The sequence below is a fragment of the Poecilia reticulata genome, chromosome 5 (assembly GCF_904066995.2).
Source record: "Poecilia reticulata chromosome 5, P_reticulata-male-v2, whole genome shotgun sequence".
NCBI lineage: Eukaryota > Metazoa > Chordata > Actinopteri > Cyprinodontiformes > Poeciliidae > Poecilia > Poecilia reticulata.
In genome coordinates this window covers 2,109,173-2,352,965 of record NC_088834.1, presented here as the reverse complement: position 1 = coordinate 2,352,965, position 243,793 = coordinate 2,109,173, and the positions used below count along the sequence as shown (strand labels likewise).

General features: G+C 39.7%; 2 protein-coding genes across 11 annotated transcripts; one reads left to right on the top strand and one right to left on the bottom strand.

Annotated features, from left to right (window-relative positions):
• The first annotated feature begins 594 nt into the window (after nt 1–594).
• On the top strand, nt 595–202,251 carry grip2b (glutamate receptor interacting protein 2b). Of its 10 annotated transcripts, none has more exons than XM_081606782.1 (25): nt 595–1,130; nt 161,183–161,260; nt 165,180–165,312; nt 165,698–165,843; nt 167,232–167,318; nt 167,849–167,924; nt 170,530–170,675; nt 171,479–171,626; nt 172,795–172,964; nt 181,602–181,757; nt 181,908–182,060; nt 182,136–182,322; nt 185,013–185,158; nt 186,678–186,758; nt 188,979–189,042; nt 189,210–189,355; nt 190,541–190,685; nt 192,098–192,237; nt 192,815–193,009; nt 193,093–193,249; nt 194,421–194,535; nt 195,173–195,383; nt 195,488–195,696; nt 195,960–196,106; nt 197,314–202,251. In XM_081606782.1, exons 1-25 carry the CDS (start codon nt 1,076–1,078, stop codon nt 197,470–197,472), a joined length of 3,450 nt encoding a protein of 1,149 aa, XP_081462908.1. In that variant the 5' UTR covers nt 595–1,075; the 3' UTR covers nt 197,473–202,251. The 10 variants fall into 10 exon arrangements, with proteins under 10 accessions (XP_081462908.1, XP_008406520.1, XP_017160389.2 ...); XM_008408298.3 differs by having other exon boundaries at nt 596–1,130; nt 165,177–165,312; XM_017304900.2 differs by lacking the exon at nt 595–1,130 and adding an exon at nt 85,562–86,054.
• Nucleotides 202,252–207,891: 5,640 nt separating this feature from the next.
• LOC103464301 (sodium- and chloride-dependent taurine transporter-like) lies at nt 207,892–232,967 on the bottom strand. The gene is made up of 15 exons (XM_008408296.3): nt 232,720–232,967; nt 226,173–226,402; nt 225,951–226,085; nt 221,138–221,226; nt 220,880–221,025; nt 220,590–220,722; nt 219,377–219,511; nt 218,280–218,383; nt 218,030–218,154; nt 215,401–215,513; nt 214,674–214,811; nt 213,255–213,357; nt 213,003–213,103; nt 212,748–212,918; nt 207,892–212,293 (listed from the first exon to the last, which is right to left on the bottom strand). The coding sequence occupies exons 2-15, from the start codon at nt 226,399–226,401 to the stop codon at nt 212,135–212,137; spliced, it is 1,881 nt and encodes a 626-aa protein (XP_008406518.1). The 5' UTR covers nt 226,402; nt 232,720–232,967; the 3' UTR covers nt 207,892–212,134.
• Nucleotides 232,968–243,793: the final 10,826 nt, after the last annotated feature.

The following is a 243,793-nucleotide window of genomic DNA, read 5'->3' as shown; positions in this document are numbered from 1 at the left end:
GCTCTGCACTGAGATGTAGTTCATATGATGAGTGCAGCAGACTTGCAGTTCCACCAGCTGTTGTTAACTGATGTTGCCACTAGTCTGAAGGAGCCTGGTGCTGCGTGGGAGGAGCTTTATGCAAGCATCAGCCAGACGGAGCCCTGAATGGCTGCCACAGGAAAGACTTTTTAAATATGCATGAAAGAATCACAGCAGAACTCCGGGTATATTTTTGATGAGGGAATAAACTAATAACTTGATATGAAGCTCAAAAAAGTCACTTTTACATTCACTCCCTTTAAATAAAACCATGGCCGTAGCTAATAACCAGTAGATCTTCAACCTGGGAGCAGGAGAACTGGAATGATCTGTCAAATTATTATCTTTTTATTACTCTTCACTGCAGCTGCTTTTAGTTTAAAAAAAATCTTTTACCTGATACTGTCTGAAGAGCTGATTGTTCGTTTTTGTGCAGTTTTACTGAACTTTGTATGCCTCACTCTAGAAGTTTTCTTGACACAAGTGACATCATCAGAACTTTGAGAACTAAAGAAGAGTTAGACTGAGATGGAAAGAAAACCCCCCACCAATTTATGACTGACTCGCCAGAGTGAGATTGGCTAGAAGAAAAAGTGGAATGGGGGGAAGGGACATAGATGGCTGGGGAGAGGGAGGACATTTAAAAGGGAGCTAAACCGGCTTTACAAAAGAGTGAGAGGCAGAATACGGAGAGACGAAAAGAGTGAATTAAAGAAAAAAAAGTGCATGGTCTCAGAGTGAGAGGGAGTAACTGAGGTAGAGGGAGCTTTGGTGCCGCAGCGGGACCGACTGTCACACAAACTGTCAGCGAGGTCTTACTGGAGAGAGCAGCAGCTACTCCCCGCTAACACCAACAAACCGGAGGAAACGACAAAAAGGAAGAAGAGGAAGGAATATTCAGGTTAAATGAACTGAGTTTGCTTTTTGCTTCCCGCCACCGTCTCCTCTGGTCAGGATCTACCCCCCTTCATCATCACCATCCCTCCTCTTCATCGCCTCCAGGTTTTAATCCCCTTCATCTTCAGCAGCTCGACCTCTCCTGCTCCTAAGCAGCATGCCGGGTTGGCGGCGGAACCTCACTTTTTGCCTGCAACGGATGCACGAGGAAGGTAGGAAAGCCAAACTAATGAATGCGCGCTGTGTCGGCGTCAGCGTCTTTGGATGCGGGCGCGTGTTGCGGCGCGCGTTTGCGCGCGGATGACGTGAGGTTTTAAGATCTGCGCTGAGACGTGAACAGCAGCTTGTTTCCGGAGTCACTTTGAATCTTTGCGCTTTCTGCTTCATGTGTCCAGACTTTTCTGCATCACTGGAAGTGTGCGTGCGCGCCGCGCGCGGTCATTGTTTGCGCGCGCAGTCTGTGCTTCTGACTGAAAAAAGCACCTGCAGCTTTGGGACCGTGCGTGTGTGTTGGTGTGTGAGAGAAAACGATTGTCTGTGAGTGTTGTGACTTCTCTTTGAGCGCGTGCACTGTCGCGCACGGTCTGTTGTAGCCGCGCGCAGTGCGCACACGTGTCAGCCCGGGTTTGTTCCGCCGTTTCAGCAGAGATGGCGCGAGGCTACAGATGCTGGCAGGTCATGGTGGCTGTGCGTGCGTGTGCCAGTGTGTATGCTTGTGTAAAAGACGCCCGCACACGCACGCAGTCTGCTTGTTGGCCCTGCAGCGTGAACACAGGGGGAGGCGGACAGAATGGATGTTGGTCAGCTACAGTGTGCACGTGAGCGTGATGGTGCTAATTTGTGAATGTGCAAATGAGAAAACAGCTTGGTGTCACATGCATGTGGCTAAAACAGATTGATATTGACATAACCATGGGAAAGAGTTTTCCTTCAATAGCTCACCCAGGTCACTGCGAGTTCCCCAACAGCTTGGATTGAGTTGAGCATGTCATGAAAGACAGTTTGATTCAGTTGGTAAAAACTCTGCTATTGATTCTCCAAGTCATCGATGTAACTAAACATTCACATCTAATGTACAGGACCATGTTAAAAAATAAAAATAAAAAAACTTCAAGGAAACTTGGAATCACACCTGCCTCAATTTTAGTGTTTAAAAGTAGTTAGACTAAATAAGTGTTTGCATTACTGCCTTTTGTTTTTCTGTGATGCACATTCAATGTTTTAAAGAATCTCAGTTTGTTGTAGAACAAACCAGTTTGGCTCCATGTTTCTATTTTTTTAAATTTACAACTAGAGATGATAAAATAAATGACAGATTCCAGAACTCTCCCTTGTGAGTGTGCAAAGCTTTCTAAGATTTTCTAAGCTTAGAAAATCTTACATAATCTCTTTTTTTTGCTAATGTATTACTGGTCAATCCAACGACAAACTGTACTAACCAGCAATATGCTGCTTATTATCTTTATTTATTCATCTTATCAGTGCAACGTGATAATTTACTTCAGAACCATAACCTCAAAGTTATCCTGAGTTTAACAGTGTCACATTACTATCATGAGATAACTGACCTCCACACAGTAAGTAAGGATATGGCTGGAGAAAATTGTTCAACACTCATTCATTGTGAAGACAGTGATAATGTTGCTATCCTCTGAAGGGAAACGCTCCATGGCTGGAATATGGACTGTACAGATTGTACATCTTCATCATTTTCTAAGAAAGCAACATATTCTTGTGTGTTTGGCAGCTGATGTGCAGCAGAGCGCAGCCAACCAATCCTTACCAAATAGGTCTTTACCTGCACTTACACTCATCCTGCACACTTGGAAGGCGGGTCATTATTTTCTTCCCAGAGCCGTGATGCACAGCCACCTGAATCATTAATCACTAAATCACCATGGATGTTCATTAAATCCCTCTTAATCTACTTCCACCTGTCATATGGCACACATTGGAGACATTTTTGATAACATACCATAGAAGACCTCCCAAAAACTAGAAAAAACCCCCATCACATGCTGACTGATACCTTTACTGCAGAGCGGGGTCTTTATGCTGTGAGAGAGAGAGCAGTTTCTCCAGGCAGTTGATAAGCAGTTTTGCAGCCTCACATGATTTTGCACATTTTATTCATCTCCTTAGAGAATTCAGTCCAGGCTTTGAATCCCTTGCATTCTTCTTCTTCGCTGTGGACTGTCACTGCACACCCTTCACTTTGGCTTCTTCTGGGTGTGGTAGATCCTACTAAAGCTGAGAGTCTTTGTTCTTGGTCAGCCATTATCCACAGATAAAACAAACAGTTTAGAGACTTCTGGCTTCCAGATGAATGGATGAAGGCTTAATTTACTGTACAGGTCCTCACTGGGATTCATCTTCAGGTAAATGAATCCTGTGAAGCTGAAATCGTTTAAAAGACTTCTCTGCTTAGGATGGGTTAGAAGTGAAAATGTAACATTCCCTCCAAATCAGTGGAGATGAAAGGATGTTCAGTCCATTGGGAGCTCATCAGTTAACCAACTGGATGTAAAGACAGACAACAAAAAAGGGGTGAAACAGAAAATGGCTTGTAAAATAAATACATCAGTGGGATGATGTTAGCTAAATGATGACTAGGTAATCCATGCCAGTTTATCACACTAAGCTTGATTAACTGATTAATAAGAACAGGTTACATTTGTTTGTTTGCATTCAGAGGTGGGTAATACTGGTTACATTTACTGGGATTAGTTTTACTGGATTTACTTTGACTTTTATGAACTATTGTTACTCTTACTTGGTTGGGCTGATTTTGCATTTTAAGACTTCAGATATTGGAAACATTAGATTCTTGGATTTCTGAAATGGGGGCTGCACAGTGGCGCAGTTGGTAGAGCTGTTGCCTTGCAGCAAGAAGGTTCTGGGTTCGATTCCCAGCCCCGGTCTTTCTGCATGGAGTCTCCATGTTTTCTCCGGGTACTCCGGTTTCCTCCCACAGTCCAAAAACATGACTGTCAGGTTAATTGGCCACTCTAAATTGTTCCTAGGTGTGTGTGTGGTTGTGTGTCCTGTGTGTCTCTGTGTTGCCCTGCGACAGACTGGCAACCTGTCCAGGTGACCCCGCCTCTCACCCACAACGTTAGCTGGAGAGGCACCAGCAAACCTCCTGACCCCACTGAGGGACAAGGGTGAAAGAAAATGGATGGATGGATTTCTGAAATGTATGAGCGAATGTTTATGTGAATCTGAGCATAACTAGCATTTTGTAAACATGGTTATTTTATATGAAAAGCTACATAAATGTGTATTTATATTAAAAAACATTAAACGGGCCAGGTCTGTCTCCAGGTGCTCCAACCTGCTCCACAGTCCAAAAACATTTTCTTCAAATTGCCCTCAGAGTCACATTCACGGCAGTTTGTCCTCTGCCTCTCTGGGTTGACCTGAGGTAGCCTGGTGACCTGCCCAGGTGTTCTCCACCTCTCGTTCCCTGTGGCCCTGATAGGATAAGCAGTTAAAGCCGATATGGAGACATGTGGTGTAGATTAGTTCATGACTCCTGCTCCTGCACACTCCAGGACTCAGGTTTTTATTTTCCATCTATTGGCATGCTCCACAGTTTTAAACTATATTCCTTAAATGTTTGAATGAGAGGGACTTACAGAAATTTGCATAGGCTTTGAAATAATTTGGATGGATGACAATATTGCCATTGGCAATCCTTTTTTTTTAGCCAAAGCTACTAGTGTGAGTGTCAGAAAGATATAGTGGGTGTTTAAATTTTAGCAGAAGGGCAAAATCTGTGCCAGTGTGTGTTTGTGAGTGTTAGAGAAAGGTGCAAATAAAACACGGCTGTGCAAGAAGCTGAAAAGTTGCTGTCCACTGACCACCAACTTATGGATCAATGCCTGTTATTGTCCAGTCTTTCATTTTTATGGGGACATTTATAGCAGCAGAACTGCCTCTGCTTTTTCAAGAAATCCATGGCAGATATGCAGAAGATCTTCACTTGGCATGCATTAAGGATGAGCAAAATATTATTAGGAGTGTCATTGTGCAAAATGAACTGGCATAAATACGCAGCATCACGTCCATCATGCTGGATAAACACGAGAAGATGTCAGGTCAGGGCTGCATACACTGATTCTTCTTCCTCTATCCAACAAGACAGGCAACTTCTAACCTTGATCTTTAGCTTTAATGAAATTCAGAGCAAGTTTTCACCAGAAGACATTTTTGTTATAGTTGATTGATTGGAATTGTTTGATCTGAACGTCTCATTGAAGGAGAGATAAAGGGTAAGAAATGCAGCATGAATGATGTTTGTTTGTACCAAGGAGAGAAGAGGCAGTGAGATACAGGGATAAATCTAAGGGTGCAAATAATAACAATGTCTGTGATCTGCGTTAAGATGAGGTGAAAATAAAGGAGTAAAAAAAAGATAACGATGAAAATGCAAATGAAAAGAGGCAGAAAGAGAGTCATGAAAAGATGAAGCAGGGAGCAGCTTGAAGGGGAAAGATAGAAAGGCTGGTTTCTTCTGCTTATCAACTGAGAGGAGATCCCATTAATCAGGAGACTAGAAGATCAAATAATGTGCTTGTTAAGAGAGAGCAAGACTATGTGGCTTAGCTCCAGCATTAAAACACTTTAATATGTGTAGAGCTGCCATCAAAGACGGATCAGAAGTGCATTGTGGTGTTAGGAAAGACATGATATTAGGAAAGCAGGAGGTTGATAAGAGTCACAAAGAAAACTCAGCCTGAGGTGCTGCTGGAAACATCAGCAGGACATTTTACAGGAAAGTTTGCGTGTTACGGCGGAAAATTGAAGCACGTCAAAATGCATCAACACAACGAAGCTAATAGACATAAAAACAATGCCATACTTGATGGAGTTTGGCTACATCGAGGCTCACTGCAGTAAAAAGACATACGGAGGATCAGATAGCAGGTAAAGCAGCGCACAGCTACAAACACTCACCCGGATTAGCATGACGGTCAGAAAGCTAAACAAATAACCCGCAAAATTATTTAAGTCTTGGAGCTGCGATGTAAGACGCTGGTTCTGCTCTCGCTGTTGAACTGCTGCTACGCTACAGGTAGTAATATTTCACAGACGGAGCGCCGCTTCTGCTCCACCTGGTAGTGACTCTCACACCGAACCTCTGCTTAAAGCTGCAGCATCTAAAATTTATTTTACATACGTATTAAAACTTTCGCTGTCCTAACATGAGACAGATAATCTCTAAAAAAATAATCGATCTCCTCCCTGATCTGCATAATTACTCCACTCAGTCAGAAACAGCCACTCAGAGCTAGCAGTAATCAGCTAGCCGCCATGCTAACAGGAAGTTTTCATTCAGTAACTCAGGATTGTTTATTGTAATGGATCCTGTATTTGCCTTTGAATGTTAAGTTTTATACTTGAATCTTTTTGGCAATGTTGAGAGGTTTTATTTTGGCTCTTTACATTATTTAGCCTCTTCAGAGCCTTCATATGTTATCAGTCTGTTAAAGATAGTTTTATTGATAGCAGGACAATTTGCACAATGTCTGTTTTGTTTAGTTTTCTTCTTGGAAAACGTTATTAAAAACAAGTTTTTGTCTAAATTAAGGTGAATTCATGGTTCTTTTTTCCACATAATGTAACCGTAGTGCTTATGATTAAAAAAATAATAATTATGTGATCGGAATCGGTGTTCAGTATCAGTGATCGGCTCTAATGGGTGATCGGAATCGGCAGGAAAAAACCTGATCGGCACATCTCTAGTACTTACTCTCATGATTTTAATGTTTTACATGACACTTTGAATTGGCGTTACGGTTTGTGAGTTGCTCCTTGATTTAGTAGTATTTCTTTCTTACCATTTTGTATTTATATAATTTTTTTATCAATAAGCACATGTATGTTGTATTTTGTGAATATCTGTGAATATCTGTGTTAGTCTGTTTCTACTAAAGCTGTCAGAATCTCTTTTTTCCTTGCCTTCCTCACCTTGGGGCAAACACAGCAATAGAAAGGAATCAGAAATTTTATGTCAAAGTACAAATCCAGTGTTCCTGCAGCTTCAGAATTGCAGCCTTATTAACTTTGAACCACAGCTGAAGCAGCAACGAGGGCCCAATTAATTTCGCTCGTGGTGGTGGAGCGCTGGCCAAACACAGGCTGGACATCTTTGTGTCTACATGGCAAATAACAATAACTGCTTTAATTGTAAACCCTGCAGCAACACGGCGACGTCGTAAAAATAGTCCCATGAGTCGTTACAGTGGAGGCCATTCCCTGTCAGGCTGCTACAACAATAATAATACATTTTATTTGTTATGCTGTTTAAAATCTCTTAAAGTGCTGAACAGTCATAAAAACAAGAATAAAATGAGTCACAATTACTAAAAGCCAGTCTGTGGTTTTCTCTTGTACAATTATTACGTAATCTCTGATATTTACCTCACATTGCTACTTTGAGAAAATATTTGAGATATATTAGTAATATTTTAGAGAATTGCTTGTTGTGAAGTTAATTGTTCAGATTTAACACACCTTTTTAGTGTGAGTCCTTTTTAATTGTGTTCTTCTTTAAGCGATGAAAACGATTTAAAATGATTGAAAATGAAATGATTGAAATTATTTCAACTGCAAAAAGAAGCATATTTAATTTTCTTCAATGTTACTATGTTAATACTTTTATTTTATGCTGTTTTAATAACTGCCTGTTCTATATAGTAAATATAAGTAGCTGCATTTCTGATCTTGGTACTTTTGAGTAAATGTTTTTTTTAATTAGGAAGACTCTTGAAATTAATTGTAATAATTTATTTAGTTTTGCAAACTAATTGATTAAAAGAATTTGGTTACAACAAGGGCTGCACAGTGGCGCAGTTGGTAGAGCTGTTGCCTTGCAGCAAGAAGGTTTTGGGTTCGATTCCCGGCCCCGGTCTTTCTGCATGGAGTTTGCATGTCCCACAGTCCAAAAACATGACTGTAAGGTTAATTGGCCTCTCTAAATTGTCCCTAGGTGTGTGTGTGCATGGTTCTGTGTCTCTGTGTTGCCCTGTGACAGACCAGCAACCTGTCCAGGGTGTAACCCGCCTCTCACCCAGCACGTTAGCTGGAGAGGCACCAGCAACCCTCCCGACCCCACTGAGGGACAAGGGTGCAAGAAAATGGATGGTTACAACAATCTGTGTTTAGATTTTATTCTGCTTCACTTTCAGTGTTAGCAGCGAAGGAAGATATGCAACTTTCAGGAAATTACTGCAGTATTGATATGAAACCGATTCTGTGAAAATAGTTCATACAGATAAAACTGGATAATATTAAATAAACGCTTTAAATCTCATTGATTATACAGGGTTAACGTGATTCTACATCCACACTCAATATCTGCTTTTAATTGGAAATTAATTCTGCACCTTAGAGGACAACCTTATTTTGAAAATCATTCATCACAGACTGTTAGCGGTATCATCATTCAATTTAACTATAACTCCCTGGTCCCAGATTTCTCTTGCACATGAGCTATCTAATTGTATTGTATTGTATTGTATTGTATTGTATTGTATTGTATTGTATTGCATTGCTTTGGCTAGTTTACGGTGTGGCACCAGCTGTATTATATGACACACAGGACAAGAAGGCAAGAGGATTTAAACTATTTGAGTGAAATAAAAGTAAAGGTTGTGATGCAACAGTCAGTGAGAGGTTTTCTATACATGGGGATGTTTGTGCTTGTCAGAGATTCATGGATGCATTTCATCATTTATCAGCTCAGTTTGAAGCACCAGATCCTGTTTACTCCTGCAGGAGAGTTCAGACTACTGGAGAAATCTTGACAGCAATGCCTCGAGGCGGCTGCTCTTAATGGTTTGATTTGTCTTTTTTTTTTTACTAGATGAGATAGAACTTACAAATCGTCTCTGATTTCTAGGTGCAAAATACAATATTAGTTGATATATACTAAGAGGCTGTTCAACAAAAGGTGAATTCTTCCTGAAACCAGCTGAACGTGCAGCTGACAGCATCGGCCATGTGGCAGTAGCCTGAGGCGCAGGGTTTCATCATGTTTGTCCCACTGCTCCCTGTTTCAGAGTGGCAGCATTTGGACGGCGGCTTTCATCCATAAATTTCCTGTTACAGGATGTGGAGTCAAAGGCATTTTTTTAAAATAGTGATTATCCACCAGACTGTGGAAAAACATATGAAAATAAGCTGAAATAGGTTTAAAGTCTTGTTATGTTACCAGAAATAAGCTTCATGTGTCAATATGTTTCCAATATTTTACATCAAAATGTTTTTATATCCCAACCCAGTTGCCACCAACTTGTCAGCTAAGATCGGTGCCGGTCCCATTTTTGGCAGCTGTGGTCAAACTCATTTTCTGCTAATTAAAAATTAGCCACATCATAGGCTCACTCTGCAGGCAAATCCGCCTTTTTTGTCTATATACGACCGATATCTGACTTTTTCATCGGACCTGATTCCGATTGTTTCACCGCCCAAAAAATAATCCTGTTTATGTCGCTTCCATATAAACTGGACATGTGTCCAGTGTGACGTCTACGTTCTTCTTCAGCACATCCGGGGTAATAAACTGTTCACACAGAAATCCGATTGCAGCCGCATTTAATTAGTAGTATAAATTAAAACAGAAAAAAATCTGAATTGAGCATCAAGACCTGCTGTGTGAACGTTGCCTTTTCGTGACCCAATGCCATTTCTTAGCATTTAATGGGTTTTCATCTCAATAAGATTGGATTTATCACCACATTTACTTTCTTTATCAAAGCTTTTAATTTGCTTATACTTAATTTAAATATGTGATTCCTAAGTATTATAGTCCAGAGACACAAATAATGAGTTATTGTGCATTTCAAACATGCAAAGTATTATTTTGATGATCTTTTTTTTCTAGCTTCAGCATTACCATTTCGTCTGACTGTTTAGTTTCACACGGCTCCAGTACTGTGAGCGTTTAAGAGCTCATTTAATCTAATCTGATTTGTTGTAAGTGTATCTATATTGTAATCTTGTCACTGTACTTTCACAGACTCTTTTCTGCGTCCTCATGAAAATAGCTGCGGCAGTCAGTGTGTGTGTGTTTGCTGTGCATGTAGAAGGCATGTAGCCGTAGGTTAGCAGTGGGCGAGGGCAGTAACGCTGCTTCAGTCATAATAGGATCTGATGATGACTCATGCACAGAAAAAAATAGGAAAATATAACTAACCCTCCTCTCTTCCCTCCTCATCTTCATCCTAACCGCCTCAGCCTCCCTCTCTGTCACAGTATCCTTTGGTTTGATGCTTTTCTCTTTCCGTTTTTCTTTTATCATCTAACCACCTCTTCTTCTCCTTTCAAGTCTTATCATGTGTTGTTCCCTCTTACATCTTATCTGTTTGCCTGTAGTTGTTTTGTTTTGTCTTAATCTCTTCATTTATGCAGCATTTCTCTCCTGTGGCAGCTCACTTTGTTTTATATTCACATCATCTGAAATACTTTTCTTTTGATTTCCATGTTAACGTTTTATTATCCTTTTTTTATTTCCATTTTTGTTTTGCTGCATCCTTATTTAATATAAGCCTCACGTTCATTTGTTCGGTTTAGGACCACATAACAAGACATTATGAAGATTCTGTTTCACACAAAGGTACATTTGTAACAGCATGTTCTGCAGGTCTTTCTTCAATAGTTCATTACAAACGTATAAATAATCGCAAGCCAGTGAGTAACTCTCTTTACATCTTTTAGCCTTTCTTGAAAGCATTCCATGTAATTCCCGTCACAAACAGCTGGAGAAGTTTAATTAAATTTAATGGCCATTTCTATTACATACAGACGGATCCCAAATCTGCCCCTTAGTTTTCACTGGTCACCTCTTTTCAGCCAACAATGAGCTAAAAATATTAGAATAGCTAAAAAAATAATAATAAATAAAGCTGTTGCCATTGGAAGAGAAGTTAAGGTGCAACCATTACTAACCTCCAGTTAAAAAATAGGAGCCTGCAGCGACTCTTCACAGCCAGACAAACAAAATCAGATGCAAAGACGTTTTCCTCCTTCGACTCCCCGTTAAAGTTTGTCTGAATGCTAATGCAGTAATTAAGGAGAAAGCTCTCCTCAGTCTCTGCAGCTTGTTTCTCACCTTACGTTTCAATATTTAAACATTTTAGGTATAAATTTTGTCTGCTATGCAGATAATTCAGCTGAACACCTCCTCTAACTTCCAGTCTCTCAGATGGCACTGAATCTTTTTTCCCTTTTATCACTTATAGCTATAATTTCAGTCTCAAATTATTAAAACAGCGTAGTCCAAAACTACTACAGAGATAAAAAGCTCTGCACTGTAAAACACTTGAAGGTGATTTAACTTGAAAATGAAAGTCCACCTGTTTGTTGCCTTGAACATGCAGTTTAAGTCAACAGTTTAAGGAAATTATTTTGGTTTTAATTAAGAAATTAAAGTTCATAAAGTTAATTTAACAATAAGAGACAAGTTGTCTAATCTTGAATTTTAACTTATTGCTGCAATTTAAACTAAATAATTATTTCCCAATATGCAATAAAAGGCCTCACCTCGTTAGAGAGCCACATTTCTCTAATATTAAGTTAAAATAATTACTTATTTTACTTTATAATCATTTAAATTCTTGCATGAATTTACTGCTAACCTAAATACTCTGGTTTATTCGACTTTTTTAAGTTTGACAAAATGAATAAAAAGTTGACACAGCTCACTACTGTAAATGTATCTTTCACAAACTCACACGTTTAGGTTCAGAATCTAAAACTATAAACTTATTTGACTTAAAGACAACAGACACAACTACCTGTGGCTCAAATGTTTTACAGTGTGGAATCAATCAATCCCAGAAAACTTTCAATCTGAAGATTCCAGGAGTTTTCCAAATCAAATGTTCAATCTATGCCTCATTTTTATGGACGAGTGATGCTCCCCTCCCCTCCTCTGTCTCTCAGGCTGAGAAATTAGCAACGTCTTCATTATTACAGAAAAGGCCTGATTCATCAAACCAGCCTGATATCCGTCTCCAAGATACTCAGACTTCTCCATTTAAAGCATGCTGACCCCGGGATGAGAGAGTTCATTCTACCTGTTGTTGAGGAAAACGAGTTGTGAACAGTTTCAGCACACGCCAAAGGTCACGGCTTCAAGAGGCGGACCACAAAAATCTGCAGAAAGCACATTTTAGACCCGAGATCCGAAAAACAGATCCCTCTGCTACATGAGCACAGAAACAGGATTAGTGATAAGGGAAGGAGTTAAAATCTTGCCAGAAGGACAATTGACTTTGTATCAAAATGTAGACAGAAGTGAGTTGATCAGCGCCCTCGGCAAAGTTAATTTGCACTTTTACTTCCCTGCCATACCAACTTTTCTAATTTAGGGTTTTGCTTGGCCAGAAGACATAAGAGAGGAACTGACCCTTTGCCTCATTCTTGATTAAAATCTGCTGCGCTTGTCCTGAGTTGATTGCTCACTGAAGCAACGTTGTGTGTGATTGAGCTCTGATTTGTTTCATGATCTTTCAGCCCCTTACAGCTGTTACCTTCATATTGTTGGTTCTCACAAGCCAGTGGATGTTTGTAAGTTTTCTCTTTTCCCCCCCTGAAAACAAAGTCATTCTTGCTGAACAATGTTTTCTCTGCCAAAGCGGAATTAACCTTCTACCGATGGGCAAGAGACGTATGAATCACAGAATGAACGTTTTGTCAAAACATGACCCAGGCAGCAAAAACACAGGCAGCAAAAACCCAGGCAGCAAAAACCCAAGCAGCAAAAACCCAGGCAGCAAAAACCCAGGCAGCAAAAACACAGGCAGCAAAAACCCAGGCAGCAAAAACCCAAGCAGCAAAAACCCAGGCAGCAAAAACCCAGGCAGCAAAAACACAGGCAGCAAAAACCCAGGCAGCAAAAACCCAGGGAGCAAAAACCCAGGCAGCAAAAACCCAGGCAGCAAAAACCCAGGCAGCAAAAACACAGGCAGCAAAAACCCAGGGAGCAAAAACCCAGGGAGCAAAAACCCAGGCAACAAAAACCCAGACAGCAAAAACCCAGGCAGCAAAAACCCAGGCAGCAAAAACCCAGGGAGCAAAAACCCAGGCAGCAAAAACACAGGCAGCAAAAACACAGGCAGCAAAAACACAGGCAGCAAAAACCCAGGCAGCAAAAACACAGGCAGCAAAAACACAGGCAACAAAAACCCAGGCAGCAAAAACACAGGCAGCAAAAACACAGGCAGCAAAAACACAGGCAGCAAAAACCCAGGCAGCAAAAACCCAGACAGCAAAACCCCAGGGAGCAAAAACCCAGGGAGCAAAAACCCAGGCAGCAAAAACCCAGGGAGCAAAAACCCAGGCAGCAAAAACACAGGCAGCAAAAACACAGGCAGCAAAAACCCAGGGAGCAAAAACCCAGGGAGCAAAAACCCAGGCAACAAAAACCCAGGCAGCAAAAACCCAGGCAGCAAAAACCCAGGGAACAAAAACCCAGGGAACAAAAACACAGGCAGCAAAAACACAGGCAGCAAAAACCCAGGCAGCAAAAACCCAGACAGCAAAAACCCAGGCAGCAAAAACCCAGGGAGCAAAAACCCAGGGAGCAAAAACCCAGGCAGCAAAAACCCAGGCAGCAAAAACCCAGACAGCAAAAACCCAGACAGCAAAAACCCAGGCAGCAAAAACCCAGGGAGCAAAAACCCAGGCAGCAAAAACCCAGGGAGCAAAAACCCAGGCAGCAAAAACACAGGCAGCAAAAACCCAGACAGCAAAAACCCAGGCAGCAAAAACCCAGGGAGCAAAAACCCAGGCAGCAAAAACCCAGGGAGCAAAAACACAGGCAGCAAAAACACAGGCAGCAAAAACACAGGCAGCAAAAACCCAGGGAGCAAAAACCCAGGGAGCAAAAACCCAGGCAACAAAAACCCAGGCAGCAAAAACCCAGGCAGCAAAAACCCAGGGAGCAAAAACCCAGGCAGCAAAAACCCAGGCAGCAAAAACCCAGGCAGCAAAAACCCAGGCAGCAAAAACCCAGGCAGCAAAAACCCAGGGAGCAAAAACCCAGGCAGCAAAAACCCAGGCAGCAAAAACACAGGCAGCAAAAACACAGGCAACAAAAACCCAGGCAGCAAAAACACAGGCAGCAAAAACACAGGCAGCAAAAACACAGGCAGCAAAAACCCAGGCAGCAAAAACCCAGACAGCAAAACCCCAGGGAGCAAAAACCCAGGGAGCAAAAACCCAGGCAGCAAAAACCCAGGGAGCAAAAACCCAGGCAGCAAAAACACAGGCAGCAAAAACACAGGCAGCAAAAACCCAGGGAGCAAAAACCCAGGGAGCAAAAACCCAGGCAACAAAAACCCAGGCAGCAAAAACCCAGGCAGCAAAAACCCAGGGAACAAAAACCCAGGGAACAAAAACACAGGCAGCAAAAACACAGGCAGCAAAAACCCAGGCAGCAAAAACCCAGACAGCAAAAACCCAGGCAGCAAAAACCCAGGGAGCAAAAACCCAGGGAGCAAAAACCCAGGCAGCAAAAACCCAGGCAGCAAAAACCCAGACAGCAAAAACCCAGACAGCAAAAACCCAGGCAGCAAAAACCCAGGGAGCAAAAACCCAGGCAGCAAAAACCCAGGGAGCAAAAACCCAGGCAGCAAAAACACAGGCAGCAAAAACCCAGACAGCAAAAACCCAGGCAGCAAAAACCCAGGGAGCAAAAACCCAGGCAGCAAAAACCCAGGGAGCAAAAACACAGGCAGCAAAAACACAGGCAGCAAAAACACAGGCAGCAAAAACCCAGGGAGCAAAAACCCAGGGAGCAAAAACCCAGGCAACAAAAACCCAGGCAGCAAAAACCCAGGCAGCAAAAACCCAGGGAACAAAAACCCAGGGAACAAAAACACAGGCAGCAAAAACACAGGCAGCAAAAACCCAGGCAGCAAAAACCCAGACAGCAAAAACCCAGGGAGCAAAAACCCAGGGAGCAAAAACCCAGGCAGCAAAATCCCAGGGAGCAAAAACCCAGGCAGCAAAAACCCAGACAGCAAAAACCCAGACAGCAAAAACCCAGGGAGCAAAAACCCAGGCAGCAAAATCCCAGGGAGCAAAAACCCAGGCAGCAAAAACCCAGACAGCAAAAACCCAGACAGCAAAAACCCAGGCAGCAAAAACCCAGGCAACAAAAACCCAGGCAGCAAAAACCCAGGGAGCAAAAACCCAGGGAGCAAAAACCCAGGCAACAAAAACCCAGGCAGCAAAAACCCAGGCAGCAAAAACCCAGGGAACAAAAACCCAGGGAACAAAAACACAGGCAGCAAAAACCCAGGGAGCAAAAACCCAGGCAGTAAAAACCCAGGCAGCAAAAACCCAGGGAGCAAAAACCCAGGGAACAAAAACCCAGCAGCAAAAACCCAGGCAGCAAAAACCCAGGCAGCAAAAACCCAGGCAGCAAAAACCCAGGGAGCAAAAACCCAGGGAGCAAAAACCCAGGCAGCAAAAACCCAGGGAGCAAAAACCCAGGCAGCAAAAACCCAGACAGCAAAAACCCAGACAGCAAAAACCCAGGGAGCAAAAACCCAGGCAGCAAAATCCCAGGGAGCAAAAACCCAGGCAGCAAAAACCCAGGCAACAAAAACCCAGGCAGCAAAAACCCAGGGAGCAAAAACCCAGGGAGCAAAAACCCAGGCAACAAAAACCCAGGCAGCAAAAACCCAGGCAGCAAAAACCCAGGGAACAAAAACCCAGGGAACAAAAACACAGGCAGCAAAAACCCAGGGAGCAAAAACCCAGGCAGTAAAAACCCAGGCAGCAAAAACCCAGGGAGCAAAAACCCAGGGAACAAAAACCCAGCAGCAAAAACCCAGGCAGCAAAAACCCAGGCAGCAAACCTCCAGTCTGTTATAAAACAGAGTCGCAGAACAAACATTTTCTCGTGAAGGAGAACATTTTGTAATTGTTCTCCGTTTGCTTTATTGCCGAGTCACTTGCTGGTGCAGGATGGAGGTTACTGAAGCGTCCTCCTTTCCATATCACTAAGGTCATCAACTTATCAGTCTCACAACCTCCTCATTCTTCTCCTGCCTGTAATGCGACAGCTAACAATAAGGCCGACTCGTGACAAAGGAGCACGACCAAATTAAAACGCAGGACTTCAGGGTGACTGGCTTCTGCCACATGGCTGCAAGGTGACTTACTTCTCATTCTCCCTCCTCTTTTATTTTTCTTTGGTGCTTTGACAAAAATATATCTATTTTTCTGTATTCACACTTTATACGCAGTGCACAAAATTCCTTTTTCTTTTTCTTCCATTTTATCCATGTACACAGATTCAATCTAGTCTCCAACATAATCTAGATATCTGTAGCTTCTTTGTCAATCTGTATCTCTGCTGTCTTTATCTGCTTGTAGAAACAATCACTGGTCCTGAGCAGGATGCTTTATCTGCTGCTCTCCTCATTCATCCTCACTGCATCCCAAATTTAAATTACCGCATGCCCTTCTGCACCACCCAGCGCTCCCTCATATACTTAGCTGTGTTAAACGGGCTTTTGTTCTGCAACATCCACAATGCATCACTGTGTCCTTCTTTCACCTCATGCTTTTAATTATCTGAAAAACATTTGTCCATCTTAAAGTGGTTTGTTTTGCGCCTGCATCCCTCTCTCTCAGCTTCTCTTCTGTTCGGTGTTGAATTGTAATAAACCCACCTACAAAGTGCTCTCAAAAAATGAGGAACCTGGTGCAGCATCGTAATTAAATGGTAGCATAATAATGACAAGTTACCAACTGGTAATTGATGGTTTTTTTCTTGCTTAAATAAATGATAATGAATGTGTGAAGCAAATGAAGGATGTGTGAAGGTTAAGGGTTTGGAAAAAACATGTAATAAATATGCATGTCTGAAAATTACACAGTTAATTTTCCCTATAAAAAGGCCTCAGTTGTGATTATGCAGGAGTTTGTTTCCTTTTTCCCCTCATCCATTGTGTCCACTAATGTTTGTTAAAAAGCATAGATTTGATTTTTATGATTTGAGGGTTTCAGCATTCATTTATTTACATGCAATAACCATCAGTCTGCACAACCTCAGTGTGGAGAAGCAGAGTGAAGCTAACAGGAAGTCACAGTGGATCCTGCTGTAATGTGTCCCATAAGAACCGTGACCTCAAAACCTTCATGACAGTTTATGGAAATGTTGTTTGATAAACCTTGAAATGGTGCCACTTTGGTATCCAACATTAGTCAAACTGAACGCTGCACTGGGCCACAGTCTGTATGTTTACACTGCTATCTGTGTATGAGGTCATCGAGATTTCATCTATACAGATATAAGATACAACAGACAGCTTGACAAAGCCCAAATCCATCCATCCATTTTCTTTACACCCTTGTCCCTCAGTGGGGTTGGGAGGGTTGCTGGTTCCTCTCCAGCTAACGTGCCGGGTGAGAGGCGGGATACACCCTGGACAGGTCGCCAGTCTGTCGCAGGGCAACACAGAGACACACAACCATCCACACACACACTCACACCTAGGGACAATGTAGAGAGGCCAATTAACCTGACAGTCATGTTTTTGGACTGTGGGAGGAAACCGGAGTACCTGGAGAAAACCCACCATGCACAGGGAGAACATGGAGACTCCATGCAGAAAGACCGGGGCCGGGAATCGAACCCAGAACCTTCTTGCTGCAAGGCAACAGCTCTACCAACTGCACCACTGTGCAGCCCCTGACAAAGCCCAAATCTAATAATTCAAACCATTTTTATTTAAATCTCTTTGCCATCTTCAACATACTAAAGCTGCATACTCGTCTCCTATTGCACTCCATCGTGTTTCATCAACCTGTCAGTGTTTCCAATAGTTCTGCTTAGTTTAGCGTTGGTATAGAGTCATGATTTTTATTTACTTTGTATGTTTTTAAACAGTGATAATGAATAAATTGGCATTAAAAAACAGACGGGTTTTACCAAAGTATCTACCAAAATGGAAAAAATAAAGAGCCAGAAATTCCTTCGTGTTTTTCTGATGCACACAAGTGAATCTGCAAACAACAACGAAGGAGAACAATGGGTGTTAATTTTTGCTCCGATCTGACCAGATTGTTGGGGAATGCTGGAGAAAACTATTGTGTCCAGGTTGTGCAGGAAGTAGCTGATTTATCACCAAAACTATTGAAGCCTAAATGCCTTTTCAGTGCAAAACAAATGATTCCAAAACCTTCGTCAGCGTCTAAATCATACATTTCTAAATGTATTTTTAAAGAAGCTGCATGAATGATCAGGCGTTCCTGAAATACTTGAGAGCTGAATTGATACAGTCGCACTTTGCATCAATAAGGTGGTTGAATAAGTAACAGATTAAAAAACAAGTATCTTTGTTGCTGAGCTCATAAGTTTATTTATTCAACAATTTAGCAGCAAAAAATGGTTTTGAATTAAAAAATGTTGGTTATTTTGTCAACATACAATTTGCAACTGATTAACTGTGTTTAATCAATTACAAACCCTGAAATTAGTGAATTTAATCAAATCCCAGCGATAGTTAAAACATGATATTCTCGCCTCAAGTTGCATATAAATAAACTATTTCTTGCTGGTTTAGAAAATATTTTTGTCTGTTTCATATTAGAGTAATTGCCTGCAGGAAGAACTTGAATAGATTCTCAACTATTGATAATCTTATACAGATTTTTGTAATGTCTCTCACTAAAAGATTTAACAGGAAAGTCTAAATGAAAATATACTTTTTCAGCTGTGAGTATTTAATCTGTAGGAGGAAATTTTATGCACTTAATGATTTGAAAACAAATCAGAAGACAATACGATCTGACTGAATGTAAACTGGTGCTTTTTGGGTAATGAATGAGGCCGACGTCTCTGCACTGAACAGCAAGTCTGGACTTTTTCCGAATGTTTGAAAGACACCAGAAAAGGGAAACTCTTCAAAATAGTCTGAGCAGATCTTGTTAAGTTTCCAGTCTTTCCTCTGCAAAGCATCCACTCAAACCTTCTGATGTGAATGAAAGAAGCGGCACCATTTCTGCTCCACAATGTCACCAAACCTCCTATTAAAATGACCTAAAACATGTAACAGTTTTAAAAAGTTGCTTGTAGCTGGGAACAGCGTCCGAGCGTTGGGTTTCTCCCAGGAAGGGGTTGCCAGTCCATCACAGGGCTTTGCATTCACCTGCAATAAAATGGGACATTAAGCAGCGACAGGAAAAGCAGAAACTAAATAAAATTCCTTATTATGTTCTCAAATGGCTGCTGTTCTGCTACAGAAGAGTAAGGTGGTAGTCTATTCAACATGTCACAAGTTTTATGAGGAATTGCAAAAAGGTCCAGCTGTTGATGAAATTCCTCTCAGTGTGTTCTGAGTCTGGCCTTTACCTCTGACACAAATACAAGGAGAAAACAGGATGTGAGAGCCAGCGCAGCATTTATACCTGCTTTCAAATGTGGAGGTTCAGGTGCCTGTTTAGGTTAGAAATACCAAGTACATAAATATATATATCAACCTTTTTATCTAAAAGTATGCAGAAGGTTCTGCTAAAGTAATATAAACTTAATTTATGTCACAGAATATAAGAGAAATGATCATTTGTAATGCCTGTGGTGGGCTGAGAGCATATTAGAAATGAGAACTCAGTAAAGATCCATAATAAACAAAGAATGAGGAAAAAAGACACAACTGAATGTTAACATGCTCTTTCGTTGCATCATGAAGTCACAAAATGATCCATTAGGAAAAGCAAAAAAAGATGAAGTTCACCAAGGAAATGATGGGAGAAGTTTATGGAAGTTTATAGTCATAAATGTAAGAGCAAATCTTTTAATGTCGTTAAAAAGTCTCATTTTAAGGGGCAGCTTTCTGCTGATAGGCATCAGAACACAACCTTAATATGTTTTGTGGGTTCAGAAATGTGCTCTGAACCCACACAGTCGTTAACTTGTGATTTTTTTATGTTAACTTTTACTTTCTTCCTGTGGATAGTTTTGTTTCGTGGAACAGAAAATCTTCATGGAGTTTATTTTGAAGGTGCGTCCGACCTGAGAGCTGTAAAAACCATCAGGAAAAGTCAGATCCGTCTGGATGAACCCAGACCGACTGAACCCAAACCGACTGAACCCAGACCGACTGAACCCAGACCGACTGAACCCAAACCGACTGAACCCAAACCGACTGACTGAACCCAGACCACTGAACCCACACCGACTGAACCCAGACCACTGAACCCACACCGACTGAACCCAGACCGACTGAACCCAGACCGACTGACTGAACCCAGACCGACTGAACCGAGACCGACTGAACCGAGACCACTGAACCCAGACCGACTGAACCGAGACCACTGAACCCAGACCAACTGAACCCAGACCGACTGAACCCAGACGACTGAACCCAGACCGACTGAACCCAAACCGACTGACTGAACCCAGACCACTGAACCCACACCGACTGAACCCAGACCGACTGAACCCAAACCGACTGAACCCAGACCGACTGAACCCAGACCGACTGACTGAACCCAGACCGACTGACTGAACCCAGACCGACTGAACCGAGACCACTGAACCCAGACCGACTGAACCGAGACCACTGAACCCAGACCGACTGAACCCAGACCGACTGACTGAACCCAGACCGACTGACTGAACCCAGACCGACTGAACCCAAACCGACTGACTGAACCCAGACCGACTGACTGAACCCAGACCGACTGACTGAACCCAGACCGACTGAACCCAGACCGACTGACTGAACCCAGACCGACTGAACCGAGACCGACTGAACAGAGACCACTGAACCCAGACCGACTGAACCCAGACCACTGAACCCAGACCAACTGAACCCAGACCGACTGAACCCAAACCGACTGACTGAACCCAGACCGACTGACTGAACCCAGACCGACTGAACCCAAACCGACTGACTGAACCCAGACCGACTGACTGAACCCAGACCGACTGACTGAACCCAGACCGACTGACTGAACCCAGACCGACTGAACCCAGACCGACTGAACCCAGACCGACTGAACCGTTGCTTCCACTCAAAACGTTCCTGGTTGATGTCAGAAGCTGTTCAGTTTTGCTCCAGTCCTTTCATTTGAGTTTCCTGACCACCACTAGCCAGCTGGGTGGGTGAAGCGTCTTACTCAAGGACACACAGATGGCAGGAGGGCGGGTTCGAACCGTCGAGCCACCGGATACAGGATGAAACCTGCTTAATGTCCTGAAAGACGATGCAGGTGGTTTATAAGAAATCAGAATTGAGCTGTAGAGTAAGTGGAGTTTTACTCAGACAATTTAAGAGACTGGAGCAACACTAACCTGTTTCTGATTTTAACAAAAAGCAAAATGAAAGCAGGAGGAGGTACAGAAACTATGACTGAGTCTTGAATAATGATATGCAGTAAAACAAGGGTGTCAAACTCAATTTCACCGAGGGCCACTTCAGCATATTGGCCTCCCTCAACGGGCCACATTGACGGTACAAATCAGGAGTGCCCAGGTCCAGTCCTCCAGACTGCAACTTTTACGTGCATCCCTGCTAAAACACCCCAGACAAAAGGTTGACTTCCCTCATCAGCAGCAACTCAGTTCTGTAGAGGCTTATAATGAGTCAATGATCCAGGTGTGATGGAGAAAGAACGCATCTAAAGTTGCAGATGGTAGCTCTGGAAAACTAGACTTGGGCAGCCCTAGCATAAACGTATGAAAATACAATGTTAAAAATAGATTAAACACCTCATATTGTTAAATAACGCTTTGGAGCGTCTGCTTAGGAAGCGCATTCAAAACCTTTGGTTGAAATGGCGCGTTAAATTCAAGTCTCCATTACAGACTAGATAAAACTAAAGAGAATGCAACGTTGTGTTAATCCATTTGAGGAGCCGGTAATTTATCTTGAGGAAATAAATGACGACGCAGAAGTTAGTTAGACGTAACATGCGCAGTCCGCTGCTCAACCACTGCGGACGCGGCTGCGAAGAATTAAAAACCACTGGAAGTAACTCATCCAGAAGATTTAACAAACGGAGCCTTCTCGGTGCACATTACCCAGGAGAGCGGCGTTCTGGAGGAGCTGCAGACGTAACATCTGTTCGTTTCGGAGAAGCGAAAACACGCAAAACAACAACAAAAAATCCTGGTAAAAGCGCAAACCGGACCGCGCACAGGGCAAAACACTCAGAGTTCAGTTGATCTGTTTGGACCAGACAGATCCAACTGACTGATGAATTAGCGCAGATTTTTCTGCAGAGGAGGAAATGCGTTCAGACCCCAGCGGGTGAAGTGATGCTAATTTAAGTGAAGTCGCTTAATTTATTTTATTAAAAGTTACTGAGGCCTCAGTCAGAAGTTTTTGTCACTACGGAGAGAAATGTGGGATCTGGATTCACGGTGAATATCAACTAAACCGCATAAAATGCGACTTAATAGCCGATGTTAATATGGTTGTAATTTCACGGATAAAAATAGTACATGAACGATTTTTTTTATGTTGTCGGTCAAGATAACGGATAACAAAAAAAAGTTCTAGCTGCCGCCCTGACACCAACTCACACACATCTTCATTTACAGTCTTGTAAATCGATGTTTCTTTTCTTGGACATTTTGATGTTAGCTTGTCGACGTCTCAGTTTTATTCGCTGGGAAAATCAATAAGCAGCTTGAGGTGACTCTGCTGCTCTCTAGTGGCGAGAAGCCGTAATGTTGGCTGGTAACAATCGGAATGCATTATGGGAGATGTAGTTTGTAGTCAATTCGTGCTGAAAACCTATTTTAAGTCAATCATGATCCTATAAAACGCTGGGGGGCCACATAAAATGACATGGCGGGCCACATGTGGCCCGCGGGCCTTGAGTTTGACACATGTGCAGTAAAAGAATCACAGAAAAACGTTTACAGAAGGAAATAATGATTAATGAACAATAGTTGAATGTTAATCTGCAACACAGTTGCCAAAAGAAACACTTTGTAAACAGTAAGTAGATCTAAGGGTACGAGAGCAAATTAGGCACAAAATAATAGGAATAAATCAAGATTTACCTCAGAAAACCTTGGAGATGTTAACAGAACGTGACAGCAATCCAAGGAAGCAAAATGCAGAATCCAAACCTAAATACTAGAAGGTCGACGGAGCAGGAAGTCCAGAACTAAATGCAAAGGCCACAAAAATCTGACTGTTACTCAAAATGCCACATGCTGAACGTTGATCTCCACGTTTTGTTCTAAAACTCTGACTATACTTAGAAAGTTTTCCACCAAAGAGCAGATTTCCTAAAGCAAATTACATCTGCTTCTTTTTCTGTTACTGTAATGAAGGAAGGATAGACAAACAAAATGCAGGACAAAGAGAATGTAGACAGATAAAAAACAGAAAGTATTGTTTTCAATTACAGTGTTAGATTTAAAAATGAAATATGACCCAGGTGAGGATGCATATAAACCATTTTCCTGACACATGCATCAAAAAGATAAATGAGGGGACTCTGAGGAAGCAGAAAAGATGAATTGGTATTCAAATAACATTTGTTATAATTTATACTAACTTATGAGCAGAAAGCACATTTACAAGTTATCATGATACCTTTGAATATCTGAAGCATTAATGGTTCTACACACAGAGAAACAGACTTTAAATGCTGGAGGAACAAAGTCATCCAACACACACACTGCTGTGAAAAAGTATTTACCCCCTTCCAGATTTACTTTGTTTGCTTTTTTAACATTTGAATCTGTCAAATTATCAAGTTATTTTGCTATTCTGAGTAAGTACAAAATGCAGTTTTCATTGATTTCATTTATTAAGCAATCCAAACCAACCTGGAGGGAAAAAGTCATTACTTATCCAACAACACAGTGATTCTTTGCAGAATGGTTTTATTTTAGCACCGTTGGGGTTTTTCATTGTTCTGCCTCGTGTGATGGAGCTTAAGGTCAGATCTGTGGTGAGTGCAGAATGTCTGATTTCACGGATAACAGTAAGTCGTTGAGGTTCTGATTCCGGTTTTGTCCCTGCAGCTCCGGCTCAGCAACTGAACATCTGAAATAACAGCTAATTATTTCATTATCATTTCCTTTAAAAAAATAAAATCTTAATTTTATAACTGCACTAACATTAAATTTATTTAATAACGTTAAATATTTAAAATGAAAAAGGAAAAAGAGGAAATTTTAAAGCAGTGTCAATGTTTTCACCACAGTTAGATTTTACAGGCATAATTCATTTTAATAAGGGTGTTAATTTGTTTTAAACTGGAGGTACTGGGATCCAGGAGGAAGCTCAGAGGGGTCAGGGCTTCCTCTGTCATGGACCCAAAGTTATGGACCGACTTGCCTTTGCAGGTCAGAGAGGCCCCTTCACTGTCCACTTTTAAAGTTTGTCTAAAAACCCATTTATTTTACGTAGCTTTCAACTCCTGCAGGATCTAGTTTTAAATTGTATGTTTGTTTTTAAACTGTAAGAGTTTTTTTTTATTGTTATGTTGTGTTTTACTGTACAGCTGTGGTTGTTTTAAAGTGCTTTATAAATAAAGTTGGATTGGATTTGTCCTTCATTCATTGTATTTTTTCTGTCCAGCCTACATATCACTCACTTTGCACAGTTTCTATCTCTGAATGTAGATTCCTTTCAGCCTGCTGTGAACTGTGTGCATTCGATGTTTTTGTCCTGACGTCACCTTTTACTGCGTTGAAAATCTGTTACTATAATTAATACTCCTAATGTGTGTGTGTGTGTGTGTGTGTGTGTGTGTCCATGTGACTGCTGTTTCTTTGGATGAGAGAGAGACGAGCAGGAACGTGTTGGTTTCTGATGTTGTGTATGTTTCCTGTGCGCTTCATGTGTGGCCCCTTCTGCTCTGCAGTTCTGGCTCGCTGACCTCCAGACGGCCACAGCAGCTCACCAGAGACCTCTCTGCCTTTTAGCCGTTTTGCTGCACTGCGTGTCTGACTGAATGTGTATCTGAGCCTAGATTCATTGGTGACATGGTGGATGTGTTGCTAATATCAGACACACATTTTCTCATGGATGTCTTTGTTGTTGTTTTTTTTTAAATGTTCATGTCTTGTGTTCATGGTAGGGCTGTCAAAATAATCAATATCTTAATTTAATCAATACTAGAAAAATAAATTATTCAGAAACTCTAATTTGCGTAAAAATGGATGCAAACGACCTCATTCATGTTTGTCACAATTCATTTCATTTTCACTCAGCCTCTTGATGCAGTCTAGAGATATTAAAGAAAATATCAACTTACTATACCGTAAAACACAATTTTCTAGATAACCAAACCCTGTCACTCAGTGATATTCCAGCATATTTGGATTTGAAGGAAGGAAGTTGTGCTGAATCCTGTGGAAAGCAGCGGCCATGTTTTCACCACTGAGTCGCTGCTGGCAGTGGTTCTGAAGAAGCTGCCGCCGGCAGATTCCTGTTGCCAACTTACTGCACATTTGTGCTGCATTCATTTGGCAAGTGTGTCTTCAAATGTGGTTCAGGCACATTCCCTCTTTAATCTGGACCCAGTTGGTGTTGTTATGGATTTAAAGCATCAGTCTTGTCAGAACCCCTTTTGTTTAGAACTGTGTTTTTCTTTAAGCTTCATTTTTCTGCTGTTTCTTCCTCCAGTGGTGTGTATGACATACATACCAAAACCATCTCGATTTTAGAAGCTCATGTTTTAAATATCTATTAGTTGTGTGAGAGGAAGCATCCATCCAGGATCACGTCTCCATTAGCTTCGCTGCCTGTGCAGAGCTTAGCAAGCACTTTTTAAGAACCGACTCATTTGCACAATCATGTGCGCATCTTAAGTCAATTATGGCTACGTTGATGAAGGGTTATGAATAGAAACATACACTAAAGTACATATGCTCTAAATATTTTTCCATTTTGTAAAATTTGATCATCTGTTTTTCTCTCTGTTGAAAAAATACTATTTATGGTGCAGCTGGGCGAAACGCACCTTGAGAAATGTCTGAACAAAGGTTTCTGGTTTCCATTGTTTTATTGTGGGAACATTTCTGAATATTCTCCGGATATCGGCTACATGCTGCTGTAATGATGCTTTAAATGAAAAGCTCAGGCTTTCCCCTCCTTTAAATTTTTCTGTCTGTGTTTTTAGCCTCCAGGTCTGTCATGTTATCACCCTGTCAACTCTTTCCACCAAAGGTCACGTCTTTGTATGAATGATAATTTCTCTGTCATGCACATCCTTCGGGTCTTGCACAAGGACAGAATAACTAAAATCTTAACTGAACCTCGGAAACCTTTAGAAACTGTTTTCTTCATGATTTATCAAACCACTTTGGAATGAAAAAAGAAAGAAAAAAGAAAATCTAATCTGTAAATGCACAAATATTTGGAATATAATTTATTTATCTAAGCTGTGCGAGTGTAGCCAAACTACCTAAATACCTTATTCAGTCAGATTACAAAGCTCAGATTGATTCTTACTGCCTGCTGCTTCAGTGCAGCATGACCATATGAGAATATCAAAATTGTTAATAAGCATGACCTCAGACTAATTTGACAAATTTTCTCTTCATTACCCTCCTGGTGTCAGTCGGCACTGTGTCCTGTGGCTCCATGAGATTTCACTAATGTCATATTGCCGTGGCTCTTCAGCTAACGAGCCGACATTTAATAAATAATTTGTTAGCACAACACACCGAGTGTGTGCAATTACACAAGTGGTGTAGCTTTGCACTGCAGGGCTGTAAGGATGCCAGAAAGCAGGTTTGTTTCTGTAATTCAACAACATAATTAAAAATTCCCACATTTCTGCTGGCAATTAAAGGGGCAATTCAAGTCTTTGTGTGTGATTATGTAAGCTTTAGGGTTGTGAAAATAATCAATATTTTTGAGATAATTGATTAAAAACATGTCAAAACCAAAACAAACTGAGCTGCTCACATTCGCCCAAATTGTTGCAGCTGCTAATCTTTGACTTCAGGCCTTTTTCACACAGAAACTATCAGAGTATATTTTGTAAAGCATTAACAGAAACTGTGCATCCACACAACAGGACAGGAAGCCTCACCACAGAAAATGGTGGAAGATGCCAGGCCAGTCGGTGTAACTCTGTCAACAGCACCAAAAAACATACAACTGCAGTGTTGCCAGATTGGGCAGGTTTCTACACAACTGGGCACAATTGATTAGTATTTGTTAAAGCCATCTTCCATTTAGCCTATAAGGAGGGTGACTTACTAGTTTGCGGCGGTTTGGAGGCGTGGAGTGAAGAATGTGGATCCTGACGATGGAGTGCAGACGGTGGTTCGATGAAGGTTTCTGTTCAGAGGTGATGGAGCTGAAGACTGAGACGTTGAGTCCAGGATATGAGTGAACAGACAGTTGGAGAGCGAGATGAAGACTGAACATGACGGAGCTGAAACAGACGACTGACTGGAACATCATGATGGAGCGAAGTTCTGTCTCAAGATTGTTTTACGAGGGAGTCCAGAGTAACAGCTACTGTTTCTTGCTTTTAGAATCAGATTATAGAGCAATAAGCAATATTAATTGTGTTTCTCTTGTCTGGTGAGTCAGTGTTTGCCTTCAGGTGTCAAAAGATCAAACAACTTCAGATGAGAGCTGCGTCTTTCACACCTTTAGACGCCCAAGCAGCTGTGCTTGATAACAAACATTATGCAGCTGCAGAGCAGAGCAACACTCCAAGGTGTCAAGGAAATGAGCAGAAAGGAGGAAATGGTTTGGTCCCATTGAAGTCTAAAACGTAGAGACGTTGTTTGTAGGTCTGCAGACCTTCTTAGGAAAACACCTAGCATCGTTTTCCTTTCTGTTAAAGAACAATGCAGGGGCTTACAGCAGCAATGCCAAAACACACTTTAAGTGTGTTTAGAAACCCCACAGGAGTAATTGATGCTCTACATTAGAAATGTGTTCACTTCCATAAATACCTTTAAAAGATAGCTGTAAGACACAGACCAGCATCAATACCAGTTATGTCAGCTGTCAGTTACTGGTTTCCCTCACCAGGGTTCAGAATATGGGACGATGTTCTGTTCGTTTGGTTTGAGCCGGTTTTCAATTTTGTCGTAATCAAAAAGCTAGAAAAGAGTAAAAATAAACAGCATAAATGCTTTCAAACACTAATTATCAAAACACAAATTTGAAAATAATTTAGTTTTTAATAGCCAATAGATTCAATATACAAACTGATTTAATGTCTTAATTTTTACTGTTTCTTAGGATTTTCTGTGAACTTTATTCATTATATAAATAAATATAAGTAGTTGCTCATTTTATTGAATCCAACATGTTATCGTTCACCCCATCATTATTTTCATGTCATAATGTGAAGTACCAGGACTCGAAGGCAAGCAACAACTACAGACACCAAACTCAGTTTAACAGATTTATTGAACAATAATGGGGGGGAAGGATGGAGAGGTGTAAACCAGCGGCAGCAGGGAGGAACCAGGCCAGAGGAGGAACTGAGAAATGGGTGAGTGGTTAGACAGAGGAATAATGACAGGAATGATGGTGTGACCTGGTGAAGGCTTACGGTTGAAGGGTTCAGATGAGCGGAGAAGGGTACAGCAGTTGGGGCAGTGAGGGGGTTTCCAGGTGGAGGAGTTCCAGCAGGTAACTCAGGGTGGACAGGCAGCAGCAGGGTGGTGGTTGTGGAGGAATCCAGGGGCTAGGCCTAGCAGAACAGCGAGGATCAGGTGGTCCAGGTGGATCAGACTCTCAGAGAGAGGTCAGAGCTGGTTCTAGGAGGAAGGAAGAGATGGAAGAGGCGTCAGGAACAAGTAAAACACTTGAGACACAGCACTAAGAGCTAGAGTGTACCACTGTAGAAGCGGAACCATCTGGCATCTTCTTCCGGGAAGCCACTCCTATTTAAGGCCCTTGCTGATTGGAGATGATGAGCACCAGCTGGATCCCATCAGCCTGCCACCCTGAGAAAGTAGAGAAAACACTCCCCTGCAGAACCCAACATTTCAACATTTCATTTTCACTTTATTTTCTGCTTTCTTTTTTCAGCTCTCCAAATGACGGTGGAGTTTTTATCCTCTTTGTACTTCTGGCTTTGTGGAACCATAGAGCAAAAAAAAATAAATTGCAAATAGAAAATAAAAATCACTATTATTTCTCTAACTACACATTTTTGTGCTTATGCATTTGAAAATGAGTTGCATTCTGAGTTGGAAGCAGGACTCTCCCTGTTTTACAGCAGAAATCAATATGTCCTGCGGCTGCTGATGCTGTTCATCACAGGAGAACAAGCAGGTTTTTCTTTATCTGTCTGCGTCAGTATCCATAAAGACAACTTATCTGAATAAGGAACAATAAAAGGAGAAAAGGCCAAACCTGTTTTATAGTCTTGTCTCTACCTACAGATGGAATCATTCATCTTTCAAAGGAACATCAAGAAAACGTAAAACGTGATCTGAAATGTATTTCTGTGGTATATGAAAGAAAGATGAAACGTGTTATAGAAATGCATTTTCTTGTGGATATTCATGAGATTTGACTTTATAACATATGTAAACTGTTTTAATTAATGCTGGAAACACAACGCAGTGAAAAAGAAATGCTCAGCGGGGATTATCTGTCGCATCCTGGTGAAATGGTTTCAGCTGCAGCAGCGGGACGTGATGCTCACAACATCCCAATAACTCACATAATTCACTGCCAGCCTGGAATGGCGGCTCTAAGGTTGTTTTCTTCTTTTGGGTTGACATGAGATCGCTCTGTCTCATGTCATAGTAGATGAATATGCTGCCTCCTCTGCTCAGTTAGCACCAACTACTTCTCACTCAAGAGATTATATGCAAATACTTCAGCAGATCTCAAATATTATAAGGTCGTCTTCTTTAAGATTGTAACACCGTCTGAAAACTGAAACTTGAATCAAAATGGTGGAGAGAAACAAAGTTTGGTGCGTATAATTTATCTAAAATATGCTTCTGCTTTAATGCTTTTCTATTTCACAGTTTCATGACATTTAAACACCTTTTTCATGATTTCTTCCTCTATTTCACACTAGGGCTGTGTAATAACATCGATTTTGTGATATAAATCGATATTTTCTTTCCTAGAAAAAAATCAATATTCATCCGCAAGTATCGTAACATCCAACTGACACCTTGTTCACTCACTGCTTGCTTTGCCAGGAGAGTGATTAGGTCATCAGGCTTAGAGTGATTCCTTCAGATGTTAAATGTTAAAAAGGTATCAAACTATTCAGAGCAGGTACTTGGTGCTCTTTATTTACTTTACAAATGCATGTGAGCTGCAGTTTGTACTGTTTAAATTAAAAGAAACATGTTTTCTCACCACTTCTTTGATTCATTTTGTCCGGCTGTCGACTTTAAGTCTGTGTCCAACCAGAGCCAGGTATTGTGTAGTTGGTGCTTCTAATCAGTTTTCAGTTAAATTAATTCAGTCCAACTCTATAACAGTCACAAAATGTCACCAAAATCACTCCGTCCCTCTAAAATCTTTCAGAAAATCGAAAAAGTGTATTGAATTGTATCGTTTGCCGAATATCGCAATATATATTGTATAGTGAGCAGAATATCGTGTATCGTATCGTGAGATTATTGCATCACTACAGCCCTATTTCACACGCTCTTCTCTTCTATTATTATAGCAGCAGGTAGATCTGTGTCCAGAGAACGGGACTGAATAAAATGCCCTCCCACACCAAGCATATCACACTTCTACAGTTTTCTAATTAATCTGCAAAAATATGGAGATTGAACATAACGGAGTCTCAGAAAGCAATTCTCCTCCTCGGTGCTGCAGTAAAGATCTGCTATATTTGATTTATGTTGTGTAGAAGAACACAGATCAGGATGTCACTAACTTATTTTCAGAGTGCATTTTTTAGTTAATGGTGCTGGTACTGATGACAGAACATTCCACCGCTGCTGCAGAAAAGCTTTGCTGAGCTAATGGAAATCCATGAGGAGTGAGCACGCTGTTATTACCCCGAACTACCGCAACACACACCAACACACCCTGATAGACACACAGTTTCATGTACAGCTGTATAGCATGCATTTGACTCGTTGCATTTCATTTTCAGTGGTCTACCATCACACAATGTTGTCACGAGGCGTTTTTTTTCCCCTTCTCTGTCATGTTGCATCATCTGCATCACTGGCGAGGTGAACAAGTCAAGTGGACTGCAGTTGCTGTGTTAGAGTCTTGTTTTACTTCGTTACCTCTGTAGGTCAAAGCCACAGCTTTTCTCTACACAAAGCAATATTTTATCAATGGATGACTGCTCCTCCCTGGGTACTTACACCATCAAGGGGACCAGAGGGAAGTGGAGAGTCAAACTTTGAATTTAAACTGTGCTATGGATGACAATTAAAAACACAGAAGAATTATAAAGAAGGATAAAATATGTATATAATGTAACTACGATCCTTAAGAGATTATTTTGAGTCATACAGGAGGTCAGTATATCTCCAGACAGTCTGAGCAGCGTCTTCATTTGGAGAATCAGGGTGAACATTTTCTGTACAAATTAAACAAACTGATTGCATGAACAGAAAGTTTCCCCTTCAAAGTAAACTTTCTAGCATTCAAGGTGAAAACCTCATTTCCACTTTTAGGGGAGAAAGAAAGTTACAGATTTTGTCTAGAAAACTTTGTCGTTGTGCTTCTTCTTAAGCTGCAGCCTGGTTGTAACATGGAGCTGCTTGATAACTGGAAACCTGTGATTTCTGAATACTGTAACGATGATGTTGGTTTTAAATAACCAATTTTTCCATTACTGTGAATATCCTAAACATTTTCTGACAGCTTTATGTGTTTAAACTGAACAGATGAGAATTTGGCCATTTAGAGTTCTGCTATTCACATGCAGAATTTAAAAACATATAATATCCAAAGCAATTATCTGCAAATATTTACATTTCTCTGTAACCCTTATGAACATTTGCAGTGATTTTTGCTTTGAGGCAGATATTATTTAAGCTAGAATTAATGTTATATTTATACATGACCTTGATTGAACCTAATTATTTCCCTTGTAAGTCGAGGAAATTTTGCCAGACCTGAAACTTTTATTTGTCGTCTCAGGTTTTACTCTGGCTGCTGTCTAAAACCACGTCAGATAAATGTTAGAAAACATAACAAGAAAAGCACCAAATATCCTTTTATGCTCAGAAAGCTGTCAATATTTAGTTCAGACTCCCAGAAAAGACAGGAAGTCTTTTCTAATTGGTCTAAAATATTATTTTTTTTATTATAAAAAAGCAACAGGAATGAAATAACTTCTTGATGGAATAAAAAATGACCATAGCTGGATGTGAATTGGGATTAATTTCTATACCTTTAGTTTATATGCTATTCATATGACTTTTTTATATTGAATGTGAACTTAATGCTCCACACTATTGTTAAAACCAAGACAACTTTGGTTGCAGCAGACGAGCACAATATGAAACCAGCTCCTGAATGGAGAGATAAGGGATTTATGTGACAGAGTCAAGATATACGCTGCAGACGGCTTGCTGGCCTGTGAGCGTGACTGTTTATGCGTCAGTCCTGAGCAGCAGTGGGCAGCAGCCTTCAGTGGCAGCAGCAGGCAGATTCCAGTGGCGGCCGTGCATGAGTGCACAGCTCCAGGCCCTCGGAGACACACAAAGGCACATTTACTCCTAAACACAAACATCTATGCAGATTCAGCCATGACATGATTCTATCTGGTATACAAAACTACACTTCAGGGTCAGAACCAAGAACAGACGAGATTAATGCACAAAAAGCCAACTGTCAGACCCGCATACATGCGTCTGGTTCTGTGTTTTAATCTGTGATGACATTAACAAACAGCGATGTGACAGAGACTTCGCAAGCAGGCAGAGGGATAGAGAAACAAAGGATGAAGGCAAATGGAGGCCGCAGTGATCTGCAGTGATTTACTAATGATACTAATGGAAAAGACACAGAAGGAATGAAAGATTTTCCTTGTTTAATGAAGATGAAACAGGAAAAACTAGGTAGGAGAATAATATGTAAAGGTTAGGTAAATAAAAAAGGGACTAAGCAGAAATCAGTTTTAATTTGTCTTAAAGGATGTTATTTATGCTTAAAGTGCAGCTGAAGTCAATCCACTTCTAAAGTAGTAACAATATGATGCAACTGCAGCATTTCAGGCTGACAAAATGTAACTCGTTGACATAAAAATGGGACTAAGCAGAGCAGAACCTTAAGAGCAAAGTCTGATGCAAACCCTGAACTTCCTGTAGAACAGGAAATAAACCCCAGAGTGTTAAAGAGGCAGTTCTGTGCTTTGAAATGGCTCTCGTTTTATTTCAGTGTGAATTCCTCTCATGTAGAAAAGGTTTCTGAGGCTCGCCCTCGGATTTTCAGGCCCATTGAGCATGCACATTAGACGCCTTCTTATGGAGAGTCGCATCATACGAGCATTTCCTGCTCGCTCCAGATGCATGACCAATCTGATTTTTCAAATGCAGATATAAACAAACAGTCCTTATCTGATATTTGCCTAACAACCACTAAAAAAGATCAATTCCTGTATCATATCGTGAAAGAATTGTCTCATCTCTTGGATAGACTCTGTATATGTCACTATTAAAATGTGTTTATTCTATTTATGCACACAAAGATACAATTTTTGCATCACACAGAGGGACCTAAAGGAGTTTGTCAACATTCCCTTCGTATTGAAACGATAATTTTTCACACTTGCTGTGTTTAAATTACATAAGAAATGCAATTAAAATCCTACGTGAACAAGTTTGTTCACAAAACATGCAACTCCATCATCCTCCAACCACTTCCTGTTTTCTACTTCCTGGTTTCCTCCAGTAGCATCTTGTTGATCATGTGATGCAGAAAAAAAAATAGTGTTTTCATTGCAATTTTGAAAAATAAACCTATTCAGGCAAAAACATCATCTTATCCTGGTGCCTAAAGTTTTTATCAAAAATCAACTTTTTTCAAAATTGATGTTTCCATTAAGCAACGTTTTTTTTCAAAGTAACAAATTGTGCAATTATGAGGTCAATGGAAACACAGCTAGTGTGTTTTAACTACACAGCACCGTGAAATCAAAGAAGATTGAGTTTTTATAACTAACGACTGTTTCTGATGGAAGATCAAATTTACCTTTTGTAAATAACATTTGAAAATGATTTGTGATTTAATACAAAACAATGATTATTTTTCACATTTGTGTTAAAAGACTAAAAGCCATGTTTATTTTTGTTTTCCTGCATGGAGTCATTTTTATATTTCAACATTTCTGATCAGTAAAAAAGACGGTAGAGATGTTTTACTACATTGTGAACGTTTTTATAAGATGTATAAAGTAAAACATAATCACGTCCTTTTATCTGCATGTGTCGTTCTTTGATCTGGGTAAAGCACTTTGTGACAAAACTGTTTGATAAAAGCCTTTTAAGATAAATTGCTCTTGGCTTACAGAAGAGAAAAAGAGTGAATAAAGGAGGAGGACAGCAAATAGACGAGACGAGCGAGACGGGAAGAGGGGAGATAAAACAATGATGGAGATCAGATGGGCAGCGACAGGGAAAGAGACAGGAGGAGAGGAGACTTTAAAAGGTTCGTCTGAACACGCTGGTTTTCCTTCTGTACAAACATTTATATCGCTCAGATAACTTTTACACTCTCCTCAGATTTGAAAGGTGGGTGGCCATGAAGAAGGACCTACAGAAAGATTATCCCATAAGTAAGCAGAGCTCTGCGTCAACACATTAAGCTGGCCTCCTTCTTGCTCTATAAAAAAAATTAAGGAGGAAAATAAGAAGAAAATGTTTTTAAAATCCTTTTAGAGCTTTACTTTGATGTCAGGAAATCATTTTGTCAGACTCTGTGCTTCAGTTTTAAGCTGCTGGATCTTTCAGTTCGGAGGGAAAACCATTTAAAACACACAAGAAGAATGAAGCAGCTGTGTGTGTGTGTAGGGGTGTGTGTGTGTGGGTGTGGGTGTGTGTTCATTTCCAATTGAAGCTGTGCAGCTGTGTGTGTTGTGGTGAGGAAAAGAAGAGAGGTGTTAATATAAAGGAGTGACATAAATGACCCCTGATGAACATTAAGACCTGGACAGAATCAACCTTCACGCTTTGTAACTTTTACTGTCCCTTTTATTTCTATTACACACAAACACACACACACACACCCACACACGCACACACACACCCCCCCACACACACACACACACCCACACACGCGCACACACACACACACACACACACACACACACACACCATCTCACTTTGCCATTCTTATTAATACATTGCATTGACTTCTGTTCATTGCAGACTGTCTGTTTAAACCATGAATATTATTTATTGCACCTAAATCATTTCATTGAATAAATCTTGACTCTTCCAATAACACATTTCCACTCAGCAATGCTTCTATTGACATACAATAAAACAGAAATCAGTTCATCACTTGTATATATTTCAGTTTTTTTCCTCTATTTTCATTTATTTTTTATTCTGTTTGGCTGCAGCAAAAAAACCCCAAAAAAACAGTTTTACAGTTAGTGAGAAAACTGAACGAATTTCCACAAAATTCATCAACAGCCTTCAAACTAAGCAAAGAACCGACTGGATTGGTGACATTTGGTCATTACAGATCTGTTCTGACCGTTGGAGCAGATCTAGTTGGGGTGGGCAGACTGCTGCTAACAGGTGAGCTAATTTATTTTTATAACTTTGAAAGCACATTTAGATTCTTCTACATTCATTTTCCCATAATGAACAATTCTAAAGTGCTGCAATACTAAGTTTTATTAACTTTCAGTTGAATAAAGTTCAACATGACGTTTTGATTATCGACGGATTTCTTCAAGTAATTAGATGTTTATATTCATGCTCTTATTTTGAAGAGGCTGAAGACGTCCTTGTTTCCTCTCCTCACCTTCTGTCTCTTTTCTTTTCGTCATAACTTTATGCCAAACAAGAAACATACAGAAACAAAATAAAAGACTAGCTCAACAACAATACGATATCTGTGGGCATTAAAGAACATGTGAGTTATGATGTCAAAATGAAGTTGGTTCTTTAGGGTCTCTGAACGGCAGATATAATTTGAGGTGAAGTTAGAGCTTTGGCTTCAGCTTTTGCTGAATAACCTGGTGGTTCTGCTGAAACTCAGCCTCTCGTTACGCTTTGCTTCATTCAGAGAGTCTGAACCTTGGCTGTTAAGGAGGTTTGGCCAAATTACAGCGATTCTGAAATAAACCAAATTGACGTCATCCTTCACAACTTTTGTTTGTTGCGCTGAAGGGAAATGAGAATCAAGCAGAACTGAGCAGGAAGGCTGGTCTACTGTTTTATTGTTAGTGAAACAACGAATGTTCATGTTGGTACTACAAACGTTTCCTGCCTGCTGTGGAGAAAATGGTGCAAAGAAGGATTTTACATAAAATCAAGAACATGATGGACAATCCTGGCCGTCGTCTTCACCAGACTGATTTAGAAAAACAGAGTTGTTAGTCAGAGGCTTCTTCAAAAATGCTGCAGTACAGACAGCTGCCTAACTTTGAATTAATCTGATTTCCCTTTGGGATTCATAAAGTATTTTTGAATTGAATTAAATTTTAGTTGGCAGTGCTTCCCACTGGTAGCATATCTTAGTCCAAACCAGAACTTCAAGCCAAAACTTCCCCATTAAGACCAGGTTTGGACTCTGGTGCACGGCTGCTTCAGATAAACTTTATGGTTCCAGCGGTAATGCATAAAACAAACAGACACATACACACTTTCTCATACATCTAATTAAGAAGCAATCCTCAGCCTGTTTTGTTCCTGCTAATGCGCATTTTTATTGCCATCCTCTTCCAAATTGCCTGGCCAGGCAATTCATTAGCACCTTAACCTCAGCAGCAGGGCCAGCGTGTTGTGATTAAAATGGTTGGGAAATAAAGCACGTCCAGTGACGACGCTAATGAATGGAGAGGCACAGCTTGTGCCAGCATCACTTCTCTTTCATCAAAGGTGGAGGGTTTAAGAGTAAAATATATAAATATATCTTCATCAAACGATGTTAATACATAAAGGATTTACTCATTTGGCCTGGCATTACTTTGGAGTGTTTTAATTAACACTAACAAGATCTGAATTTTTCATAAACTGCTTTGTGTCAGAGGGGCCGTTTGGGTCAATATAAAATGTGGACAGTTTATCATTATCTGTCAGAAGTGTCATCAGTAAGCAGCAGGTCTGGATGTCCTTCCAGGCGGCTGTGTCATCTTTAAAATGTGAGGTCAGGGACTGTCAGACTTCTGCTGAGCATTTGCAAAGCTCTTCTTTTCTTTCTGCATAATCCTGTGCATCTGAAAGCTGTCTGCTCTAAATAAAGCACCAGAGGAGGGAACCTCATCACTAAAACTGCTTTATTAAATGAAAAAAAGGGGAAAGAAGGGGGCTCAAGGGAAGTGGAGCAGATGTTAACTGAAGATGACAGCATGCAAATTCATGTCATAGCAGTTTTCCTCTTAAATTTGTTTCTATGTATACAAATTATTTTTGCATCAAACAACTCGTGTATATAATGTCTTGTGGTTTAGTTTCAATATCTTTCTTTGTTTAGAGAATGATGTTGTAGGAGTCTTTATGTAACAGAAAATCCTTTTTACACGTGAAGGTGTCGGCCTGTCAGGATCCCTCAGGGTTTATTAACAAGCATGAATAATCTGGAGAACGAGGCTGTGACCCGTTTGGTGGAAACTATTTGTTCGTACATATTTAGATAGATTGTTCCTTCTGGGCTTCTGTCATAGGCCCATGTTTATGTTAATACATTTAGCAGACATTTTTATGCAAAGCAATTTTCAAATGATTTATAAAGTGCAGTTAGCATGAAAGCTGACAGTAATTTACTCGATTAGTGAAGCTTTGACAGAAGTGATGCAAAAACAGTCAGATTGGATAGACACTGACTCTAAACAGCTGTAGGCCTGGTTTTAAATATTGTAATTATATATTTTAGTCCATTCAGTTGTAGCTGTGAATGTCTTAGGTTCTCTTTCTGGAGGAAGAAAATCTGCCTCCGTCTCAGGACTTTCTCTGCCTCTAACAGCGTATTTCCTTTCCCTCAACTCTGGCTGGTTTCCACTTTGCTTGAAGCTGCCGTCATCATGTTTCTCTGTTGGACTGGTGTGCAGTATTGGTTTTTAGCAGTATTGGTTTTTAGCAGTATTGGTTTTTAGCTGTATTGGTTTTTAGCATTGGGCTACCTGATCTTCTGTTGGCAGAATTTTTGAGCCGAGATGTGGATCTGTGTGTGGAGCTACCAGGTGCCTTTTGGCTGTTTCTCTAATCAATGTTCTCCTTGCTACATCACACCTGTCAGATTAAGTTGATGACCATGTTTGTTGAGTTCACAGGTGTGCATACCCTTTTTTTTTTTTTTTTTCTTTAGCTGGATGAAAGCCTTAAAGCTCCGCATGGTCGAGCCAAACTGCCCAAATCAGTTCTCATTGTTGCAGCTGGGTGACGAAAATGGTGTTATTTTGTTCTCAGCTTCATGTCGTCAGTCACTGCTTGTCACAACATATTGTGTGTTGTGTTCATGGGTGTTTATTTATGTGGGAAACGGCGCTACTCAACTTCCACAGGCTGCAGTTCTGACTACCTAAGGAAGGTGGGCGAGTCGTCAGGTCAGGTAGCACAGACGGTCAGGACAGCGGCTTTTCAGTCAGATTTAAAGGAGCCATTGTTTGAGGTCATAAGGAAATATGTGCAGAAATATTAATCTCCCCCAGATTGGTTCTGGTCCGATGGAGCGGTTGGTGGCCTGCAACTTTTAGGTGTGTTCCTGGTCCAACAGCTGAATCAAATGGTGGAATGACTTAAATAAATGGATGATTAATAAGTTTCTGCAATGCTTGGTGGCATGCAGAGGAGGTCATGTGACTCAGATGTGCTGGAATAGAGATTCTTCTGCAGGACAGTGATCCCTGAACCACTCACTGATCTGGCCAAATATTTAGGAGCTACTTCAGCATTTATAGAAATAATCCATGCAACTACATAAAAATTAATATAATCAAAAAAGAGTCATTGATTTTACAAAAATTGTCAAAATTTAGACTTTTTTCTGCTTATGCTGCCAAAACAACCTGCTCCGGCTTCAGCAGAAAGCATCCATGCCCCCTTTCATGGGCTTCTAGTCATATTACTTTTGTTTTTAGATCATTTTGAATTGTGGTTCATTTGGAATTTGTCACTTTTTGTATCCCATATTTAGTTTACTCTTGTGTTGAGAGTTTAAGTTCTTTCTTGACTTTCTTTTTTTGTTTGCTCCTCATCTTTGGTGTTTGATGCAGTATATCCAATTTTATTTTGTATTCATCTCTGTCATTTCCCTCAGCACCTCAGTTCAGTCCCCCACTCAGCTGCACTCGATTCTATTGATTAGTCTCACCTTGTTTCCATCTCACCAATCACCTTCCCAGCAGTTAGAAACCATTTAAATCTTTTCTACGTGTTAGTTTCTTAAGTTTTCTGTGCTCGTGTCCTACGTCACTGTAATTTACAGCAGTGGGATGTGACATTACTTTAAAAACAAACAAAAAAAAAACTTTAGACTGAAGTTGTAACACTTGCAAATCCCCCAACCCTCAAACTACACCATTCTGTTATTGTGTTAACTTTAATTTACTGCATGAGTAAGTTTGGTCATGCTGTAGATAAATGTCAAAGTCAGAAGAACTTACTGTACTGTTTATAATCAATGTCAACATAAACTTTCCAATCAAAGGCAAAAAAACTATTTTAGCCATCAATAGTTATTATATTTAAGTGTGTAGATTGCTATATGTAAAGAAAACAATACTGTACTTCTTTCAGTTTTTTAATATGTTTATGTAATTTCAGGTTTCTGAGTTGCCATGTGCAAAAATGTGCTTATATGAAGAAAATTGCTTGAAATTGTCAATATATTTGAGAGAAACTCAGAGTTTAGCCTTCCTTCTTTTCAATGCCCCATCTCTAGGATTTCATTTTATTCATTTTTTTACACCTGGCCACTAAAGGAGAGGTTAAATGTCACACATGTATGTTCAACTCAGACTCAGAGATGGGTGTGGCGCAGGAATGCTGAGGGAAATGAAGTCTGGGAGGAAAATGTGCAAAATACCCGTCTGCCTTTTTCTGAATTTAGTTTGGAAGACAACATTTAAACTGCGGCCATTCAATGATGACAAAACATTTCAACCCATTAGGAGAAACTGACAAACTGCAAATGACTGTGATATTTGCGAAGGTTGCAGTTTGAAACTAAACCCTTTTTAGGTGTCTATTTTTATTCTTTTGATTGGCACTCGCTGCTGCATTGCTGACAACCATAGCCATTTTATTTGCATAAAGCAGCAGAGCTAAACACCTTTCCCCCCACGCTGCTCAGCAGGACGATGATTGGCAGCGGCTCGTGCGCCGCCAGACACTGAAATGTGACGGCTATAACCAATTTCAAAGGAGATGCTGACTCCTGCACCTCTGAGGGCCACGAAGCTCCACTCAATTTCACCTTTTGCTTAGATCCAATTTTTTTTGACTGACATTTCTGAATTTTGTCCATATCTGATGTCAGTGTGCATCAATTAGGTATCCTATGCATGTGGCTCACCACTGACACAGCACACAACATCTGAATATGAAAACAAGTGAACATTAAAGAGCTGCAAATGTTAAACGTTTCTTGAATTATGGCCTTTTGGTGAAGGGACATTGCATTAAGACCTCTGGTGAAACAGTCTGATTAATAAAACAAACACCATGCTGCATTTGAACTGACACAATGCGTGCAAAGAGTCAAGTAATCAATAATTTAAAGTGATTAATATCAAGTCAAATTTTATTTGGTTCTATTCGTCTTTTTCTGTTGCAATATAAGAGATTTCATCATGGCTGAGTCCAATAAACCCAAATGTTCCTTTTTCCTCACATAAATTCATTTCTGGGCCAAACATACTGAAAACAATTCAGTTTAGCTAATTCGTTTGCTACATGTACAAATCTTGTGACACTTTATGTTTAAATATGTGCAACCTTTTGACTTACTGAAAAGAAAAACTTAAAAAATAAAACACACATCACGTCAAACTAATTCTTCATATTTCTGATGTTTCTGGCACCAAACTGCAGAACTCTGGCAGAACACTGAACTGTTTTTTGCTTCTCCATCGTGAGTCCGTTCTTCATCGGCGTGTTGATCACAGGGACGCTAAAATCACGGTCATTCCAGTTGGTGCATGAGTTCCTGGTGCTGCTCATAATTACGCTCCTGCACACTGAGCAGCCTCCGATGGCCGACGCCATGTCTGTCGCTTCACTGCCGCGGCTGAGATGTTGTTGCGTTTGATCGTGCAGTGAAGTAAATTACAGGCCAATCAAAGGAATGCACCCTGCTGTCAATCATATTGATTGTGCTGCTTCTTAGGTGGTGACAAAAAATGGGAAAGAACCACATAGAACCTGCTAATGGAGGTAAATTTGGCCGAGGCAGAATGGGGCAGTTAAAGCCACGGTGGTGCAGGAGGAGCTTCTGGGAAACATTTTTTATAAATAAGAGAAATCTAAACCGCCTTAAGCATTTTGGATTTACACCAGGTACAAGTACCACTATCATGGAAAAACTGCTGGAAAAGTTAGGTTTTTTTTCCAGATGTAACTTTTTAAACTATACAATTTTGAAACAAGGAAATAATTTTACTTTCACCAAACTTGTAGAGGGCGTTGCTGTTTTGCTCTGCATGAGGTACATGCCCTACTTACTGTATTTCTTTTGACTTTGTGAATTCTGTAGGTTTTTCATGAGATGTTTTCTTGCTAGATAATGGAAGAGAAATTCCACTTCAAGGTTTTCTTAAACATTTTTCAATGCTGTCAGACTCAAACTGGACAACTCTCCTTTAAATCTCCTGCAATAAACTCAAGTTTTAGTTTTTGTGGTAACGTCAGAAGCAGCCCCTCCACTTCTCGGTGCTTTTTATGTTTCAATCACAGGCTGGCTGTTTTACTCAGCAGGCACATTGAAAATTATGAGCAGCTGGAACATCACTGACCAAAAGAGTGGACATCTGGAAAATGTGCTGCTGGAGAGCTGAGGCTATTGGAGCCTAACATATTAAGTGGAAATGCAACCACGACTCTTGTCTGTCACCAATGAGATCCATGTTCAGTCTGGTAAAAGAAATAATCTGCTTTTCAGCAAAAAATCTGAAATGTCCATACCTTGCAGTTACCTCGTTAAGAAAAACGCCAAACATTGGGGGGAAAAAAGATCCAAATGTTTGTAGCTGCAATAAGACAAAGTTTTCTGTCTGGAATGAGCCTCCTGGGTTCTACTCCCTGCTGTCTCAGTAATAACCGAAAGGAAAACAACAACCAAAAAATGTAATGAATTACCAACTAATGCCTGGGAAATTAACGAAAAAAAGTGTTGAAATGTACTTTTATATTTATTTCTTTGTGTTACATCACTTCTCAGAGGCCCACAGGCAGCTTGATTAGCATAATAATTAAGCTGGAGCTGTAATGCACCGTTTGTTCCAGGCCTGCCGAACCCTGCAGTTAGTTTTGATGTTCCTCTCTCCCAACACACAAAGCCCCCCGACTCCCACCACCAATCTAAGACATTAGCATGCGTTCAGACAATGGAAATGAATTAACAGGGAGCTAATTTCTTCCAAATATGACTGACTGGTTATCAGTAGAGTAGGAGTACACCTCTGAGACCTACTTTTGGATTGTGTATGTAAGCTGTTAGCTCTCCTCACTTCCTCATTACATGCGGTGATTGACTCAGCCACAAAGCGGACGGTGGGAGACGGAGGAGAAGACAGATGGAGGAAGAGGGAGGGCAGATTGGGAAAACTTTCATCAGGAAATTGAGAGTAAGGATTCAATCAGTTGTAATTTAAAAGCTAACTTTGCTCCATCTACCTTCTCCTCATCGTTCCACCGCTGATCAAGGTTGTTTGCATAGATTGACATGATTTGTAGAGAAATGCAATGAGGAGCATAATGATGTTCAGAGTAATGAATTGATTAGCATTTTAATAGAAGCGAGATGCAGTGCACTGGAGACATGGAACTGTCAGAGGGTTAAGGTTCAGAATGTTTTTAAAATGCCAATCCAGCCAGTGGAGGAAAGTCATTTTACGTTTCAGGAAACTATGAATGTTAATGTTTCTCATATTTCCAATTTGCAGTTCTTCAAGCCACTGACATGGGAAATATCAGAATTTGTCAAAAAGGTAAACATTTATCGGAGTTGGTGTTCTGGGGTATAAATGTTTGCACAGAAATAAGAATATTTTCAGAAATATGTCCTGATATTTTTCATTTTTCAGCTTTTAAGGTAAAAGGCCCGGGTTTGTCATCAAGTCTTCCTTCAATGAGGCGACTCTTGTGTTCAACGCCACTTTAGATGTCAAGTTTGTTTACTCATTTGTTTGGTGATTTTACTGAAATCTTCATCTCAATAAGATAGAAATGCTTTAAAGGAGATATATTATGTATTTTCCAGGCTGAGCTCAGCCGATACACCGCTCCACCAGCTGTTGGCTGATTGCTGCTGGCTAGTCTGAAGGAGCTGAGTGGGGTAATTACGGGGGGAAAACTTCTCTTTGAGGCAGAAGCTCAGGAGTTTGGAAACTGCAGCTGTGAGGGGGCTGTGCCTCGAAGGCGGGGCTAGGTCCACCCAGGCATTTTGCACAACTGGATGGTTGCTATGGAGATTAAAGTATCCTGAGATCGTGACCATAGATGAAATCGATGGTTTTGCCTTTTGGCTCAGCTCTCTCAGGGGTTGCATTACTGCAGACACAACACCAATCTGCCTATCGAACTTCTGCTCCATTCTCTCATTCCTGAAAAACCTCTGAGGTTCCTAAACTTCACCTGGGGCAGGACCTTGTCCCAGACTCAGAAGGACTCCACCTCTTTCCGTCTCAAGCCCCTGGTTTCGGATTTAGAGGTGCTGATTTGTGGTGACCACTGTCAGCTATCTGCATTTGGTTGTTCGTAAAGTCTTGAGCGTTATTTTGTGAAAATTTAATCTCAAATACTAGAAGCCAACTTCTGGACTGAATCCTGACTCATTTTTCTGAGTCACCTTCGTGCTACGTAGACTGTTACCACAGGCTCAAAATTTCAATCTTTTGTTCTTTGAATCATTTTGTTTTTACTTCTGCTCTTTCTGGATGGAAAATATGCAGATCATCACTAAATCACCACCAGGTTTTGGTTATGGAAACGTCTGATCTTAGTAGTTTTTGAGCGCAGGCCCCCTTCTTTGGAGGAAAAGTAACCCCACAAATGGCTGTGATGCAGAACTCACACTAGCTCCTTTTTAGATGTTTCTTCTCAAAGTTATTAAAGTGTTTGTTAATGTGTATGCAGATGAACTCAACCCTTCCTACTGCAAATGCTGATCAAGCTCTGCACTTGTGGCAACATGGACATGTCAGCATATTCATTAATAAACCTGGAAACCAACAACGATAAAATGGATGGTAAAACCCTAATCGCTTAATCCATCCATCCATCCATCCATCCATCCATCCATCCATCCATCCATCCATCCATCCATCCATCCATCCATCCATCCATCCATCCATCCATCCATCCATCCATCCATCCATCCATCCATCCATCCATCCATCCATCCATCCATCCATCCATCCATTTTCTTACACCCTTGACCCTCAGTGGGGGTCGGGAGGGTTGCTGGTGCCTATCTCCAGCTGGCGTACCGGGTCCTAATCGCTTAATAAACAATTATAAAGAGAAGAATCATTTTTATTTTATGAAATGTCAGTTTTTGGGAATAAAATCCAGATCCTCTCCTGACTAAACTTTTTTAAAGATTGTTTAAATCTGTTTTGCTGAAACACATTTTATCTGGAATAGTGTTAATCAGTTTGGGTCCATTGTTATCTCAGGTTTAATTGTATTCCAACAATCCAGTCACAACTTTCCAGACTTTTTACAGTCAAGCTGAGTTTCCAGTGAATGTGTGTAACACCAGGGTGTTGAGAAAGCAAAGCAGTTAATTCCATTTTTTTCCTCTGCCGATTGGTAATGCTGTGCAGTGCATTTAGTTTGGTGCTGAGCCTCAGGAGCTAAAGTGGAAATTGGCAGGAAGTGGAACCCAGAGACGAAAAATGGCTCACCTCAAAATAACTTTAGAATTGATTTGTACTGCGAGCGCTGGTGCACTTGTTTTCTTTCTGGTGATTGGCAATCTGATCAGCTGATCAGTGCTGCTGCGTTTGGCCTTGAGGTTTATTGCTTTTTTTTGGATGGGCTCCTCCTCATTCATACATATATCAGCAGATGTTGCATGTTTTCTCTCCAGCCCAGTTGAGAAAACATAAAACTGACAATGCAAAACTGGAGAGCATCACATGAAAATCGAATATCCTCTCCTGGAATAAACAAAACAAGTCATTTGCTGGTGCTCAATACAAAGACAAGGTTTTCTTGCGTAACACATTATAAATTTAGGTAACTTAAGCGTAGCATCTTAACTCCAGGAGGCGTCATGTTTACCAGCCCTGGTTTGCATTTGTAGCAACATTTTCCTGTCGGCTCAGAACGTTGCTTGGAACGTCCTCAAACAAAAGCCGAGCAGCTGTTTTCCACCTGTTTCTGAGGATTAAGATGCTAAATCAGAACAGATCCATAAATCAATCCATAAATAAGGCCAGAACTAATGATGAAGGTTCATGAATATGTTTATTAAAAATAATGTCTGGACTTTATGAAAGACAATTTCCTGCAGAGCATTTACAGTTTAAAATGAAAACAACCTATTTAAGCATGTATTTAATAACGTGTTTATTGTACAAACAAATAAAGGTAAGTTATCTGAGGAAGGGATGAATGTGCAGATAAGTGGGATCAGGACCACGAAATAATAATATTCCTTTGCAGTTTGTATCGAGGCAGTGGCGCAAAAAGTGGGTATGCAGCGAATGCAACGCATAGGGGCGCAGCACCAGAGGGGGCGCCAAAACCCCGTCTGGAGGGGGCGGCGCGCCGATGACGTTTTCCCGTACACTTCAGCGCATCTTACGCTCCTTCATCTCTCGCACGTAACGAGGTAAATGTAGCAAGTTTTACCCTTCACGTATCGTCGTCTCAGCAAGGGGGGGTTCCAATTTATGTTTTTGCTTCCACCTGAATAATGTGTAGTTGCGCCCGTGTATCTAGGTGAAGTGATACTGCTGGACTCACCGATCTGTTTCCTGTAGCTGGTTTATCTGGTGCCTGTTTCTGTGCAGGTCCATCACATTCAGGCTACAGAAAAGCACAGGACAAACTCCTTATATGCTCTAAACCTAATGAAAACTTAACATAACATACATGTTACTGGAGAAGCAGATAGTCAGCCTGTGCATGCACAGGGACGGACCTGGCTGCGACTTACAACCAGAGATAAAAATGCAAACAATGCAGGAATAATAGTAAAATAATTTTAAGCTTTTGCTGAACTTTAAAATGTTATTCTCCTTTTAGATTATGCTCTCAAAACAAACAATTAGCTTATGCATATTTTGAAGTGTCTTCCAATGAAAACTATCTGGTGATAAACATTCACTAAAAACTGAAATGGGTTAAAACATTTTAATCATATTTTATAACATTTATGATCAAATAGGGTTTGCATAAGTGTCTTAAAGTTGAGATTTTCTGCATCTTAACTGGACTTTGAAATTAATTTCTAACCAAACTGCCACCAGATGTTTAATTTATTTTGTTTGAACAGATATAACCTTAAATCCAACCAATACTTTAATGACTTTGACAGATTTTTATGCAATTAGACAAAAACTGTTTGCAAAACTATAATATCCTTACAAGCAGCATCACAGACCTAAAATGGTTTCGTGTTGTTTTTCCTGACTCTGAGCCTGCATGTGAACAAATCTGAATCACTGAGTGCTTTTGAATATGTGTCTGCATGCTCCCACAAAGCAGCTCAAAGACGGCTCAGCTAGAAAATCTCCTCTAATAGCTGCAATTTTATCCCAGCTTTTCTGCACATCAATGGACATTGCACTATTATTTTTGAAAAACTCGCACAGCACAGGACAAAATGACAAGAAAAGACCTGGAGAGTAGATAATGAACAACAGCAATTTCAAGACAAAATGATCCATGTTTTTGTGGACTCAACTGATTCTCCTTTGTTGACTTTGCCGTGATGTCACGATATCATGATCTCTAACCGTCTTTCATCAGCCCTGACAAACAACCTAAAACAACTCCACGTCCTACTTTAGTACTTAATTAGAGACTTGCCTTAACGAGGAACATAAACATGTTGAAATAGAAGGTTGGCGTAATTTACCGGTTGATCCTATTTGTGTTTTTTTTATTTCCCAAAATGTAGTAATTTCAGTTAGAAATAGACTTCTAGTTAATCAGCGAATCTTTCAAAGTGTCTTTGCTCTGCAAGACGAATTCACCTGTTCATAAACCAAATGGTGCCTCACAGGTTGGGGGAAATGTGGGTTTCAATGTCTTGGCCAAGGCAGGAAGAAGAACTCACACTCATCGGTTACATGTTACAGCAGCACAGACCTGATGCCCAAAACGCCTCAATGCTAATGTCAGCTTCCACACTCCACATTTCTACATTAGTATTTTTTCAAATAATTTATATGAATGATCAGGAGATCCTGAAACACTTCGGTTTAGTAGAACTTTGCACCAATCTGATGGTTAAAAAACTAAGTGGCAGATTTAAAACAACAAATATCTGTGTAAGCTCACATGTCTATTTATCCAATAATTTAACTGGAAATGTTGCCTATTTTGTTGATATATAGTTTTTGATTAAATTCTATTAACAGACTTTTAAAAATGTAAATCAAGTCCCAGCACTGATTAGAAGATATAAAGTTTCCCCTAAATTTAATCCAGAATTCACTGTTGATATGAGGTTAAACCGGCTGCACAGTGGTGCAGTTGGTAGAGCTGTTGCCTTGCAGCAAGAAGGTTCTGGGTTTGATTCCCGGCCCCAGTCTTTCTGCATGGAGTTTGCATGTTCTCCCTGTGCATGGTGGGTTTTCTCCAGGTACTCCGGTTTCCTCCCACAGTCCAAAAACATGACTGTCAGGTTAACTGGCCTCTCCAAATTGCCCCTAGGTGTGAGTGTGTGTGTGCATGGTTGTGTGTCCTGTGTGTCTCTGTATTGCCCTGCGACAGACTGGCGACCTGTCCAGGGTGACCCCGCCTCTCACCCAGAACGTTAGCTGGAGAGGAACCAGCAACCCTCCTGACCCCACTGAGGGACAAGGGTGAAAGAAAATGGATGGATGGGTGGATGAGGTTAAACCAGGTGAACCGTTATGCTAGGTGAAGTTATGGATGTTCACATCTGTTTTGAATCAACATGGCGAACTGACTTGAAGTAACAGCTGGGCCAGATCAACCCAGGAGTGCATTAGACGTCAAGAACAGGAGAAAGACAGATGTTTCCTGAAAGTCCAGATGTTCTGAATGTCAGCGGCTGATAAAAAGCTGGTTGTTTGTGGGTTCGTCCCCCTGCCCTGGCCTCTAAACAGAAGAACCTTTGAAGCCTTAACATTAGTTTAGTTCAATGCAATTCAAGTCTTTAAATAGCATAACAACAAATATCATTATAAAATAAATGTATGCATAAAAATATAGAATGAAAAACAATTTGATATTAGTTGTAGAACAGAAAAGTCAAATTCAGTTGTAAAATGTTTTCCACAGAAGAAAACATGGTGAAGGTCAAAGGATCAACTCCCATCTAATAGTGTCAAAGAGTTTCCATCTACCAGGACTGGGGTAAGAGGATAAATGGACTAAACTTATACAGTGCTTTTCTCCTCATGCTAACCACTCATTCTCCTGGCTGGTATCACAGTACAAAAGATTTTTTTTTGGCATTTTTGACCTTTATTGAACATTAAATAGACAGGAAATGGGGTGGAGACAGATGTGACAATGCTCTGAGACCGGGAATGGTTGAGTGGTTAAGTGCCTTGCTAAGGGACACAGAGGGAAGCTGCATTCAACCAACAATACAACTCTGTACTTGAGAATAAAATACCCACTGAAGCACAAACAGGAGTTTGTGAATTCCATTATTAAACCCAAATGTAAAATAAGATGCTACCAGAGTTTTTAAGGAGTTATAGGTGATGATGGCTGTGGGAAGGATTTAACTTCGTCTTGTCAACAGGATGCTCTGTGTTGCCCGTCTCTCTTTGTTCAATCATCTCTAGATGCTATTTGCACTCAACAGAACAATTTTTATCAGCTTATTAAGTGTCTGGTTCAGGTGCAACTGCCTCATCAAAGGACACTTGAAGATATTTCATTGTCTACAACAGACCTTTGAAACATCTCCAACATCTTAGTGCAAACATTGGAAACGGGTTACCAGAGAAATCCAGTCTGCTAATTCCCTTCCCGTGGACCATTCAGTATTTTGATCAAACCTAATCTTTTGTCCACTTGAACACAGAAGGATTTATACCCACCACCACTTCTGAGGCACTGGAGCAACACAGGACATCCTTCACAGCACTGGGATCTTTTTCCAGGCCAGACTAAAGTCAAACACAGGAGTCTTCAGTTATCAGATGGATATGATTCAGGTGTGTTTAACCAGGGAGACGTCTAAAAGCTGCTGAACGTCGGACCTTAGTGTGTTGAGTTAAAATCGGATGCAGCAGAGACAGAGGAGCTGCTGAAAGCTCAACCTGTTGCAGGTAAACCTTTCTAACATCTGTTAATGTGGACATTCAACTCCTGAGAAACTTTCTGTGTTTGTAGGATCAACAGTCAGAAGCTCATGATATAATACAGATATAAAACAATTTGAAGCATTTAGGCCGTTTGCTTCAGGTGTCCTATAGTACCTCATACAATATTCCTTTTAATGTGAATTTTGTCTACATTTTACCGAGTGGTTGGATATTCATAGAAGCTTTTGTGTTATTTTTTAAGACGTTAAGACAAAGGGAGTAAAATAATTACTGCTTTTTCTCGTCCCGCCATCCTGTTTTTATGATAGCTGCCCTTCCAGTAGTGTTTTATAGTTAACCGCATGACCAGCTACCTTCATCTGATAACAATTAACTTGGTTTCAATAAGTCAGCAAAGGTTTTTCGGGGTTCTCTGTCACCGGAGCTTTTTTTCTTGCTGATGTGAGCACTCTGCTGTGCATAAGAGAGTAAAAGCTGAAGGAATGGCCTGTGATTCAGTGTATTTTTGCACATCTGTGAGTGCCAATCTATAACTTCTGAGTGTGTGCGTGTGTGTGTGTGCGTGCGTGCGTGCGTGTGTGTGTGTGTGTGTGTGTGTGTGTGTGTGTGTGCGTGTGTGTGTGTGTACGGCAGCCAGGCAGCTGAGAGAGATGGCAGACTGTCTTTCTCTGTTAGTATCTTTACCCTGCCAAGGTTTCTGTGGCTCTGAGCCTGCAGCTCCGGTTCTCACACACACACGCACACACGTACACACACACGCACACACACACACACACACACACACTGCATGTTGACATACATCACTTCTCTGCTGTACACATAAAGAGACATCAGCACAGACATGCTGAACCGCACATTGACTGGAACACACATCAGTGCTCACAAGCAATTACAAACTCTGACATAAACTTACACACACACACACACACACACACACACACACACACACACACACACACACACACACACACACACACACACACACAATGTCAGCAACATGCCACTAAAAGAGAACTCTATTATTTTTAAATGAGTTTTAGATGTTCTGATTATCTGCCAGCCTCTGAAACTTTGTGTCTGTGGTTCAGGCATCAGTTCATTTCACCTTCCCTTCCTGGGAACGAGAGTCTTTGGAGAAATTCACAAATCCTCTCCTCCTGAGGCAGATCCTCCAGTTCATCTGAGGACACATGGGTGAAACAGGAGAGCTTTCAGTGCAGAGAAAAGGTGATTGTTCTGTCCTTCACAGAACATTGGATCTCATTTAATTGCTAAAGGCAAAAGCAAGTCATCTTTCAGAAGAATCTCTTTTTGATGCTCCACTGTACAATTCAGTGAAACACAGTTCCTTTATACAGGTGACAGTTTGAATAATAATTAAAAAAAACCACTGAAAATGACTTTTCCAAGAAATGGATTCATGGGTCAGGAATTGGACACTGAGCCTGTGGCTTTTTCTGGTCTCATCCAACTAGAGCCTGTGGAGAAATGCTGGAGCAGGTTGTAATGGGATCAACACTCCATACAAAGCACAAACACAATTTACTGCCTTTTATTATTATTATTATTATTATTATTATTATTATTATTATTATTATTATTATTATTATGGTGTTTGTTTTCGAGGCACTAGTGGCCTTTATTGTCGGTATGTAGAACAGAAAATGGGTCAAGTCAAGAGAAGAGAGGAAGTTCTTCATCAAAGGTCCCAGGAATCAAACCTGCATGGCTGAGCTGAGGAGGAACAGCTTCTTATATTTAGTCATTTTCCTTAATTTAACCAGGTTCAAACTGCATCAAGTTTAAAATCTCATTTGGCAGGAAATCTGCAGCACACATCAAAATATTAAACACAGAACAAAAATACTTAAAAGGTGATTGGAGCATCAAAATAAACACAAAACAATTTAAGACACTGATTATAATGATTTACTGTTGCTAATATTAATGTGGATGGATGGATGGATGGATGGATGGATGGATGGATGGATGGATGGATGGATGGATGGATGGATGGATGGATGGATGGATGGATGGATGGATGGATGGATGGATGGATGGATGGATGGATAAAGGCTGGTTGGACTGATGTCTGGTCAGACAAAAAAAGCCGCATAGAGAATGTTGACAGTTGTTCCAAAATCTTCTCATAAAGTGACGATGACTTAGTTTTAAAAACTAGGATTTCCTGGAGACGGGTTAGTTGTCAGCTAGAAAAACCTGAGTGTGTGTGTGTGTGTGTGTGTGTGTATGCGTGTATATACACACATATATATGTGAGTGTGTAGGGACAACTGTGTCCAGTTTTTTGTCAGTAGTTGTTCCCCAGCTGGCTGTTGAAGGGTGAAATAGCAGGATCACCTTCAGGTAATCATAATGTTTGCCTTCTCCACTTCACCTAGTGCTGCAGTGATCCTGCTGGCCGCTGTGTGCAATCACGTGTTTTTGTCTTGCAACCAAACCTGGCTCTGGCACCAGGGTACTGCGGTAGTGAGATCTATATGTGTGTTCAAAAAGAAGGGAAGGCTCAGAGGGACGCAAAGCAAATTTAGCACGGAAAGAAAGGCGAAAGTAATGCGGTGAAAGTGAAAGAGATGAATTGGAGGGAAATACGAGGCTTCGCTTTGTGTGCATGTTCTTGTATGTGGGTTAGTGTGTGTGTGTGTGTGTGTGTGTGTGTATGTGAAAGAGAGAGAGAGAAAAAGAGAGAGAGAGTCTAGATCAAGGAAGCAGTTGAGTTTAGTGGAAAAGGCACCGCTCAGTTTTAACAACAAAAGGAGGGCGATGATGGAGAGGAAGAAAAAAGAAAAATTGAGTGTCTCTTTATGTGTGTGGGGTGTGTGTGTGTGTGTAGGGGTGTGTGTGTGCGCGTGTGTGTGTGTGTGTGTAGGCTTTGCAGTAGAGGGATAACCTCCTCCGGTACATCCCTGTTTGGGATTCAGTCAAGCAGGGTTTATCAGACGCATGCACACCATGATGACACAGAAGAAAATACACTTTTCACACAAACCCTTCCCGTCTTTAATTGAATCGCTCTGTTCTCCTGTCATTCCCTCACTGCCTGGATGTCAGAGCGCCTCTCTGCAGCTCGGAACAAAACCCCGTCGATTTCCAAGGTGCCTAATGTAGGTTAGCCATAGACAGTCAGTCAAAGTTAAGAGTGCATGTGCAAGTATCCTTTTCAAAAAATGTGAATATCTGTATGGTCTACAGTTATTAAACGGCCCATCCCCTGTTCTTCGCCCCCCACCCCTGATGCACACACCCACACATGCAGAGTATGCAGCCATAAAGAGAAGTTTGCTTTAAGGATTAGTTCTGGTAATATCTCCAACAAAGCCTTTGGGGATGGGAAGCTCCTCTAGGGGAAACGTAGCATGAACACTTTCCCCACCACAGAAATTGCTCTTTTCTAAGTGGATGAAAAGACAGACTGAAGGATGCAGGCAGAAATAAAATCTTGGTTTCTTCATTTACATCAAGTTGACCTATTGATTGGATGAAGAAACATCCAGTGGAGGAAAAACTTACAATTCATGAAGCCAGTAACTCACAGCTGCAAATGCTGGAAGACCTTCGATTTTTTATTACGTCTAGAGGCTCAAACCTAAAAGTATCAGACAATGATCAAGTGTTTTTCTCCTGTTATGTGTTTTAACTATCTGAATACTCTGCAGATTCAGAGGATTTTTTTTATTTTATGACTTTCATTAAGTTTTATTGTATTTAAACAGAACTGAAGTAAAGGCATAAACAGTGTAAAGAGATTTACTCCACTACAGCTTTGCCTATAATAATAATGGAAGTTTTGTCGCTTTGCATAAAGTTTCTTCTCATTTGTGCAACATTATGTGCTCAGGCTAAGCAGAAATAAAAATGACAAATAGGGTAAAAAAAATCTTTACTTGCAAAAAGAGAAATATAAAAAAAGAAAGCAAGTAAAAGCTGAAGTCTAATTGAAATGCAGACCACAAAACACGCTGCAGCCTCAATAAGGTTGCAGAATTTAATGCCGCCTTGAGAGAAAAAACTAGTGGAGAGGAAATATAAGAGAGAATAAAAGAGCATATAGACACAGACTGAGTTTCACTCAGCACCATGAAAGCTCCAGAAACCTTCCCAAAAATGTGTGAAATGAGTAACAAATCAAGAGACAGAAGACAATTAATTAAAAGTTTATCTTACCTAAATTCAAACCAAACATGAAAAATCAGGGCCAACTTTTACATCTGATTCATTTAGTCAAGATAAAGAATAGGAGTAAGTTTTTATTAGTCAGAATAGAAATAAGTACTACAACAATAAAACTTAAAGGGATGTCAGAATATTTACCTGAAAGCTTTAAACCTAATTCAAATATGAGAAATACAACCTGAGCAATGAACCTATACTGAAAACAATCATGTTTTTGGTGGATACTTTGGTTTCAGCAGCATTTTCAAAAAATCAACAGAATCAAGAATCAAAATGAAGGCAGTGGAGTCCACAAATCCCCTCTTGTCCTGAATATGTCCATTAAAATACCAACAGCCAAAGTGCAACAAAGACTGTAGAGCTTTAAGACATCAGAGATACCGGCTGGAACTTCACTGCACAGAACCAGAACTGAGATTTTAAAATGAATCCTGAAGTAAAGAGATTCAAACTGGAGAACTGTAATATGCTGTCAACACCAGCGGTGGCCAAGTATCTGAATTAACATGCTGTCAGCTCTGTGGAGATGACTGACTGCTGATGAGGAAATTCAGTTATTTGACTGAGGTGTGAAGTCATTAGAGATGCCGGGTTCATCCTGGACAGGTCACCAGGTCACCACAGGACAACACAGGGACAGAAAATAAAACGACTCAGCACACACACACTCAAACCATACAACGATTTGAAGAGGCGAATAAACCCAACAGTTATGTTTTTGAACATAACTGTAACATGTCGGAGAATCCATGCATGCAAGCTGCATGGAAAGACCTCAGGCTGGGATTCAGCTTTTGTTAAGGTTCTTATTTCTTTGCTTTCTTTTGCCCAAACCATATTACAGAACTGCTTACAAATAACCATGACCAGACGAGTGCCACTTCTTTCTTCAACTATTTTACATCCACCCAATATGTACTTTTATTGTGCCAATAAATTCTTGGGCACATTTTAATGTAACGTAAAATATGTTGAACCGAATAGTCAAGAGATACTGGAGATGCTCGACCTCTTCAGTCACAAAACATCCTCATCTCCAAAGCTGCTCTGTCTCTCTGAGTGCAGAGTACAAAAGAATAGAGAGTAGTTGTGGACATGAAAAACTCAAACACGCCATGATGCTAACATTTTTGTTTTGTTGAGCCATTTGCTGATATAAAGACGACGTAAAGTACCAGATAAAAATCAGAATTCAAATTAAAAGTGATAAGAAATTAGGAAAGAGAATATCTGGTGACTGGAGGGAAAAACTATTACTATTTGATGCGATGACACCGCAAAACAGAAACAATTTGTTTAAGCAATCAGGGATTTTTACCATAATCAATCACTGACAAAATAAATCAGCAGCAGAGTGAAAAAATGTCCAGTAATCGTAGTTTGAGTAATGCAAAAACTTGAATGTAACACGTTTTACAGATTCATTTATCGTTTTTTTTAACACTTTGTTGTTGCTTTGCATGCACACACACTTTCTGGTGAGTTTTTAGAATTATGTTCAGACTGAGCTGTGTTGGTATCTTGCTTATATGCACTAAAATGCAAATGGGACATTAATTCATTGACGCCAGCTCTGTGCAGACAGCACAGGATATAACAATTAAAAATGTAATGACTAGCAAACAATATATTGCAATTATACTGATTTCTATCTATAAAATAGATGCAGTGTGAACCAATCAGCCTCTCCAAAACATTAGCTGGAACTTAACTGTCTGGCTTTCTATTATCTCTGTGCTGCACTTTAGAAGGCATGTCAAATTCATGAATTAGTAAATAGTTTGAGAAATTCCTTCTATCTCTCTGCTGCTTTATGATGTTAGTTTACCACCTTTCTAATTGACTGAGCCGTTGGATGTAAAACATCCAGATTGTTTTGTTAATTATGGATTCAGTGAGCGATGAGCTTGGCGCTCTGTCACCGCTGTGATGCAGAAAGAGTCACGCTTTGTGTTGGATCTCAGTCACTTCATTGATGCAGAGGCCATGAATATTTAACCACATATGTTAATGTTTTCCCAGTTGAGGTTGATTGTAGTTTGCTCAGAAGCAGAACCAACATGCCTGTTCTTGATTTATCTGATGTATATCAAATGTTCTTTTGCAAGCAGTGGAACTGAAGTTATTGTTGCAGGTCAGATCTGAGGACTGAACATGGTGAGAAGATCAATTCATCGATCGTTTCCATAGGCATCGGCATCCACACGCTGACAAAAGACATAGGGACAAATGTCAAAGAACTGAGCAAACCAGGGATTTTAAATTAACACTAAAAAACTAAAAGAAAATGTGAGTGGAAACTATTCCCCACTCACACATCAGGCATGGGTCATTTGGTGCCCGGTGGCATGGTTTGGATCTTGTACCTGGTGTGTTACATTGACCTGCCTCCTGTGTTTTATTAAAGTAAATATTCATGTCAATGCAATTGGTGGCACATGGTATTTAAAGGGATGTGCTCATGGGGCTTTCTGCAAGGCAGGGTGTGTCAACACACACACACCAAAGTAAGGACATTACAGAGCTGCTTGTCCACATTTTTTAGACTTTTTTCAGATCTAAAAGGCTTTATTGACAGTCACCAGTCAGGAAATGGGTGGAGAGAGAAACAGCAAAGACCTCAGGGTGGCGAATCGAGCCAAGGACGACTGCATTCAGCCTCTGTATGCGACTCTCACTCCAGCTCTGCGCCACACAGCACCACTACGTCCACAATCTCATCCATATTTCCCACCGTATTTAAGATATGATATAAATTGTGCAAAGTTATTTATAAATAGTCCACATATACCTTTGCCTTGGTAGGTTTGAAGTCTAGGCGTATTCTTTCCAATTACATGAAACGGTGCTCGACAGAATGTCCAGATCTTGGGATGTGTTTTATAAACTCACAATGCTTTAAAATTGTGAGTTTTAAAGCATTGGGATAATCCTGGTCAATCTGGATAATTTCCAAATAATGACACTTTAATGCCAGGTTAGCACTTTTAATAGACTTTCAATGCAACTTTTAGACCAACTTTGCATTAAAAGCGTCATTATTTACCAAAATAAATAATAGTGTTATTATTTATGCCATGTTTATGACAGTGTCATGTCAGTCTTATGCACACCCCGCCAAATAAAGAAAGTGTTACCAACCAATTTAAACAAAAGGAATTAAAAAAAAGGTAGAAAGTATCTGAAATCATCTTAAGCTTTTCATATTTCCGTATGTTAGCTTTTCACTTTTCACTTTAAAACCTGTTAATTCTTGACAATAAAAAGTCAAGAAAAAATAATGTTAAGCCAAAAATCATTTTTTTCCATGAATATGTTTAATTCTGTTACCTAAACATAAATAATTTTTGTTTGATGGATATTTTCCTCCAGTTTTGGTATAGTCACATATAATAATAAATATTACTATGACATTCACACTTATCTCACGACCACAGCATGCTTTTTTTATGCAGACAAAACGACTAAAATGAAAAAAATCAGATATAAGCATGCAAGTCAAAGAGCTGAAAATAGAAAGTTCAAAGAAGGCTGAGGTTAAATTTAGCTTAAGGTTGTCATTGATGCTGTGAACACTGACAGAAAGAACAGGGACAGTCACAAGCACTAAAACCTGAGTGTGAAAGAAAGTAAGCAGCATAAAGGACAGTGACTGGAAAAGCAGGATGTAAAGAGGAGAACAGGGAGGAAATAACCATTTGAAGTAGGGCCAAAAGGTGCAAAGATGATTACAAAGAATAAATGAAGGGGTGTAGGTGAAGGACAGGAAAGGAAAAGGGTAAAGGGGGTGAAATGAAAAAATCTCTTAGCATATTTGTTCAAGAAGAGAAGGTTGACAAAGTCAGAAGGCTGAAAGAAGGTAGGGAATGGATTTAATTAGAATTTTTCTGGCTGCATGTTTTCCAAAAACAATTGAAAAAGAGATTTAAAAGAACAAAAAAACAATAAAATAGCCAAAGGCTCAACGCTCTGCTCTAGTCTAAACCGCTTTAATAAAGCTTTGTCTGCATATGGCAGAGACTCCGGGAAACGCTGTACATTACAGCGAGAGAAGAAACGGAGGAAAAACAACCAGAGTCATTCATTTTCTAACTGGGCTGTTTTACTCTTGCCTGATTGTCTCCTGGGAACGTTTTACTGCTGCAACCCTCATTCCTTCCTGTCTACATACTTGGAAACAATCAAACAAACAATATTCTGATAGCTCATGTTGAATTTATTCACATCATCTCTGCAACCAAGATCTGTTCAACTCACGGTTCAGACTGAATGAAGTACAGAAATAGCCCGTTTTCATTTTCTGTCACACACCATGAGAGGATGGAAAAGGCTTTTTCATGTTGCAGTGTCCAACTACAACAGGAGAACTTTCTGGAAGATTAGGGAAAACAGTCAGGTCAAAGGTCAAATGACATTACGCTTGAAAAATAAGTCTAATGTGTGGTTTCCAGATGCATAAGCAGACAATCCGGCACCAGGACCTGACAGAAGACGTGAACGTGAAATATATGCATGTGGTGATGTGTTTACTTTGGGGAACATGTGTTGGTCAGAGCCCTATATAAGGGACACTGTCCCTCATATAGGGACACTGTCCCTCATATAGGGACACTGCCCTTCATATAGGGACACTGCCCTTCATATAGGGACACTGTCCCTCATATAGGGACACTGTCCCTCATATAGGGACACTGCCCTTCATATAGGGACACTGCCCTTCATATAGGGACACTGTCCCTCATATAAGGACACTGTCCTTCATATAGGGACACTGTCCCTCATATAGGGACACTGCCCTTCATATAGGGACACTGTCCCTCATATAGGGACACTGTCCCTCATATAGGGACACTGCCCTTCATATAGGGACACTGTCCCTCATATAGGGACACTGTCCCTCATATAGGGACACTGTCCTTCATATAGGGACACTGTCCCTCATATAGGGACACTGCCCTTCATATAGGGACACTGCCCTTCATATAGGGACACTGTCCCTCATATAGGGACACTGCCCTTCATATAGGGACACTGCCCTTCATATAGGGACACTGTCCCTCATATAGGGACACTGTCCCTCATATAGGGACACTGCCCTTCATATAGGGACACTGCCCTTCATATAGGGACACTGTCCCTCATATAGGGACACTGCCCTTCATATAGGGACACTGCCCTTCATATAGGGACACTGTCCTTCATATAGGGACACTGCCCTTCATATAGGGACACTGCCCTTCATATAGGGACACTGTCCCTCATATAGGGACACTGTCCTTCATATAGGGACACTGCCCTTCATATAGGGACACTGTCCTTCATATAGGGACACTGTCCCTCATATAGGGACACTGTCCCTCATATAGGGACACTGTCCTTCATATAGGGACACTGTCCCTCATATAGGGACACTGCCCCTCATATAGGGACACTGCCCTTCATATAGGGACACTGTCCCTCATATAGGGACACTGTCCCTCATATAGGGACACTGCCCTTCATATAGGGACACTGCCCTTCATATAGGGACACTGTCCCTCATATAGGGACACTGTCCTTCATATAGGGACACTGTCCCTCATATAGGGACACTGTCCTTCATATAGGCCTTGATTGTTTGGATGATGCATCTGGTTTAAATTAACTACCTCATCAGTTTGTCATCAAGACCTATAGGAACCTGTTTATCAACAACCATTTCAAACCAGGTGTGTTCAACCAAAAACAAAACATTTAAATATTCAGGATTTAGTACCCAGATATGTAAAAAACAGTTTATTTTAGCAGAACACAGCATGTGGTGGAGGCTCACAGAGTGAGGTTAAAAAAAGGCTTTTCATCCCCCCAAACATCCCACCTCACACCAAAAGGCCACTCTGGTTATTTCAAGTCACTCCCTCTAAAGATAACTAGGTTAAAAATTCTGCAGGAGGCTGAAATGTGTGACATTTTCTACATACTAAAAGCACATTTCCTATTATATACCATGTCTTTTGCTTGGGTGTTTGTCCTCCATTTGCACACAACAACAACTGAAGTGTCATAAGTACGGGTCTCTGGTGCTGTGTACTGCTGCGCGTTTTCGTAAATGGCTCAGCTTGTTCACAAGGCTCAATTTAATTATAATTTTCCTGAGCGTGTATGTGCCCCATGCTGGAACAGTGATTAAGACTTTGACTAAAAAAGGAGCCTCCTGTTTGAATTGATTTTTATGCTGCACAGCCTCCTTTCTTCCCCCACCCTGCCTAATCTTGTTCCTTTAAGCTCTCTGCTTGCCTTCCTTTAACATTTTTGTCTTTTACCTCCTCACATCCTCTTCTGCTCTTCCTGAACACTTTATTTTTGCCTTGCTGCCATCTTTCATTTCATGTTGCTTTTTCTGTAGAGTTTGGAACCATAATCAAGTCTACAGGTCAATTGTGTTTTTCTTTATTCCAGTCTTGCGGATATGGTAACATAGAGAAGTGTATTGAATAAAAGGAGAGACAGAACCTGGGCTGTGTGAAAAGAGCATCGGGTATAAAATGAGAATTATTCTTGTGCGTCCTGCTTTGCTTGGAAGTAGCCGTGGACAGAGAGGCTCCTGGTTCTGGTAACCAGACAATGGCTGCATCTTTCATTTGGAGGAAAATGTGAATTCACTTGCTGGGTTTGTTTAGCCACAAATGATATGCTAAGTTATCCAAAGAACAGCAAACATCAGAGAAATCGTATGATTCTCATTTAATGTTTGCTTTTCTGCTTAGCTTGCTGTTTGAACAGAGTAATTGACATTGGCCTCTGACAGAACAGAGCCTGTGAGCTGATCGTTTTTATGCCGGGTGATTTAAGTATTTCATTACTTTGTGTTTTTGAAATGGTTAATCTGATCCAGATTGTGCTTCCAATTGCATTTACTAAAAACATTTAAAAAAATCCTGATTTTCTTCTCTTGTATTCTGATGTGTCTTTGATTTCTCTGAATTGATCTGATCTGGGGTCATTTACTGCACGTCATCCCCTTCGCTCTCTCGCTCGCTCTCTCTTTCTTTCTTTCTCTCTTTCCTTCGAGCTGCTGATGAAAAAGGCCATGAGTGCCTCAAATCCTTATCACTTTCAAAAAGTCAATTATGTTTCTCTGATTTTAGCCTCTCATCACTGGCCCCAGTTAAATCCTGGATATGACTTAAAGGAGAGGGGAATTATGTATTTTCAAGGCGCATTGTGCTATTTTATAGCACAATTCAGTAACTATATTACCTTCAATTGTTATAAAAAATGCTGCATATATCAAACATTATTTAAAAGCAATTTGGTTTTTGTAATTGTTGCCTTTGGGCCTCATGTTACATTTCGGTTCAGAGGTGAACTTCTGTCTCTGTTGTTCAATTTGCTGAGGATTTCACTTTAATTTGAAACGATCTGATCCTGATTTTCTTGTGCAGAACTTTTCAGATGACATTTGTTGTAAATCTGAGCTACTGTATACTTAAACAAACTTGAATAATCTACTGTCTCCTGTTTCAATAATAATATTTTTGAACCAACATTTATTGCAGCCTAGATCTTTTTGGAAGACATTTAATTTTGTGGTACTTTGCAAGTTAAATATCAAATTACTTTAAATAGTGACAAATCTGTGTTGCTTTTTGATTTGTTTGAGTTTCATTTAAGTGCATCATAGTCTAAATATTACATATTTGAGGCCAATTGATCATAAATGCCAACTCTTTCTTGGTTTAGCATGGAACTTCTGATCCAACACTGACTTTATGGAATTATGAAATAGTCAGAATTAAAAGCAGAAGAGCAGACTTTAGCTGACCCTAGCAACAATCCACATCTTACAGAACCTCTTTGCAGCACGGTCTTTATTATTATCCATCTTACACTGAAAACCACCTCACACTCCTGTCACAGGTCTTCAGAACGCCCTCGGTTTCCTTCTCACTCATATGCATGAAATTCACATCAAACTCTGTGAAAGTAGAGTTTTGCATTTTTCTGACTTGTTTCATCTAAGCTTATAACACGAAACACATTGGATCAAAATGCAAACTATATATATGTAACTTATGACTTCCTATGACTGTATGTGAAGTAACTGAAAGGTAACCATTATAAATTGTGCTTAAAGCAGAAATGCACCAGTTGAAAGGCTTTGAGAGACAGATGCCTCAGAAGCAACATTATGATGATGTTTTATTACATGATGACCTCCCAATGTTTCTATTTCATGTTTCTCTGCTCAAACCTTGAACTATTTTCTTAAAATGTAGTTGTGAATCTTCACAACAGAAATTACATATACGCAATCCCAATCTCCACATTGGAATTGTGCTTTAATGAAATATTTTCCTTCGTCTTTTCATCGGCGACCTTAAATCCCAGGAGAAAACTGTTTACATCAATCCACAGCAGCGCTTTTTTTTTTTCCAGAGCTGTAAAATACGGTTCGGTAAACACGAGGCTGAAAACAATTTTGTCTGAGAGTACAGTGACATGACTGCACACCTCGGGTAAGCTTGCGAATGTTACTCGTTCTTTGGATGAAAGGAATAGATTTAAATTCTCAGGAGTTTTGCTTTGGGGTTTGGGATTGAAATAAAAATGGGCAGGGGAGCTTTTAATTACTTTATTCAAATTTTGGTAAACTTGTTGAAAGTAAATCTCTGTAAGAATTGTGACTTCGTCTTAAAGAAAATGTGAGAGAGCAAAAGATTAGGATGATGGCATAGAAGCTCATCGCCAAAGCAAGCAGAGAAAATACCGATGTAGACGTGAAGAGAACCTTTTGACTGGTGAAATGCAAATAAAGAGTTTTTAATTGAGGGAAAAAGATATAGACAAATGTTCATAATGTCATGTAACATATAAAATGTTTCAGATGTTTCAGTTTTTGAGAAATGCCTGTTTAAATGATTTAAATGCATGATAATCTGGGGATAAAACACTGGCAAACAAACAATACAACCTGAATGCATTATTATAATTTATTAATAAAGAGTTATTTCCATTTGAAAAATCATCAAGGACAGATGAAGAGCCACAGTTGTGAAAAAATGGAGTGAGAGGAAAAGAAAGCTAATAAGTGTTATTGTCTATGAAATGAACCTTAGTTTCCTCATCCACTCGGCTGTAGTTCATGTTTTAGGATTGGGATGACAGCCCTCTTGTGGTTGTGTGAATTATGGCTGTAGAGAAGATGTGAAATGTGTTGGTGTGACCAAAAACAGACATAGAAATACTCAGACATTAGATATCCGAGTAACTTTCATGAGAAAAAGAGTTTTTATGACTGGGAAGCTACAAAACATTTTACTTATTACATTTTTTATAAAGACCAAAATGTTCTTTTATCCTCTGTGGATAATCAGCCAGAAGACATTAAAGCGTCCTGTCCTCTTGTCGCCTCGTTATTTGTCTATATCTTCCCACAAGTTTGAGGAAAAACACAATACAGGCATAATATTGCTGCCAAATACTAAAATAAATAATAAAGCGTGGAGCTGCTCAGAGCACAAAGCATAGAGTCAGACTGAATAGATTTACGCTTCTAGATTGGGCACATTGTCATCAATACCGGATCTAGAAATGTTTTCAATATTGAGATGGATGCAGATATTGATATCCAATTGGTGAATCCCAAACTCTACTCTATCACCTGTCCAGGAACAACAAGACCAGGTGCAAAAAGAAACTCGGTGAAGTAGTTACATTTTACTGTCCAATAAGTTTTTGAATAAATTACAAACTCTGGAAAATGTAGTGCAGTGAATCTTAACTCCCAAACAGGAAACTGTCAAATGAATCACTGAAAGTTCATCATGTAAAAAGCAGCATCGTTCAGCACAAAGTTCCTTTAAAAAGTGAGAACTGTTCATCCAGTTTGAACTGAAGTTTTGTAAAAGCAAATCTTCTGGCAAACTGACCTCAAAGTCTTGCTTTACATGCAGATATACATTTTAACACATAATTACTTTGGCCCGGACAGATATTGGATCTGTGAGGAACTGATGCAGTGCATTATTTGGATCTTTTTATATAGTAGATATGACCTAATGTATCTCAGAAGACTCTTTGAGCAACCAGCTGCTTCACCTGGCCGTACTATTGAATGCTTATTCATAATGTTGTGCTTGCAGGAGCAGATTACAGGACATAATATCCTTGTTCAGTTTGCTTTCTTATAACCATGCTAAATATATCCATAACAATCCTCATTTCTCCCACTAAAGATTTTTTCCTACGTATCCGTGTTTAATCAGAGGATGTATGAGGAGAGACGCTGTGAGTAATGGGAGATTTGTGAGATTTATGATATAATCCCCTTGATGTTTCTCACTAGCAGACAGACTTTTCACTGCTGTTCCTGTCCATATTTTCCAACATTCATACCTGTTCCAGCTATCAGGTGGAAAGCATATACATATTCCGTTTTATAGTCAAAGTATCTGTAATAATGACGCTGGGTAATGGAGTGGAAACTTTCCTGTGTACTAAAAGCCTCTCTGCAGGTTAATGAGGTGTGTGTGAGTGTGTGTGAGAGAGACAGAAGAGGCTAAACTCCATCCTCAGGGTATAACAGGAATAAATTAACATAAAAACAGCCATTTGTTTTAATATGATGCATTATTTTAAAATTGGGCTAAAATGACAGGAAGAGGACGAGACGTTTGTGGAGAAGAGTGACCTTAAAACAGGACAGGTGGGTATTTAAATGACCTCTGATGGTCATCTGATATGAATGCTGAACGAATATTAATCTGTTGATTGGTGCGATGAAATAATATGAACAGTTTCAAGGACTGCATCTAATTACCAGCTGTCCTCTTTTATGATCAGGAGGATTTTTACTTGTTGACATTTCTATTATCATTATTTCCTCCCACCCCCACCATTCTGTTACAGAAACATCCATGGTATTGGAAGGACTTTTAAACATTCTGTAAATGGTCTAAATACCTGTTTACACCAATTAAACTACTTATATAATGCAAAAAATGAGTTTAAATGTAGACCTGCAAATTACGGCCTGAATGTCAGACTTCAGCTGTTGAAGAGGAATGTGTAGACATAAATAACAGACAGTCCTGACTATTAAACTTTCAGCTGAAATAAAAGGTCGGGTAATAAGACAATGAGCACACAGATCTGGCAGGAAAAGGCACATTTGAGATGAGCTGTAAATATCTGGGCGTCTTTATAACCAGCCTCGTGTTTTACTGTCAAGTCTTCGGCTCTCATCAGAAATCACAAAATTTGATCATTTTATAATTCTTTGCTGGAAATACTACCGTGGCCACAGTTTGTGGTGTGTCCGTTAAAATCAAAGGACAAGGAAACAAAAACTATACCAGAGATAAAAAAATTGAAAAAGAAAATTGAAAAGCTACTGTAAGTCATACTTATAAAAATATGATGATTGATTTTCTTTTTTTGGGCTGCTCAGTGGCGCAGTTGGTAGAGCTGTTGCCTTGCAGCAAGAAGGTTCTGGGTTCAATTCCCAGCCCCGATCTTTCTGCATGGAGTCTCCATGTTCTCCCTGTGCATGGTGGGTTTTCTCTGGGTACTCCGGTTTCCTCCCAAAGTCCAAAAACATGACTGTCAGGTTAATTGGCCTTTCCAAATTGCCCCTAGGTGTGTGTGTGCATGGTTGTGTGTCTCTGTGTTGCCCTGCAACAGACTGGCGACCTGTCCAGGGTGACCCCACCTCTCGCCTGGAACGTTAGCTGGAGATGGGCACCAGCAACCCTCCCAACCCCACTGAGGGACAAGGGTGTAAGAGGATGGATGGATTTTCCTTTTTCCTCGTTCCACCAAAGCTGTATCTCCTTCCCCAGCAGCAGTGCTCCCTAAGGGACTCCACCAATATAAATTAGGATTTTAACTACCATTTTTACTGTGTAAAATGATGGTAGCCAGCATGAAATTTTACAAAAAGAGGAATATCACACAAGTGATCTGGTGACAAATTTTCCTATTCGTGTCAAAAATGCGAATTAGTTGGAACTGTGTCTGAATTAGCTTGTTTTTGTTTCATCTACTTACTGAAATGTGAAAGCAGCATTGATTAGTTTCCCATTTTTATCATTTTGTCTGTTATAACAGGGGCTTTTTGATGTGTGTTTGTATGTTTTACACTCGGTGTCGTCAGTGGAAGCTGCAGTAAACAGCTGTGGATGTTGGTCTCTGCAGAGCAAGGAATGGCTGCCAGGCTCTCTGTCTGAGTCTGCTTGCTTTGTATTGCCTCATTCTCTTTATCAGTAAAATTCAAAACAAAATAAATGCATTACCTTAATTATTTATATTTTTTATTTGGGGTAGACTTTCACTACTGCAAATATTTTGGATGATTTGACCTAATCAAATCTTTCTGGATGTCCAAATCCAGAGACTTTTTTTTGTTTATTTTATTTTAAATGAAAACAGTTCAATCCAGTTACTCACCATTTAAATGTCTGTGGCAGCAGCTTCAGACTGGTGACTTTGTCATTGTAACAGTTTGCGTGTGCTCCGTTATTTGGTTGGCTTACTTAAATGTGTAAGAATTTCAGAAAAATGCCATACCAACATTACTAATATGTTTTTAAAAGCACATCAGTTTTGGTGTAGGAGTATATTTACATCACCACAAGAGGGCAATGCCATCACATAGCATGAAACGAAGCAACAGAGCAATGAGGAAAGTGAACAAAGTGATGCAGAGAGGAGCGTCAAAGACCAAAAGAGCAAAACTGTGTTCAACAGACATGAAACATGACAGTTTCTCACCCAAATCGAAGATGATTTATTATAAGAGTGAAATATGTCAGAGCGGAGTTATGGATAAAGGAAGAAAATATGCAAAAGACGCAGAAGATTGTGTTCTTTTTGTTCCACCTCTTTATCATATAATCAAGGCTTTGTAAAAGAGGGTGATGTGGAATCTACCTGATCAACGTTAGTGCTTGTTGCCTCTCCTCTAATTAACATTGATTGTGTAGCTGCTAACATACAGGTAAGCCCAAATGCAAACTCCCATGTTGTCACAGGTGTATGAACTTAAATCCAGGCTGAAAGGAAGGAGTTTGTTTGCAGGTTTATGGCTGAAATTTAACACAAAAACCTGCTGTGACTTAAATAAGAAAAAAACTGATTGTTTGGCATAATCTCAGTAAAACTAGGACTCAAATAAGCAACAGTTTTAAAATATGACAAACAACAAATGTGTATATTCTCAAGAGGACAGGTGTGTTGATAGAAAATTAGAGTCATGTGCTGCATAAGCAAAAACCAAAACAAACTGCAGAGGCAACACAAATCCCTGTTAATGAAATTCACATAATGCACTAAATTACAAGGCTTCAAGTAAAGTGGTTTTTGGCAGTAGTAACTTCCGGCTGTTGATCATTTGCCTCATGCAATGAGAAGAAAGTTTTACATTATAGTTAACATATATTTCAATATGGCTGAAAACCTACTTCATCCCAGCACAAAACGTTTTATCGGGGTTTTAGAAATTGCCGTGTTTATTTCCAAAGTTTCAATTTGTGCAATTATATGGTTAATGGAAATGCAGCTCTTGAGTTTAGCTGCCAACTCCCCTCGTTGACACCAGTGTGTGTGTTTAGTGACCGTTTAGGAAGTTGCTTACTCTGCAGACAGGACACACGGACACTCTGACAATTGCTTTTATAAGCTTGTGTCTGCTTACCCACCACTTTTGACAATTCTCTGCCTCTTCTAGCAAGATTTTAGCTCTTATTATTATCTGCACTGTTTCACATTGTAGACAAAATGTGTTACTCTGGGTTTTTTCAGCATCAGCACAAAAGGAACAATTTTCTGTTCACCAGTCAGTTTTCACTGGTGGAACCTCAGTGGCTGGAAGTTTGACACACATCAGCACACTTTACCTTGTAATGCTTGAAATGCTTGTGTTAATCCCCCTTTGGTTGGCCGTGTGCCGCCTGTCATACAGCATCCATCATTAGACTTTTAACTTGAAGCACAAACTCTACAGTACATCTGGTAAGCATTCACAGAGCCTCACTCTGTCCACATTTTACATTAGTCTTATTCAAAATTGTAATAAATTAATCCTTTTAACAAGATCCTTCGCACAAATACCCCATCACACAAACCTTTGTGTGTGTTTTGCAAATTTATTATAAATATAAAATCAAGATGGGTGATTTATATATACATGAGAATGTTTGACAGCACTAAGACCCTCCTCCTGGCTCTGATTGGTTGTTTATGACTGAGCGGTGTATTCCTACAGATGCCTGTAGGCCACATAGAGAAGGCCGAGGAGTTAGATTTTGTTCTCAGATTACCTGTGTCATATTACACTATCAGAACATATTTTTATAAATGTTGCCCACTGCAGAAGAAAAAGAAAATAACTGCTGAAAATTGGGCATCCACCCATCCATCCATCTAGATCAGTGGTTCTTAACCTGGTTCACTGATCTAGATGTTGTGCATGTGTGACCTAACTTACCATATTCTGTTTGAGCAATAACTCCCTCCACTGTATTTCAGTGAGATGGACCGCTGGTGTTTCCTCCGCCTCTCGGCCCATGATAGGCACCAGCCTCCCTGGAGTCCCTGCAAGGACAAGCATATCCAGATAAGGGGTGGATGAATGTATTTCACTTCACTTAATGCATCCTATCCAAAAACTTTAAGCAAGCTCAATCATTAAAGGGAGGACTGGCAGGCAGTGGTGAATGTGAGCAGAATCTTGTATTATCCATATTTGTGCATGAGTGCGTGTGATGGGATTCCCCAGGGAAGTGAGTTGAGCCAAGTACCCGACGTGTGTGTGATCATCATCTCCACGGGACGGGAAAAGAAGTGCACATCTTATTAAGGGCATCACCGCATGGGGGCGAGTTGATCACAGAGTCAGCTGGAGGTTCCTCAAAGCTGATAGGAGAGCCAAGATGAATGAGAGGGAGAGGTGGAGAGATGAGAGCCAGAGCTGCTCAGAGCTGGCAAAAATAAAAAAAACGTTCACACTACAGGATGTGGAAGGCAGGTGGATGGTGAGTGGTGGTTTAGGACAATTTAGTATTGTTATTTTCACACTTCATGTAATCACTCATACTGATTAAATGGATTCTCAAGAAATTACAAGCTCATTTCAAGTCACCTGTTTGAAATGGTGATTTGAAATCAGCACTTAGTTGTTTCTGCTTATGGTGATAACCATCTTTAATACAACTTTTATTAGAAATTCCCACCTGGTTTTAAATCTGTCAAAGCACGGGCAGCAGTGGTGAGGGAAGCTGATTATCTCTTTGTGGTAACAGATACGTACCCTCCTCTTCCCACTGTTGCATTTGAAATAGTTGATCCTGAGATATGTTCAAGTTGTCTCCAGGACAATGCTGAACTCACCAACACTCCTTGCCATTGGTTCACATCTTACCCCACTGTCAGAACAGAGTACATTTCCATTTCCAATAAAAGCATCCAACACTCACATTGTCCCCTGTGGAGCTTCATGGGCTCAGTTCTTGGACCCTTTCTGTTCATTTTATAGTTGGTCCACTTAGTCATGGATTCCACTTCAATGTTACATTAAACTTTATGCAAAAACTACAGCAACTGCTCCATATTCATCTTCATCATCATGAAGATAATTATCTTCATGATGGAAATAAAGGACTGTATAAAGAATAACTTTCATCTGCCAAGCGGGTCCAGGACTGAAGCGATCCCAGTTAGAACCTCTGACTATACCCAATCATCCTTCATTACCAGCTTTACCTTCTCTGAACATAAAATGTCTCTTTCCTCATCAGGACTGCTGTAATGTCTTTTTCATTAGGAAGCCTACTAAAAATCTGCAACTACTGCAGTATGTCCAGAACTCGGCTGCTCAGGTCCTGAGTACAGAAACACAAATATGTATAACACTCTCTTTATTCTCACTGGATCCCCAAACTGCAAGAACTGAATTCAGGATCTCCCTTCTTACTAATCAGCATCATGCTTCATATACCATATATTGTTAATTGAAGTTGAAAACATATTCACCTGTGCCTTTGTGCTACCGTTTCTTTTCTGGTTTGTTATGCTGAGATTTCCTTTGAAAATGTAAACTGTTTTTCTCTGCTTTGTTTCTCAGGAACAGTTGCTGACAGTCTCAGTGCTAAAGGCAACAAAAGATATGCATTTAAACACTTGCTTTTCTTTGGATCCAGTTTATTGACCTGGCACTTTCATTGTACTTTATCTATTATTTGCACTTTTAAATGACTAGCTTTTTACCCAAATGCCCTTTAATATGCCCCAAACGCAGGCAGTAAACCCTCTAATGTGTAGAAGACAGGAACGCTATAAGTCCGTAGGTCATTGTGTTAATTAGCCAATGCAACAACCCAGCATGGAGTTAATTAGAAAGCCTGTCACCTCCTGCAGGCCTAGCAGATATCCCCATTTCCTCAGGCAGCTTTCAGCTGCTATCATACAGACACACACTCTGACCTGTGACACGGCCACAGGGAACGATGTGGGAACATCTTTGCTTGTTGTTCAGTGTAGGTTCCAGCTCTGCCGCTGAACCGCAATTTGGCACCTTGAAATCAAATCAAATTTTCTTAGTTTTAGCTTTGCATGTTAAATGGATATTAGCTATTGTGACATTTTTGGTAATCTCAAAAATGCAGGCAAACATTTTGTTAAAATGCCTTGTGCTACAGAGACTTTGCGCCAATTCCAGAACTGACATTTGAGTCAGAAGACTGCTGTTGGCTTCCAATTTCCTTATTTTTCTAAGTCAATAACATGTTTATATAAGTGTTGCCTTAAGAGCTGTGGTAAAAAAAAATGTTGAGACATTTTAACTGATAGTTTTTAGTGTTTTGTTAATGTCCTAATGTTTTTTAAAAGAATGTGATAATTTTTATAGGACTTTCGCAATATGTTTTTGCTGAGGTGCCTGCAGGTCTGATAAACAAAATGACTTAGAGACATTTTATTTAAGTGTGTGTGAGAACTCATTTATCTATCCCATTTAATACCTTTGCTGGTATGCAAGTGGGTGTGTGTGTGTGTGTGTGTGTGTGTGTGTGTGTGTGTGTGTGTGTGCATGTGTGCGTGTGTGTGTGTGTGTGTGTGTGTGTGTGTATGCGCGCGTGTGTGTGTGCACTCTTTGCAGTCAATCTCCATTCACTAAATGATTTCACTTCTCAGGCTGCAGTAATATCACTTTTATATTTTTCTACAGATTTTAGAATATATGCAGGACTATTATGCTTAAGAATATTTATTTAGTGGCATTGTGAGGTCAAAAAATGTGAAAAGAAAACTGCATCAGCTGCCAGTTCCAGGTTCTTATGGTCAATTTTATTATTTATGTTTCTGACACACCTGCACTTCATTAGACTGCGATAAAACAGGTCAGACCAAACAACAAAATCCAAACAAAGGAACAGAAATGAGATAATAAGATTATTAATATAATCTCACTTTCAAACTCTTCTAAGTAACAAAATTATCTAGAAAAAAAAAAGTAATGTTAAAAGAAGACAAAATTCAATAAAAAGGGAAAACTCTTCATTTGGTATAACGGGGTGATGCAATCAGTGACATTTAGACAGGAAATGCTGGGCTGGCTCCGCCCATACACCTGCTCACACTGCTGCATCTGAACGGACAAACAGTGGTGAGTAAAAAATGGTTGAGAAGTTTTAGCTCTAAATAAAACCTGCACGGCTGCCCAGACCCGGCAACATTACCACAGCAGTGTTTAAATTAAATCATTATGACCAACTATAAGAAAGATGGAATAAATGCAAAAAAGTATTGTTGTAAACAAATCAGCACACAACAAAATAAGGCAGGTTCTCTATGTCATAGTTTTAAAAAATCTAGTACAAACATAGAAACCTCAAAATTTTGTAAACAATTTCAGCTTTTTTCACCAAACATTTACAGAGTAGACATAAACTGAGGAAAACATGTTTTGCTGAGTATCTCAGGGTAATCCTTCCATAGAGAGGCAGCAGAAAGGAAGCCTGAATGCAAATGTTTCTGAAACTGATACGATGCCACCGTCCAATCCAGAGTTAATGATTCTGGCAGGGAAACCTATGAAGCTGGCGAGGAATGGGGATCGTTGTCCAGCTTGCCAAAATGATCTCCCCTCATATTTTACTGTATTATCATCAATCCAACCCCTCACACATATGCTATGTGCAGATAAAAATACCATGAAATCCACAAATGTGTTGAGATAATCATTATCCCATGACTTTTAAATTTATTTTGGATTCCAGAGGTTTTGTGGCTGAATGTTGATTCTAACATGGCAGAGATTTTACTGTGCTGAAGTAGAATGGATGTGCTGACAGGTGTGATCCATGTTTGTCTGCAGGGCTGAGGAGAAAAGTACTAAAGTTTACTATAACCAACTTCTGTTTTATTATGTCCTACTGTGGACTGGCCTCAACCAATCAGATCAGTTGTGTTCCAGTAGATAAAATCAGTTTTGCCGAAGCCGAATGAAAACAAAATGATTTTTTTTTCCCCCACTGAGTGCAGTTTTTGGCACTTCGTTTATTGGAGAGAGACCTTCCAATCTGATGGAGCTAAGTACTCTAATGGCTAAACCCTGCAGATCTGCCAGTGTGGGATGCTGAACGCTTTGAAACAACTGTGATTTTGGCGAAAACAAATGGGCTGTTTGCTGTCTGGGTGCATAAAAGATGTTCATTCATCCACATTATAAAGCTGACAATTCTGCTACCATAAACTTCTGTTTAATTGAAAAAATGGTTTTTAAAACAGTTATTTTATATGCTTTATTCCTATGACATACATAAAGGGCAATTCTGTATTGTACAGGTGTGTTTTATGCATTTCATGCGATTATAGTTTCAAAAGGATTGTGGGAGAGTTAAAGCATGCTCCTCCTTAAACTTCCAAATCATGCAGACGTTTTTTTGCTAGTTAGAGGTGGTGTAAAAACAAAAGAAAGAAAGAAAAAGACATCGCTGCTTGCTTTGGCCATCGTCTCTATCCAAATTTACCCCGTCTGGTTTCTTCTGGTGCAGGATTATGATGCGTGTCTCATGTCAGTGACGTAAAAGTTGGATAAAATGCAGCATGACTGTAAATATTGCTATGCTAGGACCATAAAAAAAAGTCAGATATGAGTTGCATATAAAGCCTTGGCTTTGGGTCAAATTGACCTGCTGTGTGAACGTAGCCCAATAACATTTTCTGATGCAGTCACACATGTATGTGTGGATCAATTTAAGAAAGTCTTTCTAGATTAAAATAAAGGTTGAGTCAACACAAACGGTAAAGGAAGATGGATTGGGTGTCTTAGTTGGTTGAAAAAGCAATCCTACCACAACTGCTGATCCAAAATAAGCTTTTAAAAATAGTGGCATACATGTTGTTTGATGAGCCAGACATGCTTTTCTGCAGTTACACTTAAACATGTCACACCGTTTCCACACATACTGTAATGTTTTTAAATTGAGCTTGTCTCATTTTGCACTTAGGAGGTAAAACTTTGAGTACTCTGTGCGTTCATGTTCGTGCACATGTGAGAGCTGAGGAGTGTCGCAGTGTGTGACAGACAGCTCAACATTATCTCTGCTGCACACACCACTCTCCTCCTCATGACCCATTTAACTTCTCCGGAAAGCAAGAACACGCGTGAATCCAAAACGTCACTCAGGGAGTTCGTGTGCGAGGCTGTAGTGAAGTTATAGCAGGTAATTTTCCTGGAGATGTGCTTTTTTTATGCTGACAGAGTGCATTCTTGCATGTTAGCATGTGAGTATTAGAGCTGCAGTGCAAAGTCAACAAAATATTTATATATTTAAGCAAGAGATTGATGCATTTAAACTAAACATTTTTAAAAAATCTAATTTTGTAAGTGCAATGCTGACTCCTATGGCTGACTTTTCAAAAGAATACCCAAAACCTAACACACCTGACTGTGGGATGATGGAAACTTGGTGTTGGGTCTCAGTCTAAGAATGATGCTCTTTACGTTTAACCTCTTTTCTGTCTTTTTCTCCAACACACGGTTAGATTGAGTATTTCTCAGAGAGCTGCGGACTCTAACAGATTCACCTCGGTCTCAAATTGAATTCTCCATCAAGGTCAGAGCATCCAGGTGAATCCACTGGGAGACAAAAAAAGAAATCAGAGAATAGATATATATTTTTTCAACATTTTCTTCTTTATATTTATGTACTACTTACATTTACAAAAAAAAAAAAATCACTGAATGTCGCCGAAGTATTCCATAAACTTACTATTAATCAGTATTCCTAATACATGCAACCTACAGCTTATGTGAGTTTCTTAGAGTATGTAGAAGAGAAAAAAAGTCTCATGATTTTCTACAGTAAAAGATTTGTCCTTTTTGCCCACACAGGTGGGCCAGTAGATGGTTTCACATCTATTTTAGGTTAAATTACATAATAATTTTAAATGAAAAGTTGTTTAAACATCCTTAGGAAATCCTACGAATCCAAAATACTTAGTATCCCTTTAAAAGATCCAACCCAAAGCTAAAGAGTGGTACCAAAATCACAAAATGCTCTGAAGTGAGCGAAGAATAAATAAATTCAAGATAAGAGAAAGCAACAAAAGTAAAATAATTATTTGTAACAATCACTACTTTTTAACATTGAAGGTTGAGATTTTCAGTGAGCATTCTTTGAAACACTGAACAGTTAATGAATTTAGTCCTACTTTTCTACAGAAAGTTCAAAACTTAAAAGTAAAAAGGTGTTTTATATCGAAACTTGAGACCTGCACATGGACACCAGACTGATGCGTGGATCACATACAGAGTGATGCAGTGGATGAATCCTACAGGGATGGTGACAGATGTGTGCAGCTCTGAAGTCTGAACATGCAGAGTGAGTGATGCTCCACACTTTATGAGGGAACATATTCATTTAAGCAGCAGCTTTTTATTCCACCAGATGAAAGTTTAGTTTGCTTTTGGTTCAGTGTTGCTCTTATTGTTCAGTTCATCTCTAATTATTGCAGGAAAAATAAAAGGATTAGAAAGAAATAAACAATGTGCTACAGTCATTTCTTGCAGCCTTCCAGGTGGAACAATAGCTGGTGCATTTACTGAGCTCTCAATAAATGCTGAACAGCAATCTCTGTAATTTACTGATTTATTTTTATTATCTGACAAACGTAACATTTTCTACAACAGGCATTTTCCTCCACTGTGCTCTGCATAATCACTACTTTCAGCACTTTGGGTTCAGTCATTTTGTAATTGTAATATTATAAATGATCTGTCATTTAAGACAAGCTGAAGTGTTGTGAATGTTATCCTGCCGGTTCACTCAGACTCTCGTCTCTGATTTTTACTTCATTTTATCTTCTCTGCCCCATGAACCTCACAGACTCTCAGTACAAGTTTCAAAGCTCACCTGACAAAGAGGAGAAAGAAAATACAGTTGATTTTTGAACATGGCTGGACCTCTAAATGTGTGCACATGTGCTGACATCTTCGGTCTGAGTCAGAAGTTGTTTAAGAAAAGTGACTACAGTGGAAAGAAAATTATTCTTTAAATGAAATGCATAATTTCCCAATGTATCTTTAATCATTGGTTTGAAACATAGAAAAGGAGGAATAGAGCTTGATGTTTTTGTTGAAAACTTCCTTCCTACCTTTGCCCTGCAGCGTTCTGCAGTACTCAGCGTTGGCAGTTTTATCAGGGCTCCTGTCCAGGACTTTGACCGTCCTCGTCATCCATCAGTTCCTCATCCTATCCTCTCCTGTCCCGGCTGTTGTGAAGACAAGAGATTAACTGCCTGAGCTACATCTTGACTTTGTAGCCACCTTTCAACCTCCATTGTGATTTTATGGCATCAACAAAACTCTACACTTTTCCTCTAGAGCTACATATTTTTACCGTCTTGGAGTTGGGTGCAATATTCTCAGGAAATATAAAATTTTTAATGCATCTCCGTATGAGGCAATCAGTTAATTAGTCAACATTGTACTCAATGGAGGAGAGAACTCAAAAGAGAGGATGAAATTACATCCCAATGCAATTATAGAGTCTTTGTTGTCCTTAAAAGACAAAGATTTCAAAGGAGGATAACAGCAACTGGTTGTCATTGTGTGTTTTGTGTGTGTTGCCTTCTCTTAACCTCTGCCTGTTGCTGTGTGGGCCACTGAAGCGATAAACCCAGAGATGCCTTTTGTTTGATTGTACCTCTGATTCCTAATCTGGTTGCAATCTATTGCTGAGGAGGTCGAGTCTGATGAAGGTGGGCTTTAGTTTGCTCCTGTTGCAGAGGATTCTGGGTCTTCAGTGTGTTTGAGTACAACTGATTTGGCATGACTGGTGCTGGTGACCCAACTTGAATTTAAAGTTCTGTGTCCTGAAATCTTTAGATCTGTCTCTGTTCGACACGCTGGAATCAAATTCCTGAATTGCCTCCTCAGCACACATTAATGTTCTGCAGGGTTCTGCTAATGAGTATTTGATTCAGGAATGTTGAATTGGAAACGTGTTAAAGCTGCAGGACACCGGCCATGTGAAAGCAGCAGAGTCACATTCATGTCAAGATGTTCGCCAAAAGAATACAGGCGTCATTAATCAACTCCACGGATGATATCACATGTAGAAATGGGCTTCAGAAAATGTAATGCTTATTTAACCTGGGTGTTAATAATCACATGGGCATGCTACCTTGTCAATTTAATCAACTATGGAAAACGATATGAATGAGAACTCTGACGCCATCACACTGGAAAGACTTCAATCATGCTGCAACATGAAGGCGGAAGAACAAAATGCAGTAAAGAGAATGATGGACAAGAGGGGGAGGAAACGAGATTTAGATACAAAACAGCCGCATGGCTTTGTTCGTCCTTATGTAATGTCATTTTACAAGCTAAAAAAAGATGCAAGTAGTTTGGATCAAGGACTGAAGTGGAACCCGCTGGCACACGGCAGCCCATTTGAGGTCTACTCATCCATTTGGGTTAATCACAGTCTACAGACCAATCTGTTGTTTAAGTAGAGCTGAAATTTGCAAATGCAAAGCTTTTCCATTTCCACTGTGTCTGATTTGTAGATTAAAAAAGTGCTTTCACTGTAACTTGACAAATGGTTTGACTTCCGTCTGTCAGTCCAGTTTTAACTCCTTTTCGGAGTCGGGGTAAAGGCTCGGACTCTGAGGGAAAGCTAGACTTCTGGATCCATTTTAGGAACCAGAGGATCTCTGTGATCTCAGACTGTGGATAGATTATGTTAACATTACATACCAGAGCAGAATCTTCATTAATGCAGACAAAGCGCTTGTTATGACCTGGAACTATCTGTTATTTTTCATGCATCATCCATAACACCAGGACTTTTAAACCTAGATTATACTTACCTTTTTTTAATTGGCTGTGCTACATTCAGTTGCCAGCCTGTTAACATACAGCTCAGGGCAGTAGAGGGGAGTTTATATTTTTCTTCACTGGTATTAAAAAGCCCTTTTCACTTTCTGATGAATGGCTTAAACATTATTTAAGCCCTAGGATCTTAAAAATGTAACCGTCAGCATATGATCTTCACTTTATTCCCTTTGCCGCTGTAGTTGCTCTAATTTATGTCTTACAGCCACAACTATGCTTTTGTAAATGCCCTGAAGAAGGGGGATATTTTAATAAAAGAGTTGGACACGGTGCTTCGGCTCCAGCGTGTATTATTATCTAAGTTAGCTTACAAACATACACAATGATATCAACGTTGAAACAGCAGTATGTTAGCAATGGAGCTAACAACAGAGCTAACAATTCGGAGCGTTCAAAAAACTCAATCTTTCTGAAAAAACTCATTTACATCCTACAGGTGTGTTTATACAGTATGTGTATATATATATATATATATATATATATATATATATATATATATATATATATATACTCATACCTGAAGAAGGGGGATATTTTAATAAAAGAGCCGGACGCACTGTGTTCATTATAGCTAGCGCAAACGCTAGACTCCCCCTGCTGGTTGCATCTGACCATTACATCAGCTAGACATTAACATCATTAACATCTTCAGCCCAAACTGCTGGTAAAGCATTACAACCTCTTTACATCAAAAGAATAAATGTGTCTCTGAAATAACCAAATTTCAATCCATCACACTTTAACAGGGAATAAAACTGCTCTCATGCTGCCTTTCTGTATTTACAGGAAAATGTGTAATGCTACACACATGATGGGGATTGTCTAAGCAGGCAAATGGCCGGCCTCTGTTTAATCCTTCAGACTGTCAATCCACTGTGTTGAGTGAATTCACTGCAGAGGGAACCCAAAAAGTGGGTCAAGAGTTTGTTTCTGTGTTGACAAGTTGACTTCCCTGGGCGTCGTACTCCCAGTGATGAGCACCGAAGGCAAAGTGAATATGCAATCAAACCAGGACATGTTCAGATTCAAAGTTAATCAGAAGATACCCATAGCCCCTCCTAAATAATTTATGTATTGTCTTTTAACTCACAGATGCTTTCCAATCACATGGTCCAGATACATTTATCTTAGTTGGCATTGATTAAAATAATATTTGTACTTTTTTTGTTTTTTATGTCTGGTTTACTCTTTCAGATATTAATATCAGATAAATTGTCTGAATATATTTAAATCTTTATGTGGAAAAATTAAACCCAAAAGTTTTATTATACTTATTAGAGTGAAAGAATAACTGCTGCAAAAATAGTAAAGCTACTGATTTTATCTTTTATTTTCTTAAATAATAAATAAGTCGCCTTCTGATCTGTGACAGGTGTGCAGTACATAATGTAATCCTTTTAATTATTTCAATTTTTGGGATCTTGCCAGACAATATAAGTAACCAGATACAGTTTTCACTTGTATCAATGCAAATTATTTTATACATTGAATTGTATAGTTTGTGGGGCAGCTGCGTTTCTTCAAACCTTACAAGAATGAAGGACTTAACCACTTAGTGTTTCTGTGTGGGTGGAGTCTTCATCTTAATTATCAAAATGACTCTTCTGACATACGGATTCGTACCACGACGGCTGAGTTGTAAAAAAGAAATATTGGCATTACAAGTTGTACACCAGCAACAGTTTGTTGTCCAAACTGGCCCTTTGACGATTGCAGTATAAGAGACTGGGTTTTATATCTTTACCTCTATTTGTGTTAAATCATTGTAATTATTTAGATGTACTTGATTATGTACATGTTTTTTGGACATAAAATTAACAAACTGGGCATAAAGATGTAATGCAGTTTTGTCCATCTTCTCGTCTATTTTTTCTTTATTCATATAATCAGGAAAATCTAAATTTACTCCATTGTAAATGTTTATTAGCAGCTTTAGTAAAATTAAAACAACTGAATTAAGGATGTTGGTGTCCTGCATAACTTCAACCAGCAGCCCAGAGCAGTTTTCTATTACTAGACACCAAACATCTTTAATGGAAATAATGGAACAGCTCAGGATCTTAAATGGAGCGATTTTAGGGAAAAAGCAGGAATTTATCTCTGGCAGCTTTTAAAACCTCTGACGCTCCACTGCCTATTAAAAGGTTACAGATTAAAAGATAATCATTTAATTTGCTTTATTTTTAATCAAGTATCGACGAGGGATTAAGAAATGAGTCATTTTTGATGTGTGAGTATGTTGCATATTGCACGGATGTGTTTGCATGTAGCATTTATGTTATTTCATGCTGAAACGTAATGATTAATTCACACGTCCACTTGATTTTTAACCAGTTCATGTCTGGTTCAGTTGATCCTCCGTCTTTATGAGTCCTTCAGCACAAACCTACCATATGAAAAGTGTTTTTATTTTTACAATTTGTACAGTATTCATCTTCATCACTGGATATTTTTGCCTTTATAATAACCCATTTGTGAGAATCCCTCTAAAAACAAGGATTGCTGGCTTTAGATGTTAAATGATTGGCCTCTGTAGGAACAATTATATGTGAGGTTTACCCTCAAAAGCAGAATTCATCGTAGTTTTACTGCAGTTATGATGTTTGAAGAATTAACTTGGTCATTTGGTGCCCGGAGCCCACACACTGAATGTGGCACCAGCCCCCCTGCGCTCTGAAATCCATGTTTTGTTATTAGAGCTGTCTGCAACAACAGCTCAGCGCTGCACTCAGCAAAGCACAAGTGAAACACACCTACCATCTCCTCCATGTTATAGAAATTAATTCCTGGTCCTAATTCCTGGCCACGTACAGCTCAAGACTGAAGAAACTGTTTGTAGGAGAGTCAGACGCAGCAAGGAGCCTAATGCACTTTCCACAATGTCTCGTAATGACAAAGGGTGTTTACAAGTCAGCATTTTATGGAATGCATTCACGTGATACATTGTTTACCATTAAGCACAACAAATAATTAGTAACTGTTCTATAGTCCATCCACTCTGGACATGAAGAAAGCACCAGAACAGATCCAGATGGAGCCTGCAGACATGATCAGGGATCCACACACCTGTCTGAGTAACGGCTCTGATTAAAAATAAGAAAATCGCATAAAGAGCAAACAAAATAACAACATGTTTTGGTTCTGTTGGTGTGGTGGTATTGTTTTCCTCAGTTCAACAATGTACATCTTAGATTATTAAAGTAAAAGAATTAAATCTAAATTATTTTTATCTACATATTATTGCGTAATGGAACGCTGAACGTTTTTCATGCCCTTCTGAAGAACCAGTGGGAAAATCTCTGTTGGGATTACAGTGATCAACACCTCGTTAATTTAATTTAATGCTGCTCAATTTGTTCATGTAGTGGCAATTCACAGCATATTCTAACTCCAGTCGTAGCTGCAGGTAGTCGGTCCTCCTGGACGTCGTTGCTGACTTTGCAGCAACACCTGGACAGTGGAAGCACTTTGTGGAAACGTGTTGTTTGCATGTCTTCTTGTCATCATCCTGATAATTAACACATATGTTCACAGACTTTGACTAACTGTGTATTTTTGGTATAAAAGGCATGGAAAGATGAAAAATGTGTGTTGGCCAATGTGGCTGTCAGAACTTAGTAATTATTGATGACAGTTTACTCATAAACAGTCGTTTCTTTTCTGCGGTGGATCAAACTCTGAAACACTCCAGTCGTCAGGAGAAACTGGAATCTGCTGACAAAGCCACAAGCTGAACTGAATCTATTTCTGTCTTTCTGACTCCTACAGAACTGAAGGAAATCTGAACTGTTTTCACTGCCTGTCTGAAGCCGACCTCCTTTTCACACCCAGTCTGAGTTCAGTTTTGCTCTAATTCTTAAGAATGTATAAAATTTAGTTTATGTATAAAACACTTCTAGGAAATGATCATTTTTAGTGTCATGCTAAGTACTGACTTACTGTTAGAAGAAGTAACTTTCACACAAACACTTTATAAGAACACATTTAGGTTACGGAAACATCAACATGACAGAAAACTGAGGACTTAGAAAGCAGGATACAGACTGTATGGAGGGAATTAATGTCCAAAGAAAGATCAGATGTGCTGGAAAAGCTAATTGTGTTGAGTACAAAACGTGAAAAAACAAAATAAAAAAAAGCTACCTAAAGCAATGTACCTATCGTACCTATTAGAACTTTAATAAAATACAATGGAGAACTAAATAACTCCCCCAAATTAAAATATTATTTTAATAAAATGCCTTTTAACTCATCCACCAGCATGTTTAGATGCTGCAACATGTTTCTTTGTGCATAAACTGTGAACCTGTTGGCTTTCTGTATTTCCAACGCTTGCTCTCCAGCAACCTTTCTTCCACTTTCATTCTGATTTTCATTCTGATTAAAAACAGCAGGTGGGCTTTCAAGCTCCTGCAAATCACCATTATCAGCCATTCTTGTATTACTTTGATGTGCAGACTTTTAGAAAAAGTCTTTATTTCTTTATTTCCTTTCATGGTTCTTACCAGAAAGCAAATGCATTAACTTATCGCCCTCTAAATGAAAGTAAATGAGATTTAATTACGTTATTCTGTGAGGAGATAATTTAACTAAAGTAAATAACTAAGAAAGGCATCATTATAACCACAGTTTTATACTTTTATCTTGGGTCTGTGTTCGGTTTACTTTAAGGAGCCTTTACTTATTGCTGATGACTGAAGTCTTTTCTGCCTGTTTGCACCTGAATGTGAATCATTACAGCAGTGGTTCCCAAGCTTTTTCTCCTGCGCCCCCCCAGTGGTGCACAAACATTTTCTGGGTCCCCCCTCTGGATTACAAATGGCTGTCTGGTTGAACATCTTTTAGCTAACTTTACCTGCATCCAACAGCTTCACTCAACTCAGTGTGTTAGTTTGGGGGAAAAACTGAAACGTTCTTTGCTGGTTTGCTGCCATGATTCTAACACACCTGCGCAGCTCTGCACAGCAGCAGCAGGTCTTCTTCGCTGCCGCACAGCCGTAAACCCAGAGCGAGCGTCGTAGCGCTCATGTTGCGTTTAAAGGCGGCTCGGAAAAACGGGTTACCATATGTTAACAACGGATGAAACAGTTTTAACTGCTGATAAAAGTGACAGAGGACACAGATATGGGATATGTAGCCCCTACTGTATCAAATTGACATGAATAACAGAGAGTTGGCCATTCTAAGGTAAAAACCCAGCGCATACAGCATTCATATTTTGTTTTGTTTTGGTTGTTTTTTCATCCAGGCGGCTTCCTGCGCCCCCCTAGGGGGCGCGCCCCACAGTTTGGGAACCTCTGCATTACAGCAACCTGCTCTTGTTTGAATGACGTGGGTGTCACCTTTTCAACTAGCACAGCACTGAGTAGTGGATGGAACATACTTTCATATTTTTATGAGCTTTATCTTATCACTATGAGGGGGAAACAATTTAGAGTTGATTCCCTTGATGCTGCATAAAATGCAGAGTAACAGATCAGAAAAAAAAACTACCAGCTTTTTTAGTAGAAAACAAACCTGCTGTGGGAACCTTCACATTCTGTTTTTTCTCACTAAATCATTTCCTAATTGAGACTTTTTGTTAGCCTCTCTGTTGCAAAGTCCTTCTGCAAAGGAAACTTTCAGTTTTCTACATTTATTTCATGCCTTGAGAATAAGTTTTGTTTACAAGATGTGAACTAAACTGTATTCACATCAAAGTGAATGTGGTTTCTATTAATGAAGCAATCTGCTGGTTAATTATGTCCTCAAAGGTTTTCCAGAGCAGCTGACTCATGGCACACAGAAAGTTTAATGACTGCCATGGAGTGGCTCTTAACATCCCACACTTAGGAATCCATTTTTTGTGGTCTCACACCTTTCAGTCACTAAAACTTTCACCGAGGATCAAAGTACACCCACAGCTCATTTCAGGTCAGTGATTAAAAGGCATATCTTAAATCTCTAGGGTGAGTTCTAGTGATGCTTCCTGTGTTCATATCCTCAGTTTCAAACTGTGTTTGCATGTGGCTGTAAAAGGTCGAGTCGGCAAAATACAAGGTGCTCTCTGTGTGAGAACGTGCAATTTTGTATGCAAGACGGCTAAGCTGAAATGTTCACTTTGCATCCCTACCTGCTTAAACATTACACAGTGCTGTGTGCCCGTGTTCCTTCCTGCAGAGATAATGATGAGCTGATTATGGAGGGACATGAACCAGAGATTAAACAGGAGAAGAGAACGGCCAGCGAGACGGACAAAATAAGAGAAAACCGGGGGGCAAATGAGACGGAGCTACGAAGAGACGAGAAAACAACCTGGTCCTAAAAATGTCCAACTGATCACATTTTGAAACAAATCATCTTTCTCAACCATTGCAAAACTTTCAGCCATTAAGTAGACTTTCTGTTTGAGTTCAAGAGCTTTCCAATTTCAAAATGTTGCAAAAAGGCTCCATCTATCAGGCTCCAAAAATAAATTCAGCATGCAGAAAGGCTCTTTACTTTCAGATGCCTGCACACTTTCCTGTCTTTCAGGTATTCTGGTGTATTTTTAACCGTGTTTTGGTTGGAACGTGAGAAAACTCGATGCATGTCTTTAATATTTTTCAATGCCCACATGCATATTGAGATCAACTGTCTGAGATTCGACTGTGAGGACAGAATATATTACTTTGGTTCTGATGTCACTGTCTCATTGTATTTCTGAATATTAAAAGCGCAACTGACTGGAAATGACAATGCAGTGCAGTAAGAGTGCCACAAAAAGCTCAGTAGGTAATTATTAGTCAAAAAAATGGAAATCACATCATGCAATGAAGTGCCTGCACCGTAGCAGTGAGGTTAAGTAAGATTATTGGATCATTGCTGCAATATTTGAACATATGTTGCATCTGTACCAGATACAGATGTGCTGCAGAATGTGTGATTTACAAGCTTTGAATGGGAAACAAGGGACATGTGAAAAAGGCTGACATGTCTCTTTCTCAGCCTTAATTAATCATGTATGCTACATAGCTGAATGCATAGGAAGATGATGTGGACGTAATTTTTTTCTATGGGATTGTTTTCCAATTCCTTTGAAACAAAAAGCTGAATCACATTAGTGCGGCAGGAGGCTTAAAACTATTTAAGCCAGGCACAAATCCCTGTTAAACTCGAGGCTTAGACTACTTTAGTCTGGCCACTTTTCTTTACTCCTGTGTGTTAGTGCATATGTTAACAATGCTTTATTCGTCTTTGTGTTTTTATTTCCTTCCCATGTTGCCAAAAAGTAAAATCTGGTGCTGTTATTTAATTTCCCTGTGGGATTAATGAAGTATTTTTGAATTGAACTTGAGTCATTTCTAGCTCTGTCCTCTCCTGGCTGATGAAGGCAGAACCACCGGAGGTCCCTGTCCTTCTGTCTGTCTGTCTCAGGAAAGGGAACCAAACTGTGAAATGTTACACATGCAGTTGAAAAGTTATCCTTTGTAAACTAACTGTATATGGTTTATAATAACATTGAACCAAAATGTGGTCAGTAAAAATGCATTTTTATTTTTCATTTGGGCAGCGAACTGAGATTATTTTTGTTTTGAAACTGGCTTAATAAAACTGAACAATTTTTAAATTTAAAATTGAGCTGGAACAAAACTGTTTGCTCTATTAAAAACCATGAGATGAGTCTTAATTTATAATATTAAGCAGTTTCTTAAGATCATGTTTCCTTTTTTCTTACTTTGTAAAATAGGTTAAAGATGAACATTTCTGCAGCTCTGCTTTGGCTCCAAAACTACAGAATTACAACTGCAATCTAGGATTTTTCTTCCCAAAGGTTGAGGTGTCATTACCATTTCAAAGTGAAAGTCGTCAGCAGCCGTTGAGGAGAATCTGTTGCTGCAGAAAAGATGAAAAATGGTGGCGGAGAATCTCACTCATTTCACTGGATTTTGTGGACTGTTTGTCCACGAGTGCATGGATCCAGGAACAGGAAGGGAGCAGGAAAAACGACAAGGGAACCAAAAACAGTTCTGGTAAAATAAAGGCATTCACAACAACAAAACAGCATCCAGAAAAAACGTGGGATAGATTCAAGAAGCTTTTGTGGCAATTATGTTTTACCAAATGACAGTGGAGATGCGTTTATCTCTGTGTGAGTAGCATCATATATATATATATATAAAATGTGTGTGTCTTCTTCTGGGAAAGAAGACTGAACAAAGCTCAGCTCTGCCAGGGAGTTTTGGTAGCTGGATGTGGTACTTATGCAGTGGGGAGGTGTACTGTTGTGCACAGAGAGAGCGAGGGAAAGGGAAGGCGGTGCGTGAGTGAATGTGCAGCCTCTTCCTCTCCCTCTTTTCATTCGATTCTCTCAGTATCTCACTTCTCTCATCATTTCGATCATCAGATTTTCTGTAAGCAGAGAGAAGAAAAGGTAAACAAAGATCAAGAGTGAAGATGTCTAGATGAGAGGGATGTAAAATCGGACACTAGTGGAACAAGAGGTAAAACTTAAAACGCTGCACTGTGGAGAGAAAGAAGAACAAGGAAAAAGGTAGAGAAGGGATTCAGGTAATGCACAAGAGGAAAGAGAAGAAACTAGTGAAGACAAGACATTATTATAGCTAACAGAAGGAACAAAAGAGAGAAAGACAAGCAGAGGATCTAAGACATCTGGAGGTTCTTGGGGAAACTTAGTTGTCCAGGATGGATAAAGTGGAACGTGTCATGAAGATGGTGAAGAGGATGTCACCCAGAAAGAAGAGGAGAGGAGGAGGAAGAGGAGGAGGACCGGGGGAGCTGGAGAGTCCAGACACGCTGTGCGATGAACTGTGTCGATTCCACCTCTGCATCTCTGGTGAGTCTGCAGCTCCACATGTGCCACGGTGAAGTTGATCTCTCCGGGCTTGCAGCTAGTAGATTACTTGTCAGTTTTGTATCTTCAAAGGTTCTAATATTTGTTTCCTTTAGCTGGTTTTCTGACTGAAAAATATAGCAATATAAAGTTTAAAAGAGCAACATTTATGTACATAAATAAGTAATTTCTGTTATTTTCTTTCTGAAGTGGTCATGTTAGACTTGGTAATTATTTCTGTCTTTGTTGTTTTTCTGTCCCCTGTTTTATCGGGGACAGAAACCCTGATCTCATTTCTTATTCAGGTGAACTGATGTTTAAGGTGCAGAAGGTTTTCCCGTGGCGTTAGGCGTGTCGCAGCGGTTTGTAAATATCTCTCTCTGCCCGTCATCTCTGGAAGCTTCAGCTACCAGAAGACATTATTAATAATAATTAAGATTTTTCTGGCTCTAGTGACCTTTATTAGAAAGTAGTTTGACAGGAAAGAGGGTCATGAGAGAATGCTGCAAATGTCGCCAGGCCGGGAATCGAACCTGAGACCACTGGCATGAGGACTAAGGCCTCAATACATGGGTTGCACGTTGCCCCTGCGCCACCACAGCACCCTGACCAGAAGACTTTGTTAAACTATGATCATTGTTTTTCATTCTTTCTGGAGTCGACAATTGAAGATTTGTTTTGGTTTCTAAAGGATGTTGTTTTACTTCACTAGATCTTTTAACCCGTAATTAACCTTTTTTATATTTATTTATTTAATATAAGTTGCTGATCTCAAACATGTGATCAGTTTTCCAGAGTGAATCTAGTCACATTGGTGCGTTTTATGGTTATTTACATTTTCCGTACGTTTACAGTTGATTGGTCAGTGATGATTTATGCACACTTTTAGCCAACACATTTCATGAATGACTTCTTTGATGCTTTTAAATGACTGATTTGGCTCCATCATTTATTTTGGAAATATATTTTTGAAGTTTTGACTGAATATGGTTTTCCACTCTGCTATTCTCTTATATTGTACTTTTTTACGTCTCCATGTGTCAAACATGTAGGAATAAACATCAGTCTCTCCTCTCATTGCTGACAGAAGTGCATTGAGATGCTTTGCCCTTATGACCAACTCCTGGATATCACACTATGAGAGGTTTGTGTGAATAGAAGTTAATTTTTTATGAAATTTGTTCATGTGGTAAGAAAAGAAGAAGATTTATTTACCTTTATGTTTTTTTTATATTTATTTAGTTAAACTATATTCAGCTTGTGTCTTTTTGGATTTGTCAAACTTTAACTTTGTTTGTGTAAGTTACCTGTTATTATTAAGTACATTTATTTTTGCCTCCATAACTACCATCATATTTATGACACTTGTCTGGTGTTTGGAAACCAGACTCATATTACAGTATGAGTTTATATTACATATACTCATATTATGCTGTAATATGAGTATATAGTATAATATAGTGACAGTATCTTTTCACTGTCAGGTATTGATACTCCTGGAGATGCAATCATGAAAAGATTATTGCTTGAATTACAGGAAAGAGAGGCAGTGATGTGTTTCTTCTTCTTCTTCTATTTTCTGTTGTTGTACTTTCCACACATGATGGATATTTTCATATCCCAGAACAATTCATAAACCTAAAGCAGCATCTATGTCTGGTTTGGGAATTTTGACAGGTTTTTTAGTGTTTTGCTATTTGAGCTAAAAGAAGCTTGCTTACTCTGAAAGTATCTTTAGCCTTAACTACAGGATGAATAGCTGTATCTGTAATCAGTGGGTACTTCATAAAATTAAACAGAATATATTTTCATATTCAATATTTTTGATGTCATTTGGTGGTAAACAGATACAAGTTGCTTTGATTTGTATCAATATACCGTATCTGTATTGCATCCAGCTGTAATCTTGCAAGTCCTATTTACTTATTTGGCCCTCTGGTCTCCAGAGGACCATATAAAAGCTTATGGTGGGCCTGATTGGGCCCCCAGGCCTTAGGTTTGACACATGCGCTCTGGTTGCTTGAAGATTTACCTTTTACCATCTAAACTCCATAAACATATTGAAGAAATCTGTGAGATATTTTGCATACATTAAAAAGTTTCTCCTCTCTTTTCAAATAAATATTTTCAATATTCAAATTTTATATACATATTAATTTATTGGGGCTACATAATCACCTCTCAGCTGATTTACATGTGGCTGAGTACCTCATGTTCTTCAAAGACTTTTGTTTTTTGCTTTTTGTTGTTTATTTTTCAACTGGCTTTGATCATGCAAAAACAGCTCAGTGCTAAAAAAATAATGTGAATCTGGGACAAAATTCATAGATGTAGTGTTATGTGTGAGAGAGGAATGTAAGAACCGTCTTACTTTCAATCTGCAGTTTATTTACTCTTTCACCAAGAAATCTTTCTAATCCCTAGTCAGTTCTCCAGCAGCTGGACTTCAAAGAGCTTCACACAACAAGAATTATAATGTTCACGAGGAAAGGTCGCTTTGGAAACGGGCCGTTGGATGGATCAGGGAAAACACCCAAAATTACATTTCCAGTCAGCACAAAGAGCTTCTTCCATCTTGTATCAAACCAAACTGGCTGTCAAAATTTCATTGTTCCAGAAGGAGGGAAAAAAAATAAAACAAAGGGAAGATTTTAGTTTTGTAGAAGTTACAATTTCAAAAGTACGGAGCCCATAAGGGGACATGGAGAAAAAAAAAAAGGAAAGAAATCCCGACTTATTATCTCGAGATCCCGACTTATTATCTCAAGATCCCGACTTATTATCTCGAGATCCCGACTTATTATCTCAAGATCCCGACTTATTATCTCGAGATCCCGACTTATTATCTCGAGATCCCGACTTATTATCTCGAGATCCCGACTTATTATCTCGAGATCCCGACTTATTATCTCGAGATCCCGACTTATTATCTCGAGATCCCGAGTTATTATCTCGAGATCCCGACTTATTATCTCGAGATCCCGACTTATTATCTCGAGATCCTGACTTATTATCTCGAGATCCCGAGTTATTATCTCGAGATCCTGACTTATTATCTCGAGATCCTGACTTATTATCTCGAGATCCTGACTTATTATCTCGAGATCCCGAGTTATTATCTCGAGATCCCGACTTATTATCTCGAGATCCCGACTTATTATCTCGAGATCCCGAGTTATTATCTCGAGATCCCGAGTTATTATCTCGAGATCCCGACTTATTATCTCGAGATCCCGACTTATTATCTCGAGATCCCGAGTTATTATCTTGAGATCCCGAGTTATTATCTCAAGATCCCGAGTTATTATCTCAAGATCCCGACTTATTATCTCGAGATCCCGACTTATTATCTCGAGATCCCGACTTATTATCTCAAGATCCCGACTTATTATCTCGAGATCCCGACTTATTATCTCGAGATCCCGACTTATTATCTCGAGATCCCGACTTATTATCTCGAGATCCCGACTTATTATCTCGAGATCCCGACTTATTATCTCGAGATCCCGACTTATTATCTCGAGATCCCGACTTATTATCTCGAGATCCCGAGTTATTATCTCGAGATCCCGACTTATTATCTCGAGATCCCGACTTATTATCTCGAGATCCCGACTTATTATCTCGAGATCCCGACTTATTATCTCGAGATCCCGAGTTATTATCTCGAGATCCCGACTTATTATCTCAAGATCCCGAGTTATTATCTCGAGATCCCGACTTATTATCTCGAGATCCCGAGTTATTATCTCAAGATCCCGACTTATTATCTCGAGATCCCGAGTTATTATCTCGAGATCCCGACTTATTATCTCGAGATCCCGAGTTATTATCTCGAGATCCTGACTTATTATCTCGAGATCCTGACTTATTATCTCAAGATCCCGAGTTATTATCTCGAGATCCTGACTTATTATCTCGAGATCCTGACTTATTATCTCGAGATCCTGACTTATTATCTCGAGATCCCGAGTTATTATCTCGAGATCCTGACCTATTATCTCGAGATCCTGACTTATTATCTCGAGATCCCGACTTATTATCTCGAGATCCTGACCTATTATCTCGAGATCCTGACTTATTATCTCAAGATCCCGACTTATTATCTCGAGATCCCGAGTTATTATCTCGAGATCCCGACTTATTATCTCGAGATCCTCACCTATTATCTCGAGATCCTGACTTATTATCTCGAGATCCTGACTTATTATCTCAAGATCCCGACTTATTATCTCGAGATCCTGAGTTATTATCTCAAGATCCCGAGTTATTATCTCGAGATCCTGACTTATTATCTCGAGATCCTGACTTATTATCTCGAGAACCCGACTTATTATCTCGAGATCCCGACTTGTTATCTCGAGATCCCGACTTGTTATCTCGAGATCCCGACTTGTTATCTCGAGATCCCGACTTATTATCTCGAGATCCCGACTTATTATCTCGAGATCCCGACTTATTATCTCGAGATCCCGACTTATTATCTCGAGATCCCGACTTATTGTCTCGAGATCCCGACTTATTATCTCGAGATCCCGACTTATTATCTCGAGATCCTGACTTATTGTCTCGAGATCACGACTTATTGTCTCGAGATCCCGACTTATTATCTCGAGATCCCGACTTATTATCTCGAGATCCCGACTTATTATCTCGAGATCCTGACTCATTATCTCGAGATCCCGAGTTATTATCTCGAGATCCCGACTTATTGTCTCGAGATCCCGACTTATTATCTCGAGATCCCGACTTATTATCTCGAGATCCTGACTTATTGTCTCGAGATCACGACTTATTGTCTCGAGATCCCGACTTATTATCTCGAGATCCCGACTTATTATCTCGAGATCCCGACTTATTATCTCGAGATCCTGACTCATTATCTCGAGATCCCGACTTATTATCTCGAGATCCCGACTTTCGAGATAATAAGTCGGGATCTTGAGATAATATGTTGGGATTTCTTTCCTTTTTTTTTTTTCTCCATGTCCCCTTAGGGGCTCCGTACAAAAGACATATTTTACAAAAAGTAATTTTAGCTTAGTCTCACATACATTCCATTTGATTCTAGTCATTAAACATTAAACTGAGCTCAATTATTCAAAATAGTTTTCTGTCAAAGGAAGCCCAGCAGACGGCATTGAGTCATTGACTCGCACCAGTTTGATAGATTTAAAGGTGAAAAACGAGACGGAAAAGCTCCTTGGAGAGAGCATTTGTTTATATCTATAGTAGGATTTGACAGGTTCAACCAGGATTTATAAAGCTTACGTTTCACAGCATTTATCTCTGTAGGTGGAAAGGTCGTCAGGTCAGGCAGTATTCTCTCTGACTGTGATGTCTGCAGATGAAATAGTAATCTGACGTGAGAATAAAGACAACCTGGAAAGATTTTAATATGAATCGTTTATAATTTCATTTGGTAACTTAATAAATAATTTTTATAAGTTATTTTGAATAAGCTGAGTAGAGCTTTTTTAATTTGATCATAAACATAAATAGTAAAATCCATTAAACTGTAAGGGAAAACCCAGACTGACTGGATCAACAAAAAATCTGCAGAGCCTCTCAGAAAGTAATTTTTGCAACTTGTGTTGTTGAACAGGCAGGAGTTTTAAAAAATTAGGTGAACAAACTGTAGTGGAGCATCTGCTGGAGTTGAGGCAGACCAGGTTTTGGGACTTGGGTTTAGTCAAGGATCTTAAATACTGGGAATTTAAAATATCTTCATCCAGCACGTTTGAATCATTTGAATCAATTTTATTAAAAATAATTCAATCTGGTGAAAACAGATCATTGAATTCCTGGAGGAAAGAATCTTAAACTCCCAGTAAAAGTATATTTTTTATTTATTTCCTGGTATGAGTGCTACTTGTAACTACATGTCATGCAGTAATGCCCTGCAGGACATCAGCCTTCTATTAGCTGATAACAGTTTAGCTGCACTGCAACAGAGGTATTTTTCTGCCTAAAAGAGAAAACGCTGCAGATCAACCAGGAGCAGTAGGTGTCAAGAGGCCTATTTTGAGTTTATTATAGTAAAATATAGTAGCACTTCTGGGAAGTGGAAACAAGAACGCCTTTTCAACTGACTCTCTTCTGGAAAGTGTTAAGGGGCGATGAGGTGCCCATGAAAGCGATTGCCTATATCCTGAGGAAACTAAAACCAATCTCCAGCCATCGTGTACACATTCACCTGAGGCCACTTTACTCTGGTTACACCATCTTTGCCTTTTGTTTGATTGTTCTTTTGTTTTTCTTCTTTTGAACAGTTTCCAGAATGAATAGTGACAGACCAAGACCTCCTAATTGGTTTGGGGCCTCTCTGGACGTTTAGGGCCCGTTGAGGGATTTTTGTTTGAGGCTTTTCAACCCTGACAAACACAAATATATCAAAGGGGTCAAACTTCAAATACTGTGGGGAAAAAAATAACTTCGCAAAGTCGTGCTGACTCTGTAGAGTAGAAAATATATTCAACTTTTGAAGTCCAATAAATCAAAACCTTCTTTGTCAGAGTAAGTCGGTGTTTCTTGTTAGCTGCAGCTCGTCAGACTCTCTTCTACCAGATGGTGACAGATGGTGACAGCCACCATGTTCTGTCACATCGGCGTAGAAAAGCCCTGAACTCCATGCATTATCTTTAAACACTCAGGGCATGTGTGACTCTCACTGTTGGGTGTTAAACGTATCAGGTGCCAAACAACTAAGCGAATGAAAATACCAGACAATCCTAGAAGCACCTGGTTTGAGACAAGTCAGCTCTCAAAACATGATGGTGAAAGTTAACGTCGATAAAAGTGCTGAACATTTTAATTTTGAATAAGAATAATGGCTGTGTGCCCTGGAGCAAACTCTCAAATTAACCTCAGGCAAACTGCTTGAAAGCAAAGCAGGAGACAGCAGTGACTCAGAATAAGCTCTTCATGCAGGGGGAGAAACGGCCTCAATAAGCCACTCGATATGCTGACGCCTACAAGAAATGGACCGGGCCTCAACGCAGAAACATGGGAACGAGACGTCCTTTAACCTCCACGTGCACTTGCTGTTGTTGAAACCTTATAAAAAAGACGTTTATGAGTTTTTACACATGGTTTTTAGTGCAAATAATTTTACAACTTGAAAAGTCAGTTCCTTTACAAGTTACAATCCTAGTGAAATGATTTCCTTCTTAAAATCTTCTAAAACACTCATCAGCATCCTGGGCATTCTGAATCTTTTGGAAAACAAGATTTTAAGTATTCTGTCAAAAATGTCCAACTAATCTATCAATCTGTCTATCGATCACCTTTTAAAAACAGACAGGGACATGTGCCGTGTTGAGATTTTGGATTGTCTCTAATATCCATTCAATAAGCTGAGCTCTAGTGGATTTTATCACTTGGATCATCTATATTCTTATATCCTACGGACAGTCAGACAGATATCATTTTAATAGCATGAGCAGAGATAAAAAGAACATTAAACACAAGCTGTCAGGGTCGAACCGCAATATTTTCATAATAAAACAGGCCAAATAGAGTGCATGCATCTTTGCTTTGAACAGATTTGAGTTTATTTCCTGATTGTGGTTATTTTTACTGCTGAAGTGACCTAGTTTTTGCCTTGGGGATCAACACGGCTCATCAGATCTCGGTACTGATCTTTTTGCTACATCACCACCAGGACTGAGTCGATTGAAACATCGTCTTTAAACAAACTGAGAAGCTGCTGCCACATGTTGACATTTCCATGATGCCTGAGTAAGTTTTCTATCCTGTTAGATGTTATAAGTGTCTCATTGGTTTGAGGTTTGGAAATCATAAGGATAGTTGGTTTTAGAGATCAGAAAAAAACAAAGAAATCCTCCAGATATCACGTTTCAGGTTCAGTGTCTGTACCTTCCCTCACTAAAGGCTGAATTTAGTGGGTAATCTCTCACATTCTCCACCCCCACTCCTCTTATGGATTCTTCGGTTGGCTTTCCCACTCTCTGCTTCTCATTTTGTCGCCCTGTTGTTCTCTTTCTCTCATGCACTTTGACCTCAATCACCACAGACATGTGGGTGGACGGATCCCACTGACACCAGACCCATTTAAACCTCAGCAGCCAACTTTGTTCATAATCTTTCTATCTACTGATGCCTTTTTATGAATGTGTTGCACATTTGAAATACACAGACAGCATATCAAAAAGAATTAAACTTTATGAATTTTATGGCACAAATTGAGATTAGATTATTGGATTAACCCCTTAACTGGCGGGACCAAAATCACCAAAATGGCTGAAAGGGCAAACCCAAATTAAATCATCTGCTGTTCTTGAACAATTTGGAGTATATGCAAAAGCTTGGTCTCAGACCGTAACATCTACAGCAGGTCCTGTAGCTCATGCTACCTAACAATGCAGCCGATTTGAATATTTTGGTATTCTGGTCAGTAGAATGTGATTCTGAATTTGGTTAAATGGTTAGCGTTCTGGATTTGGATAAAAGAATCATGAACGATGTACAGCGAGGTGAAAACAGACACATGACTGAATATCAGAGCACAGCGGCTTCCTTTATCCAAGAAGGAAAAGATGAGCATCACAGTTAGTGTAATTCAGAATAACAGAGGAATTTATACTGAGATTTATGTATTTTTTCTGAGTATTTTGAAAAGTTACATCAAAATAAAATGCAACTTTGCCCTTTAAGCAAATTCAGATGATCTACATTGGAACCAAACTGGCGCAGAAGGACCCACAGGACAGCTTCATCCATACTAAAAATATACTAATACTAATTCAAAGTCTGTATTTGGCTCCATTCTTATGGAGAATGTTTGAAGTTGTGCTTAACTGATGACCACTTGATGATTTATTTTTGGTGAATGTATCTGAGGTGTCTGTGTGTTTAAAAAACATTAAGCTGCAGCGTAAAGTTCTGAAACATTTTGAATGGTGAAACAATGCATGTTCTCCCCACACATGTTCCCCCCATACATGTTCTCCCCATACATGTTCTCCCCACACATGTTCTCCCCATACATGTTCTCCCCACACATGTTCTCCCCATACATGTTCTCCCCATACATGTTCTCCCCACACATGTTCCCCCCATGCATGTTCTCCCCACACATGTTCTCCCCATACATGTTCTCCCCACACATGTTCTCCCCACACATGTTCTCCCCATACATGTTCTCCCCATGCATGTTCTCCCCACACATGTTCTCCCCATACATGTTCTCCCCACACATGTTCTCCCCATACATGTTCTCCCCACACATGTTCCCCCCATGCATGTTCTCCCCATACATGTTCTCCCCACACATGTTCTCCCCACACAAGTTCTCCCCATGCATGTTCTCCCCATACATGTTCTCCCCACACATGTTCTCCCCACACATGTTCTCCCCACACATGTTCTCCCCATACATGTTCTCCCCATACATGTTCTCCCCATGCATGTTCTCCCCATACATGTTCTCCCCACACATGTTCTCCCCACACATGTTCTCCCCACACATGTTCTCCCCATGCATGTTCTCCCCACACATGTTCTCCCCACACATGTTCTCCCCATGCATGTTCTCCCCACACATGTTCCCCCCATGCATGTTCTCCCCATACATGTTCCCCCCATGCATGTTCTCCCCATGCATGCATGAGTTCTTATTCCTCCCACAGTCCATAAACATGACAGTTGGGTTCATTCGTGTCTCCAAACTGTCCTAAGTGTGCCATGGTTGTTTGTCCTGTTGACCTGTGATGGTCAACAGGACAAACAACCTGTTGACCAGGTTGTTTGTCCTGGTCAACAAACAACTTGTTTTTATCCCTGCAGGGATAAGTGTCTATATAGTCGATACTGTAGTCAATGGATGGATGGCTGTTGGGTTGCAGCTTTGACTTCAACTGCATGTACTTCTACAGGAAAGATATAAACTCATTATTCCTTCGTATGACACCTCTTAAAAGATGAGCCTGCTGCATAGAATACAGAGATCTGATGTATAGTTCAGCTGAAACGGAGAGAATACTTTTAGAACTAAATCTTCTCCGCAGTTGGAGTTTGTTATATAACATTACTTGTCACAGTTTCTCACTCTGCTGGATGTGTTTTGGATGGATTTGTCATTTAATTAAACACCACAAACTCTTAGATGGAAAAGCCAATTGCCTGAATGGGTGCTTGACAGCAGTGATGCACAATGTGGAGCCTCAACAGTGACTGTGGTTCAGTTCACAGAAAAATAAAAATATGAACATATAAATGACCCAGCTGTCTCACCAGTCTCTGACACCAAAAATGGCAATTTGCTTCCGTTCTGAACTGTCTTTGTAAAACTGCAGATGGACTGGAGGAGAACTATAACAACCATGGCAAACCAGCTTGAAACCAACAAACAGGTCAAATTTGAATCGAAACATAAAATATTGCCAGATCATATAATCAAAACAAGCCAATAGAACTGATGATAATAAATTAGCTAAATGCATTTCAGCACATTCTGGGAGAGCAAAAATATTTTAACTAAACTGAAGGCCTGCCATCTGCTGACCATAACACAGTATTTCCTCTCATTTGATTTGCCAGATAAATGGGCAATTTGCTTCTCCTTTGAAAGCCATCTGATCAGATTGCTTGGCTCATTTAACCGCCTGTTTGGAGACGGATGGAGCCGAGCCCAACTGATTTCACTGTGGAGGTTGAGGGGAGCAGCTGGAAGGTCTGGAAAGCTCTCAGAGATGACTTATTTTGATACCTCTGCTATAATAGCATCTGTGTCGCATCATTGGATTGATTGCAAATGTAATTTTCATCTGTTGCATTTTAAAAGACAGTCTCAGAGCGCAGAGCTGATGAATAAATGCCCGGGTCATTTAAAGAGGAATCGGTTGCAGGTAATGATGCCACAAAATCATTTTATAGGATATTATAATATTTGATAATTATATTTACCTTTTACTTATTTTGCTTTTTTTTTTATTATTTAATTTTTTGTGTGTTTACCACTGGGAAAATCTAATTAAATTGCTGTTAGCGACCTTAATTCATTCATACCAAGTTCTTTTTAATGTTTGTTATGTACAAGAAATCAATTCTGAGACTTCTAATAATTTTGTTTTAATCACATATTGGATCAAAGTATTGTAAACTTCTCTTTAAAGCTGATTATGTACCAGTTTTCAGTCATCTTAACCCAATTATTTACATTTGGGTTTTCCATTTGATGGATTTTACTAATAAATACTTTCACAAAGTTCCCACAACTAAATTACTTTCAAATGAGAAGCGAAGGTTCACAACATCTACTGTCTGTCTGTCTGTCTGTCTGTCTGTCTGTCTGTCTGTCTGTCTGTCTGTCTGTCTGTCTGTAACATGTGGTAGGGTTGTCTGTTTTGCTATCCGTCACTGTAATCAAATCAAATACAGCTTTGGAAAAATGAGTGAATTTAAATATCAGTCTGACTGAAGCAGAAAGATGAAATTGTGAGAATATTTTTCTTCAAAGAAAAAAAAAATCCACAGGGAAAATAACTTTTATTCTTCTAATTGTTTTTCTCTAGTGCTGCCAGTAATTTTAGCTAGTATGTCATTTATTTATCTCCTTTATAGAAGGTATAAAAGCAACTACCAGGTTACCAGTTTGGGCACTAAAGACATTTTGGTATCAGTTGTGAAATCCTTCCAGCTGCAGAGTTTATCATGATGTGTGATCTTGTTCACAGCAGAGTCTGAGCCCCGGATCCATGGATTATGTTATTTTTCTATAGGATATCAGCGAGGCATGACTAAAAGCTAAGCTGACATACTTACTTCCATGGACGACTGTTGCTAAAAAAAGACTGATCATATACAACAGTTACAGAATAAAATGGTCTGCCTTCCTGTAGATTTCATCCAAGTCACTTTATTTATTTATTTAGTTTTTGTTTCCTGCTGTATGTGCAACAAATCATGCTGAAGTTTCCATTGCATTTTTGTTCCAAGGTTTCAGGGATTTTACAAAAGCCGATGCTGCCTAAGTAAAGGGTCTGGCGACACATTATGTTATGTCCAAAGCTGCAGACTAAAGTGTGGTAAAACGTTTGTTCTTCTTAACATAATCCTCTACAGTTCTTGTTGTATGTCTGGCATTGTGTGAAAGGATTAAGGAGTGCAGCTTAGCTCCACAAAACCATAAATGTTTGAACAAAGTAAAGCTAACCTCTACTACACAAAAAAACTAATTTCTCTATTGTGGCTCTTTGCACCTTGAACTGAGAGCCGTGTTCCTTCTAGCTCTGCCTTTCTTGCTTTGTCTTTTGTTTTTCTCTGCAGGCTGTCGGGTATTTTAACGGCCTGTCCAGCATCTCTCTGGGGTCCTAGCAGCTAAAGATCAGACATTTGAAGGATGTATTCTCTGACCTGACGCTGTCAGGGACTCATGTTATGCACATAGGCTACATATTTTATCGTAGAGATAAAGTGCAGGGCATGCTACAAATATGAATGTGTGTTTCGGTGTCATGTTAAACTATTTTTTTCCAGGCTGCTTTACAGATCATAAAACCCACATTGAAGCCAAAATGTGACTTCCAGGACTGAAAAATCATTTCTGCACAGTGCAACAACAAAAGATGACAAATAAAGTTAGATCTATATTTCACGGCTTAGAAAATTAGACAATAAAGGTACAAAAAAAAATATTTTGATATTAATTTTAACCCCTTTGTTGTAGACACATGTCCAAATCACAAACAGGTTTTAGATCCAAACTCTAAATACATTCACTAAATTGATCTGTTTCTGACATCAATTCAGAAACGTTGAGCTCTCCAGATTAGTTTTCATCCTAAAACATTTTGCACATATAAAAACAGCAGAATAACAATGAGGAAGGAGGGAAGCTAAACTGGAGAACACCGTTTAGTTCCCAGCTTATTCCCTCAGTGAAAACAGAAGCTTTTCCTCTTCAGGTGAAGAAACCTAAAGAAAATCCTCGACTTTCCTCTTCTTAGGTTTTTTCTCTCCTTGATGTTTTCTCTTTCGCGCCTTCGTCACTGGAGAGGAACATTCCCTTCAAATTGACCTCAAATTGTATTATTTGTATTATTGACCTATTTGTGAAAGTTACAAGGTCTTTTGAGTCTTTTGTTAAAGTCACTTGTATGTATTTATAACTTTATGCCAATATATCTCACCACACTCAGACACAAAACTGCAGCCTGTAATGTATAACATTGACATAACTGGTTCTTATCAAACATTCACATTAGGAATCAATGAGTTTTAGAGTTTTTCTTTGTTAGCAGTGGATAGATGGACTGTAATTGTATGATGAAAGGCATTAGCGTTAAAAAATGCATAGATTGCATTAACTCTTCTGTGTTCACATTGTTTCTTTCTGCTGCAGCCACTGCTTTCATAAAGCCAATATTTTTGTCAGTGTGTTTGATGCAACTTTTTGCATCAAGTTATATTTCTTTGTTTGATTCTTGATGTGCGAAACAAGGAAGACGTTTTCTGGATGAGTTTTGACACTTTTGAGGACAATGCTCATAAGTTATTCATTGCCCTGTGACACATTTTTCAGAAAGTGGGAAAAATCTGCTAAAAATTTCTGCGAGCACACAGCTTTTTATTTGATCCTATAAATAATCGTCTTACTGTAAGATAATAAGCCCTAACTGCCAGTTAGTGATCAAAGAGAGCCATGAATGTGGGATGAAGCATGAATCTAAAAAGAGGAGCTCCCTGGCATTTCAAGAACCGCATTTAATAATTTACAAATAGGTGGGAAGTAGAATGGTTGTTTAGTGGTTTGAAACATTCTTTTATCTGTCGTCGTGTCTTCTCGTTAGCGCTGGGCTTCCGCCTCATGGTGTAAATAAAAAGCCAACCTCGTCCACAGAGTTCTCTTCATGATGTGAGGTGTACACAGAATCATCTGAATAAAACCTTTGTCCTAGTTTTCAGAAGTTGCCTCTGTTTTCCAGTAGCTTTAGAACGGCTCTAATGTTCTGGTGTCTGACCCACCGAACGTTGTTCTCTTTCCTGGCATTAAAGCAGAAGGAAAAATGATGGTTGCTGTTGCATTCAGGGATAGAAACAGCAGTGGGTGCTGTTGCGTTTGGTTGCACAACAGCTTCAACACCAACACAAGTTTAGAGAATCAGGAGAAATGAAAACGACAGAATTAGCTGAGAAGAGGGGGGCGGTTCATAGAAATAATTGTAGGGAGGAATAAACATTACTTATAAATATTTGAAAACAGAGTTAAAGATGTATAACATGCATGTACTTAAGATTTTAGCTAAATAAGTGATATTAAGGGGGTGTAAAGTAAAAAAAATGAAGGAGAAACGGAGGAAATGTCAAAGTAAGAAAACATTGAGATGATAATGACAAAGGACATAAAAGGATGCATGTAATGAAAAAAGATATAATAGACTAAGTGTCTGAAATTTAAATGTCAGAAAGACAATATAAAGAATCAACTGAACTGAAAATTTATATTTTAATTTAGGATAAATGGCAAACATGGATTTTAAAGAGAAGGAATCAGATGATTTAAATGTTTTACTAATGATCCTTCTGACTGCAAGTTATTACCTTCAGTCTGCTAAACTCTGTTTATTTAAAATACAAAGTTAGCTATGATTGTCTATTATTCATGTTTTTATCTCAGTCTGGTTATAGATATTTATTTACCAGATTGATCTGTACATGATAGTTCAGATTTCATTTATCTCCCTTTTCTGTCATGTAACTAATTTGGTTTTGTTGTGATGCTTTAGAGTGAAAACTGATCAATAGCTAATCTTTGACTTCATGTGTACAGTTGTTTCATTGTGGGTTAAAGCCCTTGTGGATAAATACCTTATTACTCTGGAAATGTTTCCATGAAAAACTAAACATTGATATGTGCCTGTAAAATGTTTACATATGCAAACATCAAAGCTTGTGCTACACTTGGTTCTGGTGTATTTCTGTCTAGTCCCATCATCTCTTCCATTCCAGCCCTGAGCTACAAAGTCAGCTTTTCCTTCTGCAGGTCGACCTTCACAGCCCCGTCACTGTCCTGCTATTTGGTTCAAATGAGCAGCAGAAGTGGATCGATTTCAACTTTCCTCTGTTGTTTCAGAAATGACAGGAATACTGAAGCACTGGGTCAACAGGAGAGCTTTCTGTTTGACACGGTTCAGGCATGGATGGATGCAGAGGAGGAGCAATCAGCTTAGAACAGCTTTATTTATTGGGAACAGATTTATTTTGGTCCAACAAGTGAAGGCCAGGTCTGTGTGTCCCGATCCAGCCGGTGGGTCGGTTCTGGTTCTCATCGTCAAACAGATAATCAAAGCCAGAGAATCCAGACTGGTTAGGATTGAGTTTAACCAGAGGTAGATATCTGGAACAGGCAGGTTAGTCTTACCGCACAGGGTCCACAACAATCTGACGCCATGCGGGATGAAGATCCGTCCTGATTCCCGATTTACACGGCTTCCAGCTCATGTGCTCTGCTGTAGCCAGAGCAACAAGATTAACTTTCAGAATTAAATAATAATTTTTTCTATGTATAGCCATAATTGATGCATGATGACATGCATAAATATACCCAGTTTTCATAAATAAAGCCGGTATTTTGATGTAGTATAGTCTGCCTTGGTGAATTATTTTGAAAGTACAGATCCTGTGCTCTTGCATTTTCCTGATGGAGTTGTGGAATATATGAAGATTCACTCCACAAAAAAATAGGATCGGTTCTAATTTTGGCTGATGGTTCTGCAGAAGGGCAGCGAACTGGTGCAGCATGAATTAGGGCTCAGACGGCAGCTGCTGTGGATCCAGGTGATGATGGTCAGGTGTTGATGGTCAGCAGCAGGTGTGACGATGTCAGGTGGAGTCCGTCACACTCCTCAGGGCAACAGAAACATTTCTATGTCATAGTTCCACAATAAGCCGAGAACAAGCGATTATGGATCTTTGTGCTTTCAGAGAGTTTTTACACTGTGGATCAAAGGGGCGTGGCTTACGTCTCTCAGCCTTTACCTGAATCCCCTGGAGAAAACCGCCAAAGGGCAAATGTGCATGTCTTGATCTTATTACAGACATTTCAGTTCCACTCAGTGCTTTAAGCAACGTTTTTGTGCACCATCCTCAACATGTTACTGTATCTGCATCGCATCCAGCTGAGTACCGTATTTCCCAGATCAGACAGGATCTGTAACACCATCAGGTGTCTCCACTGACTCCTGCTGCTTCTGCAGCTGGCTCTGCTCTGCAGTCACACATTACCTCTACCTCCAAAGGAGATCAGGGACATGAAATTAAATATGCCATTCAAAAAGAATAATGCAGCCTGAATAGCTGCAAATCAGAAAAATGTTGACCAAAATTGCTCGGCTTTTTGTCTTTTTTTGCTGTTTTAGGAAAATGAGTGAGATTTAATAGTTGCTTTTGAGAGTGATGGATGCAAAGTGGGAAAAAGTCCCATTTTAAGTGCTGTAATTGATAGACTCCTCAAGATTATATGACTGAGCCTTTCTGAATCTGAGTCTTTGGGCTGTTAATAAAAATGAAGGCAGCCAGTGGCTGAGTGGTTAGTTCCTGTCTTAAATAGAGAGATTTATGTATCTTGGTAATGTCAGTACATTTATGACTGCAAAATGAACTCGAGGATTCTGGATTTTTGCCAATAAATATGGAAATCTGGTGTTTGGAGCCAAGTGGCATCAGCACCCGGCCGGCCTTGTGTCTGTGTGTGTGATGGAGAGACTCTTTCCCTGGACAGAGGATCCCCTGGCCTGCGTGACCTACTGCAGTCAGCTCATCACCTGCTGGGGACCTAAGGAGCTGTCGGGACTTTCTGGGTGGAGTCATGCCACACTGTGACTTCTCCAAGTCCAACAGAATCATTATTTATTGGTCCAATAATTTACCAACATCATTTGGGTGTGTAAGAACAACAAAGACCTCAGTACGGATAGTTGAGAAGCTCTATCCCATTGGAGGAGCTCGAAATGCACCAGGTTTCTGTGGATCTGTGTTCAGGGGTTCAGGTGTTTCCTCACCTGAACCCCTAACCCTGATTGGGTCCCAAACCCATAAGAAGAAGATACAGGGTAAAACTAAACCACACTTTAAAAGAAGAACATACTTCTCAGAGTCAGCGAAGGTAATGTTACTGGGTAGATGAATATCAGGTACCTGTTGTCTCTCTGACCATGATAAACTAATGATGGATGGATGAAGCAACCATGAAACTAATCCCAGAAAAGTTTCAGTTTGTTTTTCACGTGTTATCCTCTGATCAACCAGTAAATGTGAACCCAGTGTTTCTGCTGCTTCTGATGCAACAATGACAACAATTCAGTGTAACAACTTGAGAATGTGACTAACATTCAATACACAAACATGCAGTAATGCAAGTAAAATTTAAATACATGTTGACATTGAAATGTGTCAGATTTTCAACCATGCAGACTGTGCAAAGGTGTGAAGAGACAAAAAACAGGGAGTTCATAAACACACTATTGACACAAAACAGTAGTTTTCAGGGCACTCACCTCTGTGAGAGACTGTAAACAGCCAGTCAGCATCCCGAGGCTTGCAGGATTTATTTTTACCATCATATCCTCTCTGAGATTAGCACTACAAAATCTGAACAAAACGAACAGAGGTGGGGGGATGGAGAGGCTTAGTGGGATGGGAGTAAATTATGTTGTTTTAAGCAAATGTATTTTTAGGAAAAGGAACGGAAAAGAGCATAAAGGCAATGTGGGAGCTGCTGGGTCAGTGGTGTCAATAGTATTAAACAATTAAATTCAGACATCAACTTACTGAACAATAAGAGAGGTGTGTGTGTGTGTGTGCGTGCGTATGTGTGTGCGTGTGTGTGTGTATGTGTGTGTTTGTCAGAGGGAAAGAAAGATGCTGGGTGATGTTGGACAGGAAGGTCCAGCTAATGGTCAAACCTCAGATTTAGGAGGATTGCTGTGTTTTTATCACTGCGGTGGAACAGTGGGACACATTTTTACTCTCGTATTTTAAATCGCTGACAGGGTCGAAGGAATTTGTCCCATTTAAACCTCACACAGTTGTTTCATTAAAGTGTTAAAAGGGCCCACAGCTTTAATTAAAATACACAACAGATTGTAAGAGGAAGTTGTTCAACAATTAGCTTATTAAAAAAATAATAATACTGCTTTCCATACATCAAATTCATTTGTATCTAATATTGTAATGGACTGTACATCTGAGCTTACTCAGCCCTTTTGACACAAGTCCCATCATAACATTTTACCTTTTACATACCTGCTTCCAAACAGCAGATGTCGCTACAGAGCATATCTCTCTGTTTTCAACAATAGGGAGCAGAAGAAGAATCTACAGGAAGTATAATTCTCATACCGCTTTCTACTCTAACTACACAGCATGACCTTTTTTTATATATGTATATATACAAGAAAAATTACTAACAAACTTAGTAAAATAGGGAGGTGCATAACTGTCTACCAGGAACAAAACGGGACCATTACAGCTTGGCTTGTGATTGGTTGATGTTAAGAAATTGTCAATTGGTTTTAGCTTCTTGATGGTTTAATCAGGCCTGATACTTTACAGAGTAACCTGGGTTTAAATGATCCCAGAATCATGGATCTGTTCCAGTAAATACTCTGATCCTGAAATCCATACGACGTTCTCATGCAGCTCAGATTTTCTGCTGGAGGATTTCCAACAAAACAGCAACAAACAAGTAAATCAAAGACAACATTCTGTGGACAAATATTTCTAAAATGAGGTTGTTTGATTTATAGCAAAGTCTCTCTAGTGTGTTTACCTTTTAAATAGCAGTATGGTTCAGTAATTAAACACATATTTGGTTACGTTTATGGCATGCTCGTGTCTGGTTCACGCCGCCCATAAAGCCCTTGCTGTTCACTGGTAAATAATGCATCTCTCAGAAACTGGCTGAATTTGGTTGTTGCGGAGAAACATTTCTAACTCTACTAAAATCTATATTTTTACTCTATGAGTGTTGCATAAACCATGCAGAGGACTGCAGCTCGCAGCAGCAGATGTCTGATTTTATTTTTCTGAGCTTGAAGGAGCCAGCATGTTTAATCTAAGACACTGTTGCAAAATCTCAATGCTTGTGTTTTTATCTTAGCACATATAGTAGAATAAAACAATTGGAAACAAAACCAGCTTTAACTTGTGAGAATATGTAGGATTTAATCAGCCTATAAACCTCGTGGTAATCTTGATGGTCATCTTTTACCAGCCGTGCAGACCTGTTTTCAAACTGAACCGAGTTCCTGCATGTGTTGAATTGAACAACCATATTGGCTTTGTACAATACTCTGCGGACTCTTGTGATGATTTATTAAACAAGCTGTGGACTGTTGGTTCCTGCTCTGCTCATCTGCATTGTTCACCCAGCACAGATCTCAGGTTGTTTCTGTCTGCTGTCCTCCTGTCACCCACATTAGGCTGCATTGGGACTTGATGGCCAATCTGCTGGGTGATGCAGTTAAAGAATAAGTAATGACATAAAATCACAATCAACATTCTTCAGTTTATTTTAGTTTTTGTTCATGTTTTTCTGCTGTTTCAATGATTTATTTAAAATATTTTATATTAGTTTAGTAATTTTTTTGTTAGATTTTCCTTTATTGTCATTGGAGACTAAGTAATTAAACAAACAGAGCAGCGATAGCAGCTTGAACATCTGCAGTCAGTCCTTTGTGAAAAGGTGGTAAAGGTTCCTTTGTCACGCAGCAGCTCTTTGATTAATAACTCTGTCAAACACACACACACGCACACACACACTGACACACACACGCACACACACACGCACGCGCACACACACGCGCACACACACACTGACACACAAGAGACTCCCAAGGAAACCAGAAAATGATGTGGTTGCATTATGCAAAGTGTATCTTACTTTAATCTTCCTTTTTAACTTCTGGAAGAAAATCTTTGATTTTATTAAATTTTTCACTGAAATGTCTGTTTTTGTAACAATTATGACAAAGCGTAATACTTTCACGGGTTAGAGCAGTGGTGTCGAACTCATTTTCATTTTGGGCCGCATCGAAAATCTGAATGTTCTCAAAGGGCCGGTTGTTCTAGAATATATTGATAAAAACCATTAAATTGTTAAAATATAAATAAATAGATGTGTCAGCATGCAATAAATGTTTCTTAAAGTGAAATTATGTTGAACATCCTTTCACACTGATCAGCCAAACTTTGTGATTGTTTTCGTGGTTTTTTTGCAACCAAAATCATAGATTTTGTAGTGATAATATAGGAATATTTGTCAGAAATTTTTACGATATTTGCGCTAATATATGATGTTAAATGTGACTTTTTATTAATTGCTGTATTAGTCACATATATAACTTAACATCAAGTGATGTTAAAGGAATGTTTTTGGCCAGTTTTGGCCTTGTGGGGATCTGTTGATTTTGTGTGAATTTTGCATATTTGTGAAAAACTGGAGGGACTTATTGATGTAATCTGGAGTCTGGAGGGCCACATAAAAAGCTCCGGCGGACCAGATTTGGCCCCCGGGCCTTGAGTTTGACACATGTGGGTTAGAGTATCACTTTAGAGAGAATCTTGAATATTTTTTTCCACCTTTTTTATTGATGACAAAAGTTTAGATTTATCACCAGAGGTAAGTAGATGTATCTTAACAGCTGGAAAACAATCATGGGAAAAATGTGTTAAGGTTATGGTGAGGAGAAAGTGCCCATCAGTTTTATATAGAATAATATTAAGATATACAGGCAATGAGCATGGGGTGCTTTGGTTTTCATTTGTGGTATTTTTATATGTTTATCTCTTCTAAGTTTTATCTTACTGTTAATAACGTTTCACCATACATGGTTAATGTTTCTGTTGTTATTATTGTTAGAAGAATTTTGCCATATTCGTCCATTTTCTTATTTAGTTTCTTACTTTATTCTTGTTGTTTGTGTATTTTAGTTCATTCTGTTCAAATTTGCATAAATATATTTTCTGCTAATGTAAAAAAAAAAAAACCACAATTTTGCAATTACAGTGTTGCATTAAATAAGAAATGAAATAAAAATGTAATAATTATCTTGTGCATGTTATAAGTCATCAAAAATGATGGCAGTGATGGATGCAACAGTAACATGAGATATAGTCAGAATTCAGCCAATCAGAGGAGACGTCAGCATCTTAGGCTCCGCCTGTTTGGGAGCGGCGTCTTGGTTTTCATCGGCCATTTTACAGAAAAGTTTCGACACACTGGACTCACAACTTTTCATGACCTGTGATGCTGGGGGAGCTCTGGAGGAGCCAGCAGCTTATTGTCTGAAAAAACAAAAACAAACCATCATCCTCCTGCTTCCTGTTGTCGTCTTCATCTTTTCCCCTGTAGTCGCATCCGGCTGCTGATCACGTGACTCCTGTGATGCAAAAAACGTGTTCCCATTGTAGTTTTGATAAAACAACCTCATCCTAGTGCAAAACCTTTTTATTGTAATATTTTTCCCCCCCAAATCTTTTATGCTTCGGTTAAGCAAATTTTATAATTTCAATTTACAATTCTATGTAAAATGACTCACATCTTTGGTTTTATGTTAACAGAGCAGCCAGCTGCCAAACTTGTAATTTTGCATAGATGGATTTTTTCTACTTGGACATGTTAAATCCTGGAACTGAAAAAAATTACTTTTCTGAATACATTTTGAAGAGAAGCTTTGTCCTTAAAGTTTTCAAATTCTCTGCTTCTCATTTTCATTCCTTCAGCTCTTTCGCTCTGTGCTCCCTTTCAGCCTCCTCAGTATCACATTTTGTGAGTCCTGATCTCATGTAGGCAGATGTGTGGGTGTATTTTTTGCCAGCAGTTTTCTGAGGATGTGCATGCAGCTGATAAACAATGTTTTTGTTTTTTCTCAGATAAAAACGCCGCCATAAACTTGCTGCTTTGCATTTCAATGCATTTGGTCTCTGTGTGAATTCTGACATATGGTTTATGGTTTATACACATGTTGAACCATAGTTTTTTCAGTATGTAAGTGTTAGCCATGGATTTAGAGAAAATCTTAAAAAGCAAAGTGTTGATGGATGGATCTGCCACATGCTGCTCTGCTTCAAACGTTTTGATTTTATTTAGTTTAACTTAATGTTCGTACAAATTGTTTTCACTATAAGTAATAAAAGAAAGTAGATGTTTTTTTTGTACCCAACTTAGGAGTCGGTTTTGCATTAATATCACAAATATTACATCAGAACAATTTCCACTTACTTTCCAACTATCTGTGCAACAGAACAGAATCTTATAGTTTCTTGTCATATTTCAGCTAAGATATGAACATGTCATATCCACTCTCAGAAGAAATGAATAGTGTACCTAAAATAGTCTTTTTTCTATGTGGGTGTAGGCTGACTGTATCCCTGTAGCTCCTTCACAGCTGAGCTTCAGTGTCGAGGTTTCCCCAAGACTCTGCCAAAACCGGGAGGTTTTCAAATGCTCAGCTGATTCACTCGGTTCTAGACGACATTCATCATGTCGTCATGTCATTTTCCTCCAGCTCTCTCTGGACCACCTCTCCCCTGTTCCTCCCATCTTCCTCTCCTCTAATGTCCGTTCCCACAGAGGTGATACTTTACCTGATCTGCTCCATGTTTTCTGCTGCTTTCTTCACATTTTTGTTGTCTTTCCAGCTCTTCAGTTGACCCTCTTCTTCCTTTTTAATAATCAAAAATCCTGCGATATTTTTTCTTCTTGTTTTGCTTCTCATTCCTACCATCTACTTTCTACCTACACTTTGCATATTACCCCCAAGCTTCCTTCACACTCATCCACCTCCTGCTCCTCTTTCAAATACCCCATCCTACTCCTTCACCTCCTAATTTCTCTGTTCTCTTCTTCCTCCACTGAGCTCAGGCATTTGCAGCTTTGATCTCTCTGTCATTTTTTTAAAAAATCCACTCCATCCTCTGAACTCAGCTACCATGACAGTATAAGAGAGGGAGACCTTTACAGATAATAAGGAGGAAGGTGAGAGAGAGTTTGAGTGGTGGATCATAAGATTTGAAGCGGTGAATTGGAGTAAGACGGGTTAAACTGAGAGGAAAGGAGTCCTTAATGAGGTTTGCCTTGGGGTTGAGACAATTATGGAGAAAAAGACAGAAACACACTGCTGAATTCTTGTTGTGCAGATGATATTGAATCCAATTAAATCATTCAAATACTATCATTCTGCGCTGCATAACCCTTCATTCACAAAAAGCCAGAATTGATACACAGAAACTTTGCAAAAAGGTTAAAATAATTTCATTTTTTTTTATCTCTGAGACTGAAATTTCATGCAGATGAGCATTTTAAGTTGTGGTTTGTCCACATTGCAGATCATCAGTGGTTTTCGTCGCCACTTCAGCTGCTCAATCAGCTGATTCTTTTCTACTCATTAAAATGCTAAACCCTCCTCCAGAGGCTGAGTAACTTTATTATGCTCAGCTTTGGCCCTAACTCCTGCTCTCAGTCCAACCTTCACCAGCTCCTTCTTTACAAACTGAGTGACTTGCTGCTCCACATGCTTCCTTTACATATGACATGCTATGTTAGCATAAATCTTACCCAAAACTGCACTTAGTTGAATGCATTCATGAGAGGCACAATTCTGAAAATGAACATAAAAAGGACAGAATGAAAGGAAACTAAGCTGAATCTACGGAGTCTTTCTACTCTGTTGGCCTTGTTCATAGATTTCAGATCCGTGACCATGAGTAAGATGTTTTGTTGGTTTCTTACACACTGAAAGACTTCGAGATATGAGAAAAACATCTGTGATAATCTTTCTGTTCCACCATCACAAGCTTCCCGTCGCTCTCTGTAAGCTCTAGTCACCAAGTTACTCAAATCTTTTTCAAGTAAAGAGCAGAAAACTGCCTCCAATATCTATGACGGTTACCGGGGGAGAGGCAGGCTAAACTTTGGAGGGCCGCCAGTCCATCACAGGGAAACATAGAAACACACAGGACAGACACAATTTAAAAAGACAAATGAACCAAACAGTGACGCTGTGGACCGCGAAAGGAAGTTTGAGTCGCCACAGGAAACTCAGAGATGTGAGGAGACAACATGCAAACTCCATGAATACCAAGTTTCACTTAGGGCTGTAGCGATTCATCGAATGATTGGAGTATCTGTATTATTAAAATTATTTGTGGCAAATTTACTGTCCAGAAGTTTCATTAAATTATGTTTTACTTTTTAGTGGCTTTTGTTGCGATTGGATGATTATTTATGCTGCACAACGCTCTCCCTTCTGCCAATGAGCTGCTGACGAATGCTAAGTGCTATTAGCATAGCGTAGCATGACCAAACTTCCTCTCTTCCCCAACATGTCTGCTTTTCACTTTATACCTGACTGTGGCTATTTTTCTTTTTGTCATGCAGTGAAAACTAAGTTATGTGACTTTAAGCCATCAGTCAGCCTTGGGCTTGCTGTATTTCTTTCACAATTTGTATTTATTTCTTATGAAATAGACATTTGGCAAGGAGAAATGAGAAAAAGGTAAGTAAAAACAAAAGAGAGAGAGAGAAGATGATAGAGTTAGAGGATGATGGAAGCAGATGACGGGCAGCTAAGTTTGACTTCTTCCCACACAGACAGAGTGAACGACACCAGAAAGAGGTGAAAGATGGAGGAGTGGGGAGGAGGCTCCCCTGTTAGAAAGAAGGACTCGCTTTCTCTGTCTCTCCTTCTTCTCTTTGCCATGTGACCGGCCAGAGCTCCAATACCGCTCTCTTTCACTCTCTGCCTCTACTTCTATCCTTCGCTCAGCTCACACTATGTCAAACTGAGGAGGAAGAGAAGGAGGAGGAAGAACAGGAGGAATAGAGAGAAAGAAGCAGGAAGAAAAGAAAGAGTAACGAAGAGGGAGAGGATGTTTTCTGTCTCGCTAAAGTGCCGGATGGGGGTCATCAGACGCCGAATCAAGGGTACAGAGTGCGTTTGTGTCAGATTGCTGCTAACTATGAAAGCAGTGTGTCTGTCAGCTGTTTGCTTTTATGTGTGTGTGTGTGTGTGTGTGTGTGTGTGTGCGTGCATGCGTGCGTGCGTGCGTGCGTGCGTGCGTGTGTGCGTGTGTGTGTTTTAGGTGGTTGTTGGCATATGTTGGATCAGAGTGTTATGGTATGCATCTTTAACACACTGAGTAGTATATGCATGCAGCTATTTTGGAAAAAGTGTCCAGTTGTGTTTCTGAGTTTGTTTCCTGGAGTCGCAGCATTTCGACATGTTTGTGTGCAGAAACCTGTTTGTACCAAGTAACTGTTCATCTAAACTGTCTCTGCGGCTACATTATAATGTAAATGCCTCCTCCGTGATGTTGAGCTCAGGTAATTTTCCCATATGTCCCCTGCTGACAGCTTCTTTTTTTACCTCCCTGTGAAATTCTTGTCTTGCTGGCTTTGCTTCGATGCTGATTGTCCACAGGAACTCAGTGGAGGAACTGGATGGTTTGAGTGAAGTGAAAAGATGTCATTGTCTCTCTGTAAGTCAGCAGCTAAAGTGTCTCAGCTGGTGCTCAGAGACAAGTTACTCTTGACTTTGTTCAGGTTTGTCATTTCAGCATTTCCAGTTGCTTTTCTCAGTTTTTATTGCTTTCATGGCTTGAGATATTGTCGTCTTATATTACTGAAGTTACTATTCTGAGCAGGTGAAATGATTCCTTATGCAAAGATATTTTTAACTTGACCCCAAATCTGTGTTTGATTTGTTGAGTGAGCATCAAAAGTGCTTCTTTGAGGGAAAATAGACGATACATGTTTGTATTGTTATTTTCCTTTAATATAGTCCAACATTTATTATGACATTTGTAATGAAAAGCACATAAAATCGTGACATAGGAAGGTAAAGTCAGCATGGTGTCAGATCCAGGCAACACACAGCATCCATACGAAGTACAAGCTGAAAAATGGTGGGAAGGCTAATATTTTATGCATGTAAATTCTGACAAGACACAATTTTGTGTCGAGGCCTCCTGTCCCCAGAGAGCCGCGGTTGGAGAAGACAACACAGGTTTTCCATTTGCAACCCTTTCTGTCACATTTGCAGAACCAGAATCAGCGTTTCTGGTCAAGTTTGTGCACTGAAGCAGAGAAACAGACCTCAGTTTCCTGGGCTGTGAGTACATACATTTAAATATAAACATATAAACCGTCGTCTTCATTATTTCCTCACAGGCAGGTTAACAATATGTGGCCAGTCCAGCTTCCTCCTCCCAGACAAAGCGCAGCGGTCGGTCAAAGTGTCTGAACTGCTCCACTGTGTCACATTTTCTCATGTTACCCAAAACGTCAACGTGTTTCTTAATTTGACAAAACTAACACAACATTGGACATAATTTGAATAAATAAATTCAGTAAACCATAAGAAGTGAGCATCAATCAGAATGAATGTATGACTGGATTGAATTTACTTTTCTGTAAAATACCTTAATTCTTTGAACACCAGCAAGCAGGAGCTTCTGTGCAACTTTGAACAAGTTGCAGAAAGTCCTTTATTTATGGTTTTCTCTAACAGTGGCAAGAAGAAAACTGTGGTGAAAAGAAAACCAGATGTTGTTCAGTTTACACCTGGAGGGGATGAAACAGCTGGTCAGAGCTGATGGAGGCTAAATACAGGAATAATATCAGAAACACTGGAGGTTCACCTTCCATCAGTTAACGGCCTAAACATCCAGTCAGAGCTGCAGCAGCCTGCGGTTCTGACTGCTGCTTGATCAAAACCCCCACAGTTTAGATCAAGGCTTCTTCATGTATGACCCGTTCAAGGCTGAGTCCTAATTTTAATTGAGAATCTGTGGCAAGATTTGAAAAGTGATGTTTACAAACTCTCCCCAGCCGAGCTTGAGCTATTTTCCAAAGAAAAATAGGCCAGAATTTTAGTCTGTAGATGTGCAAAGCTGGCAGAGACGTGGCCCTGAAGCTTCAAGTGCTACAAAGGAGTCATTTCCACAAAATACTGACAGTCTGGATTAAGAAGAATGCACATTTGGATTTGTGTGTGTGTGTGTTCACTTCTATGCACCACTTTCTATTGATCCATTTGTCGCATAAAAGTGCAATAAGATGCATTGACGTTTGTGGTTCTGACATGTCAAAATCTAAAGATCTGAGTGCTTTTGCAATGCACCTTTAACTGAACACTTAAAACCCTCATTGGCTGCATCTCCTATCACATGGAACATGAAGTCCGCTGTGTTTTTTCTGCTTGCTACATGTTTACAAGATGCCGCAGAACCTGCTGTAAAATCAGAACCTGCCACAGTTCCTCATTTTCAACGTTTTTCAAATTTTGCAATGTGGTGTCGCTGTTAGAAGTTTTTTATAAGAATACAGTTATTTCTGTGATCCTGTTGCCATAGTTGAAGCTGCTGCACTATTTGAGACTTAAACCTTTAAAAACCACACCGAGAAAAAACTAAATGGAAAAAAAAAGTTTGTATTTTCTGTTTCTTTGGGTTTCAAATGAGCAAAATCAATGTTTGGTTTTTTTAACACCCCACAGTTTTACTCCGGCCTTCGCTAAACAGCTGACGTGTGTCTTCATGCTGAACACACAGGAAGTGCTGCACAATAACACGAGGAAAAGTTCGGTATAAAAGTAAAAGACAAAAATCAGGAAATGTTTTGAGTCATCAGATCTAGTTTTCACATAATAGTATCAAGACAGAAAACTGTGTTTGATTTCCTTTAAGTAACAGAAACAATAAGTTAATAAAACGTCAATAATTACATTTAAAAACTATGCATAATATAAAAGAACATTCTTGATGCATTTCTCAACATATAACTTTGTTTTAGAGTTGCAGCATAATATTTTTTTACTGGTGAAATCCTGTATAGCTTTGCTAATTTGCGGCTAGACACTGGAAAACACATGAAACATTCTGACTCTTTTTCTTAGACACCTTATCTGATGGATGATTCAACATTACAAACACTTCATATAACTTCTGGATTTACATCACAATCAGTTCCTGATTTTCATTAAAACACTGAAAACATTGTTCCTGACGTTTCCATTCTGCTGCTTGTCTTGTCACAGCGTCACGTCCAAAACCTCGAGTCTTAAACTGCAGGCCTCACTGGCTGCTGCGCTGACGCTTTGAGACGTGTCTCTATTTAACACAACCGAGTGAAATAACCAGGTCATTAGCTTTTTGCTTTCTAATCATAACATAATTCAGCCATTTGATTCAGGTGTGAAGCAGAACTCTTCTAAACTTCTGTATTCTGGTTATTGTTGTAAGCTGCTTCTATGTTTTTCAGTGATGGAGGACTGATAGACAGTGACCAACCAAATCTGATGATTTACTTGTTGGAAAACACTTTTTAGTCAGATTGTTCTGGCTCAATAGTTTCCTTTTGTAGACCAGCCAGGAAATGACAATAAAAGCTTAAGTAGTAAAAACCTGTGAGTCTGCTGAGCTTATCATACTCAGTATAGTTGGAATAGTTAACGGCATGAATGATGATCATGCCGTTGTGTTGATCTGCTGGTCGGAGAGAATAACAGCTTCTTAAAGAGACAGAAGCCCAATTTCAAAGCGTCAAATTATGATGTAAATTTTCTTCATATCATGTTTGATATGTTAAGTGTTTCCATGACAACAGATGGTAACATAGTTACTTGATTGTGCTATAAAATGTCACTGTGTGCCTGGAAAAACACACAATACTCCGACTTTAACTAACTCTGGTTATTCTTGTATTTACTGTGAAAAACGCTGCATGTTGTGTTGCCAGGTTGTTTTCAGGTTGTTTCCCAGATCTCACCTCCAGGTCTGGTGTTTTTTTTTTCCAATAGCTCAATAAAACGTTTGTTTTCTTGTCAAACAGGCAATTCCTTAAAGGCTTTCCCTACATCCTTAAATGTTTTATAGCTCTTTGTGTGCTAACAGATTCCTAATGGGATACAATACTGCTGCAAATGTTTGCACCACCATTAACGCTACAGCGTGTTTTTCTGATGAAAGGGTTCAGTGGCAACAACAGAAGGCTTTTTAAGACTACCATAAGTAATTATGCGTTATCATTCTTCATGCGCTGGATTTCCATTTAGAGAAAATAACTCACTTATAAAACAGACGCTGAAGACGATGTGTCAGAATTATGCTTGTTTTAGCATATTAATACATGCAAATGGATTATTATAACACCTACATAAGAGGGCAAACCTTGAAATGCGTGAAAATATGAACTTGTCAGTTTGACAGTATTTTATTTCAAATCCTTCATCAGCTAAGATTTTATGCTCAGCTGAATTTAACTGTATGTAATTTATGTGCTGACCCTGTTGGTCTTGAATGGATCTCATATGAATAAACTAAACTGCACAGATTATGTAACTTTTAGTTTGCATCTTTGATGAATTTTCTTATTCTGGTCTCAGGATTTGCAGCGTATCACAAACATCTGTTTCTCTGGGTTTTGGTCCAGCAGGAGCGTCTTTATGGGGTTTGTGTCTGACACTTCAAGTCTGACATGTGTGGGACCGAATGTTTACAGGATCTGCTGTGTGTGAGACTCATCATTGTTTTCACGTGGTGCTGGGAGCCACTTTGTTACGTGTGTGTGTGTGTGTGTGTGTGTGTGTGTGTGTTGTGTGTTTTAAAGAAGATCTGAAAGCGGTTTTGGATCACTGCACTCTCTCCTTCTCTGTGTGCGCTTGCTGAGATTCAATATAAATGAGGCCACGGTTCTCACTATGAGGTGTTTGTTAGTGTGTGTGGATGGCGTGTTTACATGGCGAGGTGATGTCAGTGCTGTTTGGGAATACAGCCTTGTTTCTGTGTGCAGGAATGTTTTTGCAGTGAGTGGAGGAAACAGAAACTCACATCAAAGTTGTGCATTTTTATTTAGTGGGAAAATGAGAAGCTCAGCTGCCTGGAGATCAGTTCAGAAAATACTTTCCAGCTCTGTGATCTGCAGCTCTTCTCAAATTCAAACCCATATAGACTCTAAAGGTTGGACCTCAGTGTGGATCTCAACACACAGTGAAGAAAATTCACCCAGATCTGGATAATACTGAAGTGTTTGAACATGTGGACAGATGGTGGGAGTTTGAAACAAGCTACTGATAGAAATGGAAGTTTGTCCAGCAAACCTTCATCTTTGACACTTTGGAAAACTGTGTGATGAATCCCAGAGTGCAGCTTCTTCCATGAAGCAGTGTGGGCGAATGTGAGTGGAGCAGAGGCATTCTGGGTAATCAGACACCGGACATGTAGAACATTCTGACTTCAATGCCTAAACTTTGTAAACCAAAGAGCGTTCTCACCGCTGACATCAGGAAACTCTTTGTCACAGCAACTCTTTTCCTTTGATCAACGAGACATTAAACTATAATTTTAAGCCTCTCCAGTGAATTCATATTATTCTGCAACATCTGCTCTGGTGTGCTTTCTTCTCTCTGAAATGAAATGAATAATTTTGAACTGATTTCCCCCGGAGAGTTTCTGCCTGGGAACCAGAAATACCAACAAAGTTAGCAGACTGTAGATCCTGCTGACAAACCAGTCAGAGGTAGGCATCCCTCAGAAGACTGCAACAATAAACAGAACAAGGCAGTGTAATCGTTACATCATGGCTGATTTCGACTCTAACCCAGTGAGTCACTACTTTCGCTTTCTGACCTATTTAACTAACAAAAACACTTCCAAGAATCTGATAAAAACAAGCAGAAATAATATAAAGATGTGAAAAATAAATCAAAAGTAAAGCTTTCAAACAGGCTCTGAACATGCTGAGCAATAAAAACGTAAAAATACTTTTACTTCTCAGAACGGATCCACGTAGACGCAGATGTTTTCAAAAACATCAGAAACGTCGTACATGAATGAGCTTTTTATGCATTTTTAAGAAGAAATATGCAATTGATCTAAATCTAAAATATAAAGTGGTTTTGTTAAGATGTGACTAGTTTTGGTTGGTAGTAGATTGAGTTCATTCCTCCGGACTAAAAACTTGAATATGTGGTAACAAAGCCAGGACTATGAGATTTGTTGTTGATGTAAGTTAATATTTTCTGCCAGTCTGATTTGTTCAGCTCCTCTGAGTTCAGAACTAAAACACGACAACAACAACAACAACAACAACAACAACAACAACAACGACACAAAGCATCTTTAAAGAAACTTTCTTCTGCCCCGGCTGAGTGTTAAAGTGAGGCGCTGTCCTTGGTGCTGATCTCCACAGGCCCTCCACTTATTATTCAGCAAACACACTTTGTATAACCTGCTCTGCGGGGGCATAAAACCATAAGCTCAAATTATTTAGTATGTGGTATGACAGATTTATCCTTCCTGCAACTCTGACTAAACCATCAGGAAATAACATGATTCAGTTTTAATCTGACCTTGAGCAGAAGCTGTGATGGTCTCCACACTTCTTGCTAAAAAAAAACTGTATTTAAAGAACAAATTTACTTTCCTTGGAAGAAACCGGTGTCTGAATCTCTGTCTGAATTAAGACGACAGCAGATTGATTAGAGATCTGACCTAATCAACCATTTTGACGCCGGCGCCATGAAAAGGTCAAAAATGAGATGTTCCTGAGTGTTTTCTGTTTAGTAAACTTGATCTTTCTGCTGAATTAGAATGACTTACACACTTTCTGCCCTTCACAAAGCACAGTTGCTAGGTAACTTACAATTTATGCTCATTTAGTTATTTTTATACATGTAGTTTTACCATGTATATATTAAGAAAAGGCAGAAAAACATCTGGTTTATTATTTAAAAAACATAATATTTTCCTTTATTCCTCACGGCAGGTCTATCATTTCATACAAGTTGAAGTTTTATGTCGTAATTATAGATATTAACGACTCCTTTTCTGACCTCAGTGTGAATTCACCTTTTTTCTCCTCCCTCCAACCAGCATTAGTGGATTCAGTATTTCTGCTACTACGAGGGAAGATATTTTCCACCAAATTGTCCTTAATAATGAAGCAGTACTAAATTGGTGTGTTTTTAATAAAGCATTAATGGTTTTATGTGACTCTGTGTGAGTAAACAAACGGGGCAACAGATTGGCCCCTCAGTTAAACGGACACAAACAACAGCTGACAAAATGTCCCGAGGACAAAAATCGTCCCAGTGAAGCTGCTTTAAAAACTGCAGACACACAAAGCGGTTTACTGTAAGGACTGTATGACTTTAGCTTCATTTAATTTACAATCACAGGAGCTAAATCTCACTTGTAATGAATGAATCGGTTTAAAATGAAAACGTGAAATGTTAAGCCAAAGTCTTGCTTACTTTTTAAATCTACTTGAGAATATTTTACCATTTCTGGAGATTAGACAGAGTTAATGAGTTAATCCAGTTGGAGAAAAAGGTATTTGCAGTTTTAACTGTTTTATTCTGTAAAGTAAGTTTGTTAAATGGTAAAGTTACAAGGTATTTATTAACGGCAGGAAATAAGGTCAGAAAATAAAACAAATAATAGTACCAAGGTGATCGCTGGTTCTAAAATGAAGCTGAAACACTTTTGTATTTAAAAAAAAAAAAGTGAATCTTGTTGAATTTAAATAAAACCTTGGTAAGCAGAGATACAAACATAGTTAAATAAAATATATTCTCTTTCAGAAAAACGTTGGAAAGTCTATTTTCACGTCTCATATCCCACCTGTAGCTTGACGTATTTCAGGACTCACTGGTGTTTTTAGACGGATAAAGGCTGTCATGACCAGTGGGACGTTATTGATAAGGACTCAAAGTTTATTCCAAGCTGTGGCGCACATCACCACTTCTCAGAGTTTGTCATCCATTAAGCCCTCCATCCCTCAGCAGGACCCTGAAGCTCCACACCGGGGAGGCTTTACACCGACAAGCTGAACCAGACAGACGCTCAGGTTCTCCACCGACCTGCAGCTCACAGGTCAAACCACAACCCAGAATTCACCAGGGTTTTTGTGTTGGCTCCCACTTTCACACCATGCCTTCTCAGCTAACTAAACATGTAATTTAAACTTAACTGAGCAGAAATTAAAGTTTGAATATTCTGACACATGCACGCCTCTTTCTGTGCTCCTAAAGTAAGTGAGACTTTGGCTGAACTGTACAAACTTTACTGACTTTAAGGCTCTTTAGAACTAAAGATGAGATGCAGGAGAGCGGAAATATTACAGTTTATATCCCAAATGATAAATTATAAAAGGTTAACTTATTTCCTAATTTAATTTGGGCAAAGTGTGATGAATGAGAAACATGCAGTTAAACAAAATTTCAGTTTCCTTTACATGCAGCATTACTCAGTGATGAAGTTGATCTTTATTTTCAAACAGTAATGATTTTTGTCAGAACATTCTTGTTCAGTGAGCCGTTCTGTGTTTGACCTGGTTGGTTCTGATGGGTTGATCCTCCAACCTTCTCACTGCTGGTCCTTTTTATTTCCCCCCTACAGCAGCGCAGCAGTCAGAGTCGTTTTTCTGAGAGGAAATCCCAGAGAGCTTTCTGCATCCATGCTCAGTTGGATTAGAGTTATGAGTCTAATAAAGCAGCTCCGGCTTCGGCTCCTTCCTCGGCTTGCTCTCCGATTCCAGAGGATTTCAGTAAGCTGCAACTGATCTTTGCATATGATTGCATTGCATTGTGCTGGGGTTTCAGAGTGTGCTCCACTTTTAAGACTCCATGATGAAGTAATGTTGCCGTGAAGACAGGAAGCTGTTAAATGCACCACTGGCTTTATCTTTAAAAACACAGTAATATTTATCGTTGGCCTTCAGAGGAACCAATTCAAAAAGGTTTAGAAACATTATTCCTCTTTTTTTTCTTTAGATCCCACTTTTTCTGTTTCATGTCTCCTTATTTTTGAATTTCCATGTCAAACTCTCAACACAGAGGTAGTAAGAGGTTCAACCATAAAATTGCATCCTCCTTATAATTTGCTCTGAGCTGAATGAGTTAAAGTATTAATTGAAAACCATTTGGAAATCTTTTAAAACTAAGAACTGACTTAACTCCATTTAGTTTGCTGTATTGATCTAAAACCATCCATCACAGTCTCTCTACAGCTCTCAGAAATTGTCTGTTTTTTAGGAATCACTTCCTGGATTAGGTCTACTGGTTTTATTGAGTTTGATTTGTAATTGTGTTTTTATCAGAAGACATAAATTCCTCCCTGCAGGTTTGCTGTTATTGTCCCGTCTGATTTTTCTACCATCTGATTTTTTAAAGTTGCTTTTTTTTCCTGAGATAATCCACAGCAAATTCAGTTTAGTCTGTCACCAGTTAGTCTGTTACTGGATGAGTAATCTAAGAGTTAACAGTGTTTTTGCTAAATGTCTTGATATCATTGGTTTTCAAGGTTCTGTGTTTAATTTGAGCTCAGCATGTGTCTGCTGTTAAAGCCTTTTTCCTCTGAAGGTTTTGTGCCCTCCAGAGCTGTGGAGGCTGTTTCTATATGTGAGATGTGATTATGGATATTCAAATCTAATATAAAGCAGCTTTATTGTCACTTCTGGCAAATGTGTTGAACTTGAAGTACAGATTGTTGACGTCACGTCTCTTTAAGGCCCTCGGTGCCATAGCAACCAGGTATCCAGGATGACATTTTTGCAAGAGGCCTTTGGGGAAATTAAGCTCTACTGCTTTAGCAAATGAAAACAGACGATACTTTTTATGCTTTTGTAAAAGAATGATTTATTGATTTAGTTTTTCACATCATTACTGAGGGAACTGCTGGTTACCTGCTCACACTGCACCGAAGTTCTGAGCCGCCAGTCAAAACCAAAACACGTAAGCAGTCTGTCACTTTATACTGGTGGTTCTAAATGGTAACTAGTGTTAAGACTAGTTACCACAGAAAAGCTTCCAGAAACTTTCTCCTTCAATTCCACGTTTAGTTTTCTGCATTTAAAAAGTCAACTCTCTGAGCACTTGAAGAAATTAAAGTAAAACTGGAAATGTGCTCAATTCCAGTTTTTAATAATTATGCTGATTTCTTGCATTTTATCGGGTCTGCATAAAACATTTAGTGTATTCATTAACTTCTAATTCTGTCCTGAAACAAAACTTTATTTCTTTATTCTTTATTTTTTGCATTTATGGGAGTTAAAATCAGAGCATCACTGTTCAGTTTTGTTTCTCAGAGACTTTACTGATTCAGACAAGGTTTGGTCTCAGCAACCGAGAACAAATAAAGTGGCCTGCAGCGTTTCGCTCATCCATCACACGTCTTCTGCTTTTCTCTCACACATTAGCACATCTGAGACCAAGAGAAGCTGCTTAAACTAAATACTGCTGACACCTTCATAACCTCTGATATTACAGTCAGCAAAAAGAAAGGAGGGGGCAGATTTCAATTTCACCGCAATTCACCAGAGGAACCAAACTCAACGTAATAGCTGTTGTTTTGCTCACTGGAGCTTTTTTCACTCTTCAGAACAGACTGTGTGATATTTTTCAGGCCCACGACGAGATTTTGACAAAACTTTAATGCCTTTTCACGCCACGTCAGCAGCTTTCACTGCTGCGTCTTCAAGGATTTTAAGGAGATAACACCAGAAAGGAAAAACTTTGGACTGAGGGGGGAAATATTTCCACTAAAGCTGCTGCTGAGTACAGATTAGCCACTAGTCTTGAGTGGCATGTAAAAAAAACTGGCCTTCATGCAACACATGTGAGCTAGCAGCTTTGAGATTTACCCCACTAAATCACAGGCAACTAACTAAAGCATGTTAATTCAACCTGATGTTTGTCACAAGTGTGAAAACTATTTTAAAAATGTATCAGTCAGCAAAAGGATCAAAAAGTTTTATTTTAGCTGCTCTGAGTTTATGGTTTTTATCTATTTCTACCCACAAAATGATCCAGGCATTATTTTTCTGTCCAAAAATGTAATTTAGGTAGTTTAATAATTCTGTTAACATTGGCTGTTTCTCCAGAGCTCTCCACACTAAGAAGTTTCTGATTCAGGTCCACACTCTTTTCCCTTAAAGGCAAAAACAAAAGCACATGCCAAGTCCCGTCTGCGCCCACGGGGACGGCAGGAAGAGTAAACCTCTTACCGTGATCCCGTGGGCACAGACAGGATTTGGCATGTGCTTTTGGTTTTGCAGTTTAGTTTTTTTTTTTCAGTCAAAAACACAGCATCAAACAGTAACTGTAAAAATCAAATTTTTAATTCAGTCCATCAGTGAGATGCAACAAGCTGCAGCTCAGCTCACCTCTGTAAACTCTCCTCCACTTTTTTTTCTTCTTGCAAAGATGTTAGTGGTGATAAAAAGTATTTTCCAGCCACATGGTGCCATTTTACTGTAAATCTGCTGATTCAGCTTCTATGAAACTTTGAAAATTGACGTCTTGAAATGAAGCTCTGTCTCTTTAAGAAGCTCCACCGTCAGCAGATCATCATAGCAGTGCTCATCCATTATGCCATTTACATTTGTTCTTAGAAGCACTGGACTGAGAAGTAGTTTGCATAAAAATTATATTAGCTTACTATAAGACAAAATTTTAATTTCATGTCAAATGGCCCCTTTTGACATCCAAACCTCACAAAGTCTGTATTAAACTTTAGCTGCATACAGTCAGTGTTTCAGCTGGTGGGAAAAAGGATTCGAATTTGACAGATGGGCTTGGGAAACTGAGGAGATAAAAAAAAACTGTAATACAATTAAGTTGTTTTGTCAGAATGCAGATGTTAATCCACACAAAGTTTTCCACTCCTAAAGAGCTACTTCTGAAAAACCAGGAGATTATAACGAATAAAGGAAGAGAGAAGCCATCAGGAAGTCGTTTCTTACTGAGTGGGAGCCTGAGGGTTGTTTCCCAACGCGTCTTTAAGACCCGACACTGTTTGTGTGTTTTCAAATGGAGAGCGAAGCCCACACAATGTCAGCAGAGCTTAGCCTTTTCAGACAGAACCAAGACTCCACGTTCTGCTGAGGCTCACTGACTGAACCCAACATGACAAATACAATCATACACAGAGAAGTCTGCAACATGTATTATTTATGATGTCCCTGCAGTTTAAACTCACATCATGTATTATTTACATCATCAGGATGCTGGCTGTTGTAATGAGAATTGTGCATCTCATCATTGAAGGAAATATGACTGAGTCAAGAATGTGTCTATGCAGGCCTAATTGGAACAAAAGATTCAATTAACCATTATTCATATTTAAGAGCCTCGTGAACCAGGAGTTAATTACAGACTGATTAAAAACACTGAAGCAGAAAAGATCCTAAAAAACATTTAGAGAAGAAAATGACGGAACAGGATCGTAGTTTGTTTCAGATTTAGATGGGGCGAGGGGAGGAGGGCAGTATTATGTAAAATGACCTCCTAGGAACAGCTGTAAACAGCATCATGACATGGTGAAGATGTGCTGAAGTTAGAAAGGGTTCTTAAAGAGACAGAGGCCAATTTCAAGGTGTCAGATACTGCTATGATGTGTTGTCACATTTATTTAAAGTTGTCTTCAAAGAAATGCAGCATTTTCATAACTAAAGGTCACATAGATACTTGACTGAGGTATAAAATGGGACTTTGTGCCTGAAAAATATAAAACCCTTTAAGTCCTGGATAATATAGAACCGGCTCCCAATCAATGACAAGCTTTTGGAGACACGACTGTTAGTTTCCTTTAAGGTCACACATACAGTTATTTGGGTTTGAAGGGAAACTTATGAGCAGAGAATTATTTTGTGGCAATAGATAGTTAAAATTTAAAATAAATAATAAATAAAAAAACTAGAATCCAGGTGAAATTCTCACTTAACATGAACGGGAAGGAGAAATCCCCCCCCTGGTGGCTGCAGCAAACTGTTAATGGCCCGTTAAGACACGGCGCCGCTAATTAGCGGAGTCCAGATTCCACCACAGTTTCCTTCACTCCAGATGATGACACAATGGGAGGAATCAAGTCTCCTTCCTGAGGTCTTTGCAGGCTTTTCGTTGGGGTGCAGTAAGAGCACAATGGGCTCAATATTACGTGTGATTAAGTGTTGGGAACTCTGAGGGTTTAACTTCTGTAATTAGGCTGTGGTGGATTTTACTCAAGGTGACAACGTGCAGCGAAGCCCAAGATTACTCATTATTACCCTTAATAGGTTCAGCTGTAGGGGCGACAGTTTCTCAGGATGTAGTAGCATGATAACATGAACGGGTGAATGGCTGAACATAGTGTGGAGTTCTTTGGACCACAGCAGACACATGGTATTGGGTCTGATCTTGTGTAAATAATCAATTATAATATATGTATATTCTTTTTTATTTACTATTTTCACTTCTGTTTGGCCTGGCAAGTGTGCATCTTGAACAGATTCATTCACATGGTGAGGTGGTGAAAAGCTAATGCTAGAATTACGTCACAACTTTTAAGGTAAAGCTAAGACTTACAGTGTCAGCTGGTTAAAACATAATAAAGATGTTTTCAGAAAACTTGTGTCCTTGAACTTCTTGCATATTGTGATTCAGAATCTGTAGAGAAAACCTGAAAGTGAAGTAACTAAACTTTTGTTTCTCCGCTTCCTTTGGATCAGATCAAAGTGACATTATTAGAGACGATCAGCTAATGGATAACACAAATTCAATGGGAAGCAAACGGCGTTAGAAACTGTATGGTCCACGTTAAGGGGATCCTAAAGCTTGATCAATGATTTTCCAACACTGACTTAGTTACAGGGTCAATCCCATCTCATGTTTTGAGCCATAATTTAAAATCTTTCAGATAAATCACTATTAATTACATTCAGCTGCCTGAGAGAAAAAAAAAGTTAAAGCTTGAGGCTGCAGGAACGATGCAACTTGATTTGTAGTTTGAATCCAAAAGTAGCATTACAAAGAAAACAAACTCAAATCCGTGACCCAACATACTGCTGCTGAGACTATGAACTGCTTTCTAATCCTTCCTTATCACTCAGAGATTAGAGTCTCACCGCTGAGCTGAGCCAGCAACATCCAGCAGTGATTAGAAGAAATACAAATTGTAGCTATGGGTTCTTCCGAAATGCAATTATGCATCCTGGGCTGCAGACTCCATGAAGATGAAAAATAATGTCTGGAGGAATTGTGACTGATCAGTGTTGGCAGGCTGCGTTTCCCAGCTCCAGCTGAGGGTGTTGATTGTGAGGAAGGCATTATGTAAAGATTCAGCAGTCTGCTCATTTTCAGTGGACATCTGAAGAGGTCATTTTCATCCAGGCATGGCATTCAGAGCTCTGCAGATGTAAAAGCACAACGCAGGGACTATGGTTAAAAGTAACTGCTTCTTTTGTATTGTCCAATCCACACATGTAGACCAACTTTGTGTGTCATAAAATAGATGAAAAGATTCTCCATTCAGGCTGTGTTGATATTTTATTTAAAACTTGTGGAGCTGTAAATAAAATTCAGTGAGATTCGAAGCATTTTGGGATTACATTCCACATAAAGAGGATCGATTCATAGAGTAATTAGAGGCACTACTGAAAAATGTGATCATAATGCTACACCATATATTCTGTAAGATGCCAGACTGTGACTTGTTGCTGCAGCAGAATCAGGTCACTAAGATGTGACGGAGGTATCTGTCCTGTAAAGGCTGTAAATATTTCAGCTGACATGTAGAGAAAGAGACGAGCAGGAGGAGGAGAGCTGTGAGACGCTGACAGGTGGGCATGTTGAGGATAAAGGTTTGAAACCCTGTTAGCTTTCTGACAACTGCAAGTTTCTGCATAATTAATTAGGATTATCAGGGAAAGACCAACACAAGGCAGCACATAATCCATGAAGTGAATTCCATGAAGGAACCAGACCATCCTCAGCATCCTGACACCCAGGAACCAGACCGTCCTCAGCATCCTGACACCTCAGCATCCTGACACCCAGGAACCTGACCGTCCTCAGCATCCTGACATGGAGGAACCTGACCGTCCTCAGCATCCTGACATGGAGGAACCTGACCGTCCTCAGCATCCTGACATGCAGGAACCTGACCGTCCTAAGCATCCTGACACCCAGGAACCAGACCGTCCTCAGCATCCTGACACCCAGGAACCAGACCGTCCTCAGCATCCTGACACCTCAGCATCCTGACACCTAGGAACCTGACCGTCCTCAGCATCCTGACATGCAGGAACCTGACCGTCCTAAGCATCCTGACACCCAGGAACCTGACCGTCCTCAGCATCCTGACATGCAGAAACCTGACCGTCCTCAGCATCCTGACACCTCAGCATCCTGACACCCAGGAACCTGACCGTCCTCAGCATCCTGACATGGAGGAACCTGACCGTCCTCAGCATCTTGACACCCAAGAACCTGACCGTCCTCAGCATCCTGACACCCAGGAACCTGACCGTCCTCAGCATCTTGACACCCAGGTCCCTGACCGTCCTCAGCATTATGACACCCAGGAACCTGACCGTCCTCAGCATCCTGACACCCAGGAACCTGACCGTCCTAAGCATCCTGACACCCAGGAACTTGACCGTGCTCAGCATCCTGACATGGAGGAACCTGACTGTCCTCAGCATCCTGACACCCAGGAACCAGACCGTGCTCAGCATCCTGACACCCAGGAACCAGACCGTCCTCAGCATCCTGACACCTCAGCATCCTGACACCCAGGAACCAGACCGTCCTCAGCATCCTGACACCTCAGCATCCTGACACCCAGGAACCTGACCGTCCTCAGCATCCTGACACCCATGAACCAGACCGTCCTCAGTATCCTGACATGGAGGAACCTGACCGTCCTCAGCATCCTGACACCCAGGAACCTGACCGTCCTAAGCATCCTGACACCCAGGAACCTGACCGTCCTCAGCATCCTGACACCCAGGAACCAGACCGTCCTCAGCATCCTGACATGGAGGTACCTGACCGTCCTCAGCATCCTGACACCCAGGAACCTGACCGTCCTCAGCATCCTGACACCCAGGAACCTGACCGTCCTAAGGATCCTGACACCCAGGAACTTGACCGTCCTCAGCATCCTGACACCTCAGCATCCTAACACCCAGGAACCTGACCGTCCTCAGCATCCTGACATGGAGGAACCTGACCGTCCTCAGCATCCTGACACCTCAGCATCCTAACACCCAGGAACCTGACCGTCCTCAGCATCCTGACATGGAGGAACTTGACCGTCCTCAGCATCCTGACACGCAGGAACCAGACCGTCCTCAGCATCCTGACATGGAGGTACCTGACCGTCCTCAGCATCCTGACACCCAGGAACCTGACCGTCCTCAGCATCCTGACACCCAGGAACCAGACCGTCCTCAGCATCCTGACATGGAGGTACCTGACCGTCCTCAGCATCCTGACACCCAGGAACCTGACCGTCCTCAGCATCCTGACACCCAGGAACCTGACCGTCCTAAGGATCCTGACACCCAGGAACTTGACCGTCCTCAGCATCCTGACACCTCAGCATCCTAACACCCAGGAACCTGACCGTCCTCAGCATCCTGACATCCAGGAACCTGACCGTCCTCAGCATCCTGACATGGAGGAACCTGACCGTCCTCAGCATCCTGACATCCAGGAACCTGACCGTCCTCAGCATCCTGACATGGAGGAACTTGACCGTCCTCAGCATCCTGACACGCAGAGCATTCAGTCTCCAGATGAACTAAGCTGTCAGAGACATTCACCAAATACTTACACAAATTGAGAATTGTACAACGTATTGTCTCAGATGGGCTGAATATAAATGCACACCACACTTTTCAGATTTTTACCTGTATAAAAACGTACATACCACATATTTTCCTTCCCTACTACACACCACTTTGTGTTTCTATGCCACATGAAATCATTCATCAGGCAGGGAAAAGTGAAATGTTAATGTAAATTGCATCATCAGTCACACTGCAGAGTTTTCCATGTAAATTTCTAACAGGTTATTATATTTGTCAGAGGTCAATGTTGGTGAGAGTGCTGACTCCCATCAGGCTGACTGACCACAGAAAGCTGATTCAATCCCACAGTTCTTTCACAATGAACTATTGTATCAGTGGAGGCCAGGAAGTGAACATTTAGCACAAAGTCTAGCATTAGCATCAGAGCTTGAAAGGGAGAATGTGTGAGAGCTGCAGCTCCTCCTTGTGGTGATTAACAGGCATGTCAACATGACTAAAAAATACAACAAATACCAGACTAAACATTAATATGAAAAGAACAAAATATTATCTGTAGCAATGTTTTAGGGATGATAAAACAACCCCCTTGTTGAAATGTGTGCCTCTCCTGACTGCTGTCCTGCTGCCTCTACATTTGTAGGTTATTTCTGACAATAGTTTCAAACTGAAACATGTTCGCTGTGGTTCCCACATTAAAAACAGAGAAAAAAGCCTCAGTTTGTGCTGCTGGTTCCCTCTATGTTTTGTGCTCATTTTCTTGTGTGAGCACAATAAAACGTAAATTTACACATGAATACTTGCAAAATGTCTCCAAAATTAGATCAAACTAGACCATCAAAGAGGAAAATGAGATATTTCTTGGAACTTATTTCAACTGAACACATTCTGTTTTGGATCAATCCCTTCTTCATTTAAAAAAAAAAAAAGCTAAGATATGCAATCTTAAAAAACATTCAGCAAATTAGAGATTGTTATTCGTGTGTTAAAGCTGTTTTGATGGAATCACCTCATGACATGACGTGTTATTTTAAAGGTTTATCCAGTCATTCAAGGAGCAGGCAGAAAACGTAGAAGCAGTTTTTTTTAGTTGTGATCAGACCATCAAACTTTCCTTAGAAACCTGAGAGCGAGTGGAAGCAGAGCCCGCTGTGTGTCTGTGTGTTTGTGATGAATGTTTGATTGTGTCAGGGGAGATTTATGACATATCTGGAGCAGAAACAGACACTTTGCTCATTAGGGGAAAAGGAAGGTGAGGGATGGATGAACGATGAAAAGGCGAGGGGGAGGACAGACGGATGGATTAGGGATAGACGCAGATACGGAAGGAAATAATTACAATCAGGAAGAAAATGAATAAACGATTTGCAATGTGAACATTGAAAGGACGCAAACATTATAAAAAGAACTAAGAAGTGGAGGAAAAATACGTGAGAGGAAAAGAAAGCGTGAATCATCTCTCGCCTGTCTTACCTGCTCATCCATGCAGGATTACATTCTTACTGCAGAAACGTCACCAACTGTGTCGCCTTGCAGCCCAACTTCTAATTATCTCACTGAATATTTATTTGGCCACTTGGGGACAATTACAGAGTTTGCAAGAACTAAACATGAAAATCACAATGAAACAATTGCAAAATTCCAGTTCTGGAGACTTTTACCCCCTTTATCCCAACATACATAAATTATATAAAACGTGGCCCATAAAAACCAACATCAGCGGAGGTGTTGGGACTTTATCGTTTTGAGAAAATGTGCTTAATTTCTTCATGCCCAGTGGCACAAAAATATATTTGTAGATAAGCCAAGCGCAGTGGGAAAAGAAACCGTGTGATAGGAGCTCAAAAACAATAATTTTAGACTTAAAGTGATTGAACTTTAGGGTTGTTATGCTAATTTGGTAATTATGCTGCAGGAGCTTTGAAAGGATTCAGGTAAACACAGCAGGGAGGAACATCAGAGCAGAAGGAAATCCAAAAGATTTCCCAAAGTGTTTCATATGTTTCCTCCTTCAAGTCTGAAACATTTTATATTTTTGGATTCGCGTCTGAAAACGCTGTGTGGTTCATGAACAGAGCAGAGTCAACAGTAAGTCTGAGCTTTTGAATGAAGATCACTGAGGCCTCGCTGTGACATCAGGACTTCAAACACTTCAGCAGATCCAGTTTTCCTGTGGAGACTCAGATTTACTCTCCACTAAGTCGTCAAATCTGCTTTGGAGTATTAAGAACAGGCCGATGTGGAAGGAGATCAGTAAGAACAGGATTGTTTTTACCTGCTCTGCAGGTACATAACGTCGCTCATTTGCTTCCAGTTGGTGGCGCCGTTTCTTCCATCCATCCATCCATCCATCCATCCATTTTCTTGCACCCTTGTCCCTCAGTGGGGTCAGGAGGTGCTGGTTCCTCTCCAGCTAGCGTACAGAGCGAGAGGCGGGGTCACCCTGGACAGGTTGCCAGTCTGTCGCAGGGCAACACAGAGACACACAACCATGCACACACACACACACTCACACCTAGGGGCAATTTGGAGAGGCCAATTAACCTGACAGTCATGTTTTTGGACTGTGGGAGGAAACCGGAGTACCTGGAGAAAACCCACCATGCACAGGGAGAACATGCAAACTCCATGCAGAAAGACCGGGAATCGAACCCAGAACCTTCTTGCTGCAAGGCAACAGCTCTACCAACTGCACCACTGTGCAGCCTGGCGCCGTTTCTTGACTCGGTTAAAGCAGGTTGTTGGTTTGAATCCTGATCTGGGATAATTCTGCACATAGTTTGCATGTGAGTTTGATCTGGTTAAAAGCCACCATCTAAAATCATGACAGGATTTCAGACTGGAATTAAGAAAAAAATAAAACAGCTTTTCTCTTTGCCATTCTTATTTTTTTTTATTCTGACACTAAAAACATGATTACCTGCAAGCTGCACCGAGAACATAGTTTAGTTCTGGTTATATTTAATTAAAGTGTCACGTAAAAGTGATCATGCTTGCTTTTGTAAGATAATAAATAAATAAAATTAGACACATATGAGGCCCCTCATAGAAACACAAAATGCAAAAATGTTTCTGAACATACAAAACATTCATATTAGCCAAAATATGAAACTACAGACGACATGAACTGTGTGGTTTCTTGGATTTATACAAAACTCTATAGCTTTTGCAAACACACAATAATTTCCAGACTTTAATGAGATTTACCTGTAATTTTGTCACAGAGAAATCTGGTAAAAACTGGTAAATGGACATTAAGAAATAAATTAGATGACAGTTGATTATAAGAAGATCCACAATAGAGATCATAATTTGAGGTAAAAATCTCTTTGCAGTGATGATTTAACAGAATGTCCACTTTAAAACTGTCTGAGATCAAAGTGATAGAGAGAAAACCGGAATGAAGAATCAGCCAGGAGGGGAAATGAAACGTCCCTAATGCATATCTGTCCACTTTAAAGAGCTACCTGTTTACATCAAACCCTAAGAGCATTGTGTTAATCCACAGCTTCAACTCAACATGTAGTTTAATAAAACCAAAAAACTCTGGTTTCTGTTGCTGGAGTCCCTTTTCTGCAACAGAGAAGATCTGCACTAATTATTAAAGTTTTCTCCCAAACCATAGCCAGAGTGCTAAATGGGAAATAATTGTCCGAACAAAAAGAAAGACTTCCCATTAAAAGAACAGATCAGTAGGATAATTATTTAAACCTATTAGATCTTCACTGATGCAGCATGTTAGTCAGACAAACTGCAGAAGAATCACTGCAGGTTTCTTACTTTAAAGGTTCAGTTTACATCACCATCTCACGGTGCATTGAAGAGCCAGAGATGCCTTTGAAAACACAAAAATGTTTACATGACGAAACCAGTTTTTGTCAAGGTAAATTCCACAGATTTCAGAGAAAATTCTGTCAAAATTAAAAGTTTTTAAGTAACAGAAATGCTTGTGCATATACTGCAGATTTACTGTAAAAATACAGAAAATTTCCATTATGGATTAAGAGAAGTGCTGGTAAATTTAACATAAAAAATGCTGTTAAATTACGGAAAGCTTGTGCCCAGAATTTCCGTAAAAAAACAGTAAAATGTACTGGCAGAAAATTACCAGTACATTTTACTGTTTTTTTACGGAATTTTTTTTTACTGTGTGAAGTTTTACAGGATCTTTAAGTTGGACAATCTCAGCTTCCTTTGACCAGAATCAGGAAAAGTGCCGGTCACTCCGGGTGGTGCTAAACCCGTTTCAGATGCGAAGCGTCTTGGAAACATCTTTTGAAAATAAAACAAACAAATAAAAAAACACGTTTAATGTCAGCTAAACTGTGAACATTTTGGAAAACCTTTCCACATGTGAGCAGCACTTCTGCCATGGATGTGTCTGTATGTCAGGATGTTTAAAGATCTTCACTTTTTATCCTTTCACAGAAAGAAATGAAACAATAAAATTATCTACTGTGTTTGTACAACATTGGTATTTGAATGTTGATTTAATAACATCTAGAAGATTGTATTCACATTAAATGGCAGACAGTCTGTGATAAACCTTAAAAGAAGATGTTTATCTGTGTCTTGCAGATATTTGAGTTTCATTTTAATTGCTTTTCATTCATGTTCCACACTAAAAGATATTGATTCCTCGTTTTACACAGTGAAGAATTGTGTTTGATTTACGTTTCAGTGATTCATTTATTTATGCTGAATATTTTTTTTATGTGTTTTATCATTTAAATTTAAAATCTGTGTTTCACCTGTCTGGTTGGAACAGGAGCTCTTCTGTCTTTAACCAGAGCTGGACTGAGCTGCAGCTTTAAGCTCTGCTGGTCTTTGAGTCCAGTTTATCCCCATGAATTAATCCTGCAGCCTTTTCCTGAGTGACCGTTGCATGATGGGATCATTTGGTTTCTGTCCGTTTTGAGCCTATAGATTTCAGAAATAACGATTAAACCTGTCAGTTCTGTGATGAGCCGATTGTCCCGGTCAGCTGTTCATCAAACACCTTGAAGAAAAATCTCATGAATATCATTGGAGATCAGTTTTTACTTCACACGCAAAAATTAAGGCAGATTTACAACATAAAACACAACTGATCGACACAAAGACCGAAAAGGAGAGAAAAACTGGGGCAATAAAAGTCCCCAAGGCTTTAAGCTGCAATTTTCAATTTTTTGCATAATCAGGAGTGAAACTATACGACAAAGACTGAGAGAGAGAAAAAAGCTCAGGGAAAGATGGTGAGAATGTTCTAATTAAATTAGCACACAAAGAAAACGAGGAGGAGACCATCAGAAAACACGGATCAGCCACAGAACCGAACCAGGCTGGAAGCAGCTGACGGAGTGAGAGGCTGATTACAGGCAATTACAGTCACAGCGTTTACTCCCGTTTTCATCTGAGAGGGGAAACACACACACACACACACACACACACACACACACACACACACACACACACACACACACACACACACACACACACACACACACACACACACACACACACACACACACACACACACACACACCACAGTTCAGCCGGTGTCAACAGGGGGTGGGGTCCCTTTGAGAGAGAGAGCAGAGAGGAAACGGATCGGGAGGGAAAGAGGGAGAAAGCAGACAGAAGTTCTTCCTCCCTCTTCCTCCTCCTCTTCCTCCTCTGCTCTTCCACGAGGAGAGATTCACTCATCAACCCGGACTTAGTGTGGGGGGAAATAATGCTTTTCCTTCAGGCTATATTGAAGAAGAGGCTTCTGCAAAAAGGTGAGGAGAAAACAGAAAGATCGGCTGTTTTACGCTGTTTTCTGTCAGCTGAAGTTCAGTTTTATTTGAGTTGTTCGGACTCTTTTCTTCTTGTTGCTTTTCTCTGAAGGTTTCTTGGGGATTTCAGGTTCTGTCCATTTTCTGGTGAACAGCTTCAGCGTCCTGCAGCTGCGGTGCTGATTATTGGTCTGTTTCAGGAACAGATCTTTTGTGGAGAACTTTGTATGAAAGTGTATGCTTTATAAACATTTCTATTTTTAAAAATGATTTTAACCTTAAATGCTGAACTGTTATTGTACAAAGGAGAGCCGATCCACTCCTCCTCCACCTTTCTTTCATAGGGTGAAGTTTCATGTCGCACCTGTTCACCTCTGAAGTTAACTGATCGTTTGGTGAAATGATCCGGTTCTAACTGGATGAAACTCGTATGCGACCCAGCGCCAGTCTGTGTTTTTGTTGGAGAGAGACGCGCAGCTCTTTTCCCACTCTGGCTGATTTATTTATGAGTTTGGAGATGTGCAGCTTTGAAGTGAAGCCCGCAGCCGCGCTGGAGACGCCAGCAAATGGGGACAAAACGCCGCCTATCGGCCTGTCAGGGAGCCCCGCCGCCCACCGCGGGCTGCAGGCTGCAGGCTGGAGTGACTACAGCCTGACGATCCCTGCGGACATGTGAGCTAAAGTTGCCCCTGATGCAGCGCAGCGCAGTGCGGAGGATGAATCACTGTCACATCTTCCTGCTGTTAATAATACTGCAGAGATTTCTCTGTCACACTTCCATCGCATCAAAGCCTTGATGGCTCTCAGTGGAAACCAGAGCATTGCGTTACTTCTGACAGCTGAAGCAGATTTTAGTGGGTCACCCATCACACAGGGAGCCCGGTGGCTTCCACCATAACTGGATCTGGAAGTTTAGAGGGATGATAATTATGGAGTCATTGGCTTCAATGGGATATTATGGAGGAGAGCTTCCAGGTGGCCCGTGACTTCAAAAACAATCACAATTCATTTTCCAATCTCTGCTAAAGATCAGAAGTAGAATCATGAAAGTTATTTTTACAGGCCAACAGCTTTGCATAATAAAACTATTTATAACACATATGGTTCACCAAATTAGAGGTTAACCAAACTTTGAATAAAATATGTCCAAATGCACCAGGATACTTTGTTTTGTTGTTTAGCAAATGAAGTTTGATTTTTGTCTTTAATTAGCAAATTGAAAAAAAACTGCAAATGCAAATAATTCTAATTTAAAAGCTTTATCAGTTTTCCTCCATAAAGCTGAACATGAATGTTTCTTCCCAGCACAGGAAGGATGATAAATCTGGGTGGTTTCACCACCAGTTCCCAGAAAATAAAAAATAAACATAAAGATCCTGTGGTTAGCCTAGAGAAGCTGGTTTCACATGGTGATTTATTTTAAACAACAGAGACCCACTGCAGATGAATAATTTCCCACAAGCTGCAGGTCTGCTGGTGGAATCACATTAAATCTGTTCCAGCCTGAACTCCCAGGAAAAACTGACAAACGGGGACTTTGAGAGATGATTTCCTCTGTTTCCGCTGAGCCTCTGCAGCGATGCTGCTGCTCTCTGTTTGCTCACGTTCTAATCCCTGCAAAGAGTAAACGGTCACGCTCTTTGAGCTCATATTGAGAAGTTTTGTTGTTTTATTTTTTTAAATAAATTCTGTACTATCAAATTCATTGGGAAACAAATACTTTTCTGATTTTCTTTTTCTATCCAAATATTTTCAGGGCAATTGATGGATACTTCCAAATCTTCAACTGCATGTTTAATTGACTTATGATGGAACAAACAAAACCAGTTATTTATTTGTGTTTTTGTGTATTTATAACTTTCCTCCAAACCTTTTACTTCACTTTATAAAATCTTTATACAGCTCTTTATTGTCGGATGTTGTTTCAACATGAGCGTGGGTTTTGTTGCTGGGTATCTGTTGTTTCCCGGACCTGTCCGGTATGGATGGATTCTTGGTTTTCTGTCTGGACAGGAGTTTCTGTCCTTGGTGCTGAAATTCTGCTCCAGTCTCGTATTTTGCGTCAGAATTGCTCCTGCTGGGTTTTCTGCTCTGCAGCTCCTCGTGTCGATGTTTAATGAATCACTGGATGTTGTTGTGTGTTGATGAAGAAGTGGAACATGTGAACTACATCTGAACCCAGTTGGGGAACTTTTCTTTATGTTCACCAGTAAATAGAAGCAAAGCTTGAAGGATTCAACTGTGCAGAAATCTGATACGGCAGAAACGAAACAAGCAAAACAAAATGATCTCATGTCTTTGTGAGTCTTTATATTAGTTACAACTCCAACTTTTTTTCAAGGTTTACTGACTTGAAACCCACACAGCTCTTAGAAAAACTCCTAACCCTCACGACGTTTGTTTTTACAGAGAAGTTATTTCTCTAAAGGTGTGAGAAGATACATAGATGCATGTTCGTAATAATCGATAACGGTCTTTGTCTCAAGAGTGACCTTGAGATCTATTTTTCATCGTCCGCTACTCAGACTACATTTATACTCACTCTTTTCTCAACCTCTGTTCTGCTGACGTCAGCATTTTGTCTGAAGATCAGTCAAGACCACAACTGCTACATTCTTATTCTGCTGCAAGTTGGTGTGAAATTTTAATTTGCATTCAAATTCATGGTTTTTACTTTCAACACTGCTACCTGTGCTCTTATGTGTCAAGGATGAGAAATTGAGGATGGGAGGCGAACAAGATGGAAAAATGTTTTCCTTGCAAGTAGATGGATGTTTTCTTCCAGAGACGGGGAAAAAAAAGTGAGTCAAGTTTTCTCAGTCCACCTCTTAGCTAACGCTAAGGCAGCTAATTTTTTTTGCCAGTGAGATTAATTGAAAGTTAGTTTTGAGTTTGGGGGAAGTCGGGTGCAGTTTGTCTCAAACACTGCTGATGGTCAGAACTCTTAACATTTTTACTAGATTTTCCTAACAGCCTGAAAATTAGACAAAGTTCCCAATTTACCCCAAAATAATGTTTTGGACACTTTTAGCTTGTTTTTTCTGGTTAAAGCAACATTATCAGTCTTGTAGCAAACTACTCATGGCGTCATCCATTGTTTATATTCAGATTAACAATTATTTTCACTCAGTTTAGTGATGTTTTCCATATTAATAGGCTCTGCTTTAAAACAAAGCTGATTTCCATCATATATTTTTAGCAGTTCAGTCAGGAAGCAAACAAAGTTTATAGTTTGGACTAAAATGTGGCCCAGCAGGATTACATTTCAGTCAGTGTCATTTTGAAGAGTTAAATTCAGACTTGGATCAATCCAACTTTTAAAAAAAACAAACCTTTACCACTTGCATCAAACCCAAATTGATAAAAATAACTTGCCATTTGAGGAAATTTAAATTTATTTTCAAAACTTTAAAAAGAAAATCGGAAGCCTTGAAAACTTTGTTTCACTCGGTTTTTATCTGATCTAATTTAGCTCTTATCTGAATCTTATTTTCCTTACATGCTTTCCCTTTTCTGCCCTTTTCTCTTCCTTCAACACTCCTCTCAGCATTGCAGATGTGTTTTCTTTGATTTTGTCACCAGAGATTAATTAGTGCTTTATTATGTGCCCTATTTATACCTCCAGCAGAAGGAGAAACGCTAGAGAGAGAAAAAGGGGCTGAAGGGGGAGGAAAGGAAGAAAACTTGGAGTGAGAGACTCAGGAAGAGATGGAGACAGGAAAAAGCACAAGTGTTCAGATGGAGCGAAAGATGGAGACAGAAATGGGCCAACGGTGAAACGGAGAGGAAACACGGTGTTTAAACAGACAAATGCAGCCAATGAAGGCAAAAAGAAAGAATGAAAGTAATGAAGGAGCAAGTCTTTTAAACTACAGCAGAGTCAACATACAGTAATGTTTCTTTATAAAACTTTTTGATACAAGAAAACCCATAAAATACATTTAATGTAGCAGAAATGCAGCTTTAGATTTTCCCACAGTCTGTGAATAGGTAATAAATTTGATGGGTGAGGAGGCAGTGGGGAATGTGAAGGACGATGAATCGAATGTAAGGTTTGATGTTAGATGAGAAAACATCAAAACAGAGTTTTTGATGTAAAACTGAGCTAGTAAGATGGAGGTCAGAGGTCAGAGTCAGGGCAACGCGTCACATGTTTGGTGTGAAAGGCTGCAGAATCCTGACAAAGCTTTGTTTCTTTCTGTAAAATGATTTGTTCAAACCCAAACTGAATCTCTAAATGAAGTCGTTTTTTCCCAACCAACACTAAGCTACACTTAATGAATAACTTAATAAAGTATTTTATTAACTCAACCAGAGTAACATAATATGCATTAATATCCTGTATAACAATCATCTCAGTGTTTCGCTTTTTTTAAGGTAATCAAAAAGTTTCAGTTTATCTCTGTTGTGTAACAACTGGATGATAAGAACTTGAGTTTTGTTGAATGTTTTGCTCACAGCTGCCTGATCGCCCACCCAGGTGTCGCTCCAACATTACCTCCATTATATGCTTGAGACTGAGTTAAAATAGCTGCAGCAGTCATCAGACTGATGCAGCTGAGAACAAGAAACACTTAGTGTTTTTTAACTTGATACTGGCGGCCGACTTTAATCCAAATGATTTCAATCAGTTAACAGGAAATAAAAGGCAAACCAAACATTTCACACAAACTGAACCTGCAAAGCTGAAGTAGTCAAACTTTCAGAATAAAACACAATGCAGGAGAAAATTATAAAACAGAATAAAAGATCTGAAGAAAACCATCTGAAACTCCAGTGAACAGGCAGAGGTTGAAAAAAGTGACAGAGATATTATGGGAAGCAAAACAAGCGAGGGTGAGAGGAGAAACAGCAGAAGATGGAAATCACTGAGGAGAGCAAAAACGCAGTGACAGGTTGCGTCGCGCGTTGGGCGAAGGAATGAATGCGGTGACACGTGGCTGCGTCGCTCAGAGAATAACACGGATAAGGGCCAGAGCTGACGTCTCCAAGAGGAGCTTAAAGGAACCTTTTGGAAAGCTGATTCAGCCGTCCTGCGTTTCCTTCGTCTGCTGTCACTGAACACAATACATCCAAATAAATCCAGAGAACAAATGGAAGCATAAAAAACTGAAGGGACTGCGAGGGACACAGATAAAGGTCTCACACTTCTGCTAGTTTGGCCTCATTATGTCAAGGCCTCGTTGGAAGAGATCAAGAGGGTGGAGGGAAAGAGCAAAGACAAAGGCAGGGTAACATTTACAGAGAGGATAAAAAAGCTGCTGAAAGAGGCAGGATGACAGGACTCACAGATTGAATGAATGAGGAAAATTATACCTTTGAATCAGGTGGATAAAATGTCAAGTTTGCTTTCAAGCAAGATGATGGACGGAATTGAGATGTGGGGAGATTCTGGGCACATTTACTGAGTCCTGAGCTGAATGTTTGCTTAAGACCTTCATTATTAGTCATGGATAATCTGTAGAATACCAACAGTTAGACTGAATCTGATTAATCCACCAAACATGCCAACAGGGGATGTTTGTTGTTCATGAAGCAGAACGCCGGGTTATTTTAGACGCTCTGCACTGTAGCAGTTATTAAAAAACCTGAATCACATCCAGGCGTCTCTCTGCAGTGTTTTCGTTCCCCGGTCAGTGTGTGGGTTCTCTCTGCACACCTTGGTTTCCTCTCTGTTGGGTAAACCAGCCACTTAAATTACCCTCAGGCTTCAGTGTTATGTGTGAATGTTTTGTGTCATGATGACTGATGCAGAGTTTAACCTGAATCTCACCCACAAACTGCTGCAACGGCTAAACGTTTATAGAAAATACACATCTATTTTAATCTGGAGTTTGTCATTGGAAACTGTTTTTGTGAAGTAAAAGTGAAGAGATGGCTTAATGTGAGATAAATTAATAAAATAAACTTACAAACGAACTAAGATTTCTAAAATCTCTCTTGACATTATTGTATAAATCAGAGTAAAATAAAATATAATAACTTGATCCAACATCCATCATCAGACTAGAGCAGAGAAATGTTTGCACATATGCACCTGTTACAGTTTCAGTAAAAAAATTGAAAGCATGCATTTAAAAAAAATATGTGGATGTAGTCTAGGTGTACATATTATGATGTGCAATAATTAATAATCAATGGATTGTTGTCCTGTTATATGCACTGGTACGTGCCACCAGTGCATATATAACAGTATGCACTGGTTTGTAGTTAATGTGTCACAAATTGCATGACTTCCTCTTCATCACAGTACAGAAGGTAAGAGTGTCACCAGCATGAGGAAGAGTCAGAAAAAATACTCCAGATGCCAAAATAACTCAGCTTTATCTATTTCTACTCTTCTGCTGATCCACTATACATGAAAAAAACATCAAAACTGCTGTCTGTCTGTGGCTGGAAGAAAAGAAGAGGAACATCATTAAAAGGAGGAGAAGCAAAGGCAGGAATGAGAGTGAATTATAAAAGGAGTGACGGGTAGGTTAGCTGGCGCTGCAGAAAGCTGTGATTCCACAGAGGAAGAGTGGAAAACAGATTTAGGATTCATTTGCATTTCAAACTTGGCCGACTTCCTATTGCAGTGACAGAAGGTTTGCACTTTGCTCTTCATCTATCATCTCTGCCTCGGCTCTGCATGCCTGTTATTCCTTCCCATTTAAGTTTTGATCTATTTGAAACTACACCAGACACTGTATGCTGTTAATTAGAAGAAAAAAAAAACATTAGTGTGTGAATATGATGGAACCTTTGAACATTTAACCAATTGTCTCAGTATTTCCCTCGACCTGTAGCTGGTTTTGCTTGTCTCCCTTGTTTTGTAAGAACTAAGTACCAGTTTCTTTAAGGTGAATCACACTCACTTGGTGGCAGCTCCCACCAAGTGAGTAGTTCATGTATCTTGGTGTCTTTTGCACAAGTGATAGAAGGATGGAGTGATAGTAGAGCAGGAACTGTTCTGGAGTTAGACCTGGTGGTGGGGAACCCAGCAGGAAGTCGTCTGGAGGGCATCCTGTCGACATCCTGCCTTATGATTGGTGCAGGAACCAGACAGGTGAGCCCACCTGGACCCCTTGGAGAACTCGGGTAAAGCAACGTAATGTGATGATTTGACTGCAGCAGCAGTTTGAGGTGAGTGGAGGTGAGAGGGCAGCAACATCTGCATCCAGAGGAGGAGGAGAAAATGACAGGTGACTGCAGGAGTAAAAAGCTGACAGTCTAAATGTCTCCACAAAAACCAAGGAAGAGCCACGGCGTCAAACATGAACTCCTGAGATGTTCATGTTTGTCTCTGGTGAAGGTTGCTGCTGGAGCAACAAGCTGCATTTTTTTGATTTGTTGAGGACTAAAAGGAAAGCGAGAGAAATGTGCAGAGAATGAGGGAAACACAGGAAACAGAAAAAAGCTGCAGCAGAATCCAGGAGAGAATAACTGATCATAAAATTGCGTAAATTGAAATTGTGAAAATAAATTGGCTAAATGGAAACACAATAATTTTGGAAAAAATGCACTTTATTTTTTATTTTTATCAAAATAGATCTATTTCACAAAACTGCAATGGAAACGCTTTATTCACATCACAAGTCACATGATCAACAGCCAGACGTTACCACTGGTGAAAACCACAAAGAAGACGACAGAAAGCAGGAGGATTCATGTTTTCTCAGATGATAAGCAGCTGGCTCCAGCAGAGCTCTCTCAGCCTCTCAGCTCATAGAAAGTTATCATTCCAGCGTGTTGAACCCATAACTCTTCTGTAAAATCTCAGAAAACAATTTCCCCAAAATGGCGCCTGCGTAGCCGCTCCCAGGGAGGCAGAGCTGAATAAGACGCCAACGTCCCTGCATTTATTTTTAGTGACTTATTGCATGAACAATCTTATTCACATATGATTTTCATTTAATTTCTTATGTAATGGAAACACCACAGTTGTGAAATTATGTTTTTTGACGTTAGATTATTGACAGATACACACATTTGTGTTGGAAATTTCAGAAGCAAACCTGGAAGTGCAAACTCTGAGTTTCCTGGTTCCTTTTCCAACATTTTGGGTTTACGGCCATCAGAATGAGACCAATGGATTAATTGTGAATAGAACAGATGGTCAGTGCTTTCAACATTGCATATATTTAAAAGTGACTCACCACTGTCAGTCTTTACAGTCAGCAGAGACTAAACATTTCTCAGAACATTACTTTGAAATAAAAATGAACAGGAAGTACAGCTGCCATCATGATCTCACTGCTCAGTGAAAACGGACTGGCGACTCGTTTTAATGCTTCCTTTATGGCTGTGTGTTTTCTTCCTGGACAGTCAACAGACTGTGCAAATTACTGCATGAATCCATGATAAATGTTCTCCCATGTCAACAGTTCAGAGTAATGAAATGCCTTTGAATGGTGATTCATTAGCCCACTGTACGTCTGCACTCAGTGAAGTGAATCTGAAATGTCATGTGGCCTCTGAGCAGAGGAACAGGCCAGACTGAACTCACATCAGTAATTAAATTGAGTCAAGAGAGTCAAGTCAGCAATGGGATTCACAACTACCACCTCAAACGTATTTAAATATAATTATAGGAATTAATATTTTGCACATTCTGTCTGCTTCCATATTTCTGCCCTTCATCTTCTGCATTTTTTGTTTTCTTTATCTTCCTCCGCTTCCTTCTCTTTGGTGTTGCTGTGAGACAGTTTTTTAGTCCCCATCTGTCCTCATTTGTGTCCCGCAGTGTAAGAAGCCATTACAGTGATCGAATGAAGACGCTCAGCAGGGGGAGATATAGACTCAGAGAGACAGAGAGCGAGGTGGAGGCAGAGCTGCAGCAAAAATCTGCTCAAACAAAACAACTGGAGGTCAGAAAAACCCTGAATACTGCAATAAAACAGAAGAAGGAATATTACTTATAAATAAATGTTATACCACTCCAAAAAAGAAATGTTTATTCTGTAAAAGTTGGGGTGTTCAGTGCACTTGTAGACAAAAAGGAGCGCAGCAGTGCAGTGTGTAAGTTTTACAGTCAGACACTTCTGGTTCCAATAAAAGCAATGTGGCATTTAGTTTGTATTAAATTAGATCTAAGGGAAGATAGTTTTATTTTATTTTTCAGAAAGTGACGTAGAACTGAGGAGCATCGACTTACACCTGTCATTTCCTCTACTCCAATATATATCTAGCTTTTCCTACACAGCTACCAGTTCTGACGTTTCTGTGTGGATGTGAAAGAATGGGCTAAACTAAGCAGAAGTACACGAGTGTTTTCTCAAGTGTGCAGATTTTCGGGTGCATGTGTGTTTCTCTGCGCCGAGCTGCAGGAGGCCATCATTTGCCACTTCAAAGTCCTTTCTCATAATGCTTGGAGTGATGCTTGGATTCATTTGCACTTGAAACCCACAGACTGGGAGAGACGGAGAGAAGAGCGAGACGCCGCGCCAACAAGATGAGAGAAAGTTTGACCATGTGCAGCATAAATTGTGCACTCGAGTGTCTGGAGACTCTGACTGTGTGTGTGTCTGTGTGTGTCTGGAGCAGCAAACTGACATGACTAATTTTTTTGACTGCTTATTTTGCTGCCTTCTAACTCTGCTGTTTCTCCTCTCATGTATGTTTCAGAGCTGCTTAAAGAAATCTCTCACAGCAAACCTGATCTGATTTCAAACCCAGCTCGCTGATTAGCATTATTTTCTAATGATTTTAATATTTAAGGTCATTTTTTTATGTGAAGATGACTTCTAAACAAACAAGCAAAAAAAGCTAAATTAAAAAATTAAAACACTTGGAATATTAACGAGTGACTATCCATCGATGTGGAACATAAGGTTCTGGAGAAGTGATTATTTTTGAATGGCTCTTTGTTCAGTCAGGATTCATTCTTTAGTACGATTTAATCAAACTTTAGTTTATTTGTCTAGAAAGTCCAGTTGTGCTGGTTTATGTTTAAATCAAAGTGATTCAGACCAAAGGATCAAACTCTGTGTTGGATCTGCTGAAGTGAACTCTGGTGCGGTTTGAATGTGAACGCCAAGCGGATCTGAGATCACTTCAAAACCAGGAAGCAGACTACACCGCAGGGCATTCTGGGTAAATACAACCAAAACAAATGCACAAGTGGGAGAAATGACTAGTGGTCTTTAAACTCAGAAGAGAAATCGTACAATCCCTAAAATCTCCATGTTTGTTTACATTTTGTATGGAAGGAAGTTGCTCTCAGTGTCTTCAGAGGTTTTTGTGTCACTTCCTTCAGTGGTTCTTGGTGCAGCGCCCCCACAGGCGAGAAGGGGAACAGGTTACTGGAAGGGTTTGGGTCATGAATGGATGGTAAACAGTCCAGCTGTAAAGTGATGAACAGTTCTTACGATGCGCTCGGCTGTTGAACTGAGTTGTTGATTTTTAAGGTCAATCCCTACAGCCTCTTACATAGAAAATCCAAATAAGTAATGAACTTTAGATCCAAGAACTGAAAACCTGGAGCTGTTTGTGTCCAAATAAAATGTGCCATTTAATATCTTTATATTTTTAGAATGAGTGCAGAATGATCAAATAAATACAAATGCAAGCAGTAAGCAATGCTTTCTGTAGCATTTCAAGATATGCAATTAGACTCAACAATCAGATGCAGAAGCTCTTCTGAGTGTGTGTGTGTGTGTGTGTGTGTGTGTGTGTGTGTGTGTGTGTGTGTGTGTGTGTGTGTGTGTGTGTGTGTGTGTGTGTGTGTGTGTGTGTGTGTGTGTTCTGTGCTGTCTGGCATTAATTTAGGTCAGACTGCGCAGAGAAGACAACATTCACAGGAAGCTGGCCACCAGGGAGAAAGAAATGCAGTTATTACTCTGCTCACCCAGCCAACACACACATCAGGCTCAGGATGTGCGCCAGGCATTTTTACACATGCTACAGCGATCACGTCCTATAATTCATGTGTGTTTTTGTGTTTTGCTTGGATTGTTTTGGATTTCAAATGGAGTAAAATAATTTACTGAGAGGAGAAAGAACTGGATAAAAGAAAGGAACGAGCAGAAAAATGACGGCGCTTATTAAAGTGAAGTAAACATTACAGAAATAAAGACGTAAAGCTGTTAGAAAACACAGATTCCTACTACATCAACATACCGTTAATATCTGTTAGGGTCTTTGGATGTCTATGACTTTCATCCACATGTTAACAACTGAGGCTGGTTAATAAGCCATTGTTTAATCAGTCAGTAGAATCGGACCAAACTCGGTCAGCACATATCTAGTGAATCATAAAATAAACCTAAACTGCTTAAGTGTTTGTGAATTAAGTATAACATTTTCTTTTGGTTTGCCCCACAAAGACGTTAATCATTTTTGTTGTTTTTTTTTATGTGAGACTGATTAAAAACCACAAACATATTATTGTTAAAAAAAAAATCAATCTAAAAGTTTTGTTTTTCCAGATTTAATATCCAGTGACGTTTCTAACTGCAGTTCTTAGACAGCAGTGTTGTCACGGTAAAACACTCATTAAATGTGTTGTGAAAGCTTGGCATCTCCCTTTGTCGACACTTTTGGTGCTTCGTAATGTTTTAGTAAATTGTTCTTGCTGTTTTGTTTGAAGCCACTGAGGAAAAACATCTTAGCTTAATGTAAAATGAATACCAAACTCATTACTCTGCTCTTACACATTAACTCCTCTGTGTTGTGACATTTCTCTGTTTTGAACAGTTATTACTCTTCACCCATAACATTTCTTTAATGCATTCAAGCAATACATTTTAATTTATTTCAGCTGATTTGACTTTAGACAGTGATATTAATACAACAATGCATGCTCAGACACTAACTTTAAACTCTTATTTTTCTTCCTGCAGCTGCTAATTTTGCTGCACAGCAAAAACCAGCTGCATTTATTTAGTCATTGTCTAAAAAAATAATTCTTACCATCAGCCTCAGTGGTTCCAGTTCCCGTACTGGGAATGAATTTGATTAAATTGGTATAAATAGTTTGTTGTAAGCCATGTAAAGCTGTGATAATGTTTTTCCTTTGATTTCCTTATAGGACAAGCTGCAGAGTCTCTGTGATATTTAACTGAATCTCATTAAAGGACTTTGTTTTTCCGCCAACAATTTCTTGATATTTCTGCTGCCAACCTCATATTATTTTGAACAAAATCATTTTAACATGTCCAAATATGGTAGTTCCTGCTACATAATGCTGCATCCACTTCCTGTCCAGCATGGTGGTGTAAAACTCCAGCTTTTGTCAAACCACAGCTTCTTTTTTACATTTTTCTTTCTTTTTTAAATACACGCTCCAGCTGTTTAACAAGAACCTTTTCCTTAAATACCAGAAACAGGTCTGTTGAATAGTGATTTTTAAAATGAACACTTAAGAACTAAATCAGAGTAATAACATCTGTGAATCTGCTCTCAAAATAACCATGGATGATTTGACTAAATGACTGAACATCTCTCATCCTCTTGTCTTATTTTCTAAAAATAAACAGTTTATCCCTGCCTGCTTAATCCTTCTTATTTCATCTCTTTGTTGCTCACTCACCCACATATTCTTAGCTTCTGTTTTTCTTTTATTGTTTCTTTTTATTTGCATATTTCTGAACACTTTCTCTCCAGGCTGAACCTCGCCTGTCTCATCCATTGGTGTGTACCTCCCTCTCTCTCTCTCTCTCTCCTCTCTTGGGGGTTGAGTGGTTGTAGCGTAAGCGCCAGTCATCTCTTATCATCGCCACTGTATTCCCTGAGTGCTCAGCAGTCCACATCTCTCCCTCTGTCTCCTCCTTTCTCCATCCTCCTCTAACCTGTCAGTGTTTGTCTCTCTTCACTCTGTCGTGGATGTTACTCTGAGGAGGAAAAGTCGATGTCTGCCGTCATGTTTTGCGGTCTGAAAAGAGACATTGGGGCAAATAGTGTGGGTGAGTTTGTTTTCGTATTCTGATGCAGAAATACTCTTTGTATTAGTATTCTGTCATTAATATGACATAAGTGATGTTTGGCGTGTTCTAGGTTGGATGTTATTGCAGTGTATCTAAGAGTCTGTGGGTGGCGCTGTTTTTGTTTTTCTTATATCTATAATCCATAACACTGCTGCGCATCTAAAACAGGTTTGATGAAAAGCTAATTAGGTTTTAATGCCTTGGATAAAAGTATAACTTTCTATATGAATGTGTGAAGGAAACGCCTGATCTGACATGTAGAACTGAAAATGATTTATTACCAATAATCGTATCAATTAATCTACCTTTTTCTCATTGCACATGGTTTTCCACTGTATTCTAAAGTTTACAGTGTTTAATGTTTCCTAGGATTATTTATTTCTTATTTTTCTTGGGAAAAGACAAATTAAGCCCACTTCAAAAACGATCAAAACTCAATGAGTATATTCAAATTGTTTCAAAAATGTTTGACTATTTAATATCAGTTTTAGCTTAACTGGAAATTAGAAAGAGTACGTATGAATAAAATGAAGTCATTTTGGTTCAGTTGTAAATTTTTCCCATCAAAAAATGCAAACATTTCTCAGGGTTGTTGCACCAGGTCCACATAATTAGAGGAGTAATACTTTGTATTTTGAAGGAGGTCAAATGGTCTGAGGCCTCCTGCAGATACACAGTTGGTTCTGACTGGTGAGATGTTTGAAAAGAGCCGCCGCCGCCGCCATGCTAAAATAAATCTCCACGGTGTCACGGTGGGACATAAACGATGTGCACGAGTGATACCTTCAGTTTGAAGAACAACATTAAGCTTGTGGATCTTTGTGGGAACGTCGAACTACTGCTGTGCAGCTTGTCGAATCATTTTTGGAAACATTTTGCAGATATTTTGGTCGACTAAATCTTTTTAAATTATTGATGACATATACATTTTGTTTTTCTCTGTATCTATGATGCAAAACTTACACTTTAAAAAAAGGATGAAACTTTTTAAATATTCTAACCAGTGGTACTTTTGGCATGTATTTCACCACTTTCTGCATTTTATCATTTATTTTCTTTTCAAGAATCTTTTTCACTTCAGGTGTGACCAGTCTGTATCTGGCACTTGTCTTTTTCTCCAGCGCTGCAGCAAAGGATCATTTTTTCAGTGCAGAATAATCCAGTTAAAGCTTGATGAGTTGAGGTATTATAGATTTTAGCCAATGCAGTTTGTATATGTGGTATTATATTATGCATGACTGAAGGGGCATCCAGCCTTTGTTGACTGGGTATTTTTCTCCAACTCATTATGAAGATTTTTAATGTTTAAATCAAAAGCTGCTGCAGATGCTCCGATAGCAGCATGTAAGTAATGTCATCAATATGTGATTGTGCTGATTTGATACTGTAAACACTCAGACGCTCCCCTTTACTGAGCTTGTCTGGCCACCTATTCCAGTCTGCAAACCTTTACAATTCAAAGAGCCATTTTTGACTGCCAGTCTTAATTAAAAGTCCATTTAGCCCCATCAGTGTAACCTGAGCTGTTGATAAGAGACGGCTTATAATTTACTCAATATTTTGTCCTTATAATATGCAGCAAGGGAAATTTGTAGTCATTTTTAAAGAAATCCATCTTATTTCTATTTTTAGGTTTTAAAAAATAAACATTAGTTTACAGGAATTAAAAAGCATCACAGTGTGATCTGCATGCATTCCCATCCAAATGTTAGGACGTGTCTGTTGCTCTGGACTCTAGTGGTTCTTGTCTAACCTCCTCTTTTTGAGCAGATTTCAAAAGCAGTGTGTTGACCCATGCCTTTAATCCCTGCAGATCAAAGCACAGAGGAGTTTTGAGGTAAAGGTAGAAACCTGTGGAGGAGTTCAGAAAACCCAAAACATGTTTAAATCAGTCAGTACATCCAGTTTCATGTATGATACTGAGGCTTTTGTAATGAAGCTGCTTTAAGGCGAGAAAATTAGTCGGATTCCTTGATGAATAATCCGTTAGTGCACTCGATTAGTTTCTTATTTAAAACTGTATCTCTTTTGAATTACAGGAAGAATGTTAAAACACTTTTTTACTCCTGTTTTGATGTCTTTGGACAGCAGCAGCACAGCATGCGGAGGCTTGTTGAACGTAAAATGCCGCCAGGAGTTGCAGCCTTTACCACTGAAGCTCTTTAGCATTTTAGATGCTCTGATGCTGAAGTCAAGCTGCTGCAGCATGGCCTCTACCAAGAAAGGATAATCATTTTTGCCAGCCCTACTATTTGCATACGTACTGCTGTGCTTCACATGCCATGAAAGCTAAGATTCAAAGCAGCAGAATGTGATACAGCAGAGATTTAGCTTTTACCATATGCAGCAGGGTGTATTAATAAGGTGAGCCCCGTCCCATTTCATGCCCTGATGGAGCCGGTGGGTGCTATTGCCTCAGAGACTAAGTAAGCTGATAACAGTGATGGAGCGTTGAGGTTCATAAAGCTGGTTTCATTTTCAGCTTTATGTGGAAACCTGCTCTTGAGAGGTTTCATATTTCACTGCATGCTTTGTTAAACATCTGCTGCAGCTGAATTTTATTATCATAAAGGGATTCAAGGAAAGGTCCAGATATCAACTGAGTATTATTAAGAGGAACAAAATGTTCTTTTTTTCTTACACTGATATTCTTATTAGTGATCCAAAATTCCCAGTAAGGGATTTATCAGCGTCTTGGTTTACAGATGACTTAATTTCCTGAGCGTTATTGGTCTGACGCCAAAGAGAGTCTGAGTTGGGGAGTGTGTAGGATGTTATCATAATTTGTGAATGCTGCCTGCAGTTCTCTCTGCTGTTCCCTGCAAACTTCATTTTCTTTATCTTCTGGAGACCATCGTTTTCCAGCATGGTGCCTGTTGGATCATTACGAGCCTGACGATGAAGCAGGAAAGATGTGAACCATTAAAAACCTGTAAATAAATATATTTCTAACAAAAATGTTCATCCTGCTGTGATAAATACAAGATTTGGTTACATATGAAGATTTTTACACGTTTCTGTCGCCGTCGTCTTCATCAGATGAAGCTCTCCTCCCACCGTCATTTACATTTTTAGTCATTTAGATTATGTTCTTACCTTAAGCAGCTTACAAGCATTTCAGGTAAATCATGGCAGAGTGCGGGGGATCAAACCATGTGACTCATTAAAAACAGCCACTGTCTTTTCCCTGATAAATCCTTCTTAACTCTCATTTAAAATGTCCCCCTCTGCCTTCGGTTGCCGACCCTGTGATGAACGCTGTCACCGGTTAACAGGATATCGTGTTGGATCAGTGGCTCAGACATGTTGGCAGAAAGAGGCTAAACTGTAACTTCAAAGCGGTTTTGATGCTTTGTTTTTTTCCTGCTCAGCACCTGACGGGCTGTTTCTCCTTCTGAACTCATTGGAGCAGGTGATAGACGCTCCACTGTTTGGGTTTCATCGCCCAAAATGCAGGTTTTCTTTCAGTTTCTCTTCAGTTCATGTTATTTTTAACAGAAACCGGTTGAAAAACATCACATTCAAACTTCCTTCATCTGGACTGTCCATTCTTTGCTTCTTCAGAACAATGAAGAGAGTTTATTTCAAAGTGAAAGTTCTCGAACATAGCAAAACTGCATGCAATCTCTATAATGGAGCAGTCATTTTTGTAAAATAACTTTTCTCACATTGCCTTTTTTGTAGCAACCCAACTACAGATTTATAAAGGAATGCATGTTACTCAGTGGTAACAATTAGGGAGTCGTTTTGTGAAGAGCGCCTGACTAACTCCAGTTTGGACCTGATTTTGTGTCAGAACCGTCTTAATTCTTCATGTTGGAGACGCCACAGTGTCACAAAACATTGTTTAGAGATTTCGGCCCAAACTGACACTACACTGTCAGTCGCTGCAGATTTCTTAACTCCACCTCTAGCCTGTGTTTCCATCGTTTCTTCAAGGGCATTTTGAAGTTTTCCATTAAAAAATGTTGATAAAAATGGCAAAATTTAGCAAAAAAGTATTTGCACTCGCTTGAGGTGGTTTTTGGCACATGTAGAGTTTATGTGGTAAAGAGGAATTTTAAACACATTTGCCAAATAAGTTCTGACTTAGCAAACATTTACCTCATAACTAATTTTCTGTTAGGATCATTAGAACTGAATTTCTCTTTCTGGTGATGTACAACATGCAACATCGCCAAAGTTAACATGACAGAATAATTATAACTTGGCTGACATTCCTGAAAACCTGCCTCTGTTTGGCTCAGATTTTTGGTCTATGCTAGTTTTTAACCTCTACTGCCTGTTTATTACAGCTGTGACATCAACGTCTGATAAAATGACCTTTAACCTGGTCGACTCGCTACAAACCAGCAGATGGAAACATGCCAAAGTCACCTTTTCTTTTTGTTTCACCATATGTTTTAATTCATAATGTCTAATAGTAATAGTATGCAATATCTAACAACATCTGCAGAATATCTATAGAATGTACTTATATAAAAATATCTATTCTTGGTTTACTCTTCATCTCACATCAGGTTGTATCCGACATAAGATGACTACCAGTTCATCGACTTAAGGATGTTTTTGTCATGTTAAGATGTTCCATCCTGCCTACTTATGTAGTTTCATATACTAAAAATCATTTGATGATCCAACTTTTGATTAATATACATCATCTGTGAACCTCTGGGCAGACAGAGCCCATCATGGCCTCACTCATCACTGGCTCTCCAACAGATAATAATAATCAGACATTCAGGAGCAAATCTGCCACAGAAAAACTAAGCATATAGAAATTAATTGGAGTTATGAAATAAGCTTTTTGAAACCAAGATATTAAATATCTTAAATCAAATGAAGACGATGTGCTTGTAAGAGTGGCCACAACTTTCAGAAAGCTGGTCAGAATTGTGCACAAAGCTCCTGTTATTATCATAATGGAGCCTTTTTTAGAGCTAAGTGTCTACTTCAGCGCTCACCCTCTCTGGTGATTGAATGCTTTTTGTGTTGAGTTTTCAAAGTTTTGCAAAAAAAGTCTAGACAACAAAGGAAAAAGCATGAGATCATTAGGAGTGAAGTGGTGATCAGACCCATCTTTCACCCCCCACCCTCCTCCTTTTCCACCCTCGATACCAGATCTATACAGGCTGCAATTAACCACAACAGACAAGCCATTAAGCTCTCTAATTACTGCTTGTTCCTTCCATAGATGTTCAGTCTGTGTGGGCTGGAGATCCGCGCGTAAGGTTTGAGGATGAGAGGGTTTGCAGAAATTTGTGAACTGAACATGTATTATTCTCAACATCCAAGCTTTTGTTTGCGCTTCATGTTTCAAATTTTCTGTACTGTTTATTTAGTGAATGGGGTCTCCAGCGTGTGTGTGTGTGTGTGTGTGTGTCTGTGTGTGTTAAGGAGTGAAAGTGGGGGCTGAGATAACCACATTCGAACTGTTTGTCAGCACCATCCCAGACAATAGTTAATTACACTTCAGTGGCTGCAGAATCATAATCGCTGCAATCATACGCCTTGGTATTCAGTAACTCAGAAAGCTCAGTGATGTTGGTGTGTGTGTGTGTGTGTGTGTGTGTGTGTGTGTGTGTGTGTGTGTGTGTGTGTGTGTGTGTGTGTGTGTGTGTGTGTGTGTTCACACACAGGAAACACTCCCGACACTTAAACATGTGGAAGAAGGCATGTGAGTTCTTTAACTAACCATCTTATTCTGTTAATCTGACAAAACCATCATCACTGTAAACAGAAAATAATCAGTTAAGAAACAAAATTATTTTTGTTTAACAAAAATTATTCATCTAAAATATTCATAATAATTGGGCCAGGACCCACCCACCCACCGAGAGACATCGTCCCTCCAGCGTGTCCTGGGTCGTCCCCTCCTCCCGGTGGGACCTGAACTCCTCACCAGGCAGGCGTCCAGGAGGCATCCTGACCAGATGCCCGAGCCTCAACTGGCTCCTCTCGACGTGGAGGAGCAGCGGCTCTACTCTGAGTCCCTCAGAGTAGAGCCAATGTTCATATGATTCTAAAGCAGTGGTTCTTAACCTGGGTTCGATCGAACCCCAGGGGTTCGGCGGAGCCTCTGACGCGGAGGTAAAGACACACTTGTGTAAAGTCGTGATGACGCCCCGCTTTGCCATCACTTGCTGCAGAGGATCACGTTACATTGCTTAGCCAATCAGAGGATCACATTACATTGCTTAGCCAATCAGAGGATCACGTTACATTGCTTAGCCAATCAGAGCTGCGGAGGAGCCCTGATTGAAGGAGTTCCACTCTCAGCATGGATTTGAACTTTTGTCTTTAATTACTTCAGCAAAACTCACCGTTTTTACCAAATTCTATAGTCTAAATCTGCTCCTTAGACGCATCTTTTTGGGGTTGCTACTGCCTCTAGTGGCGTGGGGGTGGTAACACAACTAATATAATCAGAATATCGCAAAGTATTTTGTGTGTCGGGGGGGTGTTGGAATGAGAAGGGTTCGGTGAGTGCGCATATGTAACTGGGGGGTTCGGTACCTCAAAAAAGGTTAAGAACCACTGTTCTAAAGTTTAGGAATGTATTACGTGTAATTAAACATTGTATTTGTATCTAAATGTCCTGCATTCAAGCAAACATTTGATCTCTGAAAAAAAATCTATTAGTAAAGATCTGAACTCTTCAAGTTGAGGTTTGGGGAAATGAGTAGACTAAAATCAAAGCTTATTTATGCATGCCCTCTCTACTCACTTAAAAACATTTTTGATAACTTTTTATCAAAAAAAGTTATTTTGGAGGTAAAATTCCAAAAAGTGGTGAACGCCTCTTAACAACCTGCTACATCCAGGATATTTGTTACTTCTTTCAAAACATTTGGATATTTTCAAAAGGTATTTTCATAATTAATGGTATAATTTGGGTATCATTGATGCAAATTCTAAGCAAATATGTTTCATGGATTAGAAATGTGTTGCTGTTTTTTATTGTTCTTTCTTTGTTGGCTCTGGTGAAAATTGACGTACTTAATTCATAAGATTTCCAAACTCCCATGAATGCAGTTTTGGTTTCTTGTACTGTGAAACTCTGTTATCTCCTCGGAGAGAAGCTGCTGCTCTTCCATCCGCCTGACTGTTACTGATTTTCTGTCTGGAGTTGAAGTTAACAACTGAACAGCAGTCTGGTCTTTAAACCATTAAATCCAACCATTTCAGCTCAAACATATTCAGGACAGAACTGACAAACAGTGCGATGAAACTATGAAGGTTTGCGTTTGAGTCATTTAAAGTCTGAGCTGAGGGTTTAAAGTGAACGTGGACATTTTTAGAGTTCTTTGTTCTTATTGCAAATCTCTTTAAACGTCACCAAATGCAGCTCTGATTGTTTTCCTTGTTGATAAATGATTAGAGAAGCTAAGTCTTTGGTAATCAAATAAAAACGTTTGTAACATAATGAATACATGAAGAAAAATGAGTATTTTAGTTATGTGAAAGGGCTGATTATCAAACGGTGGTAGTACGATAAGTCTTACTATATATTTAGATTTAAATGACGTCCTTAATAACTCATGACGCAGGTTGTTTCCAACCTGGGGAAGCACAAATATCAGAAGTATCAACAATTTTACCAAAAATAAAACTCTAACATTCTCTACAGTGTAATAATCTGCATATTGTTGGAGTGAAGTTTTTAATATGTAGTTAAAATTTCCCTTTATGTCTTGCCCTCACCCAAAATAATAATAATAGAGTGTGTGTGTGTGTGTGTGTGTGTGTGATTGATGTGTAAGCCATTGTATTGTCTAAAGCCATTTAGTGCAGCAGTCCTGTGGCAAATCAAGTGTTTTTCAGTGATTTCCACAGGAAAAGAAAACAAATAAAACACACTTTGTTCAACAAAATTATGTGACATCATAATAACTGTCTGTCAGAATAAGATCGTACACAAGAACTGCCTTTTGTGTTTTATCCATATAAAGCTGTTTTCGTGTTTGAGCGAATTGCTGTTGACTACCTCCAGCTCTCTGTTGGTGCGCTCCATTGTCTGCTTAATGGGTTTTTGGTAACCTTGAGCTAGAATGTAAAATAAGTTCATAAATATGCATGGCAGGATGTGTAAGGGAGCGAAAGGCATGAGGAAACCCTTTTCTTTGGTAATTGTACTCTGGACCTTCAGGGAATCAGAAAAGATTTCGCCTCCTGTGGAAAATCTGCTTGTCAGACTGCAGGTCTGTATGTACGTCAGATGTTGGTCAGCTTATCTACAGACTGCATCAATGTATTGCTAATAGTCACAGATTATTATGTTTTTCTGCCCAAAACTGCTGTTGCTTTTCAGTCAGATTCGTCATAAAGTAAAATTTTCAGTTTGGGGGATTTTAGGTTAAAAATTCAGATTCTTTCCTTCCTGGACCTTTCAGTCCAGAAACACAAGACAATGCAGATCAACAGAATTATGCGAGACATATCTTTTGGCGAATTGCATATGCTTTCCAATAACTTGAAGTAGTCTTTCAGAAACCTTAACATATTTTGTTTTAGATTTCTGGATGGATTACTTTATGTGTTCTTAATAATAATAATAAAAAGGAATCAAGTAACATTTAAAGGCCATCCCAGGAAGTTCTTTTGCTACAGCAGGACAGAACAAAATGAGACGTTAAGCTTCACAGTTCTGAGAGACAAACCTAATGCTGTCGCACAATTACCAGAGTCAGCAGAGAAGAAGTTGGAGGGAAACTCATTCAGTCTGGTGATACCAGTAGAGCCTCGTTCCCACAAGCCGCTCTGTCACCTGAAGTTGTACTTCATGCCTTTGGGACACAGCAGAGTACTGTTGTGTCATGTATGCATTCATTTCAGACACAGAGACAAATTCATCCATACAAATCAACACAATTCCTGCAGGTGTTTTGGTGCAAAGCACCATGTTTTTTACCTGACAGATTTGTTTTTCTGCTTTATCCGTTCAGCATGTGTCGTTTTGTCTTTTTACTGTTTTATAAGTTTATTTTGGTTTACTTTTTTTTTCTCCAGATAGGATTCTAGATATTTCAAATTAAACATCAGAGAGAAACAAACTTTCATGTTAACACTTCTTTCTTAATTAGAAAAGCACAACACATTTAAGTCATGGCTGAAGCGCTGATACAAAGGGAGAAACTCACACTAAGGCCATGTTTTCTACTCCTGCTGTATGAATTATTTATTAAAGCTTGGAAAACATAAAAAGCTTCAGCTGAGAAATATTTTCTTGCACCACATTCATTGAATATTTTTTCACAATGTTATATTTTTAATGATTAAGTTAATGAACAAACGTACAGAATGTTGATGGGAACCAATAATTAACATTTAGGGTATAATTAGCTTCTTATATGTCAACTAAAAGCAAATTGTTTCTCCTAATAAAAATTCAAACATATCTGCATAATTTATGTTTCCAAATCCTCGTTTCAATTTAAGGAAAGGTTTGGAGAAGTGAAGTAAAGTCAGAACCCTGATGGATCAGTATCAGGATCAGGGTTTGATTCAGGCGCCTCTGTTTCCTGGAAACCAGTTTGGGTTTCTGAACCATGGACTCCCAGCCGCTCCTCTCTGGACTGACAGCTTTTCTCGTTCCTCTCAGCGCTGAGCTGGCAGCCGTTTGGTTCTGGGTCACAGTCTGGACTCTCTCTGGACTCGGGACTCAATTGGTTTCGGTTCCAAAGCCGTAGTTTTCAGAATAAATTGGGTTCTGGTTCTGTGGCAGCACAGCAAAAAGCCCAGTGTTAATTTAACTCTGAAGAGTGTGGACTATATAAACACTGAAAAAGTGTTAATATCAACTCTGTGGGAGTTAAATCAACCCTGGGAATTATGTTAACTCCCACAGAGTTGATATTGACACTTTTTCAGTGTTTATGTAGTCCACACTCTTCAGAGTTAAATTAACACTGGGCTTGTTGCTGTGAGGTTCACAAAGAAAAAATAAAACAAAAGTTTCCTGGAACTGTAGATTTAAAAAAAAAAAGATGAAATATGTTTCACACATTTCTGAATTATAAGTCCTTGTTTCATTTAAAACAAACTTAGCTGTGTTTTCTGGTTAACCTTATGTTGTCTCATTGTTCCAGCATTTTCTTTGATTTGTGAAATAAAATAATTATTCAACATCTAGCAGAAACTCTTAGTGTGATCCTAGTACATTCACACCAAGAGAGAAACTGTATTAAATATTATTTTTGCTGTTGAGCATAATTATGTAACCCAATATATATTTTATAGGGTCACTTAGAGCACAGAGAAATGACCCCAACATTGTGAAAAATTAAGCACAACATTGTTTAATTTTCTTATGGAAAGTGTCATTTGCTCTGTCGCACAGGCGAAAGTCATTACTGTCTCTGCTTGAAAAGAAAGTGGAGCTACAAGCGCTGTGCCTGCTGGAGGAGGTAAATCTGGCCTGACGCTTCATCTGCATCTCAACCTGTTCAGCTACCTGACAGTGCCAGCAGTCATTAGTCTAATCACATTCAAATTATTCATTGTGAGACGTTAATTTATCAGGCTGGGTTGGGGGGAAACGAGGGGAGAGGCAGACCAAACGAGTCTCAGCATTATTTTGAGAAAGATAAAAGATAAGCGGTGTTGAAAGACCATGTTCAATGAAAAACCTTACAGTGATGAATAATACCTCAGTGGTAGAAACAGGCAAGACATGTTTCCAAAGAATGAGAGCTGAGAGTCGGTCTGACTAAAACACAGGAAGTCAGCAAGGCATAGATCATCCCTGATGTCTGTTTAAATGTAAAATATGTGCCTTTGGAAATCCTGTTTTCTTACACATGATGGTCCCACGGCCAAATGTCAGCCAGCCAGATTATTTATGAATGTGGTTCCAAACTAAAAATAAAAAACGCAATACATATTTCTTTTATTTATTGTGCCTTTGAGGAGAATGTTTATCTCTGAGACAACAACAATATGATCCTTTTGTCTGCTTCTGCTGATGAAAAGAAGATGTTCTAAACTGAGCTAAGCATTTTGGCAAAAGGAATGTAGTACATCGAATTATATTAATCACGATGGTTAAACATCTTATACGTGGTTTAAAAGTCAGATAATTGTCATTTTAGAGGCGCTGAGTAAATTTAAGCTTTAAGTTTCATTAAGCAATGAACAAGCATCTTCAAACCTGATCTATCTGAGAAGATTACTACCAATTTGTGAACTGGAGCTGTTGGACACCAACTTCACAATCTCTTCAACATTTAATTTTCTTCATATGTATTAAAACACGTCAAACATTTGGTTTAATTCAGTTTATCTGTGTAGTGCTAATTTTGTAAAGTGGCTTTACAAAAACATAAATTCAATCTCATCATGTTTTTATTCAGCCAAACATTCAGAAAACTAAAGAGATTTAACAAACGTTTCTCTCATGCGTGTTGCTTAGTGGACAAACAGGACAAACTGCCTTTCTCAGCCAACAAACGCTTCAAAATATGTTGCAGATTCCTTCCAAACCCTGTCAGAGTCCATTAGTGTCTCGGTGCCATAGCCAGATTTAAAATGCAATTTCATATGCTAAATAGTATCAAAAATGCATACGTATTTTTGCAGGTTTATAAAATATGTTTATGTGTGAGCTGTGCTGTAAGTGTCCCTGATGATCATGCAGCTTAAAGTTTAATAGATGAGAAATAGCTTCTGAATTTCAAAACTCATTGAAAGCTTCTGATGAAGCCGAGGTTCAGAAGTAGGACAAATCCTCTGTCTTCAGAGCTGCAGCAGTAGTTGCTGCAGCAGCCGCCGCCTCTCTTCCAGCCTCAGCTGTCAAACGGAGCTGCAGAGTGTGGGATGGCAAACACTTAGTAATCCTTCGTATTAGAAGAAACTGCAAAACTGACGTTGAAAATAGATCAGATTTGATTTGCAGAGTATGGAAGTAACCCCTGCCGACCCCACTAAGGGACAAGGGTGTATAGAAAATGGATGGAAGTCATTTCTTTCCACATAAATGAAAGTTATTTTTCTAAGAACCAGTGAACAAACATCAGGACTTTACAGAGCCTCCAGCAGGTGGGCCATTCCACAGTTGGCTTCATATTTCATCATTGTTCTTCATAAGTAATGTCCTCCTGTTGGAGTCATTGAGAGGAACTTCCAGCAGGTCCTGGAACAGCATGTTCCTGTAATGAAGCTGTTAAGATGAAGTCTGAGGCCATGCAGTGTTTCCCACTGACTGAGAAAACATTTTAGCTAAATCAAATCAAGTGTCTGAGCAAAGGATGGTTGTGTGAGCTGACCATCCTCCTTGTAGGTAGATTTGGATGGAATCTGCAGAGAAACACACTAAAGTGTTCTGTACTGATTTAAAAAGACTTTTACAAACTCTTCTATATTTGAGCCCTTAGTTATGCATAGTGAGTGAATGAATGAAAGATCATAAATCATATATGTGAAATGTGTAAGCATCCTGTGCAGTGTACCTGGACTTACCTTTAGGAAAAGCTTGACCCTTGTGTTTACAAATGGGGTCCAACCGACCCCACACACGTAAAACTTGTATCATTTGCCCCAGTCCTCTACGTTTGCCCCAGTCCTCTATGTTTGCCCCAGTTCTCTTCGTTTGCCCCAGTCCTCTACGATTGCCCCGGTCCTCTACGTTTGCCTCAGTCCTCTACCCCAGTCCTCTACATCTGCCCCAGTCCTCTACGTTTGCCCCAGTCCTCTACGTTTTCCCCAGTCCTCTACGTTTACCCCAGTCCTCTACGTTTACCCCAGTCCTCTATGTCTGCCCCAGTCCTCTACCCCAGTCCTCTATGTTTGCCTCAGTCCTCTACGTTTGCCCCAGTCCTCTACGTTTGCCCCAGTCCTCTACGTTTGCCCCAGTCCTCTACGTTTGCCCCAGTCCTTTATGTTTACCCCAGTCCTCTACCCCAGTCCTCTACGATTGCCCCGGTCCTCTACGTTTGCCCTAGTCCTCTACGTTTACCCCAGTCCTCTATGATTGCTCTGGTCCTCTACGATTGCCCCGGTCCTCTACGTTTGCCCCGGTCCTCTATGTTTGCCTCAGTCCTCTACCCCAGTCCTCTACATCTGCTCCAGTCCTCTACGTTTGCCTCAGTCCTCTACGTTTGCCCCAGTCCTCTACGTTTACCCCGGTCCTCTACGTTTGCCCCGGTCCGCTACGTTTGCCCCGGTCTTCTATGTTTGCCTCAGTCCACGCGTGCACTAGTGTTAAGAAGGCTTATTAAATGCAGGTTTAGTCCCTGCCTGCTGTGAGCATGACTTCTGGATGAGTTATTGTGTTTATGGAGGTGTTGTTGGGTGAACAACGGCAGGTAGAGATGAACTGATAAATGCACTGATATATTTTCACACTGGTGGGGGTAAGGTCTGACTAAAACAGATCTTACCGCCACTTTATTGCAGTTTTATATCTAAATATTTATTAACCATAAAGTTTTGTCCTTCTCTCCTCTCATCTGTGTTCTAGCAAATGTTTAATAAACACAATTATTAACGGAGTGGCCCATGGTAAGCTATCAAACATTTCAACAGTTGTGTGACTTGTTGTTTTTAACGTACTTGAAAGATGTTATATTTACTTTTGTTTAACTTGGTTTCAAGATAAAAGCAATTATGTGAGTATTTCATCTCATAAAAGCTCCCAAGCATTTTGCAGCTCATCAAAGGCAGTTTGTTTTTTTCACTGTTCAAGTTTCCCTTATAAACAGCGTCCAATTTCTCTGACCTACATGCTGTCAAATATTCACAATGAGAAATGAGTGTTTTAATTGGCAACAGTGTATGTTGTGAATAGAGTGCGTAACTCAGCACAACAGTAAGGCTGAGATTTAACTGCAGTGCAGCTTTAGCCTTATACTAAAATAAGGAAGGAAAAATGGTGAGGTTGAAAAATGTACCAGTTTAATAAACCGTATTGGTCAGTAATAAACCAAGGGCAATGCACATCAACAGAGTACGGCATTGAGCACAAGCCAAGTAGAACCAGAGCACAGAATGTATCCCACCGTTAATAATATATTAACCACAGCAAGTGCTACAACTGTACAAAAAACTTTTAAACATACAAAATGAGCAAACAAGACTGGCAAACTGAATGTATCAACCACACTTTTCAGTTTCTTAAAGGTGTAAAGCAGACCGTTAGCAGGCCTGAAAGGCCAAAGATGGCGGCTCCAGAACAACCACGAGGAATGGGTAACTCACCCCACCATGGGTTAGCAGTGTTTGAAAGAACGGCAATAAACTGCTCCGACTCCGGTCCAACAGTCCGTCCCGGGTCACGAGTGTGGTTCGGGTCTGCAGCTCCACAAACCAAGCAAAACGTCCAGGAAAGTTCGCAGCTCCAGCTGGTTAGCAAGGAATAACAATCCACAATGGCCCAGATCCATCCTCGTCCGTGAACGGTCGCCAGCCGACATGTACACGTCGACCCCCCGAGTCAATCACAGCCAATCAAATAAATAGCTTAAACTTGATTTTGCCCTTGACTGACCAGTACGGTAGAAACGAGCAATGCAGTTCCTGGCGGTGGTAAATAACAGTTATTATCAAAAACGCTACATTTACTGTGTGTTTTAACCCAACAGAAAATACTTGTGTATATTTTAATGTTTAGGACCTTTACAGTGTGTATAGCCTCCAATATGTGAGTGTAAAACATTAACCAGGTTAAGTTTGTATGTGGATGGTTTCTCCTTTGCTTCATTTTCTTTATCTTTGAGCATTTTTCAAAGTGTAATATCTTTGTTTTATATTAATTTTATATGTGAAAACTGGTAGATTTAATTTCTGTTCCACCCTTCAGCCTCTGCATTTTAGCTGTATGTGTCTGAAAGTATCTTTTTATTATGACAATGAAACTCAACACACTGCTGTGTCTGTTCCTTCCAGATGAGGGGCCATATGGGAAAACAAAGGATATCTCTGGACCAGAACACACCATGACTTTAAGAAGGCACAGTATACCAGGTACGTGGCACCTTTGTCACTTAAAACCTCTCCAGCATAATCTGTGACTGTAACAACTGTCCATGAATACAAATGATGGCTGTTGAATTTACAAAAATATATCAGAAACTGAATGACTTCAGGTTCGGGTGCTGAAGGGACGAGTGGTGGCCAGCTGAATCTTACATAAAGAACAGGGATTTCTTTGTTTCAATTGGAAACTTCTCATCAGAGAGGTCAAAGGTCACATGTGGGGTACCCCAAGGTTCAATCCTAGGACCCCTTCTTTTCAATATTTATATGCTCCCACTGGCAAAGATTATAACAGGACATAGGATTAGCTACCACAATTATGCGGATGATACACAGCTCTACATCACGATGTCACCAGGTGACTCTGAACCCATCCAATCACTGAATAGATGCTTAGAACAGATAAATGTGTGGATGTGCCAAAACTTTCTCCAGCTAAACAGAAACAAAACTGAAGTTATTATCTTTGGACCTAAAGAGGAACGAACTAGAATCAATGCACAGCTTCAGTTATTACAACTAAAAACCAGCGATCAGGCCCGAAACCTGGGAGTAGTGATGGACTCTGACCTGAACCTTCAGAGCCACATTAAGACAGTCACAAAGTCGGCCTTCTATCACCTGAAGAACATCTCTAGGATTAGAGGACTTATGTCTCAGCACGATCTAGAGAAACTCATCCATGCATTTATCTTTAGCCGCATTGATTACTGCAACAGCGTCTTCACAGGTCTGACTAATAAATCAATCAAACAGCTGCAGCTGATCCAGAATGCTGCTGCTCGGGTTCTCACTAAAACCAGGAAGATAGAGCACATAACACCAGTTTTAAAGTCCCTACACTGGCTCCCTGTAGCTCAGAGAATAGACTTTAAAATACTGATGTTAGTTTATAAATCTCTGAACGGTTTAGCACCACAATACCTTAAAGATCTGTTATTACTGTACCAACCATCTAGACCCCTCAGATCTTCTGGTTCTGGTCTGCTCTGCATCCCCAGAACCAGAACCAGACGAGGAGAAGCAGCATTCAGTTTCTACGCACCACAGATTTGGAACAAACTTCCAGAAAACTGTAAAACAGCTGAAACACTGGGTGCCTTTAAATCTCAACTTAAAACCCACCTGTTTAGAGTTGCTTATGGCTAAATTAGGGTTAGAGTGCGGGTTTTGATGTCTTCCATGTTTTTATGTCTTTAATGTTTTTAATTTTTTTTCTTCTTTCTTTTATGTATGGGGAAGAAAGTGAAAAATGAGGGTGGAAAACGATGAAAATTAAAGTGGAATGGAAATGGAATGGAACCAGTTAAAGTCCGCGGGAGGGCAGACTCCTCTAACTATAAGTTAGTTAAATTCTGTGTGGGACGGCGGCGTCCTCTGGTAAGAAGTTAAACCCTGAGAATCCTAGGCACTGTCAGGTACAATAAAAGCAGTTAAAGTTCGCGGGAGGGCAGACTCCCCTAACTCTAAGTTAGTTAAATTCTGTGTGGGACGGCGGCGTCCCCTGCTAAAGGACGGCGGAGTCCTCTACGAAATAGTTAAATTCCGCAAAGGACGGCGGAGTCCTCTATAGTTAGTTAAATTCCGCAAAGGAAGTTAAACCCTGAGAATCCTAGGCACTGTCAGGTACAATAAAAGCAGTTAAAGTCCGCGGGAGGGCAGACTCCCCTAACTCTAAGTTAGTTAAATTCTGTGTGGGACGGCGGCGTCCCCTGCTAAAGGACGGCGGAGTCCTCTATGAAATAGTTAAGTTCCGCAAAGGACGGCGGAGTCCTCTATAGTTAGTTAAATTCCGCAAAGGCAGGTACAATAAAAGCAGTTAAGGTCCGCGGGAGGGCAGACTCCCCTAACTCTAAGTTAGTTAAATTCTGTGTGGGACGGCGGCGTCCCCTGCTAAAGGACGGCGGAGTCCTCTATGAAATAGTTAAATTCCGCAAAGGACGGCGGAGTCCTCTATAGTTAGTTAAATTCCGCAAAGGACAACGGGAGTTTGTTTTTTTTTTTTTTTTTTTTTTATTTATTTTTTAAATTTCTCTCTTTCTCACTGTTTATTTCTGTTTTTATTTTAATTATGTAAAGCACTTTGAAATGCCTTGCTGCTGAAATGTGCTATACAAATAAAATTTGATTGATTGATTGATTGAAGTGTTTTCTAGCACATTTCTAATCATCAAGTAATGGTGAATTAAGGCTAAGTAGCTACAGCTCCACAGTCATGTCACAAGCAGGTGTCCATTAATTAACAATTTTATCTAGAAAGGTTAACCTAAGAGTTTGTTTTTGGTATTTACAGGGTTTAGAGAATAGCTAAAATAAATCGAGAAATCCTCTAATAACATTAAAGTGTTTATTTTAACAGTTCAAACAAAAAATGCATTATTGTGCCTTAATAATAGACAAACTTTCTGCAAATAATTTGGAATCATGTTCCTAAAAATCTGCTAATATGTGAATCTGCAGATACTGAACTATGAAAAGCAGGAGTCCACTGTGTACAACTTCTTTAGACCTAAATCTGATTTTTTTTAGTTGCGCTGTTATTTTTGCCACTAGTTTAGGGATGCAGAAGGTTTATAGGGGAATGTGGTTCAGGTCTGACTTTGAATTAAAATGTTCATTCTGACATATTTAATGTGATAATAATACCTAAGAGAACATAATCAGTAACATGAGTTATGGCCTTTTTAACACAAATCTGTTTGGATTTCTTAGGTTATATATTTCAGAAACAAAGAATTGTTCCATAACCATCGAGAAACATTTGTGATTAAAACAATCTTTTACGCCATCATGGCTTACCCATCACTCTTGTGACCTTTACTGTGAAACTTTGATTTCATAAATCAACACTGAAATTCAACATTTATGGGGCAACTTGGATAATTTGTTCCAACAAATTGTGAGCAGTTTCCAAATGATAAAATAATTATAGTTACAACAGAGAGCAACGCAGCTGTGCAGTAATTACATATCTGTACTAACTTATAAAAAGAAAATATTTGTTCATGATCCTATCTTTAAAGTCTTGGAAATGTAATTTCCTTGACCTCTCTTGAGAACCGCTTTGTCCTCTGCCAGCATGATTAATCAAACTTTTAACCTCAGGAAATCTTGACTGAACCCAGGAATAGCTGTCCCTTTGGAGATAACAGTTGTTGTAGAACAGGTTATGTGTAGTTCCTCTGAATATTGTGATGTCCCTGTTTGCACAGCAGTCTAATTAAGTGTGCAGGGAATTTTGCGTTGAACAATAGTTGGCTCGTTCTCTGTTGGAAGAGTGGGACGCTGCGCCATTCCTTGATCCTTGTTTCCACAGAAGAATGATCAGAGGGGTTCAGTGAAAAGTTTTCCATAAAATCTTAATCTCAAACATCCTCCTAGTGTGTGTCAACATGGTAGTTAGTATGCATAAATCGTCCCATAAAGGTAATTAAAAGTTTCTCATATAAATGCACTGTCTTACTTTCTTAGTTTTTAGATGTTTATTGAGCGCTGTCATTAAATACATTATTAATGAATGTCTGCATACTCTGCAGTCTAAATTGTAATGCAGCTGTTAGATATGCAACTGAAATATCTCAGTAAATATTGTTCACTTTGGGTGGATGTAAAGCAAAAGTTTAATCCATAGTTTAAGCTTCCTGTAATTGCAAAGCAAGTTTATATAAATGTAAAGGACTAAAGTCATTTGTTGAATAAACCAAAGGCAACAACAGAGCAGTAAAGAAAATGTTTTATCTTTCCCGTTTTTCAGCTTTTGTTTAATCTGAAAGGAAAATGAAGGTAGCATCCAATAACAAGTTTTTTTCTGCTGTGTATTTGGTTGTTCTGTCTTTGTCTTTCTCTTGGCCGGATTGTCCTGATTCGTGTCCGTGTGGGTGCATGCCTTTATGTTTTTGGTTAGAAGCTCTACGGGGGGTGACCATGGTGGAACTGGTGAAAAAAGAAGGCAGCACACTTGGACTAACCATCTCAGGAGGAACGGACAAGGATGGGAAACCACGGGTATCAAATCTACGGCCAGGTGGGCTGGCAGCCAGGTGGGAAACGGCATCATTTTTGGAAACATATTTCAAAGCTTAGACTTTGATGTAACTGAAAACATACAGTAACATCAAGCCACCCACTGAGTTAAACTCTTTTCATCAAGCATCTTCTACCAGAGGACTGAAGAAAAAGCAGCTTGGAAGTGAAAAGTGACGCTTCAGCACAGTTTCAATGAAAACCTTATAAATACCCATCAATGGCCTGGAGATCAATACTATTTTGGAGTTTTACTGATTCATTTTAATTGGGAATTTCACAAACTGGAATGATTAAACAGCAAACAACAGTTAGATGCACAGCTGACTTATGCATGTGTGACTGTTGAGTGTAAATAAACTCTGAAACATGTTGTGTGGTTTGATGCTTTTCTTCATACAGGAGTGACCAGCTGAATGTCGGGGATTACATCAAATCTGTGAACGGCATCAATCTGACCAAACTGAGGCATGAAGAAATTATTAGTTTATTAAAGAACGTTGGAGAGAGAGTCCTGTTAGAGGTGGAGTATGAGCTGCCCCCTACAGGTACAAATCACACTGACACTTTGAGAATCTGCATGTCAATATGCAATAATATAACAGTACGTAATAGTACAAATCAGCTCTGATTTGTTTATTTCAGTAAGCATTTTAACCACGTGTTTTCTGAAGCCCATGTACACGAAGCAGCTCAGTTCTGAAATCCTTACGAGAAAAAAATTCAAGTGTTTGTATCGTACGTATGGTCCTGAACACACATCATACTTCCTGCTATAATTAAACCCAAAATTATGAATCCGTTTGGCAGATTTAAATTTAAAGTTAACCTTTAACTTGAACAACATTTTCATTGCGACTTTAAATAATAGAGATGTGTGTCAAATATGATTCTACAATGTTCAAGATTTCATCAAAAAATGGACAAAAGTAATCTTCTCATGTTTTATGAGAAGATTGCTCATTTATTTCTGGGGGAAATAAATGAGATATTCGTATTACATTTGATGTAAAAGAGGGTCTATGAATTATTTATAACATTTGCAAACTGTGAAAGTCTGTTGAAGCATTCAAGGTTCTACACCTTCCTAAATGGTCCGGGCTGTTCTAAGACTCCCTGATTACCTTGATAAATCGGGAACAGATGTTTCCTTCGAGTCCACAGGTGAAAAACTGCAGCTCTGCACAGTCGGTTTGTTGCAAGTCAGGGCTAAAACAAAAGAGCAAACTCAGGAGTCCTCAAGTGGCGACAAGGTCGTGTCTAAATGTCTTAAAGAAAAAGGGCCCACAGTACAAAGCATTAATAAACACTAGGGACAATTGTTGAATATCCATCCATACGTTCAATCGTAGTGGTGGGAAAAAATGGCTTGTTTATCCACATCAAGAATTTAAACCACGTCAGGAAGAGCTTTTGGTTTTGGTGAGAGAATGGTCAACCAACAAAAATATAAACACTGGATTGAAAAGGAAAGTATTTTCATTTACATGAAGACGCCTATTGAGTTGAATAAATATGATTCCTCATCTAAATATGCCAGAGGTATTAATAACTGTGGGCCTGTCTGCATGTATGTTATGCATTATGTCTGCAGGACTGTGACTCGCTTTGGAATATAAATTATAACATACTGAATCATTCAATATGAATACATTTCCATAAAAATATGCCACCACATTAATATTTAACTTGTACCACATTTAACTCAGGTCTTTATGCATATTTGTAGGATGCAGCAACTCTCACAGATGATAGGAACTTCATTTATTTTCTTGATTTTTCTGGACATTTTTAAAACTAAACGACCGTAACTGTAATATTTATGCATATCTGAACTAATCTTGAACTTGTAAATGTTTAAAACAAGATGTTTAATTCTAAGCTGTTTATTTTTATTGAATGAATCATTAGTTTGTTTTTCTCCTCCCTCTGAAAGCACCAGACAGCACCTCAGGCGTAATATCGAAGACAATCGACATCTGTTTGCACAAAGAGGGAAGCAGCTTTGGTTTTGTCATGAGAGGTAAATGTCACCAAAAATGCCAACTTTACCAAAATTAATAACATAATTTTTAATCCAGGTTCCAGTTGTCAAACCTTGGATTCAGAAGGAGAAATTAGATATAGAAATACTAAAGGAATCATGGGAGACAGACATTAAAAACATTAAAGTCTCCATGTAGTTGTTTTATTACGTAATACAGGTACATGTCAAAAAAGTTACAATGTCCTGAACGGGTTCAGGATGTTTTGTCACTTATTTCAGAAAGTAAAACTGATGTATTAAACAGTTTATAGAGTAAAATATTCTACAAATTTTGCTGATTATGGCCTACAAATAATGAAAATCATGTACAGTGACTGAATACTGGAGAACAATAAATAACATCATTATGAGAAAGTTTTACCTAAATGATCACATTTAAATGGATGCAAAAAGATGTTTATTCAGGGACTTGACACAACTTTACAAATGACTGAATATGCTGCAGTTTGTTAAAAATGTCCAATTTCCACTCATTTGAGTGATTTTTTTCCTGCTCCTGGTTGCAGGTGGAACCCATGAAGACTGGCACAAGTCACGGCCCTTAGTGGTCACCTACGTCAGACCTGGAGGTCCTGCAGACAGGTACAGCTCAACATTTCATGTAAACCTTCTGATATTCAAACACATTTCAATACAAACGCATTGATACATGAAGAAGCTTTAAACCTGAAACATTTACAGCTGCATCCAGAGATACTTCAGAATAATGTGTCGTTTTTGGTTTTAGAAGTAAAAAGGGGGAAAGTTATGTCTAATAAATCAGAGTCCTCCTAAAATGTGAAGGTAAAAAGTCAATGAGTTGTTATTTGGAGTCGCAGAGAATTATTTGTGCCCTCAGACCATTAACAGCCTAGAAATAACATTGTCCTCTCCTGTGACCATCACCGGAACGTCGACCGCTATGTGTTGCTCGTAGCTGTTGCAGCATGATTCATCTCTGTTCCTTTAATGCTGTCATCATGCATTTGTCCCAGGCTCCATGTTTAAGTAATACTCCATGACATTTCCATATAAATGTCAGTTTTGTAGCAGCAGAGATGATTCAACCGTGTGCATATCCTGCGTATGAATTTGTTAGAATTTGCAAACAATAAAGTCCTGAAACCAAATTAATATATATATATATATATATACACACAAAAGTGAACACAGAGCATTTCATCACTATATATATATATATATATATATATATATATATATATATATATATATGTCTCGTTCAGTATACTGCGCTGAACCCTGTTGAAAACCTCCTGGTTGTTCCACCAAGTATAGTTTTCTGAAAAAAAAAAATTTGTTTTGAATTTCGGAGACATGTTGTCAGTAGTTCATAGAATAAAAGAACAATATTCATTTTACTCAAACATATACCTATAAAGAGTTAAATCAGAGGAACTTATCATTTTAAGTGGTATCTAGATTTTTCTAAAGTTGTACATTAGTAGAATACAAATGTTTGTAAATATGGTTTCGATGATCTCAGAGATGATTTTCTTGGAGTCAGGAATGCAGGACAACAAAAAGCAAAAGAAAGTTCCCTCAGTGTTTCACTGCATGCAGGGAAAACGTTACAGTTTGAGAATATTACAAGATGAGTGCAAACAAGAGCAGAAAGCTGAGTGTGCTGAGGATCATAATCTTCCTTTTGGCAACATGAATCAGTCAGTTCCTCAGAATTAAAGATCATCAAATGCAGAACACTGAAGCTGTTTTTGAGGCCTTTGGTGAAGTAACACATTTAAAGTTTCATTTCATTAATTAGTCCCATCTATTGCAGCATTACCAACAGTGATGAAATGCTCTGTGTTCACTTTCATATCTCAGCTTTTCTCAGTCAAGCCACCAAAGCAGAAGACTGGAGAAGAGAAATGTGACTTTTTTCTGATCACTCAGCAGCATAAGCTAGAATTTAAATATCCTACATGCTATTTTTATTCCTCTGGCTCTTATTTGTACTGGAAGCATGCAGCAGTAAATTAGGGCAGATGCAGAATAATCACATGAAAGTAATTACTGTATCGTTTTCCAACTGCTGAGATCATTTCATGCTTATTTCAGAACATTAGAAACTGGTGAAAGGATTTTTTAAAAATTAATCTTATTGAAGATCTTTTAGAAATTGCTTTTAATTTTCCATGACTTGTTACAAACTAAAAATGTCTTACCCTATTGTAGAAAGCCGCTTTATAATTAGATAGTCCAGCCACAGGATCTGAATTGAGATACCAGGACAAAGATTAAAGATTTAAATTCTTTCTATTGAGTTATTTTGCCCAGAAGCTCATCTAAAATCCACAGAATCTGGGTCACTCCAGGGGAAATAAATGAGATATTCATGCTGCTTTATATGCCATTTATATGCCAATCGGAGAAAAGTTAATCCTCAGCACCATACGGTCCCAGAAGTACCTACACATTTAGCGTTACCCAGTGGGAATTAAAGCACCAACTCTGAAAGAGCCGGAGAGCCACAGCGCTTTTATTCTGAGTCACAAAGATACTATTTTCACAGCATCATCAGAAAGAGACGAAGCCTAAAGGTCTGAAAGCAGGCTAAATGTCACAGCAGTGCTTAAACTGTGGGCTTTAGCCAGTCATTTATTAAAATGATCCTCCAAAAGAAAAATCCATATTTAGACTCGGCTTGAAACCAAATGATGCATGACTGTGACTTAGTATGTTGTTCTTTGCTGTTGTGTCATAAACCGGTTATAATGTTGGCTAAACTTTATGAAAGTGAAAACGACTGGAGAGACGTCACAGAAGACAGAAAATAACCAAAGAGAGTTTAGCAAAGCTCCACTCTGCAGCCTAATTCCCTCTGAATTAAAGGCCTTAGCTGCCATCATGTGATTTTCAAAACCTTGACATTCTGTATGACTCTAATCTACTTATAAAAAGCCACCATTATATCTGTGATGCTGCTGGACCGTAATGAGAATTCAAAAGACTACATGAAAATATATGTTTGTGTTTCTGATGAGAGAAAAAGCTCAAGAAGTATGCATTTTTTAAAGTAAAATGCTTCAAGGGGCAAATAGAACAAGTAAAATAAGAAATAATCTATTTTCAAAGTTTTTAAGGATGTCATGCTTTATTTTTGCTGTGGTTTTAGACAACCATGTAACATTATGTAAGTCTGTATTTCAACAGTTTAAATAGTTTGTTTTGATGGTTTTGTGCTCAGAGAAGGAACGCTGCGTCTGGGTGACCGCCTCTTAAGTGTGGACGGCGTTCCTTTACACAACGCCAGCCACAACGACGCCCACAGCGTGTTGGCTCAGTGCGGCCAGGAAGCCCTGTTCCAGATAGAGTACGACGTCACAATAATGGGTGAGACATCAAACAAACTGGGCTTTCTAGACGGATGTAGAGCCTTTCAAATATTTATTCACTGCATAGAGATTTATAATGTTTTTATAATGAGTTCCAAGGCAGAGAGGGGAAAAAAACCGTCTGTTTAGCCTTCCTGTTATCTGTTAGAAGTCTTGCTCTCTCTCTCTCAGCTCAGATCAACTCCAGACACGTCTTGACATGTCATAGAAAATGGTTTTATTCTTATGAGATTCTCACACTTTTATTTCGGTGCCATATTGATGATGATCGTAGCTTCGTTTGAGTCTAGTTCTAAGAAAACGAGACATTTCAGTTTTCAACTGGCGAGACATCCATCCAGGGCAACCAATGCAAAAAAAAAACAAACTAATAATCTAATCACCAGACACTTTCTCGTTCCAGCTATAATTTAACTATAGATATGTAGGTTGATGCTTGACCAAGTAATTAAATCAACAAGTAAATATATGATGGCATTCAAATTTCATTTGCGCACAGATAATGTGAAAATAATTTGTGTTGGTAGTTGATGAAGTCTCCTTGTTGTGTTTTATGAATTAAGGCCAGGGAGAAAAATCTTCAGACATGAACTTAGTATGAGATGCATCTGTGCTTAAGTTGCCATATTGGACAAGATGAAGCCGATTTCCTCTCAAATACTGTTAGAAGTTTTGTGTGTATGAAGGAAGTAAGATTAGACTGTTAGGTAAACAGTTTGATAGTGGAACAAAAAAAACATATAGAAATATAATGTTGGTATCAACGATAGATGTGTTTCTCTCTCTCTCTCTCTCTTTCAGACACAGTGGCTAATGCTTCTGGTCCGCTATTGGTGGAGATTGCAAAGTCGCCAGGGGCAACGCTGGGCATCACGCTGACGTCGGCCAATCATCGGAACAAGCAGGTCATCGTTATTGACCGGGTTAAACCTGGCAGCGTGGTGGACAGGTATGACCACATTATTCCACACAAAACGTTTGTTTCTAAAAGCAGCTAAAGCAAAAATATTCAATACATTCATACATCATGACGCCTTTCGCTCTTTAAACTTTGCCACATTTTGTCCCACTGCAATAAAAAAGTGTGTTTTTTAAAAAGCAACATGAAGACAAACAGCATGGATGAAGTTGTGGAGGATTTAAAGCAGAATTAAAGCAACTGAGCCTTTTTACATAGTTGACCTTATGAAGTTATTAAATCTGCATCCTGCTGTAAGAAGCTGGTCAGAGATGTTGGGATGATAGTTTGAGTTAAATGCAACCCTGACAGAAAACCTGCTTGAGGCATCAGCAGACCTGAGACTGAAGTGGAGATTCACCTTCCACAGTTATCGAAGCTTTTGTTTTGCAATTTACAAAGAAGAATGAGCGAAATGTCTCAAGACGTGCAAATAAATCAAAGTCAGCATTATTGGCCAAGATTGCATGAAAAGCCAGAAGACCTGCAGCTTTCATGGCAAGGCTTTTCTTTAAACGTTTGAATGCAAATAATTGCCATCTTTTTTCAAAATTTTATCAGCAAAACAATGTAAACCGTGTCTCTTTCTCATTCTCCTTTCACTATTTGTGTTGAATTTATCACATGAAATCCAAGGGAATTAGGTTTGTGAAACTTTGTGAAATGTTGAAATGAGAATAAATACTTTTCAGAGGCACTCTGTGTATATTGCTACTCTAAATGTTCTGAAACAGTTTAAATGTCAGAAAATGTCTTTCAAATAGAGCCAGCTCTTTGCAAAAAGACAGAAATCAATACCCCGCCCACTCCTGTGAAGCCATTCTTACACCACAGGATTACAGATATATTGTGTTTTCTCTCATGTTTAAGAAGTCCTTACACACATAAAGTCAATACAGTGTGTATCTGTAGCCCTGAATCTAACACAGACTGTAGAAGACAGGATACTGCCCCAAGAAGAGCCTCAATCTGCTCTTTAAATATAAATGAAGAGCTTGAAGTCGGTTTTGAAACCAGCAGTAAAATCTCCTCAGTGAGCAGAACATGGCTGTGGATGCTAATGTTCATCACTCTGCAATGGTTTATAATCTTTGCTGTTTTCTCATTTCCTAAAGTTGTGATGCTACTGTGTCTTTGTTCTCTGTGACGGACTAAGCAGATGTGGAGCGCTTCATCCCGGGGATCACCTCCTGTCCATAGACGGGACGTCAACAGAACACTGCACAGTGCTGGAGGCAACGCAGTTGTTAGCAAGCACAACGGAGCTGGTCAAGTTGGAAATCCTTCCTTCACATCAGACCAGGCTAGCAGGGAAGCAGCATGACACAGGTGGGTTTAACTGGACACATTCTGCAGATGATCTAACAATTTACCCAACTCTGAATGAAATAATAACTAAACCGTCTGGAAAAGTAGGAAGTAGTTTCCCTCTTAATCTCGTATTCCTTATCTGTTTATCTCACCATGAAATCTTCCTTCCAGAGTTTGAGCAGATTTTGATTTTGTAGTGCAGCATTAAATCTCTGTATAGAAGTAAATCTGGGCACAGACTGCACAGAAATTATACTGTTTTATTTCTAGGCTCTAAGTACAAAATACTTAATTTTGTTGTAAAATCTCTACATTCAAATGTAACGGATGGGAGTGTCAGAGTAAATCAGACTTGTATTTCAACCTGCTGTTCTCCTGTTGGACTGAATGAAGTTATTGGTCCTCAGTGGTTTCTGAATGAAAAAAGATTCAAAATGGCTGCTTTACACGCAGTTACAGGATTTGCACTTGGTCTGCATTGTTTACTGTAACAACTGAGGTTAACACAAATCCCAACGTTGGTTAAGTAGAGCTGCACAACACTCCATCAGAATCATCATTGCAGGTTCAGTGTTTGCAACACCACGGTTGAAACAAGCTCATTTAGATTTAGTATTTGAAGGAATTCATATTTTATGCCAAATTAACAAGACGATAATAATTTTGACTTGTTGGACGTTCATTGGTGTGTCATTAGTTACACACTTGATGTGTAACTTTAGGGGCCAAGATTCACAGACTCATGGAAAGTCATGATAAAGGAAAAGGCTGATCGTGTCATCATAGTTATCACAATATTCAGCACTAGTTTTTATGAGGACTGCACAGTGGCGCAGTTGGTAGAGCTGTTGCCTTGCAGCAAGAAGGTTCTGGGTTCGATTCCCAGCCCCGGTCTTTCTGCATGGAGTCTCCATGTTCTCCCTGTGCATGGTGGGTTTTCTCCAGGTACTCCGGTTTCCTCCCACAGTCCAAAAACATGACTGTCAGGTTAATTGGCCTCTCCAAATTGCCCCTAGGTGTGAGTGAGTGTGTGTGTGCATGGTTGTGTGTCTCTGTGTTGCCCTGCGACAGACTGGCGACCTGTCCAGGTCAATGGATGGATGGATAGTTTTTATGAAACTTTACAGAACTAATTGATATGTTTACTTTATTGTTGTACTTATTGAAGAACTTTGTGTTATTTCTGTTGTGATGATTAGACAAGACAAGAAAAGTCTCTGAGAAAAAGGTGAAAATGCTCATATTTTACTTTAAACATCATCTTGGATCTACTGTCATTGATTTATTTTGTGTGATTTCTGTGTTTGTGAAATGGTGACCCACTGAAAACAGAAAGCCAGGATGGACCAGGATGGTCATTTCCTTTTCTCTCTTGGTTGTTTTTCTTTTTTAGTTTTGCTCACAGAAACTCCTTTCATTCCTTTGACTCGTTTTCTGTCGTCTCCTGCTCATTGTCCTTTGTGCTTATTTTGAAGTGGTAAAAAGCTGCTTTGGGATCAAGATGTCAATAATTAATTATTTCAAAAACTTGCCATCCATTCCATCCAAGAATATTATTCATTTGCCCCTAAGAGGCAAAATGCAGTCATTGAATTTTTCTTGTAATCACCGTTGTGTGACTGCCGTGTGTGCATGAGAAATGAACACAGCTCATTAGGAAACTCATAGCCTTCCAGCAGACCTAGCAGCCGGCCTGCCGCTGCTTTATTAATAGACACTCTGATTAAAAGATTGAAGATGTGTATGCGTTTGTCTTCGGCTTCGCTGTGTTACTGCGGCACAGATTAGCCTCAGTGAATCTGTGCACATAATTCTCTTCACCTTTTGGGAATCTGTTCAGTGTAAATCACATGTGAGTGATTTTATCCAAAGTGACTTTTCCTGCGTGTCCTGCCTGCGCTGATCTACGATCTGTGCCGTGCCACTATCGTTTCCTGTCAGTGCTTCTGTCTCTCCAGTGTGTTTTACTGGACCTAATGACTAGCTCAAGGAGGGTTACATGTGAGTGTGTTTCCACACTTCTCAGAGTGTTTCCCCCAGGGCTGCCAAGCACATACTCGGTATCAAATCTGCACAAAGACACGGCCGTTTGGATGAGGCGACTCCCACGACTCTGTGATTGTAGAGGCATGCTGCAGGTTTGGATCAACTTCAAAGTTTTTACAGGAGTTTGTAGTGAAATATTACACAGAAGGTTGGGTATTTTGCCACACTGCAGCTCTGATTGCACAGCGATGACCTCAGACTGAGACTCTGTAGAAAAGTTTTTTCCAGCTCCTGAACATTTCCTGCTTTAATATGAACTGAAAATGTAATTTAAAAAAATATATAATGCGCTTTAAAGCTTTTCTGTTGCTGAGATGATCAGAAATATGCATACATCCTGCTGAGGGTCTGCATGGATCTTATAATCCCCCTGGTGTCACGCAGCACTACTTGTTCTGAAGCAATACGTTGAGGTGATCTTGGTTGAAGTGCAGCAGTGAGAAAACCTAAACTTCTTTCTGGTTTAAAAAGTTTAGCTCATCGTCTGGTTTTGGTAATCTTTATTTTGGACCATGACTTCTCTTCTCTAATTTGGCTTGTCGAGGAATCTGGTATGGGTGTGAGATCTGTCCAGGTATACGCAGAAAAATGGAATAAAGGCCTGGGAAATAACAGTATAACCCTGATTAATGATTAAAAGATGATTATAAATGTTAAGTGATTATAAGATGATGATACTCATGCCAATGAAGCAATGTGTGATAATATACAGGCCAGTGAAGAAATGTTTGTAATGAATGATCAAAACATGTATTCTGTACCTTTAATCAAGTGAATATTATAATGATGTATGCTCTGTATTCTTAAATCCATTGATTCTACTACATTATGAAAGGCTAAAGGTTGTACTTTTGAGTTAACCAACAAATAACATGTATTATTAAAGATCATAAGAGTACTTTTCACTGAGCAGAAGGCTAGGGACAGAAGGGTGAGTCATCTAAATGGGGAAGGAAAACAAGGGTGCGGCAGAATTGGAAACAGATGGTCAACGGAAAAAACAGGAACTGCCCTGATGGAAAAGGGAACTGCCCCGATGAAGCGAGAGGCAGGGATGAGTCATTGGAAAACTTGAGAAAGAGCCCGGTACTTTCCACAGGCAGCCCTGCCCTTCATGACATCAGGTAATGACATAATGCGATGGGCAGGTTCCATGGAAACACAAGTGCATAAATACCGATGCACGAGTCAGAACGAGGGTTCTTCGTTCGCAGCGCAGAAAGGGAGTCAGCAGAGGAAGCTGCCTAAAGATCTGCGGAGGATCACACCGAGGGACCAAGGGTAACTACTCCATGATTTCACGCTGCCTAAAAGGGACGAGTTCCACACGCCAACACCCCTGGTTCCAGATCCGACCGAATCCTCCGCCTCTACTCAACGCTCTCAACTCCGGTGCAGCTGACTTGGAAAAGAGACGGAGGTCTTTCAAAGACAAAGAGTCTGCACGTTCAATGGAAAGCGTGAGCCTTCTCTCCGCTTCTCTTCAGTAAAGAGGATTTTGCTCCGGCTGGACAAAGACTCTGACCAAGGACCGCAAAAGATTACAGCTGCCGAGATCAAAGACCATCGGGTATGAGGTGATCAGCTTCTCCCAAAGCCTCGCTCAGTGAATTTAGTGAGACAGGTTAGGAATGAGAATAAGGAAAGGAGGTGATTAATCCTAGTTGATTTCATTATATTTTTGCTTCTTTTATAACTCTTGGAAATTAATTTGTTGTTATATGCCCCTGCTAAAGCTTGCTTAATAAAATTATAATTCTAAAGATTCTAATGAGAATTGTGAACAGTGAGTTTAATTGTGTCAGTCTCGATTATTGTTGGTTCACCTAAATATAGTAAAGCAATATACATGATGCTAGAGATAGGGTGGCTTTGTGTTTTCCTCTGGTGAGTGTTAAAATAATGACCTTGGGACTTAACTCTAAGTCACTAAATTTAATCTAGCCGTTAACAAGTGCCGTTATTTTAGGAAAGGAGCTACCGTTAACAGGAGTGGTTGTAGGGGTTATGTCGCTGTGAGGGCTACTCAGCGGATTGCCCCCCAACTGTAAAAGGTCATAACTTCTGGATCGAAGGTAGTCAGAGCTAGACGAGTCCTTTCCGACCCCAGTTTAAACAGATAATTCACCATAAACTATTGCTAGGGTAAGACCCGAGTTTCTGGGGATTTTCCGGACCTGTTAGACAGAGAACTGGGCAGTAGTGAGTCCAAAGAGTTGTGAGGAGTGGGCGGGACTTACTATTGGGTAGTAACAGACATGGCGTCCCTGGGTGGGCCCGACCCTAATGAGTAGGAGGGCCTTACTTTGACCAAGTCAGTAAAAACAGACGAGAGGGTCTGAATAGCTCACTTGGGAGACCAACTCTTAGGAAATAGAGTTGGGAGCGACTGATGAGGCTTGTCAGCCGCGACCCTTGCAGTAACTGTACAGCGTGCAGGCGAGGGAAAAGCTTCAGCTGAGGATGAACGATCGCATCCAGAAGGGAAGCCAGTAGCCAACCTAGCCTAGACCCATCCCTGCTCTAAGGTACCCTGAGAGGCTTTGGGGGATAGGCGACTCGGAGACAAAGAGACCGAGGAGTACGACGCAAGGTCGTACGTCCAGAAGATGTAAGTAATTTCACAAGGAAGTGGTGAAATGCATCTGGAGCTCAAGGTTGAGCATCTGAGAGCACACGCATGAGGGAGCTCATTGGCGTGGAAATGACGAAGTGGACTGCTATGTCCAACAGAGAAAAATTGTCTTTGTCGGAGCCGAGAAGTGGGACACTACTCCCAGAGGAAGGGAGGTCCCAGAAGAATACGTGGATGAGGTCGTGCGGAGCGTGCATGAAGCCCTTGGACATGCAGGCGTATGGCCTACCCGTAAGGAGCTGGATGAGCATGAGCTTTGGATCCCAGTGAAACAAGTCCAACGCGTGCTACGGGGCTGTGAGGTATGTGGACAATACAACGCAGGCCGCCAAGGGCAGCGGTTGGAAGGATTGACCATCAAAAGCACGATCCCCTGGGGCTCAATCTGCATGGATGTAGCAGGCCCCATGGATAACAGAAAAGAGAGGTGAGGAGTACCTCTTGGTGCTGATGGACATGGTGTAACAGTGACAGCTGAAAAAGAGCAGGTCTTCCCCTGCAGAGGAACTCCGTTCACGTCACAGAAAGCCGGAAGGCGAAGGCACTTCTCCTTTTTGCCCAGAGAGGGAAAGGGGAAGTTGCAGTTTACAGTGTCATTGAAAACAGGACAGAAAGTTTGGATTAAAGATCAAGATCGGCCTGTAGTCATGGTGATCAAGTTGAAATTCAATGGAATGAATTTTGTGAAGCAAGTACTGCAATGTAAAAAAGTATTACTTATGAAGAAAGGGGTCCACGAGGTCAGTGTTCAAGCCAGTTCTTAGCTAAAGCGAACCAGAACATTGCAAGAATCAAGCATCATGCCATCCTGTGTTAGACTGGCTACTATTACAGGATGATTGCCATTCAAAGAACAACTTCAAGGCTTAGGACTAGGAGGGCCCTGAAGAAATTGGATTATGCTAAAGAAGAACTCCTGTCACAAAAGGATGGATTAAACTGGAAAAGGGACTGAAGTCATGAGGAAGGAGTGGCGTCATAGACAACCACCAAGATCAATCCTGCAACAAAGTGTTGAAATCACACCCAACACCTGGAAGCAACCTGTGGACTTCACAGAGTCCTGCCTGACAGAGTCCTGTTGCCTCCGACAACTCCAGTAACCCTTTAACGACCCCAGCGATGGAAAAGGATTATGATTATGGATAAAGCGTCATGCTGCTTATGCTTTTTGTTTTACTCTACTGAACACCCAGTTTTTTTTTTTTTTTTTGTTTGTTTTTTTAATTGAGGCTTTTTGCCCATCAACCTGTCCCTAAGGAATCTTCTACATCCTGAAGAACCAACGCTTCATTCAGCTGAGGATTTTTTGTCACTATTAAAGGATCAGAGCGACCTGGGTTCTCTTCAACATTCGTCACATCCTGAGAGACATCAAAACTCCAAGGAGGGGGTGTCAAAGAGCAGTGGAGTTTGAAGACTGCTGAGCCCTTGGTGACAACTGAGAATCTGCATCTTCACATCCCTGACTGCTGTGGCCTGGGTGACGATGGAGGATCTGCATCTTCACATCCCTGACTGCTGTGGCCTGGGTGACGATGGAGGATCTGCATCTTCACATCCCTGACTGCTGTGGCCTGGGTGACGATGGAGGATCTTCACATCCCAGACTGCCATCTTCTCTTTCCAGGGGATGAGGACGCAGACCTGCAAGAGGGTGTTGGGTTCCCAGCATGTGAAAGGTCTGACCTCGCGGAGGGGGTGTCGAGAAAAGTCGAGCTCATCCCACTTCCCCATGCTGGAGATTTTAGTTTAATAGTAATAACAAATAAAATTACCGTAAAATTAATGACATAGGTGACATCAAGACCCAACAATAGAGTCAGACTGTAATAAAATGAATCTGGTTGTGTGTGTTGTTATTGTGTCCTGCAAACTTAGCTTTAATTCTACTTTTTTATATTTAATCATAAAAAATCATAGTCAGGCAGAAAGAAAGTCATGAAACAGGAAGAGCTGGTTTCCTTAATAAAGAGGAAGTTTCTATCTTGCATCAGGCTAAAAATAATTCAGACCATTCCTTATTTTAAAGCATTAAAGGTTTTTAAAGAATAAAATCTAAACATTTTGAGAGATTGGATAAAACCCAGAGTAAAATACTTAAAATAATGACTTATAATTATGCCAATAATTAATATTGGTTTAACCAGTGGTTGATGTTGGTTTGATTATAAGAATATTTACACTTACTCTCACACTTGTGGAAGTACTTAAAGGTGAAACAAGAAACTGTAACATGATATCAGATAATTAGAATAATGGGTATTCTTGGTTTCTTTTCAGAAATGTCTGTAATAACTCACATTATGATTGTAATAAGAGTAACTAATAAGTTATGGTTATTATAACATTATAAATGAATGTTGAATCAGATAAACTAAAAGGTTATAAATGTGATTTTGACATTGAACTTGAAAAGGTGTAAAATGTTGTAACTGTAATTAAAGGTCACTGATGTTGTGTAGGAGGTAGATGGTAGGTGAAAGGTCAGGGGAAAGAGGAACTGATAGGAGAACGGAGAAGACTAAAGCCTTATTGCTAAACTTCAACTTGCCTAAGAAAAGGTTGGGCAGGAAACAGAGGTAGGAGGAACTGTTGAGCAACTTGGGGACATTAGAACAGACATCAGGACATGAGGTCTACAGGGTGATGGAGATGAGATCATCTGTCCAAGCAGTCAGCCAATGAGACGGGCACAGCAACAAAGCTAGCCAATGCAAACGCACCAAAAGGTGGATAAATCCTTTATAAGGTGGGTGCAACAGAGGAATCTTTGGTTGGATCCTTCAGGCAGCTTCGAGCCAAGACGGAGATGGACAAAGAACTCTGCAGCTGAAGAAGAGCCGGGGCCACAGAACCGAAGACTGTTCTGCACATGGGGACCAACCCGTTAGCCCCGCAACATGTGGCTTCAAATCGCACTTCTCTCAACAGCTGGGTTTAGACCCCCAAAGACAAAGAACAAGGCAAAGATGAAGATAAAGACAAAGGCAAAGAACAAAGGCAAAGAGGAAGAACTGGTGTGTTCCTTCCGTGGGACCAGGAAGATCGTGAGACGAGGAGAAGGGAGCTACAGAGCTGCAAGACAAGAAGCTGAGGACCGCTACGCGCATGAGGAAGTCACCCTGAGGCCTGAGACCTGCCGCTCTAAGTCAGTACTCTTCCTGTACTGGGAACCTCCTGCTGCTGCAACACCTTCTTCATCATCAGGCCAGTTCTGGGGTTCAAAATGCCAAACTCTGTCCGTCTCTCTCAAAGTTTCCCTTTTTTAGTTCTCAGTGTCAGCATTAGGGAAAGATAGGCTAGATTATTGATTTTACTTATTTGATTATTTCTGCTACTGAATTAAGCTGTACTGACCCTTGCAAAATTGCCTTACTAATAAAATAATTAGCATTAAGAAAATCTAAAAGATGTTGTGGACATTCAATTAATGAGTCACCTTAAAGTTCTTTGATGGTTGTGAAATAGCTATGAAGTTTGAGGAAAAAGTAGAAATGTTTTATAGGTTGCTTTTAGCCAAAACTAAAACAACACCCTTGGGACTCGCCCGAGTCACTAAAACCAACCTGGTTCAGTAACAAGTGCAAGTTGTAATAAAGAGAAAGAGCGACCGTTAACAGGTGTGCTCTGTGAAGCTAGTTGGTTGCAAGCTACTCAATCTGGCTAATTCACAGGGTGAAAAAGGGTGGGACATCTGGATGGAGGTCGTTAGAAACCAGGCGAGTCTTTCTCGATGCCAGCTTAAACAGAGTTTACTCAGTTCTGAACAGGGTAAAATCCCATCAGATTTAGAAAACTCAAATTACCCGTTAGATGGAGAGCTGGCTGCACATCTCCCTCCTCTGAGAAGGGGAAGTAGAGTGAGAGAGAAGGGGGGGGAGGTGTTGCGCAACAACAGGCTCCTGCTGTCTTTGATTTAGCTGGATTAGCCTTTTATCCCATTCAATAACGAATCGACTTGTTTGTTTCAGTGAAGGTCCAGAAATCAGATCATCCCCACACCTGGGACCCGTGTATAAACTACTGTCACCCTCAAAACTCCACCCTCTGCAACACAAGTTCCACCCTCAACAAGTCCTGGACCGCATCCAACAACAACACAATCAACAGCCTGGACTACTGCAAGTGTAAGAACTGAATCCTCTAAGGATGTCAGCTGGGTAAAAGCTTTCAAAGTAACACTCTGTTTTGCTTTTCCTGTTTTTCCTGCAATTATGTGATTTTCTATATGAGCTGCTGAGCAGAAAAGTGAAACGCATACGTTTTATTTGTTGCAGCTCTTGTCTGTGCCAGTTTCTCCACCAGCTCTACCACCACATCAGGGCCCAGCAGCCAGAGCTCCAACACGCTGCCCCGGCCTGCAGTTCCCATGAGTCCTCGCAACTCGCTGCTCAAACGACGGCAGAGGAAGAAAGAGCACAAAAGTTCCTGTGGGTTCCACCTGTCGGACAGATGATCACATTTTACAGACAGCCCATCTAAAACATGTGAATGTGTTTGATTAGTGTCCCTGGCATCAAGTTCGGTTGGTCCTGGCGGTCAGGTGGTCCATGTGGAGACCAGTGAGGTCGTCCTGACTGGTGATCCTCTCAACGGCTTTGGAGTGCAGCTGCAGGGAGGAATATTTGCAACTGAAACTCTCTCCGCGCCTCCACTCATTCGATTCATCGAGCCGGACAGCTCAGCCGAGAGGTGAGCTCACACACCTATTGACACGTTTGGACTCTGATCTGCAGACGTGTGGCTTTGTCGCTGCAGCTTAAAATCTCTGAGAAAGATTCAATACTTGTTTACTTTTCTTTTGAGGAATTGATTTTTTTTTTTGCTGATATTCAAAAAACCTGTTGATTTGTGTGATAATAAAATAAACAGATCCATCAGATTGTAGCCCCAGTGGAAAGACAAGGCCAGTCCTGGATTAGTCACTTATCCATAGTGATACATTTATAATAAAAAGCTAAATACATTATTAAAAGAGATATATGGCTTCTTTTTTAGTAAGTTTCACTTTAGAGCAGTGGTTCTTAACCTTTTTTGAGGTACCGAACCCCCCAGTTGCATATGCGCATTCACCGAACCCTTCTTATTCCAACCCCCGACACACAAAATATGTAATTATTAGCTGTGTTACCACCCCCACACCACTAGAGGCAGTACCAACCCCAAAAAGATGCGACTAAAGAGCAGATTTAGACTATAGAATTTGGTAAAAACTGTGAACTTTGCTGAAGTAATTAAAGACAAAAGTTCAAATCCATGCTGAGAGTGGAGCTCCATCAATCAGGGCTCCTCCTCAGCTCTGATTGGCTAAGCAATGTAACGTGATCCTCTGATTGGCTAAGCAATGTAACGTGATCCTCTGATTGGCTCAGCAATGTAACGTGATCCTCTGCAGCAAGTGATGGCAAAGCGCGGCGTCATCACGACTTTACACAAGTGTGTCTTTACCTCCGCGGCAGAGGCTCCGCCGAACCCCTGGGGTTCGATCGAACCCAGGTTAAGAACCACTGAGTTAGAGTAATAGTTGTTTTTTTTAATGAAGAAAAATAAATAATGCAAATAATTAGAAAGTCATTACCCAGGATCAAGACACAGCATCTCTTCTTCTGCTGTTTTAGATGGAAAACAATCCAATTTTCAACAAAAACTATCAGAAAAATTTACAAATGAAAATACAGAAACCAGGTAACTACAATTAATGTAGAAAGGTTGGCAAGAAGTTCAAAATGACTGGAAACTTTAAATAACCAAAGTCTTAATGAACACTGTGTGAAAGTGCTGAGTCTCATATGAAGGCTGAGCATTATAGCTGGTCAGAAAATTGGGTCTTCAGATAGATTGATAATTCTATTTTGTTGCTTAAGTAGAAGTCAGAGTAAAGACTGACTGCCTGTTTCACTTTAAAGAGCTCTAACAGAAGTGTAGAGCTGGAGGAATGTGTTTCACTGCGGCTGGCTGTGCATATGTATTGATTTTAATGCTGCATTAGCAGCGCTACTCGCTGTGGCTCTGAGATATTGGTGTTTCAGTGGGAGGATGTGTGAGAATGATGTTCAGTGTTAGCAGCTCCACCTGACTGTGTTCAGTGTAGGCGTGTGAGCATGTGCTTAAGTTTCATGGAGCTTTTCCAAATATCGATGTATGTGTAATTTTGTGCATGTTTTGTTGGCACGTTGGAGCTTCCTGTCGCTCAGTTCTACACAACTCTGTTTAATTTAGGTGGTTAAAACCTAATTATCCATCGTGTCTTTGTTGTGTGGTTGTTTACTGGCCAATATTTCCATCCTATGAATTGCTTCTTTGAGTGCTGGGTGTGTTTCCACACCCTGAGGCCACATTCCCTATTCCATTAGTGCCCACGCTAAAAACACTAATTAGTTTGCGTCCTCTTGCTCATGCCGGAGGAATCGATGAGTGTATTTATTTTAATTCCACATCACAGCTGCCTGCCTCAAAGGACTCTTAAACTGGGGACAAACTTCACACTTTTCACAGACTTGACAGATTTCAAAAGGGCTTGAAGTTGAAACTGGCAGACTGGTTTCAGTAGATTTTAGCTTTGCAGACTTCAGGGATCACAGACTGCATGATTTATCAAACCAACTAAAGTTGGTGGCAGTAAAAAAAAACGAAAGTTCTCATAAATTCAGAAAGGGTATGTCTGTGCTGATCTCCCATAAAATAAAAAAAGATGCATATTAGTATTTTTGTATTACCAAACAATAATATAATGTTTGGACTGGATGGCACAAATAAACATTTAGATAAATGTATACTGTGTATAAAAATATTCTTTTCAGACAAGTTATCCTTATGTTTGGTATCTGAATTGTTCAGTAGCAAAGCAGATCCTCAGCATGATGCTGCCACCACCATGCTTCACAGTTACAGTAACTTTTGTTCTTAGGTTTGAAAGTTTCATCTCGACTTTTCCAGACGTTGTTACCTTTAATTCTGTTATTCAAATTGGCCACTGTATCAGAAAAACAATTACCTTCTTAGTTTACAGAACATACAAAGCTTAGAGCCTTAAATAGTGAAGGATTTTGTCCTGCTGACGTAAAGAAAGTTTAAATGGAGCACATGGATTCAGAAGCAACTGATTTACTGCAGTAAGATCAACGAATCAACGATCATGGCAAGCTTAAAGATCTTAAAGGAATCTGGAATCAAGACGGTTTCATCACACAGTCCTGTGTGGTTAACCTGCATGGATCATGTTTACGAAGCGTTTTGGTTTCTGTCTCTACAGTGAAGCTATGCAGACCATCATGAGATGATCTGAGCATTTCAGGCCTCACAAGAGGAACATTCTCACTGACTGACTTTAAATATGTTTTATGTGTTCATGTATCCTGACACCACCTTGATAACTGTTGTAGGTGTGGCCTGCTGCAGGTTGGAGACCGTCTTTTGTCAATCAACGGAATCCCCACTGAAGACGGGACACTGGAGGAAGCCAATCAACTTCTCCGAGACGCTGCCTTGACCAATAAGGTCGCGCTGGAAATCGAGTTTGATGTAGCAGGTTTGTGGAGCGAACAAGTTATCTCCAACGTCCTGCGTCTCTTTTAATTCCAACACATTTGGTAACACATCAGGGTCTTCATTTAGCAGGGTCATGCATTTTTGGGGGTTTGAAGACTTAATTACACTTTAATTGTTTTGTTTTATTCTATTTACACAAACTGTGAATACTTCTGCTCTGTCTGGGTAATCTGTCAGGCTTGGGCAGAATAATTGCATCTTTTTACTGCAGGGCATGAACCCGTCAAAAGGCTTTTAACGCCACTGAAATGCTCTTAGTTCATTTAGAGAATTGTCTCAGCTCAGGTTTCTGTGTGAAGAAAAGTTACATCAGACTGAAAAATATTGAACCAACCAACACACGGGTTAAAGTTTAATCAGTTTCTGTTTTGGAATTGATTAAGTTTTGGTGGGGAATGTTTATGAAGCAGCTGAGGGTGATGAATTTTTAAGAGTGTGCATCTCTAGATGGTGGATGGATTATTGCCTTATGCTTAATGTGACTGCTCTTCATCAGTACTGAGAGTACTTCAAGGCTCTCAGTACTTCTGAGATTTGTGTACTGACTTATAAGATCCAGTCTGGCCATCGGCTTCCTGCACAATTCTTCCCGATTCTCATCTCCCATCAGTCCTCCTCCTGGGGTTTCTCCCACTGAGCTGGATTTCTCCGGTTGAATTTCAACTGGGCCAATCAGTGAACAGATGGGGGAATTAACATTAACATTGAACTGATAAATTAAATACTTTAAATGTTAGCGACTGTGTAAAACTTAAGAATATATTTACCTGAACCTCTTGGTTCACTATAACCAAACCAGAGTTTGGTCTCGACCTTTTTATGTAGTTCTGAATTCAGGAAAACGCTGGTGCGTACCAACCAACTGGACCGAGATCAGCTTTGGAAGACGGTCTCGGTTCGCCTCCAAATGAACTCTGGTTCAGTTTACTTCTGGTGTGGCTGCAGACCAGACTCAATACGAACCAGCTATAGGTTTATGAACTTCATCAGCCTACATTATTGGGCATTATGGTCTAAATGGGACCTTCAGTGTTTAAAATGACATTCTAGTTGCAATAACAGCAGAAATGTGCAACAGAAATGCACCATGCAGGACTTCTGAAGCTTGTTTCTTCTGGGTTTGTGCATAAATCACTTATTTGTTTGTGAAGAGGGATGTTATTTACCCTCATTTCAGCTTCACTGAAGGATGAAAATTTTAAGTGTTTTAGGAAATTTAAATGAGGAGCTGATCTCAGTTTTTAAACTAAGCTTTAAAGTACCAACAGAGCTCAGGGTTATGTGTCTGTGTACAGTTTAACTTGTGAATTAATGTTATTCCTTCAAGCATAAGGATTTGAAGTCGATAGTTGCCTGCAGAAATGCAGTTCAGTGCAGGAAGGAGCAGATAAACCAAATGTAATTACAAATGTTAAGCTGGATAAATGTACTTATCTGTTGCTTTTCTATTATTTCGCCATGCCTGCGGGTTCTGAACACTCTGTATCTTTTTGTTTCAGAGTCGGTGGTGCCTAGCAGTGGCACGTTCCACGTCAAGTTACCAAAGAAAAGAGGAGTGGAGCTGGGGCTCACCATCAGTGGTAGGAAAACACAAATCCTTCCCGATATGATCTGGTTTTTGTTTCGCAGCACCGCTGGCAGAATGTTTGAATCTCACTGGACGTCCCATCCAAACACACGACCCAACATACACAGTATGTTCTTCCTGCTCACCCCAGAACCGATCAGCTGAAACATGAACAGCTTTTATAAAACAGCGTAGAAACCTTTTAACTGCAGCATGTTTCTGTTGTATTGGACTCGTATATACATAAAGGAGTTTACTTTGGTTATTTTCAAAGAGTTTTCTACATATCCTACTTTTATCAGTGACTGTGAACTCAGTTTCAGCTGAAGACATGACATCAGCTCCTGCTGCCGACTCTCGGCCTTCCCTGACACTGCAGGCTGTCAACGCAGATGTTTAATGCAGATCTTGACATGTTAATGGTAACACTCCTTAAAGTGAAGTCGCAGTGCAGTCCTCAGTGGGAACGGCCGACACTGAATGTTTATTCTTCCTTTCAGTTGCATGTTAATGTCTGTTTGAGGCTTTATTACAACACACAGCTTTAGTTCACTCACAGTTCACCAACAATCTTGACACATTTGCTAACGTCCCGTCGCACTTTGAGAAGAAAAGACCATCATCTTCATCAAAAGGATTAACAAAAAGCCAGTCAGAACTGACTGGAGTTATTTTTTATCTTTATTTTTCTCTGCCATTAAGAATCAGTGGAAAAATCTCTTTCTAACGGGAAATGCCTTCATGTGATGCACGATTTTCAAAGCTATTTACTGATAAAAAGGAAAACGTCTTGTTCTTCCCAGCGGGCATTTTCTGTTGATACGATGTCTAAACAATATCTAGACAGTTCATAAACATCTAGGCTTAACCAGGCAGATATTTGGTTTGAAAGTAAACGGTTATTTTACGACTAAGACCTTTACTAGAAGCTCAAAAAGCCGAGATGGAGAGTGGCTCCACCCCGTGGAGGGCTGCTGACCTATTTCTGGTTGGAAATTATGATTCTTGCTGCACAACTGACCTTTTTTCTTATAGCAACACACTAAACCTGGTCTGTGATGATGCTGAATAAGTGTGTTGTGGTCAGGGCCACATCCTGTGTAGCTCAACTGTTCAACACTTTAGAATAAAATGCATCTTTCTCTCCATCAGTAGAAGTAGATCTGTGGATGGCTTATCATAATTGTCATTAGTCTCTATTTGGTATTGTTACTGAATATTTTCCTCATGTTAATAATTTAACAACTGTTTAGATCAGTTTATGTTACTAAATCTAAACCACCTTGAGACTTTGAGTTATGCTTTTGCTCTAAATTTAGATTAAACATATAGATCTAAACAACAGCTATGACTATCAGGGCTCCTGTCTGAATGAGATCTATTACGGCTGTAACACAGAATCAGGTCATGGCTCACTGGGCTGTCTCTGCAAATTCAGCCTGCAATGTTGTCAGCTGCTCAAGTTAAAAGACTCAGAGAAAAAAATGTTCATTTCCTCCAACATGGTTAAGAAACAAAAACACCAACAGAGCTGATTTATTCAGATTAAAACAGTTGTGCTCATACGTCCTGATATATTTCTGTGCATAAATGTTTATAACCTTTAAACCTTCCCACATATTTCAGTTCCAAACCTTAAGTGCTGAACTGCATTGAACTTTCTTGACCAGAATCACAGTTTTAATAAATATTTTTACGTCATTTTACAAGAAGCATCAAGCAGCCTCTGATATCTCATGATGCTTTTAGACAAATCACCTTGATGCCTTAGATTAAACCACATTAGTGTTTTAAATCATAGTATAATCATTTTGACCAGTAGGTGGATGTATGTAGAGGATGGCACTGACACCCTGAACAGATCCTGTTTAAATGTTGCTGCTTCTCTCTGTGTGTTTGGGTATCAAAAAGGTAATAAATGGTTAATGGCTGATGTTATGTAACATTTATTTAAAGCTTTATTCCATTAGCCTCAGACAGAGAGCGGTGTAATGGTGCCATCTTCTGAGCCCGACTCTCCTCGGGTCATTGTAACCAAGAATGTTTTTTTAAGAATAACAGTAAACTTATTTTCCATAAAAGATAATGTATACATTTCTGCCATTAATTGAATTATAACATGTATTTTACTGTATATATAACCACCCAGACATGCAGCTGATTATTTTGGTGACGGCACCGTTTGACTTGACTCTGTTTCTGATCTTTAATGTGATCTGGTCTCCTTTCAAAGCCAGCAAGAAGCCTGGAGAGCCGCTCATCATTTCCGACATCAAGAAAGGCAGCATGGCTCACAGGTATTACATATAATTTATTCATAGGACTCACCCTCACAACACATTTTTTATTATGCCAGCCCTGTGATAGAGCGCTGCACAGCTCTGTCACAAGGCTGGCCTGTTGTTTTCCTCTTCCTCACATCACTTTCTGCTCCCTGTCACCTGTCATCCTCGCTCTTATTCAGAACTGGGACTCTGGAGCCTGGCGACAAGCTTCTGGCGATTGACAACATCAGGCTGGAGAATTGTTCCAAGGAAGACGCAGAGCATATTCTCCAGCAGTGTGAGGAGCTGGTCAAACTAAAGATACGCAAAGATGAGGACAACTCAGGTAATTCTGTAATTACAAGGCTTGAGAGTGAGAATTATACTGAAAGCATGTTTAATGGTTCAAACCTTTTTATTTATGTATTCATTCATTTTATTTTTATTATTATTATGATTGGTTTTAGATTCCTCAAAAGATTTTTTTGCAGAGCTGCAAAACATTGTTTAACCACAAGGTGGTGCTGTCCTCTGCGACAGTGAAACGCTTTGTGCCGACCATACAACAATAACAAATGGAAACATAAATTTAATAAAAAACAGAAAGAGTTGTGACATTTTGACAGTAACCAGCTGGAATCACTTGATTTCATGAAGCCATCAGAGTCAATGTCAGTAAACTGGTCACTTTTAGAAAAGATTTGACTCTCAGGGTCATAAACATAACCTCAGCGGTTTAATAAAACCAAAATGCAAAAACATTGTATGATTTAGTGTACTTTGCTGCTCCACTGGAGCTAAGAAATAAAAATGAAAAAAGGAAAGTAACATGTTTTTGCTTTGTTTAAGCCACTGAGCTGAGCTCGAACTCTCTAACATACCAACATATTCAAGAGTCTAATATATAAATAGAGCTAAATAAAAAAGCTGAAGAGAAACACATTTTTTCAGTCTCAATAAAGTAAAGCCATTTTGTTAACTTTATCTTTCCTTAACTCTGTATTCCTGTTGAAATCTTTGTAAAAGAAATAATAGTTTTTAGCCTAATGTTATACTCTTGTTACTCATAATGCGTTTGTAGGTGTAGGTATTTCTAATCATATTTTTATATCAAGTCATTGTGTAGTCAAAATCACCATGCAGTGAAACAGACATGGTTTTGACAAAGGGAGGCAGCAGTGTGCATTCTTCTTCATGGAGCTGCTCTCGTGTGTGCACACATGCAGGGATAAACGCGCACAACTGATGTGTTCTTTCGATCGGATGAAACGCTGAATTTTCTCTAGTTCCCATGGAAACTGTATCTTCCTCACCAGTGCAGTCTTGAGAAGAGTTTTGACCTACTTCTGTAACGACGTCTGTGTCTCTGTGTGTGTTTGTGTTTCAAAGCGAGCTGGGAACGTGACACTGTATCCACTGGTGCACCAGAGCTCTTGTGTTGGTGTGTTTGCATATCAGATGAGCATCACAGACCAGACGGTATTGACTTCTCCTTTCACCTGAAACGTTAGAGTGTGTCTGTTTGTTGCAGATGAGCAGGAGACGTCAGGCAGCATCATCTACACTGTGGAGCTGAAGCGCTATGGAGGCCCTCTGGGTATAACCATCTCAGGCACAGAGGAGCCTTTTGACCCCATCACTATATCTGGCCTGACCAAGCGAGGCCTTGCAGAGAGGTACTACATGCACTGCAACACTTTGATCAGAAATTTAGGCTGCTGCTTTTTAAAACTTTTCCATCCATATTTAGTTTCTACTTACATATATCTATGTGGAAAAGAAAATAGAAAAACGTCCATCCCAATGATAAACCAAAGCTTTCTAAACATGAGTCTGTGTTTGATGAGCAGTTTAGAGTCGATCCTTATTCCGAGACACTTTGAGCTTCCATTGCTCTCCGGTCGGCCACTCCCAGCTCAGCTGAGTCATCATACGGGTGTACTCTACTTCATCTTCCCAGGGTCAGGCGAACCACGCATGGATGACAAAGCACTGAGAACATCAACCTATGTGTGAACAAACGACAAAACTGATATACTCTCTGGCTCAGTGTTCAAAGATCCTCAGAAATACATTTTTACTCACATGAAGTTGATGACGGATGATGTTTGGAGCTATGACAGGTTTCCAGCGCAGTGTCACATGACGCATGGAGATGACAGATGCAAAATATGAGCCAGGTTATCAGCCAGTGTCCATGGCAACAAGCCTGAGCAGATGATGACATAAGCTTTTATTGAGTCCTAAACATGTAGTGGTGAATGTATGCAGGTCACCAGGCAACAGTTTCATATTCACGTTAAGATGGCAGCTCACGTGTAACGCCACTGGAAGACACACTGTTTATTATGCACACACACACACACACACATGCACACACACACACAAGCTCACTGTGACCCATTTCTTAGAGATTGTGATGTAATTGTTCTGCATCCTGGACTGAACTGTTGTGCTAAAAGCTCCCTAAAACTTAGTTCAGCCTGACAGAAGAAAGTGCAGGAGAGAAACTGAGACCAGTATCTGTGGCATGTGCAAAGAAATCCACATTCACTCTTATTGTTTTCTGTTTATGTGCATTTATGTAGTTCAACAAGCACATGCAGATAAATCATGACTGTCTACTGCCTACTTAACTACACACTGCATGCCTCTGCCTTTATTGACTCTAATATCAATGTGCTATACCTGCTATTTGAGATAACAGCAGTAGATGAATGTTATCTGTCAAAGTAGGTCAAAAGATAGTGTTTTCATTTCATGTGTTGTTATACATGGATGATGGCAGCAGATAGACTGACCCACACTTCAGGTTTCTTTAAACGTTAATTCCTTAAATAAATATTTATTTATTTAAATAAATTAAATAAATATTTATTAATTTAAGTTTGGAGAAAGGATGACAACTTGGCAACATCTTCACAGTAAAATTAAAGATGGTAATTGTTCATTTTGACCTAATTTTGAGCTTCAGAAGTTCATTCAGACTGTTTAAAAAATGTTTTTTCTCCTGAACTTACTGTAAACCTGATCGCTGTGAGAATAAGTGTGTATTCTTCTGTGCGTGTGTGTGTGTGTGTGTGTCCAGGACGGGCGCTATTCATGTGGGTGACCGGATATTGGCCATCAACAGCGTCAGCCTGAAAGGGAAGCCGCTGAGCGAAGCCATCCATCTGCTTCAGATGGCCGGAGAGACGGTGACCCTCAAAATAAAAAAACAGCTGGACAGTGAGTATCCAAGGCTTCAAGTCTAAACTGACCGCAGGGTGTCAGCGGTCCTTACTGCATGAAAAGTTGACCACAAGCATTTCTTCATGTTTTTATGGAATTTATGTGAAGAAAATGCAAAGAGTCTTTAAATTGTAAGCACTTTCTTATGAAATGAAAATGTATTGACCAGTTCAGTTCAGTCCAGCTGTATAATCGTGTGATGTCAGTTCCCAGGAAGCCAGTTGCATGTCGTTGTTGACTTTGCAACAATCTATCATTCTTACCAAGTCAGTGTGAAGGAAGCACTTCAGAGGCTGTGTGTCGGTCTAACCAACATAATGCATGAGTCACCTGAAGAAAGGACACAAGTAAGGGAGCTGGTAGGGTCAAACTTAAGAGGTGGAAGAAAACCGCTCAAAAAAGAAAGAGATTCTGGGATGTTAAAACACACGTAACATACAGCAGACATCTGCAAACCATTTGGACACCATGCAGCTTTAGAAAACCAGGGTTACAGATGCCAGTCTGTGTTTTCATCAACTTCTCAGCAAGACTTTTCATGTCCAAATAAAATTTAATTGTTTTTATGTTAAAGATTTAGAGGAGAGGAAAGCAGCAGACGCTGAGGACGCGACAGAGAATGAGGTCAGTGACCCAGAGGAGGATGATCTGACAGACAGCCAACAGACCAATAAGCTGTCAGAACTTTACTCCACAACTATACCGAGTGTGGACTCGGCCATGGAGTCCTGGGACGGTTCTGGACTGGACGCAGGATACGGCAGCCAAGGTAAGCTAGCCAAGATACGCTCATGCAGTTTGTTCATTTCGTAACGAGGAACATTTCCTTTCTATCAACCTTTTCTCCCACAGGTACATACGCACAACAAGGAGCGGGCATCGCCCTCCACCCACATGAGTGGCGCAGCTCCAAACAGCAACGTAGCACAACGCCCCCTCCTGGAAGAAGGAAGAACTACCCGTTTAGTGATGGAGGCTTCAGTGAGGATGAGTGGGACAAACCACCAGGGTACGACTGAACTCAACCTTCAAGCGTGGTTTGATTCACCTGAAAGATGTTGGAAAGACTTAATGACCACTAAAACAAACAAAAAAAGAAAACTGGTAAAGCAAAAGAGAGTTTCAAAAGAAATATGGTTTAGAAAAACAAAGATTTGACTCATGGCTGACAGTAATCGCACAAGAAAACCCTGAAACTGAAACAAGGGTTAGTCGGTAACAGAACGACTGAAGCTGTTTAAAAGCAGAAACAATGATGCGACCAGAGGAGGAAGAAATGAGGACAGACATGATGGAATAGATTTACATACGCTTAGAAATGATCACATTTTTGATCATTAACTACACTTGTTTTCTGGCCGTGCCACTATCAGCTCCAGTAGTTAGTGAAGCACATGTTCCTGTATGGCGATTGGATAACAGAGTGAGTATCTGAAGCATCTGTGTGTTTGTGTCTGTGCTGCGGAGCAATGAGTCAGGAGGTTAAGCCTTGTGAGGGTAGTCGTTTCTACGGGAGTTTTATAACTCAACTCAGAGTGGAGAGAAAAAAGAATCAATACTGAATTAATGTCTGGAATTCACTTACATACATTTTTATAATGAGAATAAAAAGCCTTGTTCAGTTCTGGGCAGGATTTTCCTCATGTTGTTGGAATTCCTAAATCTTCTCTTCTTCCCTTCTACACAGGTAAAATCAATGTTATAATATGAATATTCTTATATTTTGGTTCAGTTGTTTATAAATCTGAAACCACGTCTCCAAATTACAGTAATATTTAGTGAATTGTGAGGAAGCAGCATGTTTCTGTCATATCTATTTTATAAAAAATAATTTCAGGCCTGCACCTTCTGCAGGCCTGAAATTATGTTTTATCATTATTGCATGTAATGCAGACCGTTTGAAAGTCATCAAACTGATTTTAACCTTATTCTCTTACATCAAAGATGCAGCACACAGCTGCTGTTTGTTCAAACATAAGCATCACAGAATAAAGTGGTTTAAGCAATAAATAAGTAAACAATGTTTCAAACAAAGACAATTCATAACAGTGAATACAGTCTACCACCACTGCATCTCTATTCTGACTATGGTTTGTGCTTTATTGACTGGAATGTATTTATTTATGAACATGTTGGACTGATTGATGGAATGAATTCATTCTTGTTTTTCTTTTTGTCAGATTTATTGGCCAACCACCAGATGGGATCCTGCTGGATCCGGATGACAGTTTTTGGTGTCAGGCTCTGGAAGACCTGGAGACTTGTGGTCAGTCTGAACTTCTCAGAGAGATCGAGGTTTGTTGGCATCCTTGGATAGATCTCACAACTTGGTGAACAGCTACAAAGACTTTATAAAATCTTGAAAAATCCACCAACATGTAATTTGATTTTAACTCGTCAATAAGTAGCTTAGATGCACAAAATTAAGCAGATGAGAAAATTTTTTGAATTTTTAGGAGCTGGCAGGAAGGTAGCTTGTTTTTTTAATATCAAAGATATGAAATCCATCCATTTTCTTACACCCTTGTCCCTCAGTGGGGTCGGGAGGGTTGCTGGTTCCTCTCCAGCTAACGTTCCGGGCGAGAGGCGGGGTCACCCTGGACAGGTCGCCAGTCTGTCGCAGGGCAACACAGAGACACACAGGACACACAACCATGCACACACACACCTAGGGAGGATTTGGAGAGGCAAATTAACCTGACAGTCATGTTTTTGGACTGTGGGAGGAAACCGGAGTACCCGGAGAAAACCCACGCATGCACAGGGAGAACATGGAGACTCCATGCAGAAAGACCAGGGCCGGGAATCAAACCCAGAACCTTCTTGCTGCAAGGCAACAGCTCTACCAACTGCGCCACTGTGCAGCCCCGATATCAAATGTATTAATAAAATATGAATTTGCGTGTATGAATTCATACATTTGTTTGTGCAGGCTTCCATCATGACAGGTACATCCATCAGTCTGGGAGTAGAAGGTGCCAACAAACCTCCGGCTGAGCCCATCCTGAGCCACAGGATGAGTCCACTGCGAAGAAACTCCCTCCTTCTACAGGCAAACCTGCTTCACCAGAACGCACACCTGCACCAGGGGGTCCATTTACATGAGGACGTCCTTCTGCATGATGAGGCCCACATCCACCAAGGTGGGACAAGACTAAGAACCCGTCTGCTGTTAATCTGTAACATGTGTAAGCAAACGGTTTGCAAACCTTTTGTTCTCTAAACCATCTTATTTTATGTCATTCAGACTCCCACTTGCATGATGAGGCCCATTTCAACCACGAGGCCCACCTGCACCATGGAGCCCACATCCACCAGGAGAACCAGTCCCCCCTCCTGCACCACGATCCGAAGCTCAAGGCTTCATTAAGAGTGTCAGAGAGAACGTGGGAGTCTCGTCGGATCAAAGAGGAAATGCAGGGAATTTTGTCCCCAACGCCTCTGGAGCTGCACAAAGTGAGATCAAAACTTCAAACCAGTTTCTGCATTTTTAAAAGTAATGCAGCTTAACTCACATGTTTAACTGATAGCAATCTTAGTCAAGAAAGAGAATACAACTGGGTATCATAAGTAAAAGAAAAAAAGTAATATTCTCCGACATGAGAATGTGACAGTATGTGGCAGTGAAGTCTAAGCTCAGGTAACTGAATGTTGTTCAGATTTTATGCAGAAAATCAGACAAATAAAACATGTGACAGGCTTGTGTTCTCCTTGACCAGGTGACGGTGATAAAGGACCCGGAGAGCGATGACTTTGGGTTTAGCGTGTCCGACGGCTTCCTGGAGAAAGGAGTTTATGTCAACATGATCAGGCCCGATGGGCCAGCCGACAGAGCCGGACTGAAGCCCTTCGACAGGATCCTGCAGGTATGAAAAGAGAAAAACAGTTTAATAAAAGTGCTGGAGAGTATAGGAAGTTATATAATTACCGTATTTTCTGCACTATAAGGCGCACCTAAAAACCCTCAATTTCCTCAAAAGCCGACAGTGGGCCTTATAACCTGGTGCGCTTTATATATGGACCAATATTGAACCACAACAGGTCTAGCAACTACGGTAAGCAGCCGCCGACTTCATTTTCGCCCGTAGAAGAAGAAGCGCGCGGTGCATGCTGGGATAGTCGTCAAGAACGCTGGTTTGTTAATAAAGTTTGACTGACCTATCTACCTGCTGACCTGTTAATCAGGTCGTCTGCAGGTCATGTAGCACCACGTTCTCCACCAACATGCTGTGCACGAACGGAGAAGGGTGACCATCGTCCGCCCACGCCCCGGTCCAGTCGAGGAAGGCTCTCCTCGCCGACCCGAGTAGGGCTGTTTTGTTGACATTCTTTATGTCAACAAAGTGGCTTTAGATATTCATCCGGGTGCTTCGACTAGGGTTGCCAACGGACCAGCCCCTATACATTTAAAGCCGAGGGGGGAAGAGAGACAGAGACTGCGGCGGCAGCGTGTCGGTTGGTCTGCGTTACCCAGAAAGCAGTTGGGCACAATATCACAACACCAACACCATGAGTGAAACGACGACTGGGGCAGCCTACTATATAAAGTACTCGGGGACCAATTCTTTACAAATGTAGATGTGTAATAATAGAGTATGGAACAAATCGGCAACCCAAACTGAAGCGTCTAATTCTATGCGCCTTATAATCCGGTCCGCCTTATAGTGCAGAAAATACGGTACTCATCCATCCCCTGGCAGTTTACAAACACTTAGCGTCAGTTTGTAGCATCAGTTTAATTATGTGCAATGCAACATGGCGTAATATTTCAGTTTTTAGTTTACAAAAGTATCGAGCTAATTTAGAAGAAGAGTTTTGGTTAATGTTTGTAGTGAATAATTGACAAGTATAGAGGGATCTAGAATTTAATTAAAGTAGTTTCAAATACCTGAATACTGAAGATCACTTAGTTTTCAAGCTGTCAAAAAAAGCAACTTCTCAGCAAGTTGCAGGTCACAATTCTGTCACATTGCTATTAGTTTGGATGCTTTTATTGGAGAAACAAGACTGCAAAGTTAAAATGAGATCGTAGCTGACGGGGGAAACCGCTGTCTCTGGATTTGTTTCTTCCAGGTCAACCATGTCAGAACGAGAGACTTTGATTGCTGCTTGGCGGTGCCGCTCATCACCGAGGCTGGAGACAGACTGGAGCTGGTCATCAGCAGGAACCCGCTGGCCGGCGACATGCCAGAAGACAACAACAACACGTTAGACCATCCCCTCAGTCTGTAACCAATGATGCAAACAAACATTCTCTTTTCAATTAACACTACAAGTCATAAATTGTGAACATATTTGCTGTGACTGGCCTGGGAATAAACACAGGCTAGCAATAAATCTGAATATACAGAGACTGAAAACACTGAAGTACAAACAAAAAGCCCTGCATGCACACATTCCATTTACAGAGTTGTACTGCTGTTATACAGTATATTCTTTATACAAAAATATAAAAATATAAAATAAAAATGTGACTACAGTATGAAAAAATCACCACACCAAAATTTCATTAAAAAGTGTAAATTCCAGAAATTCTTATTCTTTTTATTTTGTTGTTTACAAGTGAATGAAAATCAACTAAATGGGTCAGGTGGTGCTTTTTTCTGTTTTTACAAAAATGCATGGGTCATGTTCTAGATTTTATATAATTTGGAGAAGGAAAACAAAACGTGATATTTTGTTTTAAGACTGAACATAGAAGATAACAGATGTTATCATCCAGCTGTCGTCATGTGAGACGTTCATAATGTGCTTAAACACAGTTTCCCTCCTTTGGCTGAGGAACAGCCAATAAAAGCTTCTTTTAGCTCTTTTATGGACAGACTTTTCAATTTTATTCCATTGCATTAAATGACTCGCTAAACAAATCAATAAAAATCTGAAATTCTTCAAATTAGAACAATAATGACATTACTACTGCCATTTTTTCATAACTGTTAAAGAAACAAAAATGATTGCTCTTTAATAAGTTATTTTAAATTTTCTCAGTACTGCAAATGGACAGATGTCAAAGAAAAAACATGTCAGTATCAACATATGAACACTTAAGAACATTTTTATAATATTGTGGCCCTCTCTCCATTTTCATGCCTAATGCTGAGAAATTGGCCATTTAGTGGCCAAAAACCATCGAAACCCTGTAAAATCCACCATTTCTTAACCAAAAGGTCAGAGATTTTTGAGTTTAAGTCAGAAAAAACTACATATTTTCTCTACATATCTAAAATGTCATCTCAAAATTGCAGTGAAATAAATGTCATTGTGTTTTATGTTAGTCCAGCTGGACTCTGTTGGATTTCCAGCTCTGAGTCACAACCTCTGCAGAGAAACATCAGCCACTAGGAACGCTTTTTAAACTCATGTTTTTAGGTTTTTAATTAAAAAACAGCATTAATTTAAAACATAATTTATAACCTTCTAAATAAATCTTTAGTGATATTACACGAATCAAACTCTTAATAAATGCTGAGCTGCGTTTGGCTCGTCTTACCTTGATGTTTTGTCAAGCAGAGATGCTCAAAAATTATTTTGTCAGCTTCCTGCCACAAATGGATTCACAGTGATTTGCAAGAATGTGAGAAATGGAAAATGATTTGTACATATTAGAAGATATAGATATGAAGAAACAGGTGCTAACATTTTGTAAAATGGGGATTCTTTAAAGCTTAAAAATGTTATTTAAACCAGATTCAAAGCCAAAAGAGGAAATAAGAAAACCTCATTCTTAGCTGTTTGCTTCCATTAGATGGACATTTGTTTTCACTGTTCAGATCAAGTTAATGCTGAAATATGTTTTAAAAACTCCCAGTTTTTATGTTATTGGCTGTCTGTGAAATTTCCCATGACTAATGTAGTGTTTTGCACAGCTGTGCATGCAGCTGCAATGCTGTGACAGATTATTTAACGCCTGTCAGATTGTAAGAACCAAGAAAAAACTGTTTTCAAATGATGATTTTATTTATTATGGGAAAAAACTACCAAACCAACTTGGCTCTTTGTGAAGAAGTAATAAACCAGATTTTTGCCAACATTGGCAGCAAGAGCTGTCATTAATAGTTTGAGACAAATAGCAAAGAGTCTTAAATTCCTATGGATGATTTTTTTACTGGCTCTTCTTTGCATCATTGTTTTAACTCAGCCTTCCCAGCATGAGCAGCCTGTTTAAGGTTCATCATCTCAGATGGATCGTTGCTTAACCCCAGTGAGCCTCAGTCTAAGGTCACACTGAGAGCCAGACATTTCCCCTCCAGGACTTTAGAGAACATTAATGATTGTCATTCATGGTTCCAGTAATGACAGGTTCTCCTGCTACTGAAGAAGCACAGAAGCCCCATCAATCAGAGAACAACGACTACGTCCAACTGAACTTTTCTGAAATGTTGTTAGTTTTACACCAGATGTAATGAGGATGTCTGACCTTAACTGATGCACATGAAGCCTGCACAACTTTAGATGTTTGTCTGGGTCCTTCACTTTAATTACAGGTCATTTATTGTTTAGTAAAGAAGATAGTTTTTTCCCCTTAATACATGCAATAATTATTTGAAACCTTCTTTTGTAAATTCTCAGGCTGTTTTTGGCCGATACTGAACCATCTAAGTTTCACAAACCCAAAAAAAGAAGCAGTCTGTACGGGGATGAAGACTTTATTAGTAAGCGACATCAGGATGTGAGAAAGACACATGAAAGATGAATACCAGAACATTTGTGAGTTTGAGAAAACAGAATAGGCTTTGTCCAGCAAAGAGCTGGACATGTTTGACAGGAACAATTACATCCTCTGTTCCTTTTGGCTGTCTGTCTGTCTCACTCTTTCCTCATGCTGTTATGCAACACAGCACGGCTCCAGCTGCTCCCCTGGAGTAAAACCACGTGTGTAAGAAAGGTGGAGTGTGTGTGCTGCAGAAGTCATGTTTTTTCTGAGTAAATGTAGAGGTGTGGTGTGTTTCCAGTTTTATAATTTCTCTTTTTTACAGAGTGGTCATCACAGAAATTGATGTTGTTCATCTTACTGCTTAGCTGTGATGTTTTTCAGAGAAATTCACTTTCTGCTCTGAAACTCGCATCAGATTCAAAACAGCAGAAACTCAACGCACATAAGACAAATGTCTGCCAACTCTCCACAATTAAAAGCACACTGGTGAATTTCATACTCTGTATTTTCATGGACAACTGAACAAACATGTCTGAGTGCATTTTATAATGTGAAGTGGCCAAAAAAGGATCTTTAAAAGGTGGAAATAAAAAAAAACCTGTAAAATAAGGTGAAATATGGGAATGCAAGTAAAGCCTCCAAAAGGGTTTGGTAGTTCTTTAAATATATATAAATATACATATACAAGTATGTATGTAAGTAGTGTATGTGTGTGTGATCATTCATGCTCCATTTGCATTTCTGGGTTAGTTTAAAGCCCAATCCAGAACCGTGGGTTTCATGTCAAAAATCAAGTTAACGGCTTTTTTTCTGTCATCATGTTTATTTCCACTTTTAGAGTTGATTCTTGAGTATTAAAGTTCAAAAATAAAGTTGTTAGTTTATAATAATTAGCTTAAATTTACCATGTCTTTGGGGAAATTCAGTTTTAACTGTCCTTGTGACAATAAATAAAATCTGTACCTTTCTGTTCCAGGTAGTTGTCATTTCCTTCTGAACCCAGTGGATAAGTTCTTATATAACCTGACATTTATGATGTCATAAGCTGCACTAGGGTGTTCATCTCAGCTTTCCTGTGCCTTTCTAATGCAGTATTTTGTATTTTTATGGCTTTTCTCAGCATGAAATCTAAAATGGATGTAGCCTCCTCCTCCTCCTTCCTTGGCCACTGATGGGAGCCAGATTGTGGCTAACAGATTTTCCATGTAATCATTTTATCTGTAGATTTACTGGTTCTTTTATCAGCTCCTCCTTTCATTATGCCAGCTTCCCTGAAGCTGTTTGTCTGTTGCTCACATGGCTTTTGGTCAAGTGCGTAACAACCTGCCTGTCTGGTGATAGTGAGTGTTTTCCAGAAAGTTTACCACATTAACAGTGTGAGGTTGGGCAAAGTTCAGTAAATCTGAACAAAACAGATAGATATGGGGGGCTAATTAAACTTCATGAGTGGATGTGTGAAATCTGGGTTGTTACTAATCATTGTTTTGCTAACAAATGCCAATATTGGGGGTTTAAAATTCCTTCTGTTTGAGAAGGTTTGGAAAATTAAGCACTTAAATAATCTGTTTTTGCCATTAGAATAAATTAGTTCAAACCCTGGAATCACTCGGCTCTGTAATGTCTTTTGGAAAGCATTTGCTCTTGCTAACTGCTATTCCTGTAGCAAAGCTTCAATTGTCCTTCGTTTTGAGGTCATCTAATAGCTGTTCATTGCTTGCCAGAATCTAAAAATAATTTTGGTATCATAACACCCAGTCAGCTGTTCTGTGGCTGTTTTTCAGCTCAACTAGAAGATCACCAAATTGACTGGATGGAAATATATTTTAGAAACCAGCAAAATATTCATAAATCCAGTCTGCAGCAAACACTGCAATAAAAACACAAATATCTGTAATTCCAGGCAGTTTTAACTGTGTTATGTCGTTTACAATCTAGGTTACCATCTTTCCCATGATGACATTCTGGATCAATTATTTTTATTATTTTTTAAATTGAATTCTAAAAGAAATTTTAAATTGCAGTTTTCTGCTTGTAATGTTCTGACATGTTTACCTGACAATCAATACGATTCTGGATTGGGCCGTTAATGGTACTATTGATATTGTGTTATTTTGTTTTTAATTATGTAAAGTTCTATGTAAAATACTATTTTTCTATAATATTACTCTTCAAAAACATGAAAAGAAAATTCTGAAGAAAAAAAAAGATGAAAAACAAAATGTATAACTTTGTTTTTGGTCATTTTTATTTTTTCATTTTGCTCATTTTCTATGAAACCAAGAGTGTACTGCTATACTTCTTTTTGAGAAGAAAAACAATTAAAAGCAAGAAAAATAAAATGTCTACTTTTATGAGTGTGTGTGCGTGTGTGTGTATGTGTGTTTTTTTGGGACTTGCCTGATTTTTTTCATAGATCTAGGACGTCTAGAAAAGGTGGGCCCCGCAATTCACCATTCTACTTTCAGACCCCGTGAAGTCTATATACAAGAATACGTGTGTGTGTATGTGTGTTTCTGATTCTTAACCCTGCTAATGGTCTCTGTTTCTTAGCCAGCTGGTCCAGACTGGCTGCTCCGAGTGTTTTAGGAACTGGATCAGGTTGACATGGATTAGAGACGATGGTTTAAAAGGAGAAAATAATCAGTGACAGTTTGTATGACGTTTGTTGATGATAATGCAAATAGCCGTCATCAGATCCAAGTTATTTAGAATACCATTTCTGAATGCACAACACATCAGATTTTGAAGCAAATTGCCACAGGTGAAGAACACACTGGGTTTACAAAATTATACTCAAGCAAGAACAGCACTGCAACATATTTTTACTCAAGTAAAAAGTAAAGCGTATTAAAAATACTTAGTTACTTGAGTAAATGTAATTAGTTACTTCCTAACTGGGTACTTTTGGTCCAGGTAGAGAGGATCGACTGGGATCATCACAGGAGTCTGAGGTTAAAGTTCACACAGACTCTGTAAAATGAGCAGATTGGAAAGATGTTTTCTGCTACAATGACCAATACTGCCGAACCATGGCAGGTTCAGGGTGGAGGTGATGGTGTAACAGTGTGGAGGATGTTTCCATGACACCTTTTGGTCCTTCTGTACTAAATGAACATTGATCTACCTGATCGTACTCCACAAACCAAAACATGACCACCCGTCTATAAAGGGAGACACAAAGCATCTCCTGACAGGTTGAAGATAAAGATGATGTCGTTTGGAGATATGTCTCCAAAAATTACTAAATGTATTTACCCAATGTGCTAATTCCCATCCTGGTCCTAAAACCAATTTAACAGATGAAATGAAACAGATGAAATGAAACAAAGAACTGATTAAAATGTCCAAACATGCATTTAGTGCTTCAGCAGGATCCCAACATGCACATGTGTACAAGTTAAATTGGGTTCCTGCATACACACAAATGTTGTACACACCTCATCGTTTCTCAACACGTGCTAGATTCTGTGTGTGTGTGTGTGTAGTACTGCACATTCTGCCTCAGTTGACTCAATTATCCCAAGGGCAAACAGTTGCATAACCAGTCAGACATACACACAACACATCAAACACATGCAATTATACAAAAAAAGCCCGTGGTACCGAATGTGCTTCAGAACCGAGGTCACATGGCTGCATATGGATGAATGAATGTACAATCAGGACAAAATGAATATGCAATACTTTTTCTTTAGCTTCAAAATAAACTATGGCACTGCCTGCAAGACTGAAGCCGTTTCCTACCAACCAGAAGACAGAGAAACTTTGATATGGTCACTTCTCTTCAGAACAGCTTAGAAAAATCATTTAACTCACAGATGAGAGAACACAAAGCTGGAAGTATTTGTCAAGTTTTTTGCTCTCTTTAAACCACCTCAGCTTCTGCCCAAACTTGAAAAAGGCTTGCTCCCATCAAAGAAACGCAGGAACCACTCATCTCAGTGACATCTTTTATTCATCTTTTCTTTTTGTCTTTGGATTCTTCCAACTGACAGTGAAAAACCACCATGACTTTACATGGAGTAGTCAAGATAGTTACCGAAGTCACAGAACAGTTTGAAAACCAGATGAAACAAAGTCAATTACAGATCACAATGAACTAATTAACTAGTTTTCCAGGAAATGTTAATTTACTTTTAAGTTTTCAGTGCATAAACAAACAAATAAACTACATTCCAAATACATAAACCCATTTCATCAACAAGGCAGATTAGGTCTTCTGAATGCAGATTAAATGTCCAGGTCCTACCAGTGGTGTCTCTGTGGAAGCTTGAGGCTGAGGCTCTTAGTCTGAAGAGATCATTCAGAGCACAGGTGTGTCAAGTTACCTTATAGGCTTCTGAAGGCCTGAGTGAGACAGATGGGTGCGCTTGATTCTCTCAGATGCTTGTGCCATTTGGGTGGAGATAGCAAATGCACCCACAAATGCACCATTTGCTGTTTTAACTTGACAGTATTATACATGATTTTCAAGCTGAAAAATGTTGAAAATAAATCTACTTAAAAAGTTTGGATTCCACAGAATAAGAGAGTTTGGAGAAATACAAGAAATTCGAGACCCTGGTTCATTTCCCGGGCTGCACAGTGGCGTAGTTGGTAGAGCTGTTGCCTTGCAGCAAGAAGGTTCTGGGTTCGATTCCTGGCCCCGGTCTTTCTGCATGTAGTCTCCATGTTCTCCCTGTGCATGGTGGGTTTTCTCCAGGTACTCCGGTTTCCTCCCACAGTCCAAAAACATGACTGTCAGGTTAATTGGCTTCTCCAAATTGCCCCTAGGTGTGAGTGTGTGTGTGCATGGTTGTGTGTCTCTGTGTTGCCCTGCGACAGACTGGTGACCTGTCCAGGGTGTACCCCGCCTCTCGCCCAGAACGTTAGCTGGAGAGGCACCAGCAACCCTCCCGACCCACTAAGGGACAAGGGTGTACGAAAATGGATGGATGGATGGGTTCATTTCCCCAATAATAGTTGTCTGAAAGATTTTACAAGACCATAAAGAAGCTGGATAACTTAGAAGGAACTCAGTGGAAGCTACTGAAAAATGAAGCTTTGCTATCAAAGCTGAAGCAGCTGTTTTATATGCAGTCCTGTCCATTAAACACCAGAACATTATGAGCCCAGTTCAGTATTTTAATGAGCTAATATTCCATTTGTTTAACTTTGAAAAGCTGGTAAATTCTGGGATAAAACTCTTCTACAGTAGATCTCCATGTTGGGTGGCTTTCTTCGACATTCTCTGATTCTTTAGTAAAGAAAACTGAGACATTATTCATGTCTCCATGTTTACATAAATCAGAGCTATTACAAGGAAGAAAAGGCTCCTGCTACAAATTAAAATGCTTGATCAATCTGACAAACCAATACTAACCAGATTTTAGATTTTAATATAAAAAAGGACCCTGAAAATACTGGAAATAAAAAATTGTAAACTGGCTTTTTTCTTCAATAAAATAGATTCACACACACACTATAAGCTGCATTGGATTTTCTGCACATTGTTATCACATTACTTCCTGCGTCTTTCTATTTTTGACTGTCATGGAAGAGACTGAAATAACTCAAAACATTACTCTAGAAATAAAAAAAACACGACACAAACATTATTTTGCTTTGTGTGTTTGCCAAAAGTCTCTTTTGAAGTAGAATAAAAACAGAGAGAGATTCTCAGGAGACGAATCTATTCCTGGACCTGGCAGCCAATGAAAGCGTTTCACATTCAACAACAACAACAAGGAGCCGGTTTTGGTCAGGGAGTCACGGACCGACCAGACAATGAAGACATAAAATCTATGAATTGGAGGTAAAATAGATTTGTTGGTGAGAAAAACGATGATTTTTATATTTTTGATAATTTCTTAAACGCCTTCATGGAAATACTCAGCTGATTGTCAGAATAAAACTGTCATGCACTGCAAAAACACAAAATCTTCAGTGTTTTTTGGTCCAGTTTCTAGTGCAAATATCTTAGCAAGACATTTAAGTCAATAATTTCCTAATAATTATAAAAAAGTACTTGTTCCATTGGCAGATAACATGGGAAAATGTCTTGTAATTAAAATAATCTGCCAATGGAACAAGGATTTTTTTCATTACTACTAAGGAATTACTGACTGAAAACAAGATCCTATATCTTACAGAAAAGTTAAGTTAGTTTTCTCTCTCTTTGCACTACAAACTAGACAGAAACACTTGGTAAGATTTTGTATTTTTGCAGCGTGTTGCTGTTGCTGTTGAGGGAAAATTACAGTCTGGGAAAATTAGTCATGTGAAGTGTCCATGCTCTGTTATTTACAGGCATGTCTCATCCTCCCCCGGCTGGGAACCGATGTTTGGGTCAAAATATCCCATCAACCAGAGCTATTCAGAACCGATGCTGTTTCATGTTAGAGCCCAGGATGGCTTGTTTTTCCCGCTGACATTTGCTCCGTTTCAGAATTAACTGGAATATTCTTGGTTTAAACTTGTTGCCCCATCACAGGCTGGGTTTATTAGATTTTAAAGGTTGCCAGACTACAGCCGACAGGAAGCCTGTAATTATGGATAAAGTCAGGATTTATAAGGTGAGAAGAAAATGACTTCCTTAGCCAACTTCTCAAAACAATTCCCATGACATTATTTACTGTAAAAAACTTGGATGGAACAAGAAAGGCTAAGCTGTTAAATAAATAAAAGGTTCATTTCTGCAAGATGAATGGAGCTTACTTCACTATCTTCATTTAATGTGTAATAAACTTAACTTCAAATATCTTTAAACCTCGAGTCATATCTCAGAAAAGAAAAGTCATAACACGTTTTAGCTCTCAGGATTTTGTCTGAGGCAGAGATAACTTATTAGCTCTGTGCTAATTTGCCGCCCTGACCCGGTTCAGGTGGCAGGAAGCAGAAGGACTCCGGCACACAGAACATGACTGTTGGACCCAACGTCCAACAGTCATGTCCATCATGTTCACCACCCCACGCATCAAAAAGCTGCAGAGGCGTTTCAGTGACAGGTGCACAAAGGAGCGTCATAGAAGATCCTTTGGTAAAACTTTATTTGAAGGGAGTGAATAAGACTGACACTGTCATAAACATGACATAACACCTGTCATGAACATGAATAAGCCTTTATGAATATTTATGACTGTTGTCATAAAGCGTCATTCGGTATAATATATAAATGTGTCATAAAAGTATTACTGATTGCACTTTAAAAATTAGGTAACTTTGTTATTAAAGATAAAGTTTAAACAGTGATGATTTCTTGGTTAATGTCAAGTTGTCATAAAAGACATTTTGAATAATGTCAACGTTGTATTAAAAGTGTCATAATTTACCGAATGACGCTTCATGGCAACAGTCATAAATATTCATGAAGGTTTATTCATGTTCATGACATATTATGTCATGTTTATGACAGTGTCAGTCTTATTCACGGGATATTTCATCTCCACAACATTTATAGAATAGAAATATATTCTTTAATGTTTAGGCCAGGGGTGTCCAAAGTCAGTCCTGGAGGGCCGGCGTCCTGCACGTTTTAGTTTTCTCCCTGGTGGGAGAAACAACCTTTTCAGCAGGTCAATGTTCCTCTTAGGCTTCTAATGAGCCGTCATTTGATCCAGGTGCGTTAAACCAGGGAGAGAACTAAAACACGCAGGACGCCGGCACTCCAGGACCCACTTTGGGGACCCCTGGTTTAGGCCAACTCCATGCCTAAAGCTTGTGTTCACTATGAAGTGAAGGGCTGTTTTTTTGGCTACTAAAGCTACAGTTTCACCTGCTTCCACATGACCTGCAGTTTCCACATCGTTTATATTTTAGGACAACTGGTGGAACATCTTTGGTTTAATGCTTTGTTTCTTTAACAGCCGTCACTGCGCCTGCTCGCTTGTCCGAGATCGCCATGGAAACGGCCCAAAATGTTTAAGTAAAGCTTTAAATTTAATAATGTGGGAAACTTTAACCTGGAAGTCAGTATCAGTGTGTGGAAGTGGAACAAACAGACACATGACAACTTCACCTTCATTTTCTGAAGACAAATTTTTTATTAAGAAACAAAAAAAAAGTTTTACAGTTCTGTAAAACCTGCTCAAACATTTTTTTTAGCTTACAGGTTGGCGATAGAAACAAAAAATAAAACCATTCAAATTCTTAAAAAAAAAAAAAAGTTTTCTTTTCTTTACCAAGAATAACAAAAACATTTTTCCCGTGTACATTCTCACAGAGGAAGGGCTGGTGTGTGGCGCAATGCGGGAAAAACCAGGGATTTATAAACGAGACCACGATCAGTCGGTCTGCTGACAGGAATGAGTTTCAGAGACTGAAATCTGAAAAGGTGTCACTATTTTCAGTCATTGGGCTCCATCTCAGATGGAAACAGACTCAGTTTATGAATCCCTGCAGAACCCAAACGTTACATGTTGGTCAAACGTTGCCTCTCAATGACAGAGTTCATGTTTTGATTTCTGAGGATATGTTGTACAAAATGTCATCTGAAATGATTCTGTTCAGAAAAGCACAAGAGCTTCCCAGAGAGGTTTTCAATTTAAAACATTCTTTAAGTATTTTAACAGAATTTGTAGATGAACTTTTAAGAAAAAAAAGAGCACCCACTTTTGATATGGTTTATCGTTGGATGGATTTACATCCGTTACATGTTGGCAGCCTTTAAAAAGCACCACAAGTTATTTCACCTCAGTGACCTCAGCTGACTGCTCAACAGTTTGATGTTGCAGACATCACTGATGTTTGTCAAAAATTCAAAATAAAAAAGAAACTTTGGTTGTGGCATTTTGGTGAGCTGCAAATTTTTTTTTTATTACTTAATGGATGACAGTGGGATTTGTGGCAGTGTTGCTGTCTCAAAAACAATAAAATTACAAATCTGTTACAGTATTTTCAGTGTATTCCAAACAAACATAAGATTTTTTAAAACAGTGGTTTTAATGGTTTCGTTTCCACATTCTAATTTGACCCTGAAATTTTCAGTTTTGTTTTCATGAAAAGTTTAAATCAAAAATAAACATTACCACTTTCGACAAAGTATTGCACGTAATGAATGTGAGCCGATTTTGGATCCATAGTTTGGACAATGTCACTCCAGTTTTAGGTTTTGAATATTTTTGGAGCACAAAAGGCCAAAGTGACATACGATCACAAATAAGTCAAGAGAAACTGATGAAATCAAAGAAGGAATCAGCAAAAGAGATTCTTTTTTTATGCTAAAAAATAAATCTTCAGAAAACTTTAAATTCACCTGCAGGTGACTTTCACATTTTAACATTCGGCGGTAAAAACATGTGCATCACTAATGCTTTAGTTCTGTTGCAAACTCATTATTTCTGAGAGAAAAAATAAAATCAGTAAGCTTAGCTCAACGGAAAGTTTACTCGGGTTAACTGAGTGTAAAAGGCTGATGGGTTGGTACAAACTGTGAATTTACACAGAGAGGCAGAACAAACCTATAAATGACTGCATTAGTTAATAATCTGGTCAATAAATCCCTGACAAAAGGACCTTAGCACCTGGAAAAAGCTTTAAAGTTGAAGTCGTTACTGATGACTTAATGTTTTTCCAATTAAGCAGCCAAGAGCTGTCTCTAAAAATATGTTAAAAAAAAAAAAAAGAAAATACACATTAAAAAAGTTGAATTGTTTCCATATGCATTAGTTTTTAAATCTAGAAGAAGTTATTCAGTGGACAAATTGAAGATTTTAATATAATCTGCAAATGAGTAAAGTGTTTTTGTTTTTCATTGTTGTGCAATGATCCTTCAGAGGAACATTGAACCAGATCTGTACAAACGTTAATGAATACACTGAAGCTTTGTGTGTGCATTTAAATGGAAGCTGAGCTGTAGAAAGACGTTATATAGGAAAGGCTGTATGAAAATAGATGTCGCCTGTGGATTTGGTTCAGCAAATCCCTTTAATGGTACAAACTACAGTAAAAAGAAGAGGAAAAACGCCAGGCTCTGGCTGCTATGCCACCTCTACTGGGAAGGTTTTGGTCAAATACAGGCAACTCCTGGGTACTGCACAACTTCCCGCCTCAATGCTTTTCACCTCCAAGTACCCTGAAGAATTGAGCATTTTATTTTTGGCCTCATCATTTCAAGTGCAAAAAAAAACATCTCTCACATCATTTCAGTGTATCTTTACCTTTGATTGTGTATAAAATAGGCAGTGAAGAAGTTACTTTTGATTCTCTATGTGCCAATCTGAGCGAATGTCCTTTAAAGCACAAGACAAGTTTTGTTTGCTACGACTGCAGCTCTTTGTTCCCAACTGATAGTAAAATGTTTTTGAAGCAAATTAAAGCAGACAAGAGCTTTAAAGGGTAAGTCCTGAGCAGATGGTCGCTGGTGAGACACACGGAAACCCCTTTGTCACATATTAAACTGAGTCCAACCTCTTACCTAGTCTGTCGTTAACAGCTCACATTATCAGCATTATGGCCCCATGTTACTATTAAAAAAATCACATGTAGTTCTTATATCACAACTGTTAAAAATCAGCCAGAATTGAGGCCTTGTTTTCGTATCGCAGGGCACCTTTAACGTAATTTCAACAAATTGATGCTTAATTCACAAATTTTAAAAAGGTCTTGAAAAGAGAAAAACTTGGTAAAATCACATTTTATGCCTCGATGTTCCTCCTGATTAAACATGTTTAGGAACTCGGATCAAGTTAACTTTTAGTTTGAGCAGATGAAAAACTCGAGTAAGGCTCCAAAAGTTAACGCAGAAAACGAGGCTTGAATATTAATTTGTAGAAACTAGTTTTTGATTAGTTTAGAGAAAATTAAGAGCAAATTCTTCCTTTCTTGTTATCCATGAATAAAATTCCTTTTGGGCATCTTTAGTTTGTCTCTGCCGGTGTTGATCAGGTTTCCCAAAATGATGCTTTATGGGTTCCTTTAGTGCCAATTTCCCCACACAAAGTTCTGCCGACAGGAAACCCCCTGCAGCTTTATTCTCTGTTGTGTCACGGGATTTTGCTGCTCTCCTGCTTTGGAGTGCTAAGAAACACGACCGACTGGGTCACCTGACCTGAACTGGAGACGAGTCTTAGCTTTCGTCCTGCCCCAATAAATGTGTCCAGATTTTCCCTGAACCTTACAGAGGAAGAAAAGCTTCCCAGCCCTGAACCGCAGGAGGAGTCGCTGCTAAAACAACCGTCTGAACATCCAAGTGGTCACAGAGCAACTGGCCCATAACAAGAAAACATTTTGGAGAAAAATCATTACATTGAAATTTGTTTGTGTCACTAAAACAACTGGAAAAGGTGGCCCAAGATATACATGATGAAGTAGAAAGGCTGTAAATATGTGATCTGATAACAGCTTAGTATTTTCACTAATTGAAAGAAGTGTTTGTCCTTCTATGTAAAACTACAGCAATTCAATAGTGAATACCCATAATAATAATAATAATAATAATATCAATAAAAGAATCTAAACACTGACAGAGGAAAAAACTAACAACAATAATAATAATGTAACTTCCTCTGCAGAAAAATAAAAATCAATCCAAAACTTTAAGCCGAGAGTGCCTACTGCAGTAACTTACATACTGTAAACTGGTCTAGGACACAGAAAGATAAAGAGATAGATATAGATAGACTGATAGCTACAACTGTACAGTACGCCACAGACAACACACTCAAGGGTTTGAACTCCACACTTCAAATCCGGTTGGATGCTTCTCTGACTTTGCAGGAAGAAATTACCCTGAAAATAAGGGAATGTTTCAGTTTCAGCCAAAAACAGGATTTCTGTGTGACCAGAATTTCACTGTTTTTGTCTTCATTTGCTGTGAAGTGCATTTTTATCAAACTGCACCGTAATTTATAGAATATTTTTAGCATCAGCAGTGAATTGAATGTGTTTCCTTTCCATGAATCTAAGACATAACTTTGTTCTTTTTTTTTTTTTGGGAACAACATCTGTGAACGTCAGTGAAGAAACAAGCGACCAGCTTATGATCAGCGGTCAGTGCTGATATACCCCACATGGGAACTATTAAAGGAAAACAACGCACTTAAACAGTTTGGAATTATAAAAATCATTTCCCTCAACTGCAAACAGTTTTTGAAGCATTCCTAAAAGATTTCAAATGTGAGCTTCTTGTCTTTTTTTCCTTAAAACCCTGATCAGTCCACCAGAAAGACACAGAGAGACAGATAGCTAGCTAGCTTCAGAAGCGTTTCAGAGGACAGGAGAGGAGAAGAGAGCGATCTCATGGAGAGCCTCCTCCTCACCCCTTTACATCATGGTTTCTACGATGGTGTGGGTGGGGGCCTTCATCATTAGCCCCTTGTTTCCATTGGGGTCCAGTGGGCAGGTGAGCTCGCTGGGGACACGGTGGTCCGCGGGGCGGGAGCTGGCCCCTCCGCGCGCCGGGGCCGCCACGGCCTTGATCCTCTGCAGGCCAGAAGGGACACAAGGCATGAACAGATGTCAGAGAACAGAAAGATAAGGCAAAGAGAGGGAAAGAGGCAAATAGAGCAAGAATGAAAAGATAAAATACAAAACCAGGTGGAAAGAGAAAAGATGTAGAGAGAAAAACACCTGTAAGAAAAGAGCTTTAATCTACATTTGGGAAGAATTGGGTGATTTAGTTTGTGTTCAATCATAAATATAAACAAATATGTGCAAAACAGATGTATAAATAGAAATAAAACAGCTCTGGCTCAAATTACTAAGAAATCTAAGTTATTTCAGAAGATAGAAAATGATTCTTGAAGCAAATTTAGCTCTGAACAGTTTGATTCTCCCATGAGAATTTATCTGAGATCAGTGGCTGTTCCCCCAGGCCCACGTTTATTCAGGGACATCTGAATAAATCTATTCGATGCCGACTGCTCGTTTCACCCACCTCGATGAGGGGCCCGTCGGACCGAATGATCTTGATGACAACCACCATGGGGATGCAGATCATGGAGGTCAAGGCCAGAGTCCAGCCTACTCCAATGGCCCAGTCAGGGTACTGGTACAGCTTGTTGTACGTCAATGGCTTGTATTTGACCAAAGAGAAGATAAAGCAGCCCTGTGGTGGAAAAGGGATGCATTTAAATCCACATTTTAATGGTTTTATATTGAGATATTTGTGCAAAATAAAACAGGTCCTCACCATGCACAGTAAAGGAGTGACAACAGTCCAGCTCCATTTCATCCAAGGATTTGGTCTGTAGCCAATCATGTCCTCAATTGCATCATAAAAATTATCAGCGCCTGCAAAAACATCAGTAAAGATCCGTCTGGTGAGGCTCACAGCAGTAAAAGACAAAGCAGCTTTATTTGTCTTTTTATGCCTGTAAATGAATATTTCTGATCAGGGAACTGAATAATGAGCTTCAGCATTGTTGGGATTAATTATACTCACCATAAACCCAGGCAACAGCTATACATTCAAAGAATGCCACCCACAGAAGGCACACACCGCTCGCTGCATAGTAGTCAAACAGCTGGAAAACATACATGCCACCCTGCAGAGAGACGTCGTTTTAGTTTCACTTTCAACATTTTAAAGCAAAATAAAAACACATGATCTGTCCTGGCTCCAACTCCACACATGTATCTTTATAGGAAGTCGTCCCAGGAAAGTTTAACATGTTAACAACAAGAAAGCAGCTTAAATCTGAGCAGATGACGTGTTTGAACACGACCTCCTGCGTGTCGACAATATGAAAAATGATCCCCAGTCCTGGGAATCCTAAAGCTGAATCAGGCCACGGCAGCCCGAAAAAGAGGTTGTCATGGGAACAACAAAAAGAGAAACAGAGGGAATGAGCAGGTACAGTGAAAGTCTGCGTGAACAGAGGGGAAGGATGGGAGGTATTATTGTTCTGATACGGAGCCGACATGAATGAAGAACAGATGAGTGACGGTGGAGAGGATCTTCAACAATCCCCTCATCTAAAGTCAAAGTATTGGTTTCTGCACCATTACACCTCAAACTGAACCTAGAAAATAGAAAAACTGGTGACCTGAAGCCATGGCAACGTCAATAATAAAGGCACTAAAACCTTTCAATAAGATCCGATTCATCTCAAGTGGTTCAAACCGGTGATTGATTTTGATTAACCAAAAACATTGAATCAGGACATGAAGAGCAAACTGTAACCATAAAGCAGATCAAATGTCTCAGATCAGCAAGAAACGAACTGAAAGGTTCTGATTAAAATGCTTGGAGACACGATGAGTAAAATTAAAAATGCTGGAATGATTTTCAGTTTTGATTAAAAATTCTGATACACAAAAATCTGCATCTAAATTGCCTACTTGTGCATTTCCTGTCAGTATTTATACAGATTTAGAATGTGTATGCATCGCTCAGACAGGAAGTTAGGGAGATGGCTGAATATAGAAAAAGAAAACTAGAGCATGCAAACAGGAAGAAACAATTATGACAAAAGGACTGGGTTTGAAGAAAAGTACAGAAGGACTTAAAGAGTCCAGGGGATAAATGAGAAAACAGGAGATATAAAAAGAGAATGAGGAGGAAGCAAGGGGTTTTGGAAAATCTAAATTGGGTCTGTAACTATTAATACCATCGGATGGAAAGGAAGTTCTCATGACTTGACACTAAAAGTCATGAGAACTCCCCCTCCCTCCGCCATCTTCTCTCAGGGGTTCACACCGACTGCAGTCCAAACGCTCTGGTTCCAACTACATGAACCCTGAAAAGGTCAGGAGCTGCTGGGTTTATGTCAAACAAAACAACCATTTTAATGCTCAACGTTTGGCTGAGGTGCCTTTAACATTCAGCACCTTTTTCCACCTCCTCATATTGTTTTGTTACCTTGGTCACCATGGTGAGTCCAAACAGGTAGCTGATGCAGCAGATGATAGCGATGAAGACCTCTCTGCAGTAACCCTTCCTTAGGAAGGACGGATACAGATCCACCAGTGATGTGATCTGCCCTTCCACCTCCACAAACTGCAAGACAAAAAACGGATTCACCATCCACTGACCTCCAGGATTTTAAACCAAGCTCACTTTTCTTTCCCGTGTTACGTTACTTTAAGTGCCATCTACTGTTGGAAGCTGGATTTGAAAACGCACACTTTACTTGGTATGAGTTGGTTTTGATGCATGTGATGTTTTGTTTTATATAGAAGACACTGTAAAGTAAAATAAACGACGACAATCCACCTTACTGAAAGGTTGATTTTGAGAGATTAAAAAAAAAGGTACTGCTGCTGTCTGAAGAAATGCACCAAAAACAACCAATCAAAGCCAGGAGGAGGAGCTTAGTGCTGTCAATCATGCTTATGTACTCTCTGCTCAATGTGTCTAATCAACATTTCAGAAAATCTGTTATATCTTGTGGATAACGAGTTTTAGTGTAGCAGAGAGCAAGGTGGAGGGGCTGATTGACAGCACTAAGACCCTCCTCCTGTCGCTGATTGGTTGTTTCTGACTGAGTGGTGCATTTCTGCAGTTAGTACTGGGAACACTGGGAGAAGACAGAGGTCTTGTAGACTGTATTACTTTATAGAGAAACCCTGTTTGTGTATCTGCTGACCTGACTGTCGAGGCCAAGCAGCAGCAGCATAATGAAGAAGAGGATTGCCCAGAGTGTAGGAAAAGGCATCATGGTAACAGCCTTGGGGTAGGCAATGAATGCCAGGCCTGGACCTGCAGAAGAGCAGGAAGAGGAGACAGAAGGGGGTGGGGAGGAGCCACATTAGACTCACATGATAATCTCATCTGATCTGCATCCCTGTGGGGGAGAAAAATGCCCCCCAGACAGCCGACGCAGAGCAGGAAGTGAAGAGTTAATCAATGCCTGACTACAGCGCACAGATCAAGTTTACATGTAAAGTATGTATTTGGATAAAGGTTCATTAAAAATAATCATCTAAAGCACATCTTTACTTACCTCTCGCTTGCAGAGCGTTAAGACACACTAACTGTACACACTCAACACATGACAATTTCATTTCACTTGCAAGCACATAATTAATGGCACCTTATATTACAATAAAACACACAAGTATAGTTAAAAGCAAATATAGCACATTTATATACATGTGTGTTTATAACAGTATCTCTGTGGAAGTAAGTCAGTTAGAAGAGAGATGTTACAGGATGCATAAAGTATGTTACCATAATTTAAAAAGGAAGGACCACTGTAAACATTACTCTGATTGAAGTTGAAAAAGCCCCAAATGCTTCAAAAAGGCAAATCAAGCAGATGAAGGTGTGTCCGATACATTCTGTTTACCATGCACACGCTCCTCAAGTCGTTTTGAATCCCCAACTGAAACACGGTTGACCATTTCAACGGGGAATGCAAAAGGACTATTGCAAAACAGCAGCAGATGTAAAACTTGTGGTCAGATAAAAAGCAAATGCTTTTTTTTTTAATGATTTGTTTTTAAGAGGTCGAATTTAAATGATGCTACATTGGGAACTGTAAAACAAAAGTCAAGGAACAAGGAAGCAGCCATAACAGCAAACAGCATTGCAGCTGATAGTAGAGTGTATCAATAGGTTCCATTTTTGTAGCAAATTATGACAAGGCATCCAACCAAACACCACGTTGACTCAAAAAGGTTAAACCGACTCCCAGCCCCAGAGGGAAAACAAACCTTCAGATCATTTACCAAATCAAAAGTAGCTGAATTCATGATGATTACACTGTTATCATGAGTTTACTGTGCAGAGCACTGAATATTAAGAAGCCTTTCTTCTCTTTTTGTCCCATTGTTGGGTCAGTTGAGGCTGTGGCGTGTGCCAAGCCGTTACAGTTAAAGTCACACTCTGGAGCAAGAGCATCCCTTCTCTTATTTAGCTTTGAATGTATGTTCAGCCCAAACTGCTGCAGTTAAGGCAAACTTACAGATTTCTTTCTGAAAACTTTTCTTTGCTTTCCTTTCCAAACATAAAATTCTGTGAAAAACTTTTAGTCGTCTATTTTATCTTGCTCCTTATAAGAATCCTGTCAAATTCTCAGTTTAACAGCGAGCATCAAGTTAGCTTGCAGCGCTTTGCTTCCTCGAGCTTCTCTGACCAACTCCTCAGCCCACTCGCCAAATATCACAGATATTGGACCATTCTGCAAACCCCACTGTCAGGTGGACTTTACAGAATTGTGCAATGTTTGCATCGACTGGGCTGCCAGCATATACTGTTAACGTAGAGAGCAATACTAAGCTACATGGACTTGTTATGAAATTTGCTGATCTTGGGGCTTTAGATAAGGTGCAGCTTCACAAAACCTGTTGATGAAGAAAATGACTTTCTCTAAAATAATAAACCTTTACATCAATCAAACAGCATGCCGCCAAGTCTTATTCAAACAACTGGAGTGAAAAGCAATTCAGCAAAAACAGCAGAACCAGTCTTTGCAAACAAGTTCTTAGAAAACACTCTTCCATCTCCATTGGTGTTTAACAACTTTGGCGTTGGGTGTGATTACAGGATAAGTCATTAATCATCATGGCTCTGCTCTTGTTTTTAAAAGTAGGGATAAATGAAATCCTTGTGTGATTCTGTCAGAAAGTGAAAGCAAACATCCACAGTAACCTGGGCTCCTTTAATGGTCAGGCTTAGTGTTGGGCTGCGTACGGTGAAAAAACATGACAGAAATCTCATTGTACTTAAGGTTGCAGAAAAAGCAGGCCAACCAAAACAGCTTGAGTCATAGATGTAACCTCTAAGCACAAAGGACTCTCAGCTGGATGAAAGCCAAAGCTAAGGCACCATCAGGTTGTTGGCTGTAAATGAGAAACATCTCGGAACCAAAACTCAAATCTTTAAACCGCCACACTGACATAAGATGTGCCGTAAAGTGTCGCACAGCAGCTTCTCCTCAACTAAAAATCTTCTTCCTTAAAGACATAAAACACAACTCCCTCTGCCTTACTGAAATGAGCGCGTACAAACCGACCAAATAGGTTCTTATCTCCTAAATCTGCTTTTGTCAAGAAGTGTTTGATTGCGGAAGCTTCCATATTCCGATGCCGTCATTTGTGTTTTAATCAGGGAATCCATGATGTTTCTAAATTGTCACTCAAGTTCGAAAATGAACGTAGAGGCTAATTCTCTTTTGGGTTTCGTTGCTGTTTTTCTTTTGAAATTACTGTTATTTAATTTATTAACCAGGAAGCAGCGCCCACCATCACTGCCGCCTTTACAGACCCTCGTACCTGACTCTGCCACCTCAGCAATGTCCACCCCTTGCTCTTGTGCCATGAAGCCCAGGACGGAAAATATTGCGAAGCCAGACACAAAACTGGTACCACTGTTGAGGGCTCCCAGCAGCAAACAGTCCCTATGTCACACATATGTCATGAGGAGGATTTGTTAATGAACACACAAGGATCCCTTCACCCCCCACACCCAGTCTCTCCCCTACCACACCACACCCCGCCCGCCCCCTGAAAACTGACGCCTCACCTGTAGCAGTTGTATTTGTACTTGTTGTAGCTCCCCAAGGACGTCATGGCGCCCAGACAGATGGCATAGGAGAAGAAGATCTGAGTGCCGGCATCAATCCACACCTGCCAAGTAGGGAGAGAGCAACAGAGAGGCTGAGGCCTGCTGATGATGTCTGGGTTATGGAAAGCTAAACGTTTAGCATGGTTTGAAGCCTTTGCTAGTGTTCTGTGCTTAGCTTGTATCTGTCAAGATTATCAATTCCCTTTATAGCATAAGAGCACAATGGAAAAAGGCCTGGAACCATGGCACTGCATAACTGATGCCATTACGACGGCAGTATTCATATCATGAGGAAGTACTTCGCCTGCAATAAATTCTGGCTCATTATTTAACTGCCACACATCCAGGATCTGTATGAGGATCTGTCATCTATTTGGCAACACTGGCTGTTCAATGCAGCAGAAAAGTTCAAGTTCTAGAAAAGGCAAATAAGCGGCAAGGTGGTGAAGTCCTAAAGATTCATTTATTGATCACTAACTATATTATTGCAACATTTAGCACTCGCCCTGGTTGTTGTGATTCTGCAATTGTGAAAATTCATGTAAAATCAACAGATCCCTGCATTTTTTCACATTAATGCATAATAGTGAGCTTACCTTTTTTATATCTGCACCAATAACACCTGTATGTGTATGTACTTGTATTTATAGTCATACTTATAGTTTTGCAGCACTTTTTCTGTGCAACGTCTTGTTGCCAAATTCTCTGTTGTATCTTTGTGCAATGACGATAAAGTAAGTCCAAGTCTATTGTAAACTTTCCACAAAAATGGTCAAAACATCTGGCCTGCTGACTCCAGGACTTCTAACACCAGGACTGCATTATTATACACCGATTATAGAATCTTTAACATCCAGTTAATGATTTGTGCTTTTTTTAACTTCTTTGTTTGATTTAGAAAAAAATGTCCTGGCGTCTAAATTTCTTTCCAGGAATTTCCATCACCAACAAAGTTCAAGCCCAAACAAATAATTTCACTGGAAGAAGGAAATATTTCTGTAACAGGAGCTGAGTGAAGAGGCTGTGGGGCTCAGGCAGCACCGGGGGGAACCTACCTCTGGGTCTTTGAGGCGTTCGAGGTCCGGATACAGGTAGAACTTGATGCCTTCAGAAGCACCGGGCAGAGTTACGCCGCGGATCAACAGGACGATGAGCATGACGAACGGGAACGTGGCCGTGATGTAGACCACCTGAGGTAAAATACACACACAGGCACGCACACACACACACACACACACACACACACACACACACACACACACACACACACACACACACACACACACTGCATTCATTTCTGAGTTCCAGTTTCAGCTCATATTCTAGATCAAGTCATCACAGGTACTGAAATAAAAACACTTATTGTATTTTTCTGAAAGAGGCTTTACTTCCTAAATGAAAAGTTAAAGTTTTATAATATTCATAATCTGGAGGTTTTCCACTTGTTTCGCAGTCTTACACGGTTCCTTCTCTGATGAATAGTTTGCAGTGTAACCTGGGGAAACTGCTGAAAGTTTCCAGCAGTGTAACAACACGAGGTTCCTTAAATTCTTGGTGGCCTGTTGCTGTCTGGGTGAAAGTTGCTGATTTGTTTTCTTGCATATTTTCCGTCTTGTTTTTATCCCTTGGGACTTTTGGATGTTTGATAAGGAAACACAAAGAATCAAAAACAACCACAAAGCTGTTCTTTATGCATGACATTTTTTTCATATCCCTCGTTTCACTTGAAAAAGGGTTTTGTAAATGAGTGAATTTAGTCATTTCCCTTTGTTGTCAATAGAGACTTAAGGCACACAGTGTCATCTACTTTGTGGGGAAAGTTTTGACCCAACTTTGTTTAATAAGAGTTGTTTTTCACAAACTTAAACAACTAGAAACAATATATTGGCTCGATCAATCAAGATGATTGGTCCAATAAAGTGGAGTTTTACTGCCTCTCCTCTTGTCTTGTGAAAACTTGTGTTTATGGCAGCAATATAAAGCGGAGCCTCGTTTTCTAAGAAGCTGCATCATGAATTGCTGTGCGCATCTATTGACAGCTTCAGTAAATGTGGGAAAAGTTATTGTGGCTTAAGTTACCAAGTCCTGGCCTCAGTTTGCAAAGAGAATCAGACCCAATGTGTTCCCTAATGTTCCCATGCCAGACCAGGAAGAAGAGGAAATACCAATTTCACACCATGTCTTTGTTTCAGTATCAACAGTTTGAGAAACAGAATCTCAGCTAAATTTAAATAAATGAATATTATTTTTTATTTCACACTGATTTACCTTTCCAGTGGATTTCACGCCCTTCCAGATACAAAAGAAGCAGATGACCCAGACGAGGAGTAAACACAGGGCCAAGTCCCATTTAACGGGGCCGATCTCCTCGATGCCGCTGCTGATGCCCAGCACATTGTGTCTGCAAAGCAAAACCATAATCCATTCTTATTCGCACTTCTAAAGCTTCGCTAGAGATCACACCAATAATGAGAGGATTCACATGAGGAACACGACGGACATGAAAGCTGTGTGTGGGTACAGAAGTGAGCAGGTGTGAGGGATTTTATGTAACTTACTCCCAAAACTCTGTGACGGGGGAGGTAAAGTTGGAGGCGTTGGCGGCAACCCAGAAGGTTTTGTTCTTGCGGTAGGTGTCCTCAATGCATTGATCTGTATTCCAGGGCTGATTGCACTTGGCCCAGGGCAACTCTGGCTGGAAACACTGAAAGGTAATTTAAAAAAACAGAAGGTCTGTTACAGCATGCGTTTAGACAGATTAGATTCCTGTGCAACTTTTAGAATAAAAAGGGAATTTAACAGTTTTATATCCCCACCTGGAACAAGTAGTACAGACCCCAGGCGAGGATGACGATGTAATAGATATTCAGGAGGGATACAATCACAATGGAAGCGTAGCCAATACCTGCACAAGACAAAGGATTCAAATTTAAAACAAAACAACAGTGAAGAATCAGTTGGTTACAGACATGATGGAGGCAACTGGATGAGTCCAGTTTGGTTTGAACAATTAACTTTGCAAGTCATGAAATCATCTCACAGAGCAACAACAAGGTGTTCACTACTGGACTGTAGCTATTTAAACTAAAAAAAAAACCTCCTCATCCACACAGGAACATTCAAAAAGTAAATTAACTGCCTCTCCAATAAACATTTAAATTCAGGAGAACGTCTGTAACAATAAACCTGGTTTCCTTCAACTTGTAGGCAGATGGTTAATGGTTGCCAGAACTCCCATTCTGACGATGCACGTTCAATTCTGAATCCATGCTAATCCTTTTTTAATACTGAAAAGTGTTTGTCCAACTCATCTGCACGAGATAATCCTGCACTCTATTCAGAGGACATACTGTGACCAAGCAGAAATGTCCAATCTCATTTTGACCCATGTAGACACTGACGACAGACTAATAAGTGATTTGGGGGGCAGCTGCTGCGAAGGCCTGACCCCCTTCAGGTCCGATGGCATCCGAAGGTGAGAGAAGAGTCACAGACACGAGGGCTGATGTGCCAGATGAGATGCCTTCTCATAAAATCATTTCCAAGTGGAGAAGAAAGGAAAGCTATCCAGACAGAGCTGCAAACTGCAGCTTCATAATTATCTTCAGAAAACCCTTACTTTAAAAGATAATGTGCTGTCAAAACTCAGATTGCAAACTTGGCAGGTAAACAAGATTCCCTGGGTTTCATCAAAGCAGTTTTGATAAAAGTTTTTTAAATGAACTGGGGACCAGAACCTGGCCTGGAGGAACCCCACAGGTAGCAACGCCAAAATAGAGCAGCGTGAAAGTTCTCATTTGAAAAACTGGAAATGCAACTGAGAAACTGTTCGAGTCTCAAAAGGCAACATTATCCAAACATCTTAGGAATTAGGGTTGAAGTCATTTTCTTCAGAGGTTTGGTGAAAAGTCAGAGGTCTTTCAAAACACCAATTTCTTTCTCAAATATGATTCTGTACAGCACATTTTAGCTGATTCAAGGTCCAACCAGAATCATTGTTGTTTTTAACCTTGAGTGACATCAAATCTTTATTTTCATGAACAGTCAGATAAGTTTCATTGCGTCACCAGTGGCCTTGACACAAGATAGGTGTGAACACAAGATCATGTTTTGTTTTGAAATGTTCTCTTTGATAACTTCAGGAGGAAACGTAATCCTCCTGGAGTCAGAGCAGGTGCAGGAACTCGGATCGCAACGGATTAGAATTTGGAGTAGAGTTCACACAACGACCGCAGTCACAGTAAGTCCTCATAAGGACATTAAAACAAGCTTTGCATGTGCTCAGGCGCAGCCGACAGCGGCCACTCATCCAAATTAATGTCCTTCAACGTCACCGGCCATCTGTGAGCGCAAGTGTGTGTGTGCGTGTGTGTGTGAGAGAGAGAGAATAGAGAAGCTTGAATTATGAAACAACATTCTCACCCTCGTCTGCCATTTGTGTGTCTTTACATGTATATGAATGTCAGAACTACTTTGCCAACAAATCATGTCCTTTTAATCACTTGGCCAATTAGTAGCTGTAACATCCTCGCATCTCTACACACACACACACACACACACACACACACACACACTTATATACTCGGATCACATGGAACAGTGCTGATCAAACAAACAGATGTGTCCTCCTCCATGATGTCATTTCTTCAGCTCTTTGGAGGGATGACCTTGCCTGACCTCACTCAGTTTATCCACATATGCAGTCGACTCAGTTTTTTAACTGCTGAAGGTTTTGCTGAGTAAATAATCTGAAATTTGTCACAACAGGTAAAGAAGCTCCAGATGCGATCATTATTAGCGTGCTTCCTGTCGGTACCTGCATGTTGGGAGTCTGTGGATAGAAGGAGGAACTTACATCATCTGATGATGATGATGATGATGATGAGTTATTATTTGAGCAGCTGCTGAGAATCTGATGGCCTCTTTTCTCACCAGCTATCTGGTCAAATGTTTATTTTTGTCCCCGTTTCATCTGACTTTTTAGAATGAAATGTGATCAAAAAGCAACGGAGCAGCTGCTTGTTTTGTACAAAATGTTTTAGTTTTTGCAGGAGTTTAATAATTAACTAACAGCAGCGCCGGCTCCCATCTAGAGTCTCGCTGTACTTTTGAGCATTTACATCCAAATATTCTTCACGTTCTTCCTTCTTCATCAGTGGTTCTGCAGGTTCTCTGGGATTGTTTAGTTTTGGCTCATTTTCAGTCAGTGTTGCTGTTGTTTGATGAGTCAGTTCACCTTGACTCATCAATATTTGTAGACGTAGAAAGGCTCTTTGTTAGCAGTGGTCCGTCTCTAAAACACAACTTGTTTTCATCTGGATGAGTGCGAAGTTTTTACTCATCATCCTGTATTGTGGCAGATATGTTAGTCCTGGTGCGTTCTGTCTTTGTCCGGTTCTTTCCTTCTTATTCTGCCACTGCTCCAGAAACGCATGCAGGGCAGCAGGTTGACTTCAGGAGGATGTTTCCTTATGAGACAACCTGGGTTTTCTAAATTATTAACTACACCTACTCACTGCTTTTAACCAGGTTTGCTTTAAATCATGTGTTTTTATTATAAATGACTCTGACATGACTTGCGTCTCAACCTGTGTTTTCTTACCCAAACCTATAAAATTTTAATCTTTTTGTTTCTGTTCCGTCTTAATATTTTTCAGCTCATCAATAACCGATATCAGGATGTTATTTATGCAGGTCGGCTCAACCTGCGGCTGTCTGGTATGGATGTTGGCTAAAAAACAAACATCTACATTGGCTTGCTCGTTTTATTTCATGCTTTATGATCCTTTTTTTAACTCTTGCTGTTAATCAGGAATCTACAGTTACACATTATAAACGAATTTATACTTCCACAAAATGTCAATTTTTATTATTTAGATTCATTTTTTACCATGCTGAACACGTTTTATGTTCATCTCATATTTTCTTCTTGAATTTTAATTGTTTTTTCTGAATCTGATTTATTTCGTTTTGCCCTGTCTGGCTGCCTTTGTGTCGCTCCTTCTCCCGTCTTTATCAATCCATCTGTCGGCGGCTCAGATCCCACCACCACCCTGCTCTTTTCTTCCAAGCCCTCTCTGATGTGTTGCTGTGCTGTTACCATAGAGATGTGTAATTCAGGACACTGTGTACACCGCCTTGTGTCTGAGTGTGTGCGTTTGAGACAACCGCACAATAATGTGTTAGAATGTGAAGATAAAATGGCAATTGCATATGTGAGAGTGAAGTAAAATACGTTAATCTTATTTGGCTGGTAGTGAGAGGAGCAGGCCGGGAAAGCAAGGGCCAAGAAGGAAGAAAATACTATTAAACACGGGCACTGAAAATGGAGGAGAGGGGGATGAAGGCAGAGAAAAGAAATGCTTAAAGTCGACTTGATCAAATAATATCACTAGACTTCTCAGGGCCATTAGTTGAGCTTTCTGGGAAGATGAAAAAGAGAGACAAGGTGAGATGTGGAGAAGGTTAAAGCGCCGAAAAGGCCCAGTGTGTAGGTGTACCAGCGCAGCCCTGGTTGTTGCCTGGTGACGGCTGCTGGGCAAAGTCTCAGCGCTCTTATTGGAGGAGAATCTGGTGTGACTCAGCCATTCCTCTGTCAAAAACAGCAGAGGTGTGGAAAAAAACCTGAATCTTAACTAAGAGAGACAGGCCTGGTCTCTCTTTTTGGGGGAATTGCTTCAAGAAAAATCTGATAATAAAAGGGCGGGGCAGGTGGAGCAGCGGACAAATGTCGACTGCTCCACCTGCAAACGAAGCAAAAGAAATAACTAAAATTAAAAACAAATCAAAGAATCTAGACTACATTTTTTGACATAAAAAGGGAATTGCTTTTCATCCGTTGTGGTGCAGTGATCATGAAATTCATGAGGATAAAGACGATGGCTCACATGTGTCTGGTAGGTTTTGGATTGAAGATGTGAAACCGAGTAAACATGAGGATCAGTTGCCTCTTGCAAAGCTAAAGTCCAAAACTGTGCATATTTTATGTGTAAATGCAGTTACATGAACAAGTTATGAAATATACAGCAGTGTTTAAATGTCAGCCTCATAACATAACTGGTCTACAATACAGTAGATTTTGGTTTTCACACACCGTCCTGCTGTCCATGGTCATACAAAGTGACTATTGGAGGGACTTTCCACAGGTTTTCCCATAATGCATCCCTTCTCAAGCACGTGATCACATCTTGGTAAATCTTCTTCTGAAATCTTCCTTTGACATTCTCTTCAAATCAGTAGCGGTTTTGTGATCCTGTTGTTGGCAAATGCTTCAAATTTATTTAATTTCTCACTTTTTTTGCTCTTCTTATTAGGAAGAAGATCCGTTCTGATCCGATTCTTCTTTGTGCTTTTAAATTCTGACTGGTGCCGACACGAATCACAGGCTGAAGGTCTGCTCGTCGATATACGAGTCAAACGATGGCGGTCTATGACTGCTACATCAGGTGAGTCAGGGCCGTGGCTGAGGTCGACTGACTTCTGCCTCCACAAATCACATGGAAATGGCAAAAAAAAAAAAAGTTTTCTAGACAGGAAGGGTTTGAGGCGGTGAAACTTCCTGCTGTACAGGTTTTGTTTTCATTCAGATTTACCATTTTAGCAGCTGAATTTTAATAACAAGCTACATACCAGTAAAAATGGGACAAAGCTTCTCCCAGCAGGTGATGCCGCCCTCAGACGTGAACTGACCCAGGGCAACCTCCAGGAAGAAGACTGGCAGACCTCCGCCAAACAGGAAAATGAAGTAGGGGATGAGAAACGCACCTAGAAATGGGAGATGAAATAAAACCCATACAGATAAAGTAAAGAAAGTAGTTGACAAAATGATTTTTCAAACCATTTGATGCTCACCTCCACCATTCTTATAGCAGAGGTAAGGGAAACGCCACACGTTCCCTAAACCTACAAATCCGCCGGCCACAGACAGGACAAAGTCCAACTTGCTGGCCCACTTCTCCCTCTGGGGGTGTTTGCCCTCCGCCTCGTCTTCAGGCCGAGTGCCAGGGCTCTTACCAGGAGACGGCTTCAACGTGTCCTTGTGGAAGTCCTTCAGACACTGAAGTTTCTCTTTTTGTGCCATTCTGTGGATAGAAAATGCAGAAATGTAGCGTAACTTCTTATTAAAATCATTTAAAAAGTGGTGGAGAAAACATTATTCAGGAAATGTTGCTTAAATATTCATCTAAGTAACGTTGCATAAACACTCTAGATGCTCAATGTGCCACAAACTGCAATGGGCTGCAAAGTCAGTCCACCTGATAAATGACCAGCAGGGAAGCTCAAATCTCAAAGAAGTGAAAATGTTTTTGCAGAAAATAAGAAGCATGAACTGTTGTACGCTTCACTTATATTAGAATATATAAGAATATATAAGAATGTTCCAACTAAAATAATAGTTTAAAGAAATAAACTGCTCGACTTGGTCTGTTTTGGAAACACACCATGTGAAGCAGGTGCAGACCAACTTGTAACAGTGTCATTAACTAACCACAAATCCACACTGACTCCGTTCTTAATGCAAATTTAATAAGGCTTCATTTGTAGCATAAACTGACTGTCATTTCTGTTTGTTTAAACATGCCTGGACCACAAGTGGAGCAAGAACCAGAAGTGAACTCCTGCTGATTGTACTTCACTGTAAGGCTAAAAGTTAAACAGTTACCAGAGACACTTTTAGAAAAGAAAAGAAACCTAAACTTTAATGAACCACTTTACTTCCTCCTTCTGTCCTTCCTCATTTGCTCCGACAAAAATGTAGAAACAGAAGTACAATGTCATCATGATCAGCAACTAGAGCAGTAAATTTCCACCCAATGGCGACAGCGACGGAGAAAAAGAAAGTCAGGAAAGAGACACAGGCTTAGCAGTCAGCACATGCCTCCAACTGTGGAAAATGTCACATCCTTATCTTTATTCATCGGCCCAACTGCTGCTGCTGCACTCTCACCTTTACTATCCGTTTCCCTCATTCATTCTCTAGATCTGACTTAACGATAAGACCACATTTCAGAGAAAACCAACAGCTTTGTACTGTTTGCATATAAAATGCTCTTTTGTACATGATGTATGAAACTGGTGAATAGTTTTGAACAGATTAAACCCTACAAACAAAGCAAAGCAAACTTATTTTGTCACACTTGAATGTCGCCCCTCGATCGGCCCACGTGTGCAGAAGCACGTGCTAAACACTTCCTGCTTTATGAAATACTAAACTCCGTTATGTTTGAGGTAAAACACTGGTAGCAAACCGATTTACGCAATTTAAAAAGCCCAACACAACGCAAGCTTATGGACAAAGCAAATGATGAAAACATCACATTTCCTTTAAAACACAACTGGTTCCAGTTGTGTTTTAAAGAATCTAAGCTTGTCAAACCAGAACAGAATTATTTCACACTGTTTGCAAATTACTTATGAAATGATTTATGAATTGCTAAATCTTCCATTTGTTTTAGTATTTTTAAACTCGGAACAATGAAGACAGCATCTTCATCTTTAACCTCAAAGCTAGCACTAAAGGGGCATTTCACATCATTTTCAAGGATTCTGAACTGTAACTGACCTTCTGCAGCTTAAAGTTTAACAAATTAAAACTAAACTGGATGATTAGATGATTAACAGCATGTTACTAATTAATTATTGTTTTATTGATTTACCACATGCCCAGTTAACAACCGTTTGGCCATTTAGCAGCTTTTCAAACAGAATCAGAATCAGACCAGGTTTTTACGATCATTCTGTAAAATGACGGTTCGGCGTTTCCTGTGCTGAAGATTCAACCAGCTCTTATTCTACATCATGGCGCTCAGTTGAGAGCCCAGGTCATTCACCAGGACCAGGATACTAATTGCCCTCTGCTCTGTGTTTGGGGTTTTCTTAGCGCAAACTGGACCAAGAGTCTGGATTTGACTAGGACCGTTTCAGAACCCGGCCACAGACACTTATTTCTCAGCCAGATGACTTGCATAACTCACTCTCCTATTTTAAGAGCATGTACCTTTTCAGCGAACCGGCCAGCGATTGGGTCCACTCATCCATCAGCGGCTTCCCCTCCCCCGCCCTGCTCCTCGCTGAATGCATTCATTCGTGTTGCTTCTCTTCCCATTTCTCACGTTGTTGTTTTCATGACATGTCACTTTTGTGCATTTCATTTCATTGTTGCAAATGGACCATTTAGGATTTGAAACTAATTGGGTTTACAGGCTGTTGTTTGAGTCACCCAAATCCAGTCTTCAGTGAGACAGTTGTGCACATTTGAAGCCAACTGAAGAAAAGTGACATTTTGGAGAAAATGAGCCAAACTAATTTACCAGATGCAGACAAAAATGTGAAGGATTCATCCACTGGATCACTCTGAAATCAGCTCACTTTGCATCCCCACTTTCTGCAGCTTCAGTCTGCAGTCTGGAGCATCCACAAACTTAGCCTTGTTTCATAAAATATTCATTTTACAGCAGCTGAAAGTGTAACAGGAAAAAAGGAGATTACAGAGATAATCTTGTGAATCAGACAGAAGGGGGTAATAGTAAAGGAATGCAAGAATTTATGGGGGAGGGGCATTTCTGCTTCAGCTTCTAGGAAGCACAAAAAGGTGACACGTTGAATGGAGAATGACAAAATGATATCAATTTGACTGAAAAATGAGAGCAGCCTTTTGTAGAATGTAATTTGAATGCATCACGCTGTAAATGATTAAGCAAGTATTAGAAACAGTAACAGGAAGTAACATCATTTACAGCTCAGATCATGGTAGTTTGGGAGAAGTGGCATGAAAACACGGCACATTGTTTAAAGATTGTGGCTGATGTGCTTTGCATAAGTCATGCAAAGAAACTTTCAACCGAGGGAAATGATCTGGTCTGCAGCCAGGCCAAGATTAACTGGACGCAGTAATCTTCACAGTTTTAGAAGATGGTTGTGCTGACTAATATAAACCATGAACAGAAAACTCTGACATAATGTGAAATTCTAAAATTAAACTTTTTATCTACAATGTTTGAATTTGGTTTCTTAAAACTGAATCGCCCTCAACCTGGTTTGCTTTAACTACACCACTGACTCGTTCAAAAAGTGGAGCAGTTCCAACTTTCTGTTCCCTGTCAACATGTTGGACTCCTACATATAACGGAAAAAGATTGAAAATAGTTTAAAAACATGTCTTAGCAGATTATATCATAATATTGTGTTTTGGAAACTCATTTTAAGGCTGATACAAAGTTATTCATCATTTTAAAAAACGCCTTTCCGGAAATGAATGATGAAATATTTTTGCTCTTTAGCTGACATGTCTTGTGGTGAATGTTGAAGTTGACGTGCTAAATGCATCCCATAGCCTAGCTGAGGCCAATATTGCAAGTACAATATAAAATCATAGATAATAATAATTAGATAGCTTCTCATTTCATTTTCTAATAATGCACTAGAAAGAAAACGACACAGGATGGCTGTGGTGCGTCTTTTTTTTGTTTCCCCCGTTTGGTGTGACGTTTTTGACAGAGTGTCAAATTCAGCACAACACTTACCAAATGAAAGCATCCTGTGTCTGATTCTGTTCGGGGGGAGGGGACTAAAAGAGGATACTCAGTTCAAGTAGGAGCCAAATACAAATATAGAATAATTAAAAGTCAAAATCATAAGTTGTGGTAATTTGCCAAAAAACATATTCCAAATATTTGAGTATTTAGTTGTGCTGCTGTTTTTGTTATGGCAACAAGATTAAAGACTCCCGAAATCAATATGCCATAAGACACTTAGAACCTTATGTAGTGGCAAGATAATAATAAAAAATATACATATTCACATAAAACTAAAACATTCAATTTTGTCCATTTCACTCATAAATTTAAATGCAATTAAGATGGTCTAATCAAAGCCCAGACCAGGAGGTAAATGGTGGTGGTGAGCTATACTACAATAATTTATTCAAATTTCAAACTATACATTTTTCTTATGAGAATAAATTACAATCAACTAATTTACCGATTAAAGACAAAAAAATGAATTCATGCACGTGTCAGCCACAAGGGGGTGCTGGTTTGTCGGACTCACCATGTCACCATTGTTTGCCCTCCGTCACGCTCAGGTATGACAACATGAAAGTAACTGATATTACTTCTAATAACATTGTGCTGAGTGTTAATTATCATCTTTACTGCCAAGTAAAACAACATATTTCAAAGCCCAACACACGCAGATACAATCATACAAGATTAATGGGGCAGCTCTAATTTGAGAGCCCGAGTGGGTCAGTGGTTCATGTCAGTTAATATGTACAGCAGCAGTCAAGAGGGAGGCTAATGTGAAGCGAAGGACGCAGGGGGATAAAGGGTTCAAGAACAGATGATGCAAATTAACCTGTTCTCTTCCTGGGGTCGGTGTGAATTCACACAGTCCCTCTCAGCTGTCATTTAAAGAGACAAGAGCGGAGTCACATTTATAGCTTAAGATTTCACCAACACACCCACTTTCCACAAACCTCAGGTTACACACTTAATGAATCATTTAACAGCAAACAAGTCCTTCGTTAATACAGAAGCTTTCAGCTCCGGTTTGGCAAACAGGAAAACTCAGAGGCTACAAAACCTCAACATGTTTCCTCATGGTCAATTTAGCCCAGACTCATTAGATTTCAATCTTTAAACACATTTTTTTCTTTTTCTTGAAAGAATCAACAATGACCAAAACCCAAAGGACTCCAGGATCCCTGTAGTGTCTTGAGTCATGAGACATTAAGGAACATCAGAGGGTTGGAATATATTCATGATTCGTGACATTCTTCAGATGAGATTCAGGGTTAAAGCAGGGAGATTAAAAGTTAAATGAAAAAAAAAAAGAAAGTGTGACGGATCTCATCCTGAGTGTCGCATAGCTGTGTGACAAATAATCCAAATTCAATGAATAAATTAAAATCCTCCCATTAAGACGCCTGTGAGTCAATTACAACAAACTTGATGCCATTTTATCAACCAAGATCTGAAACAAGATGCCGTCAAAAGACTGAAGATTAACAAACCAACTTGAACAACCTGAGTCTCATCTGTCTGTCTGTCTGTCTGTCTGTCCCAGAGTGTCTGTCGCTTTATCACCGTTTCCCATCAGTGTGCTGATTTAGCGGCTTTCTGTCATTCTGGGAAACAGAACTCAAGGGAAAGTCCTTCGCAGTTTTGAAATACCAGAAGCTGATAAACGAATACGTGCAACAAACATCATTCAGCAGTTCGCATTAGTTTAACTTGGGAGCAGTCAAAATGTCCAAACTGATCCTAAAATGGAAACCAACTCGGTGGGTTCTGACACCAACACGCAAACAGAGGCTGTCAGCGAGGCGCTTCTGTTTCCCCTCCATCACGTTCAAGCATCAGGAAACAAACTGAAAATAAACCAGAGTCACTTTTTTAAGACGTTTCCAACATTGCAGTAAGACGACTCAGAAATACTCAGTTTAATATGAGGAATAAACGAGACGCAGTGCGCAGAGAATGGAGTCTGTGGCGTTTAAATTAAAAACTATGTGACAAAAAGAGGAAATTAAAGAAAGCAGGAAGCGAGACAAAAGGTGGAGAGGGAGGCGGTGAGGAGGGAGGCGGTGAGGCGGTGAGGAGGGAGGCGGTGAGGCGGTGAGGAGGGAGGCGGTGAGGAGGGAGGCGGTGAGGCGGTGAGGAGGGAGGCGGTGAGGACGGAGGCAGCGCTCGGTGCTCAGCATCTCCGCCTCCTGAGCGCAGTGAGCGCCTCACTTCCCCTTTTCACAGCAGCTTCACAACGGACCCAAAACAGCAGCTCAACCGAGCAGCACCGTTTCGGTCTGGGTTCGGATGTGAAGAGAGTCACGGTTCGAAAGAGGGGAAAACGCTTTTTATGAAATTGTGAAGAAGGAAATGTTGCGACTGACAATTAACTTTTTATTTCCCAGCAGAAGAATATAGGCACATTTTCTAAACAAAAGTGTAAAATCAAAGTTCGCGGCGTTGAATGCAGACATGAGGGGAAATGTAAATCCACCGGTAAAACCTTCCTAAGCGCACGAAGCATTACCAGAGAGAAAGAGAGAGAGAGAAAGAGAGAGAGAGAAAGAGAGACAGAGAGAGACGGAGCTCTCCACGCTTGACAAAGAAACATCCCCGCATCCACGCAGCTCCCGCACAAACACAACTAAACTGTGAAATGACACCGCACTGAGTTTATCTGCTACTGCTGCAGATAAACTTTTCCTGTTTTTCCATCTTCTTAGTTTGCAAAGAAACATTTTTTCATTCATACACAAAAGAGTTGGAAATACGTTTAAATTCAACACCCAACAAAAGAACAAAATCCCTGAAAAACGCAGAAAAGCATCATGGACATCCATCTCAGTTTAATTCTAAATGAGTGTAACATGGATGAAGGTTTTTTTTTTCTTTACCTGCTACGATGATGTGATGTTTTCTGTTATTTTGTCCTTTTAATGTCCTTTGCGCTCGGTCCCTTGTCCCGTTAGTCTTGTCCGTGTCCTCCCGTGTCCGTCAGAGCGACTGAAGTCTGGACGCGTCGGAAGCTTATATTTTAGCCTATTTATAAGCTTCTCTTTCTGACCTTTGTCTCTTAAAACCCGGGGACCAGAGACATCAGCGGCAGTGGAAAATCACCGGCCTGCCTCCTCTGAGCAACAGGAAAGCGGTGATAGTGATGCGTTCACGGACAGCGTCCGCCTCAGACATTTCCCAAAGTGCGCACTTACCAGAATGAGCGAAGCCACCGTTAGCTGCGCTGAATTTCAACTTGTGATATTCCCTTTAAAAAAATCATGGTTGAATAAACACAATCAAAACTTTTAAATAAAATGAGATATGTTTTTATGAGAAATGTACAACATGATATAATCCCTGCGTTGTTCTGGTTTAAAATGAAACCTGTTGCTCCTCTTCTCCTCATCATGTAACGTCAAACCGTGGTCTGTTTGTTGTGGTTAATCGTATAATAAAACTTTGCCAGACGGTTTTTAAAAAATCTTTGTCCACAAATTTTGAACCCACATTGTCAATAATGCATTTTACGAGCGGTACCTCAACGCAACATTAAAGATGTTTAAAGGAGCAGACCCGCATCCCCTATCAACAAATACCAGGTATAAATACAATTTGTTTATTTAACATGATTTCACAATTAAGCTGTTTCATGACATGCATGAAAACAGCTCTGTGTGTTTGTGTTTGTTTATTGTCAGCAAAGAAAAGTACAAATCCAACATAAGTCTCCATTCTGACAGTGTGCTCATTTTTTCAGTTTTTTTTATCACTGAATTCAAGATTTCATCCATCCATTCATTATCTACAAGATATCAGTGTTTCTTTTGTTTCTTCTTCTTGTTTTGGCAGCTGATTGAGGCAGTAGGTTGGCCCATTTTCATGCTCCAGAAGTACAAAGTGTCAAAAAATATATTATTATTATACTGGGCAGGATAGAAAAACTATGAGAAGACAGATTGGAAAAAATAAAAATGGTTTGGGAATCTGAAACTGCAGCAGAGAGGGGAGACACTGACCCTGCAGGACCGAAGAGTTTGGAGTAAACTGCTGGCTACTTTGAGAAAGAGATCCATTGTCAGATTTAGAAAAATACAAATACAAAGTTTGCTTTAGGAGGAAAAAACTCAGATTTTTAACTAATGTGTTGTTACAGTTACTGAAGAGTTTGGCACAATTTCCCTACCAAGTCGAAGCTGAATGGTAAGGACAAAGATTGAGGTTTCTGTTTTAAAGATATTTGGAATTACACATTCCTTTCTACAGTTTTGCAGTTCAAATTAACCAACCAGGTGGTTGATTAAGCTCCTTTTTAAGGTGAAGGAATGTTTTTCTTCTGAATCATTTCTCCAAACGGTAGTGGGGAGTTTCACTTTCCAACACCAGTTCCCAGTTTGTACAAACGATAACTGAAAGGACTGGCAGTGTAGGAGTTTTGTCCACATACCAAATGGGGGGTTTTGAATAACAAATGTGTGTGTACCCATGCCTTGAGTTTTATCATTAAAGGGACAGTTAGCCTCTGTCCTTAAATCTCCTCCAACACCCTGCTTATCTCCAGCCCTTGACTGGAACGTCGCTGTTTTCAACCCCTATCTTACAACTTTGTTTATTCTGGCTGCACAGAATCACTAAGACTAACTTTCTAGACATGTCTGGTGTTTTTGAGAGCTGCTAAAAGAGAAAGTAATGCAAACTGATTTTTAAGAATATATGTTTATTCTGAGGAGCCGGATGAATAGATTCCAGACTGAAAGTGTTCAAGAGATGAAAGATACAGTTTCTTTTTTCCTATCAGACGTGTCTTGTACTGCTGTAACTCACTTCTCTGCCAGTCCAGTCCTTCTCATGTAAAGCCAGAACTCCTCGCTTTCTCTAAACCTACAAAGATGAGGTGCAGCTCCCTCTGGCCTTGTCTGTACTTCTCCATCAGCATCCTTAACATTGCTTGGTATGAAATCGTACTGCTGCTAACAAAGCCTAGCATCCACCTTTCTTTCCACACATTTATTTCTTGACTCATTAGTTTCACACTTGTGTTCTTCAAACTTCTCCATTCCTCAGGTATCTTTTCTCAACCTTGAGGAACAATCTAACTCTACTGCCACCTAGACTCTTCCAACCTCTATGGTGGCGTCATCAGGACCAACTGCTGTTCCCTCTTCATCCTCTCTGAAGCTATCCTCCCTCCATCCCGACTAATCTTATCTGCTTCCTGATCCACAACAGTCACCTCTTCTACTCTACATTCTCATTTTCCTTATTCATCAGCTTTTCAAAGTACTTTCTTCATCTTCTCATCACACACTTGGAATCTCTCATTGCATTTCCATCCCCATCCTTAATCAGCCTACCCTGTGGCACATCCTTCCCATGTCTATGTCTCTGCATCACCAACCTGTACAAGTCAGTGTCTCCCTCCTTGCTGTCATCGTACATCACTTGTTTGACCTTTGCCACTCGTACCTTCGCCGTACACAGCATGTCCCTGAACTGCTGTGTGTCTCCACAGTCCTGTCAGTGTCTCACTTCTTTTCAGCTAACGTTTTTCTCTTTATTATTATGTTATTCTCATTCCACTACAAAGTCTTCTTATGCACTTTGATCCTTTGGATGAGACACCAAATATGCTCCTACCTCTCTACCGAATCATATTAGCTGCAGCCAAGGGTGAAAGTAGTTTTAAATTCTCGGGGGTACTATGATCTGGGTAGCTCTTGAATTGCTACAAAATAAAGCTGTATTTCCTTCAACCCACTGGCTGCAATGTTGACACCTTGAGATGCCATGAGACCTAAATCCTGAACATCATGGCATGGAGTGCATCCCAGTTTTCCATGTCTGGAATATAACCATTCATTTTATCTTTTAAACTGGTTCTATTGATCCTGTGTCCAGACAGAGGGATAATCAATAGCCCAGCATCATGACCTGTTTGTTCTGAAGATCCTGCAGCTTCTCTTCCTAACATGGCGCCTCCTCACCCTGACTCTCACACTGACAGGAGGAACCACAGAGCTCTGTTAGGTTAAAGCTCATCTTCTGAAGCTGGGATGTTTTTCCTCCAACAGGTTCCAGAGGAATCACCTCTGTTACGGAGTGAAGGTTTCTTCAAACAAGACGGAGGCTCGTATGTCTTTTACTGAACCTTTCTGTTCAGTTTTTATTGAAGAGGAAAACGACGACAGCTGATAACGGCAACAGCTGTTCGTAACCTAGCAACCCAAATGTCAACAAAAGCAAGATAGTGACAAAACAGAACCAGATCCTGTTAAGCATTCTTCAAAATAAAAAACTTCCTCTATTCAAATAAATCATGTCTCACACTTTGTAATTATATACTATCATATTCAATTCAATTAATAATAATCATCATGTAAATTATGCTTAACATATAATTGTAAATCAGTCACTTATCATGCAAAATACACTGAACAACATATACATGTAAAAAAGTCACAACAACCTCAAACCAGATGTTGGACTGGATTTTATTTCACTGTCATTTGTGAATGTTAGAGCCTCATATTCAACAGTGGAGCTATAAAGGTTGAAAAAGGTTATTATTTTGGAGAAGGTATCATAAACATCAATATTTCCACTAAATAAGAGGCAAAAACAAAAAGTTTCATAAAAGGAAAAGCCTCTCAGACTCTGAGCCTGACAGCGCCAAACTATTTTTTTATATATTAGACAATTAATTTAATTTCACACAATTATCGCGGTAGAAGCCATTTGTTTGTTAAATACTTAATGAAACTTGTTTACCGTGTTTGATGTTTGTTGTGAATGACGTATACTAACAGACTAACGAGATAATTAGTCCAAGTTTGTCGTTTATTGAACGTTAAGAAACTACAGCGGATGTGATGCACCAGGACAAAGGTAAACAAAGGTAAAGCAACCCGAACAGGTGATCAACTCTAAACCACTCGCACTTTTTTATTCTCCGTCTCTTTGTCATTTAAGCATACCCGTTGCCATGGCAACCGCCTGCGCTCCACAAGCCAACCAGAGATTACATTAAAAACATTCAGTCGGTTACGATATTAGGTTTTCAGGCTTGATATTTATTTTGCGATCATTAATAAGCCTCATGAACACAGCGGTGGTTGATTGGTTCATTTTAAACTCCTGCTCTGCTGGTTATTTTGGTAATGGAACCGAAACGCACAGGATTGCGCAACACCTTGTTGAAACAATAATCACTGAGATTATTATTGTTGTTGGGTCATTAATTTGAACACGTTTTGTGGATTTTTTTTCTTGTTCTTTAATAAAGTTACGAACGTTTTGATAAGGAGCCAGAGGACATGATGGTCTCATCGTCCTGGTTGCGTTCAGTTTGTCACCTCATGCTGAGACTCAAAACCTTCTGCGATCGTCGTATCGCACCGCTGCTCTAGTAAAGCACGAACAGTTCAGAAACATTATGAAATGAGAAAAAAAATGTATTCATTAACTGATTAAGTCTGTTTTAGATTGTTCTTGAAAACTTATCAGTCGCGGCTGCACAGTGAATCCACTGATGTTTTACAGCTGACAGCTGCTCCTCTCTTTTGCAGGTACTGCGTACCCCCGCTAAATCTTTTAGGGGTACGCAGTACCCTGCCGTACCCCCTTACTTTCACCCCTGGCTGTAGCTGTGCAGTCATCTGGGAACACCTCCTGTCCCAACTCTTTCCTGAAACACCACAACACTTCAGTTTTCATCCTACAGCTCACTATGCTGCCAACTGCTAATCTCCTTCAGATTACAACCTCTACATAAAATGTAATCCACATTTTATGTAGATTACATAAAATGTGGAAAGAGTGGAGGTGTGCTTCTACCTCCACTCTTTCAAGTCCCTCTGTGTTCACACTTGTTCTTGAAGAAAGTATTTTCAACAGCCATTTCCATCCTTTTTGCAAAGTCTGCCATCATCTGTCCCTCTTCCTTCCTATCCTGGATACCAAACCTACACACCTCGTCTCTGTTCCCTTCACCAACACATCCGCTAAAGTCTGCAGCGGCCACTGACCTCTGAACTTTAGGATTACTGACTGCTAACTCACATCCTCCCTGTTTGGAACAACCACAAACTGCACTGATCATCATACCTTCAGTTTATTTTGAGCTGGAGACTCGTCACTTCTACAACAATCTATTTCCTTTTATTTAGCTCCATTTTTTTGTAATGTAAACATCTGAACATGCAACTTTAGGCACATGTCTTAGCATGTACTTTATTTGATTTTATTGCCATCTTTTTGCCAGACCATGACTTGGCATGTTCTGAGCACACCAAAATGTTTTATCAGTTAAGAGCAAACGCTCGGTGCCCATGTGTTGGCGCAGTTAAGCAGGAGTTTCACCATTTCACTGGCAAGTCAAAGCTGGATGGTCAAGATAGAGATTTAGGTTTCGGTTTCACTTACTCTGAGAAATTACAGACACTTTACCAAAAACTAAAGAAAAAAAGAGAAAATGCAAGTATTTCTATAACAAAGTGTCAATAAGTGTTGCTTATTCCATGTTGATGTTTTTGGACCGCTCCCTGTCAAACAGGAATTCACCCAGATTTCATTCGACGTGGAACGATGAACTCAATGACCCCAAACACACACAAACACACACATTTCTACAGTGAAACATCAGAGAAGTTTAACAAACTCTAAATAATTCATACCTCACAAAATGCTGAGGTAGATCAAAACATTAGGAGTAATTGTTTTCAGTTTTGAAGTCGTATTTTAGGAGCTTTTGGTGAATCTGTGTTGCTTGCATTAGACCACAGACTAACCCAGTATTTACGCCAGCAGACCTCATTTAGACGTATTTTTATGTCTTTGTCATATTTTGTTCCTCTGGCTTCAACTTTGACTTGTGTAAAATGTTGTGATTATCCATCATTCCATCTATTTTCTGCACACCCTTGTCCCTCAGTGGGGTCGGGAGGGTTGCTGGTGCCTCTCCAGCTAACGTTCCGGGCGAGAGGCGGGGTATGTTGTGATTATCCACTACGATATTTTGACTTCTTATTTTGTTTGGGTGTCATACTTACAGTATACTTGCTTTTCCTGCAGTCATCTGATTTATTCCCAGCTCTCAGTGGAAAATTAGGATAATCTGGTTTAAATAAATGAAATCAATGTTTTGATGCCAGTAGAAGACAAGTTGTTCTCACGTGGAGTTGTTTTCAGGACTGTAAATCCTTTAAGTTCTCTTATTTGTGGATTTCAGCCTGACCTTGAACAGCAGACGCTCACCCAGCTCACAGGTTTTCTGACTGACATTCAGGAACCACCAGAACCTCCAGAGTTCTGCTCTCTGCCCACTCCTCCGGTCCAAACTACGGCAAACAGTTTAGGTCAACATCTCTGCAGACCCCACACATCCTGGACACACACGGTTTAGGCTTTTCCTTTCAGACCAGCCACCACACAGACAGGTTCTTCCCCCAGACTGTCCCTCTGATAGTGTCCAGATCCACCATGAATATTTGCATTCATTCAGCCTTGTCTTCCTCTTCTGTATATACACATCATTTAAAAAAATTACACACATATATATATTTGTACTTAAAATGTTTTTTGGTTTTTTTTGCTAACTTGTTATATTCACCTTGCCATCAGTTTCCTGTGGTCCCACAGCTCAAACATCCTAAGCAGTATTTTCACAGTTTTATGGTGAAACTTCACCAGATTTCTTTTAAATCACGGGTCCCTAAATTGCTCCAAATTTCTATTCCAGATGTTTTGCAGCTTGTCTCTGTGTTGTTTGGTGTACTGGAAGCTGGCTGGTTTGTGGTATTGGCACAGTAACCTCTATTTTTTTGGTGACTTGACCATACAGCCAGTTTTTCTTTAAGTGCCTTGTTTTGTGAATCCTGAAACAGCCACCCGGTTTTTTCCCAGAGACTTGAACATCAGCTGAAGTCATTTGTAGGGTTTTCTTTTTAAGCCAAACAATTTTCTTCTTCTTTTATGTATTTAATTCTTTTTTCTTATTTTTTGGGTAGTGACAGTCTACCTGACTGTGTCTTGGTTTCAATGCAGTTTCTCCTTTTTGATCTCCTAATTATGGTTTGGACACTGCTTTTTGGCATTCTTGCCTTTTATGTCTTTTTTATATACTTTTCCATTTTAAAAATGTTCAATTACTTTCTACCACAAATTCTTCAATAATCATTTTGCCTTCCAAATGTCTCTGAATCCAGTAATGTCAGTGCAGAACTGAGTAAAACATAAAGAGGTCTTTCAGGAGACCAGAAACTCACTGACATGTTACACACACACACACACACACACACCCACACGCACACACACACACACACACACACACACACACACACACACACACACACACACACACACACACACACACACACACACACACACACACACACACACACACACAGCAATAACAAACAAATAGATCAAAGGTGAGGATGGATGTTTTGTAGTGATTTAAAATCTTTGTTTTTATGTACTCAACAAACATCTGCATTTTATGTAAAGTTTGTGTTATTTTCTGCTGTCACTGTGATTTATAAAGGTAATAAATGACTCAACCTAAGAAATAACAATGAGTAAAGAGAAAGTTTCATTTTATCATTCAAAATGTCTGAAAAATGACCATAAGATCCACAACGCTGCCAGGTTTTGTACAAGTTGTTTGTTAATGAGTCCAAAATGGAAAAGGGAACTGACCAATGTGTGGGTATGAATTGACTTATCAATTTTATATTATTGTGTTGCTGGCAGTTGATTATCTGTGTTGCTCCAATCCTGATTCTTGGTTTACAGTTTTCATAACTAATGACTTTCTTTTAAAGAAACTTTGTTGCTGTGGGTTTGGAGGATTTTCATGTGTTTGTAGTCATGTCATATTTTCAGTGGTTAGCAGAACCTGCTCTGTTTGCATCTGATCTCAACTCCATTTTGTGAGGACAAATCAGACTTAGGAAGTGATAACTGAAGGCATCACTTCCAAACCTGCTGTTTGTGTCTGCTGAGCTTTACATTAGTCAGGTGCTGTGATGCAAATTGTGGCTTATCGCTGTACCTTCACTAATCTGGATGCAAACCTTCCTGCTGCTGCGGAGGCTCAGCCTTTCACTTCCTTTGGCTTAAGGCAAATCAGGATGAAATGAGGCTGGAAAATCACGTTGGAGAAACTTGAAACAACCATGAGACTGCAGTCAACTTTCACTGGAATGCAAAGCCAGTCTACCACATACATAATTGTATTGAAATTTACAATTTGAACATATTTTAATAGAACTCAGAAGCATGATACCATGCATTATTATTATTGTTTAATAAAAGAGTTTTTAGTTGAAGTTTGTACATTTTCTCAGTGGACAGCTGTGTTTGTTTTATGCTTATAACTCTGAATTTTTGCACATTACTTATCAGTCATGTCAGCGTAAAAATGTGTAATTTAAGAATCTGAAAGGTAGCTTGCATTTTTTAAAGAACTGGACAGTTTTTATCAGATTTAATTTGGATTTGAAAGAAAAAGTATAGGCAGTAAGTTGAGACGATAAACTACTTCTTAAAAGGAGACACCGCAAAGATTGGATCGGTGTAAAAACAAACGGCCTGAGTCAAATCTCAAATGTTTTCTCAAATGATAAAATATGTGAGCTTACACTACCGACCTGATGATATCCTGAATTTGGCTCTGCTGGCAGCCCAGTTTGGGACACAGCTCAATGTGCATGTAAAGTGAATAACAAAACATTGATGGTCCAGGAAGAATTCTAATTCTCGGTATAAATGGGTGTTTTAAGTTATGTCTATTTCTGTCTGAATCAGTCCAGATGATCATTTCTGCATATTCTGTATAATTGACATAATCTGTATATGTGCATATAGCTCCCATATTTTTATTTATATTATATTTATACTGAACATTTTATTTTTATAACCACCTTTGTACACCTGTAAATACATATTTATACCCTGTATAGCACTTCTGGATAGATGCAAACTACATTTCGCTGCTTTGTACTTGTGACGGTGCAATGACAATAAATTCTATTCTATTCTATTCTATTCTATTCTATTCTATTCTATTCTATTCTATTCTATTCTATTCTATTAATGTCAATGGTTGGTGTACAAGCAGCTCTGGAGAAACTATGTTTTATGAAGAAAGGTTTGGAAAAGCCATTGATAAGCTGTTACACCAGAACAAAGCACATGACATCTGGACAGACGTTTGTCATGACGCTCTGTTGTTTGGGAAACTGAACGCAGCACAAACACCTGATACAAAGTTATGGGAGCTGATTTGGACTCGAATGTCCCAGAAATGTTGATCTGGATTCCTCTGGACAGCAACACATCCTCAAATGAGACATTTCATGTCATATTATGTTATTTGGGAAAACATGATCTCACAACTCAGAGCCAAATTTGTCTAGAAATAAAACCAGAACCTGAATGTTGCAATGGGGAAAAAAATCCAGCCCTCTTTGCTCTAGATCGAATTCTTGGTGCCAATACACAGTAGATACTTCACTAAGTCCTACTAATATCAGAACTTTATTACATTACAGCTCTTAATATACTTTTAAAATGTATTACACATTTGAACCAACATCAAAATACCACACAACATGGACAGTATGTGAATAAAACTCAGAGTTTTGGGGTTGGATTGTCACCAAATCCACATGACTGCTGCCTTTTTCTAGCTGCTCAGTTTTCCTGCTGGGAAACCAAAAGCTCTGTCCTAAACAAAAGATCGGTTCTGCCACAACTTCAACATGAAACATGATTTGAGAAACACTTTCTGGTCACAATTACACATTTTAGAAACTAAATGATACTAAGAATAAAAGCCAAACAAAAATGCATGTGACTGCAGTATCTGTGTTAAAATGTGCATCAATTAGACTGAAAAGAAAAATCATTCTGTTGTGTTGAATAATTCTCACTTTTGTTTAGTCATTCTGTTTGTTCAGCAAACATTCACCTGCAGCCAAGGTAAAGATCATAGTCCAGACTATTGCACTATAAAGGATGTTTGCAATGTGTTTCTGTAGCAGCTGCTGGTGTTATTAAAGGTCAGATGAGACAAAAGAGGTGTGAGGTTGGATTACTGCCAAAAGTCAAAATAAGTGGAGAACTAAGGCAGGACCCACATCGAACTTTTCCATCTTTCTTTCCATGTGAAAGCTCAGTTTTTGGCAAGTGAAATTATGACTTTTATCTTTTTGTGTGTTTGTTGTATTCACATTAATAATGGCGTAGCAGCCTGTTTTATGCAGGTTCACTGCTGAACCACTTTTACATTTTATTGATGTAAAGAAAATAAAGTGAGGCCTGGAAGTCTCAGCACCTGGATCCTGTAATTTTGATCAACTTCTGTCAAAACATCATTCAGTGACAATTTTTAACTGAATGATGTTTTAACTGTCCACTTTTTGTTCTCTCTTCGTAAAACTGTAAAACCTTTTATTTGGTATGTTTACATGAGCGAGACGTTCTATACCTGGTGATGATATCATATGGTCCGTGGACAAAAAGTGGGAAAATGTTTTTCTTGTTTTTAGTCTATCAGGGATGAGACAGAAACACACAGGACTAAGTGCAATGCTTGCATACCATCCGCCTCAGGGTGAATTCAAATGTCAAGTTAACCTAACATTTCTCTGACAGCGGCAAGAAAGATTACTCAAATAAAACCTGGATAAAGACGATAAAAACCGGAATGGTGAAGTAATACTTCTGGAATTTGGATCACGAACCTGTTGTGAATGAACCTCTGCCAGCCCACGAATGGTAAACAGCAGAACTTTTCATGGTTTCTACTGGAAGAATATCCAATAAAAACAGAAACGGAGAGAAATCCAGGCAAGTGGCCGTTATTTAGTGTGGTAGAAAACAGAAGCCCTTTATGTTGGTGTCATTTGTTAAAAAATATTTGATTTTAGATCAAAATCTTTAATTAAATTGAATGCAAAGGTGTACGTTCAG

Excerpts from the sequence above, each read along its gene's own strand:
- grip2b (XM_017304899.2), top strand. The coding sequence starts at position 85,904 with ATGGATAAAGTGGAACGTGTCATGAAGATGGTGAAGAGGATGTCACCC. Across the intron at positions 172,965-181,601 it reads AGGGAAGCAGCATGACACAG|TGAAGGTCCAGAAATCAGAT; the intron begins GTGGGTTTAACT and ends TGTTTGTTTCAG. Across the intron at positions 196,107-197,313 it reads CCTTCGACAGGATCCTGCAG|GTCAACCATGTCAGAACGAG; the intron begins GTATGAAAAGAG and ends TGTTTCTTCCAG.
- LOC103464301 (XM_008408296.3), bottom strand. The coding sequence starts at position 226,401 with ATGGCACAAAAAGAGAAACTTCAGTGTCTGAAGGACTTCCACAAGGAC. Across the intron at positions 212,919-213,002 it reads TCACTCCTTTACTGTGCATG|GGCTGCTTTATCTTCTCTTT; the intron begins GTGAGGACCTGT and ends TTTCCACCACAG. Across the intron at positions 212,294-212,747 it reads CCGACGGGCCCCTCATCGAG|AGGATCAAGGCCGTGGCGGC; the intron begins GTGGGTGAAACG and ends TCTGGCCTGCAG.